Source organism: Ambystoma mexicanum, chromosome 5q (assembly GCF_040938575.1).
Source record: "Ambystoma mexicanum isolate Mex_15411 chromosome 5q, UKY_AmexF1_1, whole genome shotgun sequence".
Classification (NCBI taxonomy): domain Eukaryota; kingdom Metazoa; phylum Chordata; class Amphibia; order Caudata; family Ambystomatidae; genus Ambystoma; species Ambystoma mexicanum.
In genome coordinates this window covers 1,359,294,857-1,359,583,214 of record NC_090933.1, presented here as the reverse complement: position 1 = coordinate 1,359,583,214, position 288,358 = coordinate 1,359,294,857, and the positions used below count along the sequence as shown (strand labels likewise).

Here is a 288,358-nt window from a genome sequence, read left to right as displayed (position 1 = left end):
GACAGGGTATGGGTGGGGGGGTAACACAAGGGAGACACGGGTCATGAGCAGGGTGTGGGGGGTAACATGAGAGAGAAACGGGGCATGAGCGGGGGGTGGCGGGGTAACACAAGGGAGACACAGGGCATGAGTTGGGGGTGGGGGGGTAACACAAGGGAGACACGGGGCATGAGCTGGGGTGGGGGGTAACACAATGGAGACACGGGGCATTAGCGGGGGTGGGAGGAAGTTGAGAGAGACATGGGGCATGAGCGGGGGTTGGAGGAACAGTAAGGAGACACGGGGCATGAGTGGGGGGTGGGGGGAAGGGGAGAGACACACAGGACATGAACGGGGGTGGCGGGAGGGGAGAAATACACGGGGAATGAGCAGGGGGAGGGGAGAGACACACGAGCATGAGCGGGGGTGGGGGGAAAGGAGGGAGACACGGTGCATGAGCGGGGGGTGGGTGGAAGGGGAGAGACATGGCGCATGAGCGGGGGATGGGGGTAACACAAGGAAGACACGGGGCATGAGCGGGGGGTGGGTGGAAGGGGAGAGACACAGCGCATGAGCGGGGGATGGGGGAAGGGGAGAGAGACACAGGGCATGAGCAGAGGGTGGGGGGAAGGGGAGAGACACACGGGGCATGAGCAGGGGTAGGGGTAACATGAGCAGAGGGTGGGGGTGGGGGGGAGGGGAGGGACACAAGGGGCATGAGCAGAGGGTAGGGGAAGGGGAAAGACACATGGGGCATTAGCGGGGGGTGGGGGAAGGGGAGAGAGACACGGGGCATGAGCAGAGGGTGGGGGGAAGGGGAGAGAGACATGGGGCACGAGCAGGGGGTGGGGGGAAGGTGAGAGACACATGGGGCATGAGCGGGGGGTGGGGGAGGGGAGAGACACATGGGGCATGAGCAGGGGGTGGGGGGAGAGGAGGGAGACATGGGGCATGAGCGGGGGGGTGGATGGAAGGAGAGCGATATGGGGCATGAGCTGGGGGTGGGGGGAAGGGGAGAGAGACACAGGGCATGAGCGGGGGTGGGGGAAGGGGAGAGAGACACGGGCATGAGCAGGGGGTAGGGGGTAAGGGGAGAGAGACACAGGGCATGAGCGGGGGGTGGGGTGAAGGGGAGAGAGACACGGGGCATGAGCGGGGTTGGGGGAAGGGGAGAGAGACACAGGGCATTAGCGGGTGGTGGGGGGAAGGGAAGAGAGATACGGGCATGAGCGGTGGGTGGGGATGGGTGGGAAGGGGAGAGAACCGGGGCATGAGAGGGGGGTGGAGGGAAGCGGAGAGATACATGGGGCGTGAGCTGGGGTTGGGGGAAGGGGAGAGACACACGTGGAATGAGCAGGGGGTGGGGGGAAAGGAGGGAGACACGGGGCATGAGCGGGGGGTGGGGGGAAAGGGGAGAGACATACAGGGCATGAGCGGGGGGTGGGGGAAGGGGAGAGAGACACGGGGCATGAGTGGGGTGTGGGAGGGAAGGAGAGAAACACACAGGGCACGAGCGGGGGGTTGGGGGGTAAGGGGAGAGAGACACGAGGCATGAACGAGGTGGTGGGGGGAACAGTAGGGAGACACGGGGCATGAGCGGGGGTGTGGGGGAAGGGGAGAGACACACGGGGCATGAGCGGGGGGTGGGGGGAATGGGAGAGAGACACGGGGCATGAGCGGGGGGTAGGGGGAAGGGGAGCGAGACACGGGCCATGAGTGGGGGGTTGGGGGAAGGGGAGAGAGACACAGGGCATGAGCGGGGTGTTGGGGGAAGGGGAGAGAGACATGGGGCATGAGCAGGGGTGGGGGTAACATGAGCAGGGGGTGGGGGTGGAGGGGAAGGGGAGAGACACACGGGGCATGAGCAGAGGGTGGGGGGAAGGGGAGAGACACACGGGGCATGAGCAGGGGTGGGGGTAACATGAGCAGGGGGTGGGGGTGAGTGGGAAAGGGAGAGACACAGGGCATGAGCAGGGGAGTGGGGGAAGGGGAGAGACACACAAGACATGTGCGGGGGGTGGGGGGAAGGGGAGAGACACACGGGGCATGAGCGGAGGCTGGGGGAAAGGAGGGAGACACGGGGCATGAGCGGGGGGTGGGGGAAGGGGAGAGAAACACGGGGCATGAGCGGGAGGTGGGGGAAGGGGAGAGACACATGGGGCATGAGCAGGTGTGGGGGAAGGGGAGAGACACACGGGCATGAGCGGGGGGTGGGGATGGGTGGGAAGGGGAGAGAACCGGGGCATGAGAGGGAGGTGGGGGAAGGGGAGAGACACATGGGGCATGAGCAGGGGTGGGGGTAACATGAGCAGGGGGTGGGGGTGGAGGGGAAGGGGAGAGACACACGGGGCATGAGCAGAGGGTGGGGGGAAGGGGAGAGACACACGGGGCATGAGCAGGGGTGGGGGTAACATGAGCAGGGGGTGGGGGTGAGTGGGAAAGGGAGAGACACAGGGCATGAGCAGGGGAGTGGGGGAAGGGGAGAGACACACAAGACATGTGCGGGGGGTGGGGGGAAGGGGAGAGACACACGGGGCATGAGCGGAGGCTGGGGGAAAGGAGGGAGACACGGGGCATGAGCGGGGGGTGGGGGAAGGGGAGAGAAACACGGGGCATGAGCGGGAGGTGGGGGAAGGGGAGAGACACATGGGGCATGAGCAGGTGTGGGGGAAGGGGAGAGACACACGGGCATGAGCAGGGGGTAGGGGTAAGGGGAGAGAGACACAGGGCATGAGCTGGGGGTGGGGTGAAGGGGAGAGAGACACGGGGCATGAGCGGGGGGTGGGGGAAGGGGAGAGAGACACAGGCCATTAGCGGGGGGTGGGGGAAGGGAAGAGAGACACGGGCATGAGCGGGGGGTGGGGATGGGTGGGAAGGGGAGAGAACCGGGGCATGAGAGGGGGGTGGGGGGAAGGGGAGAGACACATGGGGCGTGAGCTGGGGTTGGGGGAAGGGGAGAGACACACGTGGAACGAGCGGGGTGTGGGGGGAAAGGAGGGAGGCACGGGGCATGAGCGGGGGTGGGGGGAAAGGGGAGAGACATACAGGGCTTGAGCGGGGGGTGGGGGAAGGGGAGAGAGACACGGGGCATGAGTGGGGGGTGGGAGGGAAGGAGAGAGACACACAGGGCATGAGCGGTGGATTGGGAGGAAGGGGAGAGAGACACGAGGCATGAACGGGGTGGTGGGGGAACAGTAGGGAGACTCGGGGCATGAGCGGGGGGTGGGGGGGAAGGGGAGAGACACACGGGGCATGAGCGGGGTGGGGGGAATGGGAGAGAGACACGGGGCATGAGCGGGGGGTGGGGGGAAGGGGAGCGAGACACGGGCCATGAGTGGGGGTGGGGGGAAGGGGAGAGAGACACAGGGCATGAGCGGGGTGTGGGGGGAAGGGGAGAGAGACACGGGGCATGAGCAGGGGTGAGGGTAACATGAGCAGGGGGTGGGGTGGAGGGGAAGGGGAGAGACACACGGGGCATGAGCAGAGGGTGGGGGAAGGGGAGAGACACACGGGGCATGAGCAGGGGTGGGGGTAACATGAGCAGGGGGTGGGGGTGAGGGGGAAGGGGAGAGACACGGGGCATGAGCAGGGGGGTGGGGGAAGGGGAGAGACACACAGGACATGTGCGGGGGGTGGGGGGAAGGGGACAGACACACGGGGCATGAGCGGAGGCTGGGGGAAAGGAGGGAGACACGGGGCATGAGCGGGGGGTGGGGGAAGGGGAGAGAAACACGGGGCATGAGCGGGGGGTGGGGGAAGGGGAGAGACACATGGGGCATGAGCAGGGGTGGGGGGAAGGGGAGAGAGACACGGGGCATGAGCAGGGGGTGGGGGGAAGGGGAGAGAGACACAGGGCATGAGCAGGGTGTGGGGGGAAGGGGAGAGAGACACAGGGCATGAGCAGAGGGTGGGGGGAAGGGGAGAGACACATGGGGCATGAGCAGGGGTGGGGGTAACATGAGCAAGGGGTGGGCGTGGGGGGGAAGGGGAGAGACACACTGGACATGAGCAGAGGGTGGGGGAAGGGGAGAGACACACGGGGCATGAGCGGGGGGTGGGGGAAGGGGAGAGAGACACAGGGCATGAGCAGAGGGTGGGGGGGAAGGGGAGAGAGACATAGGGCATGAGCGAGGGTGGGGGGGAGGGGGAGAGAGACAAGGGGCATTAGCAATGGGTGGGAGGAACAGTAGGGAGACACGGGGTATGAGCAGGGGGTGGGGGAAGGGGAGAGAGACACAGGCATAAGCGGGGGGTGGGGGGAAGGGCAGAGACACATGGGGCATGAGCGGGGGTGGGGGGTACCAGGGGAGACAGGGCATGGGTGGGGGGGTAAAACAAGGGAGACACGGGGCATGAGCGGGTGGTAGGGGGTAACGCAAGGGAGACACAGGGCATGATCTGGGGTGGGGGGTAACACAAGGTAGACACGGGGCATGAGCTGGGGGTAGGTAGGGGTTAACACAAGGGAGACACAGGGCATGAGCGGGGGTTGGGGGTAACAGAGGAGACAGGTCATGAGCTGTGGGTGGGGGGGAACAGTAGGGAGACACGGGGCATGAGCGGGGGGTGGGGGGAAGGGGAGAGAGACACGGGGCATGAGCAGAGGGTGGGGGGGAAGGGGAGGTACACACGGGTCATGAGCGGGGGTGTGGGGGAAGGGGAGAGACACCCGGGGCATGTGCGGGGGGTGGGGGGGAAGGGGAGAGACACACAGGACATGTGCGGGGGGTGGGGGGAAGGGGAGAGACACACGAGGCATGAGCGGAGGCTGGGGGAAAGGAGGGAGACACGGGGCATGAGCGGGGGTGGGGGAAGGGGAGAGAAACACGGGGCATGAGCGGGGGGTGGGGGAAGGGGAGAGACACATGGGGCATGAGCAGGGGTGGGGGGAAGGGGAGAGAGACACGGGGCATGAGCGGGGGGTGGGGGGAAGGGGAGAGAGACACGGGGCATGAGCAGGGGGTGCGGGGGAGGGGAGAGAAACACAGGGCATGAGCGGGGGTGGGGGGAAGGGGAGAGAGACAAGAGGCATGAGCAGGGGGAGGGAGGCACAGTAGGGAGACACGGGGTATGAGCGTCGGGTGGGGGAAGGGGAGAGACACACGGGCATGAGCGGTGTTGGGGGTGAAGGGGAGAGACACACCGGGCATGAGCGGGGGGTGGGGGTAACTAGGGGAGAAAGGGCATGGGTGGGGGGGTAACACAAGGGAGACACGGGGCATGAGCGGGTGGTGGGGGGTAACGCAAGGGAGACACAGGGCATGATCGGGGGTGGGGTGGTAACACAAGGTAGACAGGGGCATGAGCTGGGGGTGGGGGTAGCACAAGGGAGACACAGGGCATGAGCAGGGGGTGGGGGTAACAGAGGAGACAGGTCATGAGCTGGGGGTGGTTGGAACAGTAGGGAGACACAGGGCATGAGCGGGGGTGGGGGGAAGCAGAGAGACACACGGGGCACGAGCAGGGGGTGGGGGGAAGGTGAGAGACACACGGGGCATGAGCGGGGGGTGGGGGAGGGAGAGACACATGGGGCATGAGCAGGGGGTGGGGGGAGAGGAGGGAGACATGGGGCATGAGCGGGGTGTGGATGGAAGGAGAGAGACATGGGGCATGAGCTGGGGGTGGGGGGAAGGGGAGAGAGACACAGGGCATGAGCGGGGGTGGGGGAAGGGGAGAGAGACACGGGCATGAGCAGGGGGTAGGGGGTAAGGGGAGAGAGACACAGGGCATGAGCAGGGGGTGGGGTGAAGGGGAGAGAGACACAGGGCATGAGCGGGGGTGGGGGAAGGGGAGAGAGACACAGGGCATTAGCGGGGGTGGGGGAAGGGAAGAGAGACACGGGCATGAGCGGGGGGTGGGGATGGGTGGGAAGGGGAGAGAACCGGGGCATGAGAGGGGGTTGGGGGGAAGGGGAGAGACACATGGGCGTGAGCTGGGGTTGGGGGAAGGGGAGAGACACTCGTGGAACGAGCGGGGGGTGAGGGGAAAGGAGGGAGACACGGGGCATGAGCAGGGGGTGGGAAGATAGGGGAGAGACATACAGGGCATGATCTGGGGTGGGGGAAGGGGAGAGAGACACGGGGCATGAGTGGGGGGTGGGAGGGAAGGAGAGAGACACACAGGGTACGAGCGGGGGGTTGGGGGGAAGGGGAGAGAGACACGAGGCATGAACGAGGTGGTGGGGGGAACAGTAGGGAGACACGGGGCATGAGCGGGGGGTGGGGGGAAGGGGAGAGACACACGGGGCATGAGCGGGGGGTGGGGGGAATGGGAGAGAGATACAGGGCATGAGCGGGGGGTGGGGGAAGGGGAGCGAGACACGGGCCATGAGTGGGGGTTGGGGGGAAGGGGAGAGAGGCACAGGGCATGAGGGGGGTGTGGGGGGAAGGGGAGAGAGACACGGGGCATGAGCAGGGGTGGGGGTAACATGAGCAGGGGGTGGGGGTGGAGGGGAAGGGGAGAGACACACGGGGCATGAGCAGAGGGTGGGGGAAGGGGAGAGACACACGGGGCATGAGCAGGGGTGGGGGTAACATGAGCAGGGGGTGGGGGTGAGGGGGAAGGGGAGAGACACGGGGCATGAGCAGGGTGGTGGGGGAAGGGGAGAGACACACAGGGCATGAGCGGGGGTGGGGGGTAACACGAGGGAGACACGGAGCATGAGCAAGAGGGTTAGGGGGTTAACACAAGGGAGATACGGGGCATGAGCTGTGGGTGGAGGGTAACACAAGGGACACACGGGGCATGACCGGGGGTGTGTGGGAACAGGGGAGACACGGGGCATGAGAGGGGGGTTGGGGGGAAGTGGAGAGAGACACTTTGCATGAGCAGGGGGTGGGGGGAAGGGGAGAGACACACGGGGCATGAAAGGGGGGTGGGGGAAGGGGAGAGACACACGGTGCAGGAGCGGGGGTGGGGGAGAAGGAGAGAGACACGGGGTATGAGCAGCGGGTAGGGGGGAGGGGAGAGACACACCGGGCATGAGCTCAGGGAAAGGAGGGAGACACGGGGCATGAGCGGGGGGTGTGGGATAACAGGGGAGACAGGGCATGGGTGGGGGGGTAACACAAGGCAGACACGGGGCATGAGCGGGGTGGGGGGTAAGACGAGGGAGACACGGGGCATGAGCAGGGGGTGGGGGGTAACACAAGGGAGACACGGGGCATGAGCGGGGGGTGGGGAGGGTAACACAAGGGAGACATGGGGCATGAGCTGTGGGTGGGGGGGTAGCACAAGGGAGACACAGGGCATGAGCGGGGGGTGGGAGGTAACAGGGGGGACACGGCATGAGCGGGGTTGGGGGGAACAGGGGAGACACATGGCATGAGCGGGGGGTGGCAGGGAAGTGGAGAGAGACACTTGGCATGAGCGGGGGGTGGGGGGCACAGTAGGGAGACACGGGACATGAGCGGGGGTGGGGGGAAAAGGAGAGACACACAGGGCATGAGCTGGGGTGGGGGGAACAGTAGGGAGACAGGGGGCATGAGCGGGGGGTGGGGGAGAAGTAGAGAGACACACGGGGAATGAAAAGGGGGTGGGGGTAGCACAAGGGAGACACAGGGCATAAGCAGGGGGTGGGGGTAACAGAGGAGACAGGTCATGAGCTGTGGGTGGGGGGAACAGGGGAGACATGGGGCATGAGCTGGGGGTGGGGGGGAAGTGGAGAGAGACACGGGCCATGAGCAGGGGGTGGGGGGAAGGTGAGAGACACACGGGGCATGAGCGGGGGGTGGGGGAGGGGAGAGACACATGGGGCATGAGCAGGGGGTGGGAGGAGAGGAGGGAGACATGGGGCATGAGCGGGGTGTGGATGGAAGGAGAGAGACATGGGGCGTGAGCTGGGGGTGGGGGGAAGGGGAGAGAGACACAGGGCATGAGAGGGGGTGGGGGAAGGGGAGAGAGACACGGGCATGAGCAGGGGGTAGGGGGTAAGGGGAGAGAGACACAGGGCATGAGCAGGGGGTGGAGTGAAGGGGAGAGAGACACAGGGCATGAGCGGGGGGTGGGGTGAAGGGGAGAGAGACACAGGGCATGAGCGGGGGGTGGGGGAAGGGGAGAGAGACACAGGGCATTAGCGGGGGGTGGGGGAAGGGAAGAGAGACACGGGCATGAGCGGGGGGTGGGGATGGGTGGGAAGGGGAGAGAACCGGGGCATGAGAGGGGGTTGGGGGGAAGGGGAGAGACACATGGGCGTGAGCTGGGGTTGGGGGAAGGGGAGAGACACACGTGGAACGAGCGGGGGGTGAGGGGAAAGGAGGGAGACACGGGGCATGAGCAGGGGGTGGGGGAAAGGGGAGAGACATACAGGGCATGATCTGGGGTGGGGGAAGGGGAGAGAGATACGGGGAATGAGTGGGGGGTGGGAGGGAAGGAGAGAGACACACAGGGCACGAGCGGGGGGTTGGGGGGAAGGGGAGAGAGACACGAGGCATGAACGAGCTGGTGGGGGGAACAGTAGGGAGACACGGGGCATGAGCGGGGGATGGGGGGAAGGGGAGAGACACACAGGGCATGAGCGGGGGGTGGGGGAATGGGAGAGAGACACGGGCATGAGCGGGGGGTGGGGGAAGGGGAGCGAGACACGGGCCATGAGTGGGGGGTGGGGGGGAAGGGGAGAGAGGCACATGGCATGAGCGTGGTGTGGGGGGAAGGGGAGAGAGACACAGGGCATGAGCAGGGGTGGGGGTAACATGAGCAGGGGGTGGGGGTGGAGGGGAAGGGGAGAGACACACGGGGCATGAGCAGAGGGTGGGGGGAAGGGGAGAGACACACGGGGCATGAGCAGGGGTGGGGGTAACATGAGCAGGGGGTGGGGGTGAGGGGGAAGGGGAGAGACACGGGGCATGAGCAGGGGGTGGGGGAAGGGGAGAGACACACAGGGCATGAGCGGGGGTGGGGGGTAACACGAGGGAGACACGGAGCATGAGCAAGAGGGTTAGGGGGTTAACACAAGGGAGACACGGGGCATGAGCTGTGGGTGGAGGGTAACACAAGGGACACACGGGGTATGACCGGGGGTGTGTGGGAACAGGGGAGACACGGGGCATGAGCGGGGGGTGGGGGGAAGTGGAGAGAGACACTTTGCATGAGCAGGGGGTGGGGGGAAGGGGAGAGACACACGGGGCATGAAAGGGGGGTGGGGGGAAGGGGAGAGACACACGGTGCAGGAGCGGGGGTGGGAGAGAAGGAGAGAGACACGGGGTATGAGCAGCGGGTAGGGGGGAGGGGAGAGCCACACCGGGCATGAGCTCAGGGAAAGGAAGGAGACACGGGGCATGAGCGGGGGGTGTGGGATAACAGGGGAGACAGGGCATGGGTGGGGGGTAACACAAGGCAGACACGGGGCATGAGCGGGGTGGGGGGTAAGACGAGGGAGACACGGGGCATGAGCAGGGGGTGGGGGGTAACACAAGGGAGACACGGGGCATGAGCGGGGGGTGGGGAGGGTAACACAAGGGAGACATGGGGCATGAGCTGTGGGTGGGGGGTAACACAAGGGAGACACAGGGCATGAGCGGGGGGTGGGAGGTAACAGGGGGGACACGGCATGAGCGGGGGTGGGGGGAACAGGGGAGACACATGGCATGAGCGGGGGGTGGCGGGGAAGTGGAGAGAGACACTTGGCATGAGCGGGGGGTGGGGGGCACAGTAGGGAGACACGGGACATGAGCGGGGGTGGGGGGAAAAGGAGAGACACACAGGGCATGAGCAGGGGGTGGGGGGAAGGTGAGAGACACACGGGGCAGGAGCGGGGGGTGGGGGAGGGGAGAGACACATGGGGCATGAGCAGGGGGTGGGGGGAGAGGAGGGAGTCATGGGGCATGAGCGGGGGGTGGATGGAAGGAGAGAGACATGGGGCATGAGCTGGGGGCGGGAGGAAGGGGAGAGAGACACAGGGCATGAGCGGGGGTGGGGGAAGGGGAGAGAGACACGGGCATGAGCAGGGGGTAGGGGGTAAGGGGAGAGAGACACAGGGCATGAGCGGGGGGTGGGGTGAAGGGGAGAGAGACATGGGGCATGAGCGGGGGGTGGGGGAAGGGGAGTGAGACACAGGGCATTAGCAGGGGGTGGGGGAAGGGAAGAGAGACACGGGCATGAGCGGGGGGTGGGGATGGGTGGGAAGGGGAGAGAACCGGGGCATGAGAGGGGGTTGGGGGGAAGGGGAGAGACACATGGGCGTGAGCTGGGGTTGGGGGAAGGGGAGAGACACACGTGGAACGAGCGGGGGGTGAGGGGAAAGGAGGGAGACACGGGGCATGAGCAGGGGGTGGGGGGAAAGGGGAGAGACATACAGGGCATGAGCTGGGGTGGGGGAAGGGGAGAGAGACACGGGGCATGAGTGGGGGGTGGGAGGGAAGGAGAGAGACACACAGGGCACGAGCGGGGGGTTGGGGGGAAGGGGAGAGAGACACGAGGCATGAACGAGGTGGTGGGGGGAACAGTAGGGAGACACGGGGCATGAGCGGGGGGTAGGGGGGAAGGGGAGAGACACACGGGGCATGAGCGGAGGGTGGGGGGAATGGGAGAGAGACACAGGGCATGAGCGGGGGGTGGGGGAAGGGGAGCGAGACACGGGCCATGAGTGGGGGGTGGGGGGAAGGGGAGAGAGGCACAGGGCATGAGGGGGGTGTGGGGGGAAGGGGAGAGAGACACGGGGCATGAGCAGGGGTGGGGGTAACATGAGCAGGGGGTGGGGGTGGAGGGGAAGGGGAGAGACACACGGGGCATGAGCAGAGGGTGGGGGGAAGGGGAGAGACACACGGGGCATGAGCAGGGGTGGGGGTAACATGAGCAGGGGGTGGGGGTGAGGGGGAAGGGGAGAGACACGGGGCATGAGCAGGGTGGTGGGGGAAGGGGAGAGACACACAGGGCATGAGCGGGGGTGGGGGGTAACACGAGGGAGACACAGGGCATGAGCAAGAGGGTTAGGGGGTAACACAAGGGAGACACGGGGCATGAGCTGTGGGTGGAGGGTAACACAAGGGACACACGGGGCATGACCGGGGTTGTGTGGGAACAGGGGAGACACGGGGCATGAGCAGGGGGTGGGGGGAAGTGGAGAGAGACACTTGGCATGAGCGGGGAGTGGGGGGAAGGGGAGAGACACACGGGGCATGAAAGGGGGGTGGGGGGAAGGGGAGAGACACACGGTGCAGGAGCGGGGTTGGGGGAGAAGGAGAGAGACACGGGGTATGAGCAGGGGGTAGGGGGGAGGGGAGAGACACACCGGGCATGAGCTCAGGGAAAGGAGGGAGACACAGGGCATGAGCGGGGTTTGTGGGATAACAGGGGAGACAGGGCATGGGTGGGGGGGTAACACAAGGCAGACACGGGGCATGAGCGGGTGGGGGGTAAGACGAGGGAGACACGGGGCATGAGCAGGGGGTGGGGGGTAACACAAGGGAGACACGGGTCATGAGCGGGGGGTGGGGAGGGTAACACAAGGGAGACATGGGGCATGAGCTGTGGGTGGGGGTAACACAAGGGAGACACAGGGCATGAGAGGGGAGTGGGAGGTAACAGGGGGGACACGGCATGAGTGGGGGTGGGGGGAACAGGGGAGACACATGGCATGAGCGGGGGGTGGGAGGGGAAGGGGAGAGACACACGGGGCATGAGCAGAGGGTGGGGGGAAGGGGAGAGACACACAGGGCATGAGCAGGGGTGGGGGTAACATGAGCAGGGGGTGGGGGTGAGGGGGAAGGGGAGAGACACGGGGCATGAGCAGGGTGGTGGGGGAAGGGGAGAGACACACAGGGCATGAGCGGGGGTGGGGGGTAACACGAGGGAGACACGGGGCATGAGCAAGAGGGTTAGGGGGGTAACACAAGGGAGACACGGGGCATGAGCTGTGGGTGGAGGGTAACACAAGGGACACACGGGGCATGACCGGGGTTGTGTGGGAACAGGGGAGACACGGGGCATGAGCAGGGGGTGGGGGGAAGTGGAGAGAGACACTTGGCATGAGCGGGGAGTGGGGGGAAGGGGAGAGACACACGGGGCATGAAAGGGGGGTGGGGGAAGGGGAGAGACACACGGTGCAGGAGCGGGGGTGGGGGAGAAGGAGAGAGACACGGGGTATGAGCAGGGGGTAGGGGGGAGGGGAGAGACACACCGGGCATGAGCTCAGGGAAAGGAGGGAGACACAGGGCATGAGCGGGGTGTGTGGGATAACACGGGAGACAGGGCATGGGTGGGGGGGTAACACAAGGCAGACACGGGGCATGAGCGGGTGGGGGGTAAGACGAGGGAGACACGGGGCATGAGCAGGGGGTGGGGGGTAACACAAGGGAGACACGGGGCATGAGCGGGGGGTGGGGAGGGTAACACAAGGGAGACATGGGGCATGAGCTGTGGGTGGGGGGTAACACAAGGGAGACACAGGGCATGAGCGGGGAGTGGGAGGTAACAGGGGGGACACGGCATGAGCGGGGGTGGGGGGAACAGGGGAGACACATGGCATGAGCGGGGGGTGGCGGGGAAGTGGAGAGAGACACTTGGCATGAGCGGGGGGTGGGGGGCACAGTAGGGAGACACGGGACATGAGCGGGGGTGGGGGGAAAAGGAGAGACACACAGGGCATGAGCTGGGGTGGGGGGAACAGTAGGGAGACAGGGGGCATGAGCGGGGGGTGGGAGGGGAAGGGGAGAGACACACGGGGAATGAGCGGGGGGTGGGGGAGAAGTAGAGAGACACACGGGGCACGAAAAGGGGGTGGGGGTAGCACAAGGGAGACACAGGGCATGAGCAGGGGGTGGGGGTAACAGAGGAGACAGGTCATGAGCTGTGGGTGGGGGGAACAGGGGAGACATGGGGCATGAGCTGGGGGTGGGGGGGAAGTGGAGAGAGACACAGGCCATGAGCGGGGGGTGGTTGGAACAGTAGGGAGACACGGGGCATGAGCGGGGGTGGGGGGAAGGAGAGAGACACACGGGGCACGAGCAGGGGGTGGGGGGAAGGTGAGAGACACACGGGGCGTTAGCGGGGGGTGGGGGAGGGGAGAGAAACATGGGGCATGAGCAGGGGGTGGGGGGAGAGGAGGGAGACATAGGGCATGAGCGGGGGATGGATGGAAGGAGAGAGACATGGGGCATGAGCTGGGGGTGAGGGGAAGGGGAGAGAGACACAGGGCATGAGCGGGGGTGGGGGAAGGGGAGAGAGACACGGGCATGAGCAGGGGGTAGGGGGTAAGGGGAGAGAGACACAGGGCATGAGCGGGGGGTGGGGTGAAGGGGAGAGAGACACGGGGCATGAGCGGGGGGTGGGGGAAGGGGAGAGAGACACAGGGCATTAGCGGGGGTGGGGGGAAGGGAAGAGAGACACGGGCATGTGTGGGGATGGGTGGGAAGGGGAGAGAACCGGGGCATGATAGGGGGGTGGGGGGAAGGGGAGAGACACATGGGCGTGAGCTGGGGTTGGGGGAGGGGAGAGACACACGTGGAACAAGCGGGGGGTGGGGGGAAAGGAGGGAGACACGGGGCATGAGCAGGGGGTGGGGGGAAAGGGGAGAGACATGCAGGGCATGAGCGGGGGTGGGGGAAGGGGAGGGAGACACGGGGCATGAGTGGGGGGTGGGAGGGAAGGAGAGAGACACACAGGGCATGAGCGGGGGGTTAGGGGGAAGGGGAGAGAGACACGAGGCATGAACGGGGTGGTGGGGGGAACAGTGGGGAGACACGGGGCATGAGCGGGGGGTGGGGGAGAAGGGGAGAGACACACGGGGCATGAGCGGGGGGTGGGGGGAATGGGAGAGAGACACGGGCATGAGCGGGGGGTGGGGGGAAGGGGAGCGAGACACGGGCCATGAGTGGGGGGCGGGAGGAAGGGGAGAGAGGCACAGGGCATGAGCGGGGTGTGGGGGGAAGGGGAGAGAGACACGGGGCATGAGCAGGGGTGGGGGTAACATGAGCAGGGGGTGGGGGTGGAGGGGAAGGGGAGAGACACACGGGGCATGAGCAGAGGGTGGGGGGAAGGGGAGAGACACGGGGCATGAGCAGGGGGGTGGGGGAAGGGGAGAGACACACAGGGCATGAGCGGGGGTGGTGGGTAACACGAGGGAGACACGGGGCATGAGCAAGAGGGTTAGGGGGGTAACACAAGGGAGACACTGGGCATGAGCTGTGGGTGGAGGGTAACACAAGGGACACACGGGGCATGACCGGGGGTGTGTGGGAACAGGGGAGACACAGGGCATGAGCGGGGGGTGGGGGAAGTGGAGAGAGACACTTTGCATGAGCGGGGGGTGGGGGGAAGGGGAGAGACACACGGGGCATGAAAGGGGGGTGGGGGAAGGGGAGAGAGACACAGGGCATGAGCGGGGGAAGGGGAGAGTCATGTGCTGGGGTGGTGGTAACATGAGCAGGGGGTGGGGTGGGGGGGAAGGGGAGAGACACACGGTGCAGGAGCCAGGGTGGGGAGAAGGAGAGAGACATGGGGCATGAGCTGGGGGTGGGGGGAACGGGAGAGAGACACAGGGCATGAGCGGGGGGTGGGGGAAGGGGAGAGAGACACGGGCATGAGCGGGGGGTAAGGGGTAAGGGGAGAGAGACACAGGGCATGAGCGGGGGGTGGGGGAGAAGTAGAGAGACACACGGGGCACGAAAAGGGGGTGGGGGTAGCACAAGGGAGACACAGGGCATGAGCAGGGGGTGGGGGTAACAGAGGAGACAGGTCATGAGCTGTGGGTGGGGGGAACAGGGGAGACATGGGGCATGAGCTGGGGGTGGGGGGGAAGTGGAGAGAGACACAGGCCATGAGCGGGGGGTGGTTGGAACAGTAGGGAGACACGGGGCATGAGCGGGGGTGGGGGGAAGGAGAGAGACACACGGGGCACGAGCAGGGGGTGGGGGGAAGGTGAGAGACACACGGGGCGTTAGCGGGGGGTGGGGGAGGGGAGAGAAACATGGGGCATGAGCAGGGGGTGGGGGGAGAGGAGGGAGACATAGGGCATGAGCGGGGGATGGATGGAAGGAGAGAGACATGGGGCATGAGCTGGGGGTGAGGGGAAGGGGAGAGAGACACAGGGCATGAGCGGGGGTGGGGGAAGGGGAGAGAGACACGGGCATGAGCAGGGGGTAGGGGGTAAGGGGAGAGAGACACAGGGCATGAGCGGGGGGTGAGGTGAAGGGGAGAGAGACACGGGGCATGAGCGGGGGGTGGGGGAAGGGGGGAGAGACACAGGGCATTAGCGGGGGTGGGGGGAAGGGAAGAGAGACACGGGCATGAGCGGGGTGTGGGGATGGGTGGGAAGGGGAGAGAACCGGGGCATGATAGGGGGGTGGGGGGAAGGGGAGAGACACATGGGCGTGAGCTGGGGTTGGGGGAGGGGAGAGACACACGTGGAACAAGCGGGGGGTGGGGGGAAAGGAGGGAGACACGGGGCATGAGCAGGGGGTGGGGGGAAAGGGGAGAGACATGCAGGGCATGAGCGGGGGTGGGGGAAGGGGAGGGAGACACGGGGCATGAGTGGGGGGTGGGAGGGAAGGAGAGAGACACACAGGGCATGAGCGGGGGGTTGGGGGGAAGGGGAGAGAGACACGAGGCATGAACGGGGTGGTGGGGGAACAGTGGGGAGACACGGGGCATGAGCAGGGGGTGGGGGAGAAGGGGAGAGACACACGGGGCATGAGCGGGGGGTGGGGGGAATGGGAGAGAGACACGGGCATGAGCGGGGGGTGGGGGGAAGGGGAGCGAGACACGGGCCATGAGTGGGGGGCGGGAGGAAGGGGAGAGAGGCACAGGGCATGAGCGGGGTGTGGGGGGAAGGGGAGAGAGACACGGGGCATGAGCAGGGGTGGGGGTAACATGAGCAGGGGGTGGGGGTGGAGGGGAAGGGGAGAGACACACGGGGCATGAGCAGAGGGTGGGGGGAAGGGGAGAGACACGGGGCATGAGCAGGGGGGTGGGGGAAGGGGAGAGACACACAGGGCATGAGCGGGGGTGGGGGGTAACACGAGGGAGACACGGGGCATGAGCAAGAGGGTTAGGGGGGTAACACAAGGGAGACACTGGGCATGAGCTGTGGGTGGAGGGTAACACAAGGGACACACGGGGCATGACCGGGGGTGTGTGGGAACAGGGGAGACACAGGGCATGAGCGGGGGGTGGGGGGAAGTGGAGAGAGACACTTTGCATGAGCGGGGGGTGGGGGGAAGGGGAGAGACACACGGGGCATGAAAGGGGGGTGGGGGAAGGGGAGAGAGACACAGGGCATGAGCGGGGGAAGGGGAGAGTCATGTGCTGGGGTGGTGGTAACATGAGCAGGGGGTGGGGTGGGGGGGAAGGGGAGAGACACACGGTGCAGGAGCCAGGGTGGGGAGAAGGAGAGAGACATGGGGCATGAGCTGGGGGTGGGGGGAACGGGAGAGAGACACAGGGCATGAGCGGGGGGTGGGGGAAGGGGAGAGAGACACGGGCATGAGCGGGGGGTAAGGGGTAAGGGGAGAGAGACACAGGGCATGAGCGGGGGGTGGGGTGAAGGGGAGAGAGACACGGGGCATGAGCGGGGGGAGGGGGAAGGGGAGAGAGACACGGGGCATGAGCGGGGGTGGGGGGAAGGGAAGAGAGACACAGGCATGAGCGGGGGGTGGGGATGGGTGGGAAGGGGAGAGACACGGGGCATGAGCGGGGGGTGGGGATGGGTGGGAAGGGGAGAGACACATGGGGCACGAGCAGGGGGTGGGGGGAAGGTGAGAGACACACGGGGCATGAGCGGGGGGTGGATGGAAGGAGAGAGACATGGGGCATTAGCTGGGGGTGGGGGGAAGGGGAGAGAGACACAGGGCATGAGCGGGGGTGGGGGAAGGGGAGAGAGACACAGGCATGAGCAGGGGGTAGGGGGTAAGGGGAGAGAAACACAGGGCATGAGCGGGAGGTGGGGTGAAGGGGAGAGAGACACGGGGCATGAGCGGGGGGTGGGGGAAGGGGAGAGAGACACAGGGCATTAGCGGGGGGTGGGGGGAAGGGAAGAGAGACACGGGAATGAGCGTGGGGTGGGGATGGGTGGGAAGGGGAGAGAACATGGGCATGAGAGGCGGTTGGGGGGAAGGGGAGAGACACATGGGCGTGAGCTGGGGTTGGGGGAAGGGGAGAGACACGCGTGAAACGAGCGGGGGGTGAGGGGAAAGGAGGGAGACACGGGGCATGAGCAGGGGGTGGGGGGAAAGGGGAGAGACATACAGGGCATGAGCGGGGGTGGGGGAAGGGGAGAGAGACACGGGGCATGAGTGGGGGGTGGGAGGGAAAGAGAGAGACACACAGGGCAAGAGCGGGGGGTTGGGGGGAAGGGGAGAGAGACACGAGGCATGAACGAGGTGATTGGGGGAACAGTAGGGAGACACGGGGCATGAGCGGGGGTGGGGGGGAAGGGGAGAGCCACACGGGGCATGAGCGGGGGGTGGGGGGAATGGGAGAGAGACACGGGGCATGAGCGGGGGGTGGGGGAAGGGGAGCGAGACACGGGCCATGAGTGGGGTGTGGGGGGAAGGGGAGAGAGACACGGGGCATGAGCAGGGGTGGGGGTAACATGAGCAGGGGGTGGGGGTGGAGGGGAAGGGGAGAGACACACGGGGCATGAGCAGAGGGTGGGGGGAAGGGGAGAGACACACGGGGCATGAGCAGGGGTGGGGGTAACATGAGCAGGGGGTGGGGGTGAGGGGGAAGGGGAGAGACACGGGGCATGAGCAGGGGGATGGGGGAAGGGGAGAGACACACAGGGCATGAGCGGTGGTGAGGGGTAACATGAGTGAGACATGGGGCATGAGCTGTGGGTGGAGGGTAACACAAGGGACACACGGGGCATGACCGGGGGTGTGTGGGAATAGGGGAGACACGGGGCATGAGCGGGGGGTGGGGGGAAGTGGAGAGAGACACTTGGCATGAGCGGGGGGTGGGGGGAAGGGGAGAGACACACGGGGCATGAAAGGGGGGTGGGGGAAGGGGAGAGAGACACAGGGCATTAGCGGGGGGAAGTGGAGAGACATGGGTCATGTGCTGGGGTGGGGGTAACATGAGCAGGGGGTGGGGGTGGGGGGAAGGGGAGAGACACACGGTGCAGGAGCGGGGGTGGGGGAGAAGGAGAGAGACACGGGGTATGAGTAGGGGGTGGGGCGGAGGGGAGAGACACACCGGGCATGAGCTCAGGGAAAGGAGGGAGACACGGGGCATGAGCGGGGGGTGTGGGATAACAGGGGAGACAGGGCATGGGTAGGGGGTAACACAAGGCAGACACGGGGAATGAGCGGGGGTGGGGGGTAAGACGAGGGAGACACGGGGCATGAGCAGGGGGTGGGGGGGTAACATAAGGGAGACACGGGGCATGAGCGGGGTGTGGGGAGGGTAACACAAGGGAGACATGGGGCATGAGCTGTGGGTGGGGGGTAACACAAGGGAGACACAGGGCATGAGCAGGGGGTGGGAGGTAACAGGGGGGACACGGCATGAGCGGGGGTGGGGGGAACAGGGGAGACACATGGCATGAGCGGGGGGTGGCGGGGAAGTGGAGAGAGACACTTGGCATGAGCGGGGGGTGGAGGGCACAGTAGGGAGACACGGGACATGAGCGGGGGTGGGGGGAAAAGGAGAGACACACAGGGCATGAGCTGGGGTGGGGGGAACAGGAGGGAGACAGGGGGCATGAGCGGGGGGTGGGAGGGGAAGGGGAGAGACACACGGGGAATGAGCGGGGGTGGGGGAGAAGTAGAGAGACACACGGGGCACGAGCAGGGGGTGGGGGTAGCACAAGGGAGACACAGGGCATGAGCAGGGGGTGGGGGTAACAGAGGAGACAGGTCATGAGCTGTGGGTGGGGGTACAGGGAGACATGGGGCATGAGCGGGGGGTGGGGGGGAAGTGGAGAGAGACACGGGCCATGAGCGGGGGGTGGTTGGAACAGTAGGGAGACACGGGACATGAGCGGGGGTGGGGGGAAGGAGAGAGACACACGGGGCACGAGCAGGGGGTGGGGGGAAGGTATGAGACACACGGGGCATTAGCGGGGGGTGGGGGAGGGGAGAGACACATGGGGCATGAGCAGGGGGTGGGGGGAGAGGAGGGAGACATGGGGCATGAGCGGGGGGTGGATGGAAGGAGACAGACATGGGGCATGAGCTGGGGGTGGGGGGAAGGGGAGAGAGACACAGGGCGTGAGCGGGGGGTGGGGGAAGGGGAGAGAGACACAGGGCATTAGCGGGGGTGGGGGAAGGGAAGAGAGACACGGGCATGAGCGGGGGGTGGGGATGGGTGGGAAGGGGAGAGAACCGGGGCATGAGAGGGTGGTGGGGGGAAGGGGAGAGACACATGGGTGTGAGCTGGGGTTGGGGGAAGGGGAGAGACACACGTGGAACGAGCGGGGGGTGGGAGGAAAGGGGGGCGACACGGGGCATGAGCAGGGGGTGGGGGGAAAGGGGAGAGACATACAGGGCATGAGCGGGGGGTGGGGGAAGGGGAGAGAGACACACACGGGCATGAGTGGGGGGTGGGAGGGAAGGAGAGAGACACACAGGGCACGAGCGGGGGGTTTGGGGGAAGGGGAGAGAGACATGAGGCATGAACGGGGTGGTGGGGGAACAGTAGGGAGACACGGGGCATGAGCGGGGGGTGGGGGAGAAGGGGAGAGACACACGGGGCATGAGCGGGGGGTGGGGGGAATTGGAGAGAGACACGGGCATGAGCGGGGGGTGGGGGGAAGGGGAGCGAGACACGGGCCATGAGTGGGGGGTGGGGGGAAGGGGAGAGAGGCACAGGGCATGAGCGGGGTGTGGGGGGAAGGGGAGAGAGACACGGGGCATGAGCAGGGGTGGAGGTAACATGAGCAGGGGGTGGGGGTGGAGGGGAAGGGGAGAGACACGGGGCTTGAGCAGGGGGGTGGGGGAAGGGGAGAGACACACAGGGCATGAGCTGGGGTGGGGCGTAACACGAGGGAGACACGGGGCATGAGCAAGAGGGTTATGGGGTAACACAAGGGAGACACTGGGCATGAGCTGTGGGTGGAGGGTAACACAAGGGACACACGGGGCATGACCGGGGGTGTGTGGGAACAGGGGAGACACGGGCCATGAGCAGGGGGTGGGGGGAAGTGGAGAGAGACACTTTGCATGAGCGGGGGGTGGGGGAAGGGGAGAGACACACGGGGCATGAAAGGGGGGTGGGGGAAGGGTAGAGAGACACAGGGCATGAGCGGGGGAAGGGGAGAGACATGGGTCATGTGCTGGGGTGGGGGTAACATGAGCAGGGGGTGGGGGTGGGGGGAAGGGGAGAGACACACGGTGCAGGGGCGGGGGTGGGGGAGAAGGAGAGAGACACAGGGTATGGCAGGGGGTGGGGGGGAGAGACACACCGGGCATGAGCTCAGGGAAAGGAGGGAGACACGGGGCATGAGCGGGGGGTGTGGGATAACAGGGGAGACAGGGCATGGGTGGGGGGTAACACAAGGCAGACACGGGGCATGAGCGGGGGTGGGGTGTAAGACGAGGGAGACACGGGGCATGAGCAGGGGGTGGGGGGGTAACACAAGGGAGACACGGGGCATGAGCGGGGGGTGGGGAGTGTAACACAAGGGAGACATGGGGCATGAGCTGTGGGTGGGGGGTAACACAAGGGAGACACAGGGCATGAGCGGGGGGTGGGAGGTAACAGGGGGGACACGTCATGAGCGGGGAGTGGGGGGGAACAGAGGAGACACAGGGCATGAGCGGGGTTGGGGGGAACAGGGGAGACACATGGCATGAGCGGGGGGTGGCGGGGAAGTGGAGAGAGACACTTGGCATGAGCGGGGGGTTGGCGGAACAGTAGGGAGACACGGGACATGAGCGGGGGTGGGGGGAAATGGAGAGACACACAGGGCATGAGCTGGGGTGGGGGGAACAGTAGGGAGACAGGGGGCATGAGCGGGGGCTGGGAGGGGAAGGGGAGAGACACACGGGGAATGAGCGGGGGGTGGGGGAGAAGTAGAGAGACACACGGGGCATGAGCAGGGGGTGGGGGGGAAGGTGAGAGACACACAGGGCATGAGCAGGGGGTGGGGGAGGGGAGAGACACATGGGGCGTGAGCGGGGGTGGGGGGAGAGGAGGGAGACATGGGGCATGAGCGGGGGGTGGATGGAAGGAGAGAGACATGGGGCATGAGCTGGGGGCGGGGGGAACGGGAGAGAGACACAGGGCATGAGCGGGGGGTGGGGGAAGGGGAGAGAGACACGGGCATGAGCGGGGGGTAGGGGGTAAGGGGAGAGAGACACGGGGCATGAGCGAGGGGTGGGGGAAGGGGAGAGAGACACGGGGCATGAGCGGGGGTGGGGGGAAGGGAAGAGAGACACAGGCATGAGTGGGGGGTGGGGATGGGTGGGAAGGGGAGAGACACGGGGCATGAGCGGGGGGTGGGGATGGGTGGGAAGGGGAGAGACACATGGGGCGTGAGCTGGGGTTGGGGGAAGGGGAGAGACACACGTGGAATGAGCGGGGGGTGGGGGGAAAGGAGGGAGAGACGGGGCATGAGCTGGGGGTGGGGGAAAGGGGAGAGACACACAGGGCATGAGCGGGGGGTGGGGGGAAGGGGAGAGAGACACGAGGCATGAGTGGGGGGTGGGGGGAAGGAGAGAGACACACAGGGCACGAGCGGGGGATTGGGGGGAAGGGGAGAGAGACATGGGGCATGAACGGGATGGTGGGGGAACAGTAGAGAGACACGGGGCATGAGCGGGGGGTGGGGGGAAGGGCAGAGACACACGGGGCATGAGTGGGGGGTGGGGTGAAGGGGAGAGAGACACGGGGCATGAGGGGGGCTTTGGGGAAGGGGAGCGAGACAAGGGCCATGAGTGGGGGGTGGGGGGAAGGGGAGAGAGAGACACAGGGCATGAGCGGGGTGTGGGGGGAAGGCAAGAGAGACACGGGGCATGAGCAGAGGGTGGGGGGAAGGGGAGAGACACACGGGGCATGAGCAGGGGTGGGGGTAACATGAGCAGGGGGTGGGGGGGAAGGGGAGAGACACACGGGGCATGAGCAGAGGGTGGGGGGAAGGGGAGAGACACACGGGGCATGAGCAGGGGTGGGGGTAACATGAGCAGGGGGTGGGGGTGAGGGGGAAGGGGAGAGACACGGGGCATGAGCAGGGGGAAAGGAGGGAGACACGGGCCATGAGCGGGGGGTGGGGGGTAACATGAGGGAGACACGGGCATGAGCGGGGGGTGGGGAGGGTAACACAAGGGAGACACGGGGCATGAGCTGTGGGTGGAGGGTAACACAAGGGAGACACGGGGCATGACCAGGGTAAAGAAATGCAACCAATAATGGAAATTAGCGCCACAGACAAACTAGATGTACATGGAATGACACTACCCATGTGTGACCAAGCCACAAGACTAAATAGTTTAGAAAAATCAATCTCAAACACAGCAGGCTTGGAAAAGATATTAAAATTATCCTTCAATTTCAGACTAATGCTGAAACGTAACCTTCACATGGACCAAGGACTAGTTAATGGAGCACTGGGTACAGTTGTTGGCTTTCAAACATACCCACGTGACAACAAAATTTAGTTTGTCAATATTCTCTTTGACAAACTTTCAGAAGTAAAAAGTATAGGATGCTCAACAGCTCGATTCCTTCTCTTCAAAGACATGTATGTACGCAGAGAACAATTTTCTCTAACTCTTGCATACGCAGTCACCATTCATAAATCACAAGGTCTTACCCTAGACAAAGCATTGATAGACATTGGTAACACAGTCTTTAAAGAAGGCATGAGCTACGTAGCACTATCACGCTTACGTACACTTGACGGTCTATTTCTAATGAACTTTGATGCAAGTAAAATAAACGCTGATATTCCTTGCATTTTAGAATACAATAGACTTCGTTCACTATACACTCCCCATCTAAACACATATTCTGTTCCACAAAAAGTAAAACATTATAAAGAAAAATAAATCAACCAGAAATGCAACAGGACGTCACTGCAAATCCTCCAAAGAGAGTAAAAGAAAGTAATACTTCATCAAGTGCCACAAACAAAAAAGAATCAATTAGGGAAAGTAAACCAGGTACTTCTTCAAAGAAGGAAGACACACTCCAAAAAAGGCAGTCAGATATAGAACTACCTGGACCATTTAAACTCTCAAATATAGTTGGTGTAAGTTGCTACGCAAATGTAGCAATGAATATTCCATTTTAATTACCTCCAATTGTTGAGAACATTTACTTACACAGTACAGACCCATTGTGTTTGCAAATGTTAGTACTTCACAGAAATGCAGCAAACAATCCTGACAACACATATAATGTTTTTGGAATAAGACGACAATTGGACTACTGTGCTGGAATGGTGAAATTCACTATAGACTCAGAGGAAGATCCACAAGAATTTCTAATGTACTTACTACAAATACTGGAAAACAAAAACATACCTATAAATGAAATCTTACAGATTTCATACATGTGGAAACATACATGCACTCTCTGCAACAATGTGACACAAGAACAAATCCCCAATGAGCGCTTTGTGTATATATCAATACCTAATTGTGAATCTGTTCCATTTCAGCAACTTGTACAAAATGCAAACCACGGTAGATTATGTTCGACCTGCAATTCAGATAAACGATCCACGTTAGTAATACAAACACATAGTAAATATGTAATACTAATGCTTCTACGTTACAATGCAGATGGTACCAAAAAGAACTGCAAGCTGACTGGATTGACACATGGTCAAATGTCACTTGGTAGGAAAACCTTCACAATAATAGGTATAATCTACCATGCAGGAGCCACAACTAACTCAGGGCACTACACTGCATATATAAAAAAAGAAATGTGGATGGTTTGAATGTAATGATAGTACCATTACTCTAAAGCAGAGATTACCAGCAAATCTTACAAACGCAATTAAAACCAAAATTTGATAACTAAACTGTACTTAAACCTTAAGTACACTTGTAGTAAAAAAATATAAACTGTCACAATATTCCAAAACCTATCTAACTGCCCAAAGATGCTACAACAACTAATCAGATAAATTAATACCACTCAAATAGAGCAAAAAATAGACAGTTAGAATATGCAAATTGGTATCTAACTGTCCCAAAATTTAGAAATATCCAAATAAGAGCAAAAAATAGACAGTTAGAATACGCCAATTGGTATCTAAGGTGTCCAGTCAACTCGTCGAAAAAAAACTGGTCGACTGCAATTTGGTCGACGCAATTTGGTCGAAAACCAAATGGTCGAATTTTTTTTTTTATTTATATATTTATTTTTCGGGTTTTCGTTTAGTTAAAAAAGGGGTTTTTAGAGAAAAAAAGGGGGGGGACCCCCCCCCAAAAAAAAGGGTTAAAATAAAAAAAAGAAATTTTTGACCATTTGGTTTTCGACCAAATTGGTTCGACCATTTGTCTGGTCGACCAATTTTTTTCGACGAAATGTCTGGCAACCGTATCTAACTATTCCAAAATTTAGAAATATCCAAATAGATAAAGCAATACCAGTGAATTATATAACAAAACAGTTAAAATATGCCTACTGGTATCTAACTGCTCCAACATTTTACAACATCCAAACAAATACCTAATATTGTAATGCTCCCAAAAACTGGAACAATCCAATGTATAAAGCATTAGCCAGAAACAACAAGTAAACACTGAAAACAAACAAACAAATAAACTGTAGAATAACAGAAAAAGGTTTTTTTTTAATCCAACATGGATTTTATTTCTCCCACAGACCCAATGATTTTAGCAACAAACACAGAAACTGAGCAAATTGCACAGTACTCTGGTTTGTCATCTACTAAATATGAGGGTCATAAAAAAGAAAAAATTGTGATTGTAAAATGTAATAAGTCTTTATAAAATACTAATACTAACATGATATTTTCTTTTATCACAGAAATGAACAAGAAAAACATGGACTCCCGTTACTAAACCAAATAGTAAGTATAACATGATAAATACAACCATCGCAGCATATCACACCCATACTGGCTTATAACATTGTTCCTTATAAATTTGTTTTTGACCCAAAGTTATAAGCCACTATGAGGGTGATATGCAGCGTTGCTTGGGGCCAGGGCATAGCCTCTTGGGTGCATGGCATATGACTGTGATATGCTGCGGTGCTTGCGGCCAGGGCATAGCCTCTTGGGTGCATGGCATATGACTGTGATATGCTGCGGTGCTTGCGGCCAGGGCATAGCCTCTTGGGTGCATGGCATATGACTGTGATATGCTGCGGTGGTTGTGGCCAGGGCATAGCCTCTTGGGTGCATGGCATATGACTGTGATATGCTGCGGTGGTTGTGGCCAGGGCATAGACTCTTGGGTGCATGGCATATGAGTGTGATATTCTGCGCTGGTTGTGGCCAGGGCATAGACCTGGGAGATTCTATACCCTGGCAGCATATCACACCCATAGATTCAAGCATTTCAACCATTTTAATGTCCACGGACACGGACACAAGAAAATTCCTAGAACACATTCAACTTGCCAGAGGACGATACGGACAGCGTCATCAGGACAACCCCATTTTCTTTATGTACGAACATTTCAGGACACTGTGAGTGTTCTTAGAACACTTTCAGCTTGACAACGAACAATACAGACAACGTCTTCAGGACACCCCCTGCGAACATTCCAGGACCCCACGCGTCTTCTTAGAACACTTTCAACTTGACACCGAATCCATTCTGTTTATTTACAAACATTTTAGAACAGCCGTGTTGTCCACAGACAAATCGAACACAACAAAAGCGTCTAGCACATAAAATAAATACAACATTGCACCTATCTCATACTCCCCACTCTCCCCAAGCACTCTTACACACCAACACACTCCACTAAATACAATTTTTAAACCAAGTTTCACCTCGCTGTCTGCGGTCGTCCGCAAATTCAAGATGGCGGGCGCCACCAAAAATCTGACACGCTCCTCGCCCCACGCCATCCAATCAGTGAACACGTTGGATGTCCGCGGACATCGCACAAGCCGCTCGGCCAATCAGGGCACTGTCCGCAGAGCGAACCGGGAAGTCCGTCCGCGAAGCGAACAGAGATATCACTAATTTTTTGCCTTACATTTTGGTCAGTTAAAAAAAAATACTGGACGGATTTACACCACATTTGCAAAAGCACGCTTTTGGGACCAAGTCCCCGCTTCTGCCGCAAATTTGGTGTAAATCCGTCCAGCAGTTTGAGCTGTAGGCGTGCGCAAATGTTTTTCCCATTATGTCTATGGGAAAAAACACAAGTTTTGGGACACCCCTATAGCTTTGCCCCCTGGACCAAACCTCTCCAAACTTTGCAAACAAAATCAGAGTAGGCCATATACTTTTTTTGCAAAGTTTGGTGAGGATTCGTCCAGAGGGAGCGAAGTTATAAGCCACCCAAAAAATGCTCTTCCTATGGAAACACCAACTTATCCATAACTACAAGGACGCTACCACGTCCATGTAATATATATAGGATATTTAATAATAATTCTTAGTGCTTATGATATCTGGGAAGTATAAGAATTTTAATTAGCTCTTTTGGTCTTTAAATTGAAACCCAGTCTTCTGTTTCTGGGCCCCAGTGTGGTTAGTGTCCCTGGGTAGGTTTTGGCTCAGGGGTTTAGTTGAGCTAGTGAATACACAGAGGGCATATTTGAGTGAACAGTCTATTTGTGGCACTATGGTGGGCCAGGGAGCTAGTAGAAAAGGTTTGGTGGATGCCAGGTACCTGAGGGAGGCCCTAGAGATTATCAGTAAGGCATCTAAAACACAATTGGAAGGGGCGGTGGCGGAGGTTGCCGGAGAAGGGGAGGCAGGTGGGGGTAGGCCGCTGCGTAGAGCGGCAGCAGATGGGGCTCTCACGGCAGTAGTGGCATGCACCCCTCCGGCTGGTCGTGGAGAGGTCTAGGAATCCAAGGGCAGGAAGTTGAGGAGGGAGATTGATAGGAGAGCGTCCAGGGGGGAGGTGCATAGGGATGGGATGCATGATGGGCAGGAGGAGGTGGGGGATGTCAGGCGTGTCCAAAAAGGGATAGGGCAGGGGGGCCAGGACAGTGGGGGTGACGGAGCACAAAGTGGGGCATCAGGACAGAGGGGCAAGGGGGTAAATACCTACGGAAGAGTGCAGGGTGGAGAAGACGAGAGACGTCCCCATCAATTAGCAAGGTTAGGGAGGGGCGCGGAAAAGCCCCCCCCGGCTAGGATGTCGGTCGGAGGGCGCAGCGCATCCCCCGCTGTTCCAGAGGATCAATATGGAGAGGGTTTAGGAACGGGCCCTCCTAGGTCGGCACGAGGACAGTCTAGAGGGTGCATCACGGCCCGTAGCAATGAGGACCATAGGGTGGAGGAGAGCACACCTCGCCCGAGAGAAGAGGACCAGGAAGGGGTTTCTGCGGCCCTGTTGAGAAGACGCCAAAGGAGTGTCGGGGCAGATGCCCCAGGCTCACAAGAAGAGGATCTACTCAACATGAGCATGAGCTTGCATCAGCAATGGTATTTCAGGGGTGATGAAGTTGGGATGGAGGAATAAGTGGGGCAGTGGGAGGATGAAGGTTATAGAGCGGTAAGGAGAGGAGGGAATGAGAGAAGGGGTTTGAGGTGGGATTGTGAAAGACAGAAGCAAGGGGTTTGGGGGCAAGAGGTCAGGGGGGGAACAATTGGTTGGGTGAAACTGCTGACATGTTTTGTCCCCGCAGTAGGAGCCCAGTAAGAAAGGAGATGAGGAGCATCCGAGTGGAGGCCAGCCGCAGACAGGCAATGGCAGGTCGGAAAGAGGTGAGCGGGAAAGGGACTGGTCAACTGCATGGCAGAGGGGGGATACGAGGACGGGGGCAGGAAATGAAGGGTCTGCAAGGGGCAAGGAGAGAGATTGGTGTACAGGCTATTGGAGCCTTGGTGAAAAGGGAAATTGCTCGGTGGAGGTACACACAGATAAGGTGGTTGAGCCATTGGCGCTCGAGGTACAGGTTTCAAAAAAAAAAAAAAGTTGAAGTGAAGGGCAAGGAGAAAAAGCTACCTTACATGGGAATCACAAAACCGTTGGGGGTGCACTTGATGGCAGCGACTAAGGATAAGATTCAGGCAGGGGAATTTGTAGATGTGTTTAAGCTGCTTCATAGGGAAGTGAGAGCAAAGGAGGGTTCGAAGGAAAAGGAGAGAGAGTTGGCCTTGCGCCTAAGAGTGCCAGTGACAATTGAAAATTGGACATCAGTATGTATCATTTACGCCAGTGTCTGTTGTGAGAAATTTCTGGAGCGATGTGTTGCTTTGCTAAAGTACATGGATGTAATCAGAAAGGCATTTACAAGTTTTGGAGGATTTGCGTGGGTGCATTATGACGAAGAATTTAGAGCAAGAATGGCGGAGGACAGCTAGGCTGTATGGGGGGAAATAGGCATGGATCTATGGCTGCAGTGGATGGCGCCAACGAGGCCTGCCCAGACGTTGCACACAGCAAGTGGGCTGCCTGTGCCTTTCCGGCCCTTTCTTGGTCGCCCCGCCCAGGAGGGGGGGGAGGCAGAGGGCAGTCCTCAGCAGCGTGTTTGGCATTTAACAAGGACGGCTGCACAAGAAATTGTTGTAGGTTCAGACATGAATGTAGCAAATGTGCAGGGAAAGACTCTCTCACTCAGTGCTTCCAACAGGGAGACAGGGCGAGAGGAGCCGGCAGAGGGGTTGTGGGGAAAGGCTCTGGAGAAGTGGTTGGAATTTTATCTGGACAGGGAACGGGCTAAGATTTTGAGTGAGGGTTTTTGTCATGGTTTCAGGTTGGGTTATCAGGGACCAAGGTTGCGCCGGGGGTGGAAAATTTGAAGTCAGCCAAAGAAAATGTTGAGGTGGTAACACAAAAATTGGGCAAGGAATTAGCGGCAGGGAGGATAATAGGGCCATGTGATGATCTGCTGGGAGACTTAGTTGTATCTCCGCTGGGTGTTGTGCCTAAGAAAGCCCCGGGGGAATTCAGATTGATACACCATTTGTCATGGCCCGAGGGCATGTCTGTCAATGATTTCATTGCCCCGGAGGAATGAGGGGTTGTATATGCAAGTGTGGACCAGGCGGTGGATCTAGTGAGGAAAGCGGGGAGAGGGGACTTCATGGCTAAGTGTGACATTAAGGCGGCTTTCAGGTTGTTGCCGGTGCACCCGGAGGATTTTCGGCTGTTGGGTTTGCAATTTGAGGACAGGATATACATCGACAAAGCTTTGCCAATGGGGTGCGCAATTTCATGCGCCTTGTTTGAGCGTTTCAGTTCCTTCTTACAGTGGGTTTTTTCATACAGTTCCGGTTGGGAAAGTGTGCTGCATTACCTTGATGATTTTATGTTTATTAGCGGGGCAGAAGGAGAAAGAGAGTACGAAGACATGCTAAAGTTGTTCCAATCTTTGATGGGGGATTTGGGTGTGCCTCTAGCGGAAGACAAAACAGAAGGGCCGGCAGTGGTGTTCACATTTCTAGGGATTGAACTGGATTCAGTGGCTACGACCTGCCGCAGGACAAGGTGAGCAAACTGGTAGGATTGCTGGAGAAGGCGATGGGGGCCAAGAAATGTATGCTAGTGGAAATGCACAGTTTGGTGGGGCATTTGAATTTTGCATGCAAGGTGGTGGCCACTGGGCAGACTTTTTGCAGAAACATGGCGCGGTCGATGGCAGGAGAAAAGTTCCCACATCATCGGATAAGAGTATCAGGTGCAGTGCGGGAAGATTGTAGAATTTGGCTGCGTTTTTTGGATAGCTTTAACGGATTGTCCATGTGGTTGCAGGGAGATCCAGTGTTTTGGGAAGTTCAGATTTTTTCAGATGCAGCAGTTGCAGGGGGTTTTTGTGTGTTTTGGGGGAGGAAAGTGATGCACGGAGAAGTGGCCATCGCTTTGGTTGAGGGAGGGAAGTAGCATTGCATTCCTGGAATTCTTTCCTTTGGTGGTTGCATTGGAGTTGTGGGGGAAGGAGTTGCAAAACAAGAAAGTGAATTTCAACATTGACAATGAATGTGCGGTACAAGTAGTGAATCGGCAGTCAGCGAGGGATCAGAGGGTGGCGAAGCTGATGAGAGAGTTTGTTCTGCGTTGCATGCAATGGAATGTGGTGTTCAAGGCAACACATGTGCCAGGGAAGGATAATGGCATCGCTGATGCATTATCTCGTTTTCAATGGCAGAGATTCCGTGGATTGGCTCCAGATGCGGATCAGGAGGGGCAGCGGATTCCAGAGGAGCTGTGGAAAATAGGAAGCTGAGAGCGCTTGCATTGGTGGAGGGTTCGCTTGCTCCTGCATCTAGAGAGGCCTACAGGAGAGCTTGGGAGGATTTTATAGGAGGGGGAGCCCGTAGTTGGAAAGGTTGGGGGATGCGGAAGAACGGAGAAGGGACAATGTCACTAATTTCCTCTTGAGGAGCATGGATAGGGGCTGGTCTAGAGCAACTATAACAGGGAAATTAGCAGGGATTGCTTTCTACGGGAAGTGGTTTTGGGTTTTTCAGCCGAGCAGTGGAGAAATGTCAAGCAGGATGTTGGAAGGATGGGCAAGGGAAAGTAAGAGGGAAAAAGATAAGAGGAGACCGATATCGGCGGAATTGCTAACTAGGTTGTGTCAGGTGGTGGGGGGGATTTGCTGGTCGGCCTGGGAAGGAGAATTGTTCGCAACTTGTTTTACTTGGCTATTCTTTGGGGCCTTTAGGGTTTCTGAGTTGGTGGGGGGAAAAGAGGGGTAGGTTGGCTGTAATGGGAAGATGTTCAGTTTACCGAGTTAGGTTTGGACATCATGATCAGGAGGTCTAAGACAGATCAAAAGGGAAAGGGCTCTTGGGTTTTTCTGGGTCAAGGGAATAAGGAGTTATGCCCTGTTCAGACAGGTTTTGTGTGGAAGGAGCGTTGTGGGGGGAGGACAGGTTTGGTTTTCCAGCATGAGAATAGGGAGCCAGTATCAGCGCCACAAGTTCTGGGAGTACTACAAAAGGTTCTGGTAGCAGTAGGGGAAAATGCAGAGGATTTTGGAACCCATTCATTTAGGATGGGTGCAGCATCTGAAGGTAGTAGGCTGGGTTATTCAGAGGAGAAAGTGAAAAGTTTGGGGCATTGGAAGTCAGGGAGATACAAAGAGTATGTCAGGCACTTGGGTAAGCGGGATGTTTGAAAGAAGTTTTCAGAAGATAGCAGGAGAGTTGCATTTAGTAGCATGTTGTTGATTTGTAAGTGATTTTGTAATTTCTTTTTCAGATGCTGCTTGGAGGCCGGGGGAGATGCCGCACATTTGGATCGTGGGCATTCAATTGTTAAGTGGGCGGGGAAAGAAGCTGAGAAAAGGGTTTTTGGCAGGCAATTGGGTTGCAGCTATAAAGATGTTTTGGTAAGATGGTCCGGTTTAGGGGGGCTTTACTGGGATCAATTACTTCCTATGTTGGCTGGGTTGAGGGAACGCTATGGGACTCTAGATGGGGTGATTATTCATGCTGGGGAAAATGACCTGGTAAGAGATACTAGTGTGGCTCTTCTTAGAAAAATGAAAAGGGATTTGTTATGGGTCAGAGAAATGTGGCCTCAAGCATCGGTAGTTTGGACTAAGTCATTGCCACGGAGAGTTTGGAGGGGGGCGAGAAGTGACGGAGCGATAGAGCGGGCAAGGAAAGGGATAAATAGAGAGATGGTAAAATGTTGTGTCTCGGCGGCGGTGCAGGTTTTGGATCATAAGGAAATAGTCTATGAAGGATTCATGATATTTAGAGAGGATGGTGTCCATTTGCCAGCTATTGGAAATACTTATTATCTGTCGGAATTGATCTGGTTGGTGAGAGATATGTTAAAGAGTTGGAAGTAGGAAGGAATGGGGGGGGTGGGCCAGAAAGAACACCTCAGAGGAGGGGTTTTCTGTTGCCGGGGGCAAGGCCCCTTCAGATGTGGGGGGAGGGAAGCACAATGGGGAATGGCGCAGGAAATGATGGGGGTGGTGCTGTTTGCACAAACGGGATACCCCGGGGGAACAGGTATTGAGCCTGAAGGGGCATGGCCCCGGGGAGAAAACGAAACGCCTTGAGAAGTGGGAAGGAGACGGTAGGGACCAAGGGTTAGCCATGGAGGAAGTGGTTTTATTTATTTATTTAATTGTTGGGGAAATGAAAGTGTTAATTATTGATTGGTTTGTTAGTTTGTAAGGCCAGGGAGCCAGGTAAGCGGTTATTTGTAAGCTTTGGCCTGTCACATTAAAGCAAACTTTTCCACTTTCCACTTTAAATGAATCTGGGTTTTTGTGCAGTAAGCCAAAATGTCTAACCTACCAAGAAGGCAAATGAGTATGCTTTAAATGTTGTGCACTCTGATTGGAGGCTGAGAGACGCAAAAGCGCTTTTGGGGTCAGTGGGGGCCATCAATTTGCAGGGGGGCAAAACCAATGCGTCAACAATCCGCTTGGGGGATATTTTCGTTATGCAACAGTATATTCTTTCATATGCATTGCATTTTCTTTTACAAAGTATCAGTGAAGTAATATAACAAGTGACCCTGTTTCTAAGTACCAGTAAAATCAGCCTTGTGTTTGGTGTCTGCAAATGCACACGTTACTTTTTGTGCAACCCTCAGCATAGTTCTGGAAGTCTGTTGTGGTTTTTAAAATTCTTGCGACTTCCTTTACATGTGAAATCTCTGAAATACACACTTAAGTGTGTTGTCAAATCTTCCAGACAGACCCTGTAACATTTCTCTTTCGTTCTCTGAAGCATCTGCAATGCCAGAGACATGTCACACAAACACCGGAAATAAAGAATACACCATGGGCCTCATTACGAGGTGGGCAGTAAGGGATTACCGGCACCGGTAAGGGCACCGGTAAGGGCACCGGTGCTGGTAATCCCTTACCGCCCTTCTACAAGTTCCCTTTGCAGGCGTTAAGGATGGGACCTTCAAAGGGATACCGGGTCAATAACGGTACCGCAATTTGCGGTACCGTTATTTCCACCTTCCCATTAAGCCCTATGGGGGCTCAAATGGGAATGGGGAATGGCTCTGGTGAATGGGGAATTACTGGTCCCTCCGACCTCGGAATGGACCGGTAATTGCTCCATCCACCAGACCGGAGTCGGAACGATTTTGGAGGCAGCCATGGCGCTAATAGTGCCATGGCTACCTCCAACCTCGTAATGAGGCCCCATGAGTTCTTCTCCCTGCCTCTGGTTTGCATGTGAGCCTTTACGTGCATGGCAACTGGTTCCGGTGCAGCCGGAGAGCGAGTCTCCAAGCTATTGGGTTAGAACCGTTTTGTAGCATTTCTTTGGTGCTACGCGCCCTGTCCAAAGGCAGATCCCATCTCTGCAGGGGTCGAGTAAGTGATGTGTAAGGCGAGTTAGAAGAAAGCATTCATTCCCCTTGCACTTTTCCCTTCCCCTCTACCCTTGCACTTGCGCGATCTGAATGACACCTGGCCTAGTAGGATCGTTGTCTGTCTCCCTTTGCCCCCCCCGCCTCGTCGCGCCTTGAAACACTTGTGTATAGGTGCGTTATAAATGCCATATCATATCATATCATATCATTCAAACTCAGAACAAGGGAATGGGCATGAGCCTTGGGGATTAGGGTGGGATTATAAACCCCTTCAGCTGATGAAGCTAGGACCTGACTTTAGATGTGTGCACATGAGCAAACAAAACCCTGCATGTGTTTTACACCGAGGGGCTCAATGCATGAAACACGTCGTTTACACAATTACAGTGACTATGGGCCTCATTACATGGACGGCGGTAAGGGTTTACCGGTACAAGTAAGGGCACCAGTACCCGTAAACCCTTACCGCCTTACTACGAGGTCCCTTTGCGGGTTGGTACTTTAACGCCTGCTAATAGCACCTTGGTCCTCCGCCTACCGTGTAATGAGGCCCTATATATTTGTGTTGCATACCAAGTAAAACACTATCTTTGACATCCGAACACTATGGGAGTCATTCCGAGTTGGGCGGTAGAGGATACGGGGAACCAGTAAGGAGACCGGTGCCGGTAATCCCCTACTGCCCAATTCCGAGGTCCCCTAATGGGAACCGTAAGGGACGTGTGGTTAGACCACACGTCCCTTATGGGTCCCGTTAGGGGACCAGGGTGCAAATAACGGGCTTGCCATTCGCGAGCCCGTTATTTGCACCCTCCCCATTCCCATTGAACCCTATTGGGGCTCAAATGGGAATGGGGAATGGTTTGTTCAATGTGGACTTACTGGTCCCTCCAGGGTCAAAATGGACCAGTAAGTCCCCAATGAACAACACCGGAGTCGGTACCGGTATGGGAGGCAGTCATTGAGCTAATTGCTCCATGGCTACCACCATACTCGGAATGACCCCCTATATATCTTCGATGTGATGGTGTGTTGTCTTCCTAAGTACCCAACATTTAAGCAGAAGAAACATAAACATGTGTTCCGACGGTGCACACCCTCGCATGATAGAAATACACAGAGCTTCGGGGTGCATTCTCTCACAAGGACCCCCATCCCAGCGCTCTATTGTATCGGAATGATCTGTAGGGAGGATGTTCTTTAAAAATTATGCAGATGTCATGTATGTGTGAGGGGGCTTACGCCCATTGTTAAAGCCAATGGGCCTCATTACAAGGCAGGCACTGACGGAATGAAGGGGGCCGGTACGGGACCGGCCCCCTTCATTCCGTCAGGGCTGATTATGAGCTTCCCATCGCGGTACCCGGATCGGACGCCTGGTAAAACCAGGCGTCCTTTCCAGGTCCCACGAGGGGAAGAGGGAGGTAACAACGGGACACTCATAATGTGCCCATTGTTACCTCCATCCCCATTCCCATTGAGCCCTATGGGGGCTCAAATGGGAATGAGGAATGGTTCCTGCAAGGAGGACTTACCGGGTCCTCCTATGTCGGAATGACCCGATAAGTCCCCATTGCAGGAACCCGGAAAAGGAGCCCGGATTGGAGGCAGCCATGGAGCTAATAGCTCCATGGCTGCCTCCAAACTCGTAATGAGGCCCACTATGTCCGTACGCTATTCTGGTGCCATGGGCCTCATTACGAATTTGGAGGTAGCCATGGCTGCCTCAAAAATCATGTCTGGGTCCAGGTCCCCTGCGGGCCATTCCGAGTATGGAGGGCCCGGTAGGGAACCCGGGCCCGGTCCTTCCCCTTTCCCATTCGAGCCCCCATTTGGCTCAATGGGAATGGGGAGGGAGCTAACAACGGGCACATTACGAGCGGGTCCGTTGTTAGCTCCCTGGTCACCTTGCAGGACCCACTATGGACGTCTGGTTTAACCAGACGTCCAGAGCGAGTCCCGCGAGGGGACCTCGTAATAGTGCAGAGTGGGTTTAACAGCGCCAGCACCATTACCGGCGCTGTTAAACCCACTCTGCACTAGTTGTAATGAGGCCCCATGTATTCTAACATTGGGATTGCATAATCGGCAGGCACTGGATATGCGTTGTATTACCTGGATACAATGGATATAGGCTTGCCCTTAGATGCCAATCGCTGGATCTCACGGCCGTCAGATGCTGAGGTTTTGGCGAACGTGTCACCACGGGTGATTGCAGTGGGTAAGACAATGGGCCTCATTACAAGGGTGGCAGTCCCGTAATGAAGGGTGCCGAACGGGACCGTCACCCTTCATTACGGGAGCGCCGATTACAAGGTTCCCTTTGCGGGACCCTGTAAGGACGCCTGGTAAAAGCAGGCGTCCTTTCTGGGTCCCGCGAGGGGAAGAGGGAGGTAATAACGGGCCAGTTGTAATGTGCCCGTTATTACCTCCCTCCCCATTCCCATTGAGACCTTTGGGGGCTCAAATGGGAATGGGGATGGGTTCCAGCAAGGAGGAATTACTGGGTCCTCCTATGTGGGAATGACCCAGTAAGTCCTCATTGCAGGAACCCGGTAATGAAGCCCAATGTCTTATCAGTGTGGTTTATTTACTTTTTCTCAGGGCAGCTGAGACAGGGCCTTCATCGCAGCCAAGTGTTTTTTATTCGCCAATGGCCACTGGAATCTGGTGATACTCTGAGTGCTCGAAAATGAGAATCTGCTGTGCTACAGGCCAGTACACAAGACTCTGCAGTGCTAGATGCCAGTACACGAGACTCTGCAGTGCTTGACGCCAGGACACAAGACTCTGCAGTGCTAGACGCCAGTACATAAGACTCTGCAGTGCTAGATGCCAGTACACAAGACTCTGCAGTGCTAGATGCCAGTACATGAGACTCTGCAGTGCAAGATGCCAGTACATGATACTCTGCAGTGCTAGATGTCAGTACATTAGATTCTGCAGTGCTAGACGACAGTACACAAGACTCTGCAGTGCTAGATGCCAGTACACGAGACTCTGCAGTGCTAGACATCAGTACACGAGACTCTGCAGTGCTAGATGCCAATACATGAGACTCTGCAGTGCTAGATGTCATTACATAAGACTCTGCAGTGCTATATGCCAGTACACAAGACTCTGCAGTGCTAGATGCCAGTACACAAGACTCTGCAGTGCCAGACATCAGTAGACGAGACTCTGCAGTGCTAGACATCAGTACACGAGACTCTGCAGTGATAGATGCCAGTACATGAGACACTGCAGTGCTAGATGCCAGTACACAAGACTCTGCAGTGCTAGATGTCAGTACATAAGACTCTGCAGTGCTAGATGTCAGTACACCAGACTCTGCAGTGCTATATGTCAGTACATAAGACTCTGCAGTGCTAGATGCCAGTACACGAAACTCTGCAGTGCTAGACGCCAGTACACAAGACTCTGCAGTGCTAGATGTCAGTACACAAGACTCTGCAGTGCTAGACACCAGTACATGAGACTCTTCAGTGCTAGAAGCCAGTACACGAGACTCTGCTGTGCTAGACGCCAGCACATGAGACTCTGCAGTGCTAGGCGTCAGTACACGAGACTCTGTAGTGCTAGGCACCAGTACACAAGACTTTGCAGTGCTAGATGCCAGTACACAAGACTCTGCAGTGCTAGACACAGTACACACGACTCTGCAGTGCTAAACATCAGTACACGAGACTCTGCAGTGCTAGATGTCAGTACACGAGAATCTGCAGTGCTAGGTGTCAGTATGCGAGACTCTGCAGTGCTAGGCACCAGTACACAAGACTCTGCAGTGCTAGACACCAGTACACGAGACTCTTCAGTGCTAGACGCCAGTACACGAGACTCTGCTGTGCTAGACGCCAGCACATGAGACTCTGCAGTGCTAGGCGTTAGTACACGAGACTCTGTAGTGCTAGGCACCAGTACATGAGACTTTGCAGTGCTAGATGCCAGTACACGAGACTCTGTAGTGCTAGACACAGTACACACGTCTCTGCAGTGCTAAACATCAGTACACGAGACTCTGCAGTGCTAGATGCCAGTACACGAGAATCTGCAGTGCTAGGTGTCAGTACGCGAGACTCTGCAGTGCTAGGCACCAGTACACAAGACTCTGCAGTGCTAGACACAGTAAACAAGACTCTGCAGTGCTAAACGTCAGTACATGGAGGTATATATGTGTGGCCCAGACTGCTAACGGTTTCCTTGTCCCACGATCTGCAGACTTCCAAATTCAGTTCCGACTGTGCTAAAAAAACAAGGGGGTCATTACCAGTCGGGCGGTAGGGGATACCGGGCACCGGTAAGGAGACCGGTGCCGGTAATCCTCTATCGCCCGATTCTGAGGTCACCTTATGGGAACCGCAAGGGACGTGTGGTTGGACCACACATCCCTTATGGGTCCCGTTAGGGGACCAGGCCGCTAATTACAGGCCTGCCATTAGCAGGCCCGTAAACAGTGCCTTCCCCATTCTCATTGAGCCCTATGGGGGCTCAAATGGGAATGGGGAATGGTTGGTGCAATGGGGACTTACCGGTCCCGCCAGCGTTGGACTAGACCGGTAAGTCCCCATTGCACCACACCAGACTCGGTCCCGTTATTGGCGGCAGTCATGGCGCAAATAGCACCATAACTACCTTCAATCTCCTAATGACCCCAATATCTTTTTCATATGTCTATGCATCCTCCAGCTTCAGAAATTGGGGAGCAACATTGCCAATTGCTATGTTACCTTTATCTTTTTCCAATTCATGTAGACACAGGATTGCTGAGCAGTGAGCTGCATCAGGCCACACCTGAATCATTTGCATTCTAAAGTACATGTGTGCAGGTGTGTGATTTTGCAATACTTACAGCAGAAAAATAATGTGTGCAGTAAGTGCGCATTATTTTTGGGTGGTTGACATTTAGAAAAATATGACAGAGCCCCTACAAATTCCATACAGCATGGTATCAGGGTTCCTCCCTCCCCACGCCCCTGAAATCTACTAACCTACAGCTTTCTTTGTTGTTTGCCACTTGTCAGGGTTATGGGGCTGTGGTCTTGAAATGTTGCATCCACAACACCTGTTCTTCCTAAAATGTTTCCAAAGAAGTGAAGGTGGTTGTAGAGTGGCAGGTACATAGTTTATCAGGGACTAGTTGTTTCTTCTTACAATCGAGGGGATGATGATGGCCGCATCTCTGTGTTGAGCAAAGATCAAGTGACCAGCTGTGGGCATTTGTTAATTTATAAAGGAAACAGCCGCCCCTCCCACTGTTTCTCAATCAGTGCAGCTACTCCACACCTCATGGCAATCCACTGTAAGTGTATTTTCTTCGGTGCAACACTTATATTTGCACGCCTTCAACAGTGCGCTCGCTGCAGCAGTCTTGTGGAAACAGACAAGCAAGCCGATTCATGGAATAAATGTGCGCCGAAAATCCCGGCGCAGAGGGGCCAATGCGTGCGCTGCGCCGAAAATCAGCGCAAAGCGCAGGGAAACCAGCGCACGTCGATTCATGGAAGTCCCTGCGCAAGAAAAGCAGAGGACGTGCGCGGAAAAAACGCGCGGCGCAGGCCGGCGCACAGGTCAACCAACGTCGTGCGCCACGGCCACTGCGCCATCACTCCGAGCGCAGCGCACAGCTCTAAAGTAGGCGGAACACAGGGCGGGACACTCGGAATGGGGAATAAAATGGGGCACAACACTCGGAATGGGGAAGAATGTGGGCGGCACGGGGAAAGTTCAGGAGGCAAGTGCGCGGAACGCCCACACGCTCGCATACAACACGTATTCATGGAATAGAATAGGGCAAAAAAGCGCACGCTCAAAGCAGCGCACAGGCACAAACAGGCACAAACACGACCGCCACAAGAAAGCAGGCGGTAGCGTGTCTGCGCCTGCAAGAAATGTGCGCTAAAAGGCGCGCCAACAAATAGCACCTATATACAGACATGACCAATGTACAATACTGTTGCCCTCCTGGACAAATGACGTACAAAGGGGTACCCACAAACACAGACACGCGCAGAGAGAAAAAATAAACGTGTGCGTGCATACCGGGGTGCGCGGTAAGTTCCACACGCGATATGGGCTGGGCGGGTACGTGGATTGCAGGGGTGCGCGGGAAGTTCCACACGCGATATGGCAGGGAACGTGGATTCGAGGGTGCGCGGGAAGTTGCACACGCGAAATGGCCGGGTACGTGGATTTCAGGGGCGCGCGGGAAGTCCCACACGCGATATGGCAGGGAACGTGGATTCGAGGGGTGCGCGGGAAGTTGCACACGCGAAATGGCCGGGTACGTGGATTTCAGGGGCGCGCGGGAAGTCCCACACGCGATATGGCAGGGAACGTGGATTCGAGGGGTGCGCGGGAAGTTGCACACGCGAAATGGCCGGGTACGTGGATTGCAGGAGTGCGCGGGAAGTTGCACACGCGAAATGGCCGGGTACGTGGATTGCAGGAGTGCGCGGGAAGTTGCACACGCGAAATGGCCGGGTACGTGGATTGCAGGAGTGCGCGGGAAGTTGCACACGCGAAATGGCCGGGTACGTGGATTGCAGGAGTGCGCGGGAAGTTGCACACGCGAAATGGCCGGGTACGTGGTTTTCAGGGGCGCGCGGGAAGTTCCACACGCGATATGGCCGGGTACGTGGATTGCAGGAGTGCGCGGGAAGTTGCACACGCGAAATGGCCGGGTACGTGGATTGCAGGAGTGCGCGGGAAGTTGCACACGCGAAATGGCCGGGTACGTGGATTGCAGGAGTGCGCGGGAAGTTGCACACGCGAAATGGCCGGGTATGTGGATTGCAGGAGTGCGCAGGAAGTTGCACACGCGAAATGGCCGGGTACGTGGTTTTCAGGGGCGCGCGGGAAGTCCCACACGCGATATGGCAGGGAATGTGGATTCGAGGGGTGCGCGGGAAGTTGCACACGCGAAATGGCCGGGTACGTGGATTGCAGGAGTGCGCGGGAAGTTGCACACGCGAAATGGCCGGGTACGTGGATTGCAGGAGTGCGCGGGAAGTTGCACACGCGAAATGGCCGGGTACGTGGATTGCAGGAGTGCGCGGGAAGTTGCACACGCGAAATGGCCGGGTACGTGGATTGCAGGAGTGCGCGGGAAGTTGCACACGCGAAATGGCCGGGTACGTGGATTTCTGGGGCGCGCGGGAAGTTCCACACGCGATATGGCCGGGTACGTGGATTTCTGGGGCGCGCGGGAAGTTCCACACGCGATATGGCCGGGTACGTGGATTTCTGGGGCGCGCGGGAAGTTCCACACGCGATATGGCAGGGAACGTGGATTCGAGGGGCGCGCGGGAAGTTCCACACGCGATATGGCAGGGAACGTGGATTTGAGGGGTGAGCGGGAAGTTGCACACGCGATTTGGCTGTGAGCTCCCAGGCATTACCTGTACACCCTCCACAGCCCCTGCAGGCAGCACACACCACAGGGAACTACCCTGCACACCTGCTCATGTCTCCCACCACCCCCACCCCCAGCACTGTGGGCAACCTGCCAGCAGGCCCCCCACCCATGGCCAACCCATGTCTCCCACCACCCCCACCCCCAGCACTGTGGGGAACCTGCCAGCAGGCCCCCACCCATGGCCAACCCATGTCTCCCACCACCCCCACCCCCAGCACTGTGGGGAACCTGCCAGCAGGCCCCCACCCATGGCCAACCCATGTCTCCCACCACCCCCACCCCCAGCACTGTGGGGAACCTGCCAGCAGGCCCCCACCCATGGCCAACCCATGTCTCCCACCACCCCCACCCCCAGCACTGTGGGGAACCTGCCAGCAGGCCCCCACCCATGGCCAACCCATGTCTCCCACCACCCCCACCCCCAGCACTGTGGGCAACCTGCCAGCAGGCCCCCACCCATGGCCAACCCATGTCTCCCACCACCCCCACCCCCAGCACTGTGGGCAACCTGCCAGCAGGCCCCCACCCATGGCCAACCCATGTCTCCCACCACCCCCACCCCCAGCACTGTGGGCAACCTGCCAGCAGGCCCCCACCCATGGCCAACCCATGTCTCCCACCACCCCCACCCCCAGCACTGTGGGCAACCTGCCAGCAGGCCCCCACCCATGGCCAACCCATGTCTCCCACCACCCCCACCCCCAGCACTGTGGGCAACCTGCCAGCAGGCCCCCACCCATGGCCAACCCATGTCTCCCACCACCCCCACCCCCAGCACTGTGGGGAACCTGCCAGCAGGCCCCCACCCATGGCCAACCCATGTCTCCCACCACCCCCACCCCCAGCACTGTGGGCAACCTGCCAGCAGGCCCCCACCCATGGCCAACCCATGTCTCCCACCACCCCCACCCCCAGCACTGTGGGCAACCTGCCAGCAGGCCCCCACCCATGGCCAACCCATGTCTCCCACCACCCCCACCCCCAGCACTGTGGGCAACCTGCCAGCAGGCCCCCACCCATGGCCAACCCATGTCTCCCACCACCCCCACCCCCAGCACTGTGGGCAACCTGCCAGCAGGCCCCCACCCATGGCCAACCCATGTCTCCCACCACCCCCAACCCCCCATCCACCTGGGGCACCCTCCACCAGGCCCCCACCCATGTCCCCCTGGCCCCTGGTCCTGACGATACACAATAATGGCAGTAATGACCAGCATACCCAGCACAAACACCCAGGCAAGGATTGCATGCACCCACATAGTGAATGCAATCACATGACACAACCCCAAAGGCAAGTAAGCAAAAGAACACATGTCCGCCACACACACATACACAATGGGTGCAAGTCAATGTCAAATCCCATATCATGGCATGTAAGAAACAAAAGAAAAAATGACACAAGTGTAAGATAATATTAAAATGTATTAAAAAATAAAAATAAAGTAAACTCTGACAACTATCTGGTAAAGCAAATAAAAGGTCCATGTCCGGGGACAAAAATGAGAAACCAAAAAACAAAGGATAGAAAAATGAATAGATTTTGTCCAAAGTAAACACATGTAGAATGAAATGAAAGATAAACCATTACGACATGGTGTGACCAATATGAAAGTTAAAAAATTTATCTCACAAAAAATAACTATATTTACAGGATTGTTCAAGGGTCCATGAGCCCAACACCACAAATTAAACCTAATACTAACTATTTAAAAAAATATGTACAAAGAAGTGGCCATTGTCCAAGCGGTCCAAAAAAAAAAAATTAAATAAAGGAAACCTAGCACTAACTAACTAAAAAACTATATACAAAGGCAGCGGGCTAGTCCTGCGGCTCACTTGGTGATGCTGGCCAGGGCATCCTCGAACTCCACGTCAATGTCCTGGAGGCGGGACTCAGTCCTGGCCCCGAGGTCTCGCAGGGACAACCCCATGTGCTCTCCAAATTCCCTGCGAGCCTCCTCGAGGCACTCAGCCCGCCTCAATGCCTGATGCATGGAGATCTCCGCCCTGGCCATGGCGAGCCGCTCCTCTTCCGCCCGCTGCCGCTCCGCACCTATCCGCTGGCCAAACTCCTCCCACACGGAACACACCGCCATGCCAGGGTTGCCCTGCCCTCCGGCCGATGCCTGCCCCTCCGAACTTGATGGCCCTGAGCCATGATGCCTCCCACGTCGAGCCCGCTGCTGCCTGCGACGCCACTGCCTCTGCCAGCACGACGGCATCCAGGCTGATGGTAACCACCGACGCCGTCGTGCACGTGCCCTGCCCGATGATGCCGGCACATCTTCCATCTGCTGGGGTCCACTTGCTGTGTCGTCCACCCCTGCTGGACCTCCGACTCCCAACTGTGGCAGGGATGGGATCCCCACCGAGCTGGCTGCATTGGTCGGGGCAGGTCCACAGGGGGCCATGGTGGCATCTGGGCCGGAAGACGGCAAGGAGAACGACTGGTGGATAGCCTGCACAGAGGAGGAGAGGGCCGTCAGATTGGCCAACACATGCAGGAACCCCCCGAACATGGCCGATCCCAATTGGGCCACGTCGGCACGGTGCACTTCGTGATGACGTGCGTGCTCCTCCCGGGAAGCACGCACGGCATCACGAATCACAGCCGTGCGCATCGCGACCCCAATCAGGACCTGCTCCACGCGGCCAGGGGTTCCCACGGCCGCAGGTGGAGGGGAGTCAGTTGACATGGACATCCCCTCTACCTGCGGACGGGCCTGGGACGGGGCATCCCTGCTGGTGCATAGTGGTGCACTCACAGGGTCAGGGACAGCGACATGCACAGGCCCCTCCACGGTGACCTGTGCTGCCTCCTGCCCCTGGCCCTGGACTGCACCACTTGCACCAGCAGGGATGCTCCCACCAGGGCCCATGTGTGCACCAGTGTCGGCCTCCTCCTCCTCTGTGCAAACCACCAACCTGGATGGCTCCTCACCGTCTCCCGCCGTAGCAGGCCCCTGTGGGGGCTCACCCACCCCTTCCGCTGCAGCCGTGGGGGCATCCCCGCCGCCTTGCTCCACAGCGCCATCTCCGCCCTCTTCTTCACTAGCCGCTGCGTAGAGGGAGACAAAGAACACAAGCATCAGGCTACTGTACAATGGTCCCCTAGACAGGAAGCAATAGCAGATGAGCACCCCTGTCAAAGTACACTTCCATCATGTCCCTCCACAACACATGGGTCAGTCCAGGCAAAACACACACAGTAACAGGCATGGTGCATGCCATGCACATTTCCATGCATGTCCAATTGACTCTTGAAACATTCAATGAAATGTAACTCACATGCATCATGGCTCATGCATATCACATGCACACACTACTCCTCAGTCACATCCATCTGGCCACAATCACACCAAACACAGGCAAAACAAGGGTAAGGTGGGTGCGTCACTGAATCTGTGCATTGTCACACACATGAGTCATGCATCCATGGCATGCACAAGTCACAGACATGCAGGTCAGGCACACAGACATGGCTACCATATATGTACCTGGCATCAGCACCCATCCTCACCCCCATCCATGTCCAGGTACAGAGACTGGCATGCTCTCATGTCCCAAATCTGCATAGTGCTCCCCATGCCGCATTTCTACACATGCAACAACCATGTGGGTCACACATCACTGGTCGCACATGCATTACCATGATGTCCCAGCACACATACATGCATACATGGCACATGGCACACATACAGGCAAGTATCATAGAACCAGCACACCGCAACATGCCCTGTCTCACACAGTGATGCTTGGACACTTACCGCTCAACTCCAGACGGGTCTCCCTCTCAAGGATCTGGGCGTGGAGCGCTGGGCGTACGCGTTCCAGGACCCTCTTCTGGATGGAACTCATGTGGCCCCGGCCCCCCTCCACGAGGCGCCGGGCCTTCACAAGGGTCCTGGACCTCAAGTCCTCCCAGCGCTTCTTGATCTTCAGGATGTTGCGGGTTGCCACCCCCTCCGCGTTGATGGCAACCACACAGTCGGCCCAGATCCTCTCCCGTCCTTCCTTGCTGGCGCGGGACGATCCAAAGAGGGCATCATACTGCCCCAGGACATGCTCCACCAGGACACCAACTTCGGTGGCAGTGAAGCTGGTGCCCCTCTGCCCCTCTGGCCTGGGGTTGCCACTGGTGCCAGATGTAGAAGTGCCCGACATGGCAACCCCAGAGGCAGGTGTGGGTGGGCAACTGGGTCCTGGGGCTGGGCTGTGGAGCGATGTAATCCCAGTTGGGAGTCTTCAGTTCCAGCAGGGGTGGACACAGCAACTGGACCCCTGCAGATGGCTGATGTGCAGGCACCAAATGGCAGGGCACGGTGGCAGCAGGCAGGCAGGCAGGCAGGCAGCAGCAGATAGCACGTGGGAGGCTGCTCAGGGCACTTGGGGGGCAGTAACTCGGCCTTCGGGGCAGGAGCGTGGTGTTCCGTGTGTTTTCGGGTGGCCAGCTTGATACGGAGTGATTTGGCACGTGAAATTCCTGCACGTCAGCGTGAAATCCGAGGAAAGGCCCTTAGCGCGTAAGTGCGTCAGCACGCATACGCGATTCTATTGGACCAGAGTCCCTCATCGCGTAAGCGCGTCTGACGTGATCCGCACGGGCGTTCCCCACTCAGCACGTGAAGACGGAGCACACGTGGAAATCCTGCACGTCAGAGTGTCATCGCGTGTAATTGGCCAAAAGTGCGCGTACACGCCATTGGCCTATGTACGTGTATTTCATCGCGTGTAATTGGCCAAAAGTGCGCGTACACGCCATTGGCCTATGTACGTGTATTTCATCGCGTGTAATTGCCCAAAAGTGCGCTTACACGCCATTGGCCTATGTACGTGTATTTCAGGGGCGCGCGGCCACTTACACAGGCAAGTACGTCAGCGCACCTGTATGCCTGCAGCGTGGGAATTTCCACACGCGATTGGAGTGGGAACCCGATTCCAGGGGTGCGAGGCTCACACGCTGCCTACTACACGCGCAAGGCATTAATTTGCGCACTTTTCAATAAACAAGCCAGATGCCAGGATGAACATACCGTTCCTAGCAGCAGTGGCAGTGGGCTACCAAAGGAGGATGAGGAGGAGAGTCAGGGCCAGAATATTCACACCCAGAACCAGCCTATTCGGGATGCCTGATGACCAGGTGTATGGGAGGTACAGGTTTCCAGCACACATCATACTGGACCTGGTCAGTGAGTGGGAGGATGACCTCACATCACCCACCCTGTGCTCCCAAGCACTCAGCCCCCTGCAGAAGGTCCTGAATGTACTGCACTTCTTGGCCACTGGATCCTTTCAGCGGACAAGTGCCATAGTGGGTGGTGTGTCACAGGCCACGCAGTCACGCTGCCTACACCAGGTCTTGAACATCATCACTGCACGGCCTTCAGTCCGCAGGCACATATATCTCCCCAGGACTCATGCAGATAGGCGGACGTGCATCCAGGAATTCTATGGTGTGGCTCAATTCCCCAAAGTGCTTGGTGCAATTGACTGCACACATGTGGCTCTACGTCCACCCAGGGCAACAGAGCACATCTATAGAAACCGCAAGCACTGGCATTCCATCAACGTCCAAGTTGTATGCAATGCCAAGGGAATCATCACATCAGTATATGCCAACTATCCAGGGTCCACCCACGACAGCTTCATCTACAGAATGTCTACCCTATGCCGGGACCTATAGGCTGGCCAGCATGGAGATACATGGCTGCTTGGTGAGCATGAATGCCACTCCACATGCATGCATGTCAGATACTGGGTCATGACACAACACCACTAATGATACCCATCACCACCTCCGCAGGGGACAGTGCCTACCCTATCAGCCCCCACATGATGACCCCAATCCGGAACCCCACCACGCCACCCCAGGTAAGGTACAACACAGCCCACATTGCTACACGGGGCATAGTGGAGCGCACATTCGGAGTGCTCAAGTCACGCTTTCGCTCCCTTGACCGTTCTGGCGGGCAGCTGTTATATGCTCCCCGAATAGTGTGCAGGATCATAGTGGCAGCATGTGTCCTGCACAACGTTGCAACACGCCGGGGCCTGCCCGTGGACATGGTGGTGCCCCCACATCCACAACCACATGCACGCCCGCTGCGCATGGGAGGGGAAAGGGCACGGGGGGAGGCAGCCCGTACGCAACTGGTGGCCAACTTCTTCACCTAGGAATCACAGTGCTGGCTAGTGCACACTGCTCTGGCACATACCATCTGACAATCAATGATGACTCTACCTGACAATGTCTGAAAATTACTTGACAATGAACTGTCAGATACACATCAGCCTGAGATTGTTAACATGGAAGTGTCAATATGTGTGCACCCCTAGCTACACATACACCAGCTATGCATCACAACGCAAAGACACAACTCCATCAATCTAAAATGCATTGCCACAGGCGATTCACTACATGACAACATTGCCATGTCACCCACTCCCTTCACAGTCCCGCCACTGAGGACACCATGTCATGGTATGTGACAGCAAACAAACTGGCCATCACAACATGACACCAGTGTCACAAATAGCAGTGCCCCAAATGGAACATAGCCGCACTTGAGCAGCTAACCGCCCTGGAGCCACTACTACACACCTGTGTAAGAGTAATTTCTATCAAATTACACACCAACCCACCCTGAAGCCCACCCAAACAAGACACATTGCATGTAATCAATGGTAGTCTCATTACCTGATTCAGCTGGTATGTCCTCACCGTCCAGATGTACAGTGATGGCGCCATGCAAAAGTGTCAGTGCACATCTACCGACATGTAGTGTGACTCCAGAGAGTTTGCCCTTTTGAAGATCTGTGTGAAATACCTGCAAAACATGAGCAACATATGTAAGTAGAGGCACATATCATACCATCATGCATAGTTAGGTGCAACAACAATGAACACTATGAATGTCTACACAGTATTGACTATGGACTGGCCAACAGCTCATGGGAGTCCAATGTCACCGTGTAATTTGCTGTCACTTGGGCACACCCTTTGCAAGCCCATGGAAACGGAAGCAGGAGGGGTGTGGATGTCTGCTACCCAAGCATCGAAACCAAACTCAGGACAAGCCTGCATGTGCCCAGCCACAATACAGTGTATGCCCAGGTTGCCACAAGGCAACACTCTTGCAAAATAAAAATGAAAAAGAGAAAAAATGGCCATGAAAGGGCCGGCGGGGGGGGGGGGCCACCTATGAGGTCCGAGGACAGGATGCACGCCACAATCCACCTGTGTGGATCATGGGAAAGGAAAACACCCCATAGGCTCGTGGCCCACACGGCTACTCTGTTGTGGGAGATGAGTCGCTATGGCTCTGCCCAGACCCTGCAGCTGACTCTGGAGGTGGGGGAGCTGCCTCAGAAGATGGTGTGACAATGGGAGGCAGCCCACGCAAAGCACGAGTTTGCTCCTCCATGGCTGCAAGCAGGCGGGTCTGGTAGTTCTGGTTCTGGGTTATAATCATGCGGAGGTCCCCATGCAGTAACTCCCGGGATGACCTGACCTCCGCACAAGTTGCCTGCATCTCGGCCGAGAGCGTCCGTGTCAGACGCTCCAGCTGCTCCTCTGTCCTTCTATGGGATGAAGCCTCAAGCTCTAACAGGGTCGACCGGAGGTGACGGAGTTCTTCCCTCAGGGCTTCCCTGTGGCGCTGGGACTCCATGGAAAGTGATTCCCCCAGAGTCGCCAGTGCCGCCCGCCTGTCCATGTTGGACGCCAACATATCCTCCCTGTGTGCCTGGCAGATGGACTCTGTAGCCTGCTCCAGTCGCTCCATCAGCCTTTCTGGGGGGACAATGGAAGTGGCCACCCTATCCATGGCCTGTGCAATCATCTCGGATGATGCTGCCTGTTGGGTGGCCATACCGTAGATGGATTGCTCCCATACGGTATTGCCAGGTGGCATACGGCCACCACGTTGACGGGCACCACACCTGCCTGGGGCAAGGCGGACTGCGCCTTGCTGTGCCGGCAAGGCCTCAGGCTGCAGGACTGCATTCCCTCTCTGATCTGCAGCCCCAGGAACAGGATCAGAGATTGGGTGGTGTGGCCCTGCATCCGTAACCACCGGAGGCTGATCTGCCGACACTGACATCCCCATTGAGGCCAATGGCCTGGCTGCAGGTGGGTCGGACAGAGGAGATTCTCTCCCAAGAACACTCACCTGCGACTGCACATAGGTGTCATCCTCCGAGTCTACACCTGAATACTGCTCGGGGGAGGAACCCCCAGAGACACCCCTCGACAGCACGGCCTGCAGCACTTGTGGGTTTTCACCCACAAACACACCACGTCCCTCACTTGTGGTAGGTCGGCCCGGGTTGCCCTCCTGGGACGGCTCCACCACCACATCCCCAGCATCAACAAGTGCTTCGTCCCCTGCAAAGACATGAAAGAGAAAAATGGAAACAGGCATTAGCACCATGGCATGCAACAAGGGCTGATGAACAACATAGGCAGTAGTCCTACGACACATGTCCTACATGACTGGGAGTCCTCCTATGCATTCACCATCACTGGGTCTGTAGGGGAGGCTCAGGGCATACTATGTACTGATTGGAGAGCAACGCCTGCTCACCTTGATGCCTAGCACTGCCATCACACATTGGGCGGTGATTGCCATGTCAAAGGCACATGCCATCACACACATGGCATGTGACATAGCCACCAAGTGAAGAGGGAGAGGAGGGCTACTTTTTTGGATTTCAACCACTCTGGTCCTGACATTGCATCGTCACATCAATTAGTATACATGTTGTACATGGATCTGCTAGTCCAAATTGGCAACGATGCACAGTGCCTTGTCTACATCAACATAATGCAGTAAACATTGTGATTCCACCTCCCCAACACCTGTAACGGAATAATTTTGCATTCGTGAAGCACCAGTCAAGTAATGTTTGTAGGTGCAGCGGAGCACTGAGGGGTGGTGGGGCAGAAGGGGATGCCAGTCAACAATACTACTGGTGCTGGTGTCATTCATGTCACGCAAGTGCAGGGGTGGGTGGCACAATGAAGTGCAAGGGGGAGTGGCGGCTGGAAGTGCTGTACAAGGTAAGTAGGACTTGACGTCAAGGGCAGATGGTGTTAGGCGCAGACAAGTGCTGGGGGGGTGGCCTATAGGGGTACAGAGACAATCATGCTGTGCTGTGGGCTCGGAGGGGACAGGGGAGGTACACACTGCCTCTGGCTCGGCAAGGTCCTTTCAGATTTCTATGTGTCCTGCAGAGTTGTCACATGCCGCAGATATGTGCCCTTGGATTGGGGATCTCATCTTGGTGAGAAGGGTGAGGCGCTATTGCCTTTGGAGCATGTGGCAGGCCAGTTTGCCAGAGGATGGCCATGATGCAGGACATTCCCTCTCTGCCACCCGGCACCTGTGGTTTGGGTTCCCAAGATCCGAGTCATGCCAGGACTCTGCATTGGCATGGGGCTTCAGACAGGTGGTCATGACCGTGGCTAAGACATCCAGTGTACCTGACATGGAGTGGAGCATGGAGTGGGCCCTGTCAGGATGGGAGTGAGCCTAAGGGGGAGCTGGATGGGGGGGACATTTTGGCAGCATGAGCCTCGACTGACACACACTTCATGGGTCGGAATACCAAGAAGGTGTGTGACAGTGGTGAGGGTGGCTTTGCCTGTGGGGTGTTGAGGGTGAGCTGGGAGGAGAGGAGAATGTGATCACTCCAGGAGAGAGGAGTGCAGAGATGGACGGAGAGGGGAAAGTCAGATGAGATCAGAGCATCAAGAGTGTGCCCTGCAGAATGAGTAGGGACAGACGGGAGTCTAGAGGGTGAGAGGGAGTTGCTGAGGTCACAGAAAGGTCACGTGGGGGCGTCAACAGGCATGCAGGTGGATGCGTACCGCACCAAGGATGAGGAATTCTGTGTCTGGGGACATGAGTGAGGAGGAGAGGTGAGGACACTCAGAAAGGAAGTAGTACATTTGACCAGTTTTCCCAGACACAGTACGCACTGTTTGAGAATGTCAAGGTGTGGTGGACAGAAACCTCACACAAGCCATTCCAGAGTGGAGTAGGTCTAAGTAGGTGTGACAGTGGCAGGAATACCCTCAGGGAAGCCAAGGGCACACCCCCCCTGCACAGTAGTGGCGGGCCAAGGAGAGGGTCAAGGATGCAGACAGAGCTGGCCGTCAGACATGTTTCCATGAGACCAAGGATGTCAAGGTGCATAACCTCATGTAAGTGACAGTTATCGGAGGAATGCCTGATGCAGCCGCAGTGAAAGGAGTGTAATTGTGGAGGAGGTTGACAGCCTTGTAGGACTTACGGGGAGTGCTAGAGATCAGAGGTGCCGCATGTGTAGGAGTTGGAGTGGGAGGCGGAGAAGGTTCATGGGAGGGTGCAGGGAGGCAGTGCAGGATTGATGAGGAGAGAGGAGGGGGGACAGCAGGAGAGGTAAGGAAGTTGATGAGATGTGGGTAGCATTTCTCAAGGAGATTGAGGTTGGCCTAAGGGCCTTGGACTGAGACGCTCCCATTACCATGCACATCAATAGTGGTATCTGAGGATTGGAAGGAGGCCAGGAGTACACCCCAACGGGTCCCACCTATGATGGTGGAAGAGGAGCAAGGAGAGAGGACAGGGACCATGTGAAGGGTCTATGGGACAGGCAAAGGCATGTATGAGCAGATGTCAGTGAGAGTTAGCTTAGAGTAGGCTCAGATGCACTGGTCAGCAATAGGGTGGGTCGCATTGGAGGGCAGGCTGCCCTCATTTGACTTTTGGCAAGCAGGTGTCGTGCGTAGGGCACGATGGTCTGAACTGTAGAAGTCATGGAAGATAGACCATGAAGAGCAGCATGGAGTGTGAGGGAATGGGGCTCGAAACCAGACGGTACCAAAGGACCCAGGAAGGAGGTGGATGTCAAGGCTACATCCACAGTATGACTGCATGTTGGTAGGCATTTATATACAGAGGACGCATTAGCATGTGGTATCATTGCATGTCAGGCATGTGAAGATGAAACTTGAATGGCTGGGGGAAAGGAGAGGAATGGTATGTAAGACATCAGATGAATAGACAGGGGAGTATGAGCAACAATGTAGTGACAAAATTACTAATCAAGGGCAACTTCCATGGTGTTGGCCCATATGTGCACTGTTGCCAGTAGGGATAGTGCTGTGGCCAGATGGTGTTGCACTGAACATACTGGATGAGGCACATGGGTGCCACTATCAACTCTGCCACACACCCCCTTGACAGGCACCCAACATGAATGCTTCACACACACACCATGCACATGGATAATACACACATGCATGTGCACTCACCGGATGATGCCTCGTAATCAGGGAGGTCTCCCACACCTTGGAGTTGTCCCTCGGTGACGTAGGATCCAGCTACGGACTCGTGTGGTGTGAGTTCTATTTCCTGTGCTGGGGACCCACCTCCAGTCACCAAGGTTGCGGCATGACTTGAGGCCAGCTTATCCTTTGCCCTGCGCTTAAGGTCATTCCAGCGCTTCTGGCAATCACTAGCTGTGCGCCTCACTACTCCAAGGGCACTTATTCTGTCAGCAATGGTCTGCCAGTGTGCCTGGCGTCTGGCATGTGTGGTCTTGGACCCTGCAACGATGACCATTTCCCTATCATGATCTGACACATACTGAACAAGTGCATTAAGTTCGGCGTCTGTGAAGCTTGGCTTCCTTGATGGGCCGGACTGTGCAGCCGTGTCTGGGGCATCAGCCTGTGCCGGACGTGCACTCTTCCTCTTGCGCTTGGAAGGGGGTGGGGATCCAGAGTGTCCTACGCCGCTGTGGACACTAGGGGCAGGAGCCGTGGTGGACTCTGTACTGGGTGTGTGTGATTGCCCACTCAGCATGGGAGTAGGTGCAGGCATTGGGGGTAGTGGGATGGGGTCAGGCCTGATCTGAGGTGCATGAACTAGGACCGACACAGTCTTGGCAGGGTGTATGAGAGGTGGGGTGGATTGAGCCACACCCTGGCTACGGGGGCCAGCAGATGACCTATCTGGCATAGATGCGCGTGCCCTGATGACACCAATGTGCACCGGTGCACGTGCAGTGGACCTGCTGACCTGGATGTCAGCGATGGAATCACCCTCGGACAGGTCTGGTGCCACAATGGCCTGGTCCGACATGGGCTGATCAGGGTTGGTATCAGCCACATGACTCTCAACTGGGGGGGGGGGGGGGCATGGGTGTCCCTGACTGTTCCTCCAGACTGGGGGGAACAGGGGCGCCCTGCAAGTCACAACCACGTCCCCTGTTGGATCCTCCACGGCCACCACGTGTGGCTCGGCCACCTTTGCCACCCTTACGGCTTGCACGCCTCCCAACCATGGCACTGATGGTATTGTGCGTATGGGAGTGGGTGTGCACAATTGTCCTGGGCAATTGGGTGTCAAAGGGGTTGGGTACCAGATGGTATTCGTACCCTAGTGCAGTGGCAAGGCTATATGACACCCCTGGGGAAAGATGACGGGTCACGCAACGCACAGGCACCCCAAAAAAGTTAAGGAACGTGCACAATACCCCTCCTAGACCACGTGTGCTGATGGAAAACCCTGCACTACGCTGTGGCATCCAGTAACACAATGAACGTATGCGTGTCACACGCGGCCTAGATTGACCTCTGAAGGGGTAGGCTACACATGGGGCAAGCACAGATGTTAGATACGTGCGTGACTCACCGTCTGCCAGGTAAAAGAGCGTGAAAAAATAGCACTTTTGGTTGGCAACACCCCCGCCAAAAGAAGAGGTGTACGCTGTCTGAGGAGACAGGACAACTGTAGAAGGGGACACTGTTTGAGGGAACAGGCCCAGGAAAACCAGTACAAGAGGAAAAAGAGAAAAGAGCTGTCAGAGGTAACAGGGAGTACGAACTGGAAACGCCGTGAAGTAAATCGCGTGTGAAACGACAAGAAGTACCGAATTCACCCACTCGCTCTCCACGAAAAGCACGTACAAGGAAATTGTGTTCAACACTACCTTTTATACAGGCCCACACGTACATCGTCACTTACGGCGTGTACGTGCTTGGCCCATTTTCACCAATCACACGCTTTGGCACTCCTGCGTGTAGGTATCTTTTCACCAATCACACGCTTTGTCACTCCTGCATGTGGATCCTTTTTCACCAATCACGCGCTTCGACACTCCTGCGTGTAGCTCACTTTTCACCAATCACACGCTTTGTCACTCCTGCATGTGGATCCATTTTCACCAATCACGCGCTTCGACACTCCTGCGTGTCGCTCACTTTTCACCAATCACACGCTTTGACACTGCACGTGCAGGTAACTATTGACGCACATATGCTGGTGACGGGTTTTCGCGCGATGAGTGTGGGGTTTTCAGGTGCAAAATCACTCCCTATCAGGCTGTCCACGCGTTCTAACACGAAAGACCACGCTCCTGGCCAGGAGGCCGAATTTAAGTCCCCAAGAACCCTGAGCACGCTCCCACCTGCCATCGGCTGCTGCCTGACTGCCTGCTGGCCACGTGCCCCACAGTGCTGGTGGGTGGGGGTGGTGGGAGACATGGGTGGGGGCCTGGTGGAGGGTGCCCCTGGTGGATGGGGGTTGGGGGTGGTGGGAGACATGGATGGGGGCCTGATGGCAGGTGCCCCTGCACTGCTGGGGGGTGGGGGTGGTGGGAGACATGGGTGGGGGCCTGGTGGAGGGTGCCCCTGGTGGATGGGGGTGCAGGGGGACATGATCAGGTGTGCAGGGTAGTCCACTGTTTTGTGGGCTGCCTGCAGGGGCCGGGGAGGGTGTACAGGGTACACCTGTGGGGGCCCACCCAGCCTATTCGCATGTGATAATTCCCACGCACCCCTGTGATACACGTACCCTGGCCAATCGCGTGTTGAACTTCCCGCTACCCCTGTAATACACGCACCCTGCCTGTTCGCGTGTGATGATTCCCGCGTACCCCTGTAATACACGTTCCCTGGCCTATCGCGTGTTCTACTTCACGCGTCCCCCTGTAATACACGTTCCCTGGCCCATCGCGTGTTGAACTTCCCGCTACCCCTGTAATACACGCACCCTGGCTGTTCGCGTGTGATGATTCCCGCGTACCCCTGTGATGCACGTTCCCTGGCCTATCGCGTGTTCTACTTCACGCGTCCCCCTGTAATACACGTTCCCTGGCCCATCGCGTGTTGAACTTCCCGCTACCCCTGTAATACACGCACCCTGGCTGTTCGCGTGTGATGATTCCCGCGTACCCCTGTAATACACGTTCCCTGGCCTATCGCGTGTTCTACTTCACGCGTCCCCCTGTAATACACGTTCCCTGGCCCATCGCGTGTTGAACTTCCCGCTACCCCTGTAATACACGCACCCTGGCTGTTCGCGTGTGATGATTCCCGCGTACCCCTGTGATGCACGTTCCCTGGCCTATCGCGTGTTCTACTTCACGCGTCCCCCTGTAATACACGTTCCCTGGCCCATCGCGTGTTGAACTTCCCGCTACCCCTGTAATACACGCACCCTGGCTGTTCGCGTGTGATGATTCCCGCGTACCCCTGTGATGCACGTTCCCTGGCCTATCGCGTGTTCTACTTCACGCGTCCCCCTGTAATACCCGTTCCCTGGCCCATCGCGTGTTGAACTTCCCGCTACCCCTGTAATACACGCACCCTGGCTGTTCGCGTGTGATGATTCCCGCGTACCCCTGTGATGCACGTTCCCTGGCCTATCGCGTGTTCTACTTCACGCGTCCCCCTGTAATACACGTTCCCTGGCCCATCGCGTGTTGTACTTCCCGCTACCCCTGTAATACACGCACCCTGGCTGTTCGCGTGTGATGATTCCCGCGTACCCCTGTAATACACGTTCCCTGGCCTATCGCGTGTTCTACTTCACGCGTCCCCCTGTAATACACGTTCCCTGGCCCATCGCGTGTTGAACTTCCCGCTACCCCTGTAATGCACGCACCCTGGCTGTTCGCGTGTGATGATTCCCGCGTACCCCTGTGATTCACGTTCCCTGCCTAGTCGCGTGTAGTACTTCCCGCGTACTCCTGATTTGGAGATTGCCCGCTTTGCTTTCCTTGTTTGCCTGCCCTGTGAAGTGGTCCGGGGTTAGCGCAGCCCTTAGCGATGATTTAGCGCTTTTGATGGCTTTTCCGTGCGCGAGGGCGTTCTTGGGGGCGTTACTGGCGCTGCTGCAGGCTCGCTGCGATTCTCTGCGCCACGGCTGTTTTGGGAGCTTGAAATCCATGAATACGCTGTGCGCGGAAATCTGTTTTAGCGCACGTGCCTGGCGCAGACTATCGCAGGCGCACGCTGTGCGCCAGCCGCGTGCGCTACTTGTGCGCTGGATTCTATGAATTACCCTGTTAGACTCGACTGAGCAAAGTATCAATGCCATCATGGCACATAGGTGCCCACTGGTGAAACAATGCTCTCTCAGCACCTTCACCAGGCCCTCTGGCACCATGGAAAGCTAGACAATGTTTTCACGTGAATTGCATATCAACAAAGCAGTTTATATTTGGAGCCTTTCGTCAGTGGACTAATGCACCCACTACAGGGGGCCTGTGTTTGACCTCATGGTCACAGGTTAAAATCCTGGCAGGTCCACTCAGTCCTTCATCCTTCTGAGGTCTATAAAATGAGTACCATTTAGTTGGGTAATGTAGTGTGGTGGCTTGCAGTGCCATGTGCGAGGCAAGCCATGGAATGCTGACTAGTGCTGGAACCCTGAGTTCTCTCAGGGTTCCATGGATGGCAGTTAGAGATTCAGGATGGGAGACACCCCTGTGAGGAGGATGTTCCCTGTGCTCTCGCTCTTCTTATAACCTATGCCCTGTCACATTAATAAAGTGCTATAGGTACTGTATTATTAGAATGCCAGCCAATTCCTCACCACCCTGTCACAGTTGGATTTGTATGGTGCAGCTGAAAAGCACTTGAATGGGTAGACAGACCCTGTGTTTGTGGGTCGAGCAGCATCAGGTGCAACATGTGACCATTCCCAAGTGCCCGTCAAGAACAAAAAACTGATTTTTATAATCACAATATTGAAAACAAACTACAATTACACTCTTTAAAAACTTTTAAAACAGTTGCTCAACGGTCTGATTCCACTTGCATCAGCAAAGTTAGACCCACCAGTGCACAAGCACACACACAGACACACACACACACAGACACACACACACAGACACACACACACAAACACACGCAGACACACACACACACAGACACACACAGACACACACACACACAGACACACACACAGACACACACAGACACACACACACACACACACACACAGACACACAGACACACACACAGACACACACACACACAGACACACACACAGACACACACAGACACACACACACACACAGACACACAGACACACACACAGACACACACACACAGACACACACACAGACACACACAGACACACACACACACACACACAGACACACACACAGACACACACACACACACACGCAGACACACAGACACACACACAGACACACAGACACACACAGACACACACACACAGACACACACAGACACACACACAGACACACACACACAGACACACACACACAGACACACACACACACAGACACAGACACACACACACACACACACACACAGACACAGACACACACACACAGACACACACACAGACACAGACACACACACACAGACACACACACAGACACACAGACACACACACACACACACACACACAGACACACACACACACACAGACACACACACACACACACAGACACACACACACACACACACACACACACACACAGACACACAGACACACACACAGACACACACACACACACAGACACACACACACACACACACACACACCTTTTTTACAGCTGAGTGCATCTTCCCCTCACCTCCCTTATACACCAAAAACTACATAGGTCACATTTTCCACGAATAATGAATTGTGCGTTGCACATTTCAGCCGCCACATTTGCCCTACCTCACAAATGCCCGTGAAAGGAATGAAAACGCCCTACAACACCGGCATCAATGTACCGGGCGTAAGATGCCTCGCTTGCGAACACCATAGATAGGCTCTCTAGTTGTTTTTGACCAGAACTTAAACTGTGGATTCTGTCATAAATCTAGACAATCTCTTCATGTGAATTAAACAGGATTAATTATGAATGATAACCGAAGTTGTGTATTATCCAAGTCAGAAGCCTCAACTGGATCTTGAGTCTATGAAGCTGGACGGATGGCATCTCACAGCCTGCAATACTCAGCGTCATTCTGTGCCAGCTGTAATATTTTTAACGAAGACGCAACTATAAATACCTCAGTTAGAAGCAGACAATTTCTTTTTAGCTGATGTGAAGCACAATTTAGAGTGTCAACTATTTTTAATTTCAGGTGAAACAAAAACAGACCGGCGATTAATTAAATAAATCTACAAGGCAGACATATAGTTTCCTGGGACCCAGCTAACTGCGGGGTGCAGAAAATGTAATAGATGTTTGCCCACTTGAAGGGGTGACCACCATGATCGAACCTTGGTCTATACCCCGATAACCCCTGCTGCTACAGACTGCCAAGTGTGTTTCAAATCTTCTCTTGTTAGTAGACTCTTCTGTCATACTCTATCCATATTAATATTTTATTCGTATTTCAGAGCTCTCTCCACAACACCTGTCTGTCATTAGCAGAAAGGTGCATATGCTTGAAGCGCCGTATTTCTTCAGATCATGGTCTCGAAAAACGGAGTCTGACTTGTCGGTCTTTGGAACTGTGTTTCATGTGCAAAGTGAGTTTTTGAAAGCCTGGGTGCAGGACTCATGAGCAAAGGAAAGGGGTGCGTCATAAGTCTCCCGATCTTTTTGAAAATTCTCTGGTGTCTAAACAAAGAATGACAATCAAAAAAACAATGAAATGCATGAGCTTGAATGATAGCAACGCAAACACAGCATTTTAAGTGCATATTGTAATTGTATTCAATTCTTCGCAGGCAAGAGTCTGCCCTCTGGTGGCTTTACGCAATGGCTCCAATGTCCTTTTTTAAAATGAACACAGCGTCGCCTGTTTTTATTTATATTAAATAGTTTGGGTTATCATCTGCTGCACGGTGATCCTCTCGGCTACAGACTCCATAGTCCGCAGTTACTTCATAGTCACGCTTCCTTCCAATGTGTCGATAAACAAACATGTCGACATTCCAGTAGAAGTTAATTTTGCATTTCCAAAGAGTACGTGTAAATATATCTCAAATATCTACAGTCGCAACCTTCGTAGGCCAGTTTGCCGAGCGCCACGCACCTGTCACTATACTAAATTATAGATACGCTATCTCCTCCCACTCATGAACCACTTTTTCAATGATGCTTCTAACAACATCTAAACTGCTTCATTTTCAAAAATGGGTTATTCGCATAATCTATAGCCCACAATGTTTTAGATACGCATCGTTTTGCCACTTTCCCAACCCTTGCTAGCTGTGCTAGCGTCTGTATTAGACGCGTCATTTCTACAAGACGTTTGGAGCTCAACTTGTGATATATTTTAAGTAACGAATTATCCGCATAAGATATTTCCAAACATTTGTGAGCATTCTGTTGAGGATGATCTGCCCATAGCACCATCTGTAAAAGTGGTGTTTTAAACACGCTCCCACCACGATGGCTGCAAAGCCCTGAATACCGTGGATAGCAGCGCGGGGGAGGCCTGTTGTGTCCGTATCGTCTTCAATGCTATCGGCTTCGATTAGCAAAACACATTCCTTACACAGGCAATTATTACAATCCCCCAGGTTTTCTATTTGATTTGAACAGCAAACACAATAAATAACGACACTGGGCCTCATTCCGAGTAGGGCGGTAAGGGTTAACGGTCACCGGTAACAAGACCGGTGCTGTTAAACCCTTACCGCCCTACTACGAGTTCCCTTTGCGGGTCCTTCCTGAACGCCTGCTATTAGCAGGCGTTAAGGACGGGACCCACAAAGGGACTCCGGGGTCAATAACGGTACCGTTATTGCTGCCTTCCTCCTTCCCATTGAGCCCTATGGGGGCTAAAATGGGAATGGGGAATGGCCCTGGTGAATGGGGAATTACCGGTCCCTCCAACCTCAGAATGGACCGGTAATTGTCTTTAATGCTATCAGTCTCCCTTAGCAAAATACCGTCCTTACACTGGCTATTAGCGCAGTCCCTGGGTTTTCAATTTGATTTGAATAGCAAACACAATAAATAAGGACATTGGGCCTCATTCCGGGTTTGGAGCTAACCATGGAGTAATTAGCTCCATGGTTGCCTCCGAAACCGTCCCAAATCCGGCATGGTGAATGGACTAATTACCAGTCCATTCTAGGGTTGGAGGGACCGGTAATTCCCCATTCACCTTTTGCCCTTCCCCATTCCCATTTCTGCCCCATTGGGCTCAATGGGAATGGGGAAGGAGGTAATTATGGCACCGTAAATAACGGTACCGTAATTACCTCTGAGGTACCTTTGCGGGTCCCGTACTTAACTCCTGCTAAAAGCAAGAGGTAAGGAAGGACCCGTAAAGGAAACTCGGAATACGGAGGTAAGGGATTACCGTCATCGGCACCCTTACCGGTGCCGGTAATCCCTTACCTCCAACCTCGTAATGACCCCCATTGTCTTTAATGCTATCAGTCTCCATTAACAAAATACCGTCCTTACAGAGGCTATTATCGCGTTCCCCTGGGTTTTTTAAGTGATCTGAGCATCAAACACAGTTTGGCTTTTCTCATTCCCGCACATGGGTCCTTGTTTTTCCCAAAGTCCCGGGAAGGGGGGGTCGGGACACTCCCCGACGTCATAACCGCATAACTTTGCAAAACCATAAATTCATTGTCATTGTCTTCAGAATTCACATCATCCACAGATGCTCACCCAGGCTCTACAACCAGGGGCTTCTCCAGAACCACGTTGTCCCAGAATTCCCAGCTTCGAAGTCAGCCATCAAATTCTGAGCATCTAAAGGCACGCCCCTAAATGCTCACAGCAGAAAAAATACAACCCGCTAGGGAAAAAAGGCACAAGAAACTTGTGCTAGGATAAAACGTTTTATCTCAGTAAAAATAGGTGAACCAGCAAAGAACTGTTCTGCCATGGAGGAAAAAGGGGTGCAAGCTGAAGTTTGAAAAGCAATACAGCGTCATAGGCTTTGTCAATACATATGGTGAAAACCCACATGGCTGGTTGGTGTGATCCTACACATGGTCAGCCTGTTCCATAGGGGATGCCAAGTCATTGGTCTCAGCCCAGTCAGTCCGTCTACCATCACGTGGGTCTGCTGGACTCATCATCTCCAGGGAACCAAAGTCAAAGAAGCAATTAGCTACATTTGTTAATAGTGCTATTCTATCATTATACAAGGCACCTGCCATGCGCAAAGCCTGGTACATGGGGAGTCTCGAGGTCTTTCTGGCCCAATTATCCTTCATTCATCCCAATCTCATCTCTCCGCTTCCAAGACTTCCACCCTCGCTTTTCCTCTATAATATATCCTTCGCGGTACCTCACATTACAAATCATGTAATTATAAAATAAAGGTGGGGCGACCCGCTTAGATTTTTTTTATGGTGGATTGGTTTATAATCGGTGGTCTGGGGTCAATTGGTATCTTGGAATTCAGGAGTCTTGGGACCAGCGCAGTTGTATGGGCTATAACTAGTGGTTGGCTGGCTGGAGATCGAAGGCCTGTGTGGTCTGTTTTTGATAACACGTACACCATGGCACCCAACACTGTCTTGTGACCTTGCAGGGTGCATCCTTTGTAGAGCACACATATTGGAAACAAGCCACGTGGGCCTCTCTCATCAGTGCTTGGGCCGATACAGATTTCTCTTTCAGGCTGGTTACCTGTGCCTAACACACTAAATACTGCATGGCCGTGTAGACTTTATGCTTCGGCTATGGCTACAAAATGATGTCTGCTTATATAGCTGCACTATGTCTCAGCATCTGCATTACGTACAATGTTATGATTGTGTGGGGGCCAAAAAGATGCCCCCCGGATCATTAGAGTTCTTCCAATGGGATTCACCTCACTTTAAAGCACCTAGGGGGGGTGGGATGAGTCAGTTCCCTTCCAAACACATCTTCCATCCCATGATACTACATAAAACAATCAGGGGACTAACTATTGTAGGGATCGTGGGACTTCCTGCGGTTGTTTTTCCCCCATCGTAACTGTAGCAGTTCATAATCATCGGTATCTGGATGCCGCGCCGGATACTGACTGGGAAGCTGGAGGAAAACGTGTGTTTTCCAGGCCTACCACAAAAGCTATTTAGTTGTGTTATAAACCCCTCCCCCAACAGCATCATAGTGTAGAACCGCCCCAGACCTATTTATATCTTACCCAATATATATAAAATGTAGGTTAAATTGGTATCAAATTTATATAAACATTTAAATACATTTTATATAAAAATGTATACAAAATGTACATAAAATGTACATAAAAATTAATTGCGGGTCAATCAAATTTATATCGACAATTATTGGCGTTCTTATCAAATTTATATAAAAATTATATTTAATGAATATTACATTTATATCAAAGGGGCGGGGCTAAGGAAAAGAGGTGGGCTAAGACTGGAAATGGGAGGTAGACCACCTAATTAATTTAACAATGACATAAAAGCTACCCCCTACAACAACTAAGCATTGTTTGTGGGCCTTCTCTTTGCAGATGAGTTGTACCGTCGACGAGAGTAACAGTTCTTGTGCAATTACTGCAGTAACAGGAAAGGAGGTGCACTTTCTTTCCAAGTGTAGATGTTTTGTCTATTTTGACATTATTGCAGGATACCTGCAGGATACATACCCTGGTAAGATGAACATCTTCTGGCCAAACTGTCTCTCCACTGTGCCCCACTGCACATGTGTTCCTTTTTCCCTCTCCCAACTGGTAGCCTTATATGAACCAATCCCTTCCTCTCCTCCAAATGTCGTTTTAAGCACTTTTTTATCACCACTCGCAACTACCACGGGAATCTCTTGCACTGAAATGCACAATGCAAGGTCTATTAACATTATTTGGGAGAAGACGGCAGCCTATTCTCTGTCTAATATTTTAAAAACTACTGGATAGATATATACCAAAATAACATGCCATCAACATATACAATGCTTTGCTCCCAACTTGTTTGTTATTTGATATTGATATTGATATTGTATTTGTATCGCGCTCGTACACAAGTGTTTCAGAGCGCAACGAGGCAAGGTAGGGGAACAAGGGAGAACAAAAACAACGATCTTACTCGGTCCAGTGACATTGAGAATGCGCAAGTGCAGGGGAGAGTGAGGGAGAAAGTGCAAGGAAGGGGGAGGAGTGGAAAGTGCTGAGCAAGGGAATAAATAAATTAAAAAATAAAAAATAAAAATAAATGTATAACAGCAAAACAGTGGTAGCACAGCCAGCAAGTGGCAAGTGCTAGGTTAGGGCAACAGACAGGGTAAGTCTGAATAAGTGCAGTAAAAAGGGGGGACTGTAGGGTTACAGATACAGACCCAAGTGCAAGGGATTGCCAGGAGTGGCAGGGTGAGCAGGTACATGGGTCCGAAAGTCAGAGGGTGACCAGGTGCACAATGCCGAGGCACAGCAGATCAGCAGGGGTGAGGAAGAGCAAAGGCAGAAACAAAGAGGAAGGTCTTGAGGTGCTTCCGGAACCAGAGATAATTCTCCTCAAGTTTCAGAGTGGCAGGGAGGCTGTTCCAGAGGGAGGTCCCAGTCGAATCAGAGATCTACCCACAGCTCGTTTCATAGAAATACGACTGAGCCTGAGGGAGTTGGAGGTAGAGTAGATTGCAAAAAAATATTTTTTTGCCCAGGTATGTCAGACAAGCCAGGGGCAGTAATGTGGGGGTTGAGGGTGCTGGTGTCGACTGGGTGGAGGGCCTGGAACCCTGGGCGAATCATAAGGACCAGGCCAGCAGTCTCGGCAGCAGTTTGGGTGATTAGCAAGGATGGGAAGAAGGTAGCAAAAAGAAGAGATTTGAGAAGTTTCCCAAACTTGAGGTGGTCTAACTCAAGTCTGAGAGGGTCATGAAGGCTGTTCCAAAGAAGAGTTTGACCAGCAGAGGGTTGGAGTTAGAGGCAGGGAGGGATCTAGCAGGGAAGTATTTAGGGAGGGAACATTGGAGATAGCGTGATCCCATGCCCCAGAAATCCTTGTGGATGATTAAGAGGGTCTTGAATTTCATCCTCACGGTCAGTGGAGAGATTTTAGGGCTGGAGAGATATGGTCCCTGGCCTGAGGCCAAGGATAAGCCTTACAGCCCTATTCTGAATTAGCTGAATGGGGCATAGGGAGGAAAGGGGGAGATTGAGGAGTAGGCTGTTGCAGTAGTCCAGCCTGGAGAGGAGTAAAGCTCTGGACACATTGAGCTTCTGGGTGAAGGTGAGGAAATGGAGAATGCCTCTAAGAAGGTGAAGCTGGAAGTGGGCCTTCTTGAAAATGTCCAAGATGTGAGGGGAGAATGAGAGAGTGAAGTCAAAGATGGCCCTGAGGCTTTTAGCCTCAAAGGATGGGGAAGGTAGAGGCCCAAAGGAGGGCAGCTAGAGGGTAGGAGTAAAGTAGGGCACAGGAGTACCAATGAGAAGGATCTCTGTCTTGCTGGCATTGAGGCAGAGATTGTTAGCGGCACACCATGCCTGAATGGTGGTCAGACAATCAGGGATGAGTGAGGAGGATGAGGAGGTGTTAGAGGGAAGTTTGAAAGAAAGCTGTGTCAGCATAACACCCAAAATGAGGAGAGAAGGATGATATCAGGTGAGGAAGAGGGGCAAGATAGATAGTGAAGCGCCACAGCGATAGGATAGAGGCCTGTGGAAGGACACAGGTAGAGAGTGTGGTGGTGGAGGAGAAAGGGTGCAGTTGCAGCAGGGAAGGGTGGTTAATGAGGAAGGAATTCAGCTAATCCAGTGCCCGGTCAATGATGCCGAGTGTACAATGGAGTCATTTTATGAGGATAGAATGGTCATCAACGACAGAGGAGAGATCGAGGAGAATGAGAACAGCGGGTCAAGATTTGCACATATGTCTTCACAGGTGTTCAGGAGCGCAGTTTCCGTGCCTCTGGATTCCCGGAATCCAGATTTATTGAAGTTGGCGGTGTGCAGTCATAATATCGGACGACAAAATGTCGAATTACAATAATGTCGAAAAAATAATGTCAATTTTTGAATTTTTTTATTTACATGTTTTCTTTGGGTTCTGGGGGTAAAACAATGGGTAAAACAAAAACAAAGGGGGGTTGGAGGGAACCCCCCATTTCGAATAAAAAGCAACCAAAAAAAGAAATTCAAATTATATTTTTTTGACATTATTTTTTACACATTATGACTTTCAACATTTTTACATTCAATTTAATGACTATAAACCGCCTTTGGCCATGGCCAATGACACAAAGACCATTTCCCCCCTACTAAGTAGATGTGATCACTGCAAGTGTAACATTTCTTTTTTTCACTCTCCACCGATTCTGATAAATTTCCCTGGTATCCCCCCAAGAACGGCTGTAGTATACGGATGCTCACTGGAGAGCTCCTGCCTGCTTTTATGTTTGTGCATCCTATCACTGTTTTATGTGCACCCTGAGGCCTGCGGGCATGTGACGCGTTATAAAAACAATAAAATAAATAAATAAATAGCCCTGGCATTCCCCTGATAATGCTCAAAAATCAAAAACTCTTCACACAGGCCCTCACCAATTGCCCCCTCCTCTTTCCATGATCCCTCCTCTCCCATCAGTATCTTTTTGCCATCCTGGCCCTCTTCCATTATATCCTATCACTCTTCCATTTGTGTAACACTGTTTAATTCCCGAGTACATCTAGCATTATTGGCATGAGTATCTCGCAAGATTCCCCCGGTATTCCCCTTCCCCTGATAAGCCGGAAAATATTAGTTTTGTAACTGGCTCCTCAGACCACCCCCAACTCCTCAACTTCACATGGTGTTCTCTATCCCCCTGCCCACCTCTATCCTCATGTGATTGCATAATATTTCCTGTTCCAAATAGCTTTTTGAGCACTTTCCTTTTTTGGCTTCCCTTGGTATTATTGCGGGCATCGCTAGCATTGAGCAACAAAAAAAAAGGAGACTTTTCATATCTGAAAATCCTCTCTGCTGCAAAGCACAATGGGACATATAGAGGACACTTTGAGAGCAGGGGACATGCCTTCTCCATAGAATGTTAAAAACTACTGGATGGATTTACCCCAAAAGAGTCAAGGAAATTAAATTATTTCTTATTTGGTTCGAATTCATCTTGCAATATCTGTGCTACGGCTTCCCACAAATTGCACTTTTTCTGTATGGGAATATGAATAGGAGTAGGCTAAAAACTGCATTTTTTGTTGCTGCCTTAATAACATTTGTTAACAAATCTTTACCAAAATGCCCAGTTTGGGGAATCCAATAACAAACCTTCTTTCTGGAAAATGTCATCTAAATCCATCCAGCATGTCAAAGGTTATTAGCAATAGAATTTTCAGAAAGAAAGTCGATTTGGAATGGTTTCACCTAAACCATAGGGCGCCCCACCATGTATGAGTTTGGCATTGCACAACTGCTTTTATTCTGGGATTGTGAGCACCATAAGTGCAAATAGGTGAGAAAATAAGGCCAGTCTTATACTTTAGTGCGTCTGGGAAACGTACTTGTGAGACACAAAGGGGAAAACTGTCCTACTTACTTATATTACAGGTGACCAACGGGATTACTGAATTGAAATCTTGCACTATTTGTAAAAGCACCACCAGTGCGTAGAAGTGGAAACAAGGACAGGTATTTATCTCAAAATGATGACAAAGTAGATATGCTAAGCAGAAGTTTTTCTGCAAATATTTACATTTTGTTTATTAATTATTTTTCTATGAACATTCCCTGAAGATGGTCATTAGGACCGAAATGATTTGGACACTCAAAAGAAGGCTTTTGTCTCTGAAAAATGAACACTTTTGATTAATATGTACACACGAATGAGTCTGTCAAAAATAACTCTTTTTTGTAAACAAGAAAATGTGCAAAATTGTATGAATGCAAAAAATATATGCAAATTTCAGTGATAGCTCACGGAGGGCCTTCCAGTCGTTTTGGTTATTCCACCCAAACAAAACTTCCCACAATTGCTTAGTACTCACATAATATACAGAGAAAGAATCTGTACAGAAACAGATAGATAAAATATACTAGTGGCCACTCAAACTCTGATAAGACCCAATACTGGATAAGGCATTTTCTGTTTACTCCATAATATCTCTGTTTATTTGTAATGGGTGTCTGCAGTGCGTGATTATATGCGACTATGGGCTGTGGAGATGGGAGGAGCCTCTATGTTGGCCCACAGATACCATTATCCGGACACAATACCTATTATGCCCTCCATTTGTGTTTGGTAAATGCCTGCTACAGGTTTTTGTCACTGCTTGACGCATCTAGCAAGATTCTTGACACCGTTATATACTAAAAGAAAAATTAACTGCTCTGAGTTCTGGTGCAATTCCACGAGAACAAATATGTTCAGGTTATGTTGAGTAGCATGGTTGCCTGCATGAAAGATATTCCCACATATAAAGGTTTGAAACAGGACTGTATGCTGGCTCCCATGTTGTTCAACCTGTACCTGGCGGACTTACTGGAACGATTGTTCGAGGCTAAGAGTTTTCCACCTAAAATGGGTCAGACTCATTTGTGATGGTTGTCCTATGCGGACAGCATGATCATAGTGGATCATACACTCTGGGGCTTAGCAAGATTTGCAAATGCACTGAGTATATATGCCAAAGAAAACATGTTCGAAATCATCTGTGATAAGATGTATATATCATGGCCTCTCGCCTTATATTGAGACCACCCTTTACCTGGGGAGGTACTTCTGACCCCCAATCTCTCGATGTTTAGTGCTGCCCTTACTGAAAACTCATATAGAGTCACACAAATCCCTCCCCCCCAGTGCCCACAGTGAGCCAAGAACCAGGCAGTGTTATAGGAAATTCATTTGTATTTATTTGGAAGATATCACACTAAAATGGCGCATGCCACCTTCTTTGTGGCTCATAATTAAACTTCTTGTTACAGAAATAAATCAAACAAATTGGTTGAGGGAAGCACAAATCACAATTATTTACTTTTTACACATTACACTTCAAGAAATTATCAATCTGGTCAATAAACAAAAGTCATTTACATTTGTAGTGCTGTGCAATTTCGATTTTCCTGCATGCTTAAAAGGCAAGAGGTTGGGTTTATAGATTGGTACAAATGCACATGGCAATTATGATTTAACCCACACATTTGGTTTACAATAAACACATGGGCCCTCATTACGACCCTGGCGGAATCCGCGGTGCTAAATGCACCGCGGAGCATGGCGGAAAGCCGCCGATAGCGCCATGGGGGTTGGCGGATTTACCACCCCATGCCGACCTTGGCGGAGCGGTAAATCCCCAATCCCCATTTTACCCTTCCCCATTCCCATTCTTGCCCCATAGGGTATAATGGGAGTGGGGAAGGAGTTAATTACGCCGCCGTAAAGTACGGCGGCGTAATTAACAACGAGGTCCCTTAGCGCCATGGTTTTCTCCGCCCGGTAAAACCAGGCGGAGAAAACCTCCATGGCGCTAAGGGAACTCGTAGTACGGCGGACGGGTCCGCCGCGATTACCGCTGGCGGAAACCCACTCCGCCAGGGTCCTAATGAGGGCCATGGTGATTTAGCAGTTTGTTTTCAGACACCACTCACTGAAAGGTCTGTGTTGGGGAATTTGGATAGCAACAATTGGGATGATTTGAGAATTGTGGATTTCAGACCCCCCTCCACTTAAATACCTCTGCTGGGGAAGCTGGACAGAAAGATTGGGATGATTTTGTGGAATTTGGGATTTTAGACACCCTTCAATTAAAGGCCTGTGTTGGGGATGCTGGACAGAAAGATTGGGATGATTTTGAGGAATTTGGGATTTCAGAACACTTCCACTTAAAGGCCTGCATTGGGAAAGTTGGACAGAAAGATTGGGATGATTTTGAGGAATTTTGGTTTTTAGACCCCCCCCTCCACTTAAAGGCCAGTGTTGGGGAAGTTGGCCCGACAGGAATACCCAATTAAATAACAGTTTGTACTTTTAAGTGCACACTGGGAATGAGCTTTGCTAATTTTGAATTTTAACAAACATCAATATGTGGTGTTCTTTCAAGGGGAATTCATTAAATTAATATTTTTAGTTAAATATGCTAAGGGTCTACATACATTTGCACCCCCCCCCAAACCCCTCTGCCAACACTATAAAGGGAAAGTATTTAAGGCAAGCAGACTCTCCCGCCTTTTGGTTTCAAATGGCACAGTTCTATTTACATTTAAAACCTCTGTTTAAAGTGAGGAAGCCAGCTGCATTTCAGGATCCTCTTGGAAGACAGGCAATGGTCTGGTCAATTCATTCTCAAGGATGGTCTCCAGCGCTTCACTATAGTACCCAGTCAGCTTTTTATCCCCCCTCCCAGCAATAGACAGCTTCACCCAGATTCAATTTTTATTTTCCTTTTGTGTTTCCTTACGTCTATCAGATGGTACATTTCAGCAGCTCAGTCCCCTCTCCTATATTTGTTTTTTTGTATTTTGTATTTTGTTTATCTGTATAGCGCTCCATGCCCATGGGCATCTGGATGCATTTGTTGCACAATTTCGTACATAGCAAAGTTACAGACTGTACAGTAACACAGAAATAGTTCACAAAATTACAAAGTTACACTTGCAGGGTTGCATATTTACTAGTGTACATTTCTTACATAAGCTGATAGTGCAAAGTTGCGCCAATACACACATTTAGTGAGCTGCTGAGGGTTTGGCTAGGGAGCAGACATAGGGCAATGGGTATAGGCCCCTTGGTGCATTCACTTTATATAGCAATGATGACAGAATGAAGATTTGAATTTTTGGGCAGTGCCCTGCAAGAGTTCCCGCCACCAGGACTGTGCAGTTACCCTTCTGTCTCCTCCCAAGTCCAGTCTCTCTCTAAGGATTAGTTTATTAGTCTGGAGCAGACATTTTGCAACTCTCATTTGAAATCCCCTTTTGTTTTCAAGTCAACTTTTGGCAAAAATCTAGGGATTATGAGTAACTGCCATAATATATATATTTTCCGATTCAGCTAATCATGGGGAATTAAATAAAACAACAGCCGGGTCTGCACCATGTTTAACGGCCGTTTCGCTATTTTCCACCATTTTTACAAAAAAGGATAATAGTTAGGAACATGTAATGTACTCCCCACAGTCCTAATGTTACCCTCCACCAGATCGCCAACTCTCAAATTTGGAATATGTTCAGAGTAGCCAGGAACACCTTTCAGCTTCTCATTACAATTCCCTAATGCACAGTTGGACACATTTTATATAAAGAAAATTGCCTGGAAATGGTCTAAGAAATAAAACATACAAGTATGCAGTGTGATATGTAGTTTCTGAGAAAAAGTAAGAATTGTGAGAATACATTTAAATTAAGGGGAATCTTTGTGTGTGTAAATATGAGCTTTCTTCCATATGTGCCATTTGCCACTCTTGGCCCGCCTGTGGCCAGGTTTTTAAAAAAAGATTTGTATTATCCTTTTGTTGTTTGAATTTGGTAGCTGCCGTTCATAAACTCCTGGGGCCTTTGGGATCACAGAGATCCCTCTCCCACATTTTAGTCATGCACTAGCTCAAGCATTTGGCCTCCTCAGAACTCCCCTCAGAAACAGCAGGTCGAGGCAATCTCAGTTTTTGACACCCTTGTAGCCACATTTTATTGCAGTTGTAAACAGATGGGAGGCAAGCCAGGCTTTCAGTGGTGGAGTCCTTTGTGAATTTTGACCAGAAACCCATCATATGTCCTTGGCTGAAAGGAACTCACATCCTGCAGTTTCTAACAGCAGCCTTGATTTGTTGCCATACAGCGTGTTTCACTGATAAGTGTTCACTTTGCATTTACCTGTAAAGTACAAGACTGTTTCTTTCAGTAATTAATAAAATACACTTTTAATTATCTGCTGTTCATTTTCCTGCTGGAAAGTGGGTCAGAATTTTAACAGACTACCACCTTTTGATGAGTGGCAGTTTCAGTGAAATTGCAGCATTTATTTCTCAGCCAGTAAAGTGATGTGCTTTTCCAATCTGCCCTTTTATTACATTTTTGTTTTAGCTTTCTCTGGATTTCAACTGCAGAAAGACACCCACATAGTCTACCTAAATAGGCCCATTCTCAGTATGCAGGTTTGTGAATGCTTGCAGGTCATTTGTTTTTCAGTATGCCCTTCAGTTCTGTTGGTTTGAGGCCCTGTAGTACACCCCACAGGCCTTAGTAGGTGGGTGAAGGACCACTGCACATCTCTGAGTGAATCATATAACAGGTTTCCACATATAATATGATATAATATGATAGTTTATTTATATAGCACCTATACACAAAGTGCTTCACGGCAAGGGAGGGAACCAGGAAAAATACTATGACATTCTTACAGGCCATGAACAACAAGAATGTGAAATTAACTATCGTACTCTGCCTGACAACATTTCAGATAGTGCAAGAGCTAAAACATAGATAGGAAGGAAATGGAAAACAGACAGGTGACTACCGTACTAGGCCGAACAACATTTCTGGTAAAGCGGGAGATTAACAAGAGGTGAGGGAAGGGGGAGGAGAAAGGAGGGAGAGGAACAAAACAAGCGACTATTGTACTAGGCCTGATGATATTTCAGATAGTGCTGGAGATGGGGAACAAGTAAAGGGAGGGAGGGAGACACATATTTTTTGCTACTATACTAGGTCCAGGGACAATTCTGATAGAGTAAGTACATAGAAAAAAGTAAAGGAGGGCGGGAAGAGAGAGAGAGAAGGGAGAAGGGAGAGGAGGTGAAAACAGAGAAAAAAAGAGTGAGTTATATATATAATATATAAAACGCAGGTGCGAACTAGTACTACTTGGGGCAGATAATCAGCAATGGAAACAAGAAAATGGAATTGATTACCAGCAAATGTTATAAGGCAATGTTTTTAACCGCAATGATTAAGACGTTTGCAGAAAGAATAGCCTTGAAGGAGTAATATTTGTATGCAAACAGAGCAATGCCCCCGCAATTTTATATGGGCTGAATGTGACCTATTCAAAGAAGAATCCCTGGTTGAATGTACTAGAGGGAAAAGTCTGGCGGTGGAACTTAGGGTTACCCCAGTGTGTTCCTGGGGAGGCGATTAGATTGAAGCTGGAGCTGACATCATTGACGGAACACTTATCATTAAAGTGTGGAATATTATATATAGATGCAGTAAAGGTTCCTGTCTGTCCCTTGCTCACATTGCTTGTTAAAATGATGGTGGAATCATCTGAACAATCATCAGATGATTACGTGAGCACACATTTGAAAATATTACTATTGGATGGGCACCAAATCGAAAGATGGAATTGAACTTGAAAAAAAAAAATTGAGAAGAAATTAAAGCTGTGGGACTGGAAAAGAAATTACAAACATGTAGCCATGCTAAAATCATTAAAGTACATTTTAGATGTGTCTTGAATTCCTCTCTGAGGGGCAATCAGGAGCCCTTCCTCTCCACCTCCTTACAAGGCTGGGATGAATGGCACCTAACCATCAGTCATTCATGTCTGAAAGGCATTGGGCCTTATGCCAGTGCTATACATGTGGGGGCCTTGTTCATCATGCTTCATGCCCACTTAGCGATGACAGCTCTGCCTTGTTGAATACATTTGAATGACAATTACTTTTTTTTATAACTCTGTTTATTGAGTTTAAAAGCATAAGCATAACATAATAACAAGAAACATGAATCATCAGCATACAACAAATGAGAGAGGCATAGCAGTATCAAAGGCAGTATCAAAAGCGAGAGGAGCTCCGCCAGGTCGAGGGCCCAGGACAGTTGCAGGGCAAGGCAGGCAAATAATGTTATACAAGATGCTGAACTGTATCCATTGGCAGGGTTCAATGCTCATCGAGCAATTTCCCCATATTGTTTTGAATTTGCGGGGGCAACCCTGTGCGTTATAGAGCCGACGTTCTGAAGCCGCGCACCTGTCCAGGTCATTCCTCCAGCGGTTCAGCCACAGTGGGTCTGCAGAACCCCATTTAACCACGATAAGTCTCTTGCCGGCCCCTAACGCTATTGACAGGAACATTTTTTCATGTTTTGTCAGGTCTACTTCTCCCCAGATGCCCAAGAGTACCATTTTGGGGTCCCCGGGGATTGGTGTTCCCATGGCGGCAGAGATCATGTTAATACAGCCCCCCAGAAGACCTGTAGAACTGGGCAATCCCATAGCATATGGTAGAAGGTGGCTGGCTCAGTTTTGAATCTGATGCATGTCCCATCTTCTAGCCCCCCCATCTGGCCATTGCAGTACGTGAGTGATAAGAGCGGTGAAGGATTCTCAGTTGTGTTAGTCTGAGTTTATTTTCTATCCCAATTTCCCTGGGGGACATTAATGCTTCAACCCAATCTTCCGGCTCCAGCTGGCCCACATCCCTTTCCCACTTTGCTTTGAGCCCGTCAAGCTGTGTAGCCCCAAAAGAATTGAGGGCCTGATAGAGAGTGGAGGCGACCTTTGAGGGGATGCCTTGTGGGAGGATATTGGTCTCAATGGGAGAGCATGGGGGTATGTTTGTCTTGTCTGGGAATTGGGTGTGGATGGCGTGGGCCAGCTGCGCATGCCGAAACCGGTCCATGGGCGCCAGATCAAACTGCACCTGCATGGTCCCGAAGTCCAGGAGGCGACCCCCCTGTATCACATGTGCCAGTGTGTGTATCCCTTTTGCGTGCCAGTGAGCGAAAGAGCCCATTTTCACTACTTCTGGGAGGAGTGCATTGTGCCATATAGGTTGGGACAGTGTTGGGATTCCCTTCCAGCCGATCAGTTTGTGTGCTTCCCGCCAAGCTGGATGGACATGATGAGTCGTCTTGGGTAACTTCGGGAGATGGTTGTGGGTGGCATACAGTGTCTGCAATGGGGTTAATGGGGTCATGGGCTCTAGCTCGATACGGATGTGCGGTAGTGTGGGGTCTGCATGCATCCAATCGTTTACCACTCTGATCTGTGTCGCAAGGTAATACGTACGTATGCAGGGCAAACCGATACCCCCCTCCCAGACCGATCTCTGAAGCGTATCAAGGGCGATTCTGGATTGCTTCCCTCCCCATAATAGCGTGCAGAGATTCCTATCAATAAGAGCGAAGGATTCTCTGGGGATGGTGAATGGGGTGTTTTGGAGAACGTAGAGGAGTCTGGGGAGGGTCATCATTTTGAATAGTGCGGCTCTGCCCATTAGCGACAGGGGGAGTGATTGCCAGTGGGAAGTGTCTCTGTTGAACCGCTCTAGTACTTGTTGTAGGTTCAGCTGGGGGAACCTTTCAAGTGTTGGATTGAGTCGTATGCCTAGATATGTAAATTCCCTGATAAATATATGGTATGGGCAGGACTCAGGAATCCTGGATTCACCACCCTGGATTGGGAAGTAAATGGTTTTGGTTTCATTCACTTTCAGGCAGTCAAAGTTTTGATATTCCCTGAGGATGAGGGAGACAATAGGGCATGAGGTGCACGGGTTACTAAGGTAGACAAGGAGGTCGTTCACATAGAGCGAGAGGCGGTCTTCCCCTCCCCCCGGCCAGGCGAACCCAGTCCAGTTGGTGTTAGCTCTGAGCTCAATAGCAAGTGGTTTGATGGCCAGGAAGAAGAGAAGCGGAGACAGAGGGCACCCCTGTCTCGTACCCCTACCCAAGGGGAATGATTTAAAGCATCTGCCATTCACTCTTACCGTGGCCTCCGGGGATGCATAGAGCAGCCTAACCCATGATATGAATGCTTGCCCCAGGTTCATCCGGTCCATGATTGCCCACAGAGCGTCCCACCCCACCGAGTCAAATTCCTTTGCAAAGTCCACCACCAGGGGGGCTAGTGGGGCCGGTATCTCTTTGGCTCTGCTCAGCGCCAGTTGGATTCTGCGTAGATTCATACGAGTGGAATTATTGGGCATAAATCCACATTGGTCCGGGTGGATAAGGGTCTCTATTACCTTCAGAAGCCTGTTGGCGAGTGCTCTGGCGAGGACCTTGGCTTCTCCATTAATTAGTGAGATGGGGCGATAGAAGGCACATTCCTCCAGAGGTTTCCCTGGTTTATGTATGACTACTATGCATGCCTTCCTGAGGTCCGAGGGGAGCGCCCCAGGTTCTTTGCTGCGTAGGAACATGCGGTGCATATGGGTCGATAGAGTACCTCCGAGGTATTTCCAAGTTTCTGTGGGGAAACCGTTCGGACCTGGGGTTTTCCCGGGCTGGAGCTGTGTTAGTGCTTCTTGCACCTCGGCCTCTGTGAGTTCCGCATTCAGGAGTTCCGACTGGTGTTGTGAGAGTTTCAGGATCTCGATCCGGTCGAGGTAGTGGGAGGGTACAGCCGGCGAGCTCTCGGCGGGTGGGGTGTAGAGCTTCTCATAGTAGGTGGCAAATGCTTCGACAATGTCAGAGTCATCTGTGAGTAGTGTGCCAGCCAGCAATTTAATGCACGTACATGTCCCCTGCTTTGTTCCCGCCTCTCCAACCAGGCCAGTGTCTTGTTTGCTTTGTCGCCACGTTCATAAATTTGACTGGTGGGCTGTTCGTGTTGTGTCCAGAGCTAGGTTACTGAGGGAATCTTGTGCCGTTGTCAGGGCATCCTTCGTCTCCCGGTCGCTGTGTTCTAGGGTCTGACGCTCACACTCCAGGACATGTGTCTCTGCCTCTCTGATCTTTTGAACTTGTCTTTTTTGGTGGGCGGAAACCGCCGAGATATCTTCTTCCCCAAAGAACTATCTCTTATGCCTCCCAGATCGAGATCAGGCAGTCCACTGAGCCCTCGTTGATTTCAAAATACTCCGTTGTCTTTTTTTCCAGTTCCTCCGCTATCTCGGGGAGCCGCAGATGGTATGTGTTCAGGCGCCAGTTGCGATCCGGACCTGGCAGGCATTCTTCAGGGTTAGGAGAAGTGGAGAGTGGTCCGAGACACCCCTTGCAAGGAATTCAGCGGCCAGGAGTCTGTGGTTTATGCTGCTGGGGATGAAAGCATAATCAATCCTGGAGAACGATTTGTGCACGCCGGAGAAGAAGGAAAAACCGGCCTCATCGCCATGGAGTGAGCACCATATCTCCGTAAGTCCCAGGGCTTCGGCGAACATGGCGATTGGCGTAGAGGCGGGGCGGCATCCCGATCTCCTATGATATCTATCGAGAGCAGTGTCCATGACTTCGTTAAAGTCCCCCCCTATCACCCACAGATCGGCCTCTTCCTCCAGGAGGACATTCCGCAGTTCAGACAGTAGTTCCTTCGTGAGTGTGGGGGGGGGGCATAAATTGCTGCGAGGCCCCATTTCTCGCCCCAAATATCAGCAAATATCATCACATACCGGCCCCGGGGGTCAGCTTTGACCTTCCTTACCTGTAGGGGGACGCGTTTGTGGACGAGGATCATCGTGCCCCTGGCGCCTTTCGTGAATCCGGCCTGGTAGGTGTGTGGATAGTTGGACCTTTTGAAAAAATTGGTGTCCGTGCCGATCAGATGCGTTTCATTTAGAAGAGCTATGTCTGGCGAGTAGCGATTGAGATATTGGAACACCAGCCTTCGCTTTATGCTGGAGCCCAGTCCGTTAACATTCCAGGACAGTAAGGATACCTTGTTGGAGTTCATTCTATCTGCGTGGGTGCTGTAACTTGGCATCCGGAAGGATCAATGGCATTTGCATAGTGTTCAAGGGAGTGCAGGGATGCTCCCACAGAGGAAACGCCAGTGGGTCGCCCCCTGGTGACATGCCAGACGCCTGGATGATATTGGTATCGGCTGTCTCGCCCGTAGGCCGTGCGTGCCCCCTTCGCCCGTGCTTGTCGGTGTCATGCCTTCTCGATCCGTGATTCTGATTCCTTATATACCTAAAACACCCCCCTCCCTGTACTTACCCCCCCAACTAGGAGCACCTGTCGCTCAAACATCAAACTTATAACTTGGTGAACTTCCTCAGGATAGCCCGGACTGCGATAGCGCTTGCGACACACTAGGTGTGGCAGCCGCTAAGTGAGCGTTCCCATGTTATTGTGTTGCAGAATCGTCACCATATTGCGTAGAGTTTATCCCTTCTCTGTAAGGTTCCCAGCCGTGCCGTCGTCTGTATTGGTCGGGGATCGAGGGGGCGAGGGCCGCTCAGACCACGGCTTCTGTGTGGGCAGGCCCGGTGGTGTGCGCCCCGCTCCAGGGCCCGAGAGGACATGAGTTTCAAGCCAGTCCCATGCCTCGTTGGGGTTGTGGAAGAGGTAAGTGGTGCCCTCGTAGTGGACTTTGAGTAGTGCCGGGAAGAACAGGGCATATTTGACAGATAACGACTGGAGTTTCTTCTTAACGGAGTCAAATGACTGGCGGGCCTTTTGGACTTCCTTGGTGTAATCGGGGTAGAACCCGACTTTGTAGCCATTGTACGTGATCGGGCCGGTGGCCCTGGCCATTTGCAGGATCGCATCGTGGTCCCGGTAGTTCAGCAGCCTTGCGATCATTGTTCTAGGTGGGGCTCCCGGGGTAGGTCGGCCAGTGGGCACCCTGTGTGCTCTTTCTATGGAGAAAAATTTGGATAGCTTTTTAGGAGCAAAGATGGGGTCAGCCAGTCTTCGAGGAACAGTTCAGCAATGGGGCCCTCTTCTTTCTCCGGTATTCCGAAGATCCTCTGGTTATTGCGCTGCGCTCTCCCCTCATTGTCCTCAGCGCGGTATTCCAGCTGTGAGACGTTCTGGGTGATTGCGGCCTGGTGCTGTTCCAGGCGGTGGACGGTGTCTTCTGTGGCATACACCCTTTGTTCCGCCTAGCCCACCCTAGCTGAGAGGTTACGTAGATCCTGGCGGAGAAGGGAGACCTCTGAGGACAGGCCACCAATTTTGAGTTCCAGCGATGTTCTCGAGTCCCCAATCACCTTCATAAGGTCAGAGAGAGAAATTGGGGGATCATGGGTCTCCTCGCCGGCAACTTCCTCTTCCGGAGTCTGCGTTCCCTGGCGGGGGGGCCCCGTTATGTAAAAGTCCATCTTACTTTGAAGAGTTTGTCGTTTAGATTTTTCTTTCCCCATGTCGCAGGCGGCACACCCAGTATGGCAGCAGGCACGTGTATATTACGTAGTTGGGCTAGGGGTGACACAAGGGGACCCTGGTGTATTCACAATGGGTCGGCGTCGAGGTCAGCGGAGTGTATGTCTCCGGGGTGTGGGTCTCTCGCACAGACTGTTAGGCCAGGTGGGTGGGGGGGCTCGCCTCGTAGTAGCGGTGTCCTGTAGGAGCTGTTTCATGGATCAACCCTCACATCCGCGCCCCCACCGCATTCCAGGTGTGTTGAGACCCTGATCAGAGGGAGTGCGGGATCGTATCCCTATAACGTTCACAGGGGGAGCACAGGTTATTGCTTGTTACGGTCCTTAAGAGTTCTGATCAAGGGCTGCACAGGCCCTGTTGCCGGACCAGGTTTATAAGGGGCTGTGTAGGGCCGGGGGGGAAGAATCAGGGTTGGCTCCTGGGCCCACTCACACCCCTACCTGGCCATGGTCGGGTCCATTGCCTTTGTGTTGTCTTCTGGAAGGGGAGCGCAGCACTAGATCTTCCCAGGCGTGCCACGGCTCAACCCTGGGCGGTGCAGTCTCGCTGATGGGGGATGGGGGGAGACTGCCGATGAGAGGCTGGTGGGGAAAGTCCAGTCCTGGGACGAGCACTTCAAGTAGCCGCCGGGTCCGGGAAGAGGAGGCGCCGGAGCACTTCCCGCGTAATCATCCGCCGACATGGGAGGGAGTGTGTCAATTACTTGTATTTTTAATGCATTTTAATAGAATCCCTTATTTCCTAAAAGCCGGTAAATTCATTAGGCAAGCGAATATAAAGGCAAATATAACATAAATGACCATCAATCCTATCAGCAAAAATATCATGTAAGAGAAGAACATTTTGAGTATGAGACAATAAGACAAGTAATTTTAGTTTTAATGCAGGGACATTATTTCACTCTTATACTGCACGCTTAGTCTTATACCCAGCAAAGGACTCATTGTATGCCAGTTTAAAAGAAAAACTGTGTCAAAATAAATGGCTTCTTCTGTAAGTTCAATGGGCATCTATTACCCTCTCCTACAAACTGCTTTCTCTGCGTTGTCTCTTCCCAGCCCTCCTGATTGCGATTGGGCTTGCGCTGGCCAGGCAAGACCACTGATCTCATGTTTATGGGTCTCCTCTTGGCCTATACATATTTGAGTAGCTAACAGAAAATGGCTGCCCATAGGTTTGTACATCTAGATGTCCATTCTTAACAGTCATTAGGTCACCTGTTCCCTTCTGTATCAGAGGTAAGATCTTTGTAACTTTAAATTATTGCGGCTTGCTGCATGCACTTTGGGAAGACTTGTGCCGCCAAGAAGGCTTGAATTTTAGATCTCACATTTAGAAGATTTCCTGTAGCTAAACAAAAGCAGTTAAGAATGTATTAAATTAAACTGTCAACTGAATGCATGCAGCCTGAGAAGCCTAAACTAAACAGTAAACTGTCTCCTGCTGCCTTTCTGTTCATGAAGCCATTTATATGACCACCGCTGTTTTTCTTAGTAGGGGGACCATGAATTGTCTAAGGTTGGAAACTGGAATGTTACACTTTTGAACCCATTTTCTGGCAGAGTTAAGCAATCAGCCTTTTTGTTCTCCAGCAAACCCATGTGTGGGCCATATTATGGAACAGCATTGTATATGATGGCAATTTAATATAAAAGGTAACATTCCCATGTGTAGATCCTATAGTCTGTTAGAGATTGGTTAACCCATTGCTTTGAGTTGATGAGTTATGGATGAGTTCATAACCTTAATCATAAGGACCGTTATCATGTCAGGTATGCTATTTAGTTATATGTACCCAAGGAAATATTTGGTCATATCACTCGGGGGTCACTGGACCACGGCACGGAATCTCTGAAGACAAAATAATGTGTAGTCTATGTAGGTCTCCTACAGGAAACCAATAGACACATAAAACATGGGGGGTGGTATCCATGAACCACTTGGAGAAATGTGTCCATGATCCTGACTGTTTTAAATCTAGAATGTTCTGGGGTGATGTTTCATGGGTAAGAGCACTGCCTTAAATATAGCTCTATGCAGGATATGGCAGATAATTGTAGTAAAACTAAAAGAAACCAGCCAAGTATAAAGGTCCTAAGGATAATTATTACCCAACTGTGTAACTATGGCATGAGGGCTAAAATGAGAATTAATAACAATGTGAGGCAATGTGCATGTATATCTTAATGAAACAAGGAGAGATTTTTCAAAGATTTTATGTATCTATTGATGAAACAAGTATTTGATGTTTTAAGAAATATGTTTAGATATTGTATGAATTAACCAAATTGTATTGTAATTATTAATATTGTTGTGAAACGCTTTAAGAACAGAAACACCCAATAATAATGAATACATTTAAAAAAGGTAAGTGTCAATGTGTCTCTATGAAGGTCTACATTAAATCTGCATTTGATACAATCCACATTCTAATTGATACATTTTACAGCACCCGTGATATTATATGTTCTGAAACAAATCTATTAAAATAAATCTGAAGATATAATATATTGATTCGAATGTGGAATTTATCAAATACATAATAATAATGTAACCGTTTATGGGGAGTAACATAATCTAATAACCATGCTCTGTATTTTTTCTTGTTCCTTTTAAGATGATATTTACGCATTTCAATAGAATTGTTGTGAACAATATTGTATTTTTTGTTATGTATCACTGTGATTTTTGTCTTAAGATGGTTTATGTACAAATTTCAGAATGTATCGATTTAATAACAGAAGGAATGAAAATATTACATTTGATTTAATACGATTTGAATAGAAGATGTTTAAAAATGAAAACTAGTCTAAGTGTTTACATTGACTTCTCTTTCCTCCAATAGCTTCTCGTGTTGCTCCTTATTCTTCTTAAAAGGTTCAATAACGAAACACTTTTGAAATTCATTGTTCATTACATATAGAACCAAAAAATAGAAATTACAATTCTTAACAATTTGGAAAAGATGTTTTTCTCTCCCGTGAGTACTTTTTTTTTTCTATAACAACCTATGATCAAATTAAACAACCTTAGCTGATTAGGTAGAAAAAATGAGTATGTTGCGCTTTAAGTAGTGGTATGATAAAAGGGAAGAGCCTACACTCGTATAATTTAATCAATGCTTTTCTTTTTCAAACATCTTTCTATTGTGTATGTTTATTTAATACAAATATCAGAGAGCCCAAGTAAATGATTGACACTATACTGCACAGCTAACATACACATGGTTAGAAGAAGAATGCGTTTTTTAAAATAAGAAAAATTGTTGATTATGCTTTCAAATATTATTTCTTCTAAAAAGTATTTCTAATAACACTAAAATCAGAAACATAGTTTTTGTCATAAAATGTGGACCCCTACAATATACCACATTTAATATGTTAGATACATTCCAAAAGTATTATCAAATGTACATTATAGAGCAATAGTGATGCCATATGTGTTGGAATTTGTGATATGACCTGTGATATCATCTGTGTGTTTTCTCAATGGCAGGCTCAGAGTTAAGGTGGTGTTGCTTCCACTACCTTTCAGGGTTTTGTTGTGCTAAACCATCACCTTAATGTAACTTTGAGCGACGATGTTCTATGAAAATAAAATATGTATACATTGTTCTTCTGGGGTGCATTCAAATGCCCCAAACACAAGTCCCTTTCACCTCAATGACAGGCATTTAAACCCTGCACCAGAAATGGCCTGGCTTTTGCGTTTGTGTTCATATGAATGGCAGGCATTTAAACGCTGCAAAAAACAGCCTGGCTTTTGCTTTTGTTTCTAGTAAAGTAAATGAGCCATGTGGAAAGGGGCCTGCCTATCATTATCAATGGACAAGCAGCAGTTTGATTTACAAAAGAAGGAGGAATCAAAGAATCCTGTGAGATGGAAAACAGGATTTTTAAACATTGAAACCAAAAACGGCCTTCACATGTGCTTGCAAATAAAAATGGCTTTAACAAGCCACAATGGAAAATAATATCACTGTTCACAGAAAAATGTCAGGAAAAAAAAATGTGTGGGTTGACCAGAGAAATGTATATTATGTTTCACCCACAAAAACTCCAGTGACATTTGAAGAGACACTTAGTCTTCAGGAAAAACCTGTACTGGCTGAGGGCAAAACTTCTCAAGGAAAGCCCCACTTCTGCCGGATGTGACATCTCGCATCCAATAACCCTGCAATAAAATCTGGTGCTGCTGAAGGCCTCAAAAGTAAGATCCTCCAGACCTGCTGGCTAGGGAAGCAGGGACTTCAAAAGAAAGCCATCCTTGGCTGGAGCATGACTAAAAGGTGTGAATCATTGTTGCACCCACTTCAAAGAGCACGCTCTTACTTCAAAGAGACTCATCAAAACCTCTGGTCACAAGCTGGTATGGAGATAGATAGCTGTGTGGGATGAGACAGCCATCCCATTTGCTGAACAGGAACACCCACAATTAATTTAAAATATTACTTTCATTTAGGCATTTTGCACAGCAACCATACTGTGGATGGATTTAATTTGTATACAATTTTTTAAGTAATTTCAGGGCAGTTTTGGAGATTTAAAATGCATCTACCAGTGAGAGTTGGTGAAAAGGTGTAAAATGAAATTAGGAATATGCTTTATAACTTACATATTCATAACTAGTGTATATTTTATGAAAACAACAAAAATGTGACACATGGCCATGCTACATCGTACAGATTTGGTGGTCGGCTTATTTAATTCCACATGATCAGCTAAAATGAAAAATATGTTTAATATGGCAGTTGCTAGTACAATTATGAAATTGTGATAACTAGTTTATGCAAAAAGGTTGAATGGAGAACAAAGCATGATTACAAAGGGGAAAAGACAGATGTTGCTCCAAACCCCTAATCCAATCCTGACTGGGGGCGGAGAGAGAGAGAGTGTAACTGTCCAATCAAAGCAGCAGGGATTACTGCAGGGTACTTTCCCTGAATTGTAAAATTAGTGATTAGTTTCTGCTATATAAGGGGGACTGCACTAGCACAGTGAACACAAAAACAGGGCAGACAGAAAATGGAGGACGGAGAGAAGGCAGCTGAAACTTACCATCTTCAAGACTGGAGTGACAAGACCTCTTCCATATATTTACAGAGTGTCCTGAGATGCAGCTGGTTTTCCTGAACCTTTAACAAAGGCTTTCTATCTAGATAGCAATAACCCCATCCCTAAATTGCATATTGCCAGTGCATTTTAGTCATCTCCCCATTGAAGAATCCTTTGTTTGCCTGTGTAGTTTAGTCATCTCCCCATAGAAGAATATCTTGTTAGCCTGTGTATGTTAGCATATCCCCATTGAAAAAAACCTCATTTGTCTGTGTAAATCCCTAGTGTATTTTTGTTAGTAAATCAATTAATTCCCCCATTAGATTTCACGGGATCAGGATTGGTGGAATTCGAAACCAGCAATCTTCGTCCCAATGTTTGTTAATTTTTATAGTAATGAAGTGCTGCCCCAACAGAATGAATCCCATTGTGATCTGAGCAATGAATGTATCCCTATGTTTAACTTGGGCCTTGATAAACACATTTCCAATTGCCACTGTAATTCCTCTTTGCATTTGCTATCCTAACCCAAAACTGATTTCCCTGTTGTGAGCTAACCCCTTTCCCAGAGCCTACCTGTCATTTGCAGCCTCGGTAAAAAAAGCAAATTCCATTTGCATTTTCTTTTCCATTGAAGTTAAGATTGGCATCCCAAAAAAACAATGTTCCATTTCTTTTCCTCTGGTTTCTATATCTTTCCCCTAGTAGATGTGAGAAATAATTAAGAAAAACAGTCTTCCATTGGTGCTCCAAAAATAGATTTTCCCCTGCTTTGCTGGCTCCCCCCGCTTTTTTTCTGTGGGCACAAAACCAAAACTGATTTTCTCCCTGTATTCCTACTCCCTGCCACTGCCTTCCATTTAAAGGAATCAAGTCCAATTGATGTTTGGGGGTTGATTGTTGCAGCGGGAGTGCTTAACGCTAGTGCTATCATTGTGTGGTAAAATGTTCTTTTTTCTGTTCTGCCATTAAAAAAGCAATTAACTCTGATAGTAATAACCTGGTTGTTTTGTAGAGATTATTGTAGTTTGTGTTGTCACATCATTGGTGGCTGTTGTATGTGGTTGATTTTCCTTTTTTATTAAACAATAAATATCTTATTGATACACACCGGCCTGGTTCCTGGTCCATTGTGACACGGGGTGTTTGTGGAGGTTGGGTGTGGGACGGGTTGGAGGCCTACTCACAAAGAATCTGTAGTTTATTAAAGATCAAAAAGCATTCTATTGTGCACCACATTCATTGTAGGGGAAGGAGTTCCCTGGCTTGCGTGTGTCGTGTAATAAACAGCAACATTCTGTTTGGTATTTAGTTGTCATTTCTCCCTACTTATGCATTAACACTTTTCAATCCACGTTGCTTGCTTCCCACACACTTGGCTTGTTAGCCATTTGGCCCCTAGCACAAAAATGTGGTCAGCGTAAATTGTGCATTGTTCAACTAATTCACACACTCACCATTACTAAATATGACATGGTCATCATTTAGTTTCTTGATACACTGGATGTTCTGAAGCTTTTATTTGATTTGTTAGCACTCACATTCTCACAGTCACGCACACTAAGCCGTGATTACTCCTACTCACTCGCACTAAATTTTTACTGAACTTTATTTCAACAAAAAAGCATTTTGGTTTGACTGATTTTAATTCAGCACTACAGTTTTTGTTATTTAAAAAGTGTTTCCATAATAAGTGTTACATGTAAGGCAGACAGAAGGCCCCTTATTGCACGCTAGCTTGCAGGAAGGGTGGCTCCCCTGGATAATAGTGTTCTTGTAAAGTGGCCTCAGTCACTCTTCTTTAGGATTAAGATGACATAATCCTAATAAAAGGTGCCACTCTTTTATTGAGTCACCAACAGAGAGGATCTAAACGATTATTCAGCATTTATCATTGGGCTCACTGTACAAAGTGGAATGCAGGTAATGTTGAGAAACAATACTTTATTTCGGGGAATGCTTTACACTCTTTGATTTGAGCATGGATGGAGATGCCCAGATTATGAGCGAGATTAACAGGAAGCACGTGATCTGTGTGCGTAAAATAGCTGGAGGAGGCTGAGACCCAGATGTAGACGGTGAGAAAATCGGAGAATGCAAATTAGAGGAGGATAGAATGAACTAGGAGGGGGGAGGGAGAGTGAAGAGCAAGAGACAGACTAAACCTTAAACACAATAAAGGCCCACGCACAGGTGGAGTGAGATCTGTTGGTGTGTGATTGTTGTCGATCCCTTGTCTTGTCTTGTCTGTGAGTTAGACTGGGCACTTGAAGATCTTCTGATCACTGGTGATCAGCCAGAGCAACCCCAGGTCTATGGACACATGCCGGAACTTTCTGGATTGGAACGTCAGCTGGGTCCAGGAGGTTCCCATGGGAGTTGCATTTAGTATTCCATTCCTAAAACAAAATGTGAATATTCGTGAGGAGATTATAGTTGTCAGGTGTGAAACATATTTTATTTATAGCGCACTTATACACAAGTGTTTCAAGGTGCAACAAGGCAAGGAGGGGCCCAAGGGAGGACAAGACAACAATCTTACTAGGTCCAGTGACATTGAGATCGCGCAATCACAGGGGAGAGTGGAGGGGGAGAGTGAAGGGGGTACGGGAGGAGTGGAAAGTGCTGAACAAGGGATCAAGACAACAAGAGGCACTGCCAGCAGGTGGCAAGTGCAAGAGTTAAGCACAGGCAACGGGTGTCTAATAAATGCAGGTAAGGGGACTGTAGGTTACACCTAAGTGCAAGGGTTGCCAGGAGGCAGCATGGGTATACAGCTGGGTGGGCGGGGATCTGGGCCCAATTTCAAGGGTAACCAGGTGCCCAGTTGCAATAGCAGACAGAGATCAGAAGGGGAGAGGAAGAGAGAAGGCAGAAGCAAAGAGGAAGGTCTTGAGGTGTTTCCGGAACTGAACATGGTTCTCCTCAAGTTGAAGAGAGGGAGGCCACAGCCGATGAAAGAGATCTACCGTCAACTTGTTGCTTGGAGAAGCGGCTGACCCGGATAGAGTTGGAGGAGCGAAGAGCTCAAGTAGGAAGGTATTTACGAAGGGAGAGTTGAAGGTATTGTGGGCCCAGAAGGCTTTGTGGACAATACAGATGGTCTTGAACTTAATCCTTGCTGCCACTGGGAGCCAATGAAGATATTTCAGGGCTGGAGAGATACGATTCCTGGGCTTGAGGCCAAGGATAAGTCTTGCAGTCCTGTTCTGGATGAGTTGCTGAGGGCAGAGAGTAGAAGCAGGGAGATTTAGAAAGGGGCTGTTGCAATAGTCCAGCCTAGAGAGAACCAGCGCTCTGGAGACAGTGAGCTTCTGGGGGAATGAGAGGTAAGGAAGAATACCTCTGAGGAGGTGCAGTTGGTAGATTGACTTTTTAGAGACGTCAGAAATGTGAGGAGAAAAGGAAAGTCTAGAGTCGAAGATGACCCCAAGGTTCTTAGCCTCACAGGTGGGAGTAGGAATAGGAACCAGGGAGGCCGGCCAGAGAGTGACAGGAAAGGAAGGTGCAGGTGTGCCAATGAGGAGGATCTCTGTCTTACTACTGTTAAGGCAGAGGTCAATGGTAGCACACCACTCCTGGATGGCTGGCAGACAGTCAGAGGTGAGAGACGGAGAAGTGGTGGCAGAAAGGAGCCTGAAAATAAGCTGGGTGTCATCCGCATAGCACTGAAAGTTGGAACGAAGGGCAGCAATGCGGTGGTTGAGGGGTGCCAGGTATTCGTTGAAAAGCCAGGGAGAGAGGTTAGACCCCTGGATAACACCACAGGTAGAGAGTGAGATAGAGGAAATGAATGAAATGAATGACTAAAGTTGGGCTTGGGAGGGTCGGTTGGAGAGGAAAGAGGTTAGCCAGGCCAGAGCCTGGCCGGTGATACCCAGGTTATCACAGAGGTGGTTGAGCAGGATGGCATGGTTGACCGTGTCAAAGGCAGAAGAGAGATCGAGTAAGATGAGGACAGAGGGGAGATTAGAATTAAGGTTGGAGAGCAGGATGTCACGGATGTTCAGGAGAGCAGTTTCCGTGCTTCTGGCTGCTCTGAAGCCAGACTGATGATCATGGAGACAACCAACCGAATCAGTGTGGAGGTTAAGGTGAGAGATGGCCAGCTTTTCCCGGAGTTTGCCTAGGAAAGGAGAGATGGGGATCGGGCGATAGATAGTTAGCCGGGCAGGAGGTGTCGGCAGAGGGTTTCTTGAGAAGAGGGTGCAAAAGAGAGTGCTTCAGGGGATAGGGGATAGGGGAAGGTTCCAGTGGTTGAAGGAGTGATTGCAGCAGTTGGCCAGGGCAGGAGCGAGGGTGTCAATATGGTCCTTGATGGTTTTGAAAGAACAGGGAAAACTTGTTTTGATGAGACCTTCATAGATCGGACTCTTCTAGATACCTCATTGGGGAGCAAAGAGGAAAGGAAGAGAAAGAGGGAGAGTAGGCAGCCGCATGGGGGGGCAGGGGTAGCAGAGAGAGAGGTGGGAAGAGGAGGAGAGGACGAGAGGATGGACAGGATGGCCTGGGTTTTATAGATGAAATGAGAAGCCAGGGCAGTGCACAGGGCATGGGAGGGGACAGGAGAAGTAGAGACTGCAGCAGAATTGGCCAGCACCTTGCAGATTCTGAAGAGTTTGGCTGAGTTGCTAGATGCCGCAGAGACGCGGGCTCGGATGTGGGCTCTCTTGTTAGTGCAGACAGAGAGCCGGTGTTGCCTTTGGAGCAGGCGGCAGGCCAGTTTGTCAGAGGATGTACAAGATGCCAGTAATTTCCTCTCAGCCACCCTACACTTGCTCTCAAGGGTGACGAGGTCTGAGTCGTACCAAGAGTTACATTTGGCTTTGGGCTTCAAACAGATTCTCATGACAGGGGCAAGAACATTGAGAGTATCAGAAATAGAAGAGTGGAGCATGGAAAGGGCTGTGTCAGGATGCGAGTCAGCTTTAGGTGAGGAGGGGGAGAGAAAGTGGCAGCAAAAGCCTCAGTTGACACATGCTTCATGGGCCGGATGACCGAGAAGGTAGGTGGCAGTGTGGGAGTTGGCTTGGCCTGAGGCTTAGAGAGGGAGGGATGGGAGGAAAGGAGGAAGTGATTGCTCCAGGAGAAAGGAGTGATGAGAGTGTTAGAGAGGGGGAGGTCTGAGGAGATGAGAACATCCAGAGTGTGTCCCGCAGAGTGAGTCGGGCCAGAGGGAAGAAGAGAGAGAGAAAGAGAGAGAGAGAGAGAGACAGAGAGAGAGAGAGAGAGAGAGAGAGAGAGAGAGAGAGAGGGAGACAGAGAGAGAGAGAGAGAGAGAGAGAGAGTTGCAGAGGTCGCAAAAGAGTCAAGATTGGGGACAGGAAGCATCCAGGAGGATGTTTAGTTCACTGAGGAGGAGTTGAGTAGTCCAGGCCAAGAGGGAGGAGGAGAGGTCAGCCCACTCAGAGAGGTAGGAGGAGGTCTGACCAGGTAGCCGATAGATAGTGGCAATGGTGAGAGAATGGCTAGGAGAGAGAGAACTCCTGCAGACTGGGCATTCAAAGGAGAGTAGCCAAAGGGCACAGCTAGAGGCAGGAATCCACTCCTGGACTCCTGGAAGATCAAGGCTAGCCCCCCACCGGGACAGTTGGATCAGGGCACGAAGAGTATTGTGTAGCCATCAGGGATCAGAGTGTCAAAGCTTATGACAGAGCTGGCCAGGAACCATGTCTCGGTGAGACAGAGGACATCAAGGTCGAGTTCTACCAGAAGGCGGCAGGTGTAAGAAGAGTATTTGACGGCTGAGCGAGAGCTGAGGGTGGCAAGATGGAGACGTTTGCCAGCCTTGAAAAACTTCTGGGGAGGGGTACAAATCAGAGGTACACCCTGCAGAGGTGTAGGAGGAGCCTGAGGTGAGCAGAAGAATAAAAGGGAAAGATAGCAAAGGAGGAGGCAGAGGTGTGAGGCAAGGAAGCCAGGGAAGAGAGAGATTGCAGAGGAGGGAGGCAGGAGAAGGAAGGAAATGTATGAGGCGCGTGAAGCGTCTATCAAAGAGAAGAAGGTTGGCCTGAGCGCCTTGGACCAAGACGGTGCCATTCTGGCAGATATTAATGATGAAGTTAGAGGAGTGGAAGGGGACCAGCACGGCCTGCCACCAGGTGCCACCATTAATGGGAGAAGAAGAGAAAGGAGAGAGCACAGAGACCACGTGAGGTGTCCATAGGTCTGGTGAAGAAACGACAAAGAGGAATGTCAGTGAGGGTCAGTCTGGAGGAAGCATTGGAATAGGTGTCAGCGAAAGGGAGACCAGGGTTATAGACCAAGATATCCATTTTTGAACTTCTTCCTACCAGACTTTGTGAGAAGGGAAGGATAGTCAATGGAGAAAAAGTTAGAGAAGATAGGAGAAACAGAGAGCGCCATGGGTGGTGTGGAGGAGGGAGAAGAGGAGGGATCGGGGTGTGGGTAGGGAGTGGGAGAAGAGTGGAAAGGGGGTGGGAACAATAGGAGAGAGTGTGGGGGGTGCAAGCACAAGAGGCAAAGCAGGACAGGAGACACAGGACAGAATAGCATAATGCAGCCACTGTGCACAGCCAAAATCAACTTCAGCAACAAGGTCAAACACAGTACAGCCACTGGTCACAGCTAGATGTGAGGTTTAGCAAATAGAGTGCCAATGGGCACAGCTAGATGCGAAGTTTAGCAGACATTGTGAAACACAATACAGTGAATGGGCACAGTTGGAGGCAAAAGAGTGGGAGTCCAGGTGAGACGGAGTGAGGGTGGGACAGTCAGAGGGGTGGGAGCATTGTCTTTTAAAAAATAAAATGTACTAGGTAGAGGTGACTAAACCAAGGCAAAGTGAAATGTCACAAAAGTTCCAGCTTCTCCTGAAGAGTGTAGGAGCACCAGCCCCAATGCAGGAAGTGAGGGGTGTGGAGGAAATCCCAAACCTGACCAGGCAGCAGACAGGGCCTTAGTAAGTGGGCCCCTGGTGGGGGGGGGCGGCTAAAGCCTGCCGGTCCCCAATAGGCATGCAGCGAGCCAGGAAGGAAAATACTTGGGAAGCCTTCCCAGCAAGGTAAATGAAATGGCCATCTTGGAAATTGCCCCAAGGACAGCAGGGCAAGGGACAAAGGAATGCTGCCTCACAGCACATCAGGCCACGGGGAAATGAAGGGCACAAGAAGGTGGAAGTAGGGCAGCGCGGCGAAAACCACATCATTTAAAATAGTTTCATCAAAATTCGAATCTCTCTTTTTTTGTTTTTTTATTATCCAATTAAAGATGAAAAACGATGTAGCGCTATTTCTTCAGGCTCCACAAATCTTCCTACCTCTCTGCAGGGTGGTTGGCAACAGGCACAGTCTCCAGGCATGCTACCAGCTGGCAAGATGGAGGGAGCCGACATCCTCGTGCTCCGGCTGAAGGGGGCTTGGTAGTTCACAGCATGCATTCTAACACTCTGTTCATGCACGAAATGACACCAGCACAGGCACAGGTTGTCAAATGCACCAGGACTGGGGCTAAGGAGAGGAACTGGAACCCTACAGGAGGGTTTAGGGAAGCAATGTGTCCTAATTCTTGACTGGCACACATGCTCATACCAGTGGCATGATCAGGTGATGCCCCTCGTGGGCTTTCTCAAATCTCTAAGGTCAGGGAAGAGAAGCCTCAGCCTCAGAGAACTTGGTTCCCCCTTACTAACTATTTGTGATGACTTTCTCCAGACAGTAAACCCCAAACCCCCAGATGCCCCTAAGAGAATTCCATTGTGAATCCCACAGGGGAGGCCACGGGTTACAGGAGCCCTTCCTTCAGTAATAGATAAGGCCAGGGCCAGGTTCTCAACACTTCCCGACCGAAGCAGTTCCTCCTTTTCAGCTTCGTGGAAGAATGGTGTGTCCGGCTTAGAATAAATGGCACAATATCAGCCTCGCTGAAGTCCACTCTCACACCGTGTGTGGACGTTGAAGTACAATTCCACCCACGCGTAGCATGTGGTTCAACAAAAGCAAATAACAACACATTGTCCATCCACGTGTAGCTCACAACGTAACAGTTTCCTCACAAGAAAAAGTCTAGACTGTTTCCATGAAATGGATGGACTCTCCTTCCAAGGAAAGCCAGACGCTCATCTGCGTTTGCTTTAACCAGGCACCGGGAAATAAGGAACGCACAGAAGGCGTCAGACAGCTGCAGAGAGCTTGCATGGCATGTGTAGAACTGCATTTGATATTTGTTGATATTTGAACACGACCCTCGATTTAAGGCCATGTCATGGTGAAAGGTGCTCCTAGCACCAACGTGAGTGCGAGCATGTTGCCAGCCTATCATATCTTGGTGCCCAGGGCACATGCTGGCTACTTCTGCATTTGCACCAATGAAATACACAGCTCACTGTTTGCATGTCAGGTGAGCAGACAAGTCAGGGGTTGCAGCCACTAAGCAGATTCTCAGAGCAAATACCTTCTTCCGCCATCAGTGGTTGGCGATAAAACAAATACATGGTTTAACTTGAACAAAGTCCTACCTTTCAGATTAGAAATATTAAACGTCATGTTCCTCCTTGCAGCAGCAGAAATGCATTAACAATCAAGGGGCTAATTCATGGAATACTTTGCGGGGTAAACCATTCAGTGCGCAAAACCCCCTTCGTGGATTCATGGAACCGACTTTGCAGGAAAAATCTGTACGTTCCCGGGCCCGTCCCTGCGGGCAGTAGAGCGTGTTGTGCGAGAGTCCACGCAGAGGGTGGGTTGGGCCTACGCAGTGCTCAAAGTAGGGGGCGGAACATGCACAATGAGGAAGGGCAAGGCAAAATGCGGACGCGTCGAGGGACGGTCCGCATGAGCCAATTGCATACCCACAACTGCGTTTAACCAAGTATATTCATGGATTAGACTGCGCACCTCCCATCGGGAAATTACGACACAAAACCTGCGATCTAACGGCCATCCAAAGGCAATCGTACACAGGAAACACCACGCAAAAGTAAGATGGGATGCTGGACTTAGTGGGGCATGCATGCATTTGGGGTTCCGAACAAAGTTAGGGGTGCAGACACGGTTTACGGGGGTTTGCACGCATATCTTCTGGGAAATGACTACCTTTATAATACATGGTACGCATGTTGAGGGGGTGCTGAGAATTGTTACAGGGGACCCTATGCATTGTCGCCGGGGTGCTGCCTTGGTTCTGGGGGTTTGCGTTCAGTACTGCTGGGGTGCATTACTTCGTGGTCGAGAAGTTCACAAAGGTGGGTCTAAGCGGCTGGAATTGCTGCGCGTGGGAAGTGTCATGGGCGTTCCGGCCGCAACTTGCACATAGGGTTACTTTGCAGGAACAATTCCATGAATATGCAGAGCACGCAGAAAATCTTATGCGTGCAGGGACACACAAAGTCGTTTTCGGCACGGAGGCTTTGCAGGGTCAATGCGCACTTCCCATGAATCGGGCCCCACGTTTCTGTGCATGGTTTTCTTGCCTTGGTAAAAATGTAATATAATAGGGTTGTAGCATTTTAATTTTTTTAAAAAAATTTTTTAGGACGCTCCATACGAAAACACTTTATGAAGCATGGATTGAAGCAAATACGTTAAGCAGCAGAAATGGTGCTAAGGGCATTCGCTGAATTTTCAGTAGTGGGTCCAACGTTAGTTAAACCATCCTCTGCGTTCTACGCAAGGTGGTCCATCTGCACTAAGACGTGTTTCTTAGCGATTTACCCATCATCCATGTATCAGGTCCTTCATCCCTGGTGCAGTACTGCTTTGCCAGCTGGAACCAGTGCTGTACTTTAATACATTCCTTGTATTGTGCGATCTGTCACTGCTGGGAATTGACCAGCATCACTTCCAAAGGGGCACCTTGCCCTCCTCCTCCTCCTCCTCTGACTGGCTAACCAGCCTTGGTGACCCTGAGGACGCCAGTGCTCTGTGCGGCTCCCCGGGTCTGAGCCTGAGTTCCGGGGGGAGTTTGGTGTGTGGGATAAGCATGACTCCTGAACTGGGGGCCAAGAAGAATCACCTCGTGGTAAAAGCGAAAGACTGCATTTAAGAAGGTACTGGAGTCGAGTCGGCTATCACGACTCTGTGCATCCAAATGTAAGCTCAGGCACTTAGTGTAGCGTTATTTTGAAGCACAATACCAGATGGTTGAGAGCGCATCACAGAACCGTACACACATCAGCGGTCTGGGCGGAGCTACAGGAATGATTCAAAGCTTCTAAGTTGTATGAATGGGTGATGAGGGCCATTGGAAACCTTTGGGTGGATACTGTAGGAAGACCTTTAGCTAGCAGTAAAGGAAAGCAGGTTATCACTGTTTTAAGTCCTTTGTGAGGTTGCAACCTTGGTATTAGGCCCCATTTCATTACACAATTTCACACTCCCTGTCTCTGGAACAAGTTACCACAGCAGATAAGCCTGGCCTCCTCCATCCAACACTTCAGGAAAAACCTCAAGGCCCTTCTCTTGAAGTAACATCTCACCAAGCACTGGTCGCTCCACTCAACTCTACTTCTCAGCCTCTAGAGCTCTCCCCCCCACTCCCCTTACCCATCCCAACTGCTCTGCTGCTCCCTACACCCTTACTCCCAACCCCGAGAGCATCATCAATATAAACCACTTGGTTGCTCCTTAGCTATGTTTAGGCTTCAGAAATCCCTTACATAACTGTACAAAGGATAGGCACAGACTGGAGCAAGATGCAATGACTCTCTCTGAAGGAGAGATCTGGGATTGTGATAGGAAAAAGAAAGAGATACAGTTTAAGGGGGAAGGAACCAACTCACAGCAGAAAGGGTGGTGGTCAAGCAAGCACAAGCAACATCATTAGCAACTCCCACTGAGGAAGACAAAAGGCGGGTCCTGCGTAGAGTTTGCAGAGCTGCAGGGGGTGTTGGTAAGGCGAAGACGGCATATGCCTGCAATCGTTAACTGCTGTCAGCATGTTTTTATCCTTAGCCAGTGGCCTCTCTACAGAGAAATCTGTGCCTTAATATTTACTATACCTGCGATACAGGTGTCCTATGCTGTTCACGCCATACACAGTACCATCCCTCCCAACTTCGATCATGGATAGTTTGCCAACGATTAGCTGCCAGTTGTTGCCTTGGCAGTTATTTGGGGTGACGGAATTACGGAAAAAGACGTCATCATTAGAGTTCACTCCCCAGCACCCCAGTGGGCCACAGCTGTAGTACTTCAGGGCGCCTGGAATATTGACCCAAGGCAACGGGGATCCGTCCTTCGCTGACACCGTTGCGCCTTCATTCAGGCAGTAAACATTGTTATTGCTGTTCACACCAGCGACAAACTGGGCTCCACCAGCATCAATCTGTTTCAAGCTTCCTGGAAATAATACAAGGAGAAAAAGTGAGGACAATCTGGCAAACACAGGGGGTTTCACATTCCATGTTCCACCAAGGATCCCTGGGAGCAGGTGGAATGAAGCGACAGCAAGAGCCTCAAATGGCAAGAATCCTGTTGCGATATGTGCTTGCCTTCTCAGGGCCTCCCTCGACAATTATCATTCTTTATATTTAGAAGCACATTAGGGTTAATCATGTTGCTGTTTTTAACAGTGATGTTATTATGCTGGAGAAAGGTTGTGCTGTTTCTACTACTGTCATTACTATTATTATTATTATTACTGATAACGGTAACAATGATTAGGCTAGTACTATACTATGAGCATTAATGTTAGTACTTCCACTACTGTGAACCTCCTCCTACTAATAACCACATTAATATTATTTGCCTGTTTTCACTGCTTCTATTATGATCACTAAAATCCTTATTGTTACTGCACTAGTGTTCTTAGTAAGAGTAGTGGCAATAGAAATGGAATCCCAGTACTGGTACATAAAGACAGTACGATTCCAAATGTGACTGTGTTTTTCTATCTCCAAATGATATCTAAACTTGAATAATTGGTTCCCGAGAGGTCTGTGTGAAAATGCAAACACCTCCCTGGGAGAGTCTTTTTCACGTGATACTCATCCCTATCACTGGCGACTATGTAACCGATGTCAATGCACTCAACTCAGTCTACTCGGTCATCCAGGCTTGGATAGCACACCATGGGCTTTGCCTTAATGATGAGAAAACTGAGTTACTCATTCTAGGCTCTCAGTCCAAACTCACGAAACTTGACCCCAAATATAACGCCTTCATCATTGATGGAAATGTTATCAAAGTCACCAACATCACGAAAACACTTGGAATCCACTCTCTCTCTCAATAGACAAACCAATTCAGTCGCCTCAGCTTCATCGTAGACTTGTAAACTCATCACAGTGTGCCGCCCCTTCCTGACTACTGACAACTGCCTGACCCTCGCCAGAACCCTCATCATGTCCAAAGTTGACTATTGCAACGCCCTTTACTTAGGGACTTGTCAAAGAAACCTTGATAAACTCCAGGTCACCCAGAAAAATGCCATTAGTGCTGCTCTCAACATCCCCAGGTGCTCCCACATCTCTGCTACCAGGTGCAACCTACACTGGCTACCCATCACACTTCGCATCTCCCTCAAAGCACTTGTCCTAACTCACAAGGCACAAAATAATGCTGCGCCTGTTTACCTGTCCACACGCTTCACGCAACATACAGCATCCAGACCCCTAAAATCTGCACAGGCGCACACACTAACCATCCCCAGCTTCAAGCTTCAGACAGCTAGAGGCTCGAGTTTCCCAGTCCTAGCTGCTAAACTTTGGAAATCCCTACCCAATGATCTAAGGAATGTGCCAGCCATCCAATCCTTCAAAAACAGAACTAAATACTGGCTGAACGAGCAGGATGCACTGGCCTCCACTTTGTAATTCATGCAGCGGTCACCCGCAAACAGGCTACTCACTGAATATACTGTATATTTGACTATCTGCCATTCTATGTAATATTCCTGATTCATGTTCTTATCCTTGATGTAAATATGTCTATACAATGTAATATGCACCTACATATGTAACACTTTTCTGTAACTACCTGTTCCAAACATGCGCCCTGATGCCCGTGGGCAGGGTGTGCAATACAAATAAACAAAATACAAATAGAAATGCATGGTATTATTCGACGCTTCCACTGGCTTGTATTGTTTACACTGGGTCTGGGTGTGAGTTCTACAGTTATTTTAGTTCAAGGCTCTTTCCGGATCTACATCACTAAAGGTTTGTAGTTGGAGAAGGATGAGGTTTGAAGGCAGAAGCAACAATATCAAGCGACAGCCTTGATAATTCCATGAACCTATGGCAGCACATATAAGATTGCATGGACTGAGACATGTTGATAGGATTCACTGAAAGAGAAGCAAATATCCAAAGGTAATATAGACAATTCAAGTAATACATTTTGATTTCTGTGAAAGGAATGTTGTGGGTCTGCACCTTTCTTTTTATAGGTGGTGGTATTGAGGCAAGTTTGATGACTTCTGGAAAGTGACCAGATATAAATGAAGTGACTCAAATGGTTCTAATCGGGGCAGCTGTTGCTGGGAAGAGAGATGCTATCATGTGTTCCTGGACAGAGGCCCATGGGAGAGTCAGAGGGGTTTACTCTTTCCAGTACAAAATAGGTTTATTGTTCCTATAAAGGAGGAAAAGAAGCAGCACTGATTAAATATGGGATGATGTTCTTGAATTTAATACAAAATAGTCAAGCTTTCCTTCTGGCAAATAATTGGCTAAGAATGTGTTATGTCTTTATCAAGCTATTTAGTGGTGTAACAGATTTAAAGACATGGCACACTCTAGACCAGGACTCTGTCCAATGGCACAGGACATGGCACACAATAAAAATGCATTCAATGTTATTAATTTCGGATTGTAGTTTGAGAAGGCAGCCAGCCCATCTCACACCCCCCTTGACAAACACCCCATGTCGCAATGGACCATGAACTAGGCCGGTGTGTAACAATGAAATATATATTTTTTATTCAAATGAAATCAAACAGATTCAAGACAGGGCAGAATTTGGAGTTCTGTCCCCCTTTGTCTAGAATATGTTTCCATTGGAAAGTGCAGTGGTCCCGCTTTTAGGTAGTAGGTCTTCATAGCTGGCAGGCAGGAATGCACAATCTTGCACAAAAGCAATTTTGCGTTTTACAACTTAAGATAGTGTTAGTTTGTGATAAATCAGTGATACATTAATTATAATGTGTTTATTTGAACAGTAGCACTTAAACCCCCTTTCTCCTCCACCCGCCACTGAAGTGAGAGGCTCTTTGAAGAGTTAGTCGTACTTTTATATTAGTTGCCCAGTACCGGTTGTTTATTTTTTAAATCTGGTCACCCTAGTGAATGTGCAAGTCAATCGTACGACACTTACCAGAGGTTTGGACCCAGTTTCCGCCCACCATTTTGTAGATGTAGTTGGCGCCGTTCACGCCCCAAACTCCAGCCGCACCGACGGAAACGTGGATAAGAGCTCCTGAAAGCTGAATCAAGCTGCTACCGAAGAGGGTGTAAATCTTGTTAGTAGAATCGACTCCGAACACCAGCCCATTGCCGGCATCAATCTGCACCAGCGCTCCGGGCACCTGGCTACAGCTTAGAGCTACAACCTGACCTAAAGAGAGAGCAGAGGAAAGGGTTAATCGGCAGCACAATGATGGCGTGCATTTCATTCATCGCCATGATAAAAGGGCATTATGCAAATCAGTCTAGGTCCTCCCACCAATGGCAATAGTCCATCCTAACCTGCTAGGCCACGCCTCCTCTGCACAGGTACATGTTTCAGCCTTCTTGCCTCTGTCAGGGAGGGGGAGTGACCCATGCCAAGGCATACCCCTTGCCACCGAAGGCTGGGCCTGGCCTAGGAGTGCAGGCTATTTTGCATAGGGCTAGTCCCCTCTGCAATTGAGTGGCCAGTCGAAAGCTTCTCATTGCCAAGTCTTATGCTTAATTTCAAGTTTTCCACCCATTGCTATTTATTAGAAATCTGGGCCAAACCAATTCCCAAACCTTATTGAAAATATGGCGCACTCTGTATTAATATGTGCTGATACAGCAATTACACTATTTTACCCAGAACCCCTTCACGTATTGGTCGCTGCTAAGCTTGAGTGAAACTGCGACCTACCCCAAATTCCCTCTGAGTTTTGGGGTTCCCCAAGCATTGCAATTATTTCGAGGTTTTGTGACAAAGTCAATGATACTTGGGCCATGCACGTGTCTGCAGAGGCTGCCTGGGGTCATTAACAAGTAACAGTGGCCCCCCTTTTACGACTCTTGCTGCAGGCAGGTTAGGCACGATAAGCAGTGTGCTCTTTGCAGGACCTACACACGTGTCCTCTGATTGACAGAGGTTCCCTACTTCCAATGAGAGGATATGGCTACAAGTGCAGTGCTGTCTGGCCCTCCACCCGCACCCAAGTGCCAGAGGCAAACCCAACACTACGACCGACACTGGATGCATAACGATATCACTGTCCTCACATCCCTCCACCCGCACCCAAGTACCAGAGGCAAACCCAACACTAAGACCGGCACTGGGAGCATTACTGTCACTGTCCTCACATCCCTCCACCCGCACCGAAGTGCCAGAGGCAAACCCAACACTAAGACCGGCACTGGGACCATTACTGTCACTGCCCTCACATCCCTCCACCCGCACCCAAGTACCAGAGGCAAACCCAACACTAAGACCGGCACTGGGGGCATTACTGTCACTGCCCTCACATCCCTCCACCCGCACCCAAGTGCCAGAGGCAAACCCAACACTAAGACCGGCACTGGGAGCATTACTGTCACTGTCCTCACATCCCTCCACCCGTACCCAAGTGCCAGAGGCAAACCCAACACTAAGACCGGCACTGGGAGCATTACTGTCACTGCCCTCACATCCCTCCACCCGCACCCAAGTGCCAGAGGCAAACCCAACACTAAGACCGGCACTGGGAGCATTACTGTCACTGTCCTCACATCCCTCCACCCGCACCCAAGTGCCAGAGGCAAACCCAACACTAAGACCGGGACTGGGAGCACTACTGTCACTGTCCTCACATCCCTCCACCCGCACCCAAGTGCCAGAGGCAAACCAACACTAAAACCGGCACTGGGAGCATCACTGTCACTGTCCTCACATCCCTCCACCCGCACCCAAGTGTCAGAGGCAAACCCAACACTAAGACCGGCACTGGGAGCATTACGATGTCACTGTCCTCACATCCCTCCACCAGCACCCAAGTGCCAGAGGCAAACCCAACACTAAGACCGACACAGGGAGCATTACGATGTCACTGTCCTCACATCCCTCCACCCGCACCCAAGTGCCAGAGGCAAACCCAACACTAAGACCGGCACTGGGAGCATTACTGTCACTGCCCTCACATCCCTCCACCCGCACCCAAGTGCCAGAGGCAAACCCAACACTAAGACCGGCACTGGGAGCATTACTGTCACTGCCATGACATCCCTCCACCCGCACCCAAGTGTCAGAGGCAAACCCAACACTAAGACCCACACTGGGAGCATTACTGTCACTGCTCTTACATCCCTCCACCCACACCCAAGTGCCAGAGGCAAACCCAACACTAAGACCGGCACTGGGAGCATTACTGTCACTGCCCTCGCATTCCTCCACCCACACCCAAGTGCCAGAGGCAAACCCAACACTAAGACCGGCACTGGGAGCATTACTGTCACTGCCCTCGCATTCCTCCACCCACACCCAAGTGCCAGAGGCAAACCCAACACTAAGACCGGCACTGGGAGCATTACTGTCACTGCCCTCGCATTCCTCCACCCACACCCAAGTGCAAGAGGCAAACCCAACACTAAGACCGGGACTGGGAGCATTACTGTCACTGTCCTCGCATCCCTCCACCCGCACCCAAGTGCCAGAGGCAAACCCAACACTAAGTCCGGCACTGGGAGCATTACTGTCACTGTCCTCACATCCCTCCACCTGCAACCAAGTGCCAGAGGCAAACCCAACACTAAATCCGGCACTGGGAGCATTACTGTCGCTGTCCTCACATCCCTCCACCCGCAACCAAGTGCCAGAGGCAAATCCAACACTAAGACCGGCACTGGGAGCATTACTGTCGCTGTCCTCGCATCCCTCCACCCGCACCCAAGTGCCAGAGGCAAACCCAACACTAAGACCGGCACTGGGAGCATTACTGTCACTGTCCTCGCATCCCTCCACCCGCACCCAAGTGCCAGAGTCAAACCCAACACTAAGACCGGCACTGGGAGCATTACTGTCACTGTCCTCACATCCCTCCACCCGCACCCAAGTGCCAGAGGCAAACCCAACACTAAGACCGGCACTGGGAGCATTACTGTCACTGTCCTCACATCCCTCCACCCGCAACCAAGTGCCAGAGGCAAACCCAACACTAAGACCGGCACTGGGAGCATTACTGTCACTGTCCTCACATCCCTCCACCCGCACCCAAGTGCCAGAGGCAAACCCAACACTAAGACCGGCACTGGGAGCATTACTGTCACTGGCCCTCATTACGACCCTGGCGGAAATCGAAAAACGATGGCGGAAATGGAATACCGCCATCGAATAGCGCTCGGTGCGATTATGACCCGTCACCGTAAAGTACGATGCCATTAGCGACACCGTAGTGAACGCCAACGCTAACTGCACCAAGTACGCGCACGCGCGCCATGCCAAACCGTAATTACCACCATGGCGCAATGGTACGCGAATTCTGACCCTAGCGGACATGTACCTAACGCCATCAAGCATGGCGGAAAGAACCATTCCGCCATGGCGAGAAGTACGGCATCGCGAATCAACCGTAAACGGCCCTACTGAGTGCCTGTACACCACTCCCTGTCCACATTGCACAACTCCTCGTAGGTGCAATGAAGTCACACAATGCAACCAGTCAAATGTACAAGTCACCCATGCATGGCAACGAACAAATTAATCTAGGGGCTCCAAGTGCCTTGTGAGTGGCCATCCATATTTGCCATGGCACCATTGCCGCACTGATGCAGCACAGGCATGCGAAGGTTCAAGTACAGCAACATGAGCAGAAAAATGAGACAAACAAAAACAGGCCCCCCCCATCGACTGACACCAGTGTAAGGCAACATTCAAAGCAGTATCCTGAGTCAGACTGCACCAGCCCTGTACTCCTGCCAGTAAACAAACCAACCATCAGCAGAAGCATGTACCACACAAGTTGGCAGAGTGACTGAGCAGCCAGGCACATCTCAAGAGAGGCCAATGGGAGCTGCAGGGCACAGATGGCACGAATACAGAAGCTATTCCAATGGACATGACCTCAGTCTCCCTCCAAGAAACGCACGCAAACACAGGCACCTGTGACCAGCCATATACTGATAATCACATCATTCCACCAATCCACCTGGCTGACCGGCATCTGTTACACAAAAGCTAATCCCCCGCCCCTGAGCATGACATCATCAAAACAGTCATAATGGTAGCCCCTATCCCTGACCACACTGGGCTTCGTAGGCAAACGCGGCCAGTACAGTAACACGCAACTATACTCAGAAGCCGGAACCCAATGCAGATCTACTCACAATACATCGCTCCACAAATAGGAATATGCTACATTACTTGCAAAGAATAACGCTACACGGTTCATATCAGAATAGAAATTTAATGCACAACAAATTCACCAAGCCCATACAGCCATTAGGTCATGAACCCCAAAAATATATTTCATAATTGTGGGCTGCATCCGCAATAAATGACCAGCTTCTTCTTGTGTGACGCCCTGTTCCTTCATGGTACACAGGGGCTACATTCACGTTCAAAAAGGCAACATGGAAGCGCCTAGAACCGCAGGGCCGTTCCATTAGGTAGGCACTAGTCCAGCTGAAAGGTCGAAATGTTGCTCCTAGCCACTAGTACCGCGTAAGGGCATGTGGCCCATTGGCGATCGTCCCATAAGATCGTAATGGTGCTCCACTGATTAACTCGAAGCAGCAGGTGTCGGGAGTAGAAGCCATCTGCAGGAGTGGCATACAGATGGCAGCGGCAAAAGGGGAGGAGATACCTGTCACCCAAATGAAATGAAAAAGAATAGTATGGCCATCAGAACTTGATTTGTATTACTCACTTCAATGATCACACTAAATCTACAGCCATATGCATGCTAGCCCACTCAAAAGGATTATTCCCACCCAAAAATCACTTGCGAATCATAACTATAAATATCGAGGTGAAAACACTATTACAAACGAGTGTTTGTGTGCATGCGTCTGTCAAAACAGAATCCATTCGATGGGATTAGTAACGTGCATAGACACAAGTGTTTGAAGGCGCGTCGAGACAGGGAGGGTTCAACAAGGCCAGATAGACGATGGTCCCACTATGGCAGCTCTGCATCACATAGCGCAGGGGAGGTGGATAGATTCCAAAAAGCCCTGTACATGGCAAACTCTCCATCAAATCATCTGTCCATGCATCCATACATCATTCCCTCATCCCGGTATGAAAACGCCTGATTATGTACTCACATAACATGTGCAATTTCCATTGAGTCTGTGCGTAATGCAGTCTGCAAAATCCACTGTGCTCCAGGCCGGAATTCCAGTGTTGTGAAGTAACATGTATTTGGGAACGTCCTGCCTTATCGTCCACCACGCTATTGCGCATCCCATACTATTCATATCAATCATTGCATTCTCGCCATGGCCCCTGTCCCAAGGACATTAAACAATAGAACGTTATATTTGCAGTCAGACCTGTGGGCGTCTCCTCGCCGCTAGCTGAAGACCGAAAGCGCCGTCCTTCGAATTCCTCATTTGCAACATCACGTCGAAAAGGCATCTGTGACCGCTTGAAATCACAAATCCATCCATGTAGTGCGGCAATGTGTGAAAATGCAAAGTGGCTTCACTCACAAATGGGACGCCCCGCCCGTCGTTGAGCCGCGGTACAGTGCTGCATGAGGGTCCACCGTTAATCGAGTACTACATTCCACTGACCCTTCACAAGTTTGTTCGCGACTGCAAAGATAGTATGGGAAACAATGGGACCATAGCAGAATGAACATATGAGCCAATATTTCACTGCCATCGGGATCAAATACATGATTGTAATAGCAAGATGCCATGCGTCGAATTGCAGCGTTGCGTGCGGGACGTGCTCGCCCAAAGGGGATTGCAGCTTGCACAGGTGGAATGAATCACCACAGGTGGAGGCATTACAGCTTGAAAACACATAAATTGCACACCCAACCCCCTCACACAACCACACCCACTCCAAAATGCTACCGGCAGGACTAGCGATGTTGGCCCTGGGGGACCTGATAGCACTGCAAGTACTCCAACTTCAAGAAGAAGACGAACAGCAACTACTACAACAACCGGCCGCATAGAGGAGACGCAGGAGGAGGAGGAGGGCAAGGCAGGCCCAGCAAGGCCCGCCAGCACAGCCACTACCACCACGCAGGCAGCCCGCAATCCCACGCCTCCGAGCACATCCGTTCAACCTGACGGATGAGCAGATCCACACCCTCTACCGTTTGGACCGGGACACCATAACCGCCATTGTGGACATGACACAGGCTGACCTTGTCAGCATGATAGATAGCCCAACCGCCATCCCACCCCTACTGAAGGTGGTGTCTGTACTCCACTTCCTGGCCACAGGCACCTACCAGCACACAGTCGGACAGTTGCATGGCATTTCACAGCCACTGTTCTCACGGACACTATTGCAAGTGCTCGATGCCCTCCTGAAGCACGCAGACGACTACATCTCTCTACCACGCTCGAAGCAGGAAATTACGAACACAAAAGTGGGATTCCATGCACTTGGCGGCATACCGGGTTGCATTGGTGCCATCGACTGCACCCATGTTGAATTGGTCGTCCCACATGCCATGGAGGCTCAGTACCGCAACCGAAAACAATTTCATTCACTTAATGTACAAATGGTGTGTGACTCCAACAGGATCATTACACATTGTTGTGCACGCTTTCCTGGATCAACCCATGATTCTATGGTCTTGAGGAACTCTAGAATACCACGCTACATGGAGCGACACGCAGGGAACAGATCCTGGCTACTCGGTGAGTCTCATTTCATGCATGATAATGTGGGGTATGTGATGCGGCAATGACCTGGCAGGAGGGGGGGGGGGGCGTACGTAGCAATGTCATTCCACAAACATCCTTTATTGTCCACATACAGGTGATGCCGGGTATCCACTGAAGAGATGGCTCCTTACACCACTCCGGAACCCACAGAACCAGCCTGAGGAGGACTACAACCATGCCCACTCACGTACCCGTGTAGTCATAGAACAGGCATTCGGCCTACTGAAGGCTCGTTTCCGCTGCCTCAGCAGGTCTGGCGGGGCACTCCTGTACCGCCATGAGAAGGTTGCAAAGATGGTCATGGCATGTGTCATGCTACACAACATGTGCGTACGTAGAAATGTGCCCATGCCCCCTGACGCAGAACTGCAAGCACCTGATGATGGTCATGATGAGGGTGGGGATGTGGCAGCACCTCAAGGAGTCCGTGAGGCACAGGAGGGCCGTGACATTCGTCAGCATCTCATAGATGCATGCTTCTAGCACTCACGCCTGGTGGCTGATACATGGACACGGGACTCGTGGCACTGTGTGTGTCTGGAACATGCACAATATGGACTGTACGCCTATAATGGCCTCGTACACAAAGATCAATGTCCACACATCTCATTGCATGATCGTGCATTGTTTATGGCATATGTGATATCATGTTAAACACCCTATCGACCCGCCACCCAAGTGAGCCCAACACACCCCCTCCACCCTCCTACCTCCCCCCCGAACACCAGTGTCCGAAGATGCTCATTGTCAGTGGGCAGACGCTATTGCAAGCCCCCTCTCCGGGTATCAGGGGCACCCCTGCCTGTGGAGCGCAGGTTCCTCCCAGATCTACGTTGGGGGCTGCCCTGGACGGAACTTGCAACGGATGATGTCTCTGCCTGCTCACGTCCATGCATGTCCCTAAGGGTTTGTGAGAGCTCAGTGAGCACACGGCGCACAGCGGCAAGTTCACCACATACGTCTTTGGACGTCGCATGCAGTTGCCCCCTCAGGCTCTCGGTGCTTCTCTCCATTTGTACTCTCAGGCTCTCGGTGCTTCTCTCCATTTGTGCCCTTAGTCTCTCTGTACTTCTCTCCATTTCTGCCCTAAGTGTCTCAGTTGATGTTTCTATGGCTGCCTTAGTACCCCCACATTCATCAGCATGGTCCTTGAGGAGCGTGGCCAGTTGCTGCTGTTGCACGATCACCTGGTCGAGGGACTGTTGCCTCTGCTGTGCCATGGCCATTTGCGGTGGTGTCACAGAGGGGCTGGTCACCTCATGTTGCCTTGCCACAGGGCTTGCGGGGGATGGCCAGTCGTCGTCTTGTGGGTGCCCCTGCGTGGTATCCTCATGGTGTACGGGATGGAACAAACAGGGGGATTGAGACAGGTCATGGATGGATCTTACTTCGACATTACCGTTTTCTGTGTCGGAGCATGCTACCATTAATGCAGTGTCACCTAGGGTGCTGCTGCCACCAGAAGCAGTGCCTTCTGTGGCATCCCTTGGGGGGACCTGTGGTGGTGCTGTTGTGGGCATGCTGGCTGCTGGGGTGCCTGTTGAAGTTCCCTCCTGTGTGCTGCCACTTGATTTGTGCTGCTGCCGTGTCTTGATGCGTGCAGCTGAGGTGGAGGGTCTTTGGCCGTTGGTCTTGGCCCTCTTTGCAGGTGTGCTGGTAGGGGTGTCCTGGAGCTCGTCGTTTGAATCGGACCCTGTGGTGGAGTAAAGGAGGGCGAGCGTTATTAATGTTGAAATTGGAATGGCAATGTATCACATGCATTGGGGTGGTACCTGAGGGTGATTTGGGTCGGGGCCTTGGAGGTGGTTTCATTTTTGTGTGGATTGAGGATGCAGTTGTTTTGCAGCCTGCAGTTAGGGTGTGCATGCTGCACGTGTAGAGGGTGTTTTTAGGATTTTTAATTATTTATGTATTTAATGTGAGTTTTAAAGTGCGCTATCAGGCCGATGCATGTGGACATGTGTTACTGTTGGACTATGTGGACACATGGTACTTCACATGATTGGACATTGTGGATTTAGCATTGTTTTATTTGGCCCACCTACCTGATTCTTCGGATGTCTGCACTCATTTCTCCATCCCTCCGACTCCCTCTATACTCTCCATTCCAATGGTGGAGGCACAGATTTCTTCCCAGGGGGTCAACTTGATGGGTGATTCCGATCCTCCCCCGGTAGCTGTGGCAATGTTACGGTTGGCGGATAGTATGCTCCGTACGCGTATCCGCAGGTCGTCCCATCGCTTTCTGCATTGCTGTGGGTTGCGGGGTGCGGTCCCCACCGCACTTACCCGCTGTGCCACCAGGGCCCATATGGCCTTCTTGTTCGCAAGTGCCGTCCTGGTCATTTGCGTCGAGAAGACGACGGCAGCATTCTCCTGGAGGGTCTCCGTGAGCACCGTGAGTTCCTCACGGGAGAAGTGGACCTGCCGCTTGCGGTCGCACGCTTTTTTCGCAACTTTTCCCATTTTTATTGCTTTCACTGGGGTGGATGACGGGTTGGGATGTGTCTCAGGGTAGTATTTTTTATGGTTGTGTGGGAATTCTGATTTTATAGGTGTACGCCGTGCTGTTTCCCGTTCCGGGACCATTTTTTGACTTCCGTTTCCGTATATTTACGGTCACCGTACTTTCCGATTGCCGCTCATTACGGTGACCGCTCAGATGGGTGGCGGAATTGCACCTAGGGCGCCGTACGACGGCGGTGAGGGGCGTTTTGGGGACTTTTCCGCCATCGCGGACTTTGCACTTCCGCCATAGCGTAGTGCTCGTGCCCGATGGGTCGGAATTAGCCGCACTTTGCTACGTCGTGCAATGGCGGAAACGCTATTTACGCTATGGCGGTCAGGTCAGTCACTTTCCGCCAGGGTCGTAATGAGGGCCACTGTCTTCACATCCCTCCACCCGCACCCAAGTGCCAGAGGCAAACCCAACACTAAGACCGGCAGTGGGAGCATTACTGTCACTGCCATGACATCCCTCCACCCGCACCGAAGTGCCAGAGGCAAACCCAACACTAAGTCCGGCACTGGGAGCATTACTGTCACTGTCCTCACATCCCTCCACCCGCACCCAAGTGCCAGAGGCAAACCCAAAACTAAGACCGGGACTGGGAGCATCACTGTCACTGTCCTCACATCCCTCCACCCGCACCCAAGTGCCAGAGGCAAACCCAACACTAAGACCGGCACTGGGAGCATCACTGTCACTGTCCTCACATCCCTCCACCCGCAACCAAGTGCCAGAGGCAAACCCAACACTAAGACCGGCACTGGGATAATCACTGTCACTGCCCTCACATCCCTCCACCCGCACCCAAGTGCCAGAGGCAAACCCAACACTAAGACGGCGACTGGGAGCATTACTGTCACTGTCCTCGCATCCCTCTACCCGCACCCAAGTGCCAGAGGCAAACCCAACACTAAGACCGGCACTGGGAGCATTACTGTCACTGCCCTCGCATCCCTCCACCCGCACCCAAGTGCCAGAGGCAAACCCAACACTAAGACCTGCACTGGGAGCATTACTGTCACTGCCCTCGCATCCCACTACCCGCACCCAAGTGCCAGAGGCAAACCCAACACTAAGACCGGGACTGGGAGCATTACTGTCACTGTCCTCGCATCCCTCCACCCGCACCCAAGTGCCAGAGGCAAACCCAACACTAAGACCGGCACTGGGAGCATTACTGTCACTGTCCTCGCATCCCTCCACCCGCACCCAAGTGCCAGAGGCAAACCCAACACTAAGACCGGCACTGGGAGCATTACTGTCACTGTCCTCGCATCCCTCCACCCGCACCCAAGTGCCAGAGGCAAACCCAACACTAAGACCGGCACTGGGAGCATTACTGTCACTGTCCTCGCATCCCTCCACCCGCACCCAAGTGCCAGAGGCAAACCCAACACTAAGACCGGCACTGGGAGCATTACTGTCACTGTCCTCACATCCCTCCACCCGCACCCAAGTGCCAGAGGCAAACCCAACACTAAGACCGGCACTGGGAGCATTACTGTCACTGTCCTCACATCCCTCCACCCGCAACCAAGTGCCAGAGGCAAACCCAACACTAAGACCGGCACTGGAAGCATTACTGTCACTGTCCTCACATCCCTCCACCCGCACCCAAGTGCCAGAGGCAAACCCAACACTAAGACCGGCACAGGGAGCATTACTGTCACTGTCTTCACATCCCTCCACCCGCACCCAAGTGCCAGAGGCAAACCCAACACTAAGTCCGGCACTGGGAGCATTACTGTCACTGTCCTCACATCCCTCCACCCGCACCCAAGTGCCAGAGGCAAACCCAACACTAAGACCGGGACTGGGAGCATCACTGTCACTGTCCTCACATCCCTCCACCCGCACCCAAGTGCCAGAGGCAAACCCAACACTAAGACCGGCACTGGGAGCATCACTGTCACTGTCCTCACATCCCTCCACCCGCAACCAAGTGCCAGAGGCAAACCCAACACTAAGACCGGCACTGGGAGCATCACTGTCACTGCCCTCACATCCCTCCACCCGCAACCAAGTGCCAGAGGCAAACCCAACACTAAGACCGGCACTGGGAGCATCACTGTCACTGCCCTCACATCCCTCCACCCGCACCCAAGTGCCAGAGGCAAACCCAACACTAAGACCGGGACTGGGAGCATTACTGTCACTGTCCTCACATCCCTCTACCCGCACCCAAGTGCCAGAGGCAAACCCAACACTAAGACCGGCACTGGGAGCATTACTGTCACTGCCCTCACATCCCTCCACCCACACCCAAGTGCCAGAGGCAAACCCAACACTAAGACCGGCACTGGGGGCATTACTGTCACTGCCCTCACATCCCACTACCCACAACCAAGTGCCAGAGGCAAACCCAACACTAAGACCGGGACTGGGAGCATTACTGTCACTGTCCTCACATCCCTCCACCCACACCCAATTGCCAGAGGCAAACCCAACACTAAGACCGGCACTGGGAGCATTACTGTCACTGTCCTCACATCCCTCTACCCACAGGTGACAGTTATTATCCATCTCCCCTATCACCACCTGAATCTGGAGGTCGAATCCTGTAGATCCCCGCTACGGGGGGAACAAATCACGAAGTGCATCTTTTAACAGGATGAAGATGGCATACAAGCCACGATTCTCCTGCCAGCCCACCTACCAGTACCAGCCAGGAGATATACTAAGGAGCTTGATTACGCAAAGCCAAGAAGGTTTAATAACACTGACCTCACTCCATGGCACCCTGTGTCAACCATACACATCTCTGAATTCTCCAACCCAGAGCATGTGCCATGCCTTCCATCTGCTCACAACCCCTCCCAACCCCTCTGTGGCCTACTCTTGGCTCACAATTGTCTCAAAATCCTGGACATTCACATATATCCCATTTACCACTCCCCCAGTAACCCTCCTGCCACTTTCGCACCTCTTCTCCACACCAGCAACCTTGTACCATCTTGAAGGATTCCAGGTACTGGCTTCTCGGAGAAGGAAACAGCGTTCTCCTGTGGCACCCTATTATATTATTAATTAATGTTATGGTATTAATTGTCAGAGGTGTTTTTGTGCACGTGTGCATATGCAAGCATGTGTTCTCTTTTGTTTGTGCAGGAAAGGTGCAGGTAACTGTATGTGTGTATTCATATTGTGACAATTCATGGGATCTCGTCATTTCTCCGCATAGGGGAGCCCTTCCCTGTGAGGGTATGGATGTGAGTCCACTACGCAACATTCTAAAGGTGGCAGAAAGAGGGACCTCACACAAAGAGACTCCCCTCTTGGAGAAACGGAATCCCGCTCTGTCAAGGAACTCCCTACACCCCTTCCTCAGTAGTCACCAATAAAACAGCAAAACCATGCAAAACCAGTCAATGTTATTGTAATGTTGTCCAAAATAACCAACAGAGAGGCACAGATACCAAAAACAAGAAGAGTATGCAAGAAATGAAGATTACTCAGAGGTTGGAAGCCAACCATCTTGGGACGAAGAAGATTGAGCAAATAGTACAGAGCGCTCAAGGTAGAGACTACACTTCCAAGCTGGGGAGGACCCAACAGTTCCAATAAAAAGGGAAGAAGGACCAATGTTGATGAAGCCCCGGAAGTTCAAACCTGAAACTAGAGAGAGGCCAGGAGAATCTTGGAGATGCTTGGTTGAGAGGACGTTGGCGACCAAGTGAAGGAGGAATGGAGATGGCATGGAACCAACCCGTGCATACGTAGGCATCGCGAGGCGGTGGCATGACCCCTAAGAGGTGGACCATGTGTTCTTCAAATGACACCAAGACCGCAGCAGCAAGGGCTCCACAGAGCAGCGCACCGAAAGGAGAGGAAGGAAATGCAGGAAGGGTTTGTAACAGCAGATCAGGCCCGCCCGCAGGAAAACTACTGACGCCAACCCAGAAGGATAGAGGTAACCGGAGCGGCAGGAAACCCAGGAGGCCCACGGGGAAGAAGGAATACTTGAAAGACAGCAAAGTATACCACAGGACTCCTCATACTCATCCCAGAAGTGGTCACAACTTTAAAACAAATGAAGAATACCATGGGCCTTGTTAGGAAAGATTTCTTAATTGTAGGTCATTTTCCTTCCATGTGGCAACCCCTAAACTTTTTGCTGTTGTTTTACACCCTGATCTAGACTTTGCCAGAGAAGCGCAGCCTTCTGCCGCACTCCTCTGGGCTTTTCGCTCACTTATGCCGGGAAAGTTCTTTTTTCATGTTGCATCTTTTGCGCAGCATGACACAAGAGGGCACTGTAAGCTAAGTTACTGCTCTCTTGGGTCTCTAGTCACTCTACAGGCCCTAGAAACTCTCATTGGATTGTTAACTAACGGTGCAATTGAATCACGGACGGGAATGGTGGCAGCGATCGTTTCTTTGTGTTTTGAGCTCCTTTTGGCTGTTTAAGCGCGTTTCTCGCGCTTAGCCCCAAATGGTGGCCTGGCTTCCAAAATGGCCAGACCACGAGGTTCTTTGTCCTGCCCGCTGACCGTCTTGCCCCCTTCACCTTCCCCAGTTCGAGCCGACCCAGGGGCCTTCCTTATTTGGGCATGTACTTTCCCACGAAACACAGATGCTTTCGCGGGCTTCCACAGGCCTTGTGTGTGCCTCCAGGATGTGGGCTGGGATGTCTGGTCCCAATACACATCCTGAGTGCCAGAGAGTCTAGTGTGTCTTGAATGCCTGGGACCACCATGGTCCGTGATAGGTCCACGTTTGGTGTGAGTGTTTTGTGAGCAGATCTCCCATTGGGTCCTCTCTGTTTTGGCGCAAAGGGAACTCTGGATAAGAGGAGGCTGGAAACACCACTACCATGTTGATCTCCTGAGTTCTCACGAATGAAGGATAAAGGAGCCAAGTATCCTGCAACTAAGAGGCTGAACCGAGGAATCGCTGGTGACCCGCTGAAGGACTGCTCCTCTGCACTGCTGTCGCCCTGTGAGACCATTCTGCCTCTGATCGAACGAGAAGGCCTGTACTGGCACTTCGACCCTTTGGAATAGTGGGAACAACTATTCTCAGCATCTTCATCATCTCCTGCACGTAAGCCTTCGGAAGCGTCCCTGGGCCATCCAGTTGACTGACCAGCCTACCCAGGAGCCTTGCTCTGTCACCGCCGCCAGGTTGCTGCTGTATTCCGAGTCCTTGGCACTCTCACACGATTCGTACACTTTGCATTCTCAGGTCTGAAGTGAGAAGTGTGTATTGGGCTGAAATACACACGGCCGCTGCGTTGCCCTGCTGTGGTAACAATCTGTGTGGTTTTGCTGCGTTTGGAACATCTTCAACTCTAACTTCTGCTGCCGCGGAATCTACACGACGCCGAGACATCCCCTGCTCGTATATGAACCTGCCACCACCGAAACTGACACAGTGAAGCCTGGGTCTGCCTGCATCGGGGACCGGTGAGTAGCAACGCTAGGAACCGGTCACCTTCCTGCAGTAGCCTGTAGCTTTTCCTCGCTGTGTTAAACAGCACGCCTTTTTCGCACTCACGCTCTGCTTCTGCCCACAATTGGAAGCCGCGCTTGAGTAGCAGAGATCTGTTCGCCCTCAGTTGTTCACCGCTCTGGACTGCCTGATTTCCTTGAAGAGACTCCCCTTGGCCCGTTGGCAGCAGCGTGTGCAGGTACTTTTGAGCACAAGGCTCCACTCTTCGTAGGGCTCGGACTTCCTTCTAGTTAGGTGGCCTCTGGAGGTGAACTGGGTCTAACGATTACTTGCACTGCCTGTTTTCCTCCCCATCTAGGTGGTCTGCATATTTCGTGCTTCTAACTCTTTAGACCCTTCGGTAATTGTATATATATTGTATTTGATTGTGATGTGTTGGTTTAATTGAGTTTTACCGTGATTCATTATTATGGTCAATATTACAGAGGCCTTGTAATAAATGTGTCTATATTTTTAATATAACACCTGCTTGGAGTGATTTGTAAGTGTCCTTGATTTGTGTGCTCATTGCGGGCTTTCAGTCACCCTCACCCCTCTTGAGACCTAGTCTTGACCGCCGCGATCGCTACCCTGATTGGTCTGGCTTGTCCAGAGGTTACCCTGTTCCAAGAAACTAGGCTGGCCTTCTGAAACTCTGCCCCTCCCGGACAGAGTTCAGAAATCCATCTTAACAAATTGGTGTACAGCGGTGGGATACGACTGAAGGTATCCAGTGTTGCACACGAGCGAAGGCATTTAAAGTTATTTCTACCAGGATACGTAGTGAATTGTCGTAGTATAACTTTTAAAAGGCCATAGTCCTATCTAACAGTATGGAAACAAATATCTTGTTAACGTTAAATGCTTCTAAATCCGAAACATTGAAAAAGATGCGTGCTGAGAGAGGTGTCTCCTCTCAAGGCACCAAATTGGATATGATCCAAAGAATCATGGCGTGGCAAGAAGCTCAGCTTGATGCTATGGCTTCTGAAGACAGTGCAGAAGGAAATGGGGTTGCTCTCACTGGTAGAACTGACAGTTCTGCCGCTGCACTGGTCCACCACGATGATGAGGACAGGGAGGATGAAATGTCCAATGTTTCCTCTGCTAGTGTCGATGGGGAGGCCATGCTTGAATTCAAGAAGCAAGAGCTGCTGTTTAGGCAGAAGGAGCTTGAGTTCAATAAGGCCAAGCTAAAAATCGAACAGGAAGAAAAACAGAAAGACAGGGATCACCAGCTGGAACTGGCCAAGCTTCAGGTTGCAAATGGATCCAAGGTTCCTGGACATGGGTCTGGGGCCTCCTCTCATCCAAGGTTTCCAAAAGATCTGCTCAGTGTGTATGAGGAAAAGAATGATATTATGGACTGGCTGAATACGTTTGAGTATCCATGTGAAGTTCAACAAGTTGATAATGCTGATAAAATTGCCTGGTTATTCAGCAGACTGCCCCATTCTGGCTGCAGTGCCATTATGGAAATGTCGAAGGCTGAGCGAGCGGATTTTGCCAGGTTGAAGCAAACTCTCATTTTAAAGTTTGGAAAGACTCCTGCCCAATATTTAAAACGATTCTGAGAGTATAAGAAAAAAGAAAGTGGTACTTGGGTATCTTATGTAACCGAATCCTTAAAAAACTTGACTGGCTGGGTCGAAAGTTATAAGGTTTCTACCTTTGAAGGTATGATAAGTCTTGTCATGCTGGAACATATTTTTGCATCTTCTTCCCCTGAGCCTAAGCAGCATTTGGCAGATTCAAAGGAGATAGATCCTAAGAAGCTTGCCATTGCAGCAGAATTATGGGTGTCATATCGAGTGTCCCATAAGGACAAAACTCATCCTGGTAAGCAGGAGGAAGGGGAAAAGTCCAAAGATAAGGAGGTGGGGAAACTGATACATCTTCTTCTCAAAAGGGCCACAAAAAGAAAAATAAGGGTAAGACACAAGAGAACTCACAGGGTAGTGGAGGTCAGCTTCCGAAACAGAACTCTGGTTATAGTAAGCCTCCCTATGTATACAGACCCAATGGATCTTGTTTTGCTTGTGGAGCAACTGACCACGTGAAGGGGGTTCCCCGGTGTAACGTTAAACCTTTGGGGGTCCACTCCACTAATCTGGCCTTCTCCTCCTACGAGGAAGAAGAGATTACAGGAGCATCCTTCTCCTCAGACTCCTTCCCCAGTGGGATAGAAGCTGAGGTAGTTTTAGGTTCCCTGGGTTCCTGGGAGCCTAAAGTCACAGAGGCTTATGCTAGAATTCCAGATAACACCAGGCACTACTTTAAAGACAGTGTGCTGATCAATGGAGCCGATACTCCAGCTCTTAGGGATAGTGGGTGCAGTCGAAATGTAGTGGATTCTACCTTGGTAGACTCAGAGGAAGTTGCCAGAGCTACTCTGATGCCCACTAAGTTGGCTGACGGCCCACCTCGCATGTTTCCAGTAATAGCTGTAAATCTTACTCTAAATGGTACAGCAGTCAGGATTCCAGTGAGCATTCAGAGGAACGTCCCAGGAAAGGTCTTGTTGGGCAATGATCTCAGAGCTTTAGGGCTCGTAGGAGACACTGCTGACAGACCCTGCACACGGTCTCAAACACGGGCAGCCTTGGCCAAGACCAATGCGCTGCACCAGCCAAAGGGGAAACCCAAGGCTAAAGGAATAAGAAAATCAAAACGAGGGAAAGAAAATATTCCCCCAAACTCACCTACCACTGCGGTGGAGGAAGTTGGTCAATCGCCCGGACCTGACTAGGAGGCGGCGATACCTGAAGTATTTGACCCCAATGACCATCCTGAACTAAAAGACTTGTTAGTAGAAGGTGGTCCGGACAGAGAAGAATTCAGTAAAGGCCAACGTGAGTGCACATCTCTGGAAGGCCTAAGGAGACAGGCCTACTCCCAGCTTGAGGGTGAACCACCTGGGAAGCATCGGATTTATTGGGAAGGTGGACTCCTGTATAGTGAGCCCACAGAGTCTACAGAAGGAGACCATAGGAGGTTGGTGGTTCCCCTTGCTGTAAGACCCTTCCTCCTGCAGCTGGCGCATGAAGTGCCCCTTGCTGGTCACCTTGGTATTAAGAGGACCAAGCAAAGGTTATCCATGCACTTCTACTGGCCCAAGATGGGGGTGCAAGTAGAAAGTCACTGCAGGAGTTGTGCCTCCTGCCAGTTAACCGGATAAGAGTGGCTCAACAATCCAAGCTCCATTGGTACCACTCCCAGTTGTGGGGATACCATTCGAAAGGGTAGGGATCGACATCGTTGGTTCCCTTCGACCCGCAATCATCCTCAGGAAATAGGTTTATCCTGGTGCTGGTCGACTATGCTACCAGATATCCTGAGGCCATCCCATTGAACTGTAACTGCCAAGTCAGTTGCAAGAGCATTACTTGGCATCTTTACTAGGGTTGGCTTCCCTAAAGAAGTTGTGTCTGACAGAGGCAGCAACTCTATGTCAAAGTATATGCAGGCTATGTGGAAGGAATGTGGGGTCACCTACAAGTTCTCTTCCGCATACCACCCCCAGACCAATGGTCTGGTGGATCGGTTCAACAGAACGTAAAAGAGTATTATTGGGGCTCTGGAAGAACCTCAAAGAAGAAAATGGGATCTTCTTTTACCATGCTTACTGTTTGCCTACAGAGAGGTACCACAGGAGGGTGTTGGCTTCTGCCCCTTCAAACTTCTGTTTGGTCACCCTGTGCGGAGACCCTTAGCCATAGTCAAGGAGGGATGGGAGATGCCCACTCCCCCTATTACTACCAACGTAGTCGACTATGTGTTAGGGCTCAGAAAACGGATGGTACTTCTAATGGGTCTGGCTAGTGACAATTTGACAAGAGCTGGTGAAACATTGGTATGACCAGAAAGCTTCCCTCATCAACTTTACACCTGGTCAGCAAGTCCTGATCATGAATCCCATAAGGCCTAGACCTTTACAGGACAAATGGTCAGGCCCTTACACAGTGGTGGAGCCCCTGTGTGAGGTCAACTATTTAGTGGACCTTGGAAGGCCTGGACAGACTCCAAAAGTGTTCCACGTAAATAGGCTGAAGGCTTTCGTCTCAAGAGTCAAAATCGCAGCACTGGCTTCAGATGATGAAGAAGAGGAGTCTGAACCTCTCCCCGACCTGTTCCAAAGCGGTCCTTCAGATAGCTCCTTTGAGGGTGTCCGAGTGGCCCCTCACCTGACTTCTGATCAGCAGGCTGAGGTGAAAAGTTTGCTTAGGCAATTTTCCCCCCTGTTTTCACAGTCCCCTGGTTTGACACCTTGGTGCAAACATAACAGACACAGGAGACAGCGTTCCTACCAAAAGTAGAGGCTACAGGATGTCAGACAAAGTATGGTCTTACATTAAGACAGAGGTCAACAAAATGTTAGATCTTGGGGTGATTGAACCCTCTAGTAGTCCTTGGCAGCCCTGTGGTTTTGGTTCCAAAAGCGGACACTTCTGAATTGAGGTTCTGCATGGATTACAGGGCTCTGAATGCTGTCACCAAGACAGATGCACACCTCTTGCCTCGAACAGATGAGCTGGTGGATAACTTGGGTGCCTCCAAGTACCTCAGCACGTTTGACCTCACTGCGGGCTATTAGCAGAACATGCCAAGGAGGAGACAGCGTTTTCCACTACAGACGGCCTTTACCAATTCAGGGTAATGCCGTTCGGGTTGAAAAATGCACCTGCCACTTTCCAGAGGCTTGTGAATCATGTGTTGAATGGGTTGGATGAATTCTGTCTTGCATATCTGGATTATGTAGCAGTTTTCAGCGCCACCTGGGAAGATCATGGGAAACACCTCGGGATTGTGCTACAGGCTCTTCAGAAAGCACACCTGACCATAAAGGCTAGTAAATGCCAGATTGGACAAGGCTCAGTTGTTTACCTTGGACATGAAGTAGGTGGAGGGAGGATACAGCCTCTACCCAGTAAAGTACAAGCAGTACAAGACTGGCCTACCCCCACTACACAGCCCAAGTGAGAGCCTTCTTAGGACTCACGGGGTATTACCGCAACTTCATGGTATACTATGGCACCATAGCTGCCCCTCTGACTGCCCTCACCACTCCGAAGAAACCCAAGAAGGTAACTTGGACCGACGAGTGTGAGAAGGCCTTCAACGGCTTAAAAGACTCCTTGTGCCAGACCCCTGTCCTCAGGGCCCCTGATTACCGAAGACCTTTTATTGTGCAGACAGACGCCTCTGACACTGGGATAGGAGCTGTATTATCGCAAGTAGATGAGAAGGGTAAGGAACACCCTATTGGTTTCATTAGTCGCCAGCTTAAGGACAGAGAGCTCAGATGGACCACAGTGGAGGAAGAATGTTTCTCTGTTGTGTGGGCCCTACGGAAGCTGAGGCCCTACCTCTATGGGACCCACTTCACTGTACAAACTGACCATAAGCCCTTAAAGTGGCTAATGAACTTGAAGGGAGAGAATCCAAAGTTGCTTAGGTGGTCCATAAGTCTACAAGGCTTTGACTTCACTATTGAATATAGGCCAGGTGTCCAACATAGCAATGCTGATGGGTTGTCCAGAATGTTTAACCGACCTGAACAAGAGACTCATCCAGGGGTGGATTAGTTCCCCCTGTCCATAGTCTGGGAGGGGCGAGTGTTAGGAAAGATTTCTTAATTGTAGGTAATTTTCCTTCCATGTGGCGATCCCTAAACTTTTTGCTGTTGTTTTACACCCTGATCTAGACTTTGCCAGAGAAGCGCAGCCTTCTGCCGCACTCCTCTGGGCTTTTCGCTCACTTCTGCCGGGAAACGCCGTTTTCCGTAGTTCTTTTTCTCATGTTGCAGCTTTCGCGCAACATGACACAAGAGGGCACTGTATGAAAAGTTACTGCTCTCTTGGGTTTCTAGTCACTCTACAGGCCCTAGAAACTCTCATTGGATTGTTAACAAACGGTGTAAGTGAATCACAGACGGGACTGGTGGCAGCAATCGTTTCTTTGTGTTTTGAGCTCCTTTTGGCTATTTAAGCGTGTTTCTCGCGCTCAGCCCAAAATGGTGGCCTGGCTTCCAAAATGGCCAGACCACGAGGTTCTTTGTCCTGCCCGCTGACCGTTTTGCCCCCTTCACCTTCCCCAGGTCGAGCCGACCCAGGGCCTTCCTTATTTCGGCATGTACTTTCCCACGAAACACAGATGCTTTCGCGGGCTTCTACAGGCCTTGTGTGTGCCTCCAGATGTGGGCTGGGATGTCTGGTCCCAATACACATCCTGGGTGCCAGAGAGTCTAGTGTGTCTTGAATGCCTGGGACCACCGTAGTCCGTGATAGGTCCACGTATGGTGTGAGTGTTTTGTGAGCAGATCTCTCATTGGGTCCTCTCCGTTTTGGCGCGAAGGGAACTCTGGATAAGAGGAGGCTGGAAACATCACTACCATGTCGATCTCCTGAGTTCTCACGAATGAAGGATAAAGGAGCCAAGTATCCTGCAACTGCCTGATTTCCTCGAAGAGACTCCCCTTGGCCCGTTGGTACCAGCATGTGTAGGTACTTTTGAGCACAAGGCTCCACTCTTCGTAGGGCTCAGACTTCCTTCTAGTTAGGTGGCCTCTGAAGGCGAACTAGGTCTAACGATTACTTGCACTGCCTGTTTTCCTCCCCATCTAGGTGGTGTGCATATTTTGTACTTCTAACTCTTTAGACCATTCGGTAATTGTATATATGTTGTATTTGATTGTGATGTGTTGGTTTACTTGAGTTTTACCGTGATTCTTTACTATGGTCAATGTTACAGAGGCCTTGTAATAAATGTGTCTATATTTTTAACATAACACCTGCTTGGAGTGATTTGTAAGTGTCCTTGCTTTGTGTGCTCATTGCAGGCTTTCAGTCACCCTCCCCCCTCTTGAGACCTAGTCTTGACCGCCGCCATCTCTACCCTGATTGGTCTGGCTTGTCCAGAGGTTACCCTGTTCCAAGAAACTAGGCTGGCCTTCTGAACCTCTGCCCCTCCAGGACAGAGTTCAGAAATCCATCTTAACTGGCCTCCTCATAATCGTCCCAGTAGCTGTAAAGTCCTTAAAGCAAGTGAAGAATACCATGGGCCTCCTCATAATCGTCCCAGTTGTTGGAAAGTTCTTAAAGCAAGTGAAGAATACCAAGGCACTCAGCATACTCGTCCCAGTCGTTTTGAATTTCTTAAAAAGAAAGGGACTCATCATACTGGTGAATATAAGAAAGAAGTAAGGCATATGAAGGATCTCAGCATACACGTTCCAGTCGCAGTAAAGACAATGAAGAAACAGAAAAGCCCAGAGAGTGTCATCACCTTTGTCCCAGTGCCTGCGGACAGGGTAAAGAAAGAGAAGAGTGTGCTCTAGCACCATGACAACACCTTTGTGCTATATGGACTTACCAATAACATTTCTCAGAACCGGACACACTCAAAGGAGAGGATAAAATACTGCTTTAATCTCAAAGAAGTATAGCAGAGTGAATAAATACTCATCAAATCGATTCATGCAGGATCACAATGGACCTCATTACACGGAAGGCGGTAATGGTTAACGGCCACCGTTAATGGTAACGGTGACCATTAACCATTACCGCCTTACTATGAGGACCCTTAGCGGGTTGGTGCTTTAACGCCTGCTTTTTGCAGGCGTTAAAAACCAACCCGCTAAGGGACCTCGGAGCTAATTACGGCACTGCAAAATTGCGGTGCCGTAATTAGCGCCTTCCCCATTCCCATAGAGCCCTATGGGGCAGAAATGGGAATGGGGAAGGGCAATGGCGGAAGGGGGATTTACCGCCCCTCCAACCTTGGAATGGGGCGGTAAATCCCCTTTCCGCCAAGGTGGTGCCGGTATTTTACCGGCATGAGCCATGGCGCTAATAGCGCCATGGCTCACCGCCTTCCGTGTAATGAGGCCCAATGTCTTTTCGATTAAAATCAGTTTATATAATGCTAGATGCGTCATCTATGATGTCATCCTACGTGGAAAACTGTAAAACCTACCGAGGGGCGAGATTGGATTAGAGGAACATGTCTACATATAGCATGCATGAGAGTCTCTCATTGGCAGCCACTTATCTCTAGGAGACTTTGTGAGCTACTTTTAAATATGCAGAGAATGTGCAGCAGAATAATACTTGCAAAATTTATGTAAAAGTGCACGGCAGGCTGTTCTTACTGGTTGGCGACCCAAACCCAACTTTGGACATTCGGTTCGCAAGGAGCACTTACAGAGAAACGAAACCCAGGTGCTTAGAGATAATTTGTGATGGTTTTATTTCACGGCACACTCCAGCCAGGGACTCCTTCCCTGACAACAAATGTGGCATACAATAAAGCGCTTTTCATTTTTAATAAACCACAGATTCTTTTTTGAGTAGGCCTCCAACCCGTCTCTTACCAAACCTCCACAAACACCCCGTGTCACAATGGACTAGCAACCAGGCAGGTGGGTATCAATAAGATATTAATTAATGTATTATTTAATGAAAAACGAAAATAATCAACAAATAGCATCCACCACAATTGTGGCAACAAAAATGCAATATAATTTCTAGAGCGACAAAGTGGAAATAGACAGTTACCCTCGCTTTTGTGTTAATGATAAAACAGGAAAATACCATCATGTTGAAGAGATAGCGCCACGGTTTTAGTACTCCCCCTGCAACACTCACCCCCAAATATCAATTAAACTGGATTCCTTTGAATAGAAGGCAGTGGCAAGGAGTAGGAACAGAGAGAGAAAATCGGATTTGGGGCAAAGCCCACCACCACAAGATGGGAAGCCAGCAAAGTGAAAACCCGTTTTTGGAGCAAAATGGCAGAATGGGATTTTGATTCTTACTCACAACTGCTAGTGGACAGAAAAGAAGGACACTTAGGAGACAGGGGAAGTTTAGGGAATACTAATCAGCACACCAGTGCAAAATAGAAATCAAGTGGGAAAAGCGGTTTTCAGAGGAAGCAAATGCAAAAGAGAAAAATACAGTGGCAAATGGAAATTTGTTTACACTAAGTTTACAAAGACAGGCAGCGCAGGGAAAGGGTTTAGCTCACAATAGGAAGATTTGTTTTCAATGACAAGGACAGAGGCACATACAGGTAGACTTCTAGGCAAAAGGGATTGCTCACAATGGAACAACGGTTTGGGTTTTAATAGGACAGATGCAACCAGCAATATGTTGCGTAATGCACACACTACATGGACAAATTCGGTTTTCAGTTACAAGGAGACTAATTCTTATGAGGCAACACTTTAATGACTATAGTAATTAAATAGAACACCATGGACAAGATGTTTGGTTTTGAATGGTAACAATCTTGCACCATAAATTTCAAATAGGGAAATTAATTGCTTTACTTAAAAAAAAAATACTAAGTATTTACACAGACAACTGAGAGGTTTTTAAAATAGAAATGCTGACATACATAGGCTAACAATAGATTCTTATATGGAAAGGTGACTGAATTGCACTGGCAATTTGGGGTTTTCAATGGGGGTTTCAATTGGGTTTTCAATGGTAGAAATATTGGATGCAATGCTACAAAACTGAAGGGCTTAGGAAATTTAGGAATGGGGTTATATGCTACTTACAAAGAAAGCCTTGATTTAAAATGCAGGACAGCCAGTTGGATCTCAGGACACTCTGGACAGCTACGTCAAGGGGTCTGGTCAGTGCACTTTGCGGTAACGTTATTAGCTCCTTCCCCATTGAGCCCTATGGGGCAAAAATGGGAATGGGGAAGGGCCATGGCGGCGTGGGGAATTACCGCCCCACCAACCTCAGAATGGGGTGGTAATTCCCCATTCCGCCATGGCGGACACCGGTATGGACCATGGTGTAATAGCACCATGGTCCTCTGCCTGGTTCATAATGAGACCCAATATCCATAAATCAGACACACCCCAGTAGGGAATGAGACCAGGAGATAGATTGCAAGTATAACAAAGTTTATATGAGATAAATTGTGCATGAAGAGAACTCTGCTGTCCGGAGAGCACTCTGCCAAAAGATACACAGGCAGCACATTAAAAAGTCATCAAGTGTCATGAGTGACATCACATTACAAATGTACAATTCTGCAACGCAATTCTGTCAAATCGTTGGTGCCGGATGGATCCATAAGTGTCGAACACATGGGATTGGTGGGTGCTTAGGTGTCACTCCCGCAGCACATGGGTCAGCTGGGCTCATTTTTGAGAGGTGAAGGTCAGGCCAGCAAAATGACACATTCCCTGACTAACCTTGCAAAAAAAGCATCTGAGAGCATGAGACAAATGACACTCGTAAAGTCAAATAGGAAAGTGGGTGCTTCCCAGATTTCATAGACAAGTTATGGACAGGCATTGTACCCTCTGCACCCTGATACCCATACACCTAGAATCCTTCTCTGCCCTTCCCCTGTTCTCCCCTAGACAAGTCTGATCTATGAAAGTCTCATCAAAACAGCTGTTCCTCCAAAACCATCAAAGACCACATTGACTACCTGGTTCCTGCACTGTCCAACTTCTGCAACCACTCCTTCAACACTGGAGTCTTCCCATCCCCCCTGAAGCACTTCCTTGTGCACCCTCTTTTTAAGAAACCCTTTGCCGACCTGTCTGCCCGGCTAACTATGGCCCAATCACCATCACTCCTTTCCTGGGCAAACACCTGGAAAAGCTGGCCATCTCCCAGCTTAATCTTCACACTGAATCTGTTGGTTGTCTTCATGACCATCAGGCTGGCTTCAGAGCAGAAGCACGGAAACTGCTCTCCTGAACATCTGTGAAGACCTGCTCTCCAACCTTGATTCCAACACCCCCTGTCCTCATCTTGCTTGATCTCTCTTCCGCCTTTGATATGGTCAACAATGCCATCCTGCTCAACCATCTCCATGATAACCTGTGTATCACCGGTCAGGGCCTGATGTGGCTGACGTCTTTCCTTTCTGACCGACCCTCCCAGGTCCAACTTGGGTCCTTCCACTCCTCTATCTCTAGCTCTACCTGTGGCATCCCCTAGGGGTCTAACCTCTCTCCCTGGCTGTTCAACCAATACCTGGCCCCCCACATTGCCTCTCTCTGCCCCAACTTCCAGTGCTGTGCGGATGATACTCAGCTCATTTTCAGGCTACCTTCAGCCACCTAATCTCCTTCTCTCATCGTTGACTGTCTGTCCGCTATCCAGGAGTGGTGTGCCGCCAATGATCTCTGCCTTAATGTCAGTAAGACTGAGATTCTACTCATTGGCACACCCGCTCCCTCCTTTCCTGTCATCCTCTGGTCACCCTATCTTGGCCCTCCTCCTGCTCCCACCTGCAAGGCTAAAAATCTTCGTGTCATCTTCGGCTCCACTCTCTACTTCTCTGCTCACATCTCTGACATCTCTAAGAAGTCACACTACCAGCTGCACCTCCTCAGAGGTATTCTTCATTTCCTCTCCTTCCACCAGAAGCACACTGTCTCCAGAGCTCTGGTTCTCTCTAGCCTTCACTATTGCAACAGCCTCTTTCCAATTCTGCTTGCATCTACACTCCGCCCTCTGCAACTCATCCAGAACAGGATTGCAAGACTTGTCCTTCGTCTCAAGCCCAGCGATCGTATCTCTCCAGGACTGAAATCTCTGCACTGGCTCCCAGTGGCTGCGAGGATTAAGTTCAAAACCCTCTGCATTGTTCACAAGGCCTTCTGGGGCTGTGGGCCTCAATACCTTCAACTCTCTCTTCCTAAATATCTTCCTTCTTGGGCTCTTCGCTCATCCGCCTCCAACTCTCTCATGGTCAGCCACTTCTCCAAGCAACAAGTTGGTGGTAGATATCTTTCTTCGGCTGGGGCCTCCCTCTGGAACAGCCTACCTACCTCCCTGAAACTTGAGGAGAACCATCTCCGGTTCCGGAAGCACTTCAAAACGTTTCTGTTTGTTTCTGCTTTCTCTCACCCTCTCCCCTGCTGAACTCCTGGCTGAAACTGCACTGGTTACCTGGCCACCCTCTGATCTTCGGGCCCAGGTCCCCCCTCTCTAGTTGCACTCATGCACTGCCCCCCTGGTAACCGCTGCACCTGGAAACTGTTTTCTGTATCCCTACAGTCCCCCTCCAGCACTGACATCTGATGTCTGCACTTACCCTGGCACTTGCCACCAACTGGCCGTACTGCTCTTATTGTTTATTTATGTATTCTATCTATCCCATGTACTACACTGTCCCCACTCCCCTCCCACCTGGCACTTGCCCCATCCCCCCTTCCCCTGCACTTGCACAATCTGAATGACACCTGGCCTATTAGGATCTTGTCTGTCCTCCCTCTGTTCCTCATCCCTTGCGTGTTGCGCCTTGAAACACTTGTGTATAGGCGCATAATAAATGCCATATCATATCATACCATGTGCCCACCTTGGTGGTTTTGATCTACCTAATGCCTCATGATGCGTGTAGACAAGTGTTAGGATTAGAAAGAATATATGAGTGTTTGGGGTTAGGGGTCTCAGGGGGTGTCTTCGTTTTGGCCACTATGGGGGGTCAGATGTGTATCTGTATCAAAGAGCAGAGGGGCGTGGGCCTGGTAGTTTACAGTTTAGCAGGGTGGGGGTTAAAAGGGACACAAGCAGGTTAGTGGAGATGGATGGGCTCTCAGACGGGGGCTTGTTTTGGTCACACCCAGTGCTGTGAGCTCATCAGTACTCGGACGGCACTAAAGGTTGCAGCAATGAATAGCGGAACTTCAGTGAGAGCAGAGTTTGTAAGAAGCTAGCAGATGGCAGGGGTTGGGGGGCTGAGCTGGTGGTGTGAAGCGCAGGGCAGACGGTGAGGGAGAGACAGGTCTTTTAGGGATCTTTTTTGGGCCTAGTAAAAGATGGCATTTGGCGAATTATCTAAAATGGAGCCTTTGCATGTTAAAAAGGCCTAGTTACATACTCTGTGTTAGTAATTAGTAGGTGATTAACACAGACTGTAGTTGGGGGGAAGCGGCGATGCCTCCTCCCTTCAGCACAAGTGGGATCTGTGTTGCAGGAGTGAGAGGGGCAGGAAAGACCACCTCTCTCCCAACGCGGTTTTTCAGTTGCAGTGTTTAAAGAGCTGCTGTTCATGTGAAAGGGAAAAGAAAAGCCGTATTTCTTTGTAGCGTTGAAATGATTGCCCCATATGTGAAATAACTGTAAAGCAGGGCTGTTTTTGGTTGCAGTGTATAACTTCTGTTCATTCAGGTGAAAGGAAAGTAAAGCAAGGCCGTTTTTTGGTTACAATGCAGAACCTCTTGTCATTCAAAGGAAATAAAAGCAAGGCAGGGCCGTTTTTGGTAGCACCATTTAAATGCTGTTGTTCAGGTGAGGGGGCTTCTGTCTAGGGCCTTTAAATGTACCCCACAATGTCAGCTCTACATTTGTTGTCCCCTCTCTCATCGATGCCATCATCTTCTGTTTGAAGGCTGACCTTGCCAGTCTGCACTGCCTCAGGACATTTGAGGGAGTGTAGGCACATCATTATCTTAGCTTCAGACTTAATGAATAGCCCGTGTTTCGAGCTCTCCATCACGTGTCAGGAGATCAAGAATTTGACCATGTTGGCGGTGCATTTAACAACATTCGATTCAATTATGCTGGGTGCAGGCGCTCCTCTTGGCCTTTAGAGACTTGCTCACTATGGGCCTCATTACACGGTAGGCGGTAAGGGTGTACCGGTAAGGGCACCCGTACCGGTAAACCCTTACCGCCTTACTATGAGTTCCCTTTGCGGGACCCGACCTTAACGGCGGGTTTTACCAGCCGTTAAAGTAGGGTGCTGCAAAGGGACCTTGGTGCTAATTACGGTACTGCAATTTGCGGTACCATAATTAGCACCTTCCCCATTCCCATTATGCCCTTTGGGGGCAAAAATGGGAATGGGGAAGGGCCTGGGTGAATGGGGAATTACCAGCCCCGCTCACCTTGGAGTAGGCCGGTAATTCCGCCATCCACCAAGGCGGACACGTTAAAATACCGGCAGCAACCATGGCACTAATAGTGCCATGGTTACCGCACAACGTGTAATGAGGCCCTATATCCATTGTAAACTTCATGCCCTTTTTTATTGTCCAGTACCTGGCATCTGTAAATATTCTTGTTCCTCCTAATCTTTGAGAAATATGTCCTTCGCACACGGTCTGCTCATTGGACTCCCTTCGTACTTTGCCTTCATCTCTCGAAATAGCATCCTTGGTCCTGGGCCAATGTACTCCTGTATTTTGCAAAGAAAAAACTACTTCTTCATCATCTTTTCACTTTAAGATCCCGACCTTGTATTTTGAGGCAGCTGGGTTGATTAACATAAGCCGTCATCCATATTCTTCTAATGGTTGTCCTAAACATTGAATATATCCCTCTCATAAGCAAGCTACTATATGTTTTTTCTACCTTGCATTTCAGCTTATTTACAGTTATTGATCAGTAAGTAACTTTACTCTTCTTTGCGTTCATAATGACTGTATCGTCGGGTACATATTTCTCTTCATACTTCAGTTGCATTGTCACTCTTAAGTATTTTCATATTGTTTCAGCATAGGTTCTTACATCTTCTTTATGACATTCCTTTGCTGTTGTCGGACTTTGTTTTAACGCAATCCATTTTGTTTATGGTTGCATTTTCAACATGTCGCGGTTAATTGCACGGTCACGCCCAAGTCAGAGAGCTCCTTCCCCACAATGAGTGTGACGCACAATCAATACCCTTTTATTTATATCATTCAGGTCCCTTTTGGTAAGGCTGCCACCTGCCTCGAACACACAACCCCAACAAATACCTAGTTCCCCAATAGATGAGGCAACAGGCCGGTGTTCATTAAGAAATGTATTCATTAATATATATATATATATATAAGTCAAATTAGAAGAGACAGATTACATCAGCCACCAATGTAGTGCCAACACAAAAACAAAATTACTTTGGTAAAGTATTCGCACAGAGATGACACTAGAATATGCAGGGACAATAGTATCCTATTACATCACCCCCAATACAAGCAAAGAACAGTTTAAAGTACACAATGAAAATGAATGCATCATGGTTGTACTTTTGCCCCAGCAACCCTCACCTTCCAAACATCCACTAGACTTGACTCTTTTGAATGAAAGGCAGTCGCAGGGAGTGGGAACACAGTGGGAAAATCGTTTTTGGGTGGTGCTCACAGAAACATTATGGGGAACAGAAAGAAAGGTAAGGGGAAAATGTGTTTTGCTGCACCTGACAATAACACACAGGGCTTTCAGATTATGGTGAGAACATAATGGGAAAATCAGTTTTAATTATTTAGCAGCATTTCTATGGGGAAGAATGGAAAGAAATGGTGAAAACGTGTTTCTTTACCTGACAGGAACAAATAGGGCTTTTAGGATTATGGTCAGACCAGAATAGGAAAATCGGTTTTAATTATGTTTAGCACAATTGCAATGTGAGAAAGAAAATGCAAATAGGAATTTGTTTTTACCTTACAATCGGAACCCAGAGACAATTTTATTTTGCACCGTACAATGGGAACACGCCTTTTTTAAATGATTTCTTTTGGCAAATCTTTATGACCATACTGGCTCACAACACACTGGGAAAGGATTGTTGGTTTCGAATGCCAACAATACAGATCCTGTGAATTCAATGGGGACATTAATTGATTTACTTGGATCTATATGCTAAGGATGTACACAGGCAAATGGAGGATTTTTCAATAGGACAGTAACTAAAATATACAGACAAACGGGATTCTTCATATACACAGGCAAACTGGGGAATTTTCAATGGGGAAATAACTAAGACAATGCTGACAGGGCATATACAATATATGGCTTGGGGTATTTCTACTTACAGGAGGGGTCTGGACTGGGCATCAGAGAGCGTCAAGACACACTGCTGGGACAGTCAAAGAGGGTCAGACAAAGGTCTCCTCTCCTTCCTCCAATGGTCCCAATTAGTGTCTATGTTTTCTGCAAGGTTAGGCCTCCCTCTGCTGGGATTTTCACGCCAGATTTTGGCAGCAGGTCACCTCGTGGAATTAGTGGGAAAACTACAGCTCTGAGGCAAGCTGGCATAGTTATAGTGCAAATGACATCACAAACCTGTCATAATTCCTGAAAAATGGATTGGTAACTGCTGACTAGTCCACTCCCACCTGTGTGCTGATAGGACAAGGGGGTGGAGTAGTGTTTTGGGAAAAGTAGTGGAGGAGAGAACTTCCTCATCTCACTTCGACTGGTGGGCTTGGTCTGCTTTGGGGACATAAAATCTCACCACATGACAAGTACCTTTAATCTCCACTTTATGACATGTATGAATACATTTTTGCAAACTACATTTTACAGTGAATCACATGAGACTAGCTAGATGTCTGTACGTCATTCCTGTGCGGAGATAAGTTTTTTCTTCATTTACTCCGGAACTATATCGGTAAGAACCATTGCACCTTATGGACGTCGTACTAATAATACTTGACATGCTTTAATCAAATTTGTATATCTCTGTAATTCACAAGGAGGGCCACATCACATTTTCATGAGTAACTCTACCTGCATTTATCCCACACAAATCGTTTTAGCATGATTAGAAGTGTTTCATTTTCACCTTTACTAAAATCCTTGAATTGCTATTGATATTGATATTTTATTTGATTTGCGCTCGTACACAAGTGTTTCAGAGCATGACAAGGCAAAGGAGGGGAACAAGGGGGCACAAAAACAATTATCTTATTAGGCCAGTGACATGGGAGAGGAAAAGGGGAAAAATGCATGCAAGGGGGGAGAAGTCGAAAGTGCTGAGCAAAGGAAACCAGATAAATATTAAATAAATAAATAATAAAAAAACAACAAACAGTGGTAGTGCAGCCAGCATGTGGCAAGTGGTGTGTTTAAGGCAACAGACAGGGTGTGTCTTGTAAGTGCAGAAAAAAGGGGGTCTGTATGGTTACAAATACAGAACCCAGTGCAAGGGATTGCAAAGAGGGAGTGCGGGTGCATGGCAGGGTGAGCACGTACCTGGGCCCGGAAGTCAGAGGGTAGGCCAGGTGCACAGTGCCAAGAAAGAGCCGATCAGCAGGGGAGAAGAGGGTCAAAGGCAGAAGCAAAGAGTAATGATTGTTGTATGATGTATGTTGTCTATTTTATGCGATAAGATGCGATTCTCTCACTGAAAATGAATGTGCAGCTCCACTACTCCTTTGCTCTGGTCCTCACCTTTTTTAAAGTTTGAGTTCTCCTGTTCAGACGTCAAGAGAAGGATCTGTGTTTAGATTAGCCAGCCCCTCCAAGGTCTAATGACTAAACTAATGCATTTTTATGGAGTCTGTGACCCAGAGGTCACAAGGGCTGGAGAACAGACCCAATCTTATCTGGTCCACCCAGTGTCTCCCATCTAAGAACAGTTTATTTGTTGTATTTTTAAGGAATAGAACTGACATTTAAGGCAGCCAGGCCTCTCTCTCCAAGGCAACAGGGAGGAGAGCTTGGATTCACATTTGAATAAATCAATACCCCAGTCCCTTGCTACAAACAGCCTGTAACTTGTACCTAAAGGCATTTAAAATTACATCTTTTAAAATTACTTTTGATTCATGACATCCAGGCTATTTCACCCCACAAACAGCTCGGCAAAGTACACTGTTCTTGGTACCTTTCCTCCACTATGACAGCTTGTGTGAGTATACTCTGACGGGTTGTCTAAGTGCACATGGTCTCTCATATACTCGATGTGGTACAGGAATATTCCAAGAATTCAGGCAGGGGTTCCCCATCATGGCTCATGTCTGTCATCCTAATATGATGGGGGCAAGGGAGCGAGGACTAGGGAGAAGATGGGTACCTCCTCCTCTACAAGAGTATAAAGTGACTCCCAATCTTTGTCCCAGTGAAAGAAAATGTTGTAAAGACAAAAAGAATACTTTTGTACTAAATCTACTAATTTTAGGTAATGTACAAAGAGTCCTGTTTTTTGTGCTCCAACATTCCACACACATCTGGCAACCCCAAACTGTTTATTTCCAAATCATTGCCCCCTCAAGTTGCACAATCTGGCTGTATAGAGTGAGAGGGTTATTTCAAGGACATAGAGTACAGGCAACACTAATAGAAGCCAATAAAGATGAGTGTTCTGGACAAGGCAAAGAGAACGATGTGAGATGTAAACTGAGACCGCAGTTGCCTTTGACAAAGAAGTGGTAGGGCACATTAATAAAATGTGTTATGATATCTGGGGACAATTCGTTCACAAGCTAACCTGGGCCAGCCAGAAGGAAAGACCAACTAAAGTGCAGATACTTACAGAGTTTTCTTAATGTTTCAGCAGCAATGGTGTAGATGACGGTGTACCTGTAGGGGACAATGATAACTGTGCAGAGACATTGGTGATACCAGATCTTAAAGGGGGCACCACTGCCCTTATGGACATCTTTTGGAGTTGTGGCCCGAATGCCTATTTACAGCTGCCACCATCAAGGAAAGGTGTATGGTTGTTGACAACCCTCCACTGCCCAGTACTTATTGTGCCTGAAGGCCACTGTATAATAACTGCTGTCCCTTACCCAACTACCCTTGTTCCCCAACACAAATATCATAGATCAATTTACTTTCTAATAGAGCGGATGCACACAAAATCTCTCAAGTCACTTGGACACGGACTAAAACGTGTAAAAAAAGTGTTATTATTTTTCCATGTATTCTTCTGAGAAACTGAAGTCTATTCTGTTCAATTTCGCCTATTCAGCAAAGCAGAAACATTATTTTGTTCCCTCCTCGTACCCGGTATCCAGGCTGCAGCTAATTCTAAATGGCTGCAGATAACAAGGTAGGTGCTCACACAGATAGCCAATGATACCAAGTTAGGCCTTAATGCTGCAAAAGAAGAATTGCAAGCAATCAGGCTCATGACCCTCCAGAATGGGCACGTACTCTACCTCCTCGCTGCTATGGAAGGAGGCGAGTGCGCAAAGATAGGTACTTCCTGTTCTGCCTATATACCCCCAAATGACACCCATAATGGGTCCTTTAGGCATACCATTTGGGGCACTACATAATTTACGGGTAGAAATTGAAAAGGAATCAGGGGCATCCAGCAAAGACTGGCTATCCTGGCTTCAATCATTGTTGGGCCTAACAATAAAAGTACTGGTGCCCATTGTTGTCATGTTATTTGTTATCTTCTGCTCCTGTCAGCTCATTCTACGCTATTGTACTAAATCATTGTACCAAAGTACCTCTATTACATCCTTAATCCTAAGAACGGATGAAGCCACAAACATCCTGAAAAATATACACACACAAACAGACTCATGAAACCCGTGCTTGACAGTAAAAGAATCAGGATTCCCATTGCTGCTGGTCCCCAGGCACGCTTTTATATTCCCCACCCAATCCGGAAAATGATAATGAGTATTGGGTAGATTGTGCAGGAGATGGAGGGTGTTGTTTCATAAAGTTTACAATAGATCAGTACACCCAAAGTAGAGGTAGCCTGCATAATGTATCCCAGATGTGGATACCTAAAGGTGAATATGACAGGGAAAGGGAAGCAAGGCTGGTGTGCTTTGACAGGGAGAGGGAAGCAAATAGGGTAGTTAATAAATTAAATAGAGGGGGGAATGTTGGGATGCATGTCCAACATCTGAAACATGGGAATATGTTCGGCCTGCACAAATTCTATAAATCAGGAGCAGCCTGTGGTTTTAAAGCAGTAGTTGCCATTTTAGTTTACCTACGCAAGTGTACCTGTCATTGAAAGAAGAGTTGTAAGATGAAAGGCAGAATATCAATAATGTTGCAGAGTAGAACAAGACGAACAAAGAAGGTCACAGCTAGTAGGTTGAGCCCGGCAGCACCCGCTATAGGCCATACCAACCAATACCTCAACGACCCAGCTTTATGGTTGGATCACTTTGCTAGGAAACCTACACCTAACCAACCCTGCCCCCTCTCTCTTAGAAATAAGAGACTAGGCACCAGATTCCGCCTACGCCTACGCCACGTCCGTCACATCACCAGGAAACAAACCCCCCTTTCTCCTGGATCTCTGTCAACTGCCACCACATGCAAACCCACCACCACCGAGGTTAAACTGCCCATGTTCAAAGGTGCCCTTATTAATGCTAGATCCCTCACTGCACACGCACTTGACATAGCTTACCTCATCACCACGTCTGACCTTGACTTCATAGCTATCTCCGAAACATGGCTTCATGCCGCATCTGGCCCCTTACTAGCGTTAGCCCTACCGCCGAACTACGGCATCACACGATGTGACCGCTCCACCGCCTCTTCCAAAGGCGGCGGTGTGGCCTTCATCCATAAAAATACTCTTGACCTAAGAGTGTTACCTGATTCCAAACTCACATCAGCTGAATTGCTGTCTGTCAAACTAGCACTCACACCTAACCAAACAGCCACCATGCACCTAATCTATAGACCTCCAGGACCCGCACCAACCTTTGTCAGTGAAATCTCCACGCTCCTCCTCAACAATACAAAGAACAATTCGCAAACAATCATCCTAGGCGACCTTAACTTAGGTCTTGGTGACTTAAAAGATCCTGTGGCCTCTGACCTGGAGAACGCACTATCTGACCTCGGCCTTACCCTATACATCCAAGAGCCTACCCATATTAAAGGTAGAACACTTGACTGGGTAGCTGGCTCCAATTGCAATATCAAGGTCCTTAACAATACCCCCTGTCTATGGTCCGACCATCACATTATAACTTTCAACATTGAAGCCACACCACGAATCCCGTCACCATTAGCCCCAGCACTCCCAACTAGAAGCAAAAAAGATATAACCAAGGAGAAACTCCTCCCATTGTTACTCCCGTCCCTTAACACAGCCACCAACTCTTACTCTGATCCAACCTCACTAGCACACACCTACAACCAAACAATGCGAACTGCCATTGATTCTATAGCACCTCTCAAACTTAGAAAGGCTAAACCTCAAGCTTATCTTAATTCATGGTTCACACCACAGTTAAGATTGCTCCGCAAAGCTAAACGCTGTGCCGAAAATCGATGGAAAAGCCACCCCTCAGACGAGCATAAAGACAGTTTCCTTCTAGCCTCATTCTCCTACAAAGATGCCATCATCACGGCAAAAAAGGAATCTTTCAACAACCGCATTATACAAGCCGACTCGAACACCAAGGAACTCTTTAAAATCCTAAGAGAGCTTGAAACTCCAGTCGCCCCCCCTGACACATGCGTGAAAGATAGTAAATGGTGTGCCAACATCCAAGCAGCCTTACTAAATAAAATCTCCACACTACAAGACAAAATCAAAGATAAACAGGACAGCCTGAAGCGCGACAACCGCGTTCTTCCCCTCACTAAGGCCCCCTTGCCAGACTCTGCCAATATCACACCATTCGCATTCTCTCCGCTTACCGTTGCAGAGGTAGAAAATATAATTCTTAGAATTAAACCAACTAACTGCCAAGGTGACCCGTGCCCAGCCTCTACTATCAAGGACTCAGCGCATGAGTTGGCCCCATTCATCACGGCATTCATCAACTCTTCCTTTCAAACAGGTATCGTCCCGGACAATCTGAAGGACGCTTGGGTTATCCCACTGCTTAAAAAACCTTCCCTAGACCCTAACATTCCCACTAACTTCCGACCTATCACCACTGTACCATTTCTGCTCAAGATCCTAGACCGTGCCGCATACTTTCAGATCCAAAATTACTTGGAAACTAATAACTTGCTAGGTCTACGACAATCTGGTTTCCGCCCCAGACACGGGACAGAGACCGCATTATTAGACCTTAAAACTCAAATCGAGGTTCTAAAGGATCAAGGCAAACTAGCAATGCTACTACTTCTCGACCTTTCAGCCGCATTCGATCTGGTCAACCATCAGATCCTGTGCGAGCACCTCCATTCCGCTGCCAACTTCTCTTCCTCGGCTGCGGCTTGGATCAAATCTTTCCTGAGCAACAGATCCATGAGAGTCTTTGCCCCATCCGCAGCCGCGGACCCTTCCCAGATTCACTGTGGCGTTCCTCAGGGATCTTGTGTGTCACCTACACTCTATAACATTTTCACGAAACCACTCTTTGATGTGCTTGACTATCTGGGTGTCTCCTATACTAACTATGCGGACGACACCCAGATACTCATCCCCATCACTGGTGATTATCTAGGTGACACCAAGGCCCTTAACGACATCTACTTGGTCATCCAAGCCTGGATGGCCCAACATCAGTTGTGCTTGAATGATGACAAGACGGAGCTCCTGATCTTGGGCACTGCACAACGCCTGAGCAGACTAGAGCCGTCCTATCAGTCATTCAACATAGATGGTAATATCATTCGTGTCTCAAAAGATACCAAAACGTTAGGTTTCTTCCTTGATGCCACACTCTCATTAACCCGACAAACTAATGCTGTCAGATCTGCGTCTGCATACACATGCAAACTTATCGCAGCTTGCAGACCATTCCTCACTACGTCTAACAGCGTTACGCTAGCGAGAACCCTTATTATGGCTAAAATTGATTACTGTAGTGCTCTTTATCTTGGCACCAGCCAAGAGAACCTGAACAGACTTCAAACGACACAAAACAACGCCATTCGTGCCGCTTTAAAGATTCCCCGACACCACCACATCACAGAAACCAGAAGTAAGTAAAATTGGCTACCTGTCAAACAGAGAATTTCACTCAAAACACTCGCCCTTACGCACAAATGCCTAGCCAACAAAGCCCCGATCTACCTTGGTAGTCGACTGTCGCGCCATTCTACCTCCCGACCTCTAAGAACAGCCCAATCCCACTGTCTAGCGATCCCCAGATTTAAATTGCAAAAAGCAGGGGGCTCAAGTTTCCCCGTCTTAGCTTCCAAGTTATGGAACTCCCTCCCTGTTACAATTAGAGCGGAAGACTCTTTCAATACCTTCAAAGCCAATACTAGATCTTGGCTTTTCAACCAGCTTTAAGGCCGGCTTCGCGCTTCTTCCTGACCTACCCTGACTTGCCGACCGCTACTATCACCTATCGGCACTGAAACTACTGTACATATGTATATAAGATCCTCTTGTAAATGTATATAATGTTTCTTGGTTATACCTGCATATCTGATCCCATGTGTAAATGTTTAATGATTCTCTGTTATACCTGCATATCTGTAACCTTGTACAAATTGCGCCCTGATGCCTCCGGGCCTGTTGGTTTGCGCGTTATAATAAATAAAATACAAATACAAATGTGTAGGGTGTGGAATGACGCACAAAGCAGAATATAGAATGTGTAACGCTGTGTATTCAGGGAACTTTGGTAGTTTATCGTAGGTCAGTGTAAGTAGCCAGTACTAGTTTTTAAAGTAGATTTTAACATAGACAAGAGATAATAAAGCATTGACAACAGTAGCATAAGGTGGGTAGGCTGTGATAGCCAGAGTCCAGCCATTTTGAAGTAGGGTCAGATGGAAGTGCAGCATTGAACAAAAAAGGATATTATAACAACATTTGAAGTTGGTACACAGTTCTGTAGAGCTAGAAATATTTCTCCTACACCCAGTGAGTGTGCAGATGGCCACGTTTGGCACTAACACAACAAGCACCACGCTAAGATCAAGGGGTGATGTACAACCAAAAGTGAATCGCAGGAGCCAAGGACATTATACATTTTCATGAGTGTTAGTTATGTATGCATAGAGTAGCAGGATACCTCCAAGGGCGAATCTGGTGAGAACAGGGCATATCAACTTGGCAATGCTGAAGTAGGAAACCCAAGTGAGACTATACTGCCCCCAATGAGCTGTGGCTGTTCTATATGAACTTCTGGCAGTGTAACCAATAAATAAGCAAAAATCATTCCAGGGAGCAGTTCACGGCCACATTGTATTATAAATCCACTTGGGTCCACACACAGATAGGGAGGATAGCATTCCATGACAGAGAAATGTTTCAGGATGGGAGGTGTTGCCAAGGAGTGAATTTATGAGGTAAAAGAGGTTGTCCAGGGGTGCAGATGTGCCTGTTTTCACGAAGAATCCATTGTTTTAATAAGAGGATATTTCAGGGAGGTGCACATAAAACACTGTCCAAGTTTCCTTGACCAATGGAATGAATAACTACTTGTAATTTACTGCCTCATTAGGAGGAACTTTTCACAGTAGAGTAGAATATGTTTATGCCAAGGGGTTGTGCTTTTAATTAGGAAGTAGCCAATGGCGTAGTGATGTATATATAATATTTAGGGTCGTTGTTTAGGGGTTGACCAATGGGAAACGTGAGACAAATTGTGTTTCTGATATGCAAAGTTGTGGATTCCATGAATATAAGCTGTAGATTTACTGGGCGTGGTGAGAGCTGTTAATTCAGTACCAAGGCGGTGTCTAAAACTCCCAAACTGTATTTGCATTCAATAAAACTTGTTTTTCTTGTAAGGCGTGCACTCGTATTGCCACTTGGATTATTGGTTTGATCAGGTTGTGGATATACCTTACAAACTGAACTATTTTCACCTTGGATTTTGATTATTTAGAGTAACATACATTCACTTTGTCATAGACCATGAATATATTCTGGAACATCCTGAATCTACTTCATGCGGTTATTACATTAACCGTATTAGCCAGAATAAGGCTCCTCCTACTGTATTGGTATGTAGACTGTAAGGGTGCAGAAGTACAAGTCTCACACAGTGGTGGCATGCTTGTTGGCAAAGACTGTCATTATTAAGGTATAGAAAAGGAAAAACCTACCTTGTCTTATTTCTATGAGGGGTTGCCCTACCTAAAAAAAACACTAAGGACTCTGTCAGGATGTCTTGTAATGTATAAAGTCTACTGTCCTGTGTCCAAAATGGTTTGCATCCCTTACACTAAAGTAAGGAAAAACTGTGTGTCTTCTTGATCCAGAAGGAGGCTTTTCTCATTCTGGATATGGACCTTTAAAGTTCAGTTCGTAGTATGAAAACACAATGTATGTTTATTTAAACACAGTTCCCAAGTACCAAAAAATGGGGGAGTCTGATTAGTTCATCCAACACCAAAATGTAGCGCCAATTCAGGTACACTATCCTGCTAGGGTAGGCTGTCACACTCCTCCTTTGGCAATAGGTTATTGACCCTTGGTTTCACTTTTTTACAGTTCTTTTCTCTTTCACACAGATCTCAGATCCCACTTGACTGTCTCTGACTTTCTCTTGGCCTCAGGCTTTCGATTATATGTTTTGTCACTCTTGTTTGGTCCCAGACCTGTGTTGTTTGCTTTTGTGGGCAACCACCAAGTTCATCTGGGTCCCAGACCTTGGTTGTTTACTGATGCAGGTTTTCAACCACTTGTCCACTCAATATCCAACTGAACAGACCTGGTATACTCTCCTGCCAGGCACTGTTCCCGGGATACTGGCCACTGCCAAGCACATCTTGAATTTTCTCTCCTTTTGATATTCTCAGTTTTCTGGACACTTTTGTGTTGTTTTTGTGCTTCTGTTTCTTTCTGGTTGTTAACCTGCTTATTCTGTCTTTGTCCATGGGGTTCGCTTGGTTCCCAAACCCCTTTATATCGATCTTATTGGGACACTTGGTTTACTCTCCTGCCAACTGTTATGATATGTATTGGCATTCTTATATTTCTAGTAGGGTCCTTGACCCATGTATTAATCACCTGTCTGCCTTGGGTCCCAAAACCCCTTTGCATAGGCTTTCCGGACACTTGGTGTACTCTCCTGCCAAGGGTCTATGGATGCAGTATATATATTTGCATCCTTATTTTTCTCTTAGGGTGTTTAACCCGTATGTTATCAGCTTCAATCCACCTTGGGTCCGATACGCCTTTGTGTTGGCGTTCCGGGGCACTTTGTTTGCTATCCTGCCAAGTGTCTACAGATGTAGTATATTTTTTTGTACTTAGATTTCTGTTAGTGTATTTATTTATTTTGTTTATTTATTTGACATTTGTAGGAATACACTCAGCCTAGGAGCATCTAGGCACTAGTTAAGAGGCAGAAGAGTGCAAAGGGAGAGGACAGGTAGGGGGAACAAGAGGACGGACCAGGGAAGCTAAATGAACAGGCCTAAATGAACAGGCCTGGTGGAGGGTGCCCCTGGTGACTGGGGGGGTGGGGGTGGTGGGAGACATGGGTGGGGGCCTGGTGGAGGCTGCCCCTGCACTGCTGGGGGGTGGGGGTGATAGGGGACATGAGTGGGGGCCTGGTGGAGGGTGCCCCTGGTGACTGGGGGGGTGGGGGTGGTGGGTGACATGAGTGGGGGCCTGGTGGAGGGTGCCCCTGGATGGTGGGGGGTGGGGGTGGTGGGAGATATGAGTGGGGGCCTGGTGGAGGCTGCCCCTGCACTGCTGGGGGGTGGGGGTGGTGGGAGACATGGGTGGGGGCCTGGTGGAGGCTGCCCCTGCACTGCTGGGGGGTGGGGGTGGTGGGAGACATGAGTGGGGGCCTGGTGGAGGGTGCCCCTGGATGGTGGGGGCTGGGGGTGGTGGGAGACATGAGTGGGGGCCTGGTGGAGGGTGCCCCTGGTGACTGGGGGGGTGGGGGTGGTGGGTGACATGAGTGGGGGCCTGGTGGAGGGTGCACCTGGTGGCGGGGGGGTGGGGGTGATAGGGGACATGAGTGGGGGCCTGGTGGAGGCTGCCCCTGCACTGCTGGGGGGTGGGGGTGGTGGGAGACATGGGTGGGGGCCTGGTGGAGGCTGCCCCTGGATGGTGGGGGGTGGGGGTGGTGGGAGACATGAGTGGGGGCCTGGTGGAGGGTGCCCCTGGTGACTGGGGGGTGGGGGTGGTGGGTGACATGAGTGGGGGCCTGGTGGAGGGTGCCCCTGGTGACTGGGGGGGTGGGGGTGGTGGGTGACATGAGTGGGGGCCTGGTGGAGGGTGCCCCTGGTGACTGGGGGGGTGGGGGTGGTGGGTGACATGAGTGGGGGCCTGGTGGAGGGTGCCCCTGGTGACTGGGGGGGTGGGGGTGGTGGGTGACATGAGTGGGGGCCTGGTGGAGGGTGCCCCTGGTGGCGGGGGGGTGGGGGTGGTGGGTGACATGAGTGGGGGCCTGGTGGAGGGTGCCCCTGGTGGCGGGGGGGTGGGGGTGGTGGGAGGCATGGGTGGGGGCCTGGTGGAGGCTGCCCCTGGTGGCGGGAGGGTGGGGGTGGTGGGAGACATGGGTGGGGGCCTGGTGGAGGCTGCCCCTGCACTGCTGGGGGGTGGGGGTGATAGGGGACATGAGTGGGGGCCTAGTGGAGGGTGCCCCTGGTGACTGGGGGGGTGGGGGTGGTGGGAGACATGAGTGGGGGCCTGGTGGAGGGTACCCCTGGTGACTGGGGGGGTGGGGGTGGTGGGAGACATGAGCAGGTGTGCAGGGTAGTCCCCTGTTTTGTGGGCTGCCTGCAGGGGCCGTCGAGGGTGACAGGACCCACCCAGCCTAATCGCGTGTGTAACTTCGCACGCACCCCTGTAATACACGTACCAAGCCAAATCGCGTGTGATAATTCCCGCGCACCCCTGAAATACACGCGCCCAGGCTATTCGCGTGTGGAACTTCCCGCGCACCCCTGAAATACACGTACCCTGCTGTAATCGCGTGTGGGACTTCCCGCGCACCCCTGTAATACACGCGCCCAGCCTATTCGCGTGTGGAAATTCCCGCGCACCCCTGAAATACACGCGCCCAGGCTATTCGCGTGTGGAACTTCCCGCGCACCCCTGAAATACACGCGGCCAGGCTATTCGCGTGTGGAACTTCCCGCGCACCCCTGAAATACACGTACCCTGCTGTAATCGCGTGTGGGACTACCCGCGCACCCCTGAAATACACGCGGCCAGGCTATTCGCGTGTGGAACTTCCCGCGCACCCCTGAAATACACGTACCCTGCTGTAATCGCGTGTGGGACTTCCCGCGCACCCCTGAAATACACGCGGCCAGGCTATTCGCGTGTGGAAATTCCCGCGCACCCCTGAAATACACGTACCCTGCTGTAATCGCGTGTGGAACTTCCCGCGCACCCCTGAAATACACGCGCCCAGGCTATTCGCGTGTGGAACTTCCCGCGCACCCCTGAAATACACGCGGCCAGGCTATTCGCGTGTGGAACTTCCCGCGCACCCCTGAAATACACGTACCCTGCTGTAATCGCGTGTGGGACTTCCCGCGCACCCCTGAAATACACGCGGCCAGGCTATTCGCATGTGGAACTTCCCGCGCACCCCTGAAATACACGTACCCTGCTGTAATCGCGTGTGGGACTTCCCGCGCACCCCTGAAATACACGCGGCCAGGCTATTCGCCTGTGGAAATTCCCGCGCACCCCTGAAATACACGTACCCTGCTGTAATCGCGTGTGGAACTTCCCGCGCACCCCTGAAATACACGCGGCCAGGCTATTCGCGTGTGGAAATTCCCGCGCACCCCGGAAATGCACGTACCCTGCTGTAATCGCGTGTGGACCTTCCCGCGCACCCCTGAAATCCACGTACCGGGCCAAATCGCGTGTGAGACTTCCCGCGCACACGTATTTTTTGTCAGCGTGTCCGTGTTTGTGGGTACCCCTTTGCACCTCATTTGTCCTGGAGGGCCACAGTATAGGACATTCATCATGGCAGTATATGGGTGCTATTTGTTGGCGCACCTTTTGGCGCACATTTCTTACAGCCGCTGAGACGCTACCGCCTGCTTTCTTGTGGCGGTCGTGTTTGTGCCTGTGCGCTGGTTTGTGCGTGCGCTTTTTTGACCTATTCTATTCCATGAATACGTGTTGTAGGCGAGCGTGTGGGCGTTCTGCGCACTTTTACCCTGTGCTTCCCCCGTGACGCCCACATTTTGTCAAGTTGTTCCCCATTCCGAGTGTTACGCCCCGTGTTCCGCCTACTTTTGTTGCGTGCGCCGCGCTATGTGCGATTTTCGCTGTGGACTGTGCGATTTTCGCTGTGACCTGGCGCATGCCGTTAGATGGCCTGTGCGCCAACGTGCGCCGCGCACTTTCTTATCGCACGTCCGATGGTTTTCTCGCGCACGGCCTTCCATGAATCGATGTGCGCTGCTTTTCGTGCGATTTTCGCTATTCCACTGCGATTTTCGCTATTCCACTGCGAATCGCACGTTTTTGGCCACTTGCGCCGCGCTAATTATTCCATGAATCGGCCTGTTAGTATTTACACAGACAACTGAGAGGTTTTTAAAATAGAAATGCTGACATACATAGGCTAACAATAGATTCTTATATGGAAAGGTGACTGAATTGCACTGGCAATTTGGGGTTTTCAATGGGGGTTTCAATTGGGTTTTCAATGGTAGAAATATTGGATGCAATGCTACAAAACTGAAGGGCTTAGGAAATTTAGGAATGGGGTTATATGCTATTTACAAAGAAAGCCTTGATTTAAAATGCAGGACAGCCAGTTGGATCTCAGGACACTCTGGACAGCTACGTCAAGGGGTCTGGTCAGTGCACTTTGCGGTAACGTTATTAGCTCCTTCCCCATTGAGCCCTATGGGGCAAAAATGGGAATGGGGAAGGGCCATGGCGGCGTGGGGAATTACCGCCCCACCAACCTCAGAATGGGGTGGTAATTCCCCATTCCGCCATGGCGGACACCGGTATGGACCGTGGTGTAATAGCACCATGGTCCTCTGCCTGGTTCGTAATGAGGCCCAATATTCATAAATCAGAAAAATGGACACACCCCAGTAGGGAATGAGACCAGGAGATAGATTGCAAGTATAACAACGTTTATATGAGATAAATTGTGCATGAAGAGAACTCTGCTGTCCGGAGAGCACTCTGCCAAAAGATACACAGGCAGCACATTAAAAAGTCATCAAGTGTCATGAGTGACATCACATTACAAATGTACAATTCTGCAACGCAATTCTGTCAAATCGTTGGTGCCGGATGGATCCATAAGTGTCGAACACATGGGATTGGTGGGTGCTTAGGTGTCACTCCCGCAGCACATGGGTCAGCTGGGCTCATTTTTGAGAGGTGAAGGTCAGGCCAGCAAAATGACACATTCCCTGACTAACCTTGCAAAAAAAGCATCTGAGAGCATGAGACAAATGACACTCGTAAAGTCAAATAGGAATGTGGGTGCTTCCCAGATTTCATAGACAAGTTATGGACAGGCATTGTACCCTCTGCACCCTGATACCCATACACCTAGAATCCTTCTCTGCCCTTCCCCTGTTCTCCCCTAGACAAGTCTGATCTATGAAAGTCTCTTCAAAACAGCTTCATCCCTGTTCCTCCAAAACAATCAAAGACCACATTGACTACCTGGTTCCTGCACTGTCCAACTTCTGCAACCACTCCTTCACCACTGGAGTCTTCCCATCCCCCCTGAAGCACTTCCTTGTGCACCCTCTTTTTAAGAAACCCTTTGCTGACCTGTCTGCCCGGCTAACTATGGCCCAATCACCATCACTCCTTTCCTGGGAAAACACCTGGAAAAGCTGGCCATCTCCCAGCTTAATCTTCACACTGAATCTGTTGGTTGTCTTCATGACCATCAGGCTGGCTTCAGAGCAGAAGCACGGAAACTGCTCTCCTGAACATCTGTGAAGACCTGCTCTCCAACCTTGATTCCAACACCCCCTGTCCTCATCTTGCTTGATCTCTCTTCCGCCTTTGATATGGTCAACAATGCCATCCTGCTCAACCATCTCCATGATAACCTGTGTATCACCGGTCAGGGCCTGATGTGGCTGACGTCTTTCCTTTCTGACCGACCCTCCCAGGTCCAACTTGGGTCCTTCCACTCCTCTATCTCTAGCTCTACCTGTGGCATCCCCTAGGGGTCTAAACTCTCTCCCTGGCTGTTCAACCAATACCTGGCCCCCCACATTGCCTCTCTCTGCCCCAACTTCCAGTGCTGTGCGGATGATACTCAGCTCATTTTCAGGCTACCTTCAGCCACCCCTTCTCCCTCTCTCATCTCTGACTGTCTGTCCGCTATCCAGGAGTGGTGTGCCGCCAATGATCTCTGCCTTAATGTCAGTAAGACTGAGATTCTACTCATTGGCACACCCTCTCCCCCCTTTCCTGTCATCCTCTGGTCACCCTATCTTGGCCCTCCTCCTGCTCCCACCTGCAAGGCTAAAAACCTTTGTGTCATCTTCGGCTCCACTCTCTACTTCTCTGCTCACATCTCTGACATCTCTAAGAAGTCACACTACCAGCTGCACCTCCTCAGAAGTATTTTTCCTTTCCTCTCCTTCCACCAGAAGCACACTGTCTCCAGAGCTCTGGTTCTCTCTAGCCTTCACTATTGCAACAGCCTCTTTCCAATTCTGCTTGCATCTACACTCCGCCCTCTGCATCTCATCCAGAACAGGACTGCAAGACTTGTCCTTCGCCTCAAGCCCAGCGATCGTATCTCTCCAGGACTGAAATCTCTGCACTGGCTCCCAGTGGCTGCGAGGATTAAGTTCAAAACCCTCTGCATTGTTCACAAGGCCTTCTGGGGCTGTGGGCCTCAATACCTTCAACTCTCTCTTCCTAAATATCTTCCTTCTTGGGCTCTTCGCTCATCCGCCTCCAACTCTCTCATGGTCAGCCACTTCTCCAAGCAACAAGTTGGTGGTAGATATCTTTCTTCGGCTGGGGCCTCCCTCTTGAACAGCCTCCCTACCTCCCTGAAACTTGAGGAGAACCATCTCCGGTTCCGGAAGCACTTCAAAACGTTTCTGTTTGTTTCTGCTTTCTCTCACCCTCTCCCCTGCTGAACTCCTGGCTGAAACTGCACTGGTTACCTGGCCACCCTCTGATCATCGGGCCCAGGTCCCCCCTCTCTAGTTGCACTCATGCACTGCCCCCCTGGAATCCCCTGCACCTGGAAACTGTTTTCTGTATCCCTACAGTCCCCCTCCAGCACTGACATCTGATGTCTGCACTTACCCTGGCACTTGCCACCAACTGGCCGTACTGCTCTTATTGTTTATTTATGTATTCTATTTATCCCATGTACTACACTGTCCCCACTCCCCTCCCACCTGGCACTTGCCCCATCCCCCCTTCCCCTGCACTTGCACGATCTGAATGACACCTGGCCTATTAGGATCTTGTCTGTCCTCCCTCTGTTCCTCATCCCTTGCGTGTTGCGCCTTGAAACACTTGTGTATAGGCGCATAATAATGCCATATCATACCATGTGCCCACCTTGGTGGTTTTGATCTACCTAATGCCTCATGATGCGAGTAGACAAGTGTTAGGATTAGAAAGAATATATGAGTGTTTGGGGTTAGGGGTCTCAGGGGGTGTCTTCGTTTTGGCCACTATGGGGGGGTCAGATGTGTATCTGTATCAAAGAGCAGAGGGGCGTGGGCCTGGTAGTTTACAGTTTAGCAGGGTGGGGGTTAAAAGGGACACAAGCAGGTTAGTGGAGGTGGATGGGCTCTCAGACGGGGCCTTGTTTTGGTCACACCCAGTGCTGTGAGCTCATCAGTACTCGGACGGCACTAAAGGTTGCAACAATGAATAGCGGAACTTCCGTGAGAGCAGAGTTTGTAAGAAGCTAGCAGATGGCAGGGGTTGGGGGGCTGAGCTGGTGGTGTGAAGCGCAGGGCAGACGGTGAGGGAGAGACAGGTTTTTTAGGGATCTTTTTTGGGCCTAGTAAAAGATGGCATTTGGCGAATTATCTAAAATGGAGCCTTTGCATGTTAATAAGGCCTAGTTACATACTTTCTGTGTTAGTAATTAGTAGGTGATTAACACAGACTGTAGTTGGGGGGAAGCGGCGATGCCTCCTCCCTTCAGCACAAGTGGGATCTGTGTTGCAGGAGTGAGAGGGGCAGGAAAGACCACTTCTTTCGCAACACGGTTTTTCAGTTGCAGTGTTTAAAGAGCTGCTGTTCATGTGAAAGGGAAAAGAAAAGCCGTATTTCTTTGTAGCGTTGAAATGATTGCCCCATATGTGAAATAACTGTAAAGCAGGGCTGTTTTTGGTTGCAGTGTATAACTTCTGTTCATTCAGGTGAAAGGAAAGTAAAGCAAGTCCGTTTTTTGGTTACAATGCAGAACCTCTTGTCATTCAAAGGAAATAAAAGCAAGGCAGGGCCGTTTTTGGTAGCACCATTTAAATGCTGTTGTTCAGGTGAGGGGGCTTCTGTCTAGGGCCTTTAAATGTACCCCACAATGTCAGCTCTACATTTGTTTTCCCCAATTAGTCTACCCTCTCTCATCGATGCCATCATCTTCTGTTTGAAGGCTGACCTTGCCAGTCTGCACTGCCTCAGGACATTTGAGGGAGTGTAGGCACATCATTATCTTAGCTTCAGACTTAATGAATAGCCCTTGTTTCGAGCTCTCCATTATGTGTCAGGAGATCATGAATTTGACCATGTTGGCGGTGCATTTAACAACATTCGATTCAATTATGCTCACTATGGGCCTCATTACACGGTAGGCGGTAAGGGTGTACCGGTAAGGGCACCCGTACCGGTAAACCCTTACCGCCTTACTATGAGTTCCCTTTGCGGGACCCGACCTTAACGGCGGGTTTTACCAGCCGTTAAAGTAGGGTGCCGCAAAGGGACCTTGGTGCTAATTACCGTACTGCAATTTGCGGTACCGTAATTAGCACCTTCCCCATTCCCATTATGCCCTTTGGGGGCAAAAATGGGAATGGGGAAGGGCCTGGGTGAATGGGGAATTACCAGCCCCGCTCACCTTGGAGTAGGCCGGTAATTCCGCCATCCACCAAGGCGGACACGTTAAAATACCGGCAGCAACCATGGCGCTAATAGTGCCATGGCTACCGCACAACGTGTAATGAGGCCCTATATCCATTGTAAACTTCATGCCCTTTTTTATTGTCCAGTACCTGGCATCTGTAAATGTTCTTGTTCCTCCTAATCTTTGAGAAATATGTCCTTCGCACATGGTCTGCTCATTGGACTCCCTTCGTACTTTGCCTTCATCTCTCGAAATAGCATCCTTGGTCCTGGGCCAATGTACTCCTGTATTTTGCAAGGAAAAAACTACTTCTTCATCATCTTTTCACTTTAAGATCCCGACCTTGTATTTTGAGGCAGCTGGGTTGATTAACATAAGCCGTCGTCCATATTCGTCTAATGGTCGTCCTAAACATTGAATATATCCCTCTCATAAGCAAGCTACTATATGTTTTTTCTACCTTTACTCTTCTTTGCGTTCATAATGACTGTATCGTCGGGTACATATTTCTCTTCATACTTCAGTTGCATCGTCACTCTTAAGTATTTTCATAGGTTCTTACATCTTCTTTATGACATTCCTTTGCTGTTGTCGGACTTTGTTTTAACGCAATCCATTTTGTTTATGGTTGCATTTTCGACATGTCGCAGTTAATTGCACGGTCACGCCCAAGTCAGAGAGCTCCTTCCCCACAATGAGTGTGACGCACAATCAATACCCTTTTATTTATATCATTCAGGTCCCTTTTGGTAAGGCTGCCACCTGCCTCGAACACACAACCCCAACAAATACCTAGTTCCCCAATAGATGAGGCAACAGGCCGGTGTTCATTAAGAAATGTATTCATTAATATATATATATATATATAAGTCAAATTAGAAGAGACAGATTACATCAGCCACCAATGTAGTGCCAACACAAAAACAAAATTACTTTGGTAAAGTATTCGCACAGAGATGACACTAGAATATGCAGGGACAATAGTATCCTATTACATCACCCCCAATACAAGCAAAGAACAGTTTAAAGTACACAATGAAAATGAATGCATCATGGTTGTACTTTTGCCCCAGCAACCCTCACCTTCCAAACATCCACTAGACTTGACTCTTTTGAATGAAAGGCAGTCGCAGGGAGTGGGAACACAGTGGGAAAATCGTTTTTGGGTGGTGCTCACAGAAACATTATGGGGAACAGAAAGAAAGGTAAGGGGAAAATGTGTTTTGCTGCACCTGACAATAACACACAGGGCTTTCAGATTATGGTGAGAACATAATGGGAAAATCAGTTTTAATTATTTAGCAGCATTTCTATGGGGAAGAATGGAAAGAAATGGTGAAAACGTGTTTCTTTACCTGACAGGAACAAATAGGGCTTTTAGGATTATGGTCAGACCAGAATAGGAAAATCGGTTTTAATTATGTTTAGCACAATTGCAATGTGAGAAAGAAAATGCAAATAGGAATTTGTTTTTACCTTACAATCGGAACCCAGAGACAATTTTATTTTGCACCGTACAATGGGAACACGCCTTTTTTAAATGATTTCTTTTGGCAAATCTTTATGACCATACTGGCTCACAACACACTGGGAAAGGATTGTTGGTTTCGAATGCCAACAATACAGATCCTGTGAATTCAATGGGGACATTAATTGATTTACTTGGATCTATATGCTAAGGATGTACACAGGCAAATGGAGGATTTTTCAATAGGACAGTAACTAAAATATACAGACAAACGGGATTCTTCATATACACAGGCAAACTGGGGAATTTTCAATGGGGAAATAACTAAGACAATGCTGACAGGGCATATACAATATATGGCTTGGGGTATTTCTACTTACAGGAGGGGTCTGGACTGGGCATCAGAGAGCGTCAAGACACACTGCTGGGACAGTCAAAGAGGGTCAGACAAAGGTCTCCTCTCCTTCCTCCAATGGTCCCAATTAGTGTCTATGTTTTCTGCAAGGTTAGGCCTCCCTCTGCTGGGATTTTCACGCCAGATTTTGGCAGCAGGTCACCTCGTGGAATTAGTGGGAAAACTACAGCTCTGAGGCAAGCTGGCATAGTTATAGTGCAAATGACATCACAAACCTGTCATAATTCCTGAAAAATGGATTGGTAACTGCTGACTAGTCCACTCCCACCTGTGTGCTGATAGGACAAGGGGGTGGAGTAGTGTTTTGGGAAAAGTAGTGGAGGAGAGAACTTCCTCATCTCACTTCGACTGGTGGGCTTGGTCTGCTTTGGGGACATAAAATCTCACCACATGACAAGTACCTTTAATCTCCACTTTATGACATGTATGAATACATTTTTGCAAACTACATTTTACAGTGAATCACATGAGACTAGCTAGATGTCTGTACGTCATTCCTGTGCGGAGATAAGTTTTTTCTTCATTTACTCCGGAACTATATCGGTAAGAACCATTGCACCTTATGGACGTCGTACTAATAATACTTGACATGCTTTAATCAAATTTGTATATCTCTGTAATTCACAAGGAGGGCCACATCACATTTTCATGAGTAACTCTACCTGCATTTATCCCACACAAATCGTTTTAGCATGATTAGAAGTGTTTCATTTTCACCTTTACTAAAATCCTTGAATTGCTATTGATATTGATATTTTATTTGATTTGCGCTCGTACACAAGTGTTTCAGAGCATGACAAGGCAAAGGAGGGGAACAAGGGGGCACAAAAACAATTATCTTATTAGGCCAGTGACATGGGAGAGGAAAAGGGGAAAAATGCATGCAAGGGGGGAGAAGTCGAAAGTGCTGAGCAAAGGAAACCAGATAAATATTAAATAAATAAATAATAAAAAAACAACAAACAGTGGTAGTGCAGCCAGCATGTGGCAAGTGGTGTGTTTAAGGCAACAGACAGGGTGTGTCTTGTAAGTGCAGAAAAAAGGGGGTCTGTATGGTTACAAATACAGAACCCAGTGCAAGGGATTGCAAAGAGGGAGTGCGGGTGCATGGCAGGGTGAGCACGTACCTGGGCCCGGAAGTCAGAGGGTAGGCCAGGTGCACAGTGCCAAGAAAGAGCCGATCAGCAGGGGAGAAGAGGGTCAAAGGCAGAAGCAAAGAGTAATGATTGTTGTATGATGTATGTTGTCTATTTTATGCGATAAGATGCGATTCTCTCACTGAAAATGAATGTGCAGCTCCACTACTCCTTTGCTCTGGTCCTCACCTTTTTTAAAGTTTGAGTTCTCCTGTTCAGACGTCAAGAGAAGGATCTGTGTTTAGATTAGCCAGCCCCTCCAAGGTCTAATGACTAAACTAATGCATTTTTATGGAGTCTGTGACCCAGAGGTCACAAGGGCTGGAGAACAGACCCAATCTTATCTGGTCCACCCAGTGTCTCCCATCTAAGAACAGTTTATTTGTTGTATTTTTAAGGAATAGAACTGACATTTAAGGCAGCCAGGCCTCTCTCTCCAAGGCAACAGGGAGGAGAGCTTGGATTCACATTTGAATAAATCAATACCCCAGTCCCTTGCTACAAACAGCCTGTAACTTGTACCTAAAGGCATTTAAAATTACATCTTTTAAAATTACTTTTGATTCATGACATCCAGGCTATTTCACCCCACAAACAGCTCGGCAAAGTACACTGTTCTTGGTACCTTTCCTCCACTATGACAGCTTGTGAGTATACTCTGACGGGTTGTCTAAGTGCACATGGTCTCTCATATACTCGATGTGGTACAGGAATATTCCAAGAATTCAGGCAGGGGTTCCCCATCATGGCTCATGTCTGTCATCCTAATATGATGGGGGCAAGGGAGCGAGGACTAGGGAGAAGATGGGTACCTCCTCCTCTACAAGAGTATAAAGTGACTCCCAATCTTTGTCCCAGTGAAAGAAAATGTTGTAAAGACAAAAAGAATACTTTTGTACTAAATCTACTAATTTTAGGTAATGTACAAAGAGTCCTGTTTTTTGTGCTCCAACATTCCACACACATCTGGCAACCCCAAACTGTTTATTTCCAAATCATTGCCCCCTCAAGTTGCACAATCTGGCTGTATAGAGTGAGAGGGTTATTTCAAGGACATAGAGTACAGGCAACACTAATAGAAGCCAATAAAGATGAGTGTTCTGGACAAGGCAAAGAGAACGATGTGAGATGTAAACTGAGACCGCAGTTGCCTTTGACAAAGAAGTGGTAGGGCACATTAATAAAATGTGTTATGATATCTGGGGACAATTCGTTCACAAGCTAACCTGGGCCAGCCAGAAGGAAAGACCAACTAAAGTGCAGATACTTACAGAGTTTTCTTAATGTTTCAGCAGCAATGGTGTAGATGACGGTGTACCTGTAGGGGACAATGATAACTGTGCAGAGACATTGGTGATACCAGATCTTAAAGGGGGCACCACTGCCCTTATGGACATCTTTTGGAGTTGTGGCCCGAATGCCTATTTACAGCTGCCACCATCAAGGAAAGGTGTATGGTTGTTGACAACCCTCCACTGCCCAGTACTTATTGTGCCTGAAGGCCACTGTATAATAACTGCTGTCCCTTACCCAACTACCCTTGTTCCCCAACACAAATATCATAGATCAATTTACTTTCTAATAGAGCGGATGCACACAAAATCTCTCAAGTCACTTGGACACGGACTAAAACGTGTAAAAAAAGTGTTATTATTTTTCCATGTATTCTTCTGAGAAACTGAAGTCTATTCTGTTCAATTTCGCCTATTCAGCAAAGCAGAAACATTATTTTGTTCCCTCCTCGTACCCGGTATCCAGGCTGCAGCTAATTCTAAATGGCTGCAGATAACAAGGTAGGTGCTCACACAGATAGCCAATGATACCAAGTTAGGCCTTAATGCTGCAAAAGAAGAATTGCAAGCAATCAGGCTCATGACCCTCCAGAATGGGCACGTACTCTACCTCCTCGCTGCTATGGAAGGAGGCGAGTGCGCAAAGATAGGTACTTCCTGTTCTGCCTATATACCCCCAAATGACACCCATAATGGGTCCTTTAGGCATACCATTTGGGGCACTACATAATTTACGGGTAGAAATTGAAAAGGAATCAGGGGCATCCAGCAAAGACTGGCTATCCTGGCTTCAATCATTGTTGGGCCTAACAATAAAAGTACTGGTGCCCATTGTTGTCATGTTATTTGTTATCTTCTGCTCCTGTCAGCTCATTCTACGCTATTGTACTAAATCATTGTACCAAAGTACCTCTATTACATCCTTAATCCTAAGAACGGATGAAGCCACAAACATCCTGAAAAATATACACACACAAACAGACTCATGAAACCCGTGCTTGACAGTAAAAGAATCAGGATTCCCATTGCTGCTGGTCCCCAGGCACGCTTTTATATTCCCCACCCAATCCGGAAAATGATAATGAGTATTGGGTAGATTGTGCAGGAGATGGAGGGTGTTGTTTCATAAAGTTTACAATAGATCAGTACACCCAAAGTAGAGGTAGCCTGCATAATGTATCCCAGATGTGGATACCTAAAGGTGAATATGACAGGGAAAGGGAAGCAAGGCTGGTGTGCTTTGACAGGGAGAGGGAAGCAAATAGGGTAGTTAATAAATTAAATAGAGGGGGGAATGTTGGGATGCATGTCCAACATCTGAAACATGGGAATATGTTCGGCCTGCACAAATTCTATAAATCAGGAGCAGCCTGTGGTTTTAAAGCAGTAGTTGCCATTTTAGTTTACCTACGCAAGTGTACCTGTCATTGAAAGAAGAGTTGTAAGATGAAAGGCAGAATATCAATAATGTTGCAGAGTAGAACAAGACGAACAAAGAAGGTCACAGCTAGTAGGTTGAGCCCGGCAGCACCCGCTATAGGCCATACCAACCAATACCTCAACGACCCAGCTTTATGGTTGGATCACTTTGCTAGGAAACCTACACCTAACCAACCCTGCCCCCTCTCTCTTAGAAATAAGAGACTAGGCACCAGATTCCGCCTACGCCTACGCCACGTCCGTCACATCACCAGGAAACAAACCCCCCTTTCTCCTGGATCTCTGTCAACTGCCACCACATGCAAACCCACCACCACCGAGGTTAAACTGCCCATGTTCAAAGGTGCCCTTATTAATGCTAGATCCCTCACTGCACACGCACTTGACATAGCTTACCTCATCACCACGTCTGACCTTGACTTCATAGCTATCTCCGAAACATGGCTTCATGCCGCATATGGCCCCTTACTAGCGTTAGCCCTACCGCCGAACTACGGCATCACACGATGTGACCGCTCCACCGCCTCTTCCAAAGGCGGCGGTGTGGCCTTCATCCATAAAAATACTCTTGACCTAAGAGTGTTACCTGATTCCAAACTCACATCAGCTGAATTGCTGTCTGTCAAACTAGCACTCACACCTAACCAAACAGCCACCATGCACCTAATCTATAGACCTCCAGGACCCGCACCAACCTTTGTCAGTGAAATCTCCACGCTCCTCCTCAACAATACAAAGAACAATTCGCAAACAATCATCCTAGGCGACCTTAACTTAGGTCTTGGTGACTTAAAAGATCCTGTGGCCTCTGACCTGGAGAACGCACTATCTGACCTCGGCCTTACCCTATACATGATATGATATGATACGGTATTTGTAACGCGCCTATACACAAGTGTTTCAAGGCGCGACGAGGCAGGGAGGGAGGGAAACAAGGGGAAGACGGACAAGCGATCCTACTAGGCCAGGTGTCATTCAGATCGCGCAAGTGCAGAGGTAAGGGGAAAAAGGAGAAAGTGCAGGGGGAGGAGGTGGGGGGAAAAGTGCAGTACAAGGTAAGTGGCGTAATGAAATAATAATGATAAATAATAAATAAAAGGGGCCAGCTGGTGGCAAGTGCGAGGTAAGTGCAGAGCAAGTGCTGGGCAGGGGGCTGTAGGGATACAGTGACAGTCCCACAGTGCAGGGGGAGCCAGGGGGGCAGTGCAAGTGGAGAGTGGCTGGGCCCTGGACCGAGGTCGCTGAGAGTGGCCCAGATGCAGGTTAAGTGCAGAATTCAGTGGGGAGTTAAGCAGGTTTAGCATCCAAGAGCCTACCCATATTAAAGGTAGAACACTTGACTGGGTAGCTGGCTCCAATTGCAATATCAAGGTCCTTAACAATACCCCCTGTCTATGGTCCGACCATCACATTATAACTTTCAACATTGAAGCCACACCACGAATCCCGTCACCATTAGCCCCAGCACTCCCAACTAGAAGCAAAAAAGATATAACCAAGGAGAAACTCCTCCCATTGTTACTCCCGTCCCTTAACACAGCCACCAACTCTTACTCTGATCCAACCTCACTAGCACACACCTACAACCAAACAATGCGAACTGCCATTGATTCTATAGCACCTCTCAAACTTAGAAAGGCTAAACCTCAAGCTTATCTTAATTCATGGTTCACACCACAGTTAAGATTGCTCCGCAAAGCTAAACGCTGTGCCGAAAATCGATGGAAAAGCCACCCCTCAGACGAGCATAAAGACAGTTTCCTTCTAGCCTCATTCTCCTACAAAGATGCCATCATCACGGCAAAAAAGGAATCTTTCAACAACCGCATTATACAAGCCGACTCGAACACCAAGGAACTCTTTAAAATCCTAAGAGAGCTTGAAACTCCAGTCGCCCCCCCTGACACATGCGTGAAAGATAGTAAATGGTGTGCCAACATCCAAGCAGCCTTACTAAATAAAATCTCCACACTACAAGACAAAATCAAAGATAAACAGGACAGCCTGAAGCGCGACAACCGCGTTCTTCCCCTCACTAAGGCCCCCTTGCCAGACTCTGCCAATATCACACCATTCGCATTCTCTCCGCTTACCGTTGCAGAGGTAGAAAATATAATTCTTAGAATTAAACCAACTAACTGCCAAGGTGACCCGTGCCCAGCCTCTACTATCAAGGACTCAGCGCATGAGTTGGCCCCATTCATCACGGCATTCATCAACTCTTCCTTTCAAACAGGTATCGTCCCGGACAATCTGAAGGACGCTTGGGTTATCCCACTGCTTAAAAAACCTTCCCTAGACCCTAACATTCCCACTAACTTCCGACCTATCACCACTGTACCATTTCTGCTCAAGATCCTAGACCGTGCCGCATACTTTCAGATCCAAAATTACTTGGAAACTAATAACTTGCTAGGTCTACGACAATCTGGTTTCCGCCCCAGACACGGGACAGAGACCGCATTATTAGACCTTAAAACTCAAATCGAGGTTCTAAAGGATCAAGGCAAACTAGCAATGCTACTACTTCTCGACCTTTCAGCCGCATTCGATCTGGTCAACCATCAGATCCTGTGCGAGCACCTCCATTCCGCTGCCAACTTCTCTTCCTCGGCTGCGGCTTGGATCAAATCTTTCCTGAGCAACAGATCCATGAGAGTCTTTGCCCCATCCGCAGCCGCGGACCCTTCCCAGATTCACTGTGGCGTTCCTCAGGGATCTTGTGTGTCACCTACACTCTATAACATTTTCACGAAACCACTCTTTGATGTGCTTGACTATCTGGGTGTCTCCTATACTAACTATGCGGACGACACCCAGATACTCATCCCCATCACTGGTGATTATCTAGGTGACACCAAGGCCCTTAACGACATCTACTTGGTCATCCAAGCCTGGATGGCCCAACATCAGTTGTGCTTGAATGATGACAAGACGGAGCTCCTGATCTTGGGCACTGCACAACGCCTGAGCAGACTAGAGCCGTCCTATCAGTCATTCAACATAGATGGTAATATCATTCGTGTCTCAAAAGATACCAAAACGTTAGGTTTCTTCCTTGATGCCACACTCTCATTAACCCGACAAACTAATGCTGTCAGATCTGCGTCTGCATACACATGCAAACTTATCGCAGCTTGCAGACCATTCCTCACTACGTCTAACAGCGTTACGCTAGCGAGAACCCTTATTATGGCTAAAATTGATTACTGTAGTGCTCTTTATCTTGGCACCAGCCAAGAGAACCTGAACAGACTTCAAACGACACAAAACAACGCCATTCGTGCCGCTTTAAACATTCCCCGACACCACCACATCACAGAAACCAGAAGTAAGTAAAATTGGCTACCTGTCAAACAGAGAATTTCACTCAAAACACTCGCCCTTACGCACAAATGCCTAGCCAACAAAGCCCCGATCTACCTTGGTAGTCGACTGTCGCGCCATTCTACCTCCCGACCTCTAAGAACAGCCCAATCCCACTGTCTAGCGATCCCCAGATTTAAATTGCAAAAAGCAGGGGGCTCAAGTTTCCCCGTCTTAGCTTCCAAGTTATGGAACTCCCTCCCTGTTACAATTAGAGCGGAAGACTCTTTCAATACCTTCAAAGCCAATACTAGATCTTGGCTTTTCAACCAGCTTTAAGGCCGGCTTCGCGCTTCTTCCTGACCTACCCTGACTTGCCGACCGCTACTATCACCTATCGGCACTGAAACTACTGTACATATGTATATAAGATCCTCTTGTAAATGTATATAATGTTTCTTGGTTATACCTGCATATCTGATCCCATGTGTAAATGTTTAATGATTCTCTGTTATACCTGCATATCTGTAACCTTGTACAAATTGCGCCCTGATGCCTCCGGGCCTGTTGGTTTGCGCGTTATAATAAATAAAATACAAATACAAATGTGTAGGGTGTGGAATGACGCACAAAGCAGAATATAGAATGTGTAACGCTGTGTATTCAGGGAACTTTGGTAGTTTATCGTAGGTCAGTGTAAGTAGCCAGTACTAGTTTTTAAAGTAGATTTTAACATAGACAAGAGATAATAAAGCATTGACAACAGTAGCATAAGGTGGGTAGGCTGTGATAGCCAGAGTCCAGCCATTTTGAAGTAGGGTCAGATGGAAGTGCAGCATTGAACAAAAAAGGATATTATAACAACATTTGAAGTTGGTACACAGTTCTGTAGAGCTAGAAATATTTCTCCTACACCCAGTGAGTGTGCAGATGGCCACGTTTGGCACTAACACAACAAGCACCACGCTAAGATCAAGGGGTGATGTACAACCAAAAGTGAATCGCAGGAGCCAAGGACATTATACATTTTCATGAGTGTTAGTTATGTATGCATAGAGTAGCAGGATACCTCCAAGGGCGAATCTGGTGAGAACAGGGCATATCAACTTGGCAATGCTGAAGTAGGAAACCCAAGTGAGACTATACTGCCCCCAATGAGCTGTGGCTGTTCTATATGAACTTCTGGCAGTGTAACCAATAAATAAGCAAAAATCATTCCAGGGAGCAGTTCACGGCCACATTGTATTATAAATCCACTTGGGTCCACACACAGATAGGGAGGATAGCATTCCATGACAGAGAAATGTTTCAGGATGGGAGGTGTTGCCAAGGAGTGAATTTATGAGGTAAAAGAGGTTGTCCAGGGGTGCAGATGTGCCTGTTTTCACGAAGAATCCATTGTTTTAATAAGAGGATATTTCAGGGAGGTGCACATAAAACACTGTCCAAGTTTCCTTGACCAATGGAATGAATAACTACTTGTAATTTACTGCCTCATTAGGAGGAACTTTTCACAGTAGAGTAGAATATGTTTATGCCAAGGGGTTGTGCTTTTAATTAGGAAGTAGCCAATGGCGTAGTGATGTATATATAATATTTAGGGTCGTTGTTTAGGGGTTGACCAATGGGAAACGTGAGACAAATTGTGTTTCTGATATGCAAAGTTGTGGATTCCATGAATATAAGCTGTAGATTTACTGGGCGTGGTGAGAGCTGTTAATTCAGTACCAAGGCGGTGTCTAAAACTCCCAAACTGTATTTGCATTCAATAAAACTTGTTTTTCTTGTAAGGCGTGCACTCGTATTGCCACTTGGATTATTGGTTTGATCAGGTTGTGGATATACCTTACAAACTGAACTATTTTCACCTTGGATTTTGATTATTTAGAGTAACATACATTCACTTTGTCATAGACCATGAATATATTCTGGAACATCCTGAATCTACTTCATGCGGTTATTACATTAACCGTATTAGCCAGAATAAGGCTCCTCCTACTGTATTGGTATGTAGACTGTAAGGGTGCAGAAGTACAAGTCTCACACAGTGGTGGCATGCTTGTTGGCAAAGACTGTCATTATTAAGGTATAGAAAAGGAAAAACCTACCTTGTCTTATTTCTATGAGGGGTTGCCCTACCTAAAAAAAACACTAAGGACTCTGTCAGGATGTCTTGTAATGTATAAAGTCTACTGTCCTGTGTCCAAAATGGTTTGCATCCCTTACACTAAAGTAAGGAAAAACTGTGTGTCTTCTTGATCCAGAAGGAGGCTTTTCTCATTCTGGATATGGACCTTTAAAGTTCAGTTCGTAGTATGAAAACACAATGTATGTTTATTTAAACACAGTTCCCAAGTACCAAAAAATGGGGGAGTCTGATTAGTTCATCCAACACCAAAATGTAGCGCCAATTCAGGTACACTATCCTGCTAGGGTAGGCTGTCACACTCCTCCTTTGGCAATAGGTTATTGACCCTTGGTTTCACTTTTTTACAGTTCTTTTCTCTTTCACACAGATCTCAGATCCCACTTGACTGTCTCTGACTTTCTCTTGGCCTCAGGCTTTCGATTATATGTTTTGTCACTCTTGTTTGGTCCCAGACCTGTGTTGTTTGCTTTTGTGGGCAACCACCAAGTTCATCTGGGTCCCAGACCTTGGTTGTTTACTGATGCAGGTTTTCAACCACTTGTCCACTCAATATCCAACTGAACAGACCTGGTATACTCTCCTGCCAGGCACTGTTCCCGGGATACTGGCCACTGCCAAGCACATCTTGAATTTTCTCTCCTTTTGATATTCTCAGTTTTCTGGACACTTTTGTGTTGTTTTTGTGCTTCTGTTTCTTTCTGGTTGTTAACCTGCTTATTCTGTCTTTGTCCATGGGGTTCGCTTGGTTCCCAAACCCCTTTATATCGATCTTATTGGGACACTTGGTTTACTCTCCTGCCAACTGTTATGATATGTATTGGCATTCTTATATTTCTAGTAGGGTCCTTGACCCATGTATTAATCACCTGTCTGCCTTGGGTCCCAAAACCCCTTTGCATAGGCTTTCCGGACACTTGGTGTACTCTCCTGCCAAGGGTCTATGGATGCAGTATATATATTTGCATCCTTATTTTTCTCTTAGGGTGTTTAACCCGTATGTTATCAGCTTCAATCCACCTTGGGTCCGATACGCCTTTGTGTTGGCGTTCCGGGGCACTTTGTTTGCTATCCTGCCAAGTGTCTACAGATGTAGTATATTTTTTTGTACTTAGATTTCTGTTAGTGTATTTATTTATTTTGTTTATTTATTTGACATTTGTAGGAATACACTCAGCCTAGGAGCATCTAGGCACTAGTTAAGAGGCAGAAGAGTGCAAAGGGAGAGGACAGGTAGGGGGAACAAGAGGACGGACCAGGGAAGCTAAATGAACAGGTAGGTGTTCAGCTGTTTCTGAAACCGGGGGAAGGAAGGTTCACCTCTCAGTCCAGAAGGGAGTTCCAGATCATAGGGGAAGCAACTGGGAAGATGGTGCCCCCGGCTTTGGCTCTTTTGTATCTTGGAGTGAATAGTCTGTTGCAATAAGCATGGCATGTACGTCTGTTGGAGGAGGATCTGAACAGTCTGTGAGCCAGGGAATTTGGGGCGATGTGGGTGAGACATCTATGTGTAATGGATATGATTTTGAATTGTATCCTTTCCCTGACAGGGAGCCAGTCAGCATATCTTCTTGCATCAGTGATTTGGTGATATTTGTTGAGGTATAGGAGCAGCTCCGAGGGCATTGTTCCGTATGGTTTGGAGTTTAGTGAGTTTTTTTTTCCGGAGGTGCCTAGCACGAAGGCATTGCAATAATCTAACTTGGACCCAACTACGGCACAAGCAATGTCAATGCAGTTATGGAAGGATAAGAAGTGTCTGCAGGCTTTTGAGTTTATTGGTATAGGTTGCTTACGAGGCAATAGCATTAACATGGTGGTACATGTTCAGTGTTGAGTCTAGGTGGACCCCACACGGAGAGATCAAGATGGTATGGTTGTTAATCATGAATGCTTGGAAGTCAGGTGTGCGTTTGGGGAGCTGTGAAGTGTTTCAGAGAAGAAGAAGTTCAGTTTTCCCGTCTTTGAGACACAGCAGATGAATCACCATTCAAGTTTGGATGGTATTGTAGATCCCATTGACGTTCAAGGAGTTGGTATGGTGGTTGCCAGTGAGGGGGAAGAGAATCTGGGTGTCATCGGTGTAGTTAGTGTACTTGCTGTCAAGTGAGTCCAGGGGGTTGAAAAGAGGGTTAGTGTAGACATTATAGAGGGTGGGTGCCACACAAGAGCCTTGGGGAACTCCACAGGTGATGGCTGTGGGGCTGGATGAATGGTTGTTGGCGAGGAGGCAGCAGAAGTAGTGAGGTGGTGACATAGGATGGAGTGGTCGACTAGGTCGAATGCAACCGAGAGGTCAAGGAGCATGAGGAGGGACAGATTGCTACAGTCTCTGGATTCATCAAGCTGGTGCTTGAGGTCAAATAAGGCTGTTTTGGTGCTGTGTCTAGGGCGAAAACCAGACTGTACAGGGCTGAGAATTTGGTATTGCTCAAGGTGTTACTTTATTTGGACGTAAGCAGCTCAGTCTACGATTATCAGCAAGAATAGGACATTCATGATTGGCTGGTAGTTGGTCAGTATCGTAGGGTCAAGTGACAGTTTTTGAGGAGGGGAGAGAGCCATGATTCTTTTAGATCAGCTGGAACTGTACATGAGGTGAAGGAAGCATTGATGAGCGCATTTATGTGCGGGTGAAAAAGGTCAGCACTTTCTTTGATGAGGAGTGCAGGATAGATGTCACCTTTGCAGTGGGATAGCTTTAGGCCTTTAAGGAGGCTAGCAAGTTCAGTTTCAGAGACTGAATGAAAGTGGGAAATGGGTGTGGGTTGTGTGGGGGAAGGCAAGGCGGCTGCTCGGTTTGTGTTGGCTTGTTTCAGCTGAATCTTGTTCTGTAGTGAGGCAATGTTGCCAAGCAGAGCATTCTGGAAATTTTTATACCAGGCCTCATTCTTGATGACGTTAGAGGGGAGACTGGTGATGCAAGTTCTCCTAAGATCCTGAACAGTTATTGAGTGTTGGATTCAGCATTTGTGATACAGGAGTTTTGGGTAACTGCTTCAGCTGCTCAAATACATTTTTTATCAGTCTTGGAAATGGCTGCAAAATGGGATTTGCTGTAGGCTGAGGGGTGTTTGTGCAATGATGCTTTGATGGCACGTTTCTCAGCCCTCAAGGTGTGTAGCCCTGAGGTGAACCATGGCCTTGAGAACTTAGCGTGTTTGGGCTTGTGTTCTTTGAGCGGGTACGAGTATGTTGATGGCATGAGAAATAGCAGTGTTGTGTTGATTAGCTAGGAAATCCACTTGTGTGATAGAGGTGGCTCATGTACCATCAGCCTCTGAATTTCGGTTACCAGCCACAGTCATGGACCCAGGCAGCTTCAGTTTCGGTGAGTCAGGTTGCGCGGCTTCTTTCCAGGAGCAGTCCTATGTCTCTTGTGAACTTGGATGTTCTCTGGTTTCTCGTGGTCTCCCTGTTCTTGACAGCACTTCTAAAGAAGATGGCTTCGTTTCACTGTCATGCCGGTCAGAAGCTTCTCCCCATGTGTCTCGCTCTCCAGCATTCAAACTTCACTCTCTATTCTTTGGAGGCAGGCTTGACAAATTATCTAGTCCTTGCTCTAACTTGTACTTCAGGTACCAATAGGCAGTCTCCAACAACCAGCCTGCATGTTTTGGTTGCTGGAAGTATTCCTAGAAGTATTCCTCATTACTCCAGTGTTCCTCCTCATCTCAGTACAGAAGTGAGGTTAATTGAAAGTTTGTTTCATCATATAAGAAGTGCTTAACCTGCAGCCGTCTTCATATATGCACCATAAATGAACCCCCTCCTCACTGGTTGTGCCAGATGAACAAGAAGCAAATCCGAAATACCTTCTTTATCTTACCGGCTAGATATATTGCACACTACACTGCTTCTTATAGTATTACCCCCCTCATTGGCACTCATTGTATCAATGTCAGATGATGAATGGTGGAAAGGGTCATGCTGGGATTCATAACAATAGTAATTATATAGACAGATGTCTGCCATGGTTACCTGAACCCACTGAGCTAAATGTCACCCATAAATGTTAAGAAGACCTTTCAGTGTTTCGGGGAGGAAGACACAGATGCCTTCACCTCCACTCCCCAAGTTCCAAAGGCTGTTTGAGGGTCTTGCAGAGATGTTCTGTGCGATCAGAAAAATCAGCGCCAAGATCCTAAGTGCAGGGCAACCCGCGCTTTGAGGAAAGTGCAGGTAATGCTCAGCTCCTAGCACAGATGCCCCACTAAGGTTGGTAGTCGAGGCCACCCCCTAAAGGCAGACTGTGGCCCTCATTACGACCCTGGCGGAAATCGAAAAACGATGGCGGAAATGCAATACCGCCATCGAATAGCGCTCGGTGCGACTATGACCCGTCACCGCAAAGTACGAAGCCATTAGCGACACCGTAGTGAACGCCAACGCTAACTGCACCAAGCACGCGCGCGCGCGCCATGCCAAACCGCAAACACCACCATGGTGCAACGGTACGCCAATTCCGACCCTAGCGGACATGTACCTAACGCCATCAGGCATGGCGTAATGTACCATTCCGCCATGGCGAGAAGTACGGCATCGCGAATCAACCGTAAACGGCCCCACTGAGTGCCTGTACACCGCTCCCTGCCTACAAAGTACAACTCCCCGTAGGTGCAATGAAGCCACAATGCAACCATTGAAATGTACAAGTCACCCATGCATGCCAACGAACAAAAGAAACACAAGAGGGGCCAATGGGAGCTGCAGGGCACAGATGGCACGAATACAGAAGCCATCCCAATGGACATGACCACAGTCCCCCACCAAGAAACGCACGCAAACACAGGCACCTGTGACCAGCAATATTCCGAAAATCACATCATTCCACCAGTCCACCTGGCTGACCGGCATCTGTTACACAAAACCCAATCCCCCGCCCCTGAGCATGACAACATTCAAACTGTCATATTGGCAGCCCCCATCCCTGACCTCACTGGGCTTCGTAGGCAAACGCGCACAGCACAGTACCACGCAACTAAACCCCGAAGCTGGAACCCAATGCAGATCTCCTCACAATACATCGCCCCCCAAATAGGCATATGCCACATCACTTGCAAAGAAAAACGCTACACGGGCCAAATCAGAATAGAAATTTTATGCACATCAAAATCACCAAGCCCATACAGCCATCAGGCCATGAACTCCAAAACACTAATCACCATTGTGGGCTGCTTCCGCAAGAAATGACCAGCCACTACCTGTGTGTCGCCCTGTTCCCCCATGGTACACAGAGCCACATTCACGTACGAAAAGGCAACATGGAAGCGCACAGAACCGCAGGGCCGTCCCAATGGGGAGGCACTAGTCCAGCTGAAAGGCCGAAATGTTGCTCCGAGCCACCAGTACTGCGTAAGGGCATGTGGCCCATTGGCGATCGTCCCATAAGATCGTAATGCTGCTCCACTGATTAACACGAAGCAGCAGGTGTCGGGAGTAAAATCCATCTGCAGGAGTGGCATACAGATGGCAGTGGCAAAAGGGGAGGAGATACCTGTCAACCAAAAGAAAAGAAAAAGAACAGAATGGCCATCAGAACTACATTCCAACAACTCACTTCAATGATCACACGAAATCCACAGCCATATGCATGCTAGCCCACTCCAAAGGATCATCACCACCCCAAAACCACTTGCGACTCATAACCATCTATATCGAGGTGCAAACACCATCACAAACGAGTGTCTGAGGGCGCCTCGAGACAGGGAGGGCTCAACAAGGCCAGATGGACGATGGTCCCACTATGGCAGCCCTGCATCACATAGCGTAGGGGAGGCGGATAGATCCCAAGAAGCCCTGTACATGGCAAACTCTGTATCAAATCACCTGCCCATGCATCCATCCATCATTCCCTCATCCCGGGATCAAAATGCCTGAATAATTACTCACATAACATTAGAAACATCCATTGAGTCTGTGCGTTATGCAGCCTGCTAAATCCACAGTGCCCCAGCCCGTAATTCCAGTGTTGTGAAGTAACATGTATTTTGGAACGGACGGCCTCATCGCCCACGTAGCTATTGCGCATCCCAAACTATTCATATCAATCATTGCTCCCTCGCCATGGGCCCTGTCTCAAGGACATAGAACAATAGAACGTTACATTTGCAGTCAGACCTGTGGGCATCTCCTCGCCGCTAGCTGGAAACCGAAAGCGCCGCCCTTCGAATTCCTCATTTGCAACATCACGTCGAAAAGGCATCTGTGGCCGTTTGAAATCACTAATTAGTCCATCGAGTGCGGCTGTGTGTGAAAATGGCAACTGCCTTCACCCACGAATGGGACGCCCCGCCCGTCGTTGCAACTCGGTACAGTGATGCATGAGGGCCCACCGTTACTCGAGTACTACGTTCCACTGACCCCTCACAAGTCTGTTCGCGACTGCACAGATAGTATGTGAAACAATGGGACCACAGCAGAATGAACATATCAACCAATCTTACACGGCCATCGGGTACAAATACATGATTGCAATAGCAAGATACAATTCCCCGAATTGCAGCGTTGTGCGCGGGACGTGCTCGGCCAAAGGGGAGAGCAGTTTGCACAGGTGGAATCAATCACCACAGGTGGAGGCCATACAGCCTGAAAACACATAAATTGCACAGCCAGTCTCCTCCCACAACCACACCGAAATGCTACCGGCAGGACTCGCGATGTTGGCCCTGGGGGACCTGATAGCACTGCAAGTGCTCCGACTCCAAGAAGTAGACGAACACCAACTACAACCAGCCGCACGGAGGAGACGCAGGAGGAGGAGGAGGCTAAGGCAGGGCCAGCAAGGCCCACCAGCACAGCCACTACCACCACGCAGGCAGCCCGCAATCCCACGCCTCCGAGCACATCCGTTCAACCTCACTGATGAGCAGATCCACACCCTCTACCGTCTGGACCGGGACACCATAGCCGCCATTGTGGACATGACACAGGCTGACCTTGTCAGCATGATAGATAGCCCAACCGCCATCCCACCCCTACTGAAGGTGGTGTCTGTACTACACTTCCTGGCCACAGGCACCCACCAGCACACAGTCGGACAGTTGCATGGCATTTCTCAGCCACTGTTCTCACGGACACTATTGCAAGTGCTCGATGCCCTCCTGAAGCACGCAGACGACTACATCTCTCTACCACGCTCGGAGCAGGAAATAACCAACACAAAAGTGGGATTCCATGCACTTGCCGGCATACCGGGTTGCATTGGTGCCATCGACTGCACCCATGTTGAATTGGTCGTCCCACATGCCATGGAGGCCCAGTACCGCAACCGAAAACAATTTCATTCCCTGAATGTACAGATGGTGTGTGACTCCAACAGGATCATTACACATTGTTGTGCCCGATTCCCTGGATCAACCCATGATTCTATGGTCTTGAGGAACTCTACAATACCACGCTACATGGAGCGACACGCAGGGAACAGATCCTGGCTACTCGGTGAGTCTCATTACATGCATGATGATGTGGGGTATGTGAATTGGCAATGACCTGCCAGGAAGGGGGGGGGGGTGTGCGTACGTATCAATGGCATTCCACATCATACGTTTCTCGTCCACATACAGGTGATGCTGGATATCCACTGAAGAGATGGCTCCTCACACCAGTCCGGAACCCACGGGACCAGCATGAGGAGGACTACAACCATGCCCACTCACGTACCCGTGTAGTCATTGAACAGGCATTCGGCCTACTGAAGACCCGTTTCCGCTGCCTCAGCAGGTCTGGCGGGGCACTCCTGTACCGCCATGAGAAGGTTGCAAAGATGGTGATGGCATGTGTCATGCTCCACAACATGTGCGTACGTAGAAATGTGCCCATGCCCCCTGACGCAGAACTGCAAGCACCTGATGATGGTCATGATGAGGGTGGGGATGTGGCAGCACCTCATGGAGTCTGCGAGGCACCGGAGGCCCGTGAAATTCGTCAGCATCTCATTGATGTATGCTTCTAGCACTCACGCCTGGTGGCTGATACATGGACACGGGACTCGTGGCACTGCGTGTGTCTGGGACATGCACAATATGGACTGTACGCCTATGATGGCCTAGTACACAAAGATCAATGTCCACACTTCTCATTGGTTGATCGTGCACTTTTTATGGCATATGTGATATCATGTTGAACACCCTATCGACCCGCCACCCAAGTGAGCCCAACACACCCCCTCCACCCTCCTACCTCCCCCCCGAACACCAGTGTCCAAAGATGCTCATTGTCAGTGGGCTGTCGCTATTGCATGCCCCCTCTGCGGGTATCAGGGGCACCCCTGCCTGTGGAGCGCAGGTTCCTTCCAGATCTACGTTGGGGGCTGCCCTGGACGGAACTTGCAACGGATGATGTGTCTGCCTGCTCACGTCCATGCATGTCCCTAAGGGTTTGCGAGAGCTCAGTGAGCACACGGCGCACTGCGGCAAGTTCGGCACATACGTCTTTGGACGTCGCATGCAGTTCCCCCCTCAGGCTCTCGGTGCTTCTCTCAATTTGTGCCCTTAGCGTCTCTGTACCTCTCTCCATTTCTGCCCTAAGTGTCTCAGTTGATGTTTCTATGTCTGCCTTAGTGCCCCCACATTCATCGGCATGGTCCTTGAGGAGTGTGGCCAGTTGCTGCTGTTGTTCGATCAACTGGTCGAGGGACTGTTGCCTCTGCTGGGCCATGGCCATTTGCGGGGGTGTCACAGAGGGGCTGTTGTCCTCATGTTGCCTTGCCACAGGGCTTGTGGGGGATGGCCAGTCGTCGTCTTGTGGGTGCCCCTGCGTGGTATCCTCATGTTGTACGGGATGGGACAGACAGGGGGATTGGGACAGGTCATGGATGGATCTGACTTCGGCATCCCCGTTTTCTGTGTCCGAGCATGCTGCCATCAATGGGGTGTCACCTATGGTGCTGCTGCCACCAGAGGCAGTGCCTTCTGTGGCATCCATTGGGGGGACCTGTGGTGGTGGTGTTGTGGGCATGCTGGCTGCTGGGGTGCCTGTTGATGTTCCCTCCTCTGTGCTGCCACCTGATTTGTGCTGCTGCCGTGTCTTGATGCGTGCAGCTGAGGTGGAGGGTCTCTGGCCGTTGGTCTTGGCCCTCTTTGCAGGTGTGCTGGTAGGGGTGTCCTGTAGCTCGTCGTTTGGATCGGACCCTGTGGTGGAGTAAAGGAGGGCGAGGGTTATTGATGGGTCTGTGGGAATTGGAATGGCATTGTATCACATGCTTTGGGGTGGTACCTGAGGGTGATTTGGGTCGGGGTCTTGGAGGTGCTTTGATTTGTGTGTGGAGTGAGGGTGCAGTTGTTTGGCAGCCTGCAGTTAGGGTGTGCCTGCTGCACGTGTAGTGCGTGTATTAGGGGTTTTTAATTATTTATGTATTTATTGTGGGTTTTGACGTGCGCTTTCAGGCCGATGTGTGTGGACGTTCTCCTGGACATGTGTTTCTGTTGCACTATGTGGACGCATGGTACTTCACATGGATGGACTGTGTGGATTTGGCATTGTTTTATCTGGCCCACCTACCTGAATCTTCGGATGTCTGCACTCCTTTCTCCATCCCTCCGACTCCCTCTATGCTCTCCATTCCGATGGTGGAGGCACAGATTTCTTCCCAGGGGGTCAACTTGATGGGTGATTCAGGACCTCCCCCGGTGGCTGTGGCAATGTTGCGGTTGGCAGAGAGTATGCTGCGGACGCGTATCCGCAGGTCGTCCCATCGCTTGCGGCATTGCTGTGGGGTGCGGGGTGCGGTCCCCACCGCACTTACCCGCTGTGCCACCAGAGCCCATATGGCCTTCTTGTTTGCAAGTGCCGTCCTGGTCATTTGCGTGGAGAAGACGACGGCAGCATTCGCCTGGAGGGTCTCTGTTAGCACGGTGAGTTCCTCACGGGAGAAGTGGACCTGCCGCTTGCGGTCGCACGCTTTCTTCGCTACTTTTCCCATTTTTCTTGGTTTCGCTAGGGTGGTTGACGGGTTGGGGTGTGTTTCAGGGTAGTGATTTTAGTGGTTGTGTGGTTTTAGTGTTTTTATAGGTGTACGCCGGGATGTTTCCCGTTCCGGGCCCATGTTTTAACTTCCGTTTCCGTATATTTCCGGGCACCGTACTTTCCGGTAGGCGCACACTGCGGTGACCGCTAAGAGGGGTGGCGGTATTGCACCTAGGGCGCCGTACGGCGGCGGTGTGGGCCGTTTTGGGGTCATTTCCGCCATCGCGGACTTTGCACTTCCGCCGTGGCGTGGTGCTCGTGCCCGATGGGTCGGAATGGTCCGCACTTTGCTCCTTCGTGCAATGGCGGAAACGCTATTTACGCTGTGGCGCTCCGGTCAGTCGCTTTCCGCCAGGGTCGTAATGAGGGCCTGTGTGTGTTAAGTGATCAGCATTTGGCTGGTTCTTCCATCACCCGAGCCGCCTTTCAGTGGCGATGGTCTACTACAATATCCACAAATGCCGCAGTACACCAGCCTCTGTGTCATGCCAAACATGGGCACCCATGGGTGAGATGCCAAGCGTGAGCCATGTGACTATTGCTTTCCTACTGTACTTAAAATTACCAGGTATGCCCCACTAGGCCACCGGTGATTGAGATTTACGGTCTGTAAATTGCCACCACTGGCTAAATATGCCTAATTAAGCAGATCTCATCTGCAGTCCATATTGCACCCAAACAATAAGAAGGTTATCTATGAAACAGTGGCTAATTAATAGTGTGGGTGGATTTTGTATTGATTTTTCTCATCTGGCTGTCATATGTATTGTTATTAAATGGCCCATGGTAGCGGCCGTGTAGTTATGGTTAAGTTGCTAAACCCATAGGAAGACTTCTTTTTGAGCGGCTTATAACTTCTCTCCCCCTGGATGAATAATCACCAAACTTTTTGGTGAGTTTTCTTCAAGAGGAGGGTGTGGGGAGTTATAGGGGGAGTCCCCAAAAAAAAAATGTCTTCCATATACTGAAGGGGCAAAAACTGGCTGGGCGGCCTGTAACTAAATATTACGGCAGGAGCGGGGGCTTGGTTTCCAAAAGCGTGCTTTTGTATTTTTAGTGGAAATCCGATGAGTACTTTTGTGGAAAAGAACTGAAATGTACTTCTCAAATCCCTGGGGAGTGGGTGCCGGTTTCTGGCCATGCTTGGGCCAGTTTGGAAGGAAAAAAAATGAAGAATTTTTTTTTTTTTTTCAATTTCTTTTTTTTTTTCTTTAAAAAGTCTTTCATCCTTCTTAGGTCGATAAATAAGTCCCAACACAGGTTGACTGATATTGTATGCATACTTTTTCTATAAAAAAAGAGCTTAAGCGTAAGTGCTATACAATAACATTATCATTTGACCTTGGACGTCTGCTTGGATTTACAGTAATTTAGTCTACTTAGGAACAATGCTATTTGATGCCACTTCCTGTTTTGTCAAGGGCCGAAAGGATGTGTTTCATCGCTTCCCGAGATGTCACTTTGGGGTGGGGTCAAATGACATCAGAGGTCAAGGGTCATGAGGCAAAGGGTGGGCCAATTCTTTTGATGCGAGGGGTGGGCCACTTTTTTTTGGGTGACTGGTCCTATTTCTTGTCCCAGTCCGACCTTGGCTTGGAGTATGCCGTGCTGTTGGCGAACATTCGATGAGGCCGGTGCTTGGCTGAGAGAAGCGTTCTGTGCGTCACAATTTTGGGTTACACTGCCATGTTCTATCCGTGGACAGTGAGGCACTTTACGCCATGTGGTGGTGGTTGAAGGGATGTAAAGGGTGGAGGAGTGAGAAGTGGTTTGTTGGATAGATCTCATTATTAGGTGGAAGAAGACTGTGGTGTGGCTGCAGTATCTGCGCATACTGCGCCAATTTGCGGGTACCTCACAGGCGTCTACCTTGTGTGGTGAATGCAGGCAGCTTTCGTTACGGCATGATAGCTTGTGCGGCCACCTCTTTCCATGGTGACTGGTGGCAGGTGAATTGCAGAAGGGGAGTGCATTGCACATGCCATGAACATTTTAATATAGAGCTACTATGTTGTGTTGCATGTGGTAAGCCCGTAGCCCCTTCCATGCATGGCTGGAGGCCTTGCACCGACAACTATGTGCCCTGGTAGAAAGTAGGTTTGACATTGTTGCCTTGTGTATGTGGTTTGTCAGCATTGCACACATTGTTGGTTCCATGGGTGTGGTGATTGTTAGCACATCCTACAGCGTTTAGTCCATTCCTGGAGCTGATGGTGTGAACGCTCCTGCAGTGTGTCAACTGGGTGTAATGTTCAAATAGTGTGTGCACAGAAGTGGATAGAATTGAACTGCTTATTTTATAGGCTTGGGTAACGTCCATTGCACGGAGTGCTGAGTACTGTACTGCACTATGAATTATTGGTTTTGTGCACTGAATACAGTGCTAGGAGCAGGGCCACAGTTGTGAAGATTGTGTAGGTCGTTTGGCAGGAACACCATAGTAAGTGAATGAAAGTGGGTATGGGTGCTGGATGCTGTGGTATGTTTGTAGATTCTGCTAACTGTTGCATGTTTACATGCATTGCTGCATTATGGTGGCGAGGTTGGGTAGGAGTGCCGGAGGCTGTGGTACGATTGTGGATTGTGGTACTTGGACACATGTTGCCATTCAAGGCTGCATTATGTTGCAGTGGGTGTGGCCATGACCTAGACTATCCATAGGCCATGCACCCAAGAGCCAAGGCCCTGACCCCACCCACCGTAGCAATGCAGTTTTGATTGTGCATCTCTCATAGGGTGGTAACCTTTAAAGAATGATTCTGGAGCACATTTTACACTTGATAGAGCACCAGAAAGGAGCTGACATCCGTATATTGTAGGTTCCATGGGTGTGGTGATTTTTAGAACATCCTACAGTTTTCGGTGTATGGCTGGAGATGGTGCAGTGACAAGTCCTGCAGAGTGCCCACTGGGTGCAGTGTTGGAAAACTGTCAGTATAGAAGAGGGGCTTGAACTGGATCGTCTATGTGCTTGGGGACCCTGCTTTGTGCAGATTGCTGGGAGTAGGCCCAATGTTGTCAAGAATTTGTGGTTTGGTTGGCAGTGACCGATTCTGTCTCGTACAGGGAGCCAGTGAGTATCTTGTCTGATGCTGGAGATGTGTGCGTGTCGCAGGATACTCAGGGTGGCTCTGAGGGCATTGTTCTGTAGCACATGCAGTTTGTTCAGATTGCTTTCTGCGGTGCCGAGAAAGAGATTATTACAGTAGTCAATTGTTTTGAGCACTAGCGCTCTGGTTAGAGTAATGCAACTGGATGGAGAAAGGAAGGGTTTGCAGGTATTGATGAGCTTATTTGTATAAGCTGAGGCTGTGGCGTTCACCTGTATTTTGAGCGAGAGTGTGGAGTCTAGATAGACCCCAAGAGTTTTAATTTCTTTGGCCACAGTGATTAGGTTACCATCTATGTTGATAGAGGCGTAACGGGGGTCCAGCTTGTTTAGCCGTGGTTGGGAACCGACAAGAAGGAGCTCAGTTTTCTCGTCGTTGAGGCATAAGCCGTGCTCTGCCTTCCAGGCTTGGATCTCCAGGTAAAGGTTGTTGATCATTGTGGAATCCTCTTCATAGCACCCTGATAGTGATGATAACCTGGGTATCATCAGCATAACTTTACGTTGAACGTGATGCCCAGGTTATCAAGGTGGTCGAACAATAGCTTGGTGAAGATATTGTAAAAGGTTGGCGAGATGCACGAACCTTGAGGACACCACAGAGGATGGGGATGGGGTGGGCTGAAGCCCCCAGAGAGAAGTCCCCGGTGGTTTGGTTGGCTAGGAAGGACTGGATCCAGGCAGTCGCCTGGTTAGAGAAAGACGCTGATGCTGTCAGATGTTCCATGAGGCTCTGATGGTCGACAAGGTCAAAGGCTGCTGAGAGATCTTGCAGTAAGAGAAGGACTAAATTTCCCTTATCCTTTGCCTCGTCCATCTGGATTTTTAGGTCCAGGAGGGCTGTCTCTGTTCTGTGTCTTGGTCTGAAGCCAGATTGTCTAAGGCCCAGGATGTTGTTCTCTTCCAGGTGCTTCTGGATTTGCAGGTAGGCCACTCTGTCTAAGATCTTTAGGATGTAGGTAACAGTGGTGATTGGCCTGTAGTTGGTTGGTTTGTTAGGGTCTAGGTTGTTTTTTCTTTAGTAGGGGCATGACTCAGGCCTCCTGGAGGCTGCTAGGGACTGATCTTGATTTGAAGGGTGCATTAATTAGGGCTGTTATGAAAGGGGCCAGCTCTTCACCATCCTCAGGGAACATGAGTCCCTTGGCATCTGGAGGGGTTGAGGCCTTTGATGATGCTTTCCACTTTTTCACTAGATACCGGGGAGAAAGAGAAGGGGGGCATGTTGGGGCTTTGGAGGTGGGTGGTGGAGGAATGTTTGCTTTTTTGGCTAGGCAGAGCTTTTTCTGTTTGGTTTTGCATTGTAGCATGCCAAGTTTGTTTGCCAGGGCTTTTTGCATCCTCTCACACCAGTCTGCATCTTTCACACAGGTTTCTGAGGGTGTGGAAGGGGACTCAAGTTCCCTGAGGATGGTGAAGAGAGAGCTCCTTTGTTTTAGATTTGGCGCTCTCAATTCTATTGTCATAGGTCTCTTTTTTGGCCCCGAGGATGGAAGTTTTGTAGGTGGTAGCTGCTATCGTGAGTTGTGTTTTGTTGGCTTGATTTGGTGTTTTTCTCCAAGTGGCTTCTGCAGCTCGTTTGGTGTTCTGGAGGATTTTTAGCTCTGGGGTGAACCATTTGTTCAGGTGGGCTTCTGGTTCAGCTTTAGTGAGTTTGATGGGAGCGATGAGATGGGAGCGATGATATCTACTGCTGATTCGAGGTTGGCGCAGTTTGCGGAGGTGAGGATGTTGTGAAAAAGAGGGCGAAGGTTCTGCAAGGTGATGTTGCGGTTATTCCTGGTGAGAGTTTGCGGGATGGTGGCTGGAGGGATGATTGGTTGTGACTTCCCTTGGATGGAGAAGGAGATGGCGTGATGGTCTGACCATGCAATTGACTTGTTTTTAAGGATGGCTGTGGAAGAGTTGTGATCCGCTAACCAGTCCAGGGTTCTATCTTTGTTGTGTGTTGGGGCTGTGATTCTGAGCTTGAACCCTAGTTGGGATTGGATATTTTCCAGGGAGAGTGCATTGGCGTCATTTGGATCGCTGAGGCCAAGGTTAAGGTCTCCTAGTAGGATGATTTGAGATCCTGTTTTGGTGTTGGTGGTCAGGAGGTCGGATATCTCTTCCTTGAATGAGGAGATGGGGCCTGAGGGTCTGTACATGAAGTGCAAAAGTACGGTTTGTGTAGCAGAGAGTTGAAACTTGGTCGACAGAAGTTCTGCAGACCGGAAGCTGGAAGGTGGGGTTATTCTAAGGCCAAGGGATGTTTTGGCGATAATGGCTACTCCTCCTCCTTTACCTGAGCCCCTGTCATTCCTTAGTATTGAGTAGCCTTCTGGGATGGCGAGGGATAGAGCTGGGCCAGCTACCTTGTGCAGTTAGGTTTCAGTGATAGCCAAGAAGTGCAGGTTGTTAGCGGAGATGAGGTCTGCGATGTCTAGCGCATGGGTGACCCGTGAGCGGGCATTGATGAGAGCACCTTTGATCAGGGGGTGTTCAGTGATGCCAAAGGGGGTTGTTTGGGAGTTGTCTAAGATTTATGTGGCGCTGGCTTGAACTTGGTCGTGCATGGGATGAGGGGGGTGTTTTTTGGTGAGTGATTTGGGGGTTAGGAACCAAGAGCCGAGTCTCAGTTTTCTGTCCTTCACTGGGCATGGGTTCCAGGGTGTGGGTGGAGCAGCAACGGATCCATTCTAGAGGGCTAAGGGCACAGTTTGGCTGGTAGATTTGTTTAGTCTCAACATACTCCATAGTCGAGGTATGTGTGGGATGTTGAGGGGGGGTGATTGCGGTCATGGCTTAGGGAGGGTATTGTTGAGGTGGAGCAGGGAGAGAGTTGCCGTCAAGGTAAGAGTGTTAAGTAAAGGTTTGCCATGAACAAACAGGTTGGGTCTAAGAGTGCAGTCAGGCGCAGAAGGTAGAAGTGCTGCTGCCTATGTTACGTTTGACGATTGTGGTATCTGGCTCCATGTTCGCATGCATAGCTCCATTATGTTGTGCTGGGTGTGGGCAAGGCCTAGACTCTTGTGTGCATGGTCAAAGGCGTGATGGGTGCCACTCTGGATGAATATGGATGCTGAAATTGTGGATTCTTTTACAGAACTTTCTACTGGAGGTGCTTTGGAAGCACACGCGGCATGCACTTGGAGTGTTTAACAATAAATATGGAGTGCTGTACAGAAATGATAGTGTTGGATCCAGAGGTCTTGGATGTGATTGGTGCATGTGTGTGTGAATATTTCACAGTACCCAATGAGGGAGTGCTGGAAAAAGAAAAGTGGAAAGGGAAGAAGGACTGTCCCTGCTTTACTGGGGCACAGGCCTCGCTGTAGCTGGGAAAGAGCACATGCCACATCCTGCCATTCTGATCATGGTGGGCATGGAAATGGAACTGTGGGGATTATCCAATCAGGTTTTCAGGGTGTGGTTCAACGGAAGGGGCAGTACTATTTTTTCCCAATGCTCGGTGTAGTGAGGTTGGTAGTGATGGATAGACGCACAGTGCTGATCGTGGGTGATACGCACAGGTATGCCGTGCAAAGAGGCATTGCTGCTAATTTCGGGTTGGAAGGAGTGGAGGCTTTTTGGGGCAGTCTCTGAGTGCAGTTTCGGCAGGATGGTTCACATTTGCAGTTATGTGGCCTCTGTCGCTACTGTTAATGTTGTTATCGCGCATTATGGAAGTCTACATTGGGGTTACAAGTCGTGTGGTTGTTTGCTCCATCACCTGAAGAAGTTGATGAATGCAGTGATGCAGATTTTTCCCACTGCAAAGGTGGCTTTCCCATGCATACCACCAAGAGGAGCATGGGACCATGCCGGTGTAATTTGTCCCCAGCCAGAGCTTGGAAGGTGTCTTATAAACAGAAGCATGTGTGAATTTATGTGTGCTGATGGGATGTTCTCCACCCACTATGAGATCATGATTATTTCATTATTCATTAATTATTATTATTATTATTATTATTATTATTATTATTATTATTATTATTATCATGAAGTCGCAAAATATGCACTGTTTCCATGTGAATGGCATTTCTTTGACCGCCATTGGCAATGCTTTTTATTTGACACTGTGAAAGAAGTGTTGACCAGAATTCGGTAAAAATGTAAGCAGGCGAAGCAAACAGAAAGTAAAGTAAAGAGCAAAAACAAAAAAGGTTGCTTGCAAACACGTAAACAAATAACACAAAAAAAATATTTTCTGAGCCATTGCTAAAGACCCAATCCCCTACCCTGTTTGAAATGTCTTCCCCCACTCCCGTTCCTAGCAAAATCACTTTGCTGATTATGCACTAGTTTCACGATTACACGTGCCTCATCCGGGCCTTTTATGGATGGCAGGCATGGAAATGGAACTGTGGAGGCTAAGGCAGTGCTCAATAAGGTTTCTGATTGTGGTGTGTGCACACAAACTGTGGCAGAAGGTCTATTTGTACAGAGAAATGCAGAAGGCTATGGTTGAAGTGTGTAAGTTAAGGGGCAGGCATCCTGCTTGTATGCACTGAATGCACTTGTTTTACGTTGCTAATATACATTCAGTGCTGCTTTTGTGTGATATGTTTGCAAATTGTGTAGAAAATGGGTTAATTGGAACTAAATTCTTTGAAGTGCACAAGGTAAGTGGCAGACATCCTGTTGTATGCATGCAATGTGTGTATGTATGATATGGTATGATATGGCATTTATAATGTACCTATACACAAGTGTTTCAAGGTGCGACGAGGCAAGGGAGGGGGAACAGAGGGGAGACAGAGACAATGATCCTACTAGGCCATGTGTCACTCAGATTGTGTGAGTGTATGGGTAAGGGAAGGGGAAAGTGTAGTACATGGGAAAAAGAACAAATAACAATAAGTAAAAATACATCCCGCTGGTGGCAAGTGCAAGGATAAGTACAGACATCAGGTGGTGGTGGCACTGTTAGGATACAGAAAACAGTCTCCAAGTGCAGGGGTTGCCAGAAAGGCAATGCAGGGGTGTGACTGGTGGGGAGAGGGGGCCTGGGCCCGAGATCAGAGGGTTGGCAGGTAACCAGTGCAGAATCACTTTCAGCCAGGAAGTCAGCAGTGGAGAGGAGGAGTAAAAGTAAAAGCAGAAGCAAAGATAAAGGTTTTGAGGTGCTTCTGGAACCGGAGATGATTCTCCTCAAGTTTCAGGGAGGCAGGGAGGCTGTTCCAGGGGGAGGCCCCAGCCAAAAAAAGAGATCTACCACCAACTTTTTGCTTGGAGAAGCTACTGATCATGAAGAAGTTGGAGGCGAATGAGCAAAGAGCTTGAGAAGGGAGATATGTAGGAAGTGAGAGTTGAAGGTATTGAGGCCCCAGGGCCCAGAAGGCCTTCAGGATAATGCAGAGGGTTTTGAACTTAATCCCTGCAGCCATTGGGAGCCATTGCAGAGATTTCAGTCCTGGAGAGATACAATCCGTGGGCTTGAGGCCAAGGACAAGTCTCACAGTCCTGTTCTGGATGAGTTGCAGAGGGCGGAGAGGCGAAGCAGGCAGATTTAGAAAGAGGCTGTTGCAATAGTCCAGCCTACAGAGAACCACAGCTGTGCAGACAGTGAGCTTCTGGCAACTTGGTTTAGGTTGGTAAGATATATTCAGTGTTGCTTTTGTGCAATATTTGTACGATTTATGTAGGAGATGGGTCAGTGCAGAAAAGATGTTGTTCATTACTCTGCATAGTGAGGCAGCCTGACATGGAGAAATGTATTCTGTTGATTTTGAGTGATGACTTTGTGATAGATCTGCAGAAGTATGCACAGGAAAGGCACTTTGATGGAGATTTTGGTTTGTAAGGAGTGGACGCATTGTGGTGCGTTGTCCATGTGCGCCGTTTCAGCATTATACTTTCACTTTGCAGACAAGTGGCCAGTTTGGCAACTGTTCATGTTGCCGTTGTACATTATGGCAGCATGCATTTGGGTTACATGGCTTGTTCAAGTTTGTTCCATCAACTGAAGAGGTTGATGAATGCAGTGAAGAGGCTTTTTCCCACTGCTTTTCTCAGCCATACTACCAAGAATAGTATGGGACTATCCTAATGCAAGTAGTTCCCAGCCAAGGGCAGAAGGGGTCTCATCAACAAAAGTATGTGTGATTTTTGTCCGCTCGTGGGATGTTCTTCTGCAACCTCCACCTCCACCAAAAAGATCATCCCCGACTGCCAATCTGAACTGCATCCTATTTAACGCCCGATCAATAGCAAAAAACAGACATTCCATCTTTGACCTCCTCACCTCTGACAAACCAGACCTAGTTTTCATCACTGAAACCTGGTTCTCTGACGACTTCGGCCCAATCGCCAACGAAGCCTTTCCCCCCAACTACTCCCTCATCCCACTGAACCGTCCCTCCAGGGGAGGAGGGGTAGCACTCGTCTTCAAATCTCTCTTCCGCGCCTCAATCATCGATAACCAACCCTCCATTCCATCCTGCGAATCTCTCCTTGTTAAACTATCCCTCTCACCATCGCTCTCACATAGCTTCCTATTAATCTACAGGCCCCCAGGCTACGATAGACACTTCGCAAATAACCTTTGCGACTCTATTGCCACCCTCCAACTAAACTATCCCAACCTCACCCTTCTTGGAGACTTCAACATATGGCTCGACATCCCCACCAACCCTATGACATATTCCCTGGTTGACGGATTAGATGCAATTAACCTCCAACCCCACATAAACGGACCGACCCACTATGAAGGACACACTCTCGATGCCATCTTTAGCTCCAACAACCTGATTCAGCTAATGCCGCCCACCCCTATCATCTGGTCTGATCACTTCATTCTCTCTTTCACCATCCACTCACCCGAACCCCTCCCCTTACTCATATCCGAACCTCCGAATATAGGCAAATGCTGGAAGAAACTAATAATCACCCCAGACTTAGCCGAGGCTCTCCTCCAGTCTCCACCACCATCCTGCCCTCTCAACAACCATCTCACCCCTGAGGCCCTTGATTCATGGCTTAGTGCACCTCTGATGCGCCTCACCCCCTCCTCCAAACCATCAACCCGCCGTGGCCCTTTCCCTAGATGGTTCACTCCTGAGCTGAAGACCACTAAACGACTATACAAACACCTAGAAAGCAGATGGCATAAAGAGAAAACCCATGAGAGCAGGACCACCCTGGCCCGACACCTGTATCGGTACAAAGCCGAAATCCGGAAAACAAAAAAGGCCCACTACAACTCCCGAATCCTAAACTGCAAAAACCCAAGTAAAGAACTCCACAAAATTATCTCCGAATTCACCAATCCAGCTTGTAACACAACCATCCCGACCGCATCGCAATCACTCTGTGACTCACTCTCCCTCCACTTCTACTCCACGGCTATAGAAAGGACAAATACTCTAATCTCCAAACTAGCACTCTTACAGCCACTAGACAATCCTCAGCCCGTACCACCCAACCCATCAGCGCCAACCTCCACGCAACCAACGTTCGACTCCTTCAGTCCATTAACAACAGAACAGTTTCTCAAACTCCTATCTGCCCGCAAACCTTCCGGATCCCCATTGGATCCATGCCCAGCCACTACCCTTAAAGAAATCTTTGCCTCCACCTGCGCAGGAGAACACGCAAGATCTATCATAAATGCTTCCCTCTCTTCCGGTACTTTTCCAGACGCATTCAAATTGGCGCACGTCAAACCCCTGATTAAAAAGCCCTTGCTCGATCCGCTTGAGCCCAAAAACTACCGCCCCATATCAAACACCAGATTCCTTGCCAAACTCATTGATCGAACCGCCTACTCTCAACTTAACGCCTTTGTTGAAGCCAACAAACTCCTAGACCCCGCCCAATCAGGCTTCAGAACTTGTCACGGAACTGAAACCACCCTAACCTCTATCTGGGATGACCTTAAAATGACTGCTGACTCCGCGGGATGCGCCGCACTAATCCTCCTCGACCTATCAGCCGCCTTTGACACGATCAATCACTCAATACTCCTTGATCGCCTCCACTCCCTAGGAATACGTGGAACCGCCCTCAAATGGATAGCCTCATTCCTCAAAGACAGGCACCAAATAACGACACTCTCCAACTTTACCTCCCAAGCCCGACCAGTCGACACAGGAGTCCCACAAGGAGCGTGTCTATCTGCCCTCCTCTTCAATCTCTACCTGACCACCCTCCCACCGATAATTCGTGCACACAACATCCTATGTTACAATTACGCCGACGACACACAACTAATTCTAAAATTCCTGAACACGAGTCCTAACTCACGACCAGAACTGACATCCTGCCTCCTTGACATTGAACGCTGGATGACCCAAAACCACCTCCTGTTAAACCCCTCCAAAACAGAAATCATGGTGTCCGGCAACCCAGATCTTCTCCCGCACACTCTACCCTGGCCAACCGCCATGGGCAACTCACTGATACCCTCCAACACAGTGAAAAATCTTGGATGCACCCTAGACTCTGACCTAACACTCTCGCGCCAAGTCAACAATGTCTCAAAGTCCTGCCACTACCACCTCAAAAACCTCAGGCGCGTCTTTCCATATCTATCATTTCCTAACAGAGTCTCTGCGGTACAATCAATCGTCATCTCACGGCTGGACTACGGCAACCCCCTATACCTCGGAATCCATGCCTACCAAATAAACAAACTTCAAAGAGCACAAAACGCAGTGGCCAAAGTGTTACTTGCGCTTGGTCCAAGAGACCACGTATCCCCAGCCCTCAAGACACTGCACTGGCTTCCAGTAGCCCATAGGGTAGCTTTCAAAACCTTATGCCTCATCCATCGAGCAGTACATAAAACTGGACCGCAATATCTTCAAGAAAAAGTAATAGCTTATCACCCCACTCGCACCCTCAGATCAAGCACAGCCGGCCTCCTAGTAATTCCATAGACAAACTCAGTCAGGTTAGGCGGAGCATCATTCTCAGCCCAAGCCCCAACCCTGTGGAACTCTCTCCCACCCCACATCAGGCTAACCGAGGAGCTAACAGCTTTCCACAAACTACTGAAAACCTGGCTCTTTCCGTAAACCAACCGGTTCCGTGCTAGCATCATCAAAATAACACCGTCCCAACGAAGCACCTAAAGCGATACCAAAAGCAAAAAAAAAAATTTAAAAAAATAAATAAATAAAAAAAAAACGGATTGTATCAAATGTTCACAAAAGAAATTAAAACGAGTAATGTAGATCTAAACAGTGAAGTCAATAACACGAATTGATCACTGGACAAAAGAAAAATAGAGTGTGGACGAGCTTGGAAAGCCGATGAGTGGGGTGAACGGATAAGTGAGAAGGGCGAATGAATAAAGATGATTCTAGACAAGTATAAATGAATGTGGAGGATGAAAGCGGTTGACCGGTGCGTCTGGCAGACGGTTGGGTCTGAAGACCCGATGAATAATACGAGCAAAATCAATGGGGGTGACGGATGAGTGTGTAAACCAATTGACTGTAGAAAACGGTCCGAGTATGGAGAGCGGCTATGTGTAGAAAGTGACTGTGGAGGGCGGATGACTGTGGAGGACGAATGACTGTAGAGAGCGGATGGCTGTGGAGAGCGGATGACTGGGCAGGGCGGATGACTGGACAGGGCGGTGGACTGTAGAGGGCGTATGCCTGTGGAGGGTGTATGCCTGTGGAACATGACTGTGGAGCGTGGATGACTGTGGAGGGCGGACGACTGAGCAGGGCGGATGAATGTGGAAGGTGGATGCCTGTGGTAGATGACTGTGGAGGGCGGATGTCTGTGAGAGCGGATGTGTGTGGAGAGCGGATGTCTGTGGAGAGCGGATGTCTGTGGAGAGCGGATGTCTGTGGAGAGCGGATGACAGCGGAGGGCGGATGACGGCGGAGGGCGGATGACGGCGGAGGGCGGATGACGGCGGAGGGCGGATGACGGTGGATGACGGTGAAGGGCGGATGACGGTGAAGGGCGGATGACGGTGAAGGGCGGATGACCGTGGAGGGCAGATGACCGTGGAAGGCAGATGACCGTGGAAGGCAGATGACCGTGGAAGGCAGATGACCGTGGAAGGCAGATGACTGTGGAGGGCGGACGACTGTGGAGGGCGAATGCCTGTGGAAGATGGGTGTGGATGGCGGAAGACTGTGGAGGGCGGATGCCTGTGGAAGATGAGTGTGGAGGGCGGATGCCTGTGGAAGATGACCGGGGAGGGCGGATGACCGTGGAGGGCAGATGACTGTGGAGGGCGGATGACTGTGGAAGGCGGATGACTGTGGAGGGCGGATGACTGTGGAGGGGCGGATGCCTTTGGAAGATGAGTGTGGATGGCGGATGACCGTGGAAGACGGATGACTATGGAGGGCGGATGACTGTGGAGGGCGGATGACTGTAGAGGACGGATGACTGTAGAGAGCGGATGACTGTGGAAGGCGGATGACTGTGGAGGGCGGATGACTGCGGAGGGCGGATGACTGCCGAGGGCGGATGACTGCGGAGGGCGGATGACTGCTGAGGGCGGATGACTGCGGAGAGCGGATGACTGCGGAGGGCGGATGACTGCGGAGGGCAGATGACTGCGGAGGGCGCATGACTGCGGAGGGCGGATGACTGTGGAAGGCAGATGACTGTGAAGGGCGGTGAGCGTACAGAGCGAGCGAATATGAAGAGCCAATAAATGTGGTGGACAGATGAATGTGGAGAACACACGAGTGTAGAATGCGGCTGAATGAATATGGAGAGCACATGAATGTAGAAAACGGTTGAGTGTAATGAGGGGAAGAACATGGACCGCGGAGGAGCTTAGGGAACGGCTGAGTACAGCTATCGGCTGAATCTGACGAGCGACGGAATGTAGCGAGCGGCTGAGTATCGCAAGCAGCTGAGTATGTCGGGCGACCGAGTGTAGTAAGCGGCTGAGTATGGCGAGAGAACAGGTATGCGTCGGTCGACGAGAAATAAGAGCGAGAAAACGAATGTACACAAAACAGTTAAGTACATTGTACGGAAGAGTGAACGGAGCTGATGAATGCAGAACTGACAAGTGGCGGATGAGCAGCTGATGCGATTGAGTGCGTAACAGATGAGCCTGGGGAGCGGGTGAACGCACGAAACAAATGAATGAATGGACCAGAGCGCATGATTAGCGTACTCCTCCATGCTAGATGGAGGAGTACGCTATATGGAAGAATTCGCCGACCCAATGAATAGTGCATAAGAGCAGATGAGAAACAAAACACATCGCACGGACCGGACCGGTCTGCGTAATGTGCAGACTTTGATGTGGAACGCAAGGAACCGTTGTAAGAGCATACTTCATTTCACACCCCACGCTTACTCTCTCCTTACACCACCACTCAAGTAGAACACAGAGATACTATGACACCATTCGGTATAACTGTTCTCATATCAACATCCTCCGCTCACTCCCCATCACTCTAAATAAACATTGCTGGTTTCTCACCCCCAGCCAAGCGTTCTCGTCAGGCCTAACGCTGCCTCACTCGGACTGGATAATCCTGCCAGACCGAACACATACTCCTGATTCCTCAACCACCACACCTATCGCTAGGAAGCAGCTACCACAGAAATTCTGCACCAGCTGCACACATACCTGGTGCGCACACGCACCCTTGACCCTCTCTAATCTCTCCACTGACCCGAACCTCGGTTCCCAAGGGCGTTCAACCTACCAGCGCCTTCAGACCATACCAATGGTATATAAGGCGCTATATAAATGCAAAATAACAATAACAACAATAACTATATTTCTAGGTGTGGTGTCTATGCAGAGGAATGTTGTACATAACTGATAGTGTTACATGGAGAGTTCTTTAATGTGATTGGTGGATGCGTGTGTCACTATTTACCAGTACTGAGTGAGGGGGTGCTGAAAGAAGATAGTGGAAAGGGAAGAAGGACTGTTCCTGCTTCACTGGGGCATAGCCCACGCAGTACTTGGGGAAGCACATGTGCCACATACCACCGTTTTCAGCATGCTGCCCATGCTAATGGGACAGATTATCGATACTGAGGGTGTGGTTCACAGGAAGGGGCGTTAATACTTTTCTGCAATACTGTGCGTAGTGAGCCGGGCTTACCATCACTAGTGAACTTCTGGGGTTTTCCGGTTTTACATGTAACCATAATATGGATAATTTGGTATCACTACAGAGTAACTGCAATGTCCCTTTAAAAAACTTTTTGCACAGAATTTGATAGGTTTTTCTTCAGGCACTGAACCATAACGTCCCTTTAACAACATTTTTGCACTGAATTTGATAGCTTTTTAGTAGGGCAACTAAACCATAACGTACTTTTAACAACATTTTTTCCCTGAATACATATATATGTACATATGACCAAGGGCCTTGTATTTTCACATTTTGTTGTTGTATTCTTTTAGATGAAGCTATTTTTGTAGCCTTCTTTTTTGTATCTAGTATTTTGAAAAGAAATCACATGACAACCTTTATTTGTATGTTTTCTTTAATTAATAATTAGCATGAAAGACACCATTCAAAATTAGATGCCATGTTCTATAAGGAAATCAACATCTGCGCTGATCCTCATAACAAGGCATTTTCCTATATAGATACCGACATCATTGCCGGTGAGACTGTCGGGTGATGAAAAGAACTCCACCACCAGCACGGTGCAGCTGGGAGTGTAGGGTGTGACTAGTGCCATCCACTCTCTGCAATGGCACCTGCCCCAAATGTTGAGTGGTTGGCAGGACCATGGTGGCTGGATCATGATGCATGCCAGGTGCCAGAGGCAGCCCAGGGTCCTGCTCTGCCTATTTCGCCTGTCCTCCTCATATCCCTCTTTTCTAGGTTTGGGGCATAGGGGTTGCTTTCCTTTCTATAGCTGGTATCTGTGGGGCTTTTCTGCCAGAACAATTGGCATCACCAGTGGCACATTCCCAGTCTTCTCAAATACCTGCCACATTAAGATGATTTGCTCCAGCCTTTTCTGCCAACAAAGGAGCTTTCTTTGCACCCATTGTTCAATCTCTGTACAAATGCATTGATACCCTCAGATCTGGGCGTTACACAAGTGTATATGTACATAAATAAATAAATAAGCTGTATGCAAGGTGTTATGTGAATTATTATCAGATGTATTTAATTTATTACAGCTGGTCTGTCTGAAAACAACCCTCTGAATGGTGGTGATTTGCATTCACCCATTAAGTTGCTATTTGTTTACTTTTTTTTAACACTTTATTTTTCATTTTTCATACACTAACTTTCAAACATACAAATCAGCAAGACCAATGTGAATAGGTTACATTAAAGGCATCAGCAACAACACAACTATACAATAGAAGACCACACAACAGAACTCACCCCTTAGAACCGCTTCCCCTATATTCCCCCATTTTGGCACCCACAACCCTCATGTGTCACTCCCCATATACCATGCCCGCCACCAGATATTCCGTGGTTTAAGGTCTGAGCATCTTCCAAGGAGGTCCCATACCTAATGCCGTATTGTATACCGCAATGGCCCCTCATCCTCTGATACCACCAGGTCCCCCAATCCATTTCTGCTCTGACCCATCTATGCATATCCCTATGCCAATCTCCAATTTTGGGGCCCCTGGGAGACTTCCCAGCCATTGCAATTTCCCTATTTGCTGGGAATAAGCTCAACGCCAAGACATTGCTCACAGTCTTTCCTCTCCTTCCCTTCTGAGTGTCCTGAGACAGAGCAAGAACTTTTGCACAGATGGTTGCTTCCTCAGCACTACCAACTCAAATAGTTCTCCCACTACCATTTCAAAGAACCCTGTCACGCTATCACATCCCCCCACATGCACTCATTACAGCCGATCCTCTCCTTCTCTGATCCTCTCCTTCTCTGATCCTCTCCTTCTCTGATCCTCTCCTTCGCTGATCCTCTCCTTCTCTGTTCCTCTCCTTCTCTGATCCTCTCACTTCCCCTCTCTCCTGGCCTGACCATGCTCTCCTCTCCTCCCATCTGTGTGCTCCCGGGTTCCTCAGCTAAGGCTCCAGCTCCACTGCCATCTCCTTCTCCGTCATTCAGCTGATGAAGCATGAGTCAGTGGCTGCTTTTGCTGCCTCCTTCATTCCCCCCAACCTCTGCTATTGGCTATTCACTCCCACACAGACTCTTCCCTCGCTAACCTTCCCTTCTCCGACACCCTTGATATCCTTTACCCTGCCATGAGGATCCGCTTGAAGCCTGCCTCCAAGTGCAATCATTGGTATGATTCCGAACTAGCCTCGTTTAAACGCAAGTGCAAAGTTGCTGAACGGAAATGGTTGGCTTTTAGTACATTCTCTGAGAAACTGGCCTGCTCCAAAGGCAATACAGATTCTCCATCCTTTCCAAGAAACGGGCTCATATCCAAGCCTGCATCTCTGGGGTCACAAACAACACTGCTGGACTTTTCAAAATCTGCGAGGAACTTGCTAGCACTGCTACTCTCGCCACATCTCTGCGTCCTCCCCAGACCCTCTGCATGGCCTTATCCACCCATTTCACTACCAAAACTCAGGATATCCTATCCTCTCGCTCCGCTACTCCTTTCCCTCCTCCCCTTATACCCAGGTCTCCCTTGCTCACCCTCCCTCCTTTCCCTCCACTCCCTTAGCACTTGCCTGGCCCCTGGGTCCCCCTCCCTCCTGCAATTCTCCCCAGAACCTCTCCCTCTTCCCTCTCCCTGCACTTCCAGTTACTGCACTTGCACGATCTGAATGTCACAAGGCCTTGCATGAATATTATTGTTTTTCTCCTCTGCCCCCCACCCCCCACCCTCCACCCCCTTTGTCTTGTGGTTCCTGGAAAAACACTTTTGATGTATAGGCGCCATACAAATGTTCAATAAATAAGTCCAAAAAATGTTTTAAAAAAATATTTAAGAAGGTCTTCTTTCCCTCCTGCCCCTCCAACAGTTCAGGTCCATCCCAGCTACCATCTTGGCTACCCTAAGGGGCGTGATGTATGCCCTTCATACAATCTTATATTGTATCCCCTGAAATCACAGAGACCTGGAAACCTTCTTCGCATGCCGGGGAACCCGAGTCCTCTCCCCATCCGTGAGCTGACACCCCAGGTCCATTTGCCACTTCCATCTTAATTTGCTAGCAGAAACATCTTGTGCGGCCCTGTCTGCCGCATAAAGCTCAGCGACATTCCTCACTCCATCTGCTGACTGCAGCATAGTCCTATTCACCCCGTGATGAATGCAAGGGTTAGTCGGGAACCCACCCCATGCTTCCCTCACCACTGCCATCAATGAAGCAAAATTCCAAACGTTAAGTTGAACTGAGGGATGAGCAGTTTGGAACTCCCGATAAGTGATGACTTTTCCTCCTTATATACATCACCTATCAGACTCACACGTCCCCAACATCCAACATCGCCCCCCTACGCCCTTCCGGTTGCAGGCCTTAGTGTACTGCAACTTAGAGATACTGCAGCCATAGAGGGAAATCTCTGACAAATCCCCCTGGTGGCCAGCCACCAAACCCAGACAATGGTACCAATTGGAGTCAGGAGCCACTCAAGCACCATGAGCCGCCCCCTAACAATTGCAACACCCCACTAGGAGCTGATTCACTTGCGAGCCAACCCGTAATACGGCCCCCATGTGAATGCACAAACCAGTTCACCATATGTTGTAGTACCGAAGCCCAATAATAGGTTCCAACATCTGGAACCTCAATCCACCCTTTACACGCCAGGAGTTAGTAGGTGTCCACCGCAACCCGCGGTGTCTCTCCCATCCATAACAACCGTGACATAGCTCCGTTAAGAGCCCAGAAATACACCGCCTTTGGTACCATGGGCATCACCTGGAACGCATATCAAAATCTGGGAAGTATAATCATCTTCACCAGAGCCACCCGACACATCCGGGAGATCAGGAACCTGGTCCCGAAGTCTGCAAGATTCCCATTATCTAGAATCAGAAGGAGCTGCCTCGGATTACGCACAGTTGGCCTACCTGTTATGAAACCAGTCTGATCCAGATGCACTCATTATTTCATAACCGGCAGCAGGAGAATAGCTAATAATTTGTGCATAATCTTCTTGTCCACGTTTATCATGGGAGGTGGCGATAGGATTCACTCTCGACAGGATTCCTCCCCTCTTAATGTAATAGTATAACCAGCGCCTCCAGCATTGAGCCCGGGAAACCACCCCTCTGTTTAGCCCCATAGAAGATCTCAATGAGTTTAGGAACCAGTATCTCGCCATATGCCTTGTACACTGAGCCAGCATCCCATCCATCCCTGGCATCTTTCCCTGCCCCACATCTTTACACCCTCACATATACACTTCCCACTTTCCTTCTAATCGAACATGCTAAGAGTTTACTGGCTGAGTGGTACAGTGCAGCATCCCCACCATAACAATGAGAATCTAGTCGCTCCCTATGCCTTTGCAATTCACAGGGCGCCTACCCCTCAACATCTTCACACACCCCCTCCTAGCCAGCTCCTATTCCAAAGCAGCACCTTCAACTCCCCACTCTTCACTTTCCCAGAGAGAACTCTACGAATGCCAATGGCAGTCGAAATGCAGACGCCCCTAATGAAGACCTTCAGAGCCTCCCATTCTGTAGATCTACATGCCGTCGAGCCCCAACTGATTTCAAGAAACTACTGTATCCAATCCCCCAGAGATGTTCTAACTGCATCCGGGTGTCACATTTCCATTTAGGTACGCTCGGATGAACATCCTTCCTGACCAACCCCAAGAACAGTGGTGAGTGATCCGACAGTGTCCTATCCAGAAAGGACACCACTGCAACCAAGTCAAACCCCTCCACTCCCACAAATGCGTAATCAATGTGCGTATATGACCCATGCACAGCAGAATAATAGGAGTAACCGCGCTCCCCATCATGGAGCTCACGCCAAGCATCCCTAAGACACATATCAGTGACCACCCATGCCAGGGCATTAGTCGGGGCACCCAAGGGTCGCACTGCGCCACTCTCAACATTGAGCATACAATCGAGCACGCAAATGAAGTCAAAAAGCCAAAGAGTTCAGTGATCCGTATAACCCGCAAGCAGATCTTGCATATACTGGAAAAGGTCGGCCTAGCTCACGTTAGGAGAATAAGACCGCAGCAGAAATACAAACTGCCCCAGAGGTTCCCCCACAACTACCACATATATATTCCCTCTGTGTCAACTATTGTCTTCGTCACTCGTAATCTAGAGGTGTCCCTAATCCACTCAAGCACCCCTCTAGTGTACGAGGAGAAGACAGTGGCAACCGCCCACCCCTTTCCAACATGTGTTCAAACCACATAGCCCCTGTGCACCCAGATGAGTCTCCCATAGAACCGCCACCTCACCCTTATGCTTGATGAGATATGACCATATCTTATTCCTGATGAGATATGACTGCATCTTATTCCTCATCAATCTTATGTCTGATGAGATATGACTGTATCTTATTCCTCATCAATCTTATGCCTGATGAGATATGACTGCATCTTATTCCTCATCAATCTTATGTCTGATGAGATATGACTGTATCTTATTCCTCATCAATCTTATGCCTGATGAGATATGACTGCATCTTATTCCTCATCAATCTTATGCCTTTTGAGATATATGCCTGATGAGATATGACTGTATCTTATTCCTCATCAATCTTATGCCTGATGAGATATGACTGTATCTTATTCCTCATCAATCTTATGTCTGATGAGATATGACTGTATCTTATTCCTCATCAATCTTCTGTCTGATGAGATATGACTGTATCCTATTCCTCATCAATCTTATTCCTGATGAGATATGCCTGTATCTTATTCCTCATCAATCTTATGTCTGATGAGATATGACTGTATCTTATTCCTCATCAATCTTATTCCTGATGAGATATGACTGCATCTTATTCCTCATCAATCTTATTCCTGATGAGATATGACTGCATCTTATTCCTCATCAATCTTCTGTCTGATGAGATATGACTGTATCTTATTCCTCATCAATCTTATTCCTGATGAGATATGACTGCATCTTATTCCTCATCAATCTTATTCCTGATGAGATATGACTGCATCTTATTCCTCATCAATCTTCTGTCTGATGAGATATGACTGTATCCTATTCCTCATCAATCTTATGCCTGATGAGATATATGCCTCATGAGATATGACTGCATCTTATTCCTCATCAATCTTATGCCTGATGAGATATGACTGTATCCTATTCCTCATCAATCTTATGCCTGATGAGATATGACTGTATCTTATTCCTCATCAATCTTATGCCTGATGAGATATATGCCTCATGAGATATGACTGCATCTTATTCCTCATCAATCTTATGCCTGATGAGATATGACTGTATCTTATTCCTCATCAATCTTATGCCTGATGAGATATGACTGTATCTTATTCCTCATCAATCTTATGCCTGATGAGATATGACTGTATCTTATTCCTCATCAATCTTATGTCTGATGAGATATGACTGTATCTTATTCCTCATCAATCTTATGCCTCATGAGATATGACTGCATCTTATTCCTCATCAATCTTATGTCTGATGAGATATGACTGTATCTTATTCCTCATCAATCTTATGCCTGATGAGATATGACTATTTTATTCCTCATCAATCTTATGCCTGATGAGATATGACTGTATCTTATTCCTCATCAATCTTATGTTTATTCCTCATCAATCTTATGCCTGATGAGATATGACTGTATCTTATTCCTCATCAATCTTATGTCTGATGAGATATGACTGTATCGTATTCCTCATCAATCTTATGCCTGATGAGATATGACTGTATCTTATTCCTCATCAATCTTATGCCTGATGAGATATGACTGTATCCTATTCCTCATCAATCTTATGCCTGATGAGATATATGCCTCATGAGATATGACTGTATCTTATTCCTCATCAATCTTATGTCTGATGAGATATGACTGTATCTTTTTCCTCATCAATCTTATGTCTGATGAGATATGACTGTATCTTATTCCTCATCAATCTTATGCCTGATGAGATATGACTGTATCTTATTCCTCATCAATCTTATGCCTGATGAGATATGACTGTATCTTATTCCTCATCAATCTTATGCCTGATGAGATATGACTGTATCTTATTCCTCATCAATCTTATGCCTGATGAGATATGACTGTATCTTATTCCTCATCAATCTTATGCCTGATGAGATATGACTGTAACTTATTCCTCATCAATCTTATGTCTGATGAGATATGACTGTATCTTATTCCTCATCAATCTTATGCCTGATGAGATATGACTGTATCTTATTCCTCATCAATCTTATGCCTGATGAGATATGACTGCATCTTATTCCTCATCAATCTTATGTCTGATGAGATATGACTGTATCTTATTCCTCATCAATCTTATGCCTGATGAGATATGACTGCATCTTATTCCTCATCAATCTTATGCCTTTTGAGATATATGCCTGATGAGATATGACTGTATCTTATTCCTCATCAATCTTATGCCTGATGAGATATGACTGTATCTTATTCCTCATCAATCTTATGTCTGATGAGATATGACTGTATCTTATTCCTCATCAATCTTCTGTCTGATGAGATATGACTGTATCCTATTCCTCATCAATCTTATTCCTGATGAGATATGCCTGTATCTTATTCCTCATCAATCTTATGTCTGATGAGATATGACTGTATCTTATTCCTCATCAATCTTATTCCTGATGAGATATGACTGCATCTTATTCCTCATCAATCTTATTCCTGATGAGATATGACTGCATCTTATTCCTCATCAATCTTCTGTCTGATGAGATATGACTGTATCTTATTCCTCATCAATCTTATTCCTGATGAGATATGACTGCATCTTATTCCTCATCAATCTTATTCCTGATGAGATATGACTGCATCTTATTCCTCATCAATCTTCTGTCTGATGAGATATGACTGTATCCTATTCCTCATCAATCTTATGCCTGATGAGATATATGCCTCATGAGATATGACTGCATCTTATTCCTCATCAATCTTATGCCTGATGAGATATGACTGTATCCTATTCCTCATCAATCTTATGCCTGATGAGATATGACTGTATCTTATTCCTCATCAATCTTATGCCTGATGAGATATATGCCTCATGAGATATGACTGCATCTTATTCCTCATCAATCTTATGCCTGATGAGATATGACTGTATCTTATTCCTCATCAATCTTATGCCTGATGAGATATGACTGTATCTTATTCCTCATCAATCTTATGCCTGATGAGATATGACTGTATCTTATTCCTCATCAATCTTATGTCTGATGAGATATGACTGTATCTTATTCCTCATCAATCTTATGCCTCATGAGATATGACTGCATCTTATTCCTCATCAATCTTATGTCTGATGAGATATGACTGTATCTTATTCCTCATCAATCTTATGCCTGATGAGATATGACTATTTTATTCCTCATCAATCTTATGCCTGATGAGATATGACTGTATCTTATTCCTCATCAATCTTATGTTTATTCCTCATCAATCTTATGCCTGATGAGATATGACTGTATCTTATTCCTCATCAATCTTATGTCTGATGAGATATGACTGTATCGTATTCCTCATCAATCTTATGCCTGATGAGATATGACTGTATCTTATTCCTCATCAATCTTATGCCTGATGAGATATGACTGTATCCTATTCCTCATCAATCTTATGCCTGATGAGATATATGCCTCATGAGATATGACTGTATCTTATTCCTCATCAATCTTATGTCTGATGAGATATGACTGTATCTTATTCCTCATCAATCTTATGTCTGATGAGATATGACTGTATCTTATTCCTCATCAATCTTATGCCTGATGAGATATGACTGTATCTTATTCCTCATCAATCTTATGCCTGATGAGATATGACTGTATCTTATTCCTCATCAATCTTATGCCTGATGAGATATGACTGTATCTTATTCCTCATCAATCTGATGAGATGTGATTGTATCTTATTCCTCATCAATCTTATGCCTGATGAGATATGACTGTATCTTATTCCTCATCAATCTGATGAGATGTGATTGTATCTTATTCCTCTTAACCACATTATTTAGTCCTCTAACATTCCAAGAATGTTCAACACCAGCATATATATATATATATATATTACATGGCCACGGTAGTTATGGCTAAGTTGCTGTTTCCATAGGAAGAGCACTTTTTGGGTGGCTTATAACTTCGCTCTCCCTGGATGAATCCTCACCAAACTTTGCAAAATAAGTATATGGCCCACTCTGAATTTTTTGGTCAAGGGGTGCAAAGTTATAGGGGGGGTCCCAAAATGTTGCCATAGACTGAATGGGGAAAAAACTTTGCGCACCTCTACAACCCAAACCGCTGGACGGATTTTCACCAAATTTGCGGCAGGGGCAGTGGCTTGGTCCGGAAAGCGTGCTTTTGTAAATTTGGTGAAAATCCATCCAGTACTTTTATTTAAAACGATGAAAAAGTAGGTCTGGAAAAATCAGTGATATCTATGTCTGCTCCACGGTGACACTTCCCTGTTCGCTCCGCGGATAAGAAATCAATTGGCTAATCCATCGTGTCATGTCCGCGGACATGTGGCGCTTTCACTGATTGGTTGTGGAACAGCGTGAAGTGCGTCAGATTTATTTGCGGCCATCTTTGATGTCCTGGGTGTTAGTGTTAGCAGTGCACAGTGGTGCGGGCAGTTATGGTTGCTTAGCCTACCATAACTGTCGAATTTCATGGGTTTTTCGATTGTACTTTGAACCATAATGTCACGTTTATAAAGTTTTTTTGTGAATTTCACAGGTTTTTAGTAGTGCAACTTAACCAAAACGTCCCTCTAATAAAGATTTTTCTAGTGAATATATATACATATATATATATATATATCTTGATTTGGAATTAATTGTAGTGTTTTTTGTAGACTGCTGGAGTCCAGTAGTCTATGACAATGAAAACATGTACATGACTGACACATATTGCCTGTTATGGTGTATTTTGTGATCATCTAACCTTTGGCAATCATGAGTTGTGAGTCAAGTATGTTGTATGTTTGTTGCTTGGAATGGAAACCTGCTTAGTGTGTCAGAGACACATATGATGATTTATAGTAATGAAAGAATTGGCATTGTTATATGATGATGTGTAAGATGTTTACTGAGTGGATGACAGCCACAATGGGTAGTGATGCTATTGGCCTCTAGATTGGTGCAAATTAATACTTGTGTTGACAGCGCTTCATTACAAGGTTGATGGTATTCCGGTGGTAAATCTGCCAGAATACCTCGAAACAAAATTACTGATACTGTGTTAGTCCCTATTACTCCATGAGGATTTTGGCGGGATTACTGCTAGTGATTATTCTGCTGTCGATAATTTTGCCAATTTTGCCTGCTGTAAATCTGCTGATTTTGGCAATTTTGGCAGAAAGGCGGTGGAATTCCCGCCAGAATTTTGGTGGAGATTTTTCCTCTGCCTCACCACCAAAGTTGTAGTACGGCGGTGCAGTAAAGCAGTGGTAACAAAGTAAACACTGCATTGCCACAGTTTCTTCCTGCGCCGCCGTACTTGTAATGAGGCCCTGTTACACTTATGATATCATTTTGCTCTTGAACCATGTTAGATAGAATGGCAACATGATTTCCAGACATGTAAATGCCCCATGTGTGCCATGCCGGTACATCAGGGAGTGTTTCCCGCAGAGTAAAGACCAATGAACTCCCAGGGATGCCATTAGTACTGCTGTAGATGAGAGAAGAACGTGGCTGCGAGACCGAATGGCAAATGATGGTAATACAGTGACCCGGCCATAATGTGGCAATAGCCGGCTAATGTGTGAGGATATGTGCCAGGCAGTGCCTGCAAATGCCAATCTAATGCCTGTACAAAAAGCAAAACTATTGGCTGATGGCACTGTATTTGTATTTGTATTTATTTATTTATAACGCGCAAACCAGCAGGCCCGGAGGCATCAGGGCGCAATTTGTAAAAGGTTACAGATATGCAGGTATAACAGAGAATCATAAACATTTACACATGGGATCCGATATGCAGGTATAACACAGAATCATTATATACATTTACAAGAGGATCTTATATACATATGTACAGTAGTTTCAGTGCCGATAGGTGATAGTAGCGGTCGGCAAGTCAGGGTAGGTCAGGAAGAAACGTGAAGCCGGCCTTAAAGCTGGTTGAAAAGCCAAGATCTAGTATTGGCTTTGAAGGTATTGAAAGAGTCTTCCGCTCTAATTGAAACAGGGAGGGAGTTCCATAACTTGGAAGCTAAGACGGGGAAACTTGAGCCCCCTGCTTTTTGCAATTTAAATCTATGCTTGCCATAGAGTCCCTGGAGCTTAATGACGCCCACCTTCATCTCGATAATGTGTCTGCGCGCAAGTGCATTGCCCGGGTACATCAGTCACACACAAACAGTGCCATTGTTCATTGTGTGTAGTAGTTTGGCCTGGCCGGATGAGCCACTGGGGCATGTTAACATTCACAGAAGACAGGTGAAAGCAATGCATCAGGCAGATTCTGTGGGGTTCCTCCATAGCACCGGACAGAAAGCTGATTTCAATCATTGCTCTCGAACCTGCTGCTGTACGGTATTTACCACCAGAGGTATACTTCCCACTACAAAATGAAAAAAAACACTCTGCCAGGTTAGCCACCATGGTAACATTTCCACTGATGGTAAATGCATAACCACAGATCATTTCTAAAGTAGACAAAAATACTGCTTCAAAATGTTGTCAATTACTACGAAACTATGTTGCTCTTTGTGGTGGTATTTAAAATGTCACAAAATGGAGCCAGCAGCTGCCACCTTGCGCAATGATGGGGCGATGATTTCTGCACGGAGGTTCTAATGCCTCCCTCCTAAGGTCCCACATGGTATCGATGACATTATTTTCACCACCACTGGTAAATACAACCAGCTGTGATTACATATCACAAGCGGTGGAATGTAATTGAAATACCACCAGGATTCTCACCCGGTGAAGGCTCACGCCTAAACGTTCACACCAGACAAAATACAACCCACTAGGGGAAAAAGGCCACGAGATTCTTGCAAGGACAACAAGTTTACATTATTCAAGAAATAGGTGTGCCAGCAAAGAACTCTGCTGCTCAGAACGTTCTGAGCAAAAAGGTGCGAGCAAGAGCTTAATAAATGGCACAACATCATCAATACACAGTAAAAACCCACACGGCTGGTTGATGTGACCCTATGGGGAGCAGGTGCAAGTGGATCTAGGTCACCTGGCCTAAGCCCCACCCACCTGGTCTGGTGCCTTCCTGCTTGCTGCTCCTTTTCACCCCTTAGCAAGCCCCGCCCACCTGGTGCCTTCCTGCTTGCTGCTCTTTTTCACCACTTAGCAAGCCCCACCCACCTGGTGCCTTCCTGCTTGCTGCTCTTTTTCACCACTTAGCAAGCCCCACCCACCTGGTGCCTTCCTGCTTGCTGCTCTTTTTCACCACTTAGCAAGCCCCACCCACCTGGTGCCTTACTGCTTGCCGTTCTTTTTCACTACTTAGCAAGCCCTGCCCACCTGTTGCCTTCCTGCTTGCCGCTGTTTCCCTACTTAAGGAGCCCTCCAGCCACTTTTCCTTTGCAGATGGGGAGCAGGTGTGAATGGATCTAGGACACCTGGCCTAAGCCCCACCCACCTGGTCTGGTGCCTTCCTGCCTGCTGCTCTTTTTCACCACTTAGCAAGCCCCGCCCACCTGGTGCCTTCCTGCTTGCTGCTCTTTTTCACCACTTAGCAAGCCCCACCCACCTGGTGCCTTTCTGCTTGCTGCTCTTTTTCACCACTTAGCAAGCCCCACCCACCTGGTGCCTTCCTGCTTGCTGCTCTTTTTCACCACTTAGCAAGCCCCACCCACCTGGTGCCTTCCTGCTTGCTGCTCTTTTTCACCACTTAGCAAGCCCCACCCACCTGGTGCCTTACTGCTTGCCGTTCTTTTTCACTACTTAGCAAGCCCTGCCCACCTGTTGCCTTCCTGCTTGCCGCTGTTTCCCTACTTAAGGAGCCCTCCAGCCACTTTTCCTTTGCAGATGGGGAGCAGGTGCAAGTGGATCTAGGTCACCTGGCCTAAGCCCCACCCACCTGGTGCCTTCCTGCCTGCTGCTCTTTTTCACCACTTATCAAGCCTCGCCCATCCATCAGGTGCCTTCCTGCTTGTCGCTCTTTTTTACCACTTAGCAAGCCCCGCCCACCTGGGGCCTTCCTGCTTGCCGCTCTGTTTCCCTACTTAAGGAGCCCTCCAGCCTCTTTTCCTTTGCAGATGGGGAGCAGGTGCAAGTGGATCTAGGTCACCTGGCCTAAACCCTGCCCACCTGGGGCCTTCCTGCCTGCTGATCTTTTTCACCGCTTAGCAAGCCCTGCCCACCTGGTGCCTTCCTGCTCGCCGCTCTTTTTCACCACTTGGCAAGCCCCGTCCACCTGGTGCCTTCCTGCTTGTCGCTCCTTTTCACCACTTAGCAAGCCCTGCCTACCTAGTGCCTTCCTGCTTGCCGCTCTGTTTCCCTACTTAAGGAGCCCTCCAGCCTCTTCCTTTTCAGATGGGAAACAGGTGCAAGTGGATCTAGGTCACCTGGTCTAAGCACCACCCACCTTTTTAGCCCTGCCTCTTCCTTCTGCTCTTAAATATTATATCAAGAATGGCTATCACCCGGGCGTCTGCAGTGAAGGGCAGACAAAGAAAGGGGTAATTCCTGTTTGGACCTGTTCGGACCAGGAGGACCCAGGGCCCGACCCCCTGCTCAGACAGCAGGTAAGCATGCACCAACATGTGTTAACCCCTCTGTCCCCACAGGCCATACCCGCCCCCTCTTGTCCCCCTGTGATGTTCCCTTGTGCCCCCCCTTCTGGCACACAGTTGTTGCCTGTTTTGCTTGATTCTTCTACCCTGCTCCCCCTCAACCTCCTCCAGCCTACTTCTGCAGGAGTCTGTCCTGATGCATTCTGGTTTCACCATCACCGTCTTGTGGCCAATGCTGGATTTGACTTTTATGGGCTTCATTGATTCACACGCGTCACTCTTTCTCAGCCCTCATGCTGGCCTTCCTTTGCATCTTGTACTCATGGTGGCCCTGAATCATGCTGTTCCTATCTTCATCTTGTATCCTGGCTTGCAACAGTATGTGTTACTACTGACTTCTGCAGTTGTATTTGCTCTCCACTCTTGCTTCTCCACTCTTTTTGACTGCTTACTCTCTGTTCTCTCCTCCTTTCCCTATCTCCTCCCCTTACTTTCTTCTATGCACTTACTCTATCAGAATTGTCCCTTGACCTAATATGATAGCAACTTTGTCTGTTTCCTCCATCCTCCCATTACTGTTTTTTCCCTCCCCACCCCGCCTCCAACACTATCTGAAATGTTGTCAGGCCTAGTATGATAGTAGCTTGTTTTGTTCCCACTCTCCCTTTCTGCACCCCAATCCCTCACCTTTTGTTTTACTCCGGCACTACCAGAAATATTGTTTGGCCTAGTACGGTAGTCGCCTGTCTGTTTCCATTTCCTTCCCACTCTCCCGCTCCCTTCCTTATCTATGTCTTAGCTCTTGCACTATCTGAAATGTTGTCAGGCCGAGTACGATAGTTAATTTCCCATCTTTACTGTTCATGACCTTTAAGAATGTCATTGTATTTTCCCTTGTTCCCTCCCTTGCCTTGAAGCGCTTTGAAACACATTGTGCATAGGCGCTATATAAATAAACTATCATATCACATCATTTCATATGCATGGTCAGCCTACTCCATACGGGATGCCAGGCCATCAGCACCAGCCCCGTTTGTCCTTCTTCCATCACGTGACATCTGCTGGGCTCATCTCCAGGGAACCAAGGTCAAAGAGGCAATTAAATACATTTGAGGAATAGTGTTACTTTATCACTACACAGTGCACCTACCAGGCTCAGTGACAAGCACAGGGGGAGTGTCTAGGTCATGCTAATCCACACACACACATTTCACTCATCCCATCGCGTCTCTCGGCTCCCAAGGCTTCCACCCTCGCTTTTGAACTATAATTCATCCCTCCCTGTACCTCACATTACAAATCATTCCGTTGTATGTTGAAAGAGAGACACCCACATTCTTGGGTGTTTTATGGTTGATGGGTTTGTGGTTGAGGGTCTGGAGTCCATTAGTATCTTGGAATTCAGGGCAATGGGAACTCTGACAGTAACCAGGGCTATAACTTGTGGTTGGCTGGATGGGGTTCAGAGGGCTGCTTTGGCGTGTTTCTGAAAACATGTGCAGCAAAGCGCCTAGCACTGTCTCATTGCCTTGCAGGGCACATTCCTTCTTCGGGACAAACACATTAGCAACAGTTTTAGAAGAAAGGAGGGTTTTGTGGAAATTAGCAGCGCGGGCCTCTCTCTCACCAGTGCTTGGGCCCTTCATCAGCTTTGCGGCCTGTGTCTAATGCGCTGCCATGCACGCCCTACGCTTCTGCCACAGCTACAAAATGGCGTCTGTTTATATGCGGGCACAAAGTGTAAACATCGGAAATTCGCATAGCATTACAATCGTTCTGGGCCTCTTAGCAAACCCTCGTCCCCTCTGACACATCACGCATCTCCTTGTGGGACTCGCCTAACCCTGAAGCACCTAAGGGGGTGGGAGCGGGTCATTCACTTCCCAACACTGGTTAGGCAGTAATAGAAGCGTTGTGGTTATTTATCACCAGCAGTTACTGGACACGAGTTGTCTTAAGCTTTAAGGTTCTTGCCGGGGTATTTCCCCGATAAACAAACTGCAGAAACTGTGTGTCCTCTCCCCCGTCGTCCAAGATGACAGCAAGGCCATGTAACCAACTGTATCCGCATCGCTGTCATGGAAGGGGCGAGATCATTATTTTCAATGTTTACCATGAGAGGTGCAATATGGCCCACTACACAAGGAGAAACTACCACAGAGTTGTACAAATTCCCACTGTCAGTTTACCACCGGTGGTAGCATTGCTGCCAGTAGTAAATAATAAGGCCCATTACAAAAGAAGAAAATGGCTTATAATTGTACATGTTCTACTGTTGGTTTAACACTAGTAGTACAATTGCGGACAGTGGTTGCCTGAAAATGCTGCTAATTACCACTGAATATAAAATCGGCTCCAAGTTTGTCTTTGAAAAGGTGAAAAGCAGAAGCAGCTTCTGCCGCCATGAATGCAGGCCCTGTGTGGATATATGATATGGCATTTATAACGCGCCTATACACAAGTGTTTCAAGGCGCGACGAGGCCTGGGAGGGGGAACAGAGGGAAGACAGGTGACATTGAGATCACGCAAGTGCAGGGGTCCGCTATTGAAGGAGGAGGGCTTTGTGCCGCAGAGACTGTAACTCTCCCCCGCACTCGCAGATACGGTATATACAGCGGTACTTTTACCACTGGCGGTAAATGCTCACCTCATTTCTTTAACTGCTCTGAATTGCAGGAGGATGTGTGTGACTCTAGGGGCCGCCTGCAATGCCATATCACTGGTACCGACAGTATTCCAGGACTGCAGCCCTGGCAGAGCAGCAATCTTGCCTGAGAGGTACCGATGCTAATGACTTTATCAACTTTCCGATGATTTGTTGTTTGTGAATTTAAGTTGTATTGTGGTATGTGTATATTGTATATGTATAAGGCTTGAAAAAAACAAGTCCTAAGTAAAAAAAGAACTTCTTTCGCTATTAGTAATAAATCGGTCAGGTGAAGAGTTTGAATAGAATGTATAAGGAACACATGTAAACATAACACCACATAGGTAACACATGCAAAGTGCAGAGCGAGGAAAGATCCTACTCAGAATTAGGTGGTCACGGGTGAATATAATGCCAAACTTAATCTAGTCCTCTCTTGAATGTTACCTGCCGAGCCTCTGTTTTATTAAGCACCACAGCTGTTTCTAGGGATTCTAAGTAGGATCAGTGTATATTGCACAATCCCGTAGTAATTCAACACCACGCGCCCCCACTGGTTACTTGCCTGGCCTCCCAATAAGGCGCTGTAAACCTCTCACGAAGCACTTGACTGCACGCGCGGTATAAACTTATCAGCTCTTCAGTGCCCACATCAGCATTGCAGAGGGAAGGAAAGAATAGCAGAGCCCACTCCCAGATATATAGTCTATAGGTACCTGGGGAAAGACAGATTGACCAATGAAAATCTGTCTTTCCTGGGCGCAATACTCTAACCACCAGCCAAACCATGGCAATTAAAATAGAAAAGGGACTAGGTCCCTGTTCGGATGATGACGGTGGCCATTTTGGAATATGTTTCTTATGGCCCAGTCATCTGAAAAGGGACCTAGTCCTTTTTCCGTTTTAATGGTGGTAGACTTTTTTCCGCATTTTTTTTTCTCTGACTGGAGATGAACTTGATCTCCAGTTGGACAACAAAAAAAAGAAAACTATCCACACTCCGATAAAACCTGGGGTGCAAATAGCTTTCACGCCCCGGAAGGGGGTGGGGGGGTGTTAGGCATGGGATTTAATGGCCTGCAACCTGAGCTACAAAAGCTTGGGCTGGTGGACCGTTAAAGCTCAAGTCTGCAGTGGCTCAATCTAGACAGTTCTTAAGGGGCGAACACCAAAAAGTCTCCACAGAATCACACAGGCAAGCCCCATCATGTGGACCCCTTTTGGTGAACGAATCTCCCTACATACCACGTGCCAGTATGCCATAAGTCACAGAAGGGTACTATTTAAGGCCAGGAGGGGTCTCTTGTGTTAAATACCACTCTAGCGAAGTCTATCTTGGTGGTGTGACCATCTTTCTAAATTCTGTATCCATGTTGTTACATTAGAGTGGGAGGGGGCTTTGCAACATGAAGCTGGTTCTTGATGAACTGGAGGCATGGGACAACCAAAGCGCAAACGGGCCTGAGGATGTGTGAGAGACCTGGTGTGGTAGATTTATCCAGAGCCGAGTGACGTGTCCAAAAATCCAGTTAATTAAATGTTTAAAGTCAGACTCCCAAAAGCGCTTCCAGAATGAGAACATATTAAGTATTTATACTTACCACATCTAAGATAGAAGTCACAGGAGGTTATAAGGCCCACCTGAAACTACGGAAGCTCCTCCCCTCTGAATTCCAGCCCTCAGGGCTTTGCAGAGGGCGATGAACCCACCAACCTCTTCCCTATCGGACTTTTGGTTCTATCCCAGCCTTGCCCTCTTTTTCATCCTTCAAATCCTTCCTTTAGATGCATTTTATATTCAGTTAATTGAAAATGACTGAGCTTCCTGAGGACAAAAATGCATGGGAAAATCGAGTTGTGACTTTGGAATTGTGAAAGAATAGTGATTCGTTTTAATGTATAGGAGTCACGGTTTAGATTAACCTTAAATAAATGCAAATGCCAGAACTACATAAACATAAAAGAAATACTACAAGTGCATAAGCAATTTAGAGTGCACATGTTATATTTATTAAACATTCTTACTATAAGTGTACCCAAGGATAGAGAAATCTCTTGTCTGTCCAAGCGTCTTGGTCACATGTTTTCTAGGTCTTTAAGACAACGGGTTGGCCTATCTCCCAGGGCAGGTGTTTGATGTTTTCTATCATTCTCTTCTTGTGAAATCATCTGCGAATTCTATCTGGTCTTGAGATGCCCTTCTGGCTCCCCAAATCCAACGTGACCTGGCTCCCCAAATCCAACGTGACCTGGCTCCCCAAATCCAACGTGACCTTATAAGGTTCAGGCAAAATCACATGAATTGCTCAGGCTTTGCCCGATTTGGAACGCATCCCCAGCTAGGGATGAACTTCTATTTTCTTTGCAAAGCATTACACATATTCTTCGGCTAAGGCTTTTGTCTGGAAATATGTGCAACTTCTCTACATTTAAAATTCTTTTTCCTTATTTTTTTTCTTAACTTTGTAGGTTATTGGAAAGGTCTGAGTTGAATTGACCAAGAAATTGCCGACAGAAATACTGCAAATTTTCCATAACTCATAGCATGACATAACAGTGATGCGTCACAACATGCATAAATCCATCAGTGTCTTATGTGATGAAGTGCCTTACTTCCTCAGATCACAGCAGTGCTCGTCCATCTGATGGTGAATACATGGAGCAGAGAAAGTGCCCAGGGGGCCACAGAAAGGATTCTGTGGCACCTTGGCACTTGCCGTGATCGCATAAGACACTCCCCTGCACCTTCCCCCTACATCTCGCATTGTCACACTTGCATGATCCGAATGACACAAGGCCTGTTAAGATCCTCCCTCTGTCTTCCCTCCCTTGTCTTGTGGCACCTAGAAACACTTGTGTACAGGTGCGCTATAAATGCCATATCATATCATGTGTATTAGAACACCCTAGTGGTGTTTCTAGGATGCTGATTGGTCAATTTGAGGGCGATATGCACTGGTATAGCCTGCAGATTGATTACAGCCCGTAGTTTGGGCTGCAACGAAGCTGTCGGTGGGCGGGGAAGCTTAGAAAAGTGGACGCGTTGCTTGGCAAAGAGTTAACTTTCCGTTCCGTAATACACATTCCCAGACCAACGTGTGCACGTAGGAGCACAGAAGTGAAGGAAAGCACTGGAAACGCTTTCAAGTGTCAGGCTCACGTACCTGAAATAATGAGAGGAAATGAGGCTGACATGAGCTGCAGTGCAGCATAAGAGGGAGCGCATGGAGAACTTTATAAGTACCAAGGAAATTAGAAGATTTCTTGCAGGCACTGATGAATGTTCAGGGGAGCCTAAAAATGTCAATGGGGGAAAAGTGCACAGAAAGGTAAGGAAATGAATTGGCTGTTAAGTGAATGTATGTTCCCGTTGAGCTTGTAGAAGTTTATTTAATTGCATATTTGTGTGGAGTAGGTACTGCATAACATTTGTGTAGTGGGGGAGGGGGAGAGCACACCTGAAGCTAAATTAATTGGAACATGGAGCAAGCATACCCACAACCTGAATCCAATTAGAACCATACTCCTCCCACCCTAGCACCTTCCGAAACCCTATAAAAAAAATAAACATGTTTAACTGAAGCACAAAAAATGTCTGCAACATTTATTTACCATTTTGCAATTTTTGGTACTTTAATTAAACATGTCTCATTTATTCAACTTTAATTAAACAGTGAGGGTGTTCTAATAGCTTTATAGACTTACAGCTCGGGCTGTACTGGGCGTTATGGTCCTTCATACCTCGTTAAAGGCCTCGGTTAGCTGCAGGTCTATAAAGCTATATTATGAAAAGCCTTTTGTGACAGATCACTGGGCAGGGTGAGCAACACTATGCTATGGTGTTAATGTGAGGATCCTCTTGAGATTTTTTCTTCAAATGGTTCTGACACTGTTAGTGGATTTGTGTAAATGTGTGTACGTGTATTTTGCTGTATATGCACAGGATGTGATTTTTATTTTTAATACTCGTGATGAATTAATAAAAAGTATATTTGTGACACATGAAATGAGTCATATGTGATAACAAGCTCATGTGAATGACATACTGTGTTGGTGGGACACAAGAGGAAAACACACACTAGATGTGAAATAATGGGCAGGAAATATCGCCCCAGCAGCACGAATCGTGCTGTTAAAAAAGGGCTTACAAGTAATGAAAACATCAAGGAATTGTTTCATGAAGAGGTTTGTATTCCCCAGAATGGCCTCCCTGGTCTGTGTGATGTTGCTGGGAACGCCGGTGTTTTTTGCGTAGAGCAGAATCTGAGCTCTTGATAAAAGTAGTGATGAGATCTGGCCTTCTGCCCTCCAGTTTCCAGCACCGCCCTACTCAGGTGGGGCACACATTGGACGGGAGGAATTGTGCTTTCCAGCAGCAAAAGCTGCTAAAGTCTACTGTTCTGATAGAAACATGTGTGCCAGTGGCAGTACAAGCAATTCTTTAAAGACTGACACTTCTCGAATTTGCAGCAGCCTGAAAAAATGCTATTTTTAGAAAGGGAACAGGTGCAGTGAAGGTGAACGGCACCTGCAGGAGTTATATTTTAACTCCTGTTTTTTGACATGCAAAAGCAGGGCTCGCCCAGGAGAATTGCATTCCTGATGGTTACCAGGGCCGTTATCAGACCGTAAATCACGCACATGTAAAAGCCGAGGCTTTGATGCCGAGCCACCATGTTTTTACTTTGACAGAATATGGTGCATTTAATGAAAGTGTTCTTTCATGGACGAACACTTTCCTATTGTTGCACGCACCTCGTAATCTGCTCTCAATTTCTAATTTGGATACACAGGGTGGTAGATTTAGTTTGGGCCGCTACAGCAAATACTGGAATAATTCACAGCCTGTTATCGGCGTCAGTGAGGGCATTATTTCAGGATGATGGAAATTTAGGCCATGTGTTTGGATTTTGCAGAGCTGTAAGCATGAACATAATTGCAAAAGGAGAGAACAGGAACACAGAAGAAATGGAGCCCGGGCCACCCCCTTACCTGACACTAGGATCGGCCCTCCTGTGATCACCATCAGAGCGAAGGCACAGATCTGTAAGACTGCCATCCTGACCTCAGGCTAGAGGCGATGAGGGATGAGCCTCCTACTTATGCCCAGGGCCTGGAAGAGGGGAGGAGCCTGAGAAGGGGAGGGGGTGCTGAGGGAGGGGCCTGTCATTGATAGGAGGCTATTAGTAAGATGGGGCGGGCTGGGTGACGGGGAACAACCTGAATGCGGAGGCTGGAACTAGAGCACGAGGGCGGGACTAACAACAAAGGAAGAGACCTTACATGGGTCAGGTGACCTAGCAGAGGAGGGGCTTGGCAGAGAAGGAAGGGGTGATTGAAGAAGAATGGGGCTAGAAGTGTGGGGGGGCCCTCACGGATGAGGCGGGTCCTGAATCTGCATCCTCTACCCAGCTGTACTGTTATGCAAGACACAGCCAGCTCTGATCTACACACTCCTTTTAATGTTAACTCCTTCAAAAAAGTCTTTGCGTTTAGACTTGAGAGTCTTACGTTTGGAGTCATTAGAAATGCCCTGTCGGCGACTATACAGGCAGGCCCCGCACTCTCGAATCCATTCAGTGTTAGAGCTCGGTTTGCCAGCAAGCCTTACAGGCTTCTAGATATCCACAATGAATATGTAGGAGAAATACTTCATGGTCATTCGGGAAACCAGGGGCTGTGTTGAGCAACTCCAAGGGCTTATGAGGCAGCCCTTGTTAACATCTGGAGAGGAAATGAAATGAGAACCTGAGCAGATGCAACACAGTAGCATTGCCACCCCCATGCACACACTTTCAGAAGTGGCACCCCAGTACACACCCTAAATATAGAAGAGGTACATCACAGGCAGCAGTAGTGCAAGCTTTCATCACACATGCCAGCAGGTCATCACACATGCCAGCAGGTACGCTACAGAGAGTAGAAGTGCAAGAGTTCATCACACATGCCAGCAGGTGAACTACAGAGAGTAGAAGTGCAAGCTTTTATTACACATGCCAGCAGGTCATCACACATGCCAGCAGGTGCACTACAGAGAGCAGAAGTGCAAGCTTTCATCACACATGCCAGCAGGTCATCACACATGCCAGCAGGTACGCTACAGAGAGTAGAAGTGCAAGCGTTCATCACACATGCCAGCAGGTGCACTACAGAGAGTAGAAGTGCAAGCTTTTATTACACATGCCAGCAGGTCATCACACATGCCAGCAGGTGCACTACAGAGAGCAGAAGTGCAAGCTTTCATCACACATGCCAGCAGGTCATCACACATGCCAGCAGGTACGCTACAGAGAGTAGAAGTGCAAGCGTTCATCACACATGCCAGCAGGTGCACTACAGAGAGTAGAAGTGCAAGCTTTTATTACACATGCCAGCAGGTCATCACACATGCCAGCAGGTGCACTACAAAAATTCAGGTTTGGCGCAAGCAAATAACTGACCGTGAGAACTGCGGCGGTTTCTGCTGCAACCTACATCACAAAGAGACTATGCAACATCTCCTAACCGACTGTCGAGCTTTGTTTACTAGACGACTTCAACTGTCTAAACGCCACTTTGAACATTGTAGATCTCTAACTTCACAAGAGCTGTGGGTTAAACTTTTCCATACTAATTTGGTAAAAGTCCAAGTGGCCATAGCAAAATTAATTATTCATTTAGAGCTTGAAAAGTAATTATTGTTTGTGGCAATTCTAGAAGCTATTTGTTGTTTATCCATTATTTTTCTTCTTCGAATGAACATGTGGATGCAATCGGACATAGCATCACACATTCTTGATTTTGCTTCCTTTTTATTGAAATGGTGCATGTTTAGGCATGTTTGCATAAACAAATAAGCGCTAAATGTATTATTTTTATTTTTTTAATTTTTTTATTACTTGAATGTAATCAAAGAACATTATTTTACATGGTTTTGTAAAGACGACACTCCCTCCAGTTTTGGGCAGTTTAGCGTTAGTTTTTCCATCTTGTTTAGTTTCTAGTCCATTGAGTCCAGACCTATGGACACTTTTGGGGTGGTGCATTACCCGTCATTTCTTTCATGGGATTGTTTAACATTTTTATTGCTAGGTCTATTAATTTGACCGCTGCTCTAGTCCATCTTCTGGTTTCACCAGATATCAGTCTGTTCCATACGGAGTCCAAGTGCACCGTTGCGCTGTCGGCGAGCAGAGGCAACAGGTAGATGTAACGATTCTGTTTTGTCTCCGGGCACACCAGCACCAGCTGTTTTAGTGTTTTGGAGCACTCCTGTTTTTTGCACAGGTGGCAGCCGTTTTCTGCCGATGATGTTCTGATTGACAGAATTTCACGAGTTCGTAGTAAGTTTAGTCTTGCTTTCATAAACAGAATCCGTAGTGGTTTGTTTGGGGATTTGATGCAGTAATTTAGCGGCACTTTGACTTTGTTGAATGTAGGAGGAAGGTGAGCCAAAAGTTTGTTTGCGCTAGCCTTCTCGATAGTGTCAATCCAGTCTTTAAGGTCCATTTTTTAAAAAAATCTTTTTGCGGGTTACATCTCAGATCCTCCTCCGAGAGCATACCTTGCCTGTTTAGTTTTATCCGAATCTTCGTGTCTACGTGTAGGGCGATGATTGGTTCCAGAAATTCCTTTGGGCAATCCCAGTTCTCAAGTTTGGCCCAAAGTTTCTCTCATTCGATTTTATCGAAGGCTTTTGATAGGTCTACGAATGCTAGATATATTTTCGGCGCACCTTCTTTAACTCTGAGCTTCAGAATATTTAGTAACAAGATGTTGATGGTGGTACCGCCGTTTTTCTGGAAGCCTGTTTGTAAATGGTCGTTACAGGATGCATTTTTTGACCACCTTCTAAAGCGTTCAAGAAGGCTTGTAGCGATGATCTTTCCTATGATGTCTAGGCGAGCTATTGGTCTATAGCTCTCCGGGTCTTCTCCTCTTTCTTTCATGAAAATCGGTATAATGATGGCCCTCAGCCATGTTTCTGGGATCATTCTGGTTCCTCCACAGTGACTGAAGATTTTGCTGATCACTGCTGCCCAGTCTTTTGGAGACTTTTTCAGGTCTATATTAGTCAAACCGTCTGGGCCCGGTGCTGTCGACTTTTTGAGTTTGACGATCAGCCTTTCGATCTCGTCAGTACTTGTCCTATCTGCCCATGGGGTAAGAGATTCCCGGTTGGTAATGCGTTGGCAAGATTTGGGGAAATCGAAGTGAGCAGTGAAATGTGTTATCCAGTGTGCTTCCGAGACAGAGTTTGAGATCTTGTTCTCAGGTTGGATGGTCATATTTTTGACCAGTGCCCAGAAATCACCGGATCTTTTAGTGTTCAATCTTCTCAGCATTTCTTCTGAGTCACGGTGGTATAAGGCCGCTCTTCAATGTTTTATCCAGCTGGTTTATGTTTTAGCTTCTTCTTGCCACAATCTCCAGGCTTCCACTGTGTTCGTTTTTGAGGCATGTCTCTTCAGTTTCCGGAGAACTTTCCTTTTTTCAACTATCAATTTGTCATTTGCATGTTTTGGTTGTTCTTTTTGCTTTTTCTGACCAGATACTGAGACTCTGTGTGCCATTAAGAATGGGAGATAGTTTGGTCTTGCTGGCTCATCCGATTGTACCTCCAAAGTTCCATTTGCGTTGCAGTTTGCATTTATCATCCTCACGTCTGTTGAGGAGAGGCGAAGCCTCTATAGCTGGTTGTTTGTAGTGATGTTGTATTTGTATGACTGTTTGGGTGGTCACTTTTCTTGCCATGCGCAATGCAGGAGGTTGTGGTCGCTGTGAACAGTTCTCTGTACATTGAAGGTTTTTATGGTCAGGAGAAAACCTTGACTCACATAGATATAGTCCAGTGTGGCCTTTGAATTTGCTTGTTCCCACGTCGGGATTTTGTCTTGCTGTGGAAACAGTGAAGCTATATTGTGTACGTTTCTTGGGTTAGTTAGGCTTCTCCAAGCCTTTCATCTTTCTGCTGCTGGACCTTGTGGAATCGGGTCCGAGGGATTGTCTGTGGCTTTGGAACAGTTTGCATTCAAGTGCCCGCACATGACAATGTCTATTTTTTCATATGTCTCATAGATCTTGTCTATTGTTTCCCACATGTCTGAGCAGAACGTTGCGCTGGGGGTTCCAATATGTGTTTATGACTGCCAAATTCGATTGGTGCGCTGTGTCTTGGGTGGCTGATTTGCGATTCCAGTTTATCAAAATGACCAACATCTCATATGGTTTTTTCAAAGTTTTTGTTATGCTGAAGCCCGAGCCTATTTTGACTGCTGTCAAGAGCACTGCCGAAGGGCGGCCCAGAAGGCCTTTTGTGGCTGGTGATATTTCTACCGTAAAACCGTCAAGTGAAGGTTTGCCTGCCAACCAAGTTTCCTGTAGACACAGGATGTCGAAATTACCCAGGTCGACGTCCCCTATTGTTGTTAGATGCATGTGTCCTCTTGTGTTCCAGGATCCTAGGGTGTAGATGTCACTGTGGCTTTCTGGAGATCCTCTGTGTCTGGAAATTGAGGATGGTAGTCATTGCTATTTCTTGTTTTTTGAGGTTAGAGTTGATTTCAACCAGTTCCACGGACACTTTGGGGAGATTACGTCTCTGCCCCAATCTGACCTATCGCCGCAGGTTTTCTCGTCTCTCTGTCATAGCCTCTTCGGAGAGATGATTGCACAGAGTTTGCTTTGGATTTCATCCGCTTTGTGGTAACTACCTCTCGTTTGCTGCTTAATACTTGTTCTGTTTGTTTTTGCGTCGTCCCAGTGCATTACTTCCTCGGCTTTGGGTGTGTAGTGTCTAGGGCGTTTTTCCTCTTCAGCCCTATTGAAGTTGGCCGTATGCTCGCCGGTTCACCCTTGCCACTTTCCGCTTTGGTAGCTCCTGTAAAGTTCCTCGGTTCTTGTGGTGTAGTGATGTTTCAGGAGTGCGCCTTCTTTCTTTGTAGCAGGTTTTTCTTCAGGAGGCCTTGTATCGCTCAGTTCTGACAAGTTAAAGCCTAAACATTTGATTTCTTTGTACGCTGCTTTGGGTATGTCTTGGATGCTGTTGGACTTCACGTGGAGGTACATTTTTGCTATGTTCCCTCTGTGATAGGGTTCGACGAGTTTAAGATCTTCAGTCCTCATTTGTTTGAGAGCATCCTTTTTCCATATTATCTTTAGAACAGTTTTTCTGTTAAGGATCATGTAACCTTCTGTACATTTTGATTGCTCCAATTTGAAATGCGTACTTCTCCTTTGCCTTTGTTGTTCTTCGGCAATTCGGAGTCCGTTTTTTTGTAGGCCTTTCGTTTTTCTGGGGATGGTTGTTGATCTTTTTGTTTAGTGTAGTTTTTTTCAGGGAATTCTCTGCTGTCCCCTATATCATTTCGGTAACTCTTGGAGATGTTATCAGGGACACCTGTAGAATGAGGGTTTTTGTTTATTTCTATTTCGTTGGTGTTTGTTCTAGTGGGTAGGAACAGGGTTTTGACCGGTCCTTTCCGCGGAGGGCTCCTTTCCTCCGCCCTGTTAGGAGTTGACTTTTCCAAGGCTTTAGGGTCATTTTCCCAATGTTGCGATAAGTTCATAGGGTCAGAATTTACCAAAAATGTGTCCGCTGATCTGGGTGATCTTGTTGGGTCTACGATCATGAGGAAGGGCCGTATGTCGCCCTGTTCTTCTGCCTCCTGGTGGCTACTTTTATATCCTGCCACCTTTGCGTTTTGTTTGGTTTTGTTCTGGTTTTTGGGTTTGTCTGTCTCCATCACTGGGGTTGACAGTTTCAACAAAGTGCTTTAGCCATTGGTGATGACGGTTCCGTTTCCTCTATTCCTTTTGTATTCGTAGAGTCTGTACTGGCCTTAGGTGGAGTCTTCACTGACCCTTTCCTCAAGCTTTTGGCAGCGTTGTTTATCTGGTTTTTATCTGGTTTCTGATTTCTGCTTGAAGAGTGTCTACTAATTTTTCAGGCATTGCCACTTTAGATTCCAAGACCTTCTGCTGGTTGTTGTTCTTGGACTCTGTGGCGGTTATGTATCCTTCTATAAATTTCATTTTGGTGTCCATGTTGGCGAGGATGGCGGTGTTATCTTGAACGCTGTCTTTTATCGACTCATGCAGTTTGCCAAATGTGTCTAGAGCCATGGTGATAGCTGACATTATCATTAACATGTCTGTTTTTTTTGTTGGTGATTCTTTTAAAGTTGTTGTTGAGATTTCACTAATACACTGTTTTTTCAGTGATATATAGGTGTATGTCCGTCTTTTTTTTTAACCTAGGCGAGTCAAGGGTCTCGAGTACCGCTGACAAATTTAAGTCCTGTCTGGGCTCTGGAGCCTGGGCTGGAATTGGTCCTCTGTTGTTATGTCCTTCTTGGATTCTTGGTTCTGGATCGCCTGTTTTTCCCACTCGATGTGCATTTTGTCCTGTATTTATGTGGGCTTTTGTCCAGACATTGCGTTGGTCCTTAGCCTGCTGCTCTGATTGGGCGTCCACTTGGATTGATGGTGAGTTTGGTCTGGATAGATTTTTTCGATACAGAGTTCCCTGTTCCGACGTCGTTATGTTGTTTGCAGTTAGCGGAAATTTTTCCTTTGGCTGCTGGACTTTATTCCGGACTTTGGTCTTTTCTTGGGTGTGGTCCGTGTCCGACCGCGTGGTGGGCTCAATGGTCCTCGGTGTTTCTCCCATATGAGTTCTCCTTGTGCTGGTACTGTTGTCTGGTTTAATAGCATCATGGGTGGTGTTTCTTGGCACACTTTTTGGATGGAACGCTGCTCCGCCGTCGATCTTGCGCAGTTTGTTTGTTGGTGTAGGCTCAAGAGTGGCTTCCAAGATCTCTGCGTCTGATAGCTCGGTATCTGTGTCGAGTTTCCGCTTTTGATAATTAGTAAAGTATTGTTTTAGGGGACATGAAAGCAGTGGGTTAGGTAGGAACTTTGACATGGTTGCACTTTTTTTGTGTGTCTTTTGAGGCATAGCCGTTGGATTTTTCTTCCTGTTTGAGACTACTGAGTTCGTGGCTTGTTTTTGTTTATTTGTTTTTGTATTCTCAGGCTTTTGAGGTTTTGCTTGTTTTTTCCTTAGTTGTTTGTTTTTGTACTTGTCTCCCTGGGGGTTAGCAGTTAGGAGGGTTCTGCTAACCTCTTCTTCCGTGTCAAAGTCTGAGTTTTCTTCCTCATGACTCCTCTCTGAGTCACTTGTTCCGCCCCCTTCGCTCTCTTTTTCTTCTGAACATTCCTCCCGGCTGCTGTTCCTGTTGGGGGTAGGCGCGTTTGCGGAGCATGCTGTGTGTGTGAATTGTTGAGGTTCTGAATGAACCATAGATTTGATGCTTGTTTGAATACTTGCTTGCTGGAAGTTTTGTTTTCCGATGCCCTCCGGTAAAAGGGAGGGTTCAGCACAGGCCGTTTCTGACAGTTCTGGCTCTGGCTCGTGCATGTGAGGAAGGTCTGCTCCAATATTGCATAGATCTCCTACCATTGCGGGCACGCAAGCTTTAACACTGTTGACATTCAAGGCGTTGCTCGGGGCTCGGCCCGCCAAAGACTGCTTCCCCTGAGAGCTGCAGTCTCCCGATTTCCGGCGACCCTGTGCCCGCTTAGAGTCCTGCAGGGGCCGCCCTTTTGCAGCCTCTGCCGGAAACTCTCTCGCCTCAGCGGTAGCCGGGACGCTGGCCGCTTCGAGAGGGCTTGCGGCAACGCAGGACTCCTCAGGCTTCAAGTCTCCATTATCTCGAGTGCTCGCCGCCTCCGACGCTGTTCCTACATGTAAGTCTTTTGTAACTCCTGATTTCGGCTGGCCTGCCTCCAGTTCTTGCAGGTTCTTGTTGCTGCTTAAGCGGCGCCAACCTGATTCACGTCCACTTCGAGGGTGATGTCCGGGGTGATCTCACATATTACGTTTGTCGTCATTGCTTTTGCAGCTTTTGCAATGGGCTTTAGTCTCTGTGTGTGCGGGCTCTCCGGCGCCCGCTCCATTTGGTTCACATCTTCCACGTCTGCCGCGGACTGCTGCAGACTGCCTCTCAACTCGCCTCCCAACTCCGCTCTAAATGTATTTAAGAAGATTTGATTGAAAGAGAAATGATATTTTTTATGTAACTGATACTACTCGAATGAAACAATACAATGATGTGAAATTGATATTATTGCAAAGTTGTTTATCAACTAAAAAATAAAACAAAAGAAACCAAAAAGTGAAGACTGTCACGTGACCCCTCATACTCATCCTAGTAGTGGTCAATACTTTAAAGTAAGTGAAGAATAGCAAGGGACTCAGTATACTCATCCCAGTAGTTGTAAATCTCTTAAAGACCTAAAGGGATTCAGCATACTCCTCCCAGTAGCATTAAAGACATTGAAAATACAGAAAAGCCCAGAGGGAGTCCTCACACTCATTCCAATGTCTGCGGACAGAGTAAGAAAGATAAGAGTAAAAAGGGACTCAGGGTACTAGTCTCAGTGAAATTAAAAGTTGTAAAGACAAGGAAGAATATTTAGGAACTCAATCTATTCATTTTAGGGTTGGTTGAAGGTCAAACCAAGGGTGGAAAGGAAGAGCCTCTGCAAAAATCCCAGAGGACTTGGGGTCAAGACCCTAACTCGATAAACAAAGGAACTTTGTATAAGGAATGAAAGGGGACACCAAGAGGCAGAAAAGCCCCCTTGAAGAACTATAGGAGCTGGTTTGTGGAATCACAGAGAACTTTATGAAGACAGTCTATTACGGCTATGGAAGCCTGTCCAGGAGAAGGGAGTCATTCTCTGGGACCCTTTTTCCTGTGAGCCCTTTTATTAGTGGTAGGGTCAGCATAGGTTAGTTTTTGGATGGAAGACAGACTATTGATTTGCAATACATCACTGATGACGAGCAGCATAGTTAGTTCTCTGTCAGGTAGGGAAAACCTCTGCTTGTTAGAGATAGACAGGCCTTTTTCCTTATCATTTAAATAAACAAACTTGTAAGAAAGCCAGTATCTGGTCTGGCTACTTCTTCTGACCTACCACAATATACACATGTGGTGATTTAAAGTAATTACGATGGCATATATTGGGCAGCAGTATCATAAAATGAGATTAACAAGGACGAAGAATGCTTATATTTAGAATAACATAGATTGGGAACCAGCATTAGAAGAAAGATTCAGGAATGCAGTGTTTTGGGGGCACCAGGGGATAAAAGTGATACGTCTCAAAAGCATTGCCAGGAGAAATATTTTGTTTTGTCTAAATGACTTCGTCATTTCTCTTTCGCAAGAGGCAGCACTTCTCGAGCTACTGCTGGTCAGTTTGCTGAGGAGCTAGGAAAGCATTGTCTTCATAAAGCTTTAGAGCTGTTGGGAAGGAGATTAACTTATCCCACCCCTCTAGGCGCTTTAGAGTAATGTGAATCCCATAAATACACTTGTGATGTTCCAGGGGGGGAGGGAGGTGTATTAAGGGACCCTGCACAAACACAATGTTATGTGAAATATAGATGCTTAGACTTATTGCGCAGATTTAAACAGGCGCAATTTTGAGGTTGTGGTAGAAATGTTCGGGCCTTCACGGATGCGCAGTAGACACAGACCATGAATCTGACGAAGCAACATGAATAGGCCCAAGCACGGATGATAGAGAGACCCACGTGGTTACCCCCCCATAGAAACTCTCCTCTGTTCTACAACTGTTATCAATACATGTTATCCCAAGAAGGAATGTTCCCTGTGAGGCTGCAAGGCAGTATCAGGCACCTCACAGTGCACGTTCATCAAAGCCAGGCCAAACCAGGCATCCGACCCCCACCCAGCCAACCATGACTTTTGGCACCCACAACTGTCCCAGTCCCAAGACCCCTGAATTCCACTATAGTAGGTGACCCCAGACCACCAACCATAAACCCACTGGCCATAAAAGATCTAAAGGAACACAACCATTCCACCTTATTTCATAATGACAAGATGTCTAATGCGAGATACAGGGTGGAGTAAATTATAGTCTAATGCGAGGGTGGAAGCCTGGGGTGCAGATAGTGTGATACAGAATGAGTGAAGAATGTGTTGGTCAGCATGATCATAAGACTCCTCCTGTTCCAGTGCCCGAGCCTCCCAGGTGCATGGCATAATGATAGAGGAGCATTGTCTTACATAGTAACTAATTGCAAACTTGACCTTGGTTCCCTGGAGGTGATGAGCCCAGCAGACCCCACGTGATGGATGACGGATGGCCAGGGCTTGGGCTAATGGAGTGGCACCTCCTATAGGGCATGATGACCATGTATAAGGTCTCACCAACCAGCCACACAGGATTTTACTGTATATGTTTATGTCACTGATGACAATTTGTTTCCTTATAACATTCTGCTTGTACCATTTTTCGGCAAAACGTTCATGAGCAGCAGAGTTCTTTGCTGTCAAACCTATTTTATGTGTGATTAAAACCTGTTATCCTCACAAGAATCTCTTGGCCTTTTTCCCCCAGCAGGTTGTATATATTCTGGGGTGCGTGTTTTTGGGTGTGCCTTAATTTGGTGACCCCGATGTGATCCCCGTGCCCTCCGTACCTCTGGAGGTATCCAGGCAGGTTTGCGCCCACCTGCATCGAGCAGTCCCAAAAAGGCATATTCCCCAGTGGCCGTTCAGGAGCCATCTTTGCAGAATTCCTGCCTGCTCTTTGGAGCGGGGCGCAGCTCTGAGCAGAAGTGCAGGCCGGAGTTGTTGCAACCCCGTGACAGAGGAGTTTGGGTGAGCACGAGCACTTGAGTATAGCCTTGCAAGGGATAACAAGTAGAGGATAGAAGTATGGGCGAGTGTGAACAGTGTGAATATGTGGATATTGAAATTGTAAGTGTGGAATGTATGTGGTTGGTTTTGTTTTTTTGTATTATTAACTTTTTAAGGAGACTAGACAAAGGAAAATGGAATGGTAGGGAGCCTCCCCGAGTGAGGGGAGAAGGTGGTGCCACAAGCATTGTATAACGGAGGAAAAATGGAAATATATAGGAGCCCTGCATAATGAATGGGCCCGGGAATAGTAGTTGTCATTTTAGCCTGTTATTTGAACTTGTTTTGTTAGTGTTTTATTGTGTAGGGAGGAGGCCGGTGGAGGGGTGCTTTTTGTAAAATATTGGTGTGGGTTCAGAGTGTGGAGTGTGATAATAGAGAGGGGTGTGGGGAGAAGGAGGGAGTGGGAGAAATTGCTTTTTTGACTTTTGTGGGAAGGAGGAGATGACGGACTGACTTTTTTGAAGAACAGAAGCAGCGGCGCGGCGCATTGACATACGCGTAGGGACAACCAGGCACACACAATATTATAATGCATGAGGAAACGCCCATAGAGTATATGTACAAGGCCCTGCCATTGTACCGGGACAGAATTGAGAAACATCACAAACAGTGGGTGGCCAGATCAGAAATCCCATAACAAGGGAATTTTATAACACATGTCCACATTCCTAACAGCCAAGTATAAGGGGAGTCAATTAAAAAGAAGGAAGGAAATAATAGACATTTGCCAGATTTTGAAGACACTGAAGGGCGTAACCCCCCCGCTGTGAGCTATACTAACCCAACCAGAGCTCAAGTCAAGGGTATACACGGGTGGACGGAGGCCATCAATTTTTTCAGAGGATGGACTCAGCCGCCCCCCCCAGCTGAAATGAGAAACATTGAATGTCCCCTTTGAATGTATGAATTAAAGCCCACCACAGTCGTCAAGCTTGGAGACCGGACACTTCACCACTGCACTATATAACCTGATAAAAAATGAACTAAAGGTGAAATGTCCCATTTCGGTACTGTAAGTTCCTGGGAAAACATTTGTATTGGTTCTTGGAGTTTAAAACATGCACACCTTTTAAAGTTTTCAAAAACACTATTAGAAGAAACTATCCTCTCTTGGTTTTGTGTGTGTGTTGATTTTATGAAAGGCAAATGCCATTTGTCCTGTGCAATTAGGGTGGTCATGCAAAGCTAATTTAATGAAATGTGCAAATTTCACCTTGATATGCTGATTTCTGGCGACGTCACATTGTGTTTGTTGATGTGTATTGTTAGGACTTGACCCCTGAACCCAACATATATGTCCACCGCAACAGCCCCATATGTGCCCCCTGTGGACGCCCCACGACATGGCGATGTCAATAAGAGAGATTTAGAAGTCGCATTGGTCTTAGCAAGAAGAGTGTAAAACAAACTGAAAGCTGACAGACAGGAAGAGTAGGGGCCAGATGGATGGAAAGCAGGGGATTTCCTATTCATGCTAGAAAATACACCCATAAAAAACATGCATGTGGAAAAGGAGGGAGAAGGAAGTGAACAGGCAGACAGCCTGAGACATGACAATGCTGAAGGGTGGAGTACATTCAATGAGTTTGAGGATGACGAGGATGAGGCGGCCGAACAGGCATCTGATCAAACTCATAGAGTGGAAAGATTTTTGGGATGGAAGGTTAAGGAGTAGGTTTGGCTGGATGGTGGTAACAAAGAAAAAGGGAAGTGGGAAGAAGCCTGAGGGGAACAAGCATGACTGCAAACGCCTCTCATACATAAGTGGACCGGCAGGCCTCATTATGTGCCATGGGCACAGATGGACAAAAACAATTTGATAAAAGTGCTCCTGGCCTTATGGCGGGCACGGGTAGGTGGATCTATGCATTTGAAAAGTAGACAGCAGGAATGCCCCTGGCAATAGGAGACATGCACCCAAATTCTTAACAGTCTCAACAAGATGGGACATTCTAGAAGGTATATTCTGGAAGAAAATACTAACCATTCCATCTAACATACCAATTGCTCTCATACGATTTGAGCTAGGACTCACTTCCCTATCTACAATCACAGCCTGGCAAACTATAGCAGCCTACAGAAAATCTATGCATCCTGCAAATGAACTATATAATCTTTTTCCTGCTAAACAAGTCCTATTAGAAGCCCCACACTCTGGTCCCTTACAATCATGGAAGAACACTTGCCTGGAGACATTAGAGATCACTGACATAACTACTGAATTACTCTTTCAAAACCCTGAGAAAGCAAAGTTAAAACGATATCAACAAGACTGGATTAACACCTGGGAAAAATGTAACACATATGCAGCGTTCAAAGCAGGTGATTTTAGGCACAAATCTCTAAATGAACTACCAACCTATTTAAGAATATTCCCAGATCCTACATATGCAAATTCAATCCTCCGCCTGAGACTTGATTTATGGCCTACGAAAACCAAATTAGCGACCTATAACAAGTGCGCAACACCAGACATCATTTGTCACTTCTGTAAACTACAAGATTACCCAGAAACCCTTTGCCACTTGATGGCCGAATGTGTTGAGCTCAAAGATAGCAGACGACAATTTTTATACAAACACTTTGAGGGCACTCTACCAACAACTAAAGAAGAACTTTGGGAGGTTGTCCTTAATGTCGGAAAACTCTCCCAAAACATAGACACAATACAATTCCTTCTATCACTTAACCTCACAACAAATCACACATAGACGTCTCCTAAGATAATAGAAATCCTTGGAAGCCTCCAAAGCAAGACTTTAGTACTTTATTCTTGCTCCTAAGTTAATTGAAGGCTCATAAATCATATAGACGGAAAAGAGTTTTTCATAATAAGAATCGTACATGAGCTTTTTATTCTTTTATATAGTGGTACTGAATAACTATCATGATGTTTTATTTCAAAAGACTGTTGGCATAGCCTGCAAATGATCTTAAACCTCACCAAAGCTTCAAGCATCTACCTTAAGTAAACAAAAAATATCATTGACTGATTTTACCATTTAGCCCTAACCTTTTTCTTTTTTTAAAAACGAATGTCAATATGTGTGAAATGCAAACACAAATTACTGTAACCAAACGAAACATGTCAACACTGTAGAAGGCTGTTTGATCAAGATAGAAATGTGACTATGCAACAGAGAAATCGAAAAAGTTGAAATTCAACTAAATGAGTAAACAAAAATAACAGTAGTAGACATCAAAAGCCTATTGGTAGCTACTATCGGAGATTAGTCTGCTGATGTGTGGGTAAAAGCGGGGGTATCCGGGAGTAACTCTCGGGCATCCTTTAGTAAGATCTGAGCAAAAATATGGGATGCGCTGTGGCAAACATTCCATGACACACCTGAATTACAGTCTATCAGGCAATGTACTATGGGCGATGATGATGACTCCGCTCAATTCTTTCTTAAAGTTCAGGAGATGTGGCTAGCAGAAACGGGTAACACATGGGATCAACCAATACCCTTTGTCTACTTGATTGTTAAACAGGGCCTGACCAATGAGGTGCAGAAGGCACTAGACAAAATGGGGGGCGTTGAGACAAAGGGGTGGCCTGAAATACAGAGCATAATAGTAGACCACTGTAAAAGAATAAAGAAGCATGACAAGCACTCATCTCTCCATAAGTGCCTCATTCCTGCATTGCTCCATACCTACCTCACTCCTTTAGCACTCCTTTTTATCCTCATCTCTCCATACCGTCCTCACTGCTGCAGCACTCCTTTTATCCTCATCTCTCCATACCTGCCTCACTCCTGCATGCACTCAATTCTTCCCTGAAGCACCTGTCTCTCTTATTCACTCTGTCTTGAGGTCCTCCCTCTCCCAGTGCGCTCTTCTCTGTCCCTCCTGTCTCTTCACAGTCACTCTTTTCTATAATGCTGCTTCCTTCTCCCCCGCACTTACTTCAATATACAATTGTTTCCATTGTGCACTCGTCGCTCGTGCACTCTTCCTGTCTTTGCATACATTTCTCTCATCCCTCTTTCCTCGCTTTTAATGGTCTTATTTGTCCATATGTCACCTCTGCACAGAGCCCGCTTTATCCTTTGGACTCTCTCGGCAGCAGTCTGCTCTCGTCTCTCTTTTCTCCTGCACATGTCGCTTATCACCCTCTTCCCATGACAACTCTCTCTTGACCCCTAAATTAGTTGCAGACGTCTGTACTGTGTACTCTCCTCCTCTCCCTCCAGCCCCAGCAGTAACACACTGTGCACATCTGGTGGGCAGCATTAGGGGACCTTTTGCATGTAAGACATAGCACAAGGATGGCTACTCTCAGCCCCTCCCCCAGATACGCCACTTGACAGAAAGGGACAGATTCTTAAAATGTTTTTTGGCACTAATCCTCACTTGCGCCAGAAAAGGAGCAGCCCAACCCGCGAAGGCATCCGGATGAGCACTTTTTTTTCTTTTAACGGCCAGTCTCAGTGAAATGTGCTCGCAACAGCCACTTGGTTGCTGGGAGCCTGTCATACATTAGTGTCGGGAACATGCTCCCAAAATGAATGTAAGCAAAGGGGCTGAACAGCCCATCTTTCCGCCACAGTCTCGCTCCTCTTGAAATGCTCAGGTCACCTCAGTGAATAAGGTTCTGGCAGAGTTCTCTGTGCCCTTTTCATTAGTGCTGCTGAAATATAGCTTATTGTGCTGTGTCCTGTAGAAACAGAGCTAGTACTACAGCTAGAGTAGCAGGGGGGCCCTAGTCTCCAGTAGAGTGAGCCACCCGCAGAGAAGATATCAATGACAAATGATTCTACACATATAAAAATTAAGGGCCTGGAGTCCTTGCAAAGATCTGAGCCTCTGTGCTCACTGCACAGCACTGGAATGATTCCTCTACTGCAGGATAATGAGGCAGACTTTAAAGCCGCCTCTGCCATCTTCATCACTTGTCACATTACATTGACACTGACTGGCCATGACCTCAGCCTTTGTGTATAGGGTGCCAACTATCTGCTTTTGCTTCTTTTAATTCTTATTATTGGGAATCACATGTTCTGTTAGGGGAGGCAAATGTATCTTTTGTTTTGGAATTAACTGTGGCCTTTTCTGTAAGCTGCTGGAGTCCAGTAGTCAAGACTGTTAAAACATGGACATGACTGACACGAATTGCCTGTTTTGGTTTATTTCGTAATCACCTAACCTTTGGGAAACATGATTAGTGATTCCAGTATGTTTTATGGATGTTGGTTGGAAGTGAAACCTGCTTAGTGTGTCGGAGACACACATGGTGATTTATAGTAATGAAAGTATTGGTCTTGTTATAATTGAGGAAAGTTTAAATGTTTATCCCGATGAAGAGTAAGATGTTACTGAGCGTATGACAGACACAATGGGCAGTGATGTTATTTAAGCCTCTAGATTGGGGCAAATTACTACTTGGGTTGGCGGGGCCTTTTTACAAGTTTGGTGGTAATACTGCCAAATAAAATGACTGTTACTGCCACTTGGTATGGAGGAATCACCACCAGATTATAAGGGATGGTATGGCAGTGTTAGTCCCTATTGCCCCATGGGGACTTCGGCGGGATTACTGCAAGCGGTTATTCTGTTGGCAGTAATTCCTCCGATGTTGCCAGCGGTAAATCTGCTGATCGTGCCAATTTTGGCAGAAAGACAGTGAAATTACCGCCAGCATTTTGGTGGCGGTTTTTCCTCTGTCTCACCACCAAAGTTGTAGTACGGTGGTGCGGTAATGCAGCAGTAATGCAGTGGTAACAAAGTAACCACTGCATTACCACCATTTTGTCCTGCACCGCCGTACTTGTAAGAGGTGTTAGAATTATATTATAATTTTGCTCCGTGTGTGATAGAATGTCAACATGATTTCCAGACATGTAAATGCCCCATGTGTGTCATCCCGGTACTTCAGTGAGTGTTTCCCACAGAGTAAAGACCAATGAAGCCACAGGGATGCTACAATTAAACCATTTACATGACAATTCCAATGATGCTATTAGTAATGCTGTAGATGTGAGAAAGAATGGCAAATTATGGAAATTTATGGTAATGCAGTTACCTGTTCATAATGTGGCAACAGCTGGCTAATGTGTCACTGCCTCCAAATTCCAGTCTAATGCCTGTACAAAAGGCAAAACTGTTGGCTAATGGCACTGCTTGTCATAGAGTCCCTGGAGCCTAATGGCGCCCATCCTTAATCTTGAAAATGTGTCTGCGCGCAGGTGCATTGCCTCAGAACATCAGTCACACACAAAGTGCATCATTGTTCATTGTGTTTAGTAGCTTGGCCTGACCGGGTGAGCCACTGGGGCATGTTAACATTTACAGAACCCGCGTAAAAATTCCCAATGATGCTATTAGCAATGCTGTTTTTTTTATGTTTAAATTTTTTTTATCATCTCATACAAGGCATACAAAGATCATATCCAGTCTTGTAAACATTATAATATAAGGGATTAACCAGAGACTTTAACTATTAAGATATTCGAAAGCCTAGCATGGATATATACTCTTTAATCGTGAATATCTCAGTTTTGGGTGTAAAGGACGGGAGGTATGTGTTAGGGTTGCTAGTACTCTGCCTGCATGTATGCTGTGTGCCTGAGGTATGATGTCACTAAGGGAATGTTTGGGTATGATTGAGTGGAATGCTGTGTTGTGAGTGTTCTACCCAGGGCAGTTGACAAGATGTGGCCTGGGTGATGGGAGCCAGTGGGCTCTGCTCTGATCCTATGACTGAATCTCCTGATGTACCATCTGATTAAAGTAACATGAAGATGTCCTGGCATCCAGTGTACCCTTTTCACCTGAAGAGCCCACCTAGGGTCACAACAGTATGCAAACACTTAAGAACAGTGACAAGACAAGGACAGGACATACATGTGAGGGAGGTTGAGTTTGAGGAGGGGAGGACAATGGGAAGGAGTGCACAATCTGTACTTAATAAATAACAATGAATACAAAGATGAATGTGCTAGAAATTCAACAAAAGGTTTCCATTTTAGTTCATGGTTTAGTCTTAAAAACGGAGTAGAAGCATGGCACATGTCTAGTCTATGCGTGTTACACATAGCATTCCAACACATGTTGTAATGAAGTTTATCGAGATTTTTCCAGTTGGATGAAGTGATATGACATGATATGATATGATATGGCATTTGTAACGCGCCTATCCATAAGTGTTTCAAGGCGCGACGAGGCAGGGAGGGGGGAACAAGGGGAAGACAGACAACAATCCTACTAGGCAAGGTGTCATTTAGATCGCGCAAGTGCAGGGGTAGGGGGGAGGGAAAAGTGCAAGGGGAAGGGGAAGAGGGGGAAGTGCAGGGTAAGTAGAATAAACATAAATAATAGGGCCAGCTGGTGGCAAGTGCAAGGTAAGTGCAGACAAGTGCTGGGAGGGGGGGCTGTAGGGATACAGAGACAGTCCCGCAGTGCAGGGGTTGCCAGGGAGGCAGTGCAAGTGGAGAGTGGCTGGGCCAGTGACCGAGGTCGGTGAAAGTGGCCCAGTTGCAGATTCAGTGCAGTTTCAGTGAAGAGTTTAGCAGGGGAGAGGGAGAGAGAAATCAGAAGCAAAGAGGAAGGTTTTGAGGTGCTTCCGGAACCGGAGATGGTTCTCGTCAACTTTCATGGAGGCAGGAAGGCTGTTCCAGAGGGAGGCCCCTGCCTCAGAGAGAGATCTACCCCCAGCTCGTTGCTTCGAGAAGCGGCTGACCATGAGTGGGTTGGAGACGGATGAGCGGAGGGCTCGGGAAGGAAGATATTTAGGAAGAGAGAGTTGAAGGTATTTAGGTCCCAGGCCCCAGAAGGCCTTGTGGACAATGCAGATGGTTTTGAACTTAATCCTCGCAGCCACAGGGAGCCAGTGTAGAGATTTCAGTCCTGGAGAGATACGGTCCCTGGGCTTGAGGCCAAGGACAAGTCTCGCAGTCCTGTTCTGGATTAGTTGCAGAGGGCGGAGAGTGGAGGCAGGCAGATTAAGATAGAGGCTGTTACAGTAGTCCAGCTTCGAGAGAACCAGGGCTCGGGAGACAGTGAGCTTCTGGGGGAAGTAGAGGAAGGGAAGAATACCTCTGAGGAGGTGCAGCTGGTAGTGTGACTTCTTAGAGATGTCTGCTATATGAGGAGAGAAGGAGAGTGTGGAGTCGAAGATGACCCCAAGGTTTTTTGCCTTGCAGGTAGGAGCAGGAAGAGGGCCAAGAGAGGCTGGCCAGAGAGCTGCAGGGAAGGAGGGAGTGGGTGTGCCGATGAGTAGAATCTCAGTCTTACTGGCATTAAGGCAGAGGTCATTGGCAGCACACCACTCCTGAATAGCAGACAGACAGTCAAAAATGAGGGAAGGAGAGGAGGAGGCCGAGGGTAGCCTGAAAATGAGCTGGGTATCGTCCGCATAGCACTGAAAGTTGGGGCAGAGAGCGGCGATGCAGTGGGCAAGGAGTGCCAGATACTGGTTGAACAGCCAGGGAGAGAGATTAGAATCCTGGGGGACACCACAGGTAGAGAAAAAGATGTCAGAGAGGAAGGACCCCAGTTGGACCTGGGAGGGTCGATTGGAAAGGAAAGAGGTCTGCCATGCCAGAGCCTGACCAGTGATACCTAGGTTATCACAGAGACAGTTGAGCAGGGTGGCATGGTTGACAGTGTCAAAGGCAGAAGAGATATCGAGCAGAATGAGAACACATGGAGTGTTGGAGTCGAGGTTCGAGAGCAGATTCAGCGTGGAGGTTAAGCTGGGAGATGGCCAGTTTCTCCAGGAGCTTGCCCAGGAAGGGAGTGATGGAGATTGGGCAATAGTTAGCTGGGCAGGAGGGGTCGGAAGAGGGTTTCTTAAGAAGAGGGTGCACAAGGGAGTGCTTAAGGGGGGATGGGAAGACTCCAGAGGCGAAGGAGTGGTTGCAAAAGTCAGCCAAGGCAGGAGCCAGGGAGTCGATGTGGTCCTTGATAGTTTTGGAGGAACAGGGGTGAACCTGTTTAGACAAGACTTTCATAGATCGGACTTGTCTGGAAACCTCATCAGCAGAGAAAAGGGGAAAGGCAGAGAAGGAAGGAGGAGGGGTGGCTGCAGAAGGGCCGGAGGAAGAGCCGGGAAGAGAGGGAGGGAGGTGATAGGAGGAGAGTGAGGAAAGGATGACCTGAGTTTTAGAGATGAAGTGAGAGGCCAGTGCAGTGCAGATGGCCTGGGAGGGGACAGGAAAGGTAGAGACTGCAGCAGGGTTGGCAAGCTCCTTGCAGATTTTAAAGAGTTCGGCCGAATTGTTATATAGTAAATAGACTTAATAGCAAGCATAGCAAGCATTATAAACAAGTCAAACAAGAAGCTCTCATTTTCACCAATTACATCTTTGAAAATGACACTACCAGTGAACAGAACCTGAGGACAAAAGTCGATTGGTATGCTAAAGATGTTTTTGTGGGTTTTCCATATGTTGAACCAACAGAATGGGACAAATCTACACTCAAGCACCATATGTTTGAAGGATCCTGAGGGTTGAAGGCAGCACCAACAATTGTCGGTTTTCAAAATTATAAAAACTCTATGATGGAAAAAGAATGTAGTTTGTAGAAGACTTGCTGATGTGGTGACTTTGGATATATGGTCCATAAATTGGGCCATTCCAGTTGACTATCCATTAGTGCACAGTCTTGCTGCCATGCTAAAAATCAATCAGACAAATTTTGCATAGAGGAGCTATGCAAAAGGGTTTTATAATGTAAAGAAGCAGACATGATCCATTTGTCGAGAGATTGTAGGCTGTCAACATCAGGATCAGTGTTTTTGCAGATGAGGGAGTCATCATTTTCCATAATAGCATCAATGATCTACAGACATTGTTGCAGGAATGAGAAAGCAATATTGAATTTATCAACAGGTTCATTAAAATTAGCTGGGGTACCTTTAACAAACAATTGATCTATATATTTAATACCCAGAGAGAGCCATGGTCTCCAAAAATTGGCTTCTTCTTAATCTTAATTTGAGGGTTACACCAAATATACGGTGAGATGTCATTGGAGGGCCTTGGATTTAGAGGAAACAGATAGGTAACGGGCGGATAACCTAATACTTGTACATTTAATACATCTATTTTTTGTTTTGATGTGATAGCAATCAGCAAGGGTTAGGGGGGATACCGTTGCTCTCTCTAGACATAACCACTGTGGTACATCATTGGAATGCTCATGGGTAAATCATAACTGTCCTTGTTTTAAAACAAAATCCAAATGATATTTTTTAAAGTCATGAAACCCTATCCCTCCTTCAGGACGTGGTTTTTTAAGTTTCCAAAGAGATAATCTGTGTTTCTTCTTTCCCTAAGGAAATGTGGCCAAATAAGTGTCAATGCTTCTAAAAAGGGAGGGTGTAAGAGGGATTGGTAGCATATATTGGAGATAGAGAACCATTGGAGAGATCATCATTTTGATATATTCTAATTTACCCGACCACGTCAGATAAAGGGGGGACCAAAACTTTGTGAGTTCATTCATTCTAGAGAGTAGGGAGGTATTATTCAGTTTTTATGATATGTTTGGCGTAGGAGGAAATGTGTATACCAAGATATTTAATGCCATCAGGGCACCATTTCATACCTGATGTCAGTATTTGATGTTTGGTACAATGCACATTAAGAGTTAAATTCTCTGATTTGTCAGTATTCAGTTTATATACCGAGGCAAGAGAGAATTGTGAAATAATGTCTAGAATATGTGGCAAGGAGGTATCAGGATTTTTGAGTAGCAATAAGACACTATCGGCATATGCCGCTAATTTAATTTGTATATCACCACACCAAATACCATTTATATTGTGTTTTTGTCTTATTCTTTCCAAAAAGAGTTTCAGAGCCAAGATAAACCAAGTGGGGATATTTGTCCATTAATGAAAATAGAGGTCAATGGAGTAGCGTAGAGAACTTTAATCATTGTTAAAAACAGGGGATACAAAACCATGCCATTTACGGGCCTCAAACATGTAGTTCCATTCAACGCGATCAAATGCTTTCTCTACATCAAGGGCAAAAGCTGCATAAGAATCTTTAGAGCCATGTATAATGTCTAAGGTATTCAGAACCAGTCTTCAGTTGGAGGAAGATAGTTTACCCTTAATATAACCTACTTGATCTTGTTTTACTAGGTTAGGCAGCACGAGGAGACGTCTATTGGCTAACATTTTTGCAAACATTTTACAATCTGTATTGATACGGGAGATGGGTCTATAGCTCTGAGGAAGCTTGGGATCTTTGCCAAGTTTGGGAAAGACTAAGAGCATGTCATCTAGAAATGATCCCTGTGCTTCTCTGTCTCTGATGAATTGAGAAAAGAGTTCATTAAGTTTGGGAAGTAGAATATCTTTAAAGTGTGCATAAAAATCATAGGAGAAGCCATTGGTTGTTTTGCTCACCTGGTCTCTGCAGAGGCATTGGGGCACAGTTGCAGCCCTCCCTGAACTTCAATCACCCCCTTCAGGCCTCTCCCTCAGTAGAAAAGCTGTGAGTGGTGGTATGTGGTGATACTGCTCCTCCGTGGAAATAAGAGTGGGCGAGTGTGCCAATATGTGATTGTTGTACCTCTCGAACCCTTCACCCCAAAGTACGGTTTCTGTGAGCATACGCCGGCCCACAAAGCTCACCTGTGAATTATGGAAGATAAACTCTCTGTCCTGCTACTTCTGGCAGGTGCGCGTCGTATGGGATCTAGTTCCTTCACTGATCCCTGATAAGGATTAGTCCAGTCCAGCTGCGACTATGCTTCTCCTTATGATTGGTAAGTCTTTCTTGAGCTCTTGTGATGCTGTTTGTTCTGTTTAATGTCTTTATATGTTGCTCCCATTTATGCCCGCAATAATGTCTCTCTTCTGTTTTCTTCCCTTAGATGGAAATGCAGCCTCAATGCAGCTGTGTGACGCGGTCGGATGGAAGATGAATGCTACTGCAATGTTCGACAGCAGGTAAATGATAATTTAAGGAAAATCGCGATGTATGGCGAAGCGCAACCTTAAACTGACAGTTTTTTCGATGTCTTATCTTGTCTTCTGTTTTTCCTTGCAAACGCTGCTGTCGACGATGGAGCGTGTCGTGCTGCTTTGCCAAGATGAAGATTTCGGCATTCCGGAAACTGTAAAGATGAATACTTGGTTCTCTGAAGAGATGTACAGGTAAGAACAGCTTCCCCTAGAATGTAAGTATGCTGGCAGGATACAGGATGACCAGGAAGCAGGATCTTCAAAGGTAAGTCTGCCTCAGGCGACGGTGTTCGTTACACTGCTTCGAAGTGCAGAAAAACACAAAGAGTCTGTCTTGAGGATCGGGGCAACTTATATAGCTGAGATCGTCGGCACGCCGATTAGGGCTGGCTTACCAGCCGCACCCTGCCACTCCTAGAGAGTGAGCATGTGCAAAGGCAATCCATCAGCAGCCACACCCAAGAATACGCTTGGGGCTGCTTAATGGATGGAATGTTCAAGGTTAATGCATCTGAAGTGCTATGTCCATAATAAAAGCGTTTTGGTGTTAAATGGATGTTCTTGTTTACCTTTAATCATGAGCCTGGCGCCAAAGGCACCAGCACAGTGTCCACCCAGGTGCATGCGACCCCTGCATGCCTGTGCCCCTGACTTCATGACCATGACATCGGTTCCAGGCGCTTTACCTTTTTAAAGGTCCTTGATGGCTTTGTGAGTTTCGCTACAGGAGATCGGGGCATTGAGTTGCTGAAGGTAAACTGATGGATATGTAGAGTGAGGGGTATCTTGAAGACCTTTTTGAATGTGTTCTTTGTTAGGAGAGGATTCAGAGGTATACAATTTCTGATAAAACTTAGAGGAGACTTTAATTACTTCATTATCCGAGAACGTTCTATTGCCTGAGCAATCTTTAATAACTGCAATTGAGGCTTTCCCTTTTTTAAGTTTTAGTTAAGAAGCTAGGGATTTGCACGATGTATTAGAGAGTTGGTAGATGTTTGCTTTGTATTTTAGAAGGTTGTCCCAGGAATATTGTGTTACAATTTTGTTGTAATGAATTCTGAGACTAATAATGGTTTTTAAGAATACTTCAGAGTTTGTACGTGAGTATTTTGAGATTCCAGGTTTGTTTAAGTAATTTTTTCTTTTTTCGCCGTGAAGGAGATAATGTGTCCCCTGAGTTCCACTTTATAGCAGTCCCAGTTGTTGGTAACAGAGGTGTCTTGGCTAGTGTTTTCTTAAAATTAATATTCATTGTTGGGTCGTGAATGGGGTGAAAGATTCGTCTTTGAGGAGGGCTGAATTAAATCTCCATCTGTTAGATTTTCTAAAGTTTTGCGGAGACGAGAATTGAATGTGAACAGGTGCATGATCTGATAACGCAATACAATACATTTTGTCATCTAGGGGGCCACTTGTTAGGGGTTTAGTTATAAAAATATAGTATAATCTAGACAGGGTTTCGTGAGGGCTGGAGAAGAATGTGAATTCAGATTCGAAAGGATGAGTAATACACCAGGTGTCTATAGGGCCTAACTCTGAAATAAATTTAGTGACTTGCATATGAGATTTAGTATGTTTATAACATACAGTAGATTTTCTATCTAAAAAAGGATCCATAATCTCATTGTAATCACCACACATGATTAGATTATTAGGATTAGAGAGGAAGATATGATTGTTGAGTTGCACCCAAAAGGAGGGGTCTGGTGAAGTAGGTCCATAGATGTTACGAACCGTAGATTCAATGGAATCAACTAATAGTTTCACCATTACCCATCAGCCTATGTCATCAGATCCATTGGCCAACACTTGACATTTACATTTTTTGTTCATTAGAGTAATTACACCATTTGTTTGACCATTATCTGCATTTGAAAAAACCTGGCCAACCCAGTGACGTTTAAGTTTAGCTGCTTCAGAGTTCCACAGATGGGATTCTTGGATGCAAGCTATGGATGATTTGGTTCTATTAAGGTGGAACAATATTCTCTTTCTCTTAACAGGGTTGTGTAACCAATTAGCATTCTACAATGTTATATTGAATTTTATAAATTACAAAAAACAGTAAACATGTTGTATAGCTTATGAATAGGTGAGTTATAGTTGGATAGCCTTCTAGAATAAGAGACTGTAGTTATTAGGACAAATTACAAAGAGGCAGAGGGAAGGACACATAAAGGAAGTGAGAAGACAAACAAAATCAACATGGCTGATATACATCTACGAAGAAGAACGTCAAAAATGACTGTGGCTGACAGGAAACAGCCACACAAAACCATGTTGAGCAAAGCAGAAAGATTGAGGTAGGAGGGCCCCCGAAGAGATAGCTACCCCCGCACCCCACTCTGGTGATGAACATTAAAGTGATGACTAGTCATATTTGAATAAAGCATAAGTGGTGAAGACCAAGTAGGTGGTCTTGATGTATCCATATCTTCTCTACTTTGGCTTTGTATTAAGTGTCTTAAATCCATTGGATCTTAAAAGGCAGAGCTGTGAGCATTGAGAGTAACTTTAAGGATAGCAGGGTGTATTGTGCCATATCTTGCATTGAACTGTTTTAGGGCCGGACTGAAAGCAAGTAATTTTTTTATTCTGGCTGCTGTAGCATTAGATACATCCTGGGTGATGAAAATCCTTTTGCAATTGCAAGCAAGTTGCTTTATTAATTTAGATTTTCCCAAAATAAAAAGCATATGTGTGTAGTCTAGCAATGCAAATATGATGGTTCTAGAAGTATTATTAAAACCATAGTTAGAAGACTGAGTTTAGTTAGATGGTCTGATTCGGTGATCTCTTTGAATGTTCAGTTGAACTGCCGTTGGTAGATCTAGGAGTTTGATAAGCATGGTGTTTAGGAACAAAATTGGCTTGGCCCCTTCAAAACCTTCTGGCAATCCCACAATATATATATTGTTCCATTTATTGTGATTCTACAAATTTTCCGTATGTGTCTGTAGGGATTTAACAGTGTTTTCAAGCACCTGTACCCTGCTCGTAACATCTTCAGAGTCACTAACTCTTTGCTTGACTTCTGCTATTCTTGCTTCAAATGCAGACCATTTATCATCAATTTGCTGTAATTTAGCATTAGTTACTTCCATAAAAGGTTTGAGAGACTTTATTTCCATAAGGATGGCCTGCTTGGTTGGGTCAGGAGAATTGTCTTTAGGCGTTGGCACTTTTCTGTCTCTTATTGGCAGGACATATATGTGTTTCTTTAGCTTGACATTTTTTCAAAGTCATGTTGAAGAAGTAAGTGCGAAGTCACAAATGTGAATGCTTATGCACCCGAATTCCACTTGTAAGTTAATGTACTAACTTGGTATATCAGTATAACTTTAATAAAAAAGTATCTTATAGAAATTATCTTGCTTTGATAAATAAGCAGTTAGGGAAAAATGATACTAGCCTTTAGTATGTCCAAAAAAAGGCTTGTGAATTTCAGAGCTGGCAACTTACATGCCAAACACTGTGGGGAAAAATAGCCAATAAACCTCTGTAAAATAGGCCTAAGAGCGGCTTATCTAAATAATTTGCTAGTTATTACTTTTTACTACACTTTTTGGCTTAATAACAATAGTTCAAGAATTGCATGAAACAAGAACTAAAGTATGTTGGTTTTAGAACAAAAATAGACTTTCAAACCTTATCTGAATGTTCGGTCCGTGTTAAATGAAAAAGTGGGCTCCCGTGTTAGGTGCGCCTCCTTAGTGAAACTGGCCCAAACAGCTGACCGGAGCGTCGGCGTCACAATCACAGGGCAGCGCAGCTTTAGGCCGAGCCCACCAGCATCATCAAATGCCTCAGCCATAAGTACAGCAGCAAATAAAAGTTACGCCATGGACCACCAGGGAAGTAAATCAAGTAAGGAAAGCATAATGTCTTAAAATGAAGGGAACGTCTCTCACCAGAGCGGGAGCACACAGGTCAGGCAGCCATGCTCAATGGCGCTAAGCAACGCCCAACTATTTGTAATGCTGTAGATGAGAGAAGAACTTGGCTGCGAGACAGAATGGCAAATTGTTGTAATGCAGTTGGCCGTGTAGTTATGGCTAAGTTGCTGTTTCCACAGGAAGAGCACTTTTTTTGCAGCTTATAACTCCGCTCCGCCTGGACGAATCGTCACCAAACTTTGCAAAAAAAGTATATGGCCCACTCTGATTTTTTGCAAAGCTTGGTGATGTTTGGTCCAGTGGGGGAAAAGTTATAGGGGGGGTCCCAAAACATCTTTTTTCCCCATAGACTGAATGGGGGAAAAACCTTGCGCATGCCTACACCCAACCCGATGGACGAATTTTCACCAAATTTGAGGCAGGCACTGGAGCATGGTCCCGAAAGCGTGCTTTTGTAAATTTGGTGACAATCCGTCAAGTAGTTTTCTGTAAAACGACCAAAAAGTATGTCTCCAAAAATGTGTGATATCTATGTCCACTCCGCGGTCACACTTCCCTGTTCGCTCCGCGGACAAGATAACGATTGTCTAATGGGCTCGCGTCATGACCACGGACATGCAACGTCTCTGCCAATTGGCTGGAGTGAGGCGTGATGTGCGTCAGATTGTTCAGATGCGCCGGACATCTTGGATCTGCCGACAGCGCTGCGCCAAACAGAGGCAAAATTCAGTTTTGGTGAGTATTTTGATGTGTCGGAGTGCTTGGGGAGGTTTAGGGAGTAAGAGATGGGTTAAATACTGTATTTGTTTAGGCAGCAGGTGCTAATGATGTATTCACCATGCCCGCGCTGTCTGGGATGTTTGTAATTACTGAAAATGAGGGGTCTCATAAGGATATTATTTCTGTCCGTGCTGTGCTCACGCATGTTGAAACTGTTCTAAGGACATGCGTCGTGTAAGCGGACATTGAAATTGAGTACATGCCGCAGTTAAAATGTTTGATTCTATGGGTGTGGTACTGAGTTATAAAGCACCATGGGTGTGATATGCTGCGGTGGTTGTGGCCAGGGCCTAGAGTCTTGGGTACATGGCCGTAGGCCGTAGGCCATACACCCAAGACTCTAGGCCCTGGCCACAACCACCGCAGCATATCACACCCATACCTCACACCCATAGATTTGAATATCTCCGGCCATACACCCAAGACTGTAGGCTCTGGCCACAACCGACGCAGGATATCACAGCAATAGATACACCCGTAGTATTGAATATGTATCAGGTGGTTGTGGGGAGGGACTAGAGTCTTGGGTGCATTGCCAAAGGCCATGCACCCCAGACCACATTTATAAGTAGTGAAGTTACAAGCAACAATGGGTGTGATATTCTGTGGTGGTTGTGGCCAGGACCTAGAGTCTTGGGTGCATGGCTTAAGGCCATGCACCCAAGAACAAAGTTATAAGCACTGAAGTTAAAAGCCACCATGGGTTTCCTATTCTGCAGTGGTTGTGTCCAGGACCTAGAGCCTTGGGTCGGATTAAAAAAAATATTTGTTCCCTTTCAGTGTTCACCTGTTGTTTCCGGTTAATGTCCTTTCTGTTGGCTTGTTGCAGATTTTCAAAGCAGTTAGATACCTGTTGGTGTATTCTAACTGTGTATTTTATTTCAATTCAGTGCTCTACATTTATCTGTGTGGTTGTTATACAATCTTGGGCAGTTAGATGCCTGTTGGCGTATTCTAACTGTTTATAGTCATTTAATTGCATTTTTGTAAATATTGAAGTACAGATTAGTTATTACATTTTGGCTTTAAGAAGATTAAATAAGCGTTTGTAAGAGTTGCTGGTAATCTCTGCTTTAGAGTAATGGTACTATCATTACATTCAAACCATCCTCATTTCTTTTTAATATATGCAGTGTAGTGACCTGCATTAGTTGTGGCTCCTGCGTGGTAGATTATACCTATTGTTGTGAAGGTTTTCTTACCAAGTGATACTTGACCAAGTGTGAATCCATTCAGCTTGCAGTTCTTTTTGGTACCATCTGCATTGTAACATAGAAGCATTAGTATTACGTAGTTACTATGGGTTTGTATTAGTAAGGTGGAGCGATTATCTGAATTGCAGATAGTACATAATCTGCCATGGTTTGCATATTGTACAAGTTGTTGGTGTGGAATGGATTCACAATTAGGTATGGATACATACACAAAGCGTTCATTAGGGATTTGTTCCTGTGTCACATTGTTGCAGAGAGTGCATGTATGTTTCCACATGTATGAAATCTGGAAGATTTCATTTATAGGTATGTTTTTGTTTTCCAGTACTTGTAGTAAGTACATTAGAAATTCTTGGGGATATTCTAGTGAGTTTATAGTGAACCTCACCATTCTAGCACAGTAGTCCAATTCTTGTCTTATTCCATGAACACTATACGTGTTGTCAGGAATGTTTGTTGCATTTCTATGAAGGACTAACATTTGAAAACACAATTGGTCTGTACTGTGTAAGTAAATGTTGTTAACAATTGGTGGCAATTGAAATAGAATATTCATTGCTACATGTGCGTAGCAATTTACACCAGTTACATTTGAAAATTTGAATGGACCAGATGGTTCTGTGTCCGAGTCATTTTTTCGGAGTTTGTGTTGCTTCTTTGAAGAAGTACCTGAGTTACTTTCAATAATAGGTGATTCTTTGGTTGTGGTAATTGATGAAGTATTAACTTCTTTAGCTCTCTTTGAAGGATTTGCAGTCAGATCCTGTTGCATTTCTGTTTGAATTACATTTCTTTGACAACGTTTTCTTTTTTGTGGAACAGGATATGATTTCAGATGGGGGGTGTACATTGAACGTAGTCTATTGTATTCTAAAATTCAAGGAATATCAGCGTTTACTTTACTTGCATCAAAGTTGATTAGAAATAGACTGTGAAGTGTACGTAAGCGTGATAGTGCTACATAGCTCATGCCTTCTTTAAAGACTGTGTTTCTAATATCTATCAATGCTTTGTCTAGGGTAAGACCTTGGGATTTATGAATGGTGACTGCATATGCAAGAGTTAGAGAAAATTGTTCTCTACGTACATACATGTTTTTCAAGAGAAGGAATCGAGCTGTTGAGCGCCCTATCCTTTTTACTTCTGAAAGTTTGTCAAAGAGAATATTGACAAACTGAATGTTGTTGACACGTGGGTATGTTTGAAAGCCAACAACTGTACCTAGTGTTCCACAAACTAGTCCTTGCTCCTCGTCAAGGTTACGTTTAAGCATTACTCTACAATTTAAGGATCATTTTTATATTTTTTCCAACCCAGAGGTTTTGAAGATTGATTTTTCTAAGGAATTTAGTCTTGTTTTGGCTTGTTGATACATGGGTAGTGTCATACCATGTACGTCCAGTTTGTCTGTGGAGCAAATTTAAATTATTGGTTGCATTTCTTTTTTTAACATTGTTTCATTGAATTTGGAACTGCTTGCATGAGTTGGCATTAAGGCCATACAATTGACATTTTTGTGCGCTAATTGTTCCATAACATCAGTAGCACATGTGTTATCACCATAAAGTGCATGAATGTGCTGGTTTTTCAATATTGATTGTGCTTCTTGAGATAGTACACCAACTCAAATACTTTTTAAAATGTTGGCTTAAGTGAGGTCTGCAGATTGACGCATGTTTTCTGTTAATTCTCTGTATTGGAAATGTTGCCAAAGGTTGACATTTCCTATGCTGCCAACAGGTTTACGGCAGAGTTTGTGTCCTAAGGTTTTAAAAATAGGTTCACCTTTCACTGGTGTCAATTGCAGAAGATCTCCGAAAACATTAATGTGTTTTCCTCCAAAGAGTTCTTCATAGTTTGTTTTAAGTACTTCTTGCAATCTGAGGGGAATCAAAGCCAACATTAGGTTGGAGACGATGCTGACTTCATCTATTAGTAGCATTTGTGTTTGATTTAATACTCTGTGCAGTTCCATTGCAGCTTCTGTAGAAAGTTTTTAATAGTCTAATTTATTTTGGTGTTTTACTGGAAAGAGTAGCCATCAGTGTAAAGTGACACTGCCTATGTTGTAGACAGCTAAACCTGTGGGGGCATTTACAACAGCTGACAGTTTTTTGTTTATCAATTGTTGAAGGAACTTGCTGATGATTTTGATTAAGAATGGTTTGCCTCAACCAGCTTTCCACTGACAAACAGCAGTATAGGTTTGTAATTTTGGCGGGCACATTCTTTATTTTCGTGCTGTACACCATGTGCAATTTCTTTTGTGACTTCTTCAAAAATGGTGTGCTGGTCTTTGTTATGTTTTGATTGTCGTACAGTTTAGTCTTCTGTATATTCTCCATAGTGACACATGGTGTTTTCTACTTCTGTCATAGCTAATTCTGCCTCATTTGCTATTAGTGACTGTCCTAGTGGTTCTTGGCTTCCTGTTAGAGAAGGTTGACTACTGTTGGAAGTGTCCTTATCTAGTTGGGCCTGGAGTTCTTCTTCGTATTACTGTTCATTGTGCAACATTGGTTTGTACTGCGTAAAGTTCACATCAGTGATAGTGCTTTCATTTGCTTTGAAACAGTCTTCATAGCAGTCATAGTTATCTAGCATTTCTTCTTCTTTTCTCCATGGTTTAAAAAGTTGTAGCAGGGACATGTAATATAGTTCTTTCTGTTGAGGAGATTTTAATGACAATTTGACATGACTAATTAAGCTTCATTTGGTAAGTTTCACTAAGCTGCCTTCACAATCTGTCACTCTATATCTACCTTTTTTTTCATCTGGTTTTATTTTATTTTTGTATGCAAAGTTTTGGGCTATGTGGTATAAACACATGGTTTCCAAAGTGGTACTTCTGTTCGGGTCGTATGTGTCTAGCAAATTGTTTTTCAAAATGTCTTGGCTGTTGGGATCCTTTTTGGCTATTGTTTCTATGTCCTCATATGATTTGAGAACTCTTTTTCTAGATTTAGCAGGAACAAGACTTAGCCATACTATATTTTCAGATTTTCCATACAAAGCAGTACCGGTTAAACAATCTGCAGCTTCATAGGTGCCACATTCTCTATGGGAGAGCATTTTTATGCCTAAACTGTACAATTTCTGAGATAGTGTTTTGTCTGATGATAAGTCATTCCAGAGGTCTTGAAGCTCTGTTTTTTCTGCTTTTGTTAAGTAGGCTGTAACATATCGTGCAACTGCAGTGGAATTGTCTGCAATGTACTGCACATCTATGTTTGCATTCTATAAGAGGGCAATGATTGTATTGTAATCATTGATATATTTTGATTCTTCTGTTCTTTTTATGTAATACGTTTTCTTAGGTGATTTACCTTTAATACTATGTCGAACTGAATACATGAATTTGTTCACTTCACCTGTTTTTGTAACTAGTCTAGGGAAACCAAAGCGGCATTTGGTGTAGTATTTCCCTTTGTTTATGTATTTGCGACGACAATATTTGCAAGATTTGTGTCTTTGAAATTGTCCAATTTGTCCAAGAAGGTCACTCTGTGTCATTTGTGAAGGGATTTCACAAGTCACATATTTTTGGATGAACTGCAAAACAGTGGCATCACTGTCCTGAGCAAATTTAGGTGCACCTTTAATCCATAAAAGCATGTGGATATGTGGTGCTCCTCTGGCTTGGTATTCTCTTCTCCAAATGAAGTGTTGCACTTCTCCGAGGTGAGGAACAATTTTATTACAAATAAAGTGTAGCATAGCAATGAAACGATAATGGAAATATCTTGAAACATTAACCGGATCCAAAGAATAAAGTTCTCCAGGTGTTAGTATATCTATGTTTGTTTTGTTTTCGTTTGATATGCGTAGGAAAGCATGTAAATCTTCCCATGCATATTCTGTGCAACTTAATGTAACAAACCAAGTGGGTGGGCCAAGGTTTCTGATCATACAACGTACATCTCTGTGACGTTGGAACCAGTATTCTTTCGTGCCACGCATGTCTGCAAACAGATTTGTAATGCTTGATTGTAAAACCTCATCTTTTTCTTGCACTTTTTCTATTAATTGCGTAGCTGACATATTTTGAAAGTGGGTTCCAGAATTCAATATGTGTGCAAGTCCGTAACATAGAGTTGCTAGTCCACTTTCAAAGAGTAGGTGGAATATGTATTCCACATTTTGTCTAAATCTGGGATCTTGTGAATACATTCGTAATGAGCTGTATTCTGATGCTGTAATCTGAGTGGGGCTATCATTGTATCTTCCTCTTTTGCCAGTAGGAAATAGCAGTGGAAAAGTACGTGCTTCTATACTTTTTTCCCATATGCTCATTGGTGAACCTTTGGTTTGTCGCATTTGGTAAGTTTCTAGTGCATCATATATGCTCTCATTAGAGTGCAATGGATGATTTGTATAATAGTCCAAAAGAGTGGATACTGCAGCAGGGTCCAGAAGTTCAAATTGACCAGTTTCTGATGACTCTTGAATTATTTCAGTTGTTTCCCTTAAGCTTTCTTCAATATTTATTTCTTTGTAGCATTCATTATTGTCTTTCAGATATTGCAAGGCTTGTCTAACTTTATGTAAATCCATGAGTTGTTGCCAAATTTTGTTGTCTTTTGTTGGTACACCATTTACTAAGACAATTAAAGAATGCTCTATTGGATGTTGCACTCCTAGAGTGTGCACATTTTCTGTCAGATCTAATGGCAAATAAACTACTTTGCCACGAATGCCTTTTACTAATTCAGAGGGAGGTAATTTTGCTGTTTTTGGGCGAAGGTGTATTGTTGCTTGAAATGGGTGTACTGTTTGAATTATGATGGTCTCATACAAATCGAGTTGTTGCAGGGGTTTTGGTAGTGGGAATTATTCAAAGTTATTTGTGATAGCACGTGAAGGAGTTTGGTTGTTGTCAAGTTTTGTAGTGCAGTAACTGCAACATATTAAGGGTTCAATTATTTCGTATTTGTTTTCTGCTAAAGGGTAGAGAGATAATTCAAACCATTTGGAATCTTCATTGTCTTCTATTTTGTATGTTACGTCTATAGTTTTTGTGTCACTTTTGTAAAATGTTCTGCAGCAACACACACACACACATGGTTTGGTACTTCTGCGGATGTACTTTAAAATGTTCGTATTTCTTTTTTGTATGTGTGTAATAGAAGGTTGCCATGTGCACAATTATTGCTAGTCTGTTCTAAAGCTATTGCATTTTGTAAGTAGCTTTCACTTCCAAAATATTGTCTCTGGATACGGTTGATTTCCTCTTGTAGGTATTTGGGTGTACCATGTAGAAGAGTGTTATTTAAATTGGCTAGTTCTAAAGCTGGACTTTTAGCATAGTACAGTTTATACACTAGATTTCTTTCATTTGAATGATGTGTTGATGTCATTTTGATATCATGGAATGTGCTTTTGCAATTAGGTCCTGAATGCAGGCTAATGAATGCCCTTGTAGTCCCATGATGGTATTATTGATTTTTTCATAGCCTCGTCCACTGCTATGGATGGCAATTGTGTTTGTTTGGTTTTGATTGTATGCTTCTTCATTAACATATGGTTCTGTGGTCGTGGTGTGACTCCATTCACCTCCACAGATAATAAAGAAGTTATTTTTGTTGAAATTCCGTTTATTGAGAAGTTTCTTTTGTAGTTTAGTACTTAGTTTTGTTATTGGTGTCATCCTGTTTAAAACTAAAATAAATAACTTCCTTTTGAGAAGGATTGCACTGTATATGAGAGCTTCTAGGATTAATTTTCTATGGTAGGTTTTAAGGGTTGTGGATGGTTTTGCTCCTGTTCTTATTATATTCTGAAGGACTCTGTGGCGGAACATTTTTGCTAAAATACTTTTTTTTTCCCACAGAAGTTTACACAGTTACATGCAATGTTAATTCAGATTGTACATCAAGTTGTTACATCGGTTGGATAGTCGCATTGCAGTACTCCGTTATTGTCCTTCCCTTCCCTTTCAGATTCAAGTTTTAAACTCTCTCTCTCCCCCCTCCCTTTCCTCGAGGGCTTTTCAAGTTCTACCTTTTGACGGCAATCCAATTGTTCATGAATGGCGCTGAGTGGGACTTTGGTTCCGTGAAATACAGTTGCACTTAGGTTCCATGGCAGGTTGGGTTTCTTTGTAACGTGTCTGCGGCTCGGTTTATTCTTTGTTACTGAGGTCATTTTCTCAAGTTCTAATTTTCCGCCCATTTGTTTATTCGTTCGCTGTGTATTGACTGATGAACTTGCATCACATTTCTTCGTATTTTGCTGCTTTTTCATGGAGAGCTGCTGTGATTTTCTCCATCGTGTGGATATTTCTGGCAACATTGATCCATTCTTCTTTGATTGGGAGGTGAGAGGACTTCCATCGGATGACCAAGCACGCTCTTGCTGCTAACAGCAACGTCAACACCAATCCTTTAACCCTTGTGAGTTCCTCCTCTTCTTCTGTCAATCTGTTTGATCCATCCTAAGACTTCCGCCCATTATATGCGGGCTTTGGGACAGTCTCACCAAATATGCCAGTAGTCTGCTTTCATTCCACATCTTCTCCAGCATTGTGGGCTATTATTTTGGTACATTTTCAAAAGTCTAAGTGGATCATATTGCCATCAATGGAGTAGTTTTGTTGCATGTAGCTTGTATTGTGATGCGATCGATATCCGGAATGGTGTGCTGCAGATCTTGACCCATGTGGGTTGGTCTAATTCCATGCCGAAGTCTTTTTCCCCATCTGGTTTTTAGGTGGGTGCTAGGGGTTGGATCGGTTCCGACTAGGGCGCTATACATACATGCTATTAGACTTTTACTTGACCTTTACTTGTGGTATTCGCATCTAGAATTGTTTCAAAGGGCGTTAGATCTCTACGTATCTTATCCTTCCATTCTTTCTTGGACATGACGCCTTTCAAGCGTAAGTATAGAAAAATCTGTATAGGGTGTATCTGGAGAGCCTCTTCTAGTTCTGTGACTGGAATGAATTTATCATTCCTCCATAGTTGGCCACTCTTTCGAGTCCTGCTTCAAACCACGCCTGATATCTTAGGTGTTCAGGGATCTCTTCTCTGACTCCAGGGGCCCAGAGGTGGCTAAAAGGGGAGGGCCATGTGGTTACGCCCACCATTCCTTTTCCTTCTTTCCATATATTCCCAATCGTTTCCAGGATTGGATGGTTACGTAATCTTCTTGTAAGCTGTGGCTGGGGGACCCATATCCATTCTGCGAGAGTTTCCGGTGTAAGGTTCTCATTGTCCAGTTGAATCCATTGAAGATCCTTTCTGTCCCTAAGGTGGAGGATGAGGATCCGTAATTGGGAGGCTTGGTTGGATCTTTCAATGTCGGGGAGGCCTTCTCCTCCTTGGTCTTTGGGCAGTATCAGGGTTGCGTATGGTATTCTGGGTTTCTTCCCCGCCCATAGAAATCTAGTTATGGCCCCCTTCACTTGTTTGAAGAAGGACTTTGGTACTGTCACTGGGAGTACCTGGAAAGGGTACAGGAATCGTGGGAGACTGACCATTTTCACGGCGTTCAATCGCCCAATCCACAAAAATTGTAAGAGGTTGCCACTTTATAAAGTCTGCTTTTAAAGCTTCAGGAAGTTGGGGGAAGTTGGCCTCATACAAGTCGGCAACGTCCCTGGTTAGGTTGATGCCTAGATACCTCAATGTGGAACCACCAATGATGAGCCCCAGTTTCTCCAATTCTGTTTGTTGTTCCGACATTGGTTTGTGGAGCGGAAAGAGGGTGGATTTGGTTCTGTTCATTTTGAAGCCTGCTAGTGCCCCATGTTCTTCTATAAGCTTGATTGCCTGGGGGATTGACGTCATTGGGTTTTGGACATGTAGGAAGATGTCATCTGCGTACAGGGCCAGCTTGTATTCACGACCCCCCATGGGTAGTCCTTCAACTCCTTCACTCATTCTGATGGACTGTGCCAGTGGTTCCAATGACAACGCAAATAGTATGGCAGAAAAGGGGCATCCTTGTCTTGTACCTCTGTTCAAGGGGAACCAGCGTGAGTACTGGGAGTTCAGTGCGACGGATGCTCGTGGTGAGGTGTAGATTGCTTTGATCCCTCATTTTAGAGTGGGGCCAAGGCCTATTTTCTTCAGCGTGGCCTCTAGGAAGTGCCACTCGACTCTGTCGAACGCTTTCTCAGTGTCGATTGAGAACAGTACTGTCAGTTGGGCATTTTACTGGCTTTGTGTATTAAATGGAGGGTCTTGCGGGTTGAGTCTGCTCCTTTTCTGCCGAGGATGAATCCCACCTGGTCTTTGTGGATTATGGATGGCATGTGTAGTTTTAGCCTTGCGGACAGGACTCTTGCGCCAATACATTTTGGCATCTGTATTTAGTAAGGAAATAGGGCGATAGGATGCACACATTTTAGGGGCTTTACCTTCTTTGGGGATGACCGTAATTAATGCTTCAGTGAAGGATTCAGGGGTGGACCCAGTTTGGAGGATATATTTAAAGAGCTCGACCATGAAGGGAAGGAAAACATCAGTGAAGGTTTTGTAGAAACCGGCTCTGTATCCATTGTTTCCGGGGGCTTTCCCTGTTGGAAGTCTCTTAATTGTGTCTGTTATCTCTTCTCCAGTTATAGGGGTGTCAATGGTCTGGGCTACGTCTAAGGGCAGGCTCGGGAGGGGTATCTTGCTTGTGTATTCTGTGATTGCTTGTTCTTGTGACGTGGAGTCCGAAGTGTAAAGCTTTTCATAAAAGCAGGTGAAGGCTTCTGGGATGCACAGGGGGTGGTCATCAGTGGAATCTGTTTCACTGTCTATGGCTGATACCCATCTTTCTTTACGCTTCCCACAGAGTCTGGCAGCAAGGAGGGAGTCTGCCTTGTCCCCTTTCTCATATTGCTTGTGTTTCAAGTATTGAAGCTTACAAACAATTTGATCCGCTTCCAACTGTCGCAATTCTTCTCTCTTGCTGTTTGCTTCATTTATTTTTTGGCCTCTGTTGAGGCGGCGGATTGGGCAAGGCAGTCCAATCGTGTTATGTCCTTTCTGAGTTTATTTTCTACAAGTTGGCATTCCCTTTTCTTTGCCGCTCCTTCTTTGATGAGTATCCCTCTCCATGTGGCTTTCCCCGCCTCCCATACTGTGTTCAACGGAACTTTGCCTGTGTTGTTTAGCTCAAAGTAGTGATCAATGTCGTTCTTGAGCTGTTCTTTGAATATGGGGTCTTTCCACAGTGTTTCATTACAGTGCCATTTCGAGCTTCTGTATGGGAGCGCCTGACAATTGAGAGCGACTGTGATTATATCGTGGTCGGACCACGTTATGGGTGATATATCAGATGTTGACATTGCCGTAATGAGTTCTGGGCTTAGGTAGATATAATCGATTCTGATGTATGTGGCGTGAGGTTCTGAATAGAATGTGAAGCCTGTTTGCTGTGGGTTCATATGGCACCATGCATCTTTAGGTTTATAGGTGTCAAACATTTCTCGTGCTTGTGTGCGACCAGCGTCTGGTGGGATTGGGGCTGTTGGATTTCCTGCTTGTCTATCTAGGGTTGGATCCATCCACATGTTGAGATCTCCTCCCATGATCACTTCGCCTTCGGCTTCTAGCATGACTTTGGGGACGATGTAGGAACCTGGACTGTCCTGAGTTGGGGGCACATACTGATGCTAGTGTGATTATAGTGCCCTGAATCTTGCCGACCAATACCAATGCCGTGCCACTTACATCTGACCAGGTTTTCATTATTTCAAATCGTAGTTTTTATTAATCAGGATGCCGACTCCAGCTTCCTTAAGTGTAACAGAGCTCCAGTGGTCTGTGCCTATCTTTGAGTAGAGGACCCTCCTTTCTTCGCCCCTTGTATATCTGGTTTCCTGCACAAAGAGTATGTCAAGCTTTGCTCTTCTAAATTCTCTAGTCACTAGGGACCTTTTAGTGGGGGAGTTTAATCCCTTGACGTTCAATGAACCGATTTTTATCATGCCTTGCCTGCCGCTCATGGTTTCAGTATTTTTAGTCGTATGTGTCTTTTCTGGGTATGTTCTTCAGGTCCCATATTTCGTCGTCGGATGCCAAGGTAGTTTCCGTAATCGAGTAAGGATTAGTGGCCATCTCCTCCTTTGGTGGTTTCACAAACGCTCCCTCTCCCTCCCCTTTGAGGAATCTAACATGATACCTCTTGCCCTCGCCATTTTAACTTGGTATTTCGAAGCATCAATAAGGGCTTACAATGTTGTTTAAGGGCATCCGACTCGGACTTGATGAAAGCGTTCAGTCCAATATCGGACCACCAGTGAGGACCGTTGCCTCACGGTCCAAATCTGATTTACCATTTTAGCATAACATTGAGCCCCCTTCCCGTCCCCTCCCCCAACATCATATATTTCAACAATAACAATGAAAAACAAACAAAGGTGTAACGATACGAGCATTCTCCGACCCTTTCTTCGGAAGTTCATTTCCCCCTTACTTCAGGGGGGGCTCTTCATCCGGCTTCCCCTGTGCCAATGGCGTTCATGGCGCTCTACCCTGGTGGGTGTCTGTTTCAGGTATTTCAGCTGTCAATTTCGATCAGTTGATCCGTGAGATTCATGAGATTCATCTTAATTTTCTGCTTTCAGGCGTATTTTTAGTGCACCTATATTTTCTTGATCCTTTCACTCTTATTCTCCTGGGGCCCTGGAGCTCCCATTGCATTCCAGCCTGTTCGGTTTCACCCCTTTCGCCGTCTCTTGGACCTGTTCCGAGATTGTCCGCAATGCAGTCCTTAATCTCCTCCTCGGATCGAAAGGAGGTTTTTCTGCTTCTGTGCTCAAAGGTGTGGGAGAAGGGGTATCCCCACCTATGTCGCGTGCCCTGTTCTTTGAGCCATTTCGTCAAGGGGCTGCAGAGGTGCCTTAGTGCCAGAGTGAGTGAGGATAGATCCTGAAATATGGTTATTTGGGCTCCTCCCATTGTGAGTGGGCTGCCGGATCTGGCCTTCTCAAGGATCCTATTTCTGTCTTGGTATCGGTGGAATCTGGCAAGGACCGATCGCAGGCCCCCGGTGGTCCACCTGCTCTGTGTATCCGTTCAGTTTTGGGCTTGTCGATTTCCTCCCATGCCATTAAAACTTTAATGATGTCATGTATCATGCTTTTGAGGTCGTCTTCGGTTTCTCCCTTGCGCTGCGGTATTCCGAAAAATCGTAGGTTGTTCCTTCATTCTCTGTTTTCTAAATCGTCCATTTTCAGGCATATCTCTTCCTCCCTTTTTTCAATGTTTTGTATCCTTATATCTATTTGGGTTTCAAGGGTATCAATCGAGGCCTGGTTGTTCTCGACACCTTCCAGTCTCTCTTCAATGTTGTCCATTCAAATGGAGAAACTGAGGCGCAATATCAATAAGGCTGTTTGAGCATTTCTAAGAGATGTTAGCATGTCCTCTTTCCACAATGAAAATATTATGTTTCTCTGAGTGATCCTGTCAATCTTACCACCTAGGTTGTCTCCCATATTCTTTATTTCGCTTAGCAATGCGGCAATGTCCCCCTTGGTGGCGGCCTCCCCAGTTTCCACGGTATCCGTTGACATTGTGGCTTTATATTCGAGGGCCAGGGAGGATGGGGAGTAGGCGTATCTGGCTAGCCTGCTTTTTGCGTTCATAGAATAGTTCTTGGGATAGAGGAGGCACACGCCTCTGGGTCCGGGTCATTACTCTCTTTGGTGCTGCGTGGCCCAGTGGTATCAAAACAGACCCAAGTGCGAGGATCGATGTGCGGTTCGTTGCAGGGATGGCGGGATTTTTTGAGGGTTCTATGGGCAATCTGAAGTGCTGGGGGGCTTGTCCTCCGGGGGTCCTGCAGGGTCAAGGTCCTATTCACAGTCTGTATGTAATTTGCTGTTTTCTGGTCTGTGGCACTTGTGGGTTATTTTGAATGACCATAGGTCTGAGGCACCACGGGCGGCCAGAACTGTTTGGTTGCTGGATTTGGGTGGGCTACGGTGCTCTGGGATGTCTATGGGAGGCCCAGGGTGGCCTTGCGCCATACAGGTGTATAATCTTTTGGGGTAAACCACATTCAGCCTTAGTGTTGCAGCGGTACGTACTTGATTCCTCCTAGGGGAGGCCCTTTGGCATCTCTAGAATTGGGGTCCTGCTCTTTTTCCATATAACCTACTTCATGCGTTAGGCATAGGGCCGGTGTGACGAACGGGGCTTCTTTGTCAGTCCTGCATTGGCGGTTTCATTGGGAGAGGACCGTGTGGAGGTCTGCTACTTTTATTAAAGTGTGCGGGCTCCAGGCTGTTCATTAAATTTGTGCCCTTGCGCCTTGCCTTTGTCAGGGGAGTGCGGGGGGCGTTGCGTGTTGGAGACCTGGCTATTTAAAATCCGCTGCCCCGCTTCTCATCTCAGTGCTCCGGCGGGCAGCGTGTGCTGTGCCACGGGGCCCCGTACGCCGCAGGCAGCCTCCTCCCACCTGCTCGCTGGTGGCAAAGCATCCGCGCCGCGCTGCTCTGGGTGTAGGTTTAATACCGTGGGTGCAGCGTGGTCAGGGGCTCGAGGCCCACCTTATGTGCTGGGGAGTCACCTCCCACAGAGGGCCTACAGGCGGGCAGCGCCGGGCCCTCTGCCTCGTGGCTGGCTCACGTTGGGTTCTGCAGACCAGCAGCCCAGGGGGGCGGACGGGAAGGGGGGTAGAATGCCGCACACTCCTTCAGGATACTTCGGGTATGGGGAGCTCATCCACGGCGCCTCAGAGTCAAGCTATGTAGGCTTTGTGCTCCCTGGGCGCTCTTTCTCCTCACCGGCGGGAAACTTCGGCTGTGGTTTTCTCCCGTTTTCTTTGTCCAATTTTCGTCGGGTTTTTTGTGTGTTGGTGGGGGGGTCTTCAGAAGTCCATTCCACCGCTGTGCTTCTGGGGGGGCGTAATGTGGGGGCTCAATTCACATTACAGACCTGCAAGGACAGAACTCACACGGGGAGCCTGCTCATCCGTGCGCCCCATGTTGGCCGAGTTAAAATACTTTTTTTAGTATGGTTTCGTGCTAGTATATGAGGATTTATAGGAGCAGTGTTGGTAGTAGTGGAAGCCGAATTCTTTTTAAGCATTTTCTGTTTTGTTTCACATTTTGATAGAGGAGGCAAGGTTTGTGTAGTTGAAGCTTCTTTTGTTTCACTAAATGACTGCATTAGCTGTTTTGTTTCAACGTTTTGTACAAACTCTGGTAGACATGGATGCTTATTTTGGACACTTTTATTTTCATTTTCTCTATTTCTGCGTTCCTTTCTACGGACTTGCTTTTTGGTAGGCATTCTTTGGGGTCTGTTAAAAAAAGAAGTTATGGGTTGGTCTGTTTTACATTGTATGTATGCTGTGTGCATGCGTGTCTGAGTTTGATGGGGAAGTTGTTTGTGGTGGTGTGTGAATGTGCATTGGGCAATTACAATGAGTTGGGAAGGCTATTTTTCTGTTTGTATGTTACTACACTCTGGTTCAGATGAGAGTAGAAAGTGAGCTAGTGGTGAGGAGAAGCATTAATAGTAAACGTAATGGTATAACATTAAAACAGTTATTTGTTTTGTAGTACTAACATTCTAAAGGTTGAGTATGTTATTTGTGTTCCAAAAAAAAACAGGTATTTCTGTGTCATTCTGCCTGTTAATCTCTCTTTACTAAATGGGGATTTGTTGGCGGAAAGGTTTAGAAATCAATGTTTTTTTTGGTGCACAAATGACATGAATGACCCACACAGTCTCTTTGAGGAACAGTAAGAATATAAATGTATTAATCCACTTAGTTTTTTTTTTGTAGAATGAGCAGGTTTCTTCACATATGTTGTTTGTAGTTTAGATGCTGTTGATTTTCAGGAGAGTGGTCTTCACTGCAATTGTAAAAGGAAGAAGTTAGTAATTTTGTGTGTTTATAGCACTGATATTAATGTACACGTTAACCTTTATGTTTTCATGGTAGTATTCTCATTTGATTAATGAACATAGTGTATGCAACCATTTTATTTGACTATGTGCAGCCTTTATATGTTATTTGCAGTATGTTGGTTCAAACTGCTTCGCAAATGAGTACATTTAAAGTGCGGAACTCTGATGCTGGAGTTAGATGTAGAGGTCTTCGATGTGATTGGTGGATGGTTGTGTGACTGCTTAGCTGTGTGCAATGAGGGAATGAATTCACGAGTGATCTGGAAAGGGTAGAAGGGCTGGCTAAGAGTTACGTGCCACGCGGATACCGTGCCTGTCCGTGGGTAGGGCGTGCCACATACAGGGTTTTACAGCAAATCCAGCATGGGAAGGGGACTGTAGAGATATGCCAATCAGATGCACACGTTGTGGATTTGTGTAGAAATAGAGTGTGTGTAGTGAAGATGGCAGAGGTGGAGACAGTCAGGGTGTTGGTGCTCGGAGATATGTTTGTCCATGGTTTACAGCACTATTCTCAATGCAGGCACGTGGCAAACAATTTCGATATTAGAGGAGTGGAGGTGGTGTGGAGCGCTGCGAATGACTGCAATGTAGAGGCAATTCTCCAAGTTTGCAGAGATATGCATAGGATGAACAGTCCCCATTGTTGGTAGATTTGGAACACTTGGTTCAAGCAGTAACCAACATCTTTCCAACTGCAAAAGTAATTTTTTCTGAATTACTTCCTAGAGCAAAATGGGAGAACAGTTCTGTTTTTTGTCCTGATCAAAGCATTGCTAGGTGTGCAATCAATCGCGGCATGCTTGCTTTCATGTTAAGAACTGGTATGTTTTTCTGTAGCCACGAGAACATTGTTTTGAGTAATGGGGCTTATTTTGAAGCAGATGGTGTTTCTTTATCTTTTTTGGAATGTAAGGGTTGCTTTGGAGAAGGTTATGTCCGCGAACAGCGCATATTACATACAGGGATTCTGGGGTGGAGAGGCACGCAAATGAGAATGAGCAGAGCTAGGGATTGGTCAGTAAAGTTTAGTGGGTGTGTTGTGTACGGAGAGATTTAGTGAGGACGTCTTTTTCCTAAACTGAGAACAGACAGATATGGCTGTGTGTGCTCGAAAACAGATTATCTGGATTTTGGGAGACTCATGGATACATTGGTTGAAGGTGCATGCAGAACGTTGTGGTATATCTGCAGATCTTGGATTCCCTCATGTGGAAGTGCACTGGCATGGAGTGCATGGAATGAAGTGGCTGGACTTGGTACCTCTCTGTGCTACTTTACAGACAGAGCGTCATACTGAGATAATTATGATTCGTTGTGGAGGGAACAGTTTAGGACATGTGTCCAGAATTTCTTTGCAATTTGCAATTTAGGAAGGACATGCGACGGTGATGGACATGTTTCCAAATTGCCAAGTAATTATTTCTCATATTGCGCAAAGACAAATGTGGATCCGTTCTTCTTCATTTGGTCCACAAATGGAGAAAGCGAGGCGCAATATCAATAAGGCTGTTTGAGCCTTGCTAAGAGATGTTGGCATGTTCTCTTTCCACAATGAAAATATTATGTTTCGTAGCACATTCATTTTTCGCAGAGATGGAGTTAATCTTATATATGCTGGAAATCAGATTTTTATTCGAAATGTACAAAATGCACCACAACCTTTTTTGAAAATATAGTTATCTACTTTGCATGTTGACGATTCCGAGTTTTTCAAACACACAAAACACCACCAAAAGGCTCTTTTCAGAGCCACCACTTACTCTGAGAGAAAAGAGCATTGGTTTTGCTAGGGTTGCACCACACATTCTTTTGTGTCCTAAAACTGTCCGCAGACTTTTAAAAAATGTGCTGGGGTCTGCACCATTTACTTGATAGTTTTATTTTTAAAACTGAGAAAGGCGGCTCTGAAAAGAGCCTTTTTTTCCTTTTCATTGTTTTATATATTTTTTTGGCTTTTTCTACACCCAACACTCTAGGAGAGGAGGGGAAAGGAGGGTAAGGAAGGGCACCAACCACGGGGATAAGAAAGGGCAGGTGGAGAGAGAAAGATGTAGGGTGGGCCTTATTTAGGTAGGTAGCAGCTCTTCTGGTGCTCCGTGACTGTAGTCTCGAAAGCACTTTCGAAGACCCTCCCCCCTGCAGAGTACTACGTCGCAGTACATACACAATATTGTGACCCTCGAAAGGTAAGGGTTAACAGCATCGTGAATGGCCTGTGAAGCAGCTGGACGGATTCGCTTTCCCACAGGAGTGTCTCTTGTGGTGAGAGGATCGGAAACGGAGGATGCGGAAGAGGAACTCAACCTACTACGTTCATCACAATGTACATACTTGCAAATGTCCACACTGTGGAACGAAGTTAGGTGTCGCTTCACGGATGTCATACCAAAGCTGTACGAACCAGGTCTCCCACGACTCAGCACCAACTTGCATTGGTTACAGGTGACCTGGTTCGCACGTGCTTTTGGTACATTACCATAAACTGTAGAAAACTGCCACACCCACGACTCCCGGCGAGTGCTGGTAGTAGGGAGTTCCTCGACCTCATTCTCTTCATCCTCTTCATCCTCGCTCTCTACATCCTCATGTGTATTCCCCTCTGCAGGCCCATGGGGAGGTGGTGGTGGTGGAGAGTTTGGGGGTGGTGCTGAGGCTGATGTAGCAACAGCAGCCATGGATGCCATCAGGGTTGGTGAGGTAATCTCTGCTAGAGCACTAAAGGCAGCAAAAGTCAATCTTCAATCGGCAGAAGTACAATGAAGATGAGCTCTGGGGTGTGGCCTTTTATTGGGGCGGAGGGGTGTGCCTCGTGACCATATTGATCACTCAAAAGTGCTCAAAAAGTTCCAAAAAATATGTGGAAAGCTAGAGCCATTGTATGGGACATGTGAAATGATTTTTTATTGTAAAATAATTTGGCTTGTCTGCATAAGTTCTTTTAAAATTTTGGGGAAGTGGACAAAGTGCGCAAATTAGGACACACGCTCAGTATCCGCGAAGGAAATGGGCGCTTGCAGGACACCAAATGCACAGGAACGGTCGTGCACATGCGCGCAGGAGTTCTACGGACAGGGTTTGGGTCCTGAAACTAATTAAAAGTGCAACACAAGTGAGACAGACAGTTACGGACAGGTGCGATGTTCGCAGGGTTTACTGGTTTAGTGCGCATGTGTGAAGATGTTCTGCTGACTGTACGGCCAGGTATAGTGTCATTAGAACACCTCCATTTTGTTTAACTATGGACATCCCGGACACCGCGCCTGTTCTACGGACAGTTCCATCTTAGCTGCAAATGGTATGGAAAGGTATAGTATCCTTAGGACACTCCCATTTTGTTAATTTACGGACATCCCGGACAGCTGGTGTGTTCTAAGAGCAGTTTCATCTTGGTTGCAAACAGTACAGAGAGGTATAATGTCCATAGGACGCCCCCATTTTGTTGATTTACGGACATCTCGGACAGCTGGTGTGTTCTAAGAACAGTTCCATCTTGGTTGCGAATGGTACGGGTAGGTGTATTGTCCCTAGGACTTCCATATTTTGTTAGTTGTAGACAGGCCGGACAGGCGCGCTGTCAATTCCAGTAGTGCAAACAATTCCATTAAAACTAACATAACATTTTTTTTATTAAACACATATAGAGCAATTAAGAAAGAGAGGGGGACGCAGAAACTGAAACAAATATAGGGGAATTAGGGGTTTGCACAGGCTGGTTGTGAGGGGATGAAGGGATGAAAGTTTTGTCGAAACGTTTATGTTGTTCTTGAGGGTTTGGGGATAGTTCACTGGGAAATGGAGAAGGGGGACAGGTACAGGTAGTACAGTGGTATCAGCATGTCCACTTTCTCTTCTACGCGTTTCAAGGTGTCTTGCACTGTGTCTTTTGGTGCAATTTCTTAAATTTTTCTATGGTCTGTTAAAAATAAATATATATATGTTAAGTACACATAAAGTACTGACTATTAATTTGCTTATGCAGAGAAGTGTGTACCATTATTATCGCTATCTTCCGACATTTCGCCATGCGGAAAATTCTCCTCCAGCCACCCCAAAATACTGCACATTTCTGTGTGAAAACAACAGAAATACATTATTTGTTCTGCACCTCATACAAAAAAAAACAAACATATAAGAAAAATTAAGTTCACTTACTACTTTCTTGTAATTTGCATTTGTTGTGTTGTGTTCATCTACTGTCGCTCCTAGCTGTGACGTTTCTGTGAGGTAATTACGTTGGAGGCATATCTATTTTTGTTATGTTTAATCCTTTTCATTATATATGGTATTTAAATGGATTGGTGATGTGTTAGATGTGTAGGTTCCACTGCTAATTTATTATTACTTATAATGTGTTTATGTGTTGCTTTTTAAACTTGTGCAGTTTTTATATGGTATGATAGAACAATTTAAGATACCCCCTGAGTGTTTGGGTAGTGTTATTGTCATCCGTGCCCGTCCGTGGACATACGCACAGTCCGTGGCCTTCAAATATCGTTAGCGGTTAGGTTCAGTATGTTCTATGTTACAAATATATAAAGTAAGGGAATCCTAGTAAACATCTCCTAAATTCTCATGATGAAAGTGTATATTCAGTCAAAAAACGTTGTTAAAGGTTTGTTATGATTAAGTTGCGCTACTAAAAAACTATGAAATTCAGTAAAAAAAATTATGGTTAAGTTGTGCTACTAAAAACCTGTGAAATTCAGAAAAAAACTCTGTTAAAGGGACATTATGGTTCCAAGTACAACCAACAAAACCCTTGAAATTTGCCAGTTATGGTCACTAAGCAACCATAACTTGCACCACCACCGTGCACTGCTAAGACTAACACCCAGGACATCAAAGATGACATCAGAAAACCCCCACCCACCACACCCCCGTTGCATGGGGTTGCCATTAAATACCCCGGTCCACACCGCATCACAAAGGATGGTGGGAAGAGGCCGGATGCCTTGAAAGGTCATGGAAGGTAAAGCGAGAAGGCGGTCTTGCATATAAGGAGAGCTGATGATTGCATACGTGTATTAAGCGAATACAGGTAACAGCTGCGTGATGACCACGAATTGAACCACCTGAAACGGATGACAAGACTGGGTCCCACCATAAACTGCTGTATTATCTCACTGTGCATGTATTCTCTTTGCCTTTCAGCCACACAAGGAAACTCCAAACCTATCATCTGATTAAATGCACTGATTATAAGAGTAGAATGTATTGAAGTGGAAGGGGAGGGTGTATTACAGTCGGTTCCCAGCAGGTGGCAGCAAAGAACCCGATCTAAATCACACGAGTCTACAGACGGAGGAGCCCTACTCCTGGGGAAGAGTTCATTGAATACAGTTTAACAAATCTGGAAACGTTACATTGGTCCTCAAAATCCTCAAATAAAAGCAATGAGAACCTATTATGCCGTGAAATCCGAACTGACTGCTATGAACTCACCTGCAACACCCTGGCTAACAATGTTCGAGTTTGTGGTTAAACGAATACTGCTGTAATGAAGTGAAGTGTGGGGACATCCCCCAAAATCAAGACCCGGACAGCTGGGAGAATTCAGCTGATGAAAGGGTGCAACTGTTGGCCTGCAAACAGATATTCAAAGACTAGAAATAAAAAAAGCCAGAGAATGCAATGGCCCACCAGCGCACAGCACGTGCCTTGAGGACCTAGCACTGCAATTCAAGCCAGGAAGCACTTACAGACAAAACTAAACACAAAGTAAAACGCTATCAAAACAAACTGTGTACCTCGAAGCAAAAAAAAAAGAAGAACAGTGCGTGGGAAGCCGGCAATCCCAAACAGACAAGCGAGAGAGATGAAATGCTAGAAACTGCTAAACACAGAGAACAAAAAACCAAATCCAGGATGAGTGACTGTGGGCTAGTCACTGAAGCAGGCAGAAATAAACAGACCTGGACACCCAAAAGTGACAGGAGATGTCAAGAATAAAGATTACCCCTGCTAACTGCGCAGGGAGTATTAATTCTATTAAAGACTAGGAGGCCAACATTATGCTTCAAATCCTTTTATTGCAGTTTCAACAAACCAATAACAAAAACACTGTAAAATGTCCAAAGTTACTTTTTCTTCCTTTAGAACTACAATCCCAATAGTCTCTGTAGTCCATCTGCATCCATGCTCAGCTATGACCACGTCCCTGAGCTCCTCCTCTTCTTTACGTGCTCTGAACTGTCACTCTCAAACTCCACACAATATCCTGCCAACAGAATGAAGACTTAAACCACTCCAAACTGAACATCGATCCTCTTCGACTTCAAACGACTAACGTTGTTAGTCTCTCTTCTCAATTTTTCTTCTGCTCCTCCCCTAGGGACAATACAAAGCAGAGGAATCAGGGTGGCTTCCATGTATTGCAACCATCATACAAAACATAATCAATCACAATACATGAATGGGTGGGAATTTAATGCTCGCCTCCTAGTCTTTAATAGAATGAATACTCCCTGCGCAGACAGCAGGGGTAATCTTCATTCTATGGCAACACTGGAGGCAAGCATTATGCTTGTTCAAAGCTTATCAACACAGTAACCGCTAGTCTCTCGGCTGGCTTAAAGTAAAACTCTTTAAAGGTACGATCACTACCCCAATCTGCTGTTAGCATAATCTCTCTCAGAGACACCCCTGACGTAAAGGCTTTAGATGCCATTGCTACACGCACCGCATGTGCTCCATACCTCCCCAAAACAATGTTCGCTGCATGCATGATTTCTTTAACCCATCTAGCAATGGTGGCTGTAGATACGCCCTGAAAAGGTTTCCTACGGGCTATGAGCAATTGCGTGGTACCAGCTGCTCTATACTTCGCTGTCCTGCACTCATACTCTTTGATGCAGCTGGCTACACACCATTTAGTTCTGTTTGGAAAATAAGGATAGTGTACTGAAGAGGGCCCTGTCTTAGTTCTACTTACTATCGAGAAAGTCACTCCTTCCGGACCAAATGACCTCCTATTTATCACTAGTGCCATGACATCTGACACACGCTTACAAGATATTAGACACAGAAGCATCGCCAGATTACCCGACAACTGTTTAAGAGACAAATATCTGTCTGAAGGCCAACCCTCCAATAGCTGGAGGACTGCTGACACATCCCAAACTGTATTATACCGAGGCTCCGGGGGAACTTTAAATCTGGCACCTCGAATGAGCCTGACTACTGCCGGTGGCTCTCCGGCTGGCACGTCTTCGATCGGCAAGTGTCTGGCAGAGATCGCCGATCTGTAAACTCCTATTGTACGGAACGCTCTTCCGTCTTGTAACAATTGAGTTAGAAAGTTCAGGATAACTACTACAGGTGCCGAAATGGGATGAACACCTCCCCTTTTGCACCAGCGAACCTTTTTGTCCCAAGCCACGTCGTAGGGCCTTCTAGTTGAAGGCGCCCACGATTCTGCGATAAGCTCTGTAGGAAATGCCTGGCAACGCCCACCGTCTCCTGATATCCTGCACGCGATGAGCGGGAGTGTCCCTCTGACTCTCAGAGGATGATACGACCCAACTGGGTCCGTGAGCAGTTGGTCTCCATCTGGTAACACTCTCGGCAGGTCCAACGCTAGTTCCATTAGGGTCGGAAACAATACTTGAGACTTCCACAGTGGTGCAACTAACAGTAGCTCTGCTCTCTCCCTCCGACACTTTGCTAGAACTCTGCTCAGCATCATGAATGGGGAAAAGCGTAGTGCCGCCCGACCCTTCCATTCCAGCGGGAAGACATCCGTTCCTCGAGCACCCGGATCTAGCCTCCAGCTGAAATAATCGGCTGTCTGTGCGTTCAGGCGGGATGCAAAGAGGTCTATATGCAGTGGAGCCCACCTCCGATCCAGCGTTTGAAATTCTGTCGGGTCCAGCTTCCAATCGCTGGAATCCATGAGGTATCGTTAATTCCAGTCCGCTACTACGTTCCGTGATCCGGGCAGATACTCCGCTGTCACTGATGTTTTCGACTGAAGGCAAAAATGCCAAAAGTCCTTTGCTAGTTCGGCCAGCATCCTGGATTTCGTGCCGCCCATGTGGTTTATGTAGCGGACAGCTGAAATGTTGTCCATCTTCAGCAACACGCACAATTTAATCTTCCCCTTCATGAAGGCCTTGATCGCGAAGGACCCTGCTAACAGCTCCAGACTCTATGATCATGTCGGTCGATCTCCGAAAATGGCCCACCCATTCCAGGAGTCCATATTCTTTAACCACCATTCCAGCTCTGTCACGGATGTTTGATCCAATGGTACTAACTGATGATATCTCAAGCCTTGCTGCAAGTGTTTTATCTTCAGCCTCTGCAGCGCACAATAGTGTAAAGGCCCTGGAAATATGGCTTGAATGGAGGCTGCTAACAGCCCCACTATCCTCGCCAATACCCTGAGAGAAACCACCTGTTTCTGCAGACATCCTCTGATCTCTCTTTTGATGTCTCGAATCTTTCGCGCTGGAAGCTCTAACGTGGCCTTCCTGGTGTCTAGGACAAATCCCAGGAAGTCTAGCCTCTGTGCTGGAGTGGTGTCTGACTTCTCCACATTCACCAGAAATCCTAGGGACAATAGCAGATCCTGTACCCACTTTGTCTAGTATACCAGCGCCTCCTGGTCTTCGGCCAGCAGCAGGATGTCGTCCAAGTATATGATCAACCATATGCCTTTCTCCCGGATCGCCGCTGCTACTGGCTTCATCAGCTTGGTGAAAGCCCAAGGAGCCGATGCAAGACCGAAGGGCATCGTCTTGAATTGCCAATGCTGTCCTTTCCAGCGAAAAGCTAGGAATGTCCTGTACTCTGCTGATACGGGGACCGTCAGGTAAGCATCCTTCAGGTCTAGTCTCGTCAGCCAGTCTCCTTCTCTGAGGGAGTCTCGGAGCTGATGTATGCCTTCCATCTTGAAATGGTGGTACACTACCCAGCTGTTCAGTTCCTTCAGGTTTATTACCGGTCGGACTTTCTCTTTCCTGTGTACCAGGAACATATTGCTCACGAAACTGGGTGTCCCCGGACATCTCTCTATGGCGTTCTTCTGGGCGAGCTGCGACAGCTCGAGATCTAGACAGCTCTGCTTTGCACGCGCTAGGTGCTGCTGTTGTGGCTTGCGCCCTTGCACGGGCGGCTCTATACATTCTAGCTGCAGCCCCCTCACGGTTTGCAATATCCAAGCATCACTGGAAAGCGTGCGCCGGTTTCCCCAGAACATACCAGTCCTCCCTCCCACCGGACAGTAATGAGACATTCTCACCTTGTGTGAATCCTTGACTTCGGCCGGTTCCTCTACCCCTGCGTCCTCTAGGAAAACGTCCCCTGGCCAGGAAGAACGAATCTTGCTGCCTGTTTTCCCAGTATTGTGGTCTGGGATTAAGGGGTCTTCTGCCTCCTTGATTTTGACTAGCCGCGCGACCCCTGGGGCGACCGGTCCCGGCAACAACTCTTTTAGGGAAGATTTTCCGGATCGAAGCTTGAGCCTTCTCTAATGAGGTATAGGTACTGACGAAATGGCCCATTTCTTTCCGGAAGGTCTCTGCGAGCAGGAGACCTTGCGCTGCTTCTCCCGCCTCGTATGATGCAGCAGGCCTCACCTTCTTTCTGAGGCAATTGCGCAGTTGGTGTTACCCAGTAAGCAAACTGCTCTCTGCGCCCAGCCTGCCAGGGCGTCGGAGTCTACTTCCTCCACCGTATCCCTAGCTCTCTCCGCTAGGTCCAGGATCTTTGCAAGTGGGCCCGCTAGGTCCAGTACCTTCTCTTGGCAACTCTTCCATGAACTGTCGATGCCCTTCTAGGGATCTTTACTGGTCTTGGAAACGAAAGTTAACATCTTGGGGTCCAACTCGGGGGTTTCCGCCACTTTCCCCGGGAGGTCTGGTTTGGGGCATTCTGCACAAAGGCGCTGTCTGACTTCCTTGTCGAGGGCTTTCCTTAGCCTTAATGTCATGTACTGAGTAACCCTGGGTGAAGGTTGCCAGTCTGAAGACCTCGGGTTCCGAATACTGTCCAGATCGAACATGTCCTCCTGCTCCTCCTCGAGGTGCTTCTCCTTGCAGGCTTTCTTACCCCCCTCTGGGCCTGGCCCAATCGTCCTCGCCTGCCTCTTCCACTTCTTGAGAGGACAGGTCACCTTCTGCTCTCTCTTCTTCCGAGCCCGGGTCGTCTCCTCCACTAATTTCTTTCCCTGGAGTGGGGGTCGTGAGGTTTGGCACTGCCTGGCGCTGCAAGTATGTTTCCCTGACCTTTGCAAAAGCGTCCGCAACCTCCGGGGCCTTTTCTTTCGCCCCTTCCAAAGGGCCCTGGAGGTCGTCAGAGGATTTCCTCTTTCGGGCCTGAGTACTCCCCTTAGACCCTGATTCAGAGGGTTCAGTGGGCGAGCGCTCGGTCCTTATGGTGCTATCTTTGGGCTGGTTTAGCATTGCCTCTAGAGTCTCCAGCCTTTCTTGTAGGCGTTTCACCCCTTGAGCCACAACATCGACAAGAGAGTTTCCCAGCCAGGTCTAATGACTGCTCCTCTTCACTCCACTCAAATTCCGACATTCTGGGGAGGCTGCTGTGTGCCTGGGTACCTGCAACAGGTGTCTGAGCATGCCCACTTCTCGAGTCGGATGCGCTAAATGGATGTATTACTCACTGTGTTCAATAATCCCGTGCCAGTGTTAATGTTAACTTAAAATTATTATTATTATTTTCTTTTTCTTGAGTATTTGTGGCTGCACCGGACTTAATCTTGTGTTCTATGCCTGTGATGGGCAATGCAATATTATTCAGAACTGCCCTTAGAAGGGTCCTTATGTCCACTGAGAGGCTGTATCCTCTCTGCTCGTGAAGAACAAAGGAGCCTGTCTGCTCCGAGTGAACTTTCCTGCCTGTGTCGCTGTTGTGCTGGATCTGCAGAGTTCGACGGTCGTGGGCGTCGCGCTGGTTTTACAATGTTTTCATTTGGAACCTGTACGATTCCTTTTTTATCTCCCTGCTATAGCAGGAATCCTTCACCCCCGGGCCCGGCTTCCTACGAGCTCCGCGTCACCGAAGAAATTCGGGGGCCAGAGCGCTCCGGAGCTCGCCTCTAATGACGACTATGCAGCGCTTTTAGAAAATGAAATTGACAATGGGAAAAAAACTCGCGCTCTGCAAAGATAACCTGCGCCTCAATTGCTGACCCAACACAATCGCTGTAACTTATCTGAATGCTCATACGCGTGCTTATATTTCCTGACTGCATATATGCTTTCTACTTATGTTCCTACCCTGCACCTCCTATAAATGCTAAACAATCATACTAATAACAGAATAAAGTGAGATGAGAGCAAGTAGTACTTATCTGCTTGAAGAGCAGTAAAAGAAGAGGAGGAGCTCAGGGACAGGATGTGGTCATAGCTGAGCATGGATGCAGATGGACTACAGAGACTATGGGGAATGTGGTTCTAAAGGAAGAAAAAGTCACTTTTGACATTTTACAGTGTTTTTGTTATTGGTTTGTTGAAACTGCTGAAGAGTAGTAATAAAAGAAGTTGAAGCATAATGTTCGCCTCCAGTCTTGTCATAGAATGGGAGATGGACCCGAGCAAATATGAACACATCAGGAGTCTCCACTTCCAAGGCCTTAGAACAAAAGTGCAGACTTCCTGTTTCTACTCAATGAAAACATGACACAAAGCCTATTAGGGGAGGAATATAAGGCAGGCGAATGAATACCCGCTGTATCTTGCAATGCCATGCACCCAAAATGCAACAGACTTCTATTATGGCGTGAAATATATGATATTTTTAATACAGCTTTGGCAATACTTGCTGTCATAATCGTGCCAATAAAGTGTTATAGTAGCAGTTGTGGTCGATATCAATGAAACAAAATGGTCTTGAGTTCAGGTGTGTTTATTCAAGGACCCCAGCGAGCCACAGCGCGCTGCTTCTGCTTTTCCCAGCATCCCCCACTCAACCATACACAATTCCCAACTATACTGGCTCGGACTCTAAGTGGGGTGAGGTCAAGAACATGCAGTGGCATGCATCGCAACATCTCCACTCATAGGGGACATGGCAAAGGACAAAAGGAAAACAGGAGGGGGGAAGGGGAAGAACAAATCATTCAAAGATTAATGACAACACAAATGAACAGCTGTAGCAGTCAATCAATAATACACAACTCGCCTCTGCAACAAGGTGTGATTCTCATGTGCCTTCTGGACACCAAATTTCCATTCATGTTCCTCCTATGATCCGGAAAGTCCACTTCTTCACACAATCTCTCACCTACAACAGCACATTTGTCGTCCAGCATACATACCATTTTTCCCCTCCTTCTAGATTCAAACTCTTCTTCCCCACATTGGCCACTCTTTGTTGTTCTTTGTCTTTTTGTCTTTGGATAACCCTTTTGCAACCCACTGAGGGTTCTTCACACTAACCCAATCTCGTTTCCTAAGGACTGCATATCAAGTTGCTGTGGTGCTACCGTAATACTCCTTATAGTTAGCTGGTTTATCCTTCATCTTCCTCAACACTGTTTCCATGACTACTTTCTTTATGTGTTTCTCCATTGACCACAGAGGATTTAAGCAGTTGCACGCTACTCTTCTCCTCATCATCACAAAAGGTTCCAAGTCTGGAATGGAATGTTGAGTAACCCTGTAGGCATTCAAAGTCTCCTTCAGCATATCTCTCTACGGCAAGGAATTTGCCGCTGCCAGCTGGATGGTACCTTTGATAAATCCGATCATACGCTCAACTAGACCATTTGCCGTGGGATGATACAAAGATGTGCCTTTGTGATAAATTCCTCAATCCCTTAGAAACTGCTGCATTTCCTCTGACACAAATTGTGCACCATTATCTGTGATAATCTCTTCAGGATCACCTTCCCTGCAGAACACTGTCGCCAAAAGCTTAAAAACTTTTCTTGTGGTCACCGTATCTTGAACTATGCCCCACTCTACCCATTTGGACCTATAATCCATAAGCACTGTAAAGGTTACCCTGTGAGGCTTGACTGTTTCTAAAGGAACTACAATGTCCACTGCTAGCTTTTCCCATAATGAGCTTGCTATTTGTAGTAGTTGCAAGGGAGTTGTACCTGGCTTCTTGGATGTATCGCTATTGGCTCAGGCTTCACAATCCTTTACTAGCTCTTCTGCATCACTCATCATTACCAGCTACCAGTACTTTTCTCTCAAATGTTGTTCATGAGATTCTTTCCCAGGGGGCCATCATGAGCTAATTGAATATTTTTATCCCGCAAGCACTCTGATGGTATTAGACTATCTCCTCTTAGTAAACAGCTTGAGCTTTCCGCAATCTCATTGTGCACTTGTGAGTATCCTGGAAGTTTATCCTTCCCTGCATCCCACCCTGCCTGGAGCACTTGTTGAAGCCAGTTTATCTCTGGGTCTTCCGCAGATGCCCTGACTCAATCTTCCCTCGATATCCCTGACTGTACGCTTGCTATCATGCAATCTTTGAGCTCATTTACCTTCTCTTCCTTCGCTGGTATTGTCTCTGCATCGCTTATTTTCCAAGGCAATCTTGAAAACAATCTGCTACTACGTTTCCGTTTTCCAGTGGTGTACATTATTTTAGCATTCCACTGCATAATGTCAATCAACCACCTGCATATTCTTGGAGAAGTCAAAATTGTATTTGTAGAGCACACTACGTTATGATATATGATATGATATGGCATTTATAACGCGCCCATACATATGTGTTTCAAGGCGCGACGAGGCAAGGGAGGGGAAACAGTAGGAAGACAGACAACGATCCTACTAGGCCAGGTGTCATTCAGATCGCACAAGTGCATGTGTAGGGAGAAAGGGCAAGTGCTTGAGGGAAGGGAGAGGGGAAAAGTGCAGTGCAAGGGATAGAAGAATAAATAAGATAAATAAATAAATAAAGCGGCCAGATGGTGGCAAGTGCAGGATAAGAGCAGAAATAAGTGCTGGTAGGGGGACTGTAGGGATAAAGAAAACAGTCCCCAGATGCAGGGGGCTTCCAGGGGGGCAGGGCAGGTGTGCAAAAAGCGGGGCCTGGACACAAGGTCGGAGAGGGTGGCCAGGTAACCGGTGCAGTTTCAGCCAGGAAATATCAGCAGGGGGGAGAGGCAGAGAAAGCAGAAGCAAAGAGGAAGGTTTTGAGGTGTTTCCGGAACTGGAGATGGATCTACTCAAGTTTCAGGGAGGCAGGAAGGCTGTTCCAGAGGGAGGCCCCTGCTGATAAGAGAGCTCGACCACCCACTCGTTGCTTGGAGAAGCGACTGACCCTGGTGGAGTTGGAGTCAGATGAGCGAAGAGCCCGAGAAGGAAGGTATTTGGGAAAAGAGAGTTGAAGGTATTGCGGCCCCAGGCCCCAGAAGGCCTTGTGGAAATTGCAGAGGGTTTTGAACTTAATCCTTGCAGCCACAGGGAGCCAGTGCAGAGATTTCAGTCCTGGAGAGATACGATCCCTGGGCTTGAGGCCAAGGACAAGTCTTGCAGTCCTGTTTTGGATAAGTTGCAAAGGGCGGAGAGTAGAGGCAGGCAGATTAAGACAGAGACTGTTGCAATAGTCCAGTTTAGAGAGAACCAGGGCTCTGGAGACGGTGAGCTTCTGGGGGAAGGAGAGGAAAGGAAGAATACCTCTGAGGAGGTGCAGCTGGTAGTGTGATTTCTTAGAGACGTCTGAGATATGAGGAGAGAAGGAGAGTGTGGAGTCGAAGATCAGCCCAAGGTTTTTAGCGGTGCAGGTGGGAGCAGGAAGAGGGCCAAGAGAGGCCGGCCAGAGAGCTGCAAGGAAGGAGTGAGTGGGTGTGCCGATGAGTAGAATCTCAGTCTTACTGACATTAAGGCAGAGGTCATTGGCGGCACACCACTCCTGGAGAGCAGACAGACAGTCACAGATGAGGGAAGGAGAGGACAAGGCTGAGGGTAGCCTGAAAATGAGCTGGGTATCATCCGCATAGCACTGAAAGTTGGGGCAGAGAGCGACGATGCGATGGGCAAGGAGTGCCAAGTATTGGTTGAACAGCCAGGGAGAGAGGTTAGACCCCTGGGGGACACCACAGGTAGATAAAAAGATATCTAACTAAGGGTTTGTGGTCCCTCTTAATTATTATCGTTAGAACCCAATTAGGAGTCCTGAAATGTCCTATGAACCAGCACCTCTTTTTTGATGGTTGAGTAATTTAGTTCAGATTCTTTCAAAACACAAGAAGGAAATGCTATCGTAACTTCCCTTCCATCTTGAGTCAGGTTAAAAACAGCACCCAGGTCCATAGTGCTGGTATCCACAGTGATCGCATTGATCGCTGTGGTTTTGAACATATTGAGCGTCGGTGCCTTCACAACATTTTTTTGATGCCATCTAGTTCCTTCTGACATAGTTTTGACCATTCAACGTCACATTTTCCTTCATGAGGTTCCTCATGTTTTGCATTTGTAAATTGTGGGATACATTTTGAATATTATTTTGCCATTGCCAAAAAAGGAACACAACTGTTCTTGGTTGTTTGGTGGCAGTACACCAGACATAGTCTCCACCAGCTTCTTTTTTCGTTTTATTCTGTTGCGATTGAGAACATGGCCCAATTATAAGACTTCAGTATCTTAAATTCTGCACTTTTCAATTCTGAGTGTGAGACCCTTCTCTTGAATAGTTTGCAAAACCCCCAATAGTTTGGCATCATGTTCTTCTTCAGTCATTGCAGCTATGAGGATGTCGTCAGTGAAATAATGGACACCAGCCATCCCACCAAACAGTTGCTGTATTAACCAAACCGCAGCTGTAGACTGTAGTCCAGAAGGCATGCGTTTAAATCAAAACTCTCCTGATGGATTCACAAATGACATCAGGTGCTGTGAATCGTCCTCTGATGTATTCTTATGGTAGGCTAATGACAAGTATAAGGTCATGAAAACCTTTGCCGACTTCATGGTTGCCAACATCTTGTGGGGATTAATCAAAGGCCCCACACGCACAGAAATGAAGGGCCCAGTGGAAACATGACCTGCCAGCCTTCAAAAACCTTCACACTGAAAGTAGGCCTATTTAGGCAGACTATGTGAGCGTCTTTCTGCAGTTGAATTCCAGAGAAAGCTAAAACAAAAATGTAATTGGATGCAGATTGGAAAGGCACATCACATTGCTGGTTGAGAGATAAATGCAGCATTTTCACTGAAACTGCCACCCATCAAAGGTTGGTGCACAATGACAACTCAGACCCTCTTTTCAGCATGAAAATGAACAGCCGATAATTAAAAATATATTTGATTAATGACTGAAATAAACTGCCCTGTACTTTCAGCAGTCCTATTTAAAAACCAATGCTGTGTGAAAAGAAAGAAGAAATCCACTGGTGCAAAAGCAAAGTGAACCCTGATCAGTGAAATACACAGCATTTAAAGAATAAAAGGAAATGCAATATGTGAGTTCATTCAGCCAAGGACAATATGTGGGTCTCTGGGCAGAATTCACAAATGGTTTCTCCATGGCAAGCCTGTTTGGCCTCTGGATCTGAAGAGGGAATTCCTTTGAAGCTATTGCATCCCAGCTATTTACATCTGCAATAAAGTGTGGTCTGCCCTTAAGGGTGCTGAAAACATACCTTTCCCATGGCCAGACCTGTTGTCTCCGAAGGCTCATTTCTGTGCAGGGCAATTGGTCTAGCCAGTGCGTGACTGGAATGTAGAGAGGAACAGTGAAAACAGCAGCTGCAATCAAGGGAAGCCGAACACTGAAAAAAATACAAGAAAATAGAAGGTTTTCATATCGAAATGGTAGTCAACTTCAGATAAATATCACAGGATACCAAATGTGAGCAGGCCCTCATGACATCACACAGCTGGCCTAGTTCATTATCTGCAGTGGGGGATCACTGTGTAGCCGATGCATCTCAACTATTTATGACCGGCAGCCTACCAATTTCAAAAAGCAGAATGGCAAATGGCCGGAAATAAAGGAGAGAGGATTTGCATACATATGAAGATTTCCCATTAGTTTAACTAGACCGTCATAACGGATGCATTTCCTCAGCAACCACAAATCACACTGCATCAATTTTTGTGTCATGTTTAAGATAATTTCAAGGCGATGTTGTTGAAATAAAATATATCCACATGCAACTTATGGAAATGCAATTGCAAGCTAAAATGTGTTTTCCTGGCTGCTCTGTAAATGTCCAGAATTTAAGAACTGGCAAGCTGGTTGAGGGTAAAATTAGGTACTTGGAAGGTAAATTGCATGTTCATAATTATTATGCTTTTTGTATGAACGGTGAAATATTTCGACACACCCCTGCAACATGGTGACGAACCTGCTGTCATTTTATTGAATTACCCATGATTAGACGTAGCCAAATATATGTACATTATGGCAGTTACTAGTAAATTACAAAGTTTTGCCATATAGCTACTTTTTGACATAAGAAAAAAATGAGAATTTCAAATGGGAGTTGCCATATTTCTGTTCTAGACTCCGAAACCAATACTTAGACAGGGGATGGGCTTGCGGGTTGGAGACAAATGGGCAGGACCAATCAAAGGTTCAAGGATTTTTGCAGGGCACTGTTCATATTGAAATCTTGATGGTGTCATCACTAATAGATAAAGTCGATACCCTATGAAGGAATGGGAGAGCTGTTAGAAATCACCAACAGGGAAGAGTTGCTAAAAATCACCAACAGGAAAGAGCTGCTATAAATTACCAACAGGAAAGAGCTGCTATAAATTACCAACAGGAAAGAGCTGCTATAAATTACCAACAGGAAAGAGCTGCTATAAATCACCAACAGGAAAGAGCTGCTAAAAATCACCAACAGGAAAGAGCTGCTAAAAATCACCAACAGGAAAGAACTGCTAAAAATTACCAACAGGAAAGAGCTGCTAAAAATCACCAACAGGAAAGAGCTGCTAGAAATTACCAACAGGAATTAGCTGCTAAAAATCACCAACAGGAAAGAGCTGGTAAAAATCACCAACAGGAAAGAGCTGCAACAAATTACCAACAGGAAAGAGCTGCTATAAATTACCAACAGGAAAGAGCTGCTATAAATCACCAACAGGAAAGAGCTGCTAAAAATCACCAACAGGAAAGAGCTGCTATAAATTACCAACAGGAAAGAGCTGCTATAAATCACCAACAGGAAAGGGCTGCTAAAAATCACCAACAGGAAAGAGCTGCTACAAATCACCAACAGGAAAGAACTGCTAAAAATTACCAACAGGAAAGAGCTGCTAAAAATCACCAACAGGAAAGAGCTGCTAGAAATTACCAACAGGAATTAGCTGCTAAAAATCACCAACAGGAAAGAGCTGGTAAAAATCACCAACAGGAAAGAGCTGCAACAAATTACCAACAGGAAAGAGCTGGTACAAATCACCAACAGGAAAGAGCTGCTACAAATCATTAACAGGAAAGAGCTGCTAAAAATCACCAACAGGAAAGAGCTGCTAAAAAATACCAACAGGAAAGAACTGCTAAAAATTACCAACAGGAAACAGCTGCTAAAAATCACCAACAGGAAAGAACTGCCAAAACTATTGCCAACAAGGAGACAGCTGCCAAAAATCACCAAAGGAGATCTACTGAAAATGTCGTCTGGGGGAAACATTGGAAGGGCTGAAGATTACTATTGCTGGGGAGACTATAAAGCAGAGGCTGTGATATTTCACTGGAGCCAAAGAGAGAGAAGTGCTATGGGATCCAATTGACTGAGGTGCTGGCTAGAATCCTGTTTTTCCCCTACAAGCGAAGCTGTTTAGTCCTTGAGTGCCAGGCCCAGAGATTTCCAAAAGTAAGTAGATTATCCAACAAAAGGTCAGCAGGGGATCTATTTAACTAACCCATTCTCTTTCATAGATGGGTTCTTTTCCATTAGTGGGTGGGGAAGCAAACTCTGTAGATCATTAGCCTATTTCACTGAAAATAAATCTAATAAATTCCCATTTAGCAAAACACTTGGGGTGATTTTTGTTAACATTCGAAATTAACAAAGCTCATTTCCAGTCTACAGTCTATGCTGAAAACTATAGCCTGTAATTTAATTGGGTAATCCTATTTGTCCTGTTCACCCCGACTACTTCGAGGAAGTGGGGTGTCCTTGTGCCTAAACAATAAAAATAACTAAACTGCCAAATTCCCCAACACAGTTCTTTGAGTGGAGGGGGGTCTGAAATTCCAAAATTCCAAAATCATCCTCACTTTTACTGACCAACTTCCCTAACACAATTTTTACTGTGTAACTTCCCCAATACATGCCTTTAAGTGGAGGGAGGTCTGTCAAGGTTTATTAGGTGGTCACTCTCAACTCCGGGAGTTCCTTTCCCCCCAAGGAAGGTGAGGCTCACCCAAAACTATTATACAGATTCAACTTTAGTCAGGCCTCCAACCTATTTTTCACCACCCCAGCAAATACCATCTGTACCACCAATGAGCTAGGAACCAGGCTGGTGTATAGTAAGAATGTATATTTATTGAAGGATTGACAAAGAAGAAAAGCAACCAAAACATCAGTCACCAACGCCATGGCAGAACAAAACATCACAATTTCAAATTACCTGCACCAATTGACTGACTTGTATTTCTAATGAACTTACAGATAGTACAACACACAGGTAAAATGTAGAGACTGTACATACAAAAACACATGCAAAGGATTTCTTGCACATCAACGATTGAAATGTGAACAACCCCCACTGATTGCTTGGGTTATGACAATACTCTTCTCTCCCAGCAAACCCCACCCCCACGCATTGGTTATATATGACCCCTTGATTTGAAGGCAAGGTACAGGAAGTGGGAATACAGTAGCAAAATCGCTTGGGCTTTTTATAAAAATGCAGGGTTTGACAAATAGACACAATGAAAAAAAATCGTTTTGGGTTTTTTATTTGAAAGGCAAAGTGAAGAAAGGAACTCAATGGGAAAATCGTTTTGGCCTTTTTATTTGAAAGGCAAAATCAGGAAAGGAACTCAAGGGGAAAATCGTTTTGGGCTTTTTATTGGCATGAGATACAGGTTTTTGGGAAAATTGTTTTGGGATGTAAGTAAATAAAGGGACATTTTGTTTTGTACACTCTACATTCACTTGAACGGCAGCGTTATAGGGTTACTTATTTTGGGATTATGAACACCACACTTCTGTACAAAAGACAGGGGTTTCAGAAAGGTAGAGTCACCCAAGTACTTTATTGTCTATACCAGCTCTAACACACTGTGCATGAACTTTGTTTAACAACACTCATCCCGTGATTTTCTATATGGGAATTAATTGATTTAACTTCAAAACGCTAAGGATCTACATAGCTTCCACCCTAGCCGCACAATTTAATGGAAAGGATTAAGGCAGGCAGTTCCCAAAACAATTCAATTAAAATGGATAGGGTGATTTTCTATATTGGAATTCCTTAGATTTAATAAAATGTGCCTAGGGTCTCCCTAGTTCTATCCCCCCCTTACGTACTATGCGAGATGGAGATTAAGGCTGGCAGATTCCCCCCCACACCTTTGGTGGAATTTGGATGAATCTACTTACATGCAAGGCCTTGGTTATGGGCGAATCCAGGGAAACAGCAGGGCTCCTCTGAGGACAGCACAAATCTGGGCAAAGGCCTCAGTCAAGGGTAGTCCCCAGCACACGACTTCCTCTGGCTCCTCAAATGACAGGCACAGGTAGCTTCTAGATTTCCCAGTCCCCACCTCCCACACAATGTTTAAGGCCTTGGTAGCTCTTCCTGTCCCTCTGCTAGTTTGCAAGAGTCCAGAAGCAGACTACCTCCAGCAATAGAGTGTGAAAGTCAAGGGAAAAATCAAAAGTACAAAGAACGATCCCAGGAGTCAAAAAGTCAAAGATAGAAGAGCAAGTCGCTTCTTAGATTGGAAATTGCCAAGATATAGTGCTGATGACACCTACATATTGTCATAATTCTCACAATACAGATTGGCTAGCTCTCTCCCTTCACTTCCCACCAAGATGCCCACTCTCTGCCGATAGGACCAGGAGTTGGGAGGTATGGGTTATGGAATCTGAGGGAGGAGGAAAAATACTTAATTTCAAAATGACAGTTAGTTTTATACTTTTGGGTTCCGAAAATCTGCCAACGCGGCAACTACCATAATTGTTCGGATAACTACATGAACCTATACATTTGTGAATTCTACAGTTTATGGGTAGTCAGAAAATACTATTTTTAGTTCGGCATGCCCTTGCTGGGTGGAGCTATCATTTTTCACAATTTGCTGCTGCACCGGAATAGTTACAAATCTGACGCTTTCCACTTCCAACATTCATTTTTCAGTCTATCACCTCACCAATTTTGCAGTTCCTGAAACCTATGAAAATGCCAGAATCATACATGTTCTCATAACTCAAGTTGTATCCATCACCCAAAATGTGTTTTGACATGGAACCAGCGGGCTTCTGATCCCCTGTAATATGAACCTGGGATGAGCTCAGTGGAACTCACTATGCAATTTTTATTCAAGAAAATGTAGTCAATGTTAGTCAATGCCAAGGCACCACAAGTGTCCCTGAGTTTCACACCAGGCCCCACCATTTCTTAGGTTTGATTTCTCTTCTGGCTGGCCCATGTGAACATGCCCTCCCCTCTTAGGTTTCAAAGGTTTTTTGTTCTGTAGAGGAGCAGCTGAACACCTCTGCAGGAAGTCCCGCCCCATACTTCCTATACATTGGGAACCGGAAATTGCGACATGCACAACACCAGTGATGGTGCCTATACCACGAAGAGCCTTTGGGACGAGGTATCCACTGAGAAAACCCTATATGATGTACCCCCGAAGAGGTGAAGGTCTCCTGAGGGAGGACCCCAAAGAAGTGTGAATATGTGAAAAGAAGAAGCTGGTGACATCACGTGACATGAGGGTGATGCACTGAGAAGGATGACCGAAGAAGAGAATGCACAGACCGTATAGAATCTGATGGCGAAGTAAAGAATCAAGAAGACTTTCATGTGCGGAATAAAGATTGCACGTGTGAAGAGCACTGCAGAAAATGCAAGCTGTTTTATAATTGTACAGATGCTCTAAAGCAAGTAGACTAAGTAATTGTAAAGGCTGTCTATATGTAGTGAATAGACTGCAGGTGGTGCCGCCAATATATATATATGTATAGGATCTGAATATTCGATGTCACAATCTTAGTGAGCTCAACCCGTGGAGAAAGAAGGATTGATAGCTATCTGTGTGTCGCAACAAATAAATAAGCTGAAGCTCAAAGATGGACCAAAGGATGGCTGCTTGACCTAGTGTTAAAAGCTAAGGCAGCCAAAACTGGTTATCAGTCCTTGAAGAACAAGTGAACGTGAGACGCCAAGGCAGACCTTGTTAACTTGCAAAGAGAGAACACCATGAGTGCCAAGTTTCTTTATTAAAGATAATGAAATGTTATAAAATGGGCCGATTTACAGTCTCCTGTCACGTGAGTCCAGGATGGAAATAGAAGTGGGCATGTAGACCTGAACCTTGGTAAGAACATGCTGACACTCCCTTATATTTCCAGAGAAGAAAAGCTACTACAAGGCCAAGTTCAAAGACAATCTGAATGGCAGATGGCATGAGCGATGAGAGACAATAGGCTAATTTGGTGGGGAGGTACAGTCAAGTCCACCCACCAGCACCTGGGGTACCAGCTTACGTGCTACTAGAGAATCGAATGTTCCCGAAGGGTACAGGTGTGCCAACTAATTAGAGAAGCCCATATAACAAAGGGCCTTATAGTTTGAGAGCCAATGATATGCTGAGTACTTAATAACTGTTGAAGATGACTTGCACTAAGTGAGGGCATAACTTGACTGTAGAGACCCAATCACAATCCAATCCCTTATAGAAAGTATACTTAGATCTTCCCCTTAAACCAACCACAATCCAACTTAGGTTTTCTTAGTTTGCCACGTAGCATGACGTCACGTATGACGTGTTTTTGCTATAAAAGTGTTATTTTTTATGAAATGCTTCGAGACCATGCATTGCGATGTCCGTTGATGTCCGTTGAAACTTCCTGTTTTAGATAATTGAGAATTAAACGGAGACATTTTTTTGCCAACTTCCTAAATCGGTCTTATTATTGGTGTTAAGAGTTATTCTGCATCCCGTCCATCGTACCATGTTGTTGCATTAATTAGAAGGACCCTAAGGTTTCACTTGGTAGCATGTCGGATGGTTCGGAAGTGAGACCCATCGACTAGTAGACTCCAGTATTTCGGACAATCGTGCACCCTCTGCCATCTAGCCAGAAGATTGCGAGATTTCCTGTGGAGAGCGGCCAATATAGAATTCTTGCAAGAAAATCGAGACGGTTGGACGGGTCCCTCTCAAAATCCCTCCTGGTTTTCACAGGTGCTTTGTGGGCGGAAGGCGAAAGTGGCCGATTGAAGGGGGCGTCGATACCGAAGGCCTCGAGCTGAACGAACGAATGGTGAGTAGACTAAGGGGAATGGCAAACTGAGGGGATGGGATTGTGGTAATTTAGAAAGTAACAGGAAAAGTAACAGGTAATTTAGAAAGTAACAGGGAAAGTAACAGGAGATGTTTTTGTGTACCGAGAGAGAGAGCGAGAGAGCCAGAGATTCCTAACCCAAGGGGGTTCAGTTGAAGTAAACTAGGCGACTTATAGGACAGGTACATATAAGATAACAATTTAAATCCTGTAATCAGGGTATTATTAGGGGTGGAGATAAAGAGTGATCACTGAGGATTAATGTGAAGAGTCGACTAGTCTGTCTATTTGTGGTAAATTAAGGTGTCAAAGAGCAACAATTGTGTAAGGAAAATTGAGACATGGTCAAGGAGACATAGTGTCTATCTAGAGAAACTGTCAGTACTGACTCAGAGGTAGACTGAGATCATTGAAAAATAGAGGTTTTAAGCGCTGATTGTTGGAGCACGCTCATATTTGTTGTTTTCATAAAGGTATTTTGTAAACACTGGTAAGTATTGACAGTCAATTGAGACTTGTCAGAATGGGAGACGTTAGTCCTCTGATTCATTTATGAAAGACATTGCCAAAACATATGCCCAAGCTCAAACAATACAGTGCAGAATGGGTGAAAGGCATGGCAGATAAGATGTTCATGCCATGGCCACAAGGGGGATAATTGTCGAAAGCAGTATTGCAACACATGACCACATACGCTGGGTATACATGAAAGAAATGTAAGAAAAGGTTAGCTATCATGAAGAGAGAGAGGCTACACCACCTGAGGAATGGATTCTTAACCAGCATAAGGAGCCTTCTGCTCCCCTTGCCTCGTCTGAGGTAAAAGGTGACAGGACAGAAAAAGTAGGATTGTATCTTTTAAAGGAACTGAAAGCAGCGACGGGTTGTAGTAATCCGATATACGTACCGCCTGCTTATAGTAGTGATGATAGTCCAGAGGAGACTAAGAGACAAGAGGAGATTGTTAAGGTCTTACAAAATAGGGAAGAGAAAAATTAGCGATCAAATGTATCAACAGACATAGAACGAGAGATCCAGAGAAAGGAGAAAAAGATAAAGCTGACGAGGTAACACTCGTACAGAACGAATGGATGGGAGGACAGATATTAATCAAGCTAAATGGGAAGAGCATTGAGGAAGTCAGGCAAAGGGAAGATCAGGACGAACAGGATTGGAGAGACAGGGAACGAGAAAAGAGATTAAAAGAAAATGAGCATAAAAAGAAGAGCAGACAGTGGCGAGAACAGATGTATCAGGAGGAGCAACAAAAGAAAGACGAAAGGGCAGAGGAGCAAAGGAAGTATGATAACAGACAGAGAGCAATAGAAGAACGGGATAGGCAAGAAAGGAAAAGAGAAGAGGAGGAAGCATAGCAATTGAGGGATAAAAGAATACAGAAAGAAGAGGAAGCAAGAAGAACAGGGGTAAGGAGAGAAGAGATAAGACACGAAGAGGAAAGAGTTAGATGGGAAGCAAAAAAGTGAAGAGAAGTAGAAAAAGAAATAGAACGAAAGGGGAGACAGCGGGAACACGATATTGACCGCATTCAAAAGGATTAATGGAGCAAAGTCCAGCAATACAATGGGGCAGTATAGAAGAGTTGCTCCCGTTACAGGGAGCAACATCAAGGTCTTCCAAAGTAACCCTAGATGAGGACTTTGATATAGGAAGTATCAGAGATATGATTGATAAAGCCTATTAGGACTAAAGAGAAGGTGTCAAATCGGGAAGCCAAGGGAAGGGAGATCAAATTCTAGTCTTCAAATCATGTAGTGAGGAGAATAATCCATTCAGGTGTGATCATAAAGACTTGTCTTTAAGCAGACTGACCTTAAATAAGGGTGAAGGGGATGAGAGTCACACCGGTTGGGGACTATATATGTAAGACGAAGAGAGAGAATCCTTCCATAGGGAAGAAGGCAGAGGTGCATGTGCTCCCGAGGGAGGCCTGCAGGCAGACAAGGAAGTAAGATGGTCTGATCTAGAGCAACCTAAGGATAGGACACCAGATCCTATAGCATATCCAGAGCGCTAAAGGACCTTTGCATAGTGAAAAATGAGAATCAGCGCCATATGTAAACAGGTTAAGTTCATTGCCAGGATGAAGGCGATCAGGAACCATTGTCCCCCCTATGGGTAGGCAGACGATGGGAGCCAATTGCGGATCAGGGTTTACATCGTTTCCCATATTGGAAAAAGGAGACAACAGTATATTCCATGGACAAAGATGGATAAGGATAATTGAAGGTGCTAACTTCCCAGTTTAATGGCGGGTGCGGGAAAATGGATTTATGAGTTAGAAAAAAATGACAGGAGGAAATACCTTGGCAATAGCAAATATTAAGGGTCTTTTATCAGCCATTCTTGGGGAAAGAGCTGATGACATTTGGACGAGAGCAGGCTAAGTGTCACAGCACAAAACACACCACACAATGGAGCGCCATTTAATAATTGCAGGGCAGATGCCCGGACGGCTCTCAGAGTACAGTATCCTGATACATCAGACATGGGCGCGACTATGACATAAAGGATGAAAGAAGACAAGGATCTGCTTGCTTACATTCAGGACATTCAGGAACGCTGGACTCTTGAAACACGCGTGCCATGGGGAAAAACTTTGGCAGTATTTTACCACATTTTATGTCAGGGATTGCCTGAGCAGGTACAGAGGCAACTCAAGAAGTTAGTGGGAATGGAAGCAAAGCCGTGGGCTGAAATACAGTTGACTATAGTGTATCATTGTCGGCTGTTACAGGAGAAAAACAAGAAGAAAGACGATGCTAAAATAATTGAAGAAGCCAAGTTAGTTCAGAAGAAATTGCAAAAATATGCCATAGAAGGGGCGGTATTGACAAGCAGAGAAGGACTAGGAGTACAGCAACCGGTAGGTACACTGCAGGCAAGTATTCAGCGCCCGATGAACATAGTAGGGAATGGGTTTATACCACAAGGTAGAGGCATGGGCTACAGAAGAAGGGGTGGATTTGAAAAAAATCAAAGTGGGTTTCTGAAGACGCAGAATCCAAATCAGAATGTGCAGGGAGGGTTTAAACAAAGGGGACTAGTTAGACAGGGTCCTCCTATGTGTTGGACATGTGGGATGACAGGGCACATTGCGTGCGTATGTGGAAGCCAAGGGTATGTACAAAATGGCCAATTCTTAAGTGGGGAGACAGCTTATCCTCAAGCATATAGCTCACATGCTAGGGAAGGGTTCCCCCAAGATCAGACATTGTATCAGGCACAAGCGCTGCAAATGCAACAGGCATAGCAACCACAGCAAGCACCATTGAATCCACCACAAGGGCAGTCACCGCACACCCCCATGCAGATACAGCAGAATGCAAACACGGGACAATTATTGACACCTAGAATAGGAGGTGTCACTGTGGTAGGAGGGAATCCTTTCACAGGTTTAGGGGTATGCATGTATTCACACTAGGACAGCTGACAGGGCGACTTGATGTTTTCAGTACTATCTGTGACACCAGACCCCCAAGAGGAAACAAGTGTTGATGTGATGATAGGAGGCAAATATTTTTCGTTTCTAGTAGAAACTGGTGCAACTCGTTCATGTATACGAGAGGGAAAATATCCAATTACGGGAATTGCCATGAATGCTCAAGGATTCTCTGGAGCTACGAGTTGAGTTTGTTTTACTGATGAAACTCCATAGGAAAGTGTGAAATGTCTGTTCCATTATTGTACTCACGACAGACACCAGTGAACATTTTGGGAAGACACTTAATGACAAAACCTAACATGATGATTTCTTTTACTGATGAAGGTATAGTGTGCTCCACTACTGAGATACACTATATGAATGTGGGCAAATTTGTATTGGCATTTACAGGACAAAAGGCTCTGCGAGGGGTGCTGCCAATAGAACCAGAAGTTTTCCTTTATGGGGTGAGCATTCTGTTAACATGGCTACCTGGCTTAGTGGGAAAGACTATGAGAATACCTGATGAATTTGTATTTAGACCACAGTTACCGATGGACGAAGAGGGGGGACAGACCATCCCCCTAGAGTAAGATGCAGCCATAGTAAGAGGGGAAATGGCAATGCTTGAAGGAACAGATGATGAGGGTAGTGTTGGGACATCAACCAGACCGGGTAAGCTTAAATATATGTTTAATGCTTATTATTGAAGACACATAGCAGAGACCCCCAACCAGCCCTGCAGCACAACATCAACTTCTCTTTGTCAAGTAATAACATTCCATAAAGGTTCTAACTCTGGAACTGCATGACCTCACCACTAACACAGATGAGATTCATATAGTAACATCAAAGCAATAATAAAAGGCATCTTCATAACACACCCCACTCCCTTATCTGAAATAAAGAATGAATATATACATTAAAGATACAGCATGTAAAAAAAATGATAGGTGTGCAGAGGAAGAAAAGAAAGAAAAAGAAAAAAACTAAGAATGATAATAACATGCATGTTACCAACAGATGAGGAGCAACTGAACCTGGAAGTAAAATTTTACCTCACTTCCTCATCCTAGCAACTCTTGATAAGTTCCATATTTGACCACTTTATAATTTTACAGCACCCTCAAATACTTGAGCAACCCTGATAGGATCCGAATACAAAGGATCGCCCTTCTTGGAAATGACAGCTCTCCTTATTCTAACAAAATCACCCACCTCAACAGCTGTTCTCTTCCTGGGAAACTTCTCATTGATCTTTTTAACCCATTTTCCCTTTCCCTCTTCCATCCTCTTCTTCACCTCATCCACTACCTTATCTGTTTCTCTTACCCAACCAAGCCATGCCGGAGACTGCAACGTGTACCCCTTTCGACCTCTCATTAACTCAAAGGGACTGACCCCCGTTTCAACATTGGGAGCCATACGGAAAGCATACATCCGTTCTTTAACCGCAACCTTCCTATCAAGACCACATGCACTCGCCCCTCTAATTCCTTCCATTATACACTGGTTAACTCTCTCAATCATGCCATTCCCCTGGGGATAATAAAGCGCAGTTCTCTTGTGTTTTATCCCACACTTATACTCCTGAAATAATCTCCCAGTGAATTTTGGACCATTAGCCGTGAGCACACTCCTGGGGAGCCCTTCCCTCTCAAAGACTTCCTTCAAAAATCCCCAAATTCTCTGACACGTGACTTCCCTCATCACTTTGAACTCAGTCCAGCACAAAAACATGTCTACTAGAGCAAACACAAATCTACCTCGGCCCTTACCCATATCCACAGGGCCCAAAACATCTATTGCCAGATCCTGCCAGACTCCTTTTGGTCCTTCCATTTTCCTCACTGGCTGAACCACAGCTGACAGATTCTTTCCCGATTTGATAAAATCCACACATCCCGCAACCGCTCTTTCAACCTCGCGATCAAGACCCGGCCACCAATAATCAGCTTTTATTATCTCCTTGGTTTTGTACGTTCCAATATGACCTTGATGGGCAATGCTAATCAATCTTTTCCTCAGAACCAGGAACAACCAACGTTTCCCAACGGTATACTAACCCATCCTTCACTGACAACTCAAATCTCACCACCCATAGGGATCTCTCTTCACCAGACAACAGCCTCTTCTCAGGCCATTCCTCCCTGATAAAGCTGACAATGCGTTTCTACCTTTCATCGGACTCAAACGCTACAAACCATTCTTCTTTGCGTATTACACCTTCTACCGTGGCAAAAAACATATTCCCTACCTCCACATACTTGTCATTATCTTCATTATTTTCATCAGCTATTCTTAGTCTATATGCATGGTATGCCTGCACATTGTCTTTACCGGATACAACTTCGATAATACATTTGTGACATTGTAACCTGGTTACCAAGCAGGCAACCCTCCTTGAAACTTTATCAAGACCCTTACATTCAAAAATCGCTTTCAAAGGCTTATGATCAGTTCTTAGGACAAATTCTTGACCCCAGACAAGATTTTTGAGTTTCTCTATGCCCCAATGACATGCCAAGGCTTCTTTCTCCAAAACATAATAGTTAAGCTCACCACCTTTTAACATGTGGGAGGCATGCGTCACCACTGCCTCAGTGCCATCTACCCCCAACTGGAACATCACAACTCCAATACCCATTTCACTGGCATCTACAGAGGGTACAGTCCTCTTCCTGGTGTCATACATAGCTAATGGTTTTGCCATATCTATTTTCAATTTAATTTCATTGAATTCCCTTTCACGTTCTCTGTCCCACTCAAACTCTACTCCCTTCCGCAACAATGCCCTCAATGCAGTTACGCTATCAGCATCATTTTCCACAAAACGATGATAAAACTCTATCATTCCCAAAAACGATCTTAGTTCTGCCTTATTTCTCGGCGATTGCATTCTCTTTATTCCATCTACCAAGTTCCTTTTTGGCCTCAACCCCTCTTCCGATATCTCAGGACCTAAGTACTCCACCACTCGGGTAGAAAAAACACACTTCTTCCCTCGCAGGGTTATGCCACGTCCTTTGAAAATTTTCGACACCACCTCCACTCTTTTTTTTTATTCCTCCTCAGTTCTCCCACATATTAACACATCATCTTGAAAACACCAGACATAACTCACCCCCTTAAGCAGCTTGTCCATAGCTTTTTGGAAAACAGAGGAGGCTGATATTAATCCAAAAGACATGCGTCGGAACTGATAAATCCACGCATATGTGATAAAGGCAGTAAGCTTACGGGAATCGACATCTAAGTTAATCTGGTGATATGCACTTGCCACATCTAACTTTGCAAAATATTTCGAATTTCCAATCCGATTCAATAGCTCTCCCATAATAGGAAGAGGATTTCGGTCAGCTATCACAGATCGATTCAGTTCTCTCAAGTCAACACACACTCTTAAATCCCCACTGGCCTTCTTTACCACTACTACTGGGGAAATCCACTCTACAGCTTTGGCTGGTTCAATAATGCCAGCCCTGTTTAGCTTCTCCAACTCCTCACGCAGAGCATTACGCATTGACATTGGCAACAGTCTGAGTGTGGCAGCCAAAGATGTGCTCCCATCTTTCAAAACAATTTTGTGCACCATCCCCTTGAGGCATCCCTCGCCCTTGTTAAAGACATCAGGATATTTGTCTATTAGGGTATTTTCATTACCACCTAACTTATTTGTGTCTGAAGTATTACCAACATTTACCACTTGTTCCTTGCTATTAGGATCTAGTCTGATACATAATCCCCTTTGTTCTCTCCATCCTAGTAAAGTTTCACCTTTCTTGGTAACATACATTTTTCCACACGTCACCCTACCTTTAAATTTTAATTGGGCAGTGCAATATCCTAACACTTCTATCCTACCTCCATTATAACCCCCAGGATCTTTGTCAGAAGGACACATATTTTCCATTCTGCCACAAACAACATTTTCATAAACTGCCTTTGACATCAATGTGATTTTTTAACAAGAATCTGCCAACATTTTCACCTGATGTCCATTTACCTCAACCCAATCAGATGGGTGTTCACACTCATCAGCTCCAGTACATTGTTACCATATTCACAGTAACTATCTCATTTTCCGAGCCTTCACCTTCCTCTGATGATACCATGTCACCCTCCTCAACAAACAAAGTGCCTTTTCCACCACCAATACGGTAATTCTTACGACAATTTTCAACATGCTGCCATCTTTTGCAAATACTGCAGTTAGCTCGTCTCCCAGGACATATGGGAGAGGTCGACAGATGTTGTGCACTTCCACACCGGAAGCATAAGCGGTCATCCCTCTTTGTGCCTCCCTGCATACAATCTTTCTGGGTAATTTTATTCCCCAGCTGGCTCCCCCCGCCCTTGCCTTGGGTAACATCACTGCACTTCACCGGTCTAGTCTTCTGTCTCTTTTTCTCTTTCGTGCCATCTCTCTTTTTGTCTCCCACTCTCAGCACTTCAGTTGCCTGAGCAGTTTTAGTTTCTTTGCTAGTCAATTTGGCGACACATTGCAAAGTATGTTCAATCCTCTTGGCAATGCCTATGACCTCATCCAAGTTGGGATCATCTTTCAACCACACCTCCTCACGGATTTTGTCATTTGAGCAGTGCAACATAAATTGATCCTTTATATGCTCATCTAACCCCCCTCCAAGCTTGCAGTTTAAGAATAAATGTCTCTGCGCTGTAATGTATTCTTCTACAGTCTCACCCTCATGTTGGAATCTCATGCCAAAGTGGTACCGTTCCAGCACCGTGCTGATCTTTGACTCAAAATGTTTATCAAGTTTTGCAATGCTGCATCAAAGTCGTGTATTCCATCTTCCACGTCCAATTCCCCAATATCAGGAAGCGTCTCATAAATCCTCTGTCCTTCATAGCCCAGGACACTTTCCTCTCAACAGACATTCCATCACCACATGTTGCCTTCACATAAAGTAGGACTCCTCTCTTCCAGGGGCCCCATTTAATTCTGGGTGGGCCAGGAGTTGGCATGAACATTTGCGGCCCTGGGACACCAGATAGAGCCATGACTGTTATGATGCAGATTAACTCACAATAATCTCACCACAATGAGGGCATCTCGTATTATGGATGCTGCCACAGAGTAGTCACAAGTAACTGTAGTTACTAGTAGTAGTAGTAGTAGTTGTGAGTAGTAACTCGCAGGTTGGTTTCCTTTCTTCCCCCTTACCTGTACATATAATTGCAGTCAAATCCAATACACAACGCGATCCTCTTGATGGATGCAGTGCGCGGTCACTTCTCATCAAATGCAGTGCACTGGGCTCCCCCAGCTGCTGCTCCGTTGGTGCCTTCCCTTATGGGCCCTGGGCAACGTGCAAAGGAGCACGCTCAAACTCACCCTGACTTCCTGGTTCCGGAATAGTGGTGATGTTGGCAGACAGCTGACACTGCGCTCGTCACATGACTGGGTCACATGACTCGGTGCAAGGATTTCTTCCTCGTGGCAAAGGGTGCTCCTTCCCAAATGTGCTCACCAATGAGCCTGCGCCTTACCCGCACTGACACAGGAAGTCCTGAGGTGCCAGTCACCATCGCGGGCACCCTCGCTCCAACAGACGCTGCGCTGGAATTGAATAAGAAATCACAGCTTCTCCCAGGCTGACTCCGTATGATGTGGAGTCATACGAAAGAGTACGCCTTGTTCCCGGCTAACTCCACTGCTGCAGGGAAGCTCCGCTTCTCCAACCTGATAGTTGGCACCTGATCGCGGTGGCTCCTCCTTGCAAGGTGCCAGGGACTGGGGGTCTCAAACTCTGCCTGCAGTCCCGGGTCTAGTCCCTGATGTGTGCTACCACAGACAATCCCATCCTTGTCGCCAATGCTGGGACATCAACCAGCCCAGGTAAGCTTAAATATATGATTGATGCTTCTTAATGAAGACACATAGCAGAGACCCCCAACCAGCCCTGCAGCACAACATCAACTGCGCTTTGTCAAGTAATAACATTCCGTAGAGATTCTAACTCTGGAACTGCATGACCTCACCACTAACACAGATGAGATTCATATAGTAACATCAAGGCATCTTCATAACAGGTAGGCCATGGAGAACAGTGATTGCTATTAGGGAAGGATGCAGATTGACCGACGTCAGTGACGATGACATGTTTGGAGATGATCCATCAGATGATGAAGTAGTGTTCTTCATGAGCATTACATAATGGATCAGAATAGAGCAAAGGGAGATCCCACAGCGCATGGTGATAATGCAGCAGTACCCAGCATTTTTTGACAAAGACATGGAGAAAGTGCCAAGCACTTTATGGACTACAGGCCCTTATGATGTAGGCCTAGGGAGTATGGAAGGTTAAAATAAAGCTGAAACCAGGAGTGATTTTATCCCGAGCGAGATAGTATCCCATGTCTCGAGAGGCAGATGAGGGCATTTTTGAGACTATTTCAGCACTGATGGAACAAGGTATTCTGGTACCATCAGAGTTATTGTGTAATATCCTGTGTATCCTGTGAAGAAATCTAAGGGAGGGTCGTGGAGATTTATACAAGATATGAGACCAATTAACCAAAGCCTAGAGGCAGAGTTTCCTTTATTTCCTAACCCAGCGACGATACTATGCAGTATACCAATAGAAGCGCAATATTTTACGGTGATTGATTTGGAGAATGTGTTTTTCTCAATCCCGTTGCACAAGGACTCACAAGATTTGACTTTGTTTACATTTTTTCGTCAAATCCATCTGAAACCCACTTGTTTGCCCAACGGTACTGTGAGTCCCCATCCATCTTTAACAGAGTCCTACAGATGGACCTAGGCAATATTGATTTGAAAAGCATTGTGATACAGTACGTAAATGACACTTTGATTTGTAGCACAACAAAAGATGAGTGCAGACAAGGTCCGATTCAGTTAATGACTATTCTAGCAGACAAAGGATACAAAGTAGACAAAGAGAAGTGGCAGTACTGTCAAGAAGAGGTGTTGTACATAGGCCAGTAGATCTCATATGATGGAAAGAGGGTAACACGTGAAAGAGCTGAGGCGATCATGAAAACTGCAAAACCGCACACGGTGAAACAGATGCAGAAGTTTTTGGGACTATGTAATTATGTGAGAGCATGGGTGTTTGACTATAGTTCATACACAAGACCCCCTTTTCAGGCTTTAAAGAAAGCACAGGTGAATAAGGAAAAGATGATATGGACTGAGGAAATGGAGGGAGGGTTTGAAGAATTTAATAAAGCAATTTGTACAGCTCCTGTTTTAGGAATTCCCAATTGTGATGAGGAGTTTTTCTTGTTTTCAAATCCAAATGGGACAGTTATGACAGCAGTACTTACACAGGGGACTACATTAGGGTACAGATCTCTGGCATATTACAGTGGGATTTTAGACCCAGTTATGAAAGGATATTTCCCTTGTAAACAGTCATTGGCAGCCGTTGGGTTGTTATACAATGCTTTTTTGGAACACGCTTTGTTTGTCATTTTGGAGAAACCCAAGGGTACATTGACATCTCAGAGAGCTTCTGTATACGAAGTAATCATATCAAATTCAGCGATTAAAATGGTCAGATGTAAGATAGTGCACCCTGCCAGCTGAGCCAGTGGCAGAGGGCGAGCTTGTGCATGACTGTGCGAATTATACAGAGTTTTATGACGATATACTGCGCTTAAAAGAGAACGCATTGTCAGGAGAAAAAATTCTCTTTATTGATGGTTCTTCAAAAATTGATCAAACAAGTGGAGAAAGGCATTCTGGCGCAGCTGTAGTGAGGCATAGAGGAAATGGTAAATTTGAGGTTGCAGCAAGTGCAAGACTACTGTCTCACTTTTCAGTGCAAGTGACAGAATTGGTAGAGCTTATTGTCGCGCTCGAGGATCATGAAGGTCAGGAAGTGACAGTGTACAGTGACTCCACCTATGTGACATCAAACGTACCAGCAGGACTAGCACATTGGAAAAGGAGGGGCTTCAGCCGAGTGGACGGCACTCCAGCGCAGCACGCATCATTATTGGATAGGCTTATTAAGGCGCTACGGCTCCCAGTAGCCATAGCGATAATTAAATGTGCAGAGCATACTAAACAAACTGACTTTATCTCTTGCGGGAACGAAGCCGCAGACGCAGAAGCCAAAAGGTTGCGCATTTACCAGATAGCTCAAGTTTTGATACTCCAGATGTTAAGGTGAAAGTAGTTATGATTATGGTAGTAAATTAAGGATTTAATCATTTACCAAGAGACCTGTTAATGGGTATTCACGGCAGTGCACTGCAGGAAGAGCAGGAATTATGGAAGCAAAGGGGGTGTTTTCTGTCCCCCACAGAAGTATTATGGTGACAGGACAGCACTGGAAAGCCAGAGATGCCAGTAGCATTGTTAAAGGTAGCGCTTGAACAGCTGCACCACCCTGCACATGTAACTAGAGAAGGTCTTGCAGCAACAATTGCAGAAGACTGGTTTGTGCCGAACCTATTACAACATGTTGCATTTTATATAGTAAACGTAATCGTATGTCAAAGGTTTACCGCTGGGCATACACTCAAACGATTAGAGGAGTTAATCCTGGACCTAATTGTCCATTTCAGTATTTAAATATTGATTATGTTGATATGCTGCAAGTATGTAATGGATACAGGTATCTGATAGTGGTGGTGTGTCCCTTATCTAGGTGGATTGAAGCAGGTCCTTGTACACACCCTGATGCCACTTGCACAGCAAAGTTTTTAGTTCATGAAGTCTTTCCAAGATGGGGAGTGTGTGAAGTGCCGAGATCCGATAATGGGCCATGTTTTGTTAATGAAGTATTTGGACAAATAGGATTATTGCTGAACATTAAACACAAGTGTTCTTCTGATCATCACCCACAAGCAAGTGGGATATGTAAGAGACTCAATGGCCTTCTTAAGGAAAGATTTACCAAGCTTAAGTTGATGCTGAAAATAGGATGGCAATATTGCCTACCCCTAGCTCTATATGCCCTAAGGAATCAGCCCAGGTCTGACCACCACCTCACACCCCACGAGCTAGTGACAGGAAGACGAATGAGAATGCCTTTAACTCCTCCTTCGAGGAGTAGAAGTGATGCCCAGAGTACAGCAAACATGTTAGGAAATGAATTAAATGAATATTTGCCATGTATGACCGCTAGTATATCTGTCATTTCAGATCAACTCAAGCGTCAGGGGGTCAGTCTCAGAACACAGATGAAAACCATTCAGCAACCGGATCTCCTGAATTACTATCAGCACCGAGACTCTTTGCTGGTGACACTGTACTGATCAGAAACTTCACTACGAAGCGGCATAAACCAAGATTCATCGGACCTTACATAGTGGAGGACATTACTCCCTCAGCAGTAAAAGTTCAAGGTAGACGAGCTTGGATTCACCTCAATGACGTTAAGCTCTACAACATTGAGACTGTCGCACCCCCAACGATCGATCCAGAAGCAAACCAAGAAGAAAAATTTCAGCGTGTGCAGACTCAATCGATGATGAGGAAGAAGGATGATAAACTAACGGATTGACTAATAAATGCAGATTAGCATTTGGACTGTGGCTCTCACTGGACACTCCTTATAGATATTATAGCAGCCGTGCAAATTTGTTTCTTGAGCCACAGAATTCTTTAAAAATTAACTCTAGAAAGTTGTTGACACATTACGAATATGCCTGAACTAGATTTTGAATTCAGATTCGATAATTGGAAACGTGAGCAGTTTCCTGATTCATTTCTTATTGAACACTTGTTTGACTGAGTTTATGGTTCTCCCCGAAAGTAATGTGCATCGCATCGTGCTTGCTTGCTATTTTTGTGTTTATTCTTCAAGCTTATCCTGCCCATGTTAGAAGAGATGTGGATATCCACACGTTTTACAGGATCCTAAGAATGGCACTGTCATAAGGAGGCTGCTTATAGCAATCGTAGAGGAGCCACTAGAAGTACTGAATATATTACAGTTTTTCCTCCCTTAAATAATTTAATGGTTAAAATGAGAAATATTGAAAATGGTACTATTTCCGAAAATGAGCGAGCCCAAGAGATACCAGAGTGGCACAAGTGGTGGGGATTGATATGTTGGTTTGCAATATATATAGGCACTATTATGCTTTGTGCCTTTTTGTCCCTTCTGATTTATTATTTTATTGATCCAAAGAAAGCAGAAGTGCCTTTGCCCATTACCAATGAGCCAAGATCTCGAGTGTTTTCTTCCCGAAGCAGAGCTGCTTCAGAGTTGTTTCCATGGGCTGCAACCATTATGTTAGGAAGACACAGGAGAAGTGCAGAGGAAGATGATAATGGGATTAACACATATTTAGACAGTACATCACACTTGGGTAATGCGGTATCAACACAACAAAAAAGTGGGACAAAGAACTTCCAAGGAGAGCTGCTATGTTTGTGCTCTCATACCGTATGCTATGGGGACCTCCAAGATAGTCACAGCTACAGAGGAACCGGTGCAAAAAGCTCATTGCCTAACTCATCTCGCACTCTGCCAGACATGAGAACAGTTCTGGGGTCGAACAGCATCCTTGATATGGGTGACTGAAAAGACATCTCCAAGAGAAGATAACTATGTGCAAGATCTGAAGACAAGGGAGAAGCCAGAAACAGGGAATCTAGTGATAAGATATGAACAGCCTGGAATGAACGGAGCAGGAATCATGAATCAGAAGAGAAGAAAACAAGATGCTAGATTGTCAAGGCAACAATCAAGAAGAGATATGGAGATGTAAGGAAAGAGGTCAATTACAAATCAAAGGAACCATGCTGACTCCAGAAGGATGGACGGAATGCCTGAATGTGTGTAAAGCAGCAGCATAACAGGATTTTATGAGCCAGTTATAGATACTGCCCATCTTCTTCACTCCCCCCTGACTTCCCTTCTCTACCCCTCCCTTCATACCCTTGCCCCGCCTCCTTTCCCCCATCCTCTCCCCTTCCCCTCTGACCTTAAATTGGTAACAAATACTACTTAAGGGCAATTAGGACACCAGACCACTCCCCCTTCCCTTCCCCTCCCCCCTCCCTCCCTCTCCCCCTACCTCAAATCCTACACCATAACTCCCTTCACCTACCCCCTCCTCTACCCTCGCCCCATCCTCTCCCCCCCTTGTAAATAGTTCTACTTATTGTTCTAATGACCTGTTCATGTTTTTAAATATGCTTCTCTCACTTTGTACCTGTTGTTATATTTTAAAGCGCTTTGGCTTAAAGCGCTATATAAATTCAATAAACATAAACATAAACTTACTGCAGAGAATGAATGCAAGCACCACTAGCCAAAAACTGTGAAGTTGTTGACATGGGGCGAGGATAAAGGAGGCCTGTTGCAGATAGTGCCTCTGGCCAATGCAGCCCTGTGTTTCCAATGTTTGATGTACCGGGCATGAAGCATGGGACAGTAGTTCTGATGGACCACTACTGGGCCTGTTGGTCCAGAGCTTACATGAAGCTACCCAAGGATGGGGCAGGGATGTGCTCTATAGTGCTTATTCATGTTACAGCATTAGTGATTTCCGAAAAGTGACCTGAACATTGGAGGGTTTCCAAAAGCAGATGTTCATTTGAGAAAGAGAATATCACCCGAATTCCTCAACCGGACACAGAAGGAGAATTATTTTTCAGCTAAATTGATAGAAGCCTTTGATGCTATTCCATATGAGCAGAGCTTGTTCAGCCAGACTTCAGCGATATTCACAACTATCTTTATGCCAGTAATCGAGACAATGACCAATGTGAAATGGTTACAGATTACCAGATGGGAACACCTGCAGACAATCAACACTACCATAAAGGGATTTAATGCAATCAAGGAAGAATTGAGGGCCATAAGGCTGATGACCCTCCAGAACAGATATTTCCTTGACATGATCACGGCGATGGATGGAGGTGTTTGCATCAAAATTGGAGAATCATGTTGCACGTTCATATCTTCTCACAATGACGAGAATGGGACCTTGACAGAGGCTATAACATTGCTAACGAAGCTACACGATTTGTATTTTGTATTTTATTAAATTTATATAGCGCTTTAATCCAAAGTGCTTTACAAGAGGAACAAGCATAAAACAGAGCAAGCATTATATAACAATTGAATCAAACTACAAAACAGTACAAGGAACAATTTACATTATTGAAGATGTTAAGGGTGAGTGGTGAGGGACAAGAGTGAGAGAGGGAGTTGAAGGTTTAGGGAGGTGAAAGAAAGAGATAAGAATTTAGAGAAGGGCAAAGGTAGGAAAGGAGGGGGAAGAGCGGAAGGAGAGAGGGAGGCGAGTCCATTGGAAAGGAGCGAGTAATTGGAAAGAGGAGGAAGAGGTCAGTGGAGCAGAGTCAACATGTAGGTGGTTTAGGGGGGTGAATGAAAGAGATAAGATTTTAGAGAAGTGCAAAAGGTAGGATAGGAGGGAGAAGAGCGGATGGGGAGAGGTTCCAGAGCAAAAGCGGGAAGAGGCGCAGGGTGGAGGAGGAGAAGCGAGTAGGACAAGGTCAGCGGAGCAGAGAGAACGAGAGGGAGTGTAGAAAGAAAGAAGGAAGGATAGGTAGACAGGTGCAAGACCAAAGAGAGATTTGTAGACAAGACAGAGGAAGTCGAATTTGAGTTGGGAGTGGAAAGTCTAGAAAATATGAGGGAGCTGATTAAGAGTTTAGTAGCGTGAAAAGTTAGGAAGGGTCTAATTTTACGGATGTTATAGAGATGAAAACGGCAAGATCTGGCAGTAAGGGAAATGTGGTGAGATAGAGAGAGGTGGGGATCAATGTGAAACCCGAGGTTGCGGGCGTGAGGAGAAAAGGAGAGTTGGGAGGGGGAAAAAAGAAAGAAACGAGGGGGGGAAGGAGGCGGAAGAGTGTTGACGGGGAAGAATATGACTTTGGTACGATCAAATGGAAGATGAGACGGAAGATATTGCAGATGACAACTGCTTCGTGTCTATCTTCTCATGGGTTCTACAATGAATGGCGAATATCTTCAAAATCCTGGGAGCAGTATTGGTGATGATAATGTTTGGATTCTGTGTGATCAGGATAATAATCGCACAGTGTAAGAAGACAGCAAAAAAGGCAGTAGGAATGAAGATCATGATTGATGTCGAATCAGAGTTTGGACCCAAGGAGTTGACAGATGAAGAAATCAGAAAATATATAGAGGCCAGCATCTTAGCCCCAGAGGGAAGAAAAGTTCCTGCATCCAAGAAATCACAGGAAGTACGTGGGTCGATTGATCTACTGTGATCCGAATGGACAATGCAGCCACATGACCTGGAGTGTCGATGAACATGTGAAATCAGCAGGATCACTGAAGGGAGTGGTGAAGGTCTGGACTCCAAAGAAGTATTTTTTCAAGAGAGAATACCAAGATGTGGAGACTGGTGAAGGAGTGATCAATAAATCGACCAGAGGGGGGAATGTAGAGGAGCAGCTGAATGCCTCTGCAGGAAGTCCCGCCCCTATTCTGCCTGTATGTTGGAAACCGGAAATTGCGACATGGGCAACGCCAGTGATGGTGCCTATACCACGAAGAGCCTTTGAAACAAGGTATCCAATGAGAAAACCTTATATGATGTATCCCCGAAGAGATGAAGGTCTCCTGAGGGAGGACCCCAAAGAAGTGTGAAGATGTGAAAAGAAGAGTCTGGTGACGTCGCGTGACATGAGGGTGATGCACTGAGAAGGATGACCGAAGAAGAGAATGCATAGACCATATAGAATCTGATGATGAAGTAAAGAATCAAGAAGACTTTCATGTGCGGGATGAAGATTGCACGTGTGAAGAGCACTGTAGAAAATGCAAGCCGTTTTATAATTGTACAGATGCTGTAACGCAAGTAGACTAAGTAATCGTAAAGGCTGGCTATATGTAGTGAATAGAGTGCAGGCGGTGCCGCCAATATATATTATGGTAGTGGCTGTGTAGTTATGGTTAAATTGCTGTTTCCATAGGAAGACCACTTTTTGGGTGGCTTATAACTTTGCTCCCCCTGGATGAATCCTCACCAGACTTTGCAAAAAAAAAGTATATGACCCTCTCTGAATTCTTTTGCAAAGTTTGGTGAGGTTTGGTGCAGGGGGGGCAAAGTTATAGGGGGGGTCTCAAAACTTCTTTTATTCCCATAGACTGAATGGGGGAAATACTTTGCGCACGCCTACAGCTCAAACTGCTGGATGGATTTTCACCAAATTTGCAGCAGGAGCAGGGGCTTGGTCCCGAAAGCGTGCTTTGTAAATTTGGTGAAAATCCATCCAGAATATTTCTTTAAAAACGATAAAAAAGTAGGTCTAAAAAAATTATTGATATCTATGTCCGCTTCGCGGAGACACTTCCCTGTTCGCTCCGCAGGCAGGGCACTGATTGGCTAATTGGCTCGCGTCATATCCGCGGACATGCAACGTGTCGGCCGATTGGCTGGAGTGAGGCGTGATGTGCCTCAGATTGTTCCGATGCGCCTGCCATCTTGGTAGGCCATAGTCCATACACCCAAGACTCTAGGCCCTGGCCACAACCACCACAGCATGTCACACCCATAGATCACACCCACAGAATCGAATATCTATCAGGTGGTTGTGGGTTATAAGTAGTGAAGTTGTAAGCCACCATGGGTGTGATATGCTGCGGTGGTTGTGGACAAGACCTAGAGTCTTGGGTGCATGGCCAAAGGCCATGCACCCAAGACCGAACTTATAAGCACTGAAGTTATAAGGCAGCATGGGTGTGATATGGTTGTCAAGCTCCGGTTCCACCTCCCCTATCTCCTCACCTGATTCTTCCTTGAGAGGATTCTTCTTCTTTGGAAGCTTCTTCTTCTTGTTGTTAGATGACTTATCCTTATAAATCCGGACCTTCTTTTCGCGGAGATAAGGTCTATCCCCTCCAGAGGCCACCGTGACAGTAGTGGGAACCTGTCTCGGGTGCCTCTAGTGGGGCCAGCCTCACTTACAGGGAAAAAGCCAAAGCAGAAAAAACCCTGTAGATCTTGATGGTAGGAGATGAGGTGGACAGTCCTTGACCACCCAGGCCGTTGAAAGAATTAACCTCTCCTAGCGGAAACCGCTGTGGGCAGACACTGCAGGTGGATAGCGAGGGCTGACTCAAAGTAACAGATATCAGCGACCAGTTTACCAGACAGAGCTCGGAATAAGACTTGCAGGTAGAACCTTTCAATAGCAACAAGGAATACGTAAGTAAGTAGCGGGATACAGACGAAAAAGAGGAAAGAAAAGGAGAATAAATGGTATAAGCAGGAAACCCGAAATGTATACCCAGAATAGATGGCAAGATACCGCCGAGTAGAAAATAAATCAGATAAAGGAAGAGTGTACCGCCTTCCGAGCGGAGCCGAACAAAAGTTGGAAGTATCAAGGCAAATGTAAGTAGCAAACAGTGCAAAATAGTGCCGCGCACAGAGAAGGCTGCAGGCAGCAGGGAAGGAACGGCAAGAAGCCGAGCAGGAAAGTAGGAGGAGCCTCGTACCCAGGTAAGCAAAACAGCAAGGCACCGAAAACGGTGAAACCGCAGAGTACACACCGTGTACCCAAAGACTCGATGGTAGGGTTGTAGCGCGGCTGAATAGGAAAGAAGGAAATGCAGCTAGAACAAAGGATGTACAAGATTAGGATAACGTTGAAAGGTAAGGCGGCTAAGAAAGCCCAATGGAAGGTAAAAGCTAGAGGGTAACGGAGCGTTAGCGTGCGAGAAGTAAACACAGATACAACGCACTGCACAAGGGGGCGGAGTCAGAACTTATAGAGTCCGCCGCCATATTGGATGAGGACTAGAGCGAGGTAACTCCCAGCTAGTGCCGCCAGCGGTTCCATAACTTCCACCCCTGATTCCTGACAGTATACCCCCTCTTTCTCGGGGATCCTCCAGGTTTGCTCGGGTGTAATTGATGGAATCTTTTTACCAGACTGGGAGCATGGAGATGGCTCTTAGGTTCCCAAGACCTCTCAGCTATCGGATAGCCTTTCCAATGTACCAGGTATTGTAACCTGCCTTGGCGATACCTGGAATCGATTAGCCGAGCCACCTCGTATTCCTCTGGAATCTCCTCCACCTGAGTAAGTCTCCGACGAGCTGGTCTTTGAAAGGGGTCCTCCTT

General features: G+C 48.2%; 1 protein-coding gene across 1 annotated transcript; it reads right to left on the bottom strand.

Annotated features, from left to right (window-relative positions):
- Positions 1-84,804: 84,804 nt before the first annotated feature.
- LOC138498150 (fish-egg lectin-like) lies at positions 84,805-203,148 on the bottom strand. Its single transcript, XM_069622029.1, has 4 exons — positions 203,013-203,148; positions 97,154-97,393; positions 93,838-94,177; positions 84,805-85,279 (listed from the first exon to the last, which is right to left on the bottom strand). Exons 1-4 carry the CDS (start codon positions 203,077-203,079, stop codon positions 85,135-85,137), a joined length of 792 nt encoding a protein of 263 aa, XP_069478130.1. The 5' UTR covers positions 203,080-203,148; the 3' UTR covers positions 84,805-85,134.
- Positions 203,149-288,358: the final 85,210 nt, after the last annotated feature.

Coding starts and splice junctions, on each gene's coding strand:
- LOC138498150 (XM_069622029.1), bottom strand. CDS start 203,079: ATGGCAGTCTTACAGATCTGTGCCTTCGCTCTGATGGTGATCACAGGA. Junction 94,178..97,153: donor AAACTGGGTCCAAACCTCTG/GTAAGTGTCGTA, acceptor TATTATTTCCAG/GAAGCTTGAAACAGATTGAT. Junction 85,280..93,837: donor ATAGGACACCTGTATCGCAG/GTATAGTAAATA, acceptor ATTTTGTTTTAG/GAATGGAATACTAAATGCAA.